The sequence below is a fragment of the Oncorhynchus mykiss genome, chromosome 28 (assembly GCF_057628025.1).
Source record: "Oncorhynchus mykiss isolate SJ-2025 chromosome 28, ASM5762802v1, whole genome shotgun sequence".
Lineage (NCBI taxonomy): Eukaryota > Metazoa > Chordata > Actinopteri > Salmoniformes > Salmonidae > Oncorhynchus > Oncorhynchus mykiss.
In genome coordinates this window covers 28,968,279-29,227,500 of record NC_143049.1, presented here as the reverse complement: position 1 = coordinate 29,227,500, position 259,222 = coordinate 28,968,279, and the positions used below count along the sequence as shown (strand labels likewise).

Genomic DNA, 259,222 nt, shown 5'->3' with positions numbered 1-259,222 from the left:
CAGATCGTTCTTCAAACATTCATAGATGATCAGCAGGATCAAATATTAATCACAATGGTTCTAGAGGGTGCAACAGGTCAGCACCTCAGGAGTAAATGTCAGTTGGCTTTTCAATACCGAGCAGAGGGTAGAAAACGGGGGGTCCGGGACAAGGTAGCACGTCCGGTGAACAGGTCAGGGTTCCATAGCCGCAGGCAGAACAGTTGAAACTAGAGCAGCAGCACGGCAAGATAGCACATCTGGTGAACAGGTCACGGTTCCATAGCCGCAGGCAAATAGGGTCGGCGAATCCCAGTGGAGAGGGGAGAAGGCCAGGACAAGACAGCAAGGGTGGTTCATCACTCCAGTGTCCTGCTGTTCACCTTCGCACCCCCGGGCCAGACTACACTCAATCATAGGACCTATTGAAGATATGAATCTTCAGTAAAGACTTAAAGGTAGAGACCGAGTCTACGTCTCTCACATGGCTAGGCTGACCATTCCATAAAAATTGAGCTCAATAGGAGAAAGCCCTGCCTCGAGCTGTTTGCTTGGAAATTCCAGGGACAATAAGGAGGCTTGTGTCTAAACTGTAGCTTATGTGTAGGTATGTACGGCAGGACCAAATCAGAGAGATAGGTAGGAGCAAGTCCATGTAATTTTTACCTTTATTTATTTAACTAGGCAAGTCAGTTAAGAACAAATTCTTATTTTCAATGACAGATTTGTACCTTGTCAGCTCAGGGATTCAAACTTGCAACCTTTCAGGTTACTAGTCCAACGCTCTAACCACTAGGCTACCCAGCCGCCCCAGCAATAAATTGTAGGTTAGCAGCAAAACCTTGCACTGGAGTAATATGATCAAATGTTTTGGTTCTCGTCAAGATCCTAGCATCCGTATTTAGCACTAACTGTAGTTTCTTTAGTGGTTTATCCGGGTAGCCGAAGAGTAGAGCACTGCAGCAGTCTAATCTAGAAGTGACAAAAGCATAGATTAGCTTTACTGAGTCATTTTTGGACAAGAAGTTCATGATTTTTGCAATGTTACGAAGATGGAAAAAAGCTGCCCTTGAAATATTCTTGATACTGTATGTTTGTCAAAAGAGAGATCAGGGTCCAGAGTAACACCGAGGTCCTTCACAGCTTCATTTGAGACGACTGTACAACCATCAAGATTTATTGTCACATCCAACAGCAGATCTCTTTGTTTCTTGGAACCTAGAACTAGCATTTCTGTTTTGTCTGAGGTTAAAAGTAAAAAACGTCCTTATGTCTGAAACACAGGCTTCCAGGATATGCAATTCTGGGGCTTCACCATGTTTCATTGAAATGTACAGCTGTGTGTTGTCCACATAGCAGTTAAAGTAGACATTGTGTTTCAGAATGACATCCCCAAGAGGTAGAATATATAGTAAAAACAATAGTGGTCCTAAAACAGAAACTTGAGGAACACCGAAACTTACAATTGATTTGAGGACAAACCATCCATAGAGACAAACTGATATCTTTCCGAAAGATAAGATCTAAACCAGGCAACAACTTGTCCATGTAGACCAATTAGGGTTTCCAATCTCTCCAAAAGAATGTGGTGATCGATGGTGTCAAAAGCGGCAGCAAGGGCAAGAAGCACGAGGACAGATGCAGAGACTTGGTCTGACGTCATCAAAAGGTATTTTACCACCTTCACGAGTGCAGTCTAAGAACTATGATGGGGTCTAAAATCAGACTGGAGCATTTCGTATGAATAATTTGTCTTCAGGAAGGCAGTTAGTTGCCACGCAACAGCTTTTTTTATTGAGAGGAATGGGAGATTCGATATAGGCCGATAGTTTAAAAAAATTCTGGGTCAATGTTTGGATTTTTTTTCAGGAGAGGCTTTATTACTGCCACTTTTAGTGATTTTGGTACATATCCAGAGAATAGGGAGACGTTTATTATGTTCAGCATAGGAGGGCCAAGCACAGGAAGTAGCTCTTTCAGAAGTTTAGCTGGAATAGAGTTTAATAGGCAGCTGGACGCTTTAGGTGGCATTACTATTTTTGTGACTGTTTCAAGAAACACAGGATAAAAAAAACTTGAGATGCTCCATTGATCTTAGGTCCTGGCAGTTCTGTGCAGACTCATGGACAACTGAGTTTTGGAGAAATACGCAGATTCAATGAGGTGTCCGTAATTTGGTTTCTAATAATCATGATATTTTGTCGAAAAAAGTACATGAATTCCATTGAGATGGTTTGGGATGAGTTGGACTGCAGAGTGAAGGAAAAGCAGCCAGCATATGTGGGAACTCTTTTAAGACTGTTGGAAAAGCATTCCAGGTGACGCTGGTTGAGAGAATGCCAAGAGTGTGCAAAGCTGTCAACAAGGCAAAGGGTGGATACTTTAAAGAATCTCAAATAGAAATGATTTTGATTTGTTTAACACTTTTTTGGTTACTACATGATTCCATATATGCTATTTCATAGTTTTGACATCTTCACTATTATTCTTCAATGTGTAACATAGTCAAAATAAAGAAAAACTCTTGAATGAGTAGGTGTGTCCAAACTTTTGACTGGTACTGTATGTTGTAAACTTTCATTCATAGGCTACGGTAGGTTGTAGCAACCTCATGATGGGTACAGGAAAAATTTGAGTATCATGTAGTAGCCTAAACCTATCAATGTTTTAGCTGGGTGAATGGAATATGAATGTTACTCATCCAATATGCTGTAATAGAAATAAGGCCAGGCTTATCTGAAGTGAGAATTGAATAGTCGTACAGAGCACGAGAGAAGTTTTGGACCCGACCGAAGGGTTTATTTTTGTTTTACCTGACAGCTGAATTACCAAAAGTGAAACGTGCTGAGTAAAGACCTTCTGGACAATAGCCTACTAAAATGCTCCAAATTAACACCATCAACACCACGCACAGGCCAACTGAACCAACAAAAAACGAGAAGATCTGTATCATTTGACAAGAAAGCCTCATTTACCAATGACTGTAAATGAGTACAACTCCCCTTGCAATAGGAAATTATGTAACAGAGACCTACATGACCCCTAAAAAATATGAGTTTATACAATGGCGTTACAATTTGATCTAATGTTAATGAATACATCATTGTATTAAACCAACCCACTGCTTGCTGGTGGGTGTGGGCATGCATCATATAAATTGACAATACCTACACCTCTGCCCAGGTGACATGTCAACTTTTTTTATTGGAGACGTTGGAATGGAGAGTGTAGGCCGGGGTAAGTGACGATCCCATTAGCATTTCTATTAATGGTTGTTATGACGACAGTTATGTGACCTTGGCGGTGTCAGGTTGCGCTTAAGACATGGTCTAAATTACTCCTGTCTGCTAACGAAAATACCTCACTAAATGTCATAATAACGGCCATCCACGGGGCAATTAAACCGACCATTCATCTGGCGCTGTGCTGAAGATGTCTCATTTTAATATCCTGCCTTTGTGAGAGCGCTAAACGTGCGCCTTTGTGTGTGCTCACGGATTCATGAAAAAACGTCTAGGATGGCCATCAGTGTTCGTTAGAAATGAGATTAATGTGTCTGCTTACACAAAGGGCTATACACTTTATGGCTGGTCCTGAACCCTTCCAGGCCAGCCTCCAGAACAGGACTATCAAGTCAAGTGCCTTGAGAGGATATTGCCAGAATGTGCAACAAAAATTGCCATTTAAATGATGACAAGAAAACCTGTGTCTCGCAGACATCCGTGTCAGTGTCAACGTCTGGGATTTTAACGTGTGGCTCTCCTATCAAGGCTGTAAATCTAATGGAATGCTCTATATCAGGTGTATTGTGCTGTTGTTATTGTGTCTGCTCACGTGATTGTAGCAGTCTGAACATGTTTCGACACTGTATAGACCAAGTAAACCATTTCTGGTTAACTTTGCATTCCTAGACCATTAGTAGGAATGTTTTGAGGTGGTCAAAGTGGCTTTCTAAAAGTCTTTAGATTGACAGAGATTATAGAAATATGTAAAGTCCATTACTTAAAGGAAAATGCTGACAATCAAAACATTTTGGGGCTGTGTCAACAATGGACTAATGTAACAAAAACCAAAAGATAGCTTTTGGGTGGAGTTTTCCTTTAAAGTCCCAGTATAATCAAAAACTTGATTTTTCCCGTTAAAACACAGGATTTACACACTATAACTTTGGAACAATACTGTGAAATTGTAAAAAATTGTGATAATATCCTGTTTGAAAAGTCTGGCTAAAATTTCAGCCTGTTTTGGTGGGATGGAGTTTCTGCCTGCCAGTGACAAATTAGTTTATAGACCAATAAGAAAGAGAGCTTTAAACTTCTCTTCCAATAAAAGCTTGTGTTCAGCTTTCACCTCTCCACTCAGACAACTCACAGACAGTCCTAGCAAAATCCGTGCTTGAGAAATTGCTCTTGGCTTAGAAGCTATTTTTGTTTCTTTTTGACTATTTTAATTGAAATCAATCACAATAAAGTACTTCATTGTTACGCAGAAATGGTTTGATTTGGACATAAACAGCGACATTGGACATTTAATATTGTAGGAATGTTCACTGTTTTCCGGAAGTTCTACAGTGATCCTGTCAATTATTCTTGTCTTCTCCCTCTTAAATGTGATTCACTATGTTGATTATGGCCCGACATACACACACGCACCTGCTGTATTTCTTTCACTATATGTTATCTTGTCACTATATCTTGTCTATTGCAGAACTTTTAACACAACTTGGCCCGTTGGGATCGCTGGCCCTATATCATTAGTGAGCAGTGCCAAAGAACCAGTGACATGTAAATAGATGGCCCAGCAAATTTAGCTCCTGGGTAAATTCACTTTGACTGCTCTGTTAATTAATCAGCAAGTTGCAGATCATTCCAGGCCTTGCCAACATGAGACTGGACCTCTGGCCCACCACACCCTCTCCTCCTCCTCCTCAGCAGCCTGCCTCTCTCTCTCTCTCTCTCTCTCTCTCTCTCTCTCTCTCTCTCTCTCTCTCTCTCTCTCTCTCTCTCTCTCTCTCTCTCTCTCTCTCTCTCTCTCTCTCTCTCTCTCTCTCTCTCTCTCTCTCTCTCTCTCTCTCTCTCTCTCTCTCAGTAAGCTAAATCCCACATCGTCCATCTTCTGCAGCCCATTTTCCCTAAGTTTAATGATTCATGTGAACACAGGTGACAGCCCTCCTCCTCCTCCCAGTAAACTGTGTTTAAGTACCCTCTTGCCCAGCTTGTGAGACCAGGAACGTGTGGTGCTCTGAACCATCACCATCCCCTCAGTTCTCCTCCTCTTGCCAGATAAGGTCCCCTTGGTTGGTACAGTTATCCAATCACATTGAAAAAGCATGTTTGGATTTCTGTTTACGATGATAGAGGTACGGTATTTTACCGTATGAACCTGAATAGAACAAACTGAATATTGATTCATGCATGCTTTCTGTCTCCAGGCGTGGAATGCTATGTTGCTTTAGCCTGTAAACTGGTTTTTGGCTTTGGACCGTATCCTTTAGTTGTGCGAATTTGTTAAATTTCATTTAAGATTAATTTAATTTCCCCATGCTAGTTAAATACAGCAATATTCAGGGATTAACCCAAGTAGAACAGTCTGCAATCTCTGTAACCTGTATTACTGCATCTAATGATGTTTCTTCAAAAGTAAATTAATATTGCTGAATGCCCCTAGTGCAGTTCAGTAGGCTACTGTTGCTTTATCTCACCCACGGCGGATCAATATGTGGAAATTCCTCTATTGATTTCCAGGTGAAGACAAAGGGCAATAAGACAGTGAATTGCCAGCTCATGTTTAACTATGGAGCCCCTGAGGGGAATATGTTACTGTTATGAAAGACTAGAATCTCTAAGGGAGAGGCTGGAGTCTCTCCTACTGTACTCTGGGCTTCTTGAGACCTTAGTCAAGTTTGTGTGGAGGATGTTATTCAAAATGGCTTATGAAAAGTAAAAACACATCCTGGGAAATAAGAGTTCTCTTTGTTGGATGATGTTACTGTGACCAGAATCATCATGCCAATTGAAACTATGGGAGGTCATGTCCCTTCATTTTCATTCTGTATATAAAAATACATTTTATTTAACCTTTATTTAACTAGGCAGCTCAGTTAAGAACAATTTCTTATTTTACAATGACGGCCAAACACTCCCCTAACCTGGACGACGCTGGGACAACTGTGCGCCACCCTATGGGACTCCCGATCCTAGGTTTTGTATTGAAGTTAGTGTACTCAGAGGAGGACGGAAGCTAGCTGTCCTCCGGCTACACCATGCAGGACCATGGTGTTGAGGCTACTATAGACCTTCATTGCAAAATAGTGTGTTTTAATACATTATTTGGTGACGTGACTATATTTAGTACAGTTTTATCTGAAAAGGATAACTTTTTTAATGTTTCACTATTTTTATGAAATTCGATGAGAAGGATGGTCCTCCCCTTTCTCCTCTGTGGCGCCTCCAATGTTGGGATCATTTCCATGCAGTGTGAAATGTATATATACGAATGGTTGCTTGAGAGTGTCCATAAATGTACTTACAGCCATGACCATACGTATGCACAGTACCAAGTGGTGGAATAAGGGAACTGCTTGTCGAGCCTAGAATGGGGAAAACATAGTAAATGTTAAAAATGTGTGAAATTGTGAGAGTAATGATTAAATATTTTTTTAGATTTCGTTGTATTTCCATTGTGAAGTCATTTAACAAATCTTGACAGGCTATATTATATAATTTAACCACATCAGTGCATTTTTTATAATAATAATCCATTTAAGTACAGTCATGTGTTAAATTAGAGGCATATCATCAACAAAAATAACAGTATCATATACAATTTCCATACCTCGTTACACAATAGGATGAAGTCAAGTTGCGTAGCAACTCACTGCCTTCCTGAAGACAAATAATGCATCCGAAAACGCTTCAGTCTGGTTTTAGACCCCATCATAGTACTTAGACAACACGTGTGAAGGTGGTAAATGACCTTTTAATGGCGTCAGACCAAGGCTCTGCATCTGTCTTTGTGCTTCTCGACCTTAGTGCCGCTTTTGACACCAAATTATTTTGGAGAGACTGGACACCCTAATTGGTCTACATGGACAAGTTCTTGCCTGGTTTAAATCTTATCTGTCGAAAAGATATCAATTCGTCTCCGTGGATTGTTTGTCCTCTGGCAAATCAATTGTACCTTTTTTTACGACCACTAATGTTTCCACCATATATTCTACCTCTTGGTGATGTCATTCTGAAACACAATGTCAACTTTCACTGCTATGCGGACGCCACATAACTGTACATCTCGATAAAACATGGTGAAGCCCCAAAATTGGACTGTGGAAAATATTTTACTTTTAAACTCAGACAAAACAGAGATGCTAGTTCTAGATCCCAAGAAACAAAGAGATCTGCTGTTGGATCGGACAATTGATATTGATGGTTGTACAGTCGTCTCAAATAAAGCTGTGAAGGACCGTGGCGTTCCTCTGGACCCTGATCTCTCTTTTGACGAACAAGAAGAATAGCTAATCCATGCATTTGTCACTTCTAGATTAGACTACTGCAATACCCTACTCCCCGGCTACCAGGATAAACCACTAAATAAACTTCAGTTAGTACTAAACATGGCTGCTAGGATCTTGACTAGAACCAAAACATGTAATAATATTACTCCAGTGCTAGCCTCTCTACACTGACTTCCTGAACCAGTTATGCATTAGGGGGCGCTATTAAAAATGTTGGATGAAAAACGTTCCCGTTTTAAACAAGATATTTTGTCACGAAAAGATGCTCGACTATGCATATAATTGACAGCTTTGGAAAGAAAACACTCTGACGTTTCCAAAACTGCAAAGATATTGTCTGTGAGTGCCACAGAACTGATGTTACAGGCGAAACCCAGATAAAAATCCAACCAGGAAGTGCCGCATTTTTTGAAACCGCCTCATGCCAATGGCTCCTTATATGGCTGTGAATGAGCTAGGAATTAGCTTACGTTTTCCACGTATTCCCCAAGGTGTCTACAGCATTGTGACGTCTTTTTAGGCATTTCCATTGAATAATGGCTGTAAGGGACCATATATAGCATGTGGTCACATGGTGTCTTCCGCAGAAAATCTCGCGTAAAATACTGAGGCTGCCATTTTTCCAATCGCTTCTTATGAGAAATAATTTGCCTCGACGGATATATTATCGAATATGTATGTTAAAAACACTGAGGATGGATCCTCAACAACGTTTGCCGTGTTTCTGTCGACATTATGGAGCAAATTTTTTTAAAAGTTTGGCGTTATAGTTGCAGCATTTTCCGGTCGATTTCTCAGCCAAGCATTATGAAGAAACGGGAGCTATTTCGCCTACAAAAATAATATTTTGGGAAAAAATGAACATTTGCTATCTAACTGGGAGTCTCCTGAGTGAAAGCATCTGAAGTTCTTCAAAGGTAACTGATTTAATTTGGTTGCTTTTCTTATTTTCGTGAAAATGTTGCCTGCTGCCAGCAGAGCTAGCATAGCATTATGCCATTATAAACTTACACAAATGCTTGTCTAGCGTTGGCTGTAACGCATATTTTGAAAATCTGAGATGACAGTGTTGTTAACAAAAGGCTAAGCTTGTGTTTGAATATATTTATTTAATTTCATTTGCGATTTTCATGAATAGGAAAAGTTTCTAGGGGTATTTATGTCCGCTGTGTTATGCTAATGCGTTTGAGGCTATGATTACGCTCCCGGATACGGGTTTGCTCGTCACAAGAGGTTTTAAGGCATGGTCTGATTTCAAGGTTTTACTGTTAACATACAAAGCATTTCATGGACTTGCTCCTACCCATCTCTCCGATTTGGTCCTGCCGTACATACCTACATGTACGCTGCGGTTACAAGACGCAGGCCTCCATATTATTGTCCAGAGAATTTCTAAGCAAACAGCTGGAGGCAGGGCTTTTTCCCATAGAGCTACATTTTTATAAAATGGTCTGTCTATCCAGGTGAGAGACGCAAACTCGATCTCGACCTTTAAATCTTTACTCATCTCCTCAGTAGGTCCTATGATTGAGTCTAGTGTGGCCCAGGGGTGCGAAGGTGAACGGCAAGGCATTGGAGCGACGAACTGCCCTTGCTGTCTCTGCCTGGCCGGCTCCCCTCTCTCCACTGGGATTCTCTCCCTCTGACCCTATTACAGGGGCTGAGTCACTGGCTTACATGTGCTCTTCCATGCTGTCCCTAGGAGGGGTGAGTCACTTGCGTGGACTGAGTCACTGACATGATCTTCCTGTCCGGTTTTGCGCCCCCTCTGGCTTATGCGGTGAAGGAGACCTTCGTGGGCTATACTAAGCCTTGTCTCAGGGTAATACATTGGCGGTCTGTTAATGTCCCTCTAGTGGCAAAGTGGGAGGGGTTATAATAAGCCTTGTTGGCCCTGTCCGGGGTTATTGTCAGATGGGGTCACAGTGTCTCATGACCCCTCCCTGTTTCAGCCTCCAGTATCTATGCTGCAATAGTCTATGTGCCGTGGGGCTACGGTCAGTCTGGTGTAATTTTCCTGTCTTCTCTGGTGTCCTGTGTGGATTTAAGTATGCTCCCACTAATTATCTATCTCGCCCTCTCTTCCTCGCTTCCCAGAGACCTGAGCCCTAGGACCATGCCTCAGGACGACATCGCCTGATGACTCCTGGCTGTCTACAGTCCACCTGGTCGGGCAGCTGCTCCAATTTGAACTGTTCTGCCTGCGGCTATGGAACCCTGACCTGTTCACCAGACCTGCTGTTTTCGACTCACCCTCTTTCCCTCTCTCTCTCTCCCTCTCTCAACCTCTGAATGCTTGGCTATGAAAAGCCAACTGACATTTACTCCTGAGGTACTGACCTGTTGTACCCCCTACACCCACTGTGATTATTATTTCACCCTGAAAGTCATCTATGAACATCTTGAAGAACAATCTGGCCTTAATGGCCATGTACTCTTATAATCTCTACCCGGTACAGCCAGAAGAGGACTGGCCACCCCTCAGAGCCTGGTTCCTCTCTAGGTTTCGTCCTAGGCTCCTGCCTTTCTCTCTTTCTTTCTTTTTCCTAGCCTCTGTGATACTACGCCTGCATTGCTTGCTTTTAGTTTTTTTTGGCTGGGTTTCTGTATAAGCACTTTGTGAAATCTGCTGATGTGAAAAGGGCTTTATGAATACATTTGATTTGATGAGGGGTTTCTTTGCGAACGGAACGGCACCCACATCGCCATAAAAGCACCATCCCAAAACAATGTGAACAAAAAAGGCTTCCCCTCTTCATGTGCAGGTGATGCACAAAAGAAGCTGCTGAATATGGTGGCAAGGTGGCCATTTGGAACGCATGACTCGTTCATTCTGCAGAACAACATTGTTGCCCTATCCGCCTACAGGCGGGAGCTGTTGAGGATAGATAGATTATTGTTGAGTGTTGCCTACTCATTTGAAGTATATTTGCCATTGCTAAAGAAACTTGAATTGTCCTAATGGTCGTGGACTTCAGGATACAGCAGAGGGAGCACCCCCCTATCCACATCGACGGGACAGTAGTGGAGAAGGTGGAACTGAAATGGTCCACCCACACAGACAGCGTAGTGAAGAAGGCGCAACAGCGCCTTTTCAACCTCAGGAGACTGAAGAAATGTTGCTTGTCACCAAAAACGACCTGCTCTCCAGGACACCTACACCACCCGATGTCACAGGTAGGCCAAAAAGATCATCAAGGACAGCATTCACCCGAGCCACTGCCTGTTCACCCCGCTATCCTCCAGAAGGCGAGGTCAGTACAGGTGCATCAAAGCTGGGACTGAGAAACTGAAAAACAGCTTCTATCTCAAGGCCATCAGACTGTTAAACAGCCATCACTAACATTGAATGGCTGCTGCCAACATTCTGACTCAATCTCTAGCCACTTTAATAATTATAAATTGGATGTAATCAATGTATCACTAGTCACTTTAAGCTATGCCACTTTATATAATGTTTACATACCCTACACTACTCATCTCATATGTATATACTGTACTCTATACCAACTTTGCATCTTGCCTATGCCGTTCGGCCATCGCTCATCCATATATATTTTTATGTACAAATTCTTATTCATTCCTTTACACTTGTGTGTATAAGGTAGTTGTTGTGAAGTTGTTAGATTACTTGTTAGATATTACTGCACTGTCGAAACTAGAAGCACAACCATTTCGCTACACTCGCATTAACATCTGCTAACCATGTGTATGTGACCATTAACATCTGCTAACCATGTGTATGTGACCATTAACATCTGCTAACCATGTGTATGTGACCATTAACATCTGCTAACCATGTGTATGTGACCATTAACATCTGCTAACCATGTGTATGTGACCATTAACATCTGCTAACCATGTGTATGTGACCATTAACATCTGCTAACCATGTGTATGTGACCATTAACATCTGCTAACCATGTGTATGTGACCATTAACATCTGCTAACCATGTGTATGTGACCATTAACATCTGCTAACCATGTGTATGTGACCATTAACATCTGCTAACCATGTGTATGTGACCAATAACATTTGATTTGATTAGATTTTTTGTAGCTATGATTTTAATTTTACTGGTCCAGCCACAACTGAGCTAAATAAAACGTTTTGGTTGTACTCTCTGACACCAGCACCTCTATTTCAGTCGCAGAAAAAGGCCATTGTATTTCATCATACGACGTTGTATATTCCTCACAGTCTTTACAGGGGTGATTTTGACCATGTATGGTTAACTAGGGGTGTATCGAAATGCAAACAGCCAAAGTCGAGCATGAGGGTATTTATCAATGGTTATCGCCTACCGGTGTAAGTATGATGCTAGTAGGATTGCTTGATATATCACAGTCTTTCTATGTGTACGACTATTCTAAATTCTGTTCTAAGTAGTATTTTAGAATAGTTTCCATGCATTATTGACAATTGAGGACCCTGGTGTTTTTAGGTTGTGGTCTAAGTATAGACGTGAATAGTAATTGAATCTTAGGCAAAGTCTGATGAAGAATAACACAAATATCCTCCTCATCTCAAAATAATACCACCGTTCCCACACAACAAGCACTGTCCCCTAGGCTCAATACAGAGCGTACTCTCTCCACTTCCCTTACATACAGTATCTTGATAGTGGTTTTAATAATAGATTGACCTTGCATGATAGAAAAATCTGTTTCCCATTGAAGTATAAATTGTTACTTCAGGTTTGGCTGACCTGTTCATTCTCCCTCTGAAATCTTGAATAGAAGAACACAATTAGTTATTACTAAATCACTTACTATTAGCATACCACAATTTATACTCTTAAAAACGTGCTAAGAACTATAGCGCTTTCAACCATGTTCATTGGAATGCAGGTCTCTCTCCATATATAATATGGGACCGACTGGCTCGATTCGGTCTTATGTAACAACATTTAAAATTGTGTATTTTACATTGGATAAAAGTAGAGACTCAGAGCTAGAAAATGGTATATCATACACTACAGTTAAAAATTGTATATCATACACTACAGTTGAGGAACAATGGGAATGTAATTTTGCTTTGAAAGATGAGAAACTTGTAACTTTTAAGAAAATGGCCCATACATGTTTTGGTACCTACTGGAGAGCTCTTCTTTGTCTACACCCATTCAGAACCCTCCAAAGCTTTAGCCCCGCCCATCTCTTTAAGGCTTCACATGTGAGGCCATGTACTAAACAGCCAAAGATTTCAAGACTAAATCCTAGTTTATACTACGGGTGTGTTCGTAAATTTAATCTGCAGTGCCAGAGTAGGCTCAGAGTGCCCTCTGAGAGTTGTCAGATTGTCCGTTTGTAAATTCAGAGCGTTTTGCTCACAGAGCACTCAGAGCGCACACTAGACGCTCTGGCGAGGTGTAGGGTTGATCCGGGCGTTCTGACCTAACATTAGCAGTCAAGTACCCAAGCTAACCACTGTTGGCTAGCTTGCTAGCTACTGCCAGACACAAATAAGAGCACTGCTGTTTTATGTTATCCAGAGCGTAACTGTGCTGCTGGTGACAATTTTATTACACTTTCTTTGCCAACGTTTACTGACACAGGCCAAATTCAACAGGTAATGTGCATTCATAAATTCATCAGTTGTTCTGCTCTCTAGCAAATTCAGACGAGAGTGCTCTGAAATCGGAGTAGATGGCCAGAGCGAATTTACCAGCTACGTCTATTGACAGTTGTCGCAGTGACATCATGAACATTCTATTGAAATGGTTACTTGCATAGTGGAGTCTTTTGTTTAGATATGTAGCTATCTACGTAGTTAAACAATTAACCATAATCCCTACTCATGATGCTCCTAGCCTGCATTAATCTGCAGGCAGCTAATCAACCAGGTTCAATGTTAGCTAGCTAACATTAGGCTATAACTAGCAATGCAAATGGCTCTGAGATACGAATAATATAACTACACAGATCACACACGTAACGTTAGCTAGCTAGCCAGCCAGCTAATGTTAGCTAGCTAACAGTACACTTTAACTTGAAATGAAAACAACTTTGACAAATTTAGAAACGTAATATCTGAAAATGTAGCTAGCTAGACTATCTTACCCATATACATGGATGGACGCTTCTCCCTCTCTGTCACGGATGCCATGGTTGCCCTTCGTTTGAAGATGTAATCCGGAGACAGGTGTTTTATACAACAGCTTACTGTTTGTTCTCTTTACGACTCCGTCTGCATATTTGCAATCAAACGCCAGAATTTTCTTCATCTCCTTAGCTACCATACTCCAATCTTGGTCCTTCAGAAAATGGAGAGCAACACTTATGCACTTCTACTATGTGATATCTTTAAAAAAAGCTGCGTTAGAAACTATTACCTACACATACTGACCAGCTCATGTTATAGATACAAGCGTGCTACATGGCAGACCAATCCGAACTCATATCTCGGCATATCCAGCCCATCCATTATCTCAGCCAATCATGGCTAGCGGGACGGTTGCTGTCTTTTTCTGTGGCTAAATCAACTAGGCTCGTAATTTAACATGGCATACAAGTTTGTAATTAAGGCACATGAAAGTTCACATGTTCCAGAAGGCATTTCTGTTCAAATGGCTCTTCTGGGAGGTAGTCACGCGCGACATACGCCTAGTTTCCTGAAACGAGTCACATATAACATACACTGAGTGTACCAAAACATTAGGAACACCTTCCTAATATTGAATTGCATACCCCCTTTTGCCCTTAGAACAGCCTCAATTCATCGGGGCATGGACTCTACAAGGTGTCGAAAGCGTTCCACAGAGATGTTGGCCCATGTTGACTCCGGTGCTTCCCACAGTTGTGTCAAGTTAACTGGATGTCCTTTGGGTAGTGGACCATTCTTGATTCACACTGGAAACGGTTGAGTGTGAAAAACCCACTAGCGTTGCAGTTCTTGACAAAAACGTGTGTGCCTTGCACCTACTAATATGATCCGTTCAAAGGCACTTAAATATTTTGTCTTGCGCATTCACCCTCTGAATGGCACAAATACACAATCCATGTCTCAATCGTCACAATCCGTCTTTAACTCGTCACTGACTGAAGTGGATTTAACGTGTGCCTTCAATAATACTATATACATCATCTAATACAATTTTTATTTATTTATTATAAATACCTCCACTTTGCCAGTTGAATGACAGCAGCCTGCACTCACATCTTGGATCTGGTTTGTGTGTTATCATGCGTTTCAATTACTATTATCTGTCTGGCACCAACCTCACACGCTGCCTTCAAGTCCCAGTTTGGGACCAGGACCAAAGGGAGGCTCATTTCAATTTGTGCTTGTCCTTCTGTTCTGCCCTTTGTCTGATCGTGCTCTCCGTGTGCACTGAAATGAATACAGACATGGTTTCCCTTTACACTACGAAGAGCATTAAATTAGTATTAGTGTGCCGGTAATGGCTGTTTCCTTTTCTCTTCAGGTCCACCCTCCCTTCCCTCCTTTCCCTCATTTAGCACTGGTTGGTAATTGTGTTTGCCTTCAGAACAGAGGACCCTACTTTACATTTGTGCCAGTCTTGAAAGACTTGAACGTACCATGATAATTTGACTGGCAACTTGAATCAATGGGCGCTGTGTGTCAGAGCTGGAGGCAATGCAGTATCAGAATCTATTCAGCCTCAATGTGTCTCTGTTTTCACAGTGCATTTGCCTCCTTATCTGAACTAGGCCTAGGTGGTACTTTATTTATTGACGTTAGTCATAAAAAAGGAATTACATGAATGTGTTGTTTGATAACATAGGTTGTTGCCACAATTGGACATTTTCTCTCATTAGAGTTACACATTTCATTTCACTGTGAACATTTATAAAATGATTGACTTTATGGTTATGTACAGAGTGTAGAAATATATTTTTCTCTCCATATTTATTTTTTTTATTTTTTTTATTTTACCTTTATTTAACCAGGCAAGTCAGTTAAGAACAAATTCTTATTTTCAATGACGGCCTGGGAACAGTGGGTTAACTGCCTGTTCAGGGGCAGAACGACAGATTTGTACCTTGTCAGCTCGGGGGTTTGAACTCGCAACCTTCCGGTTACTAGTCCAACGCTCTAACCACTAGGCTACCCTGTCGCCCCATAAACATGTAGCCTAAAGAAAAACATATGCTATATTAAAACACATCAGAATTCCGTCCTACCACTGATGATTCTTCATAAAACAATTCTTACTGTGTGTGGCTCAATGCCCTCTCTTATTTGCTTCTCTGTACTACTCTCAAACCCACTCAATACTGAGACCTCTGTGGTGTTGCATCGACATTGTCTAGTTCACAATAAGCTGTGATAGTGTATTAGTTCAATAAGACCGCACTACGGTAATGAGCTATGTTCAATGTGCCTGTAAGAGCCGATGCCGGACAGGAGAAGCAGGTACAGGGAGTCAGACATTTATTGGGGAACAGACATAGAACAAGACAGGAACAGCGTCAGAGCACGGGTAACATGGACATATGACAAACAATGCAGCAGCAAGGGACAGAGCTGGGGAACTGACACATATAGGGGAGGTAATAAACAGGTGATTGAGTGAGTCCAGGTGAGTCCAATATCGTTAAAGCGCGTGACAAGGGAAGGCAGGTGTGCATAAATGATGGTGGCAGGAGTGCGTAATGCAGGGCAGTCTGGCGCCTGAAGAGTGGGAGCAGACGTGACAGTGCCATATAGTATCCTGTCCCTGGACCCGAGGGGGCAGACCCACGCTGCCATCTACTCAACGGCCGCGAAGAAGAACGAGAGGAAACGCTGGAATAGAAACGCAGAGCAGAGCTGTGATAGAAGTCCGTCATGTGTACCCTCTTCCCCATTTTTCATTATACTCATCATTATGTTCATCTCTATGGCCAGAATTTTTTCCTGACCCAATGACAACACCAGGAAAAATCTAGACCCAGGCAAAAATAACTAGGGCCCTGCGTTTTCCCTGGAGAGGTCACTTAGTGAGAAAAAAAACCTGATCCGATGCTGTAGTTACGTTTATATCACAATCATTCAAAATGTCACAATTCCCTTTTCCTTCCTCATTGAAACCTTTTGGAGTGCCGATCAACAGTGTCAGCTTCAATGGGACATGAATCAGAAAGACCAGGCCCAGCAGATGCTTCCCTAAATGTGTTTAATATTGCACATTTCCTCTGGTTATCGACTCATAGATCCAGCTTCAGAGGCTTCTAACCATATTCAAATGCACATTTTTAATGCCCCTCGTCCCACCGCACCATGTGGCTAGTGTTCTACTATACAAAAAAATCTTGTTACCAGAGACTGCATATTAATAAGCTGCTTAAATATGTCGGCAATTCCCAACACTAAGCATTTTGTCTAATTAATAATAATAGAGTCCCTAGATGTTGGATTAGACAAATCCTTTGCAGAATATAAATGCAACTGGTAATTTCGAGTGAAAATGTCAATGGTTATCCCTGTGGCGACCGTGGCGGGCGGTTGTAATTGGAATTGTAATTATGTTGCATTGTATAGCGCAAATGAGCTTGGCTAACATGTCAGAAGACTTTGCAGATGCAGGTCTTAAATCATAAAGGACTTTTCAACTGTCCACCTTGCTTCCCTCTCAACACCCTAAATTGGCATTGGCAAGGTTTCTTAATGAAAGCTTGTGCCTCTTCGTAACCCCGGCTGAAATGTCACTGAGGTGTTGGTTTTGTAAGGGCTTCATCTAATAAGGCTGACTCGCAGTGTACTCATTGTGCTGTCTAAGAGGTCAGAGGGAAAGGTTGATGGGGGGAGGAAGTGTAATGCACATGGGAAGAGGAAGAAGATCTCCACATGCTGTAGGATAGCTTAGCAATAGCAGGACCCCCCAGGATAAGTAATATCACCCCCCCCCCCCCATTGTACCTAGGGAGATGGAGGCTGGATGATAGACATCCTTTCCCCTCAACAATTCATGTTAGAAGGAGACAAATACAGCTGATTACAATATGTAGACTAATCTGAGTACCCTGAGGGAAGGGAATGAGGAAGCGAGAGCAGCGATCTGCCAGAACGGGAACACATGGAGGGTTTTTGTGTTGATTTTTCCATACACATTATTATTAGTTCATCCTAAAGCACAAACATGCCCACTTTTAATATAATCAGCACAATTTAAGTGCTGTTAATGCAGCCTTTAATGGTAACCCTCGCAAGGCTGCCAGCCCAGACAACATCCCAAGCTGAGTACCCAGAGCATGCGCAGACCAGCTGGCTGGAGTGTTTACGGACAGATTCAATCTCTCACTGTCCCAGTTTGTTGTCCCCACTTGCTTCAAGATGTCCACCATCATTCTTGTACCCAAGAAAGCAAAGGTAACTGAACTAAATGACTATCACTTCTGTCATCATGAAGTGCTTTGAGAGGCTAGTTAAGGACCATATCACCTCCATCTTACCTGACACCCTAGACCCACTACAGATTGCATTCATCCCCAACAGATCCACGGACAATGCAATCGCCATTGCACTGCACACTGCCCTATCCCACCTGGACAAGAGGAGTACCTACCTGTAGGAATGCTGTTCATCGACGACAGCTCAGCCTTCAACACCATACCCTCCAAGCTCATCACTAAGCTCAAGGCCCTGGGTCTGAACCCCTCTCTGTGCAGCTGGGTCCTGGACTTCCTAACGGGCCAAACCCAAGTGGTGAAGGTAGGCAGCAACATCTCCGCCACGCTGATCCTCAACACGGGAACACCACAGGGGTGCATGCTCAGCCCCTTTTGTACTCCCTGTTCACCGATGACTGCGTGGCCACACATGTCTCCAACACAATCATTAAGCTTCCAGACGACACAACAGGGGTAGGCCTGATAACCACCAATGACGAGACAGCCTACAGGGAGGAGGTGAGTGCCTTGGTGGAGTGGTTCCAGGAAAATAACCTTTCCCTTAACGTCAACAAAACAAAGGAGCTGATCGTGGACTACAGGAGACAGCAGTGAGAGCACGCCCCCACCCACATTGACGGGGCAGCAGTGGAGAAGGTCAAAAGCTTAAAGTTCCTCCCTGTGCATATCACTGATGATGATATCACTGCCAAATTTATTTTGCAATATTATTTTAGTGCCTTGTTGTAAACAGGATGCATGTTTTAGAATATTTTTTTCTGTACAGGCTTCCTTCTTTTCACTCTCAATTAGGTTAGTATTGTGGAGTAACTACAATGTTGTGTATCCATCCTCAGTTTTCTCCTATCACAGCCATTAAACGTTGTAACTGTTTTTAAGTCAGCATTGGCCTCATGGTGAAATCCCTGAGTGGTTTCCTTTCTCTCCGGCAACTGAGTTAGGAAGGACACCTGTATCTTTGTAGTGACTGGGTGTATTGATACACCATCCAAATTGTAATTGATACCTTCACCATGCTCAAAAGGATATTCCGTGTCTTTTTTTTATTACCCATCTTCCAATAGGTGCCCTTCTTTGCGAGGCATTGAAAAATGTCCCAGGTCTTTGTGGTTGAATCTGTGTTTGAAATTCACTGATCGACTGAGGGACCTTACAGATAATTGTATGTGTGGAGTGCAAAGATGAGGTAGTTATTCAAAAATCATGTCCAACACTATTATTGCACACAGATTGAGCACATGCAACTTATTGTGAGACTTGATAAAATACTTTTTACTCCTGAATGTATTTAAGCTTGCCATATCAAAGGGGGTGAATACTTATGAACTCAAGACATTTCAGCTTTTCATTTTGTATTAATTTGGCCGCTTAATTAAAAATACTTTAAAGTACTACTTAAGTAGTTTTTTGGGGTATCTATACTTTACTTTACTACTTATATTGTTGACAACTTTTACTTTTACTTCACTACATTCCTAATGAAAATAATGTACCTTTTACTCCTTACATTTTCCTTGACACCCAAAAGTACTAGTTACATTTTGAATGCTTAGCAGGACATGAAAATTGTCTAATTCACACACTTATCAAGAGAACATTCCTGGTCATCCCTAATGCCTCTGATTTGGCAGACTCACTAAACATAAATGCTTAGTTTGTAAATGATGTCTGAGTGTTGAAGTGTGCTGGGTGACTTTCACTTTTACTTGAGTCATTTTCAATCTTTTACTCAAGTATGACAATTGGGTACTTTTTCCATGATCACTCTGACAGACCTCCAGTGTTCTTCTTCTTCCTTCTTCCAGAAGGACAACCATCTCTGCAGTACTCCACCAATCAGGCCTTTATGGTAGAGTGGCCAGACGGAAGAAACCCCTATGTAAAAGGCACATGATAGCCCGCTTGGAGTTTGCCAGAAGGCATCTAAAGTACAAGATTCTCTGGTCTGATGAAACCGAGATTGAACTCTTTGGCCTGAATGCCAGGTGTCCTGTCTGGAGGAAACCTGGCACCATCCCTACGGTGAAGCATGGTGGTGGCAGCATCATGCTGTGGGGATGTTTTTCAGCGGCAGGGACTGGGAGACTAGTCAGGATCGAGGGAAAAATGAACGGAGCAAAGTACAGAGAGATCTTTGATGAAAACCTGCTCCAGAGTGCTCAGGACCTGAGACTGGGGCGAAGGTTCACCTTCCAATAAGACAAGACCCTAAGCACACAGCCAAGACATTGCAGGAGTGGCTTTGGAACAAGTCTCTCTGAATGTCCTTGAGTGGCCCAGCCAGAGCCGAGACTTGAACCCGATCAAACATTTCTGGAGAGACCTGAAAATAACTGTGCAGCGACGCTCCCCATCCAACCTGACAGAGCTTGAGAGGATCTACAGAGAAAAATTGGAGAAACTCCCCAAATACAGGTGTGCCCTCACTTGTAGCCTCATATGCAAAAAGACTTGAGGTGCTTCAACACCTTTAGCAGCACACGTATTCAGAGTAAATGGTCTGAATACTTACAGTGAGGGAAAAAAGTATTTGATCCCCTGCTGATTTTGTACGTTTGCCCACTGACAAAGCAATGATCAGTCTATAATTTTAATGGTAGGTTTATTTGAACAGTGAGAGACAGAATAACAACAAATGATCATGAGAACGGTGAGGAATCAGCCCAGAACTACACAGGAGGATCTTGCCAATGATCTCAAAGCAGCTGGGACCATAGTCACCAAAAAAACAATTGGTAACACACTACGCCGTGAAGGTTTGAATTCCTGCACATATACTGTACATGCCGTCTGAAGTTTGCCAATGAACATTTGAACGATTCAGAGGACAACTGGGTGAAAGTGTTGTGGTCAGATGAGACCAAAATGGAGCTCTTTGGCATCAACTCAACTCGCCGTGTTTGGAGGAGGAGGAATGCTGCCTATGACCCCAAGAACACCATCCCCAACGTCAAACATGGAGGTGGAAACATTATGCTTCGGGGGTGTGTTTCTGCTAAGGGGACAGGACAACTTCACCGCATCAAAGGGACGGGGCCATGTACCGTCAAATCTTGGGTGAGAACCTCCTTCCCTCAGCCAGGGCATTGAAAATAGGTCGTGGATGGTTATTCCAGCATGATAATGACCCAAAACACAATGCCAAGGCAACAAAGGAATGGCTGAAGAAGAAGCACATGAAGGTCCTGGAGTGGCCTAGCCAGTCTCCAGACCTTAATCCCATAGAAAATCTGTGGAGGGAGCTGAAAGTTCGAGTTGCCAAACGTCAGCCTCGAAACATTAATGACTTGGAGAAGATCTGCAAAGAGGAGTGGGACAAAATCCCTCCTGAGATGTGTGCAAACCTGGTGACCAACTACAAAAACGTCTGACCTCTGTTATTGCCAACCAAGGGTTTTGCCACCAAGTACTAAATCATGTTTTGCAGAGGGGTCAAATACTTATTTCCCTCATTAAAATGCAAATCAATTCATTACATTTTTGACATGCGTTTTTTTTGTTTGTTATTCTGTCTCTCACTGTTCAAATAAACCTACCATTAAAATTATAGACTGATCATTTCTTTGTCAGTAGGCAAACGTACAAAATCAGCAGGGGATCAAATACTTTTTTCCCTCACTGTATGTAAATGTGTAATTTTTTTTGTCGTTTTAGTGGTTTTCTTCCTCTTCTGATGAGGAGTATGAAGGATCGGACCAATGTGCAGCGTGGTAAGTGTTCATGTTATTTATTGGAACAGAAATACTAAACAAAATAACAAAGAGAGTGAAACGAAAACGAAACAGTTCTGTCTGGTGCAGACACACAAAGACAGAAAACAACTACACACACCCATATTTGGGAAACAGACATTTTAGAACAAGACTGTAACGTAATAAAATGTGGAAAAAGTACTTTCCGAATGCACATTATCAAGCATATCACACATTATCCAGATACTAATTGTTAGCACTTGGTGGTCTATAGCAGCTTCCCACAAGAATGGGCTTTAAGTGAGGCAGGTTTAGATTTGAAGCTCAATTTATTACATACCAAATGTGAGGTAGGGATTTTTTTTATATCGGCATTTAAAAGTACATATCAATTATCAGCGTGCCCCAAGGTGTGTTTGATGGTGGAGGCAAGTGAAATAAAATGATATATGCATTAGCTTTATAAAGTCTCCCACCACACTCCCTATCCAACTCCCCTCCACTCTCCACTCCCTTCCCAAATACTTCCCTTCTCTTTAATCTAAAATGGGCCTACTGTGCTGGCTGTATTTACTCTCCCATTGCGCATCATTAAGAGGATTAAGTCAGTGAACAGTGTATAGGCCTGAACTGTGTTAGGTTATTAAATAAAGGAAACAGCTTATGGTGAACTTTGTCGACGTTATAAAACGGATCCCTATAGATTCCCTTCAGATAATGTAAACCGTGTCGCGTTACTGTGTTAAATAGCTCAAATTAATCATCCTTATTTGAAACAGGAATTTCTAAGAGGCCTGTATCTTTGGCTATAGTGCATTACTCAGTGGTGTACTCATCCTAAAAGGTCATATATAAAACCGCATTCCATTGCTACGGTACATTATAATGAATAAGTACGCAATGCGTTCAGATTTTATAGTATTTCTTCTGCTTCTGTTTCTTGGGATGGACTCGTCATCTACAGTATCTGATATATCTCTCTATCTCGCTCTCTTTTCCTCTCTCTCTCTTTCTCTCTCTCTCCCTCTTTCTCTCTCTCTTGCTCTCTCTCTCTCTCGCACTCACCCCTCTCTTTCTCCAGAAGTGTGTGAAGTTGGAGAACAACTTTGACGATATCAAGCACATGACTCTAAGGCGAACACGGGGCACTCTGTGAGGCGTTCAGGTGAAAGGAGGAGGTGGAAATGAGAAGAGGGGAATGGGTCGCCATGGAAACGTCACCATCGCAATAACAGGAGTGGTGATGGAGGGGTTTGGGGGAGGTGTTCTTAGTCATTCCTAATTATTGGGGGAACAAATTAGTTTTATAGTCACCATTCAGCCTCTCCCTCTCGGAGGGATTCATTTGTCTGTAGGGGAACGGCAAGATTGGCTACATGCTGGAAAAAATGTAAATGTTTAATTTGTTGAAAATAATGCTTATGTGGAGTCCCCAGGCAGTATCGGAGTACTTTAAGCAGTGAATCATAAGGGTGTTTGCAATTAGAGCTTGAGATTTATTTAGCAGTCATTGGAAATCACAGGAGGGAGACCTTTGACACTGTGACAAGATTGCCAATCTGTTCTCTCGTGTGAAGACGGTTGCTTTTTTAACACATGGCTAGGTACATCGCGGACTGATTTCATTCCACGGGGACAAATGACATGAACACGTCTCAAAGTCTGTCGTAAGTAGAAGTACATTTAATTACATTACCAATACATATAAATAGACTGTTCGTACCAACTCATTACAAGCAATTTTCAGTAGCATACAGTACTGCATATGGTGAGGTTTTTATACTTGTGAATACAGTTGGAGCAGCCAATAATACTTTCCAAGGTTCATAGTTTTGAAACAAGATAGCAGTAGCACTTTTCTATGGAACATAATTTGGGTCTTTGAGTGTCAAAAAAGATACATGTCAAATAACACTATTTGACTCGTCAAATAAGCTTGTTGACCAATCAGGACCTGAATATGATTGCACATAATAATTTAACATGTTCAACAATTTTGTATGTAGTCATTACACATTGATTACACTATCAATCCTATTTCATACGTCACAACGATTCATCGATACCTATGCTATGATGCTGTTAATGTTTTGTCTTGCGCACCTGCCGCTGCAATCTCTGGGACAGTGCTGGTCAGAAACACACTTCCCCAAGCTCTGGGACAGTGCTGGTCAGAAACACATTTCCCCAATCTCTGGGACAGTGCTGGTCAGACACACACTTCCGCAAGCTCTGGGACAGTGCTGGTCAGACACACACTTCCCCAAGCTCTGGGACAGTGCTGGTCATAAACACCCTTCCCCAAGCTCTGGGACAGTGCTGGTCAGAAACACACTTCCCCAAGCTCTGGGAGAGTGCTGGTCAGAAACACACTTCCCCAAGCTCTGGGACAGTGCTGGTCAGAAACACACTTCCCCAAGCTCTGGGACAGTGCTGGTCAGAAACACACTTCCCCAATCTCTGGGACAGTGCTGGTCAGAAACACACTTCCCCAAGCTCTGGGACAGTGCTGGTCAGAAACACACTTCCCCAATCTCTGGGACAGTGCTGGTCAGACACACACTTCCCCAAGCTCTGGGACAGTGCTGGTCAGAAACACACGTCCCCAAGCTCTGGGACAGCGCTGGTCAGAAACACACTTCCCCAAGCTCTGGGACAGTGTTGGTCAGACACACACTTCCCCAAGCTCTGGGACAGTGCTGGTCAGAAACAAAGCTAGCTAGCTGATGGATGCAAACAATGTTCTCCCCCCAAACGATGGCAAAATGATATAATCTGTTTCAGTAGCTATAGTTAGCTAGCTAATTATGTAACGAGGTGTCATCATCTAAAATACCCCTAATTTATAAAACAGTTTTTGTATTTGGTTGATGATAGTCGGACCCGGTCCAGTCAAGCCACACTAGCCAGATGAAGCTAGCTAGTTGTTCACAGTGTTTTCGTTTAGCGTCAGTTGTTGGCTAATCAGCCGGTTACACACTCATTTTCAGGCAGCTACATTTTCCACTTCATATTAACTAGGCTACTTTTATTTTTAAAGTTCCAATTGGCTAGTTCGTTGAGCCCTCTCCCGCTAGATTGAACGATATGCATCTTCTAGTGATCTTTTACAAAGCGAGCGATGACAGGGAAACGCAGCAGAGGAGGAGGCAAAGTGAGAGGTTTCACTCTCGCCAAAATCTTTCCAAAATAAGCCTAATGCGTTTCTATGGGCTTATGTTGTACCTAAACTGCCTTCCCACCTTTGGGACAATGACTCCCATTGTTTGGGCGGAGACAGAAACATATTGTCATTATATACAGATCTCTGGTTGCAGTCTAATTTCTTGCACGGCGGAGGGAGAAAGAGCATGATGCTCGTGAATTTGCACGTCCTACGTAATGTAAGTAGTAACGATGAGTCTAAATCCAATAGCCTAGTTATTGTTTTCTGACACAATCGTTTATCAAGTGTTGACTAGTTTATAAAAGGTGTCGAACTGACTGAATATCCCTTTGTCATTCATAAATCATGAAACAGGGTTATACACTGAGTATACAAAACATTAAGAACACCTGCTCATTCCATGACAGACTGACCAGGTGAATCCAGGTGAAAGCTATGATCCCTTATTGATGTAACTTGTTAAATCCATTTCAATCGTTGTAGATGAAGGGGAGGAGACAAGTTAATGAAGGATCTTTGGCTACTTTGAAGAATCTCAAATTTAACATATATTTTGATTTGTTTAACACATTTTTGGTTACTACATGATTCCATATGTGTTATTTTACAGTTTTGATGTCTTCACTTTTATTCTACAATGTAGAAAATAGTAACAATAAAGAAAAATCCTTGAATGAGTAGGTGTATCTAAACGTTTGACTGGTACTACATGGTACTACATATTTACATATTCATTGTTGGACATAAAACACTGCAAAACCACCAGGAAGTGATTTTATTTTTGGAAATATTTTGCCAAATATTCCCACCATAATAGAGAGGAAAATGTAAGCACCCCAGGCTGTGTTACAACCGGATGTGACCGGGAGACCCATGAGGCGGCGTACAATTGGCCCAGGGTCATCCGGGTTAGGAGAGGGTTTAGCCGGCCGGGATTTCCTTGTCCCATCGCACTCAAGCAAATCCTTGTGGCAGGCCAGGTGCCTGCAAGCTGACTTCTCCGCCAGATTGGTGCAGCTGGCTTCCGGGTTAAGCGAGCAGTGTGTCAATTTGCAGTCTCCAAATTATTTGTCATTATGTTCCGGACCCACGACCATGCACAAAAATAGAGTTATAGAGTTACAGTACATATAAGGAAATCAGTCAATTGAAATGAATTCATTAGGACCTAATCTATGGATTTCACATGACTGGGAATACAGATATGCATCTGTTGGTCACAGATACTGTAACAAAAAAAAGGTAGGGGCATGGATAAGAAAACTAGTCAGTATCTGGTGTGACCACCATTTGCCTCATGCAGCGCAACACATCTCCTTCGAATAGAGTTGATCAGGCTGTTGATTGCGGCCTGTGGAACGTTGTCCCACTCCTCTTCAATGGCTGTGCGAAGTTGCTGGATATTGGCGGGAACTGGAACACGCTGTCATCCTGGGCTTTTGTGGTTACATCTGGTCTGCGGTTATGAGGCCGGTTGGACGCACTGACAAATGATCTAAAACAACATTGGACGTGACTTATGGTAGAGAAATGAACATTCAATTCTCTGGCAACAGCTATGGTGGATATTCCTGCAGTCAGCATGCCAATTGCACGCTCCCTCAAAACTTGAGACAGCTGTGGCATTGTGTTGAGTGGGGCAAAACTGCACATTTTAGAGTGGCCTTTTATTGTCCCCAGCACAATGATCATGCCGTTGAGTCAGCTTCTTGATATGCAACACCTGTCAAGTGGATGGATTATCTTGGCAAAGGAGAAATTGTCACTCACAGGGATGTAAACAAATTGGTGCACACAATTTGAGAGAAATAATATTTGTGTGCATAAGGAACATTTCTGGGAAATGTTATTTCAGCTCATGAAACATGGGACCGACACTTGTTGTGTTTATATTGTTGTTCGGTGTAGTTGATGAGCCATGTATTAGAATGTACTAGAGGCCACTAAAATATCGTTATTTTGGGATGCCTGGCTGGTTACTTTTTTGTATTTGACTGGCTAATCTATCTACTTGTGGAAAACACTGTTGTCATAACGTTAGCTTGGGCTAACAGGGCTAGGTAGATGGCTAGCTTGTTTAGTTTGTTATCTATGTGTTGGACAACTGAGTATTTCAACAACAAAAAAATGGCTCGTTTGACCCTGATCTCATGTCAAATGCTCACGCATTCGGTCGAACAAATACTAGCTTATTTTCTGTTAAGGGCTTTCTCTGCCCTTAACCGTGTTCTGAACACCTCCAAAACAAAGGTCATGTAGTTTGGGAAGAAGAATGCCCCTCTCCCCACCAGTGTGATTACTACCTCTGAGAGTTTAGAGCTTGAGGTAGTCACCTCATACAAGTACTTGGGAGTATGGCTAGATGGTACACTGTCCTTCTCTCAGCACATATCAAAGCTGCAGGCTAAGGTGAAATCTAGACTTGGTTTCATCAATCGTAATTGTTCTTTTACCCCAGCTGCCAAACTAACCCTGATTCAGATAAACATCTTACCCGTGCTAGATTACGGAGACGTAATTTGTAGATCTGCAGGTAAGGGTGCTCTCGAGTGCCTAGATGTTCTTTACCATTCGTCCATCAGATTTGCCACCAATGCTCCTTATAGGACACGTCACTAGTACTCTTTACTCCTCTGTAAACTGGTCATCTCTGTATACACGTCGCAAGACCCACTGGTTGATGCTTATTTATAAAACCCTCTTAGGTCTCACTCCCCACTATCTGAGATACCTACTGCAGCCCTCATCCTCCTGTCAGTCACGTTCTGTTAAAGGTCCCCAAAGCACACACTTCCCTGGGTCGCTCCTTATTTCAGTACGCAGCAAAAAACACTCAAACTGGACCGTTTTATCTCCATCTCTTCATTCAAGGACTCAATCAATGACACTCTTACTGAGAGTTGTGGCTGCTTCGCGTGATGTATTATTGTCTCCACCTTCTTGCCCTTTGTGCTGTTGTCTGTGCCCAATAATGTTTGTAGCATGTTTTGTGCTGCTACCATGTTGTGCTGCTGCCATGTTGTGTTGCTACCATGTTGTTGTCATGTGGTGTTGCTACCATGCTGTTTTCATGTGTTGCTGCCATATAATGTTGTTGTCTTAGGTCTCTTTTTGTAATGTTATTGTGTCTTTCTTGTCGTGATGTGTGTTTTGTCCAATATTTTTATTTTATTTGACATTTTTAATCCCCCCCGTAGGAGGCCTTTTGCCTTTTGGTAGGCCATAATTGTAAATAAGAACTTGTTCTTAACTGACTTGCCTAGGTAAATAAAGGTTAAATAAATAACATATATATATATATATATATATATATATATATATTACCATTGCAGTATCGTAAACACAGAGTAAACACATTGCGGCCATAGTGCATGCTCGTTTGCAGACTGACTGTAGTGGTGGCACCGGCTTGTGCATGCAAATTCAGCACACACAACATTCTATAATAGCATTTTGTTATTTGACGCGTCATATTAAACACGTATTCGACGCATCACATAGGGATATTTATGTGTATATTCTTTTATACAGTGCCTTGCGAAAGTATTCGGCCCCCTTGAACTTTGCGACCTTTTGCCACATTTCAGGCTTCAAACATAAAGATATAAAACTGTATTTTTTTGTGAAGAATCAACAACAAGTGGGACACAATCATGAAGTTGAACAACATTTATTGGATATTTCAAACTTTTTTAACAAATCAAAAACTGAAAAATTGGATGGAGGTTGGATGGAGAGCATTTGTGAACAGCAGTTTTCAGTTCTTTCCACAGATTCTCGATTGGATTCAGGTCTGGACTTTGACTTGGCCATTCTAACACCTGGATATGTTTATTTTTGAACCATTCCATTGTAGATTTTGCTTTATGTTTTGGATCATTGTCTTGTTGGAAGACAAATCTCCGTCCCAGTCTCAGGTCTTTTGCAGACTCCATCAGGTTTTCTTCCAGAATGGTCCTGTATTTGGCTCCATCCATCTTCCCATCAATTTTAACCATCTTCCCTGTCCCTGCTGAAGAAAAGCAGGCCCAAACCATGATGCTGCCACCACCATGTTTGACAGTGGGGATGGTGTGTTCAGAGTGATGAGATGTGTTGCTTTTACGCCAAACATAACGTTTTGCATTGTTGCCAAAAAGTTCAATTTTGGTTTCATCTGACCAGAGCACCTTCTTCCACATGTTCTCCAAGATCGCATAGCAGTTCAGACGTCTTTTGTCCTCGTCTTGTCGTGTCCTGTATATTTATATATTTACAACTTTTTTCACATACATTTTATTTTTATTTTCCATCAACTCATCTTCTAAACACTCTCCTGCAACCAGCCTCACCAATTTATATTTATAAAAAAGTATTATTTACCTCAGATCTGTAATCCTCCAAGAAGCTAGCCAGAAACTCCAAGAAGCTAGCCAGAAACTAGCCAGAAGCTAGCCAGGAGCTAGCCCAGAAGCTAATCCAGAAGTTAATCAGAAGCTAGTTAGCTTCTTTACTGGCAAATCGTTAGTATTCAGCTAACCACGGTTTGTGGTCATCAGCTATCCTTTAGCTCGAAAATCTATCGCCAGTTTTGTACGGCGCAGCGCGGCTCGGAACGGAACATACCGGACCAATTTTTCTCTCCGTGTCCCTGGATTTCAACTGCTCTCTGGACATTCATACCCGGATCTCACAGCTAGCTAGCTGCTATCCGTGTGACAGTCGGCTTTCGTCGATTCCGGAGCAAACATCGATTGTTCCGGTGCTAGCCAGCTCCGTCAATCACTCCTGAGTTCCATCATTCACTCCTGGGCTGCAGTCACCTATCCGGACCCGTTTCACTGCCTACGCGGAGCCCCACCGGGCCTTCACAACTGGACTGCCGACGTTATCTACCTGAATGAGATCCGGCTGGCTCCTCTGTCGCGACGTTACCTGAACGCCCATCTGCGGCCCGCTAACCGTTAGCTGTCTTACCGGCTGCTATCTGAATAGACAATCGGACAATTTATTTATTTTTATTATTATGTTTTCTTCTCGGGCCTCTATAACTATATCTATTGTTCTTATTTTTGTTGTTGTTGTGTGATTTGGATTAATCCCCTCTACCACACGGAACCCCACTAATCTACTGACCGAACGCAAGAGGTGGCTAACAACAGACTCCATCCTATGCTAGCTTGCTACCGATGGCCCGGCTAGCTGTCTAAATCGCCGTGACCCTCAACCAACCTCTCCACTCACTGGACCCTTTTGATCACTCGACTAAGCATGCCTCTCCTTAATGTCAATATGGCTTGTCCATTGCTGTTCTGGTTAGTGTTTATTGGCTTATTTCACTGTAGAGCCTCTAGTCCTGCTCACTATACCTTATCCAACCTATTAGTTCCACCACCCACACATGCAATGACATCTCCTGGTTTCAATGATGTTTCTAGAGACAATATCTCTCTCTTCATCACTCAATACCTAGGTTTACCTCCACTGTATTCACATCCTACCTTACCTTTGTCTGTACATTATACCTTGACGCTATTTTATCGCCCCCAGAAACCTCCTTTTACTCTCTGTTCCAGACGTTCTAAACGACCAATTCTTATTGCTTTTAGTCGCACCCTTATTCTACTCCTCCTATGTTCCTCTGGCGATGTAGAGGTGAATCCAGGCCCTGCAGTGCCTAGCTCCACTCCTATTCCCCAGGCGCTCTCTTTTGACGACTTCTGTAACCGTAATAGCCTTGGTTTCATGCATGTTAACATTAGAAGCCTCCTCCCTAAGTTTGTTCTATTCACTGCTTTAGCACACTCTGCCAACCCGGATGTTCTAGCTGTGTCTGAATCCTGGCTTAGGAAAACCACCAAAAATTCAGACATTTTAATTCCAAACTACAACATTTTCAGACAAGATAGAACTGCCAAAGGGGGCGGTGTTGCAATCTACTGCAAAGATAGCCTGCAGAGTTCTGTCCTACTATCCAGGTCTGTACCCAAACAATTTGAACTTCTACTTTTAAAAATCCACCTCTCTAAAAACAAGTCTCTCACCGTTGCCGCCTGCTATAGACCACCCTCTGCCCCCAGCTGTGCTCTGGACACCATATGTGAACTGATTGCCCCCCATCTATCTTCAGAGCTCGTGCTGCTAGGCGACCTAAACTGGAACATGCTTAACACCCCAGCCATCCTACAATCTAAACTTGATGCCCTCAATCTCACACAAATTATCAATGAACCTACCAGGTACCTCCCCAAAGCCTTAAACACGGGCACCCTCATAGATATCATCCTAACCAACTTCCCCTCTAAATACACCTCTGCTGTCTTCAACCAAGATCTCAGTGATCAATGCCTCATTGCCTGCATCCGTAATGGGTCAGCGGTCAAACGACCTCCTCTCATCACTGTAAAACGCTCCCTGAAACACTTCAGCGAGCAGGCCTTTCTAATCGACCTGGCCGGGGTATCCTGGAAGGATATTGACCTCATCCCGTCAGTAGAGGATGCCTGGATATTTTTTAAAAATGCCTTCCTAACCATCTTAAATAAACATGCCCCATTCAAGAAATTTAGAACCAGGAACAGATATAGCCCTTGGTTCTCCCCAGACCTGACTGCCCTTAACCAACACAAAAACATCCTATGGCGTTCTGCATTAGCATCGAACAGCCCCCGTGATATGCAGCTGTTCAGGGAAGCTAGAAACCATTATACACAGGCAGTTAGAAAAGCCAAGGCTAGCTTTTTCAAGCAGAAATTTGCTTCTTGCAACACTAACTCAAAAAAGTTCTGGGACACTGTAAAGTCCATGGAGAATAAGAACACCTCCTCCCAGCTGCCCACTGCACTGAAGATAGGAAACACTGTCACCACTGATAAATCCACCATAATTGAAAATTTCAATAAGCATTTTTCTACTGCTGGCCATGCTTTCCACCTGGCTACTCCTACCCCTGTCAACAGCACTGCACCCCCAACAGCAACTCGCCCAAGCCTTCCCCATTTCTCCTTCTCCCAAATCCATTCAGCTGATGTTCTGAAAGAGCTGCAAAATCTGGACCCCTACAAATCAGCCGGGCTAGACAATCTGGACCCTTTCTTTCTAAAATTATCTGCCGAAATTGTTGCCACCCCTATTACTAGCCTGTTCAACCTCTCTTTCGTGTCGTCTGAGATTCCCAAAGATTGGAAAGCAGCTGCGGTCATCCCCCTCTTCAAAGGGGGGGACACTCTTGACCCAAACTGCTACAGACCTATATCTATCCTACCATGCCTTTCTAAGGTCTTCGAAAGCCAAGTCAACAAACAGATTACCGACCATTTTGAATCTCACCATACCTTCTCTGCTATGCAATCTGGTTTCAGAGCTGGTCATGGGTGCACCTCAGCCACGCTCAAGGTCCTAAACGATATCTTAACCGCCATCGATAAGAAACATTACTGTGCAGCCGTATTCATTGATCTGGCCAAGGCTTTCGACTCTGTCAATCACCACATCCTCATCGGCAGACTCAACAGCCTTGGTTTCTCAAATGATTGCCTCGCCTGGTTCACCAACTACTTCTCTGATAGAGTTCAGTGTGTCAAATCGGAGGGTCTGTTGTCCGGACCTCTGGCAGTCTCTATGGGGGTGCCACAGGGTTCAATTCTTGGACCGACTCTCTTCTCTGTATACATCAATGAGGTCGCTCTTGCTGCTGGTGAGTCTCTGATCCACCTCTACGCAGACGACACCATTCTGTATACTTCCGGCCCTTCTTTGGACACTGTGTTAACAACCCTCCAGGCAAGCTTCAATGCCATACAACTCTCCTTCCGTGGCCTCCAATTGCTCTTAAATACAAGTAAAACTAAATGCATGCTCTTCAACCGATCGCTACCTGCACCTACCCGCCTGTCCAACATCACTACTCTGGACGGCTCTGACTTAGAATACGTGGACAACTACAAATACTTAGGTGTCTGGTTAGACTGTAAACTCTCCTTCCAGACCCATATCAAACATCTCCAATCTAAAGTTAAATCTAGAATTGGCTTCCTATTTCGCAACAAAGCATCCTTCACTCATGCTGCCAAACATACCCTTGTAAAACTGACCATCCTACCAATCCTCGACTTTGGCGATGTAATTTACAAATTAGCCTCCAATACCCTACTCAACAAATTGGATGCAGTCTATCACAGTGCAATCCGTTTTGTCACCAAAGCCCCATATACTACCCACCATTGCGACCTGTACGCTCTCGTTGGCTGGCCCTCGCTTCATACTCGTCGCCAAACCCACTGGCTCCATGTCATCTACAAGACCCTGCTAGGTAAAGTCCCCCCTTATCTCAGCTCGCTGGTCACCATAGCATCTCCCACCTGTAGCACACGCTCCAGCAGGTATATCGCTCTAGTCACCCCCAAAACCAATTCTTTCTTTGGCCGCCTCTCTTTCCAGTTCTCTGCTGCCAATGACTGGAACGAACTACAAAAATCTCTGAAACTGGAAACACTTATCTCCATCACTAGCTTTAAGCACCAACTGTCAGAGCAGCTCACAGATTACTGCACCTGTACATAGCCCACCTATAATTTAGCCCTATCAACTACCTCTTTCCCAACTGTATTTAATTTATTTATTTATTTTGCTCCTCTGCACCCCATTATTTTTATTTCTACTTTGCACATTCTTCCATTGCAAAACTACCATTCCAGTGTTTTACTTGCTATATTGTATTTACCTTGCCACCAAGGCCTTTTTTGCCTTTACCTCCCTTCTCACCTCATTTGCTCACATTGTATATAGACTTGTTTATACTTTATTATTGACTGTATGTTTGTTTTACTCCATGTGTAACTCTGTGTCGTTGTATCTGTCGAACTGCTTTGCTTTATCTTGGCCAGGTCGCAATTGTAAATGAGAACTTGTTCTCAACTTGCCTACCTGGTTAAATAAAGGTAAAATAAATAAATAAAAATAAAATAAAATGTTTGGTGTGTCTCCCAGGTGGCTTGTGGCAAACTTTAAACAACACTTTTTATGGATATCTTTAAGAAATGGCTTTCTTCTTGCCACTCTTCCATAAAGGCCAGATTTGTGCAATATACGACAGATTGTTGTCCTATGGACAGAGTCTCCCACCTCAGCTGTAGATCTCTGCAGTTCATCCAGAGTGATCATGGGCCTCTTGGCTGCATCTCTGATCAGTCTTCTCCTTGTATGAGCTGAAAGTTTAGAGGGACGGCCAGGTCTTGGTAGATTTGCAGTGGTCTGATACTCCTTCCATTTCAATATTATTGCTTGCCTAGTGCTCCTTGGGATGTTTAAAGCTTGGGAAATCTTTTTGTATCCAAATCCGGCATTAAACTTCTTCACAACAGTATCTCGGACCTGCCTGGTGTGTTCCTTGTTCTTCATGATGCTCTCTGCGCTTTTAACGGACCTCTGAGACTATCACAGTGCAGGTGCATTTATACGGAGACTTGATTACACACAGGTGGATTGTATTTATCATCATTAGTCATTTAGGTCAACATTGGCTCATTCAGAGATCCTCACTGAACTTCTGGAGAGAGTTTGCTGCACTGAAAGTAAAGGGGCTGAATAACTTTGCACGCCCAATTTTTCAGTTTTTGATTTGTTAAAAAAGTTTGAAATATCCAATAAATGTCGTTCCACTTCATGATTGTGTCCCACTTGTTGTTGATTCTTCACAAAAAAATACAGTTTTATATCTTTATGTTTGAAGCCTGAAATGTGGCAAAAGGTCGCAAAGTTCAAGGGGGCCGAATACTTTCGCAAGGCACTGTACATAAAGGCCCAAACATCTTTCCATTCTTTTCACACAGTGCTTTTAATCAATACCCATCGGAACTGTTTTGAAACAGAAAGGGAACTTTATTCTTTTGGACGATGCTTCTCTCTGTTTGCTGAGTCAACACAACCAGAGTAGTGGTAAGGTCAGTTGGGTTGTAAGGTAAAGCGTAAGGTATGGCGTTGTGACATCTAACTTGTGTGTGGTGTTAATATTACTAACATTTGTTTTCCTTTCACAGTAGGGGATGAGGGGGGAGGGATAGAGAGAGACAAGAGAGACAGACACACTGGTGGCAGTACACTCCATGGTCTGTACCGAGGACTATACTGTGTTAACCTAGCTAAATGTCATAGTATCTGTGTGAGCGGGCTAGGATCTTCCACACTGTGAGGGACCTGCAATGCTTATGAAAAATGCAGGTTCCCTGACAGCTAATAATGTCTGACATCAAAGTCCAGCTGGCGTGCCTTCACCTCTCCGTGGCTAAGGAAGGGATGGAGAGTCATAGGGAGGTGGGAGGAGGTGATCTTCCTAGGGTAGGGACTAGGGAGATTGAGTGGTGTGTGTGTGGGTGCGTGTGTGTTCCTCCTAGGGTAGGGAGATTGAGGAGTTGAGGGTGAGGGACGGGGGGTTGTGGGGCTGGTGGGGAGTGTTGTCAGGGGCCACGGACTCCTGCGGCTTGCTGACACCATGTTCTCATTATTTATGTTGAGTCATCCAGGATCCAGGAAGTGGATCCCTTGTTAAGGCCTGGGCACCATTAGTTCTCAGCAACAGGTTAGTGCAATTATCGACACAGCATACAGACACGGCTTAGGGTGAGGAGGGTTGGGCATGATTTGTTTAATGAAGAACTCTATGTAAACTTGTTAGAAACAGGATAAAAGAGTGTACATGCAGAGTTTATTTCCAAAACGCTACACTCTTAGAAAAAAGGTGCTATCTCGAATCAAAAAGGGTTCTTCAGCTGTTCCCATATGATAACTGAAGAAACAATTTTGGTTCCAGGTAGAACTTATTTGGTTCCAGGTAGAACCCTTTCCACAGAGAGTTCTACATGGAAGCCAAAACAGGTTCTAACTGGAACCAAAAAGGGGTCTAACTTGAACCAAAAGGTGTTCTCCTATGGGGACAGCTGAAGAACCCTACTGGAAACTTTTTTGTAAGAGTGTATATCCACCAATTTTCACATTTGTGTTTTTCATGAGAAATTAGTGCTTTATGTATGTGTAAAATATTACTGTCCTCAGGTTTTTTATTCATAGATGTCAGATGGGTGTTACTAACAATCCAATGTTTGGATGGAATGGAATGTTCACATTCCGTATATTTAACATATAAATTCAACAGATCACAAATCTAGCCTTATGCTAGTGTTTTGGTTAGGATCTTTTCCCAAATGGCACCCTATTCCCTATACACTGCACACCTTTTGACTAGAGCACAAATCTCATATTACACTACTGATACATTTTTATATATATATATTATGCTAGTGTTTTTATATATATATATATTATTTACAATTGGCTCATTCAACCCCCTCCTCTCCCCTGTAACTATTCCCCAGGTCGTGGCTGCAAATGAGAACGTGTTCTCAGTCAACTTACCTGGTAAAATAATGGATAAATAAAAAATGTTTAAAAATATATATATATATTTAATATTGATGTCACAAATGTATAGTTTCTACAGTTCTTTTCGTCACATTTGACTGTGTAAAAACCTTGCAGTGCTAGCTACTTTTTTCTCTGAGAGTGAGGCAGATTTATCTTATTTTGTAACAAAATGTTATTGTTTCATTTCAGAGAGACAAACAATCTAGTGATAGGTTTCAAACAAATACATGTCTGTCATTTAACAACCCTGTGCCACGATTAGATGTCAAAATAATGTCTGAAAATTGATATATAGCATTTTGGAATTAAACTCTTCACATGTATTGTATATATACAGTACAAGATAATGTTATGTGGTGTGTAGTGTATTGTCTGTAGAGGGCTCGCCATTTGGCTCATTTTTCTGTCATCTCTTTTTTCCCCTTTATAAAAATCAACGTTGAGTATTTGAAGCCGCTAAGGACCCTGTGACCAGACAAAAAGGCTTTCAACACAGAGACACTGAAACCCTGGCAATTGAAGTAAAAATGCGATCATTAGTCCCCGAGACATTACGTTGTTGCTAATTAGGAAGAGCAACACATCGTCTTCCTCAAAGACTCCATTAGGCTACCGACTGAAGTCCCGTACCTCTCTTCTCCCCTCCTCTCCCCTCCACTCCTTCCTCTCTTTGGCATCACACCAGGACAAAGAAACATGGATTCATTATGAGAAGAAGATAAGAAAGTGTCCCTTTCCACTGCATAACTTACCAGCACAAGTAGCTAGAGACAGCAGGACGTAGAGAGGAGAGAGGAGAGAGAGAGGAGGGGTACTTTAATACTGAAGCCAATCTTAATTGGTCACGTCCTAAGGCAGCTTGTATAATTAAGATGACAGTGCCTGGATGTGGAGTGGACGGTCTCGAAGGTCTCGTCTCGTCCCTCCAGACATTTGTGACACGCTCCCCAGAGCTCTCATTACAACGATGCCCGACGATGGCTTTTATAACAGGGCCCCTGTCCCATTTGAAGGAGTGAGCGGATCCCCAGAGGCTTTAGTCTGTTGAAGCAATTTAAATACATTCATGTCCAAGTACTAGTCTGTAATGTTGTGTGCTATTTGTTTATTGTCGAATGATAGTTTTGTGGAAAGATCGTATGCCTTACTCAAGAATACTGTTGTCAGAGAGAGAGAGAGCTGTAAGTCAATGTCAATGGCTTTCAAGGAACATAAATGTAGTGATACATACATACTGTTTTTCAATCAGTATTCTTATATTGTCTCAATATGTGGCGTAAAAACTGGCAGTATGGTTTGTGATGACCCTAATACAACCTACAGTATATCTCTAGCTGAACAGTAAAGGATAACAGCCTTTAAAACAGCCTTAAGGCACAGCTGTAGGCTAACACACACACACACACACACACACACACACACACACACACACACACACACACACACACACACACACACACACACACACACACACACCAGATTCCCCCACCTGCTACCCCAGATCTCCCTTGTGGGTTGCAGGTGTGGGGTTGGTCCTAGTATTAGAATAGACGGTGTGTGTGTGTGTCTCCTATGACAGGGCCAGACTCAGTGGGCGTTGTGTGCAGCTGGTAGACATTCTCCAGTGTTCCTCTAAGGACTTCCAGTCTACTGCACTGACAGCTCTGACAGCTACAACGACATCCCTTAAGCATGCCATAATCTCTCTCCATCCCTTGATAATATGGGGTGTTTGTACGTCTGTGTGTGTGTGTGTGTGTGTGTGTGTGTGTGTGTGTGTGTGTGTGTGTGTGTGTGTGTGTGTGTGTGTGTGTGTGTGTGTGTGTGTGTGTGTGTGTAGCTGTTTATGTGTGTGGGAGTATATATATCATTTGGACACATACCTGTACATTTTTGTCTAGGCTTACTTAAGCATTGAAGCTATGCCAAAAGGATTCACACAGCTGAACCTGAACCTAATTATTGAACAAGGCCCACATTACCCCCTTTGCCATCTCATGTTGCCTTTATATTTTTGTTCAGTATATATACACTACATGAACAAGAGTCAAATATTTATTTTTATCCGTTTTTTAAAATCAGATTTTATCAATTGCAGAGTTACTTCATGTGGAATAGAGTTCCATACAGTTATTGCTTTATGTAGTACTGTGCGCCTCCCATAGTCCCATAGTGTTCTGGACTTGGGGACTGTGAAGAGACCTCTGATGGCATGTCTTGTGAGGTATGCATGGATGTCTGACCTGTGTGCTAATAGTTGAAACAGACAGCTAGGTGCATTCAACATGTCAGTACTTCTCACAAATACAAGTAGTGATGAAGTGAATCGCTACTCTACTTTGAGCCAAGAGAGCTTGACATGCATATGATTAATGTTAGTAGGGGATAAAAGCCATCACACACAGGTTTTTTCCAGCAGCAGATTATGACGATAATGTCAAAAGCTGCACTGAAGTCTAACAAAACAGCTCCCACAAACGTTTCATTATCTTTTCTTAGCCAGTCATTTGTGCCTTAAACACTGTATGTTGAATTCCCTTCTCTATAAGCATGCTTAAAATCTGCTGTTCATTTGTTTACTGTGAAATAGCCTTCTATTTAGTCAACACATTTTTTCTCAAAGGTTTACTAAGGTTTAGTAACAGGCTGATTGGTCGGCTGTTGGAATCAGTAAAGGCTAGTCCAAAGCGTTTAACTATCATTCTTCATATCATTTCATATTAGTACAGTTTCTTCTTCTTTTTGTTCAATTTAGTTACATGATTTCTCAATTTACAGTATGTTTGCCAATCGGCCAAGTAGCCAGACTTATTTGCAATTCAATTTGTCTCATCCCTCTCAACCATAACATTTTTTAATTCCTCATCAATCCATGGGGATTTAACAGTTTTTATATTCATTGTCTTATTGCTTGCAGTGTCTGGTTGCTCCGCATTAAACACCACAGACCAGAAAATATTATTTACATCTTAAACAAAGGAATCACTATGAAACTTAATGTATGACGTCTTATACACTATATTAGGCCCAGTCTTTGGAACTTTGGTTTTCCTAGATATGGCTATTACATTATGATCACTACATCCAATGGATTTGGATACTGTTTTAGAGCAGATATCTGTAGCATTAGTAAAGATGTAATCAATACATGTGGATGATTACATTTCTGTGCTGCTTGTAAATACCTTGGTAAGCTGACTTGACAGTTTGAAGATTTGTCTTGAGTGGGCATTTTGATGAAAGCATTTTATATTTGAGATTCTTCAAAGTAGCCAACCTTTGCCTTGATGACAACTTTACACACTCTTGGTATTCTCTGAACCAGCTCCATGAGGTAGTCACCTGGGATGCTTTTCCAACAGTCTTGAAGGAGTTCCCATATATGCTGAGCACTTGTTGTTTGTTCTTCCTTCACTATGCAGTCCGATTCATCCCAAAACATCTCAATAGGGTTGAGGTCGGGTGATTGTGTAGGCCAGGTCATCTGATACAGCACTACATCACTCTCCTTCTTGGTTAAATAGCCCTTACACAGCCTGGAGGTGTGTTTTGGGTCATTGTCCTGTTGAAAACAAATGATAGACCCACTAAGCTCAAACCAGATGGGATGGTGTATCGCTGCAGAATACTATGGTAGCCATGCTGGTTAAGTGTGCGTGAATTCTAAATAAATCACTGACAGTGTCACCAGCAAAGTACCCCCAACACCATCGCAGCTCCTCCTCCATGCTTCACAGTGGGAACCACACATGCAGAGATAATTCATTTTCCTTCACTGCGTCTCACAAAGACACAGCGGTTGGAACCAAAAATGTCACATTTTGACTCATCAGAACAAAGGACAGATTTCCACCGGTCTAGTATCCATTGCTCGTGTTTCTTGGCCCAAGCAAGTCTCTTCTTAGTTTTGGTGTCCTTTAGTAGTGGTGTCGTTGCAGGGATTCGACCATGAAGGCCTGATTCACGGAGTCTCCTCTGAACAGTTGATGTTGAGATGTGTCTGTTACTTGAACTCTGTGAATCATTTATTTGGTCTGCAATCTGAAGTGCAGTTAACTGCCAATTTCTGAGGTTGGTAACTCTAATGAACTTCTCCTCGGCAGCAGAGGTAACTCGGGGTCTTCCTTTCCTGTGGCCATCCTCATGAGAGCCAGTTTCATCATAGAGGTAGATGGTTTTTGCATCAGCACTTGAAGAAACTTTACAAGTTCTTGACTAACCTGCATGTCTCTAAGTAATGATGGACTGTCATTTTTCTTTGCTTATTTGAGCTGTTCTTGCCATAATATGGACTTGGTCTTTACTCAATAGGACTAGCTAACCTCTGTGTGCCAATCCTACCTTGTCACAACACAACTGATTGGCTCAAACGCATTAAGAAGGAAAGAAATTCCACAAATTACCTTAACAAATCACACCTGTTAATTGAAATGCCTTACAAAGCTGTTGTCAAGGCAAAGGGTGGCTACTTTGAAGAATCCCAAATATTATTTATTTTTTTATATTTTTTATCCAGGTAGGCTAGTTGAGAACAAATTCTCATTTACAACTGCGACCTGGCCAAGATAAACCAAAGCAGTGCAACACAAACAACAACACAGAGTTGAATATGGAATAAACAAACATACAGTCAATAATACAATAGAAAAAGTCTATATACAGTGCGTGCAAATGAGGTAGGATAACAGAGGTAAGGCAATAAATCGGCCATAGTGGCAAAATAATTACAATATAGCAATTAAACACTGGAGTGATAGATGTGCAGAAGATGAGTGTACAAATAGAGATACTGGGGTGCAAGGGAGCAAAATAAATAAAATAGATAACAGTATGGGGATGAGGTAGTTGGATGGGCTAATTACTGGTGGGCTATGTACAGGTGCAGTGATCTATGAGCTGCTCTGACAGCTGGTGCTTAAAGCTAGTGAGGGAGATATGGATCTCCAGCTTCAGTGGTTTTTGCAGTTCGTTCCAGTCATTGGCAGCAGAGAACTGGAAGGAAAGGCGGCCGAAGGAGGAATTGGCTTTGGGGGGTGACCAGTGAAATATACCTGCTGGAGCGCGTGCTACGGGTGGGTGCTGCTATGGTGACCAGTGAGCTGAGATAAGGCGGGGCTTTACCTAGCAAAGACTTATAGATGACCTGGGGCCAGTGGGTTTGTCGACAAATATGAAGCGAGGGCCATCCAACGAGAGCATACAGGTCGCAATGGTGGGTAGTATATGGGGCTTTGGTGACAAAACGGATGGCACTGTGATGGACTGCATCCAATTTTCTGAGTAGAGTGTAAATGACATCGCCGAAGTCAAGGATCGGTGGGATAGTCTGTTTTACGAGGGTATGTTTGGCAACATGAGTGAAGGATGCTTTGTTGCGAAATAGGAAGCTGATTCTAGATTTAATTTTGGATTGGAGATGCTTAATGTGAGTCTGGAAGGAGAGTTTACAGTCTAACCAGACACTTAGGTATTTGTAGTTGTCCACATATTCTAAGTCAAAACCGTCCAGAGTAGTGATGCTGGGCGGGCGGGCAGGTGTGGGCAGCGATCGCTTGAAGAGCATGCATTTAGTTTTACTGTGTTTAAGAGCAGTTGGAGATTTGTTTAACACTTTATTGTTTACTACATGATTACATATGTGTTATTTCATAGTTTGATGTCTTCACTATTATTCTACAATGTAGAAAATAGTACAAATAAAGAAAAACCCTTCAATTAGTAGGTGTGTCCACATTTTTGAGTAGTACTGTACATACAGTGCATTCGGAAAGTACTCAGATCCCTTCACTTTTTCCACATTTTGTTACCTTAGTCTTATTCTGAAATTGATTTTCAAAAATCCCCCTCATCAATCTACACTCAATACCCCATAATTACAAAGCAAAAACAAGTTTTGAGAAATTTTTCAAATGTATAATTTTTTGTTGTTGTTGAAATATTCATTTACATAAGTATTCAAACCCTTTACTCAGTACTTTGTTGAAGCATCTTTAACAGCGATTACAGCCTAGAGTCTTCTTGGGTATGATGCTACATGCTTGGCACACCTGTTTTTGGGGAGTTTCTCCCATTAATCTCTGCAGATCCTCTCGAGCTCTGTCAGATTGGATGGAGAGTGTCACTGCACAGCTATTTTCAGGTCTATCCAGAGATGTTCGATATGGTTCAAGTCCGGGCTCTGGCTGGGCCACTCAAGGACATTTTGAGACTTGTCCCAAAGCAACTCCCGTGTTGTCTTGGCTGTGTGCTTAGGGTCGTTGTCCTGTTGGAAGGTGAACCTTCGCCCAAGTCGGTGGTCCTGAGCGCTCTAGAGCAGATTTTTGTCAAGGATCTCTCTGTACTTTGCTCCGTTCATCTTTCCCTCGATCCTGACTACTCTCCCAGTCCCTGCTGCTGAAAAACATCCCCACAGCATGATACTGCCACCACCATGCTTCACCGTAGGGATGGTGCCAGGTTTTCTCCAGACGTGATTCTTGGAATTCAGGCCAGAGTTCAATCTTGGTTTCATCAAACCAGAGAATCTTGTTTCTCATGGTCTGAGAGTCTTTAGGTGTTTGTTTTTTCGCAAACTCCAAGCGACCTGTCATGTGACTTTTACTGAGGAGTGGCTTCCGTCTGGCCACTCTACCATAAACGCCTGATTGGTGGAGTGATGCAGAGAAGGTTGTCCTTCTCGAAGGTTCTCCCAACTCCACAGAGGAACTCTGAAGCTCTATCAGGGTGACCATCGAGTTCTTGGTCACCTCCCTGACCAAGGCCCTTCACCCCTGATTTCTCAGTTTGGCCGGGAGGCCAGCTCTAGGAAGAGTCTTGGTGGTTTCAAACTATGGAGGCTGTGTTCTTGGGGGCCTTCAATGCTGCAGAAATTTGTTGGTACCCTTTTCCAGATCTGTGCCTCCACACATTCCTGTCTCGGTGATCTACAGACAATTCCTTCGACCTCATGGCTTGGTTTTTGCTCTGACATGACTGTCAACTGTGGGACCTTATATAGAGAGTTGTGTGCCTTTCCAAATCATGTCCAATCATTTGAATTTACCACAGGCGGACTCCAATCCAGTTGTAGAAACATCTGAAGGATGATCAATGGAAACAAGATGCACCTGATCTCATTTTCGAGTCTCATAGCATAGGTCTGAATACTTACATAAATAATCTATTTCTGTGTAGTTTTTTAAATAACTTTGCACAAATGTATAAAAAACTGTTTTTGCTTCGTGATAATGGGTTATTGTGTGTTGACTGATGAAGTACAATTTGTATTGAATCCATTTTAGAATAGGGCTGTAATATAATACAATTTGGAAAAAGTCAAGGGGTCTGAATACTTTCTTGAATGTACTGTATATATATATATATATATATTTTTTTTTTACACATGTTTAAGCCCTTATTTTTGTTGGCACAAAACTATCTCCGTACTTCCATTTATTTGTTTGGGTTACCCTTAGATGAGTCCAGATGAGAGCAAGAAGGAGAACACCATCGTGTTTTTATTGCATTTATTATGGATCCCCCATTAGCTGCTTCCAAGGCAACAGGTACTCTTCCTCGGGTCCAGCAAAATTAAGGCAGTTCTACATTTCTTTAAATATTACAATGTTTTGGTCACCTCCCTGACCAAGTTCCTTCTCCCCTGACTGGGCAGTTTGGCCGGGATGCCAGCTCTAGGAAGAGCAACAGATTTCACAACATATTAAGTGTGTACCCTCAGGCCCCTACTCTGCTACCACATATCCACGATACAATGTGTATGTGTGTGTATAGTGCTTATGTTATCGTGTGTTTGTATGCATGTGTCAGTGCCTATGTTTGTGTTGCTTCACAGTCCCCGCTGGTCTATAATGTGTATTTTTCTCTGTTTTTTTAATCAAATTGTACTGATTGCATTAGTTAATTTATGTGGAATAGAGTTCCATGTAGTCATGGCTCTATGTAGTACTGTGCACCTCCCATAGTCTGTTCTGGACTTGGGGACTCAGTGCATTCAACATGTCAATACCTCTCACAAATAGAAGTTGTGTTTGTGAGAGTCTCCCCTCTCTATAGAGCGGTCATATTAGTTTTTAGGCCAAACTGTCGATTTCCGGGATGTCCCCTGGTCTGACAAACAGCGCTGTGGCTCTGCAACTTTCCAACGCAGGTGCGGAAGAGCGACATACTGTAGCCGAATGCTGTGGATTGAGAACTGATCTCTCTAGCATAACTGACAGATGGAGATGGAGCCACAATGGGAAGCTAACAAGGTGTCTGAGTCTAATGCGGGAGCCTGAGATGAATGTGTAATGGTGTAATGGTGTGGCCAGGGGCCAGTTGACCTCCCTCTGTGGCTCATTTAGCACACATTTAAGACCTGAAAACAAAGTCACCATAAATAATAGAACAGGTTGCAGAATTAAAGAGAACAAGGAGAAGACACGTCTAGAATTGTTTGATTGTTGTGTTCACAGGAAAGAGGAAAGAGAAGCGTTTTTTTTTTTAGATGCATAGGGTAGGTAGAGGGTAATATGTGGTGATAGCGCTGGAAGTTGTAAAGTTAGTCTGTTAGTGAGCATTTCTCCTTTGCCAAGATAATCCATCCACGTGACAGGTGTGGCATATTAAGAAGCTGATTTAAAAGCATGATCATTACACAGGTGCACCTTGTGCTGGGGACAATAAAAGGCCACTCTAAAATGTGCAGCTTTGTCACGCAACACAATGCTACAGATGTCTCAAGTTTTGAGGGAGTATGCAATTGTCATGCTGACTGCAGGATGTCCATCATAGCTGTTGCCAGAGAACTGAATGTTAATTTCTCTACCATTAGCCAATGTCGTTTTAGAGAATTCAGCAGTACATCCAACCAGCCTCAGAACCGTAGACCATGTGTAACTATGCCAGCCCAGGACCTCTACATCCGGCTTCTTCACCTGCGGGATTGTATGAGACCAGCCACCCGGAGCTGATGAATCTGTGGATTTCCACAACCAAATAATTTCTGCACAAACTGTCAGAAACCGTCTCTGGTAAGCTCATCTGCGTGCTAGTCATCCTCACCAGGGTCTTTACCTGACTGCAGTTCAGCATCATAACCGACTTCAGTGGGCAAGTGCTCAACTTCGATTGCCACTGGCACGCTGGAGAAGTGTGCTCTTCACGGATGAATCCCGGTTTCAACTGTACCTGGCAGATGGCAGACACTGTGTATGGCGCTGTGTGGGCGAGCGGTTTGTCTATGTGAACGTTGTGAACAGAGTGACCCATAGTGGTGGTGGGGTTATGGTATGGGCAGTCATAAGCTACGGACATTGCACACAATTGCGTTTTATTGATTGGCAATTTGAATGCACAGAAATACCATGATGAGATCCTGAGGCCCATTGTCGTGCCATTCATCCACCAACATCACCTCATGTTTCAGCATGATAACACATGGCCCCATGTCGCAAGGATCTGTACACAATTCCTGGAAGCTGAAAATGTCCCAGTTCTTCCAAGGCCTGCATGGTCACCAGACATGTCACCCATCGAGCACATTTGGGATGCTCTGGATCGAGGTGTACGACAGCTTGTTCCAGTTCCCGCCAATATCCAGCAACTTCACACAGCCATTGAAGAGGAGAGGGACAACGTTCCACAGGCCACAATCAACAGCCTGATCAACTGTAAGCGAAGGAGATGTGCCCCCCTGCATGAGGCAAATGGTAGTCACCAGATACTGACTGATTTTCTGATCTACACATCTACCTTTTCTTTCTTTAGGTATCTGTGACCAACAGGTGCATATCTGTATTCCCAGTCATGTGAAATCCATAGATTAGGGCCTAATGCATTTATTTCAATTGACTGAATTCCTTATATGAACTATAACTCATCGTAATCTTTGAAATTGTTGCATGTTGCGGATATGTTTTTGTTCAGTGTGTAATTTAGGATTATTTTTAGACCAATGTCCTCTGGTAGTGTCCCTCAGTTATTGACAACTTCTAGAAGATTAGATCAATATCACAAGTGAATGTGCTGTAGGATATCAGGTGAATATGCTGTGTCACCCAGATCCAGGACAACGCTTATGACTCTGACTGGAGGCTGTTGTGTCTCTGATTGGTTAGATAAAGTCTGGTACCCTGGAGTGGTGATGTTTGAGGAGATTCCCTGGTTGTTTGGTTAATAATGCAGAAGACTGGAGGCGACGGTTAGAAGACATCAATCAGACGTCCTGAGACAGACACAGGGGGAAGCTAGGGGGTTTACCTGTAGTGTGTGTGTGTGTAGCTCGGGGGGCTTATCTATAGCTACCACTCTGTGATGGAGGCTGTAGTCGAGTGATATTACCGTGGTGTGCTGAGATGAGTGATATTAACGTGGTGTGCTGAGATGAGTGATATTAACGTGGTGTGCTGAGATGAGTGATATTAACGTGGTGTGCTGAGATGAGTGATATTAACATGGTGTGCTGAGATGAGTGATATTACCGTGGTGTGCTGAGATGAGTGATATTACCGTGGTGTGCTGAGATGAGTGATATTAACGTGGTGTGCTGAGATGAGTGACATTAACATGGTGTGCTGAGATGAGTGATATTAACGTGGTGTGCTGAGATGAGTGATATTAACGTGGTGTGCTGAGATGAGTGATATTACCGTGGTGTGCTGAGATGAGTGATATTACCGTGGTGTGCTGAGATGAGTGATATTACCGTGGTGTGCTGAAATGAGTGATATTACCGTGGTGTGCTGAGATGAGTGATATTAACGTGGTGTGCTGAGATGAGTGATTTTAACATGGTGTGCTGAGATGAGTGATATTAACGTGGTGTGCTGAGATGAGTGATATTAACGTGGTGTGCTGAGATGAGTGATATTACCGTGGTGTGCTGAGATGAGTGATATTAACGTGGTGTGCTGAGATGAGTGATATTAACGTGGTGTGCTGAGATGAGTGATATTAACGTGGTGTGCTGAGATGAGTGATATTAACGTGGTGTGCTGAGATGAGTGATATTAACATGGTGTGCTGAGATGAGTGATATTACCGTGGTGTGCTGAGATGAGTGATATTACCGTGGTGTGCTGAGATGAGTGATATTAACGTGGTGTGCTGAGATGAGTGATATTAACATGGTGTGCTGAGATGAGTGATATTAACGTGGTGTGCTGAGATGAGTGATATTAACGTGGTGTGCTGAGATGAGTGATATTAACGTGGTGTGCTGAGATGAGTGATATTAACGTGGTGTGCTGAGATGAGTGATATTAACATGGTGTGCTGAGATGAGTGATATTACCGTGGTGTGCTGAGATGAGTGATATTACCGTGGTGTGCTGAGATGAGTGATATTAACGTGGTGTGCTGAGATGAGTGATATTAACATGGTGTGCTGAGATGAGTGATATTAACGTGGTGTGCTGAGATGAGTGATATTAACGTGGTGTGCTGAGATGAGTGATATTACCGTGGTGTGCTGAGATGAGTGATATTACCGTGGTGTGCTGAGATGAGTGATATTAACGTGGTGTGCTGAGATGAGTGATATTAACGTGGTGTGCTGAGATGAGTGATATTACCGTGGTGTGCTGAGATGAGTGATATTAACGTGGTGTGCTGAGATGAGTGATATTAACGTGGTGTGCTGAGATTTAGTGATATTAACGTGGTGTGCTGAGATGAGTGATATTACCGTGGTGTGCTGAGATGAGTGATATTACCGTGGTGTGCTGAGAATTAGTGATATTACCGTGGTGTGCTGAGATGAGTGATATTAACGTGGTGTGCTGAGATGAGTGATATTACCGTGGTGTGCTGAGATGAGTGATATTAACGTGGTGTGCTGAGATGAGTGATATTAACGTGGTGTGCTGAGATTTAGTGATATTAACGTGGTGTGCTGAGATGAGTGATATTACCGTGGTGTGCTGAGATGAGTGATATTACCGTGGTGTGCTGAGAATTAGTGATATTACCGTGGTGTGCTGAGATGAGTGATATTAACGTGGTGTGCTGAGATGAGTGATATTAACGTGGTGTGCTGAGATGAGTGATATTACCGTGGTGTGCTGAGATGAGTGATATTAACGTGGTGTGCTGAGATGAGTGATATTACCGTGGTGTGCTGAGAATTAGTGATATTACCGTGGTGTGCTGAGATGAGTGATATTACCGTGGTGTGCTGAGATTTAGTGATATTACCGTGGTGTGCTGAGATGAGTGATATTAACGTGGTGTGCTGAGATGAGTGATATTACCGTGGTGTGCTGAGATGAGTGATATTAACGTGGTGTGCTGAGATGAGTGATATTAACGTGGTGTGCTGAGATGAGTGATATTAACGTGGTGTGCTGAGATGAGTGATATTACCGTGGTGTGCTGAGATGAGTGATATTAACGTGGTGTGCTGAGATTTAGTGATATTAACGTGGTGTGCTGAGATGAGTGATATTACCGTGGTGTGCTGAGATGAGTGATATTACCGTGGTGTGCTGAGAATTAGTGATATTACCGTGGTGTGCTGAGATGAGTGATATTAACGTGGTGTGCTGAGATGAGTGATATTAACGTGGTGTGCTGAGATGAGTGATATTACCGTGGTGTGCTGAGATGAGTGATATTAACGTGGTGTGCTGAGATGAGTGATATTACCGTGGTGTGCTGAGAATTAGTGATATTACCGTGGTGTGCTGAGATGAGTGATATTACCGTGGTGTGCTGAATTTAGTGATATTACCGTGGTGTGCTGAGATGAGTGATATTAACGTGGTGTGCTGAGATGAGTGATATTACCGTGGTGTGCTGAGATGAGTGATATTAACGTGGTGTGCTGAGATGAGTGATATTAACGTGGTGTGCTGAGATGAGTGATATTAACGTGGTGTGCTGAGATGAGTGATATTACCGTGGTGTGCTGAGAATTAGTGATATTACCGTGGTGTGCTGAGATGAGTGATATTACCGTGGTGTGCTGAGATGAGTGATATTAACGTGGTGTGCTGAGATGAGTGATATTACCGTGGTGTGCTGAGATGAGTGATATTAACGTGGTGTGCTGAGATGAGTGATATTACCGTGGTGTGCTGAGATTTAGTGATATTACCGTGGTGTGCTGAGATTTAGTGCCGCCTTAAGGGTGGACACTTTTCTGTCGTTTTTATGACGCTGTCTTAGTCTTGGTTTTCTCCCTGGCTAGTTTGGGATAGCATTTGTTTATGTTTCTGCTCAGGGCTGTTTGTGTTGGTGATAGTCGTGTGTTGTTCATATCCCAATGAGACTAACCAATTATAGTTCAGAAAGGGAACAACTTCGTGTTTGTCTGAGCTGGGATGATTTCATTTGACGTTCAACATAAGGAGTTTACGTTGAGGGAGTTGAAAAGTCTGTGTAAATGTACAGACATTGAACCAAGCTGTGATCACAAAGTCATCATTGTGAATTCCAGTCCCACGTCTACATGCTAATTGAGCACTCATAACAGGTACACTACAAAAGTCTAATTCTAGACAAGACATCAAACTACAGATTTTGTGGGTACACATTTTCCATCTCCTTTTTAATGTGATTAAGGATGCATTTGGAAGTCTGTGCTTGGGCCTTTAATCATGGCCGCCAGGCCTGAAAAAACATAGGTGAGCTCAGAGCTGTTCAGGAAGAGACCCTTTGTTAGTGGTACTCTAGATCCTGGCACACACTGCCGCGGGACATTTACCAATCATGATCAAATAGGATTGCCTGTGCGTTATTTTCACTTGACACTTGGAGAGCTTACAGGCTGCTGGTCAGAAAAGCGTAAGTGATAGAACGAGAGAGGGAGAGAGAGGGTGAAAGAGAGAGGGTGAACGAGAGAGGGAGAGAGAGGGTGAAAGAAAGAGGCTGAGAGAGGGTGAAAGAGAGGCTGAGAGAGGGTGAAAGAGAGAGGATGAGAGAGGGTTAAAGAGAGAGGCTGAGAGAGGGTGAAAGAGAGAGGGAGAGAGAGGGAGAGAGAGGGTGAAAGAGAGAGGGTGAACGAGAGAGGGAGAGAGAGGGTGAAAGAGAGAGGGTGAACGAGAGAGGGAGAGAGAGGGTGAAAGAGAGAGGCTGAGAGAGGGTGAAAGAGAGGCTGAGAGAGGGTGAAAGAGAGAGGATGAGAGAGGGTTAAAGAGAGAGGCTGAGAGAGGGTGAAAGAGAGAGGGAGAGAGAGGGAGAGAGAGGGTGAAAGAGAGAGGGAGAGAGAGGGTGAAAGAGAGAGGGAGAGAGAGGGTGAAAGAGAGAGGGAGAGAGAGAGGCTGAGAGAGGGAAAGGTAAAGAGAAATAAAGGGATTGAGAGGATCTCTCATCTGTCAGTTTTCTCGTGTTAACTTTGAAAGTGATGCATCTTCATTTGATGAGGAAAAAGAAAATATGAGGAAAAAGAGAAACGTCAATTAATTAAAGCAACAAAAAACACCTAATTTACCTCACCAACATCTGTCCATTTGTTAAGTCTGTTTACGTTGACTAGTTCAACAAGGAAAACAGAAAACAAGCTTCACAGAGGATGCTAAATCCCGCCCCCTGCTTTCTTTCTCTCTCTTTCAATCTCTCTGAGGTCTTGACATTTGTAGACAGGTCTCGCAGCACTGCATCCATTTTGTTACTTCATGAATATTTAATCAGGCCCTGCCAAATTAGCCCATGTATAATTTAGTGGCGGCATGTTGTTGTCTACCAATATGGCGTCTCTGCCGCCATTATGGAGTCATCAGTATTTATAACAAGTATTAGTCTTCCCTCTCTCTCGGTTGGTGCAGAGATACATGGTGGCGAGGACGTACCGATCATCAGTCAGCCGTTTGTTTTCCGACCCCGCTGTCTCCACGGAGACAAAGGGACAAATCATTAAGTTAGCATAGACAGTGACACGCCATGCCTCTTTCGTCCAATCAGGACTGCCGGATGGATTCGTAACTCTTTACAGCCTCAATGTAGTTAGGCCTTTCCATTGTAGTGATACAGGGAGGTGGGTGGTATCCTATGTGCCTTAACTTTTGATGTAAAAATGGATGCCTGTTCCTTATAATTGTGGCATATCATAACAGAGAAATGAATCAATATCAGGTGATTGGTATATTGGGAATGTAATCATGTATTCATCCCCACAGGTGTCTGAAATGTGCTGATGCACCATGCTAGAAGAGCTGCCTCACCAACTTGGACATCAAGGCCTTCATCCCCAGCATCTCAAACAAGGCAAGAAACCTATTTCTCACTGGGTCTTGGTGATAATGTACATACAGTAATAGGTATACATTGACATTGTATACCTGAGTGCAGAGCCGTTGTGTAGTGGTAACATTCCCCAGCATAGTCACATATGCGACTCCCAACCGTTCCCACTGTTTCTCTCCCACGTGACTGTCTCTGATTTACAGTCTGTGTCAAAACACCTACAAATATATATATATAGCCATTGTATACCGTCAAACTCAAAGACAATGCTGATTTGAACATTCATTCTGAACTACTTATTATACTACATAAATTGAACAATTGAACCTTGACCCTTTCTTCAGCTCACTATGTTGCTTCAATATCAATATGTGTCTGTGTTTGTATGTGTCAAACTACTATGGGGCGGCCAAGGCCATCCTATCGGACAACTTCGTGAGGCTGATGGGCTGTGTGGGATGGTGGGCCCCACGTAGGAGCTCTGTGTGGGGGGCTGCAACCTCTTTGCCTCCGAGGAAGGACCCATCAACATTGGGGGCCTGCAGCAGTTTGCTGTTGAGGTAATGTATTGCATTTTGGCAAGAGAGATGCATACTTTTGACCTCAGTATTGAACTGCAAAAAAAAAATAGAAAGAGAACACATTTGCACATTTTTGTTCTAGCCCAGAACTATGTAGGCTGAAATCCAGAGCTGTTTGGCATGAAAAGGAGTGGACTGTTGGCACAAACATACTGGTACCCAGGCTAAGAACTTTCAGCTACACTATTAGTACAATCTGTGAAGCATTGCCAGGTTGTTGCTGTAAATGACAATGTATTCTCAGTCAACTCACCTGGTAATATAAAGGAGTGAATCAAGTCAAACTGTACCGATGGTCCTGATATAACAACTACTGCTCCCTGTCCTGTATTGTTTTAGTTGGGAAAAAAACACTCAGTCACTCTCTCCCCCATCTGCTTCCTTTCTCTCTTCCCTGTCCTCCCTCTCTTCCCTGTCCCCCTTCCTCCTCTCCCCAGTCCCACTCCTTCCTTCTCTGGGTTGTAAAATGCGCGTGTCTCCATCAGAGTGACAGCTCCTCTCTTCCTAAATGCTAAAGGTCACAGATGTTTATCAAACTCATGATTAGATAACCCCTTCTGAGAGGGCTATCACAATCCTGCCTCCACAAACACACGCACATGCACCCATATAAACACACACACACGCGAGCACGTGCACGCACGTACACACAGACCTACACACAAACACACTCTCACTCTCTCTCTTTCTCTAACACACATAATCATAAATAGACACACATAATACAGGCACACACACATGAACACACACACATAAACACACACACTCGCTCCTCAGGTTAGTCCTCCAATACAGGAGAAAAGGGCATTGCCTCGATTGAAGTTAGTTGGAAACAAAGGGCTTCTGTGAGCACCAAATCCCATTAGGTGTCACAGGACATCCCAGCCTGCCCAGGTAAACAGTGTAAACAGTGAGGGAGAGAGTGGGATGCCTACAGTACACAGGGATCCCTATACAGTAGGTACAGGAGAAAGAGTCAATTTAATACCCAACATTCTGAAAATACACCATATATACAAAAGTATTTGGACACCCCTTCAAATTAGTGAATTCAGACATTTCATCCACATCCGTTGCTGACAGGTGTATAAAATCAAGCACAAAGCCATAGACAAACAATCTCCGTAAACAAACATTGGCGGTAGAATGGCCTTACTGAAGAGCTCAGTGACTTTCAACGTATAACTGTCATAGGATACCACCTTTCCAACAAGTTAGTTTGTCAAATTTCTGCCCTGCTAGAGCTACCCCGGTCAATTGTAAATGCTGTTATTGTGAAGTGGAAACGTCTAGGAGCAACAACAGAGCCCTGACCTCAACCACATCGAACACCTTTTGGGATGAATTAGAACGCCAACTGCAAGCCAGGACTATTTCGCCCAACATCAGTGCCCGACCTCACTAATGCTCGTGACTGAATGGAAGCAAGTCCCCTCAACAATGTTCCAACATCTAGTGGAAAGCCTTCACAGAAGAGTGGATGCTGTTATAGCAGCAAAGGGCGGACCAACTCCATATTTATATCCATGATTTTGGAATTAGCAGTTCGACGAGCAGGTGTCCACATACTTTTGGTCATGTAGTGTATTTAATTTAGACGACCTTACTTGTCCGATATCCAGGCTATTCAGCTCACATTCTGTAGCTGTGAATAATTAATTAAGGTTCCATTATCATAGCATCCACATAAAAACAATTACCATATTGTGTCAGAGGTTCCCTTGTAAATACAATTATGATACTGTAAACTATCATAACTGCAATAACTGCAGGTGTGGTAGCATGGCTCAACACAGACCCACCACCAAAAGCATCAGTCCTCCATCTCAATAAGTACCCGTGGGTTTAAAGATTGACTGTAATAATTTTGTTACATTTCAGCTGGTCAATTCCTCTCTTGTCAAATGTCACATAATAATGTGCTATTCCTCTTTTGGAATGCCCTCACATTAAAACCCCAGCCCACACAGGGCTTTGACCTTTGTCCAATGAGACAACCATAAATGTCAAGTCCATATTAACTTCTCCCTGCCCTGAAAAGGATACTGTACAATTTTTTTTATTTTTCTCCTTCACCATTTTTGCTTTAACATTTAGACATTCTGTTGTTTTTCATTCCAGGTTTACAGCAAGATGGTAATTCCTGAGGTTCGTAATCCTGACCTGCTGCCTCTAGATCAGATGTTGGACAGCTTTCATGTCAAGATCGCTATGATTGGCGGTGACCGTCAACTGTGCCTCCTACCTGGCCAGACTGGGGTATGACATCACTGTGTTCAATTAACAGGCATATATTGGAGGTTTGAGGTAGATGGGCTCAATTAGTATCGCTAATTTCCAGTGAGTAACGGTAATTTGGCTATATACACAGGGTACCAGTACCGAGTCGATGTGCAGGGGTAAGGACGTAATTGAAGTAGATACATTACATGACTAAAAGTATGTGGACACCTGCTCGTCGAACATCTCATTCCAAAATCATGGGCATTAATATGGAGTTGGTCCACCATTTGCTGCTTTAACCGCCTCCACACTTCTGGGGAAGGCTTTCCACTACATGTAGGAACATGCTTCCAATGCCACAAAAGCAGTAGAGATGTCAGGCACTGATGTTGGGCGTTTAGGCCTGGCTCGCAGTCAGCGTTCCAATTCATCCCAAAGGTGTTCGATTGGATTGAGGTCAGGGTTCTGTGCAGACAAGTCAAGTTCTTCCACACTGATCTTGACAAACCATTTCTGTATGGACCTCGCTTTGTGCACGAGGGCATTGTCATGCTGAAACAGGAAAGGGCCTTCTCCAAACTGTTGCCACAAAGTTGGAAGCACAGAATCCTCTTGAATGTCATTGTATGCTGTGAAATAAAATTAACAAGTCATTAAAGTGCAGCAGTAAAATAACAATAGTGAGACTATATACTAGGGGGTACCAGTACAGAGGTTGTTGTCCTGGCACCACATGGCCAGGTCTCTGACCTCCTCCCTATAAGCTGTCTCGTCGTGGGCGGTGATCAGGCCTACCACTATTGTGTCATCGACAAATGTAATGATGGTGTTGCCTGGCCGTGCAGTCATGAGTGAACAGGGAGTACAGGAGGGGACTGAGCACGCACACCTGAGGGGCCCCTGTGTTGAGGATCAGCATGGCAGATGTGTAGTTACCTTCCCTTACCACCTGGGGCCAGCCCGTCAGGAAGTCCAAGATCCAGGGAGGTGTTTAGTCCCAGGGTCCTTAGCTTATTGATGAGCATTGAGGGCACTATGGTGTTGAACGCTGAGTTGTAGTCAATGAACAGCATTCTCACATAGGTGTTCCTTTTGTCCAGGTGGAAAAGAACAGTGCAATAGAGATTGCATCATCTGTGGATCTTTTGGGCGGTATACAAATTTGAGTGGGTCTAGGGTTTCTGGGATAATGGTGTGAGCCATGACCAGCTGTTCGAAGCACTTCATGGCTACAGACATGGATTAACTTCTTATGTCTGCCATCCCGTTAACCTCTTTAAGCTAGGGGGCACTATTTTTATGTTTGTACACCTAGCATCAAGTAGCTTGGTCACAAAAATCAGAAAAGCAATTAAATTAATCCTTTACCTTTGATGATCTTCGGATGTTTTCACTCACGAGACTCCCAGTTACACAATAAATGTTCCTTTTGTTCCATAAAGATTATTTTTATATCCAAAATACCTCTGTTTGTTTGGCGCATTATGTTCAGAAATCCACAGGAAAGAGCGGTCACGACAACGCAGACAAATTCCAAATAGTATCCATAATGTCCACAGAAACATGTCAAACGTTTTTTATAATCAATCCTCAGGTTGTTTTTAAAATATATAATCAATAATATATCAACCGCAACTATCTTTTTCAGTAGGAGAGGGAAAGGCAATGGCTGCCCAAACTCTGTTACACATAAAAAACACTGCTGGCACCCGGCCATACAATGACGCGATGTTATCTTTCTCGCTAATTTTTCTAAATAAAAGCCTGAAACTATGTCTAAAGACTATTGACACCTTGAGGAAGCGATAGGAAAATGAATCTGGTTGATATCCCTTTAAATGGAGCAAAGGCAGGCTATGGAACATGGAGTTTTCAAAATAGAAGCCACTTCCTGGCTTGATTTTCCTCAGGGTTTCGCCTGCAATGTCAGTTCTGTTATACTCACAGACAATATTTTGACAGTTTTGGAAACTTGTGTTTTCTATCCAATACTATTAATAATATGCATATACTAGCAACTGAGACTGAGGAGCAGGCCGTTTAGTTTGGGCAACTTATTCATCCAAGCTACTCAATACTGCCCCCCAGCCATAAGAAGGGAAAAAAATAACAGTAATCAGATAAATGAAAGTAAAGTCACGACATATTGTCACGGGATATTGTTATCCACATCAGCACCAACAATGTTAGGATGAAACAGTCAGAGGTCACCAAGAGCAACATAACTTCAGCGTGTAACTTAGCTAGAAGGATGTGTTGGCATCGCTGGTTGAAAATAGTTTTCTGCCCCTCCTAAAAGATAAAATGTGTGCATAACTGGTCCTCTTTCTGGGACTCCCCTAAAAACAGGATCAAGCCTGGCCTGCTGATGAGTGTCGGACTCCATCCAAGCTTGAGGGGTGCTGTCATCTCATCTATCAACATAGACAGGGCTCATTTACACAAAAAAAAGTGTTTTCGTCTTTTGAGCTTCATGTCATGAAATCTACGCAGCCTTCTAAATCACTTTTTATAGATACTGTTTCAGGCCTCCTGGGCTGTATACAGTGTTCCTCACTGAGTTCCCGGAATTCCTATCCAACCTCATAGTCATGGCAGATAATATTCACATTTTTGTTGAAAGGCTTTCGGAGCCATCATCGGCTCAGTGGAGTTTGTCCAACGTGTTTTCAGACCTACACATACCCTGGGTCTAGTTTTGTCCCGTGGAATAAATAATTCTGGATCTAAATGTTTTTCCTCATATTCCTGGACTATCTGACCGCCATCTTGTTACCATCTTGTTACATTTGCAATCACAACAAATAATCTGTAAGCTTGGAAGCAAGCTTCCAGAAAATTAGAACAGAAATGGCACTACACCAAACTGGAAGTCTTCTGACTAGCTTGGAAAGACAGTACCGTGTAATATCAAAGAGCCCTCACAGCTGCTTGATTACCCTACTTTTCCAACCTAATTGAGGAGAATAAAAACAATAACAAATATTTTTTTGATACTGTCGCAAAGCTAACTAAAAGGCAGCATTTCCCAAGTGAGCATGGCCTTCACTTCAGCGTGATTAATTAATTAACTTATTTGAAGAAAAGATCATGATCATTAGAATACAAATGGCGGACTCCTATTTGAATCTGGGTATTTCTCCAAGACTCAATTGTCCTGAGTCTGGCCAGAACTGCCAGGACCTAGGATCAATTGAGACAATCAAGTTTTTTAATCCTGTATCTCTCGACACATTCACAAAAATAGTCATGGCCTCTAAACCTTCCAGTCGGACTTGACCTACTTGACTTCAACTCAGCTACTGAAACAATCGTAAGTTTCGGTGTTCTTCAAGGTTCTGTTTTAGGACCACTTACTTTTATTATATATTCTACCTCTGGTGATGTCATTTGGAAGCACAATGTCAACTTCCACTTGCGGACGACACATAGCTGTACATTTTGATGAAACATGATGATGAAGTACCAACATTGCTTACCCTGGAAGCTAGTGTTTCAGACATAATGAAGTGGATGGCGGGAAACGTTTTACTTTTGAACTAGTTTTAAACAGAGATGCAAGTTCTAGGTCCTAAGAATCAAAGAGCTCTGCTATTTGAGCTGACAATTCATTTTGATGGTTGTACAGTAGTCTCAAATAAAACGTTGAAAGACTTCGTCTTTACACTGGACCCAAATCACTCTTAATGAACATATCAATAATATTTCAAGGGCAGCTTTGTTCCATCTTCATAACATTTTTGTCCACAAATGCAGAAAAACTAATCCATGCTTTTGTCACTTCTAGATTAGACTACTGCAATGCCCTACTCTCCGGCTACCCAGATAAAGCATTAAATTAACTTCAGTTAGTGCTAAATACGGCTGCTAGAATCTTGACTAGAACCCCAAAATTCGATCATTTTACTCCAGTGCTAGCCTCTCTACACTGGCTTCCTGTTAATGCTCGGTGATTTCATGGTTTTACTGCTAACCTACAAAGCACTACATGGACTTGCTCCTACCTTTCTCTCCGATTTGGTCCTGCCGTACATACCTTCACGTACACTACGGTCACAAGACCCAGGCCTCCTTATTGTCCTGAGACTTTTTAAACAAACAGCTGTAGGCAGGGCTTTCTCCTATAGAGCTCAGTTTTTGTGGAATGGTCTGCCTATCCATTTGAGAGACGCAGATTCGGTCTCAATCTATAAATCTTTACTGAAGATTAATCTCTTCAGTAGTTTCTATGATTGAGTGTAGTCTGGTCCAGGTAGTGGTGAACCGCCCTTGTTGTCTTTGCATGGCCAGCTCCCCTCTCTCCACTGGGATTCTGTGCCTCTGACCGTACTACGGGGGCTGAGTCACTGGCTTAGTAGTGTTCTTCCATGCCGTCGCTAGGAGTGGTGCGTCACTTCGTTCCAGGATTATATTGCTATACTCCACTTGAGTGGGTTGAGTCACTGATGTGATCTTCCTGTCACACTCGTGCGGTGGAGAAGATCTTTCATGGGCTATACTCAGCCTTGACTCAGAGTAGTAAATTGGTGGTCTGTTGATATCCCTCTAGTGGTGTGGGGGCTGTGCTTTAGCAAAGTGGGTGAGGTTATATCCTGCCTGGTTGGTCCTGTCTCGGAGTATCGTCGGACAGGGACATAGTTCCCCCCCAACTCAGCCTCCAGTATCTATGCTGCAATAGTCTATGTGCCGGGGGGCTAGGATCACGTAAAATTCTCCTGTGTTATCCGGTGTCCTGTGTGTAAGTATGCTCTATCTAATTCTCCCATATCTCTCTCTCTCTCTCTCTCTCTCTCTCTCTCTCTCTCTCTCTCTCCACTCCCAGAGGACCTGAGCCCTAGGACCATGCCTCAGATCTACCTGGCCTGAGGACTCCTGGTTGCCCCCATCCCCAGTCCACCTGGTCGTATCTTTCTCTCTCTCTCTCTCTCTCTCTCTCTCCACTCCCAGAGGACCTGAGCCATAGGACCATGCCTCAGATCTACCTGGCCTGAGGACTCCTGGTTGCCCCCATCCCCAGTCCACCTGGTCGTGCTGCTGATCAAGTTTTTGCTGTTTTGTCTGTGGCTATGGAACTCTGACCTGTTCACTGGACACGCTACCTTGTCCCAGACCTGTTGTTCTCGACCCTCTCTCTCTCTCGCTCCCTCTCTCCCGCACCTGCTGTCTCGACCTCTGAGTGCTTGGCTATGAAAAGCCAACTGACATTTACTCCTGAGGTGCTGACCTGTGGCACCCTCTATAACCACAGTTATTATTATTTGACCTTGCTGGTCATCTATCAATGTTTGAACATCTTGAAGAACGATCTGGCCTTAATGTCCATGTACTCTTATATTCTCCACCCGGCACAGCCAGAATTGGACTGGCCACCCCTCAGAGCCTGGTCCTCTTTAGGTTCACCACTCACCACTTACACACACACACACACACACACACACACACACACACACACACACACACACACACACACCAAACCATAGACACACTATGCTCACACACAACACTCTCACTGTCAAGAGCTATGCACCCATCACCAGGAAAATGTCAGTGACATTAATAATGACAAAAGCAACCTAAAGCCCTAAACAAACAGGTACAGGGCAGAGAAAACAATTAGAAGCTACCGTGGGGAAAGCTAAGTGACAGACACTTCCTCCGGCGTGGGGCATCCATCTGGTCATTGTCTGAATGCCATAGCCAGGAAAAAGGCCAATCAATACTAGTCATCCAGCTCACCTAACCGTGATTAATTTGATTTATTCCTAATTATTTATTTATTTGATGGAGAGAGAGAGAAAAGAAGGGAAGAGAGAGAGAGATAAAAAGTAAGAGAGAGAAATAGATGGAGGTGGAGAGGGAGAGGGGTGAGAAAGAAAGATGGAGAGAGAGAAGAAAGGGAAGCATGGGGAGAAGAAAGAGATAAAAGAGAGAGAGAGACAACATTCCTTGAGGTTGGCTAGACAGGAGTGAGGGGATGAAGGGAGGGGAGGTAGCTATTGCTTCTTGCCGTCTGACCTTTTCTTCAAGGCTTTATTAATCTCCAGAAATGAATTCCGTTAAGATGGCCTCTCAATTAATTTAATTAAGAGAAAGAGTGTGAGGGAAATGAGAAGGAAGACGTTGTCCCAACTTCACTCTATTACACCAGTGACAAACACAAACAAATAGGCCGCTGTCATAGCCGTGTCATTTGTCTTTTCCATGTAGTTATCGAACCCCAGAGGAATGTTACCCGACCATGGTCCTATTGTCTCTGTCTCTGAACCTCACTGTGTGTATTTTATGTGATGAATGTCACTGATTATTCACTTACATCAGACGCACATTTAACTCAACCCTAAATATCCCTAACTTGCCCACTTTCAGGTTGTCAGAGAGAAGGGACTAGGTAATGAACTCTCTGAAAGACAAGGAATTCCAGGCTGTCTTCATTGGAATTGGTCAGTCACTTGCATCTTTCATGTCTTATCTTAAATAAAATATAAGCTATAGCCTCCCGGGTGGCGCAGTGGTTAAGGGTGCTGTACTGCAGTGCCAGCTGTGCCACCAGAGACTCTGGGTTCGCACCCAGGCTCTGTTGTAACCGACCGGGAGGTCCGTGGGGCGATACGCAATTGGCCTAGTGTTGTCTGGGTTAGGGAGGGGTTGGCCGGTAGGGATATCAAATCAAATGTTATTTGTCACATACACATGGTTAGCAGATGTTAATGCGAGTGTAGCGAAATGCTTGTGCTTCTAGTTCCGACAATGCAGTAATAACCAACAAGTAATCTAACTAACAATTCCAAAACTACTGTCTTATACACAGTGTAAGGGGATAAAGAATATGTACATAAGGATATGTGAATGAGTGATGGTACAGAGCAGCATAGGCAGGATACAGTCGAGTACAGTATATACATGAGGTGAGTATGTAAACAAAGTGGCATAGTTAAAGTGGCTAGTGATACATGTATTATATAAGGATGCAGTCGATGATATAGAGTACAGTATATACGTATGCGTATGAGATGAATAATGTAGGGTAAGTAACATTATATAAGGTAGCATTGTTTAAAGTGGCTAGTGATATATTTACATCATTTCCCATCAATTCCCATTATTAAAGTGGCTGGAGTTGAGTCAGTGTCAGTGTCAGTGTGTTGGCAGCAGCCACTCAATGTTAGTGGTGGCTGTTTAACAGTCTGATGGCCTTGAGATAGAAGCTGTTTTTCAGTCTCTCGGTCCCAGCTTTGATGCGCCTGTACTGACCTCGCCTTCTGGATAATAGCGGGGTGAACAGGCAGTGGCTCGGGTGGTTGATGTCCTTGATGATCTTTATGGCCTTCCTGTAACATCGGGTGGTGTAGGTGTCCTGGAGGGCAGGTAGTTTGCCCCCGGTGATGCGTTATGCAGACCTCACTACCCTCTGGAGAGCCTTACGGTTGTGGGCGGAGCAGTTGCCGTACCAGGCGGTGATACAGCCCGCCAGGATGCTCTCGATTGTGCATCTGTAGAAGTTTGTGAGTGCTTTTGGTGACAAACCAAATTTCTTCAGCCTCCTGAGGTTGAAAAGGCGCTGCTGCGCCTTCTTCACGATGCTGTCTGTGTGAGTGGACCAATTCAGTTTGTCTGTGATGTGTATGCCGAGGAACATAAAACTTGCTACCCTCTCCACTACTGTTCCATCGATGTGGATAGGGGGGTGCTCCCTCTGCTGTTTCCTGAAGTCCACAATCATCTCCTTAGTTTTTTTGACGTTGAGTGTGAGGTTATTTTCCTGACACCACACTCCGAGGGCCCTCACCTCCTCCCTGTAGGCCGTCTCGTCGTTGTTGGTAATCAAGCCTAACACTGTTGTGTCTTCCGCAAACTTGATGATTGAGTTGGAGGCGTGCGTGGCCACGCAGTCGTGGGTGAACAGGGAGTACAGGACATTAGTACACCAGGTCATCAGGTCATCTTAGGTTTCATTACATACAGTCGAGAAGAACTACTGAATGTAAGATCAGCGTCAACTCACCATCAGTACGACCAAGAATATGTTTTTTGCGACGCGGATCCTGTGTTCTGCCTTTCACCCAGGACAACGGAATGGATCCCATGCAGCGACCCAAAAAAACGACTCAGAAAAAGAGGGAAACGAGGCGGTCTTCTGGTCAGACTCCGGAGACGGGCACATCGTGCACCACTCCTGACTCCTGTGGTGGGCCGGGTGCAGTGGGAGGTCCTAACCAGAGTGCAGTGGGAGGTCCTAACCTGGCAACCTTCCTAACCAAGGTTGCCAGGTGCACGGTGTTTCCTCTGACACATTGGTGCGGCTGGCTTCCGGGTTGGATGCACGCTGTGTTAAGAAGCAGTGCGGCTTGGTTGGGTTGTGTATTGGAGGATGCATGACTTTCAACCTTCGTCTCTCCTGAGCCCATACGGGAGTTGCAGCGATGAGACAAGATAGTAGCTACTAAACAATTGGATACCATGAAATTGGGGAGAAAACGGGGTAAATATAAATAAAATATTTAGTGTAGCTTGTTGTGCAAAACTCGATCCTTAACCAGATATGGGTTTTTTTATACTGTAAAACTATTTGGTGGAATGTGCTGTGTTGCTGCCCGGGCAAGTAAAATGTCCTGAAGACAACGTTAATTTGCTTTGACTCTAGTGTTCCGTTTGTACAAAAAAATAAACCAAGCTAAGCATCACACCATTCTTCTGCCTAAATTCCCTTTAGGACACAAGGCGAGACCCAAATGCAGACACAGGAGGCAGATGGTTGAACGCCGATATTTTTTACATCAAAAGGGTTAGGCAAAAGGCAGGTCGGGGACAGGTGAGAGTTCATAAACCAGGTCAGAGTCCAAACAGTACCAGGTGATAGGCAGGGTCGAGGTCAGGACAGGCAGGGGTTCAGAGAACAGGTCCAAGTCCAAACAGTACCAGGTGATAGGCAGGCTCGAGGTCAGGACAGGCAGTGGTTCAGAGAACAGGTCCAAGTCCAAACAGTACCAGGAGATAGGCAGGCTCGAGGTCAGGACAGGCAGGGGTTCAGATAACAGCTCCAAGTCCAAACAGTACCAGGTGATAGGCAGGCTCGAGGTCAGGACAGGCAGTGGTCATGCAGGCAGATATGGTGTCAGGACAGGCAAGGGTCAAAACCAGGAGGGCTAGGAAAAAACAGAGACTGGGAAAAAATAGGAGCTAGGAGAAATGCTGGTTGACTTGGCAAAACAAGACGAACTGGCACAGAGAATCAGGAAACACAGGGTTAAATATACCGGGGACTAATGGGGAAAACAGGAGACACCTGGAGGTGGTTGGAGACAATCACAAAGACAGGTGAAACAGATCAGGGTGTGACAAATTGCGTTCCGACCACTCCCTCCACACACCAAACGGCGTGCTGAGTGAGCACACGAGCTCCCGTTAGGCCTACAGAAATAAATGCCTACAAAAACTTATCTAACTGATGGGATACACAAGCTCCCGTTTATAATAATAATATGTGTTCCAACAACGAGCTGCAGTTCAGGAATAATAATGCTCGTCAAACATCTCATTACAAAATCATGGGCAATAATATGAAGTTGGTCTGCCCTTTGCTGCTATAACAACCATCACGCATCTGGGAAGGCTTTCCACTAGATGTTGGACTGCGGGGACTTGCTTCCATTCAGCCACAAGAGCATTAGTGAGGTCGAGTACTGATGTTGGCTGATTAGGCATGGCTCGCAGTCAGCGTTCCAATTCATCCCAAAGGTGTTCGATGGGGTTGAGGTCAGGGTTCTGTGCAGGCCAGTCAAGTTCTTCAACACAATTCTCGACAAACCATTTCTGTATGGACCTCGCTTTGTGCACAGGGGCATTGTCATGCTGAAACAGGAAAGGGCCTTCTCCAAACTGTTGCCACAAAGTTGGAAGCACAGAATCCTCTTGAATGTCATTGTATGCTGTGGCATTAAGATTTCCCTTTTTTAGAACTAAGTGGACTAGCACGAACCAGGAAAACAGCCCCAGACCATTATTCCTCATCCACCAAACTTTACAGTTGGCAATATGCATTGGAGCAGGTAGCGTTTTCCTTGCCTCTGTCAAACCCAGATTTGTCCGTCGGACTGCCAGATGGTGAAGCTGTCACTTCTGCTCCCGCTCTTCCCTTCCCCTGGCGCTTGAGGGCACCAGATTACCCTGCATCACACGCTCCTGTCATCCATCACTCACACCAGCCCTCGTCACTCGCATCAGCGTTATTGGACTCACCTGGACTCACTTATCACATGTTATTTTCCTCCCCTATATTTGTCAGTTCCCCAGCTCTGTTCCCCCCGTTTGTGCGCTCTACATGCTTCAGCACTCGGCAGTCCTGTTCTGTGAGCTTGTGTGGCCTACCACTTCACGGCTGAGTCGTTGTTGCTCCTAGACCTTTCCACTTCACAATAACAGCACTTACAGTTACCCGGGGCTGCTCTTGAAGGGCAGAAATCTGACTTGTTGGAAGGTGGCATCCTATGACGGTGCCACATTGAAAGTCATTGAGCTCTTCAGTAAGGCCATTCTACTGCCAATGTTTGTCTATGGAGATTGCATGGCTGTGTGCTTGATTTTATACACCTGTCAGCAACTGGTGTGGCTGAAATAGGCGAATCCACTAATTTGAAGGTGTTTCCACATACTTTTGGCTATGTAGTGTACTTGTGAACTGCTAGGGCCATTTAGAATTGGTTAGCCTAGGCTATAAAGGCCCTAAACATAGACAGGTTCCAAACTTAAAATATGCATAAACATTAGTTTGATAAAGACAAAGACCATATTTTCATCAGAATCGTTACGCATACGCTCACCAAATAGATGCCGTGGCTGTAATTTATCACCATGTGGAATTGTTCATCCATTAAAAAAATTCCAAATAACAAGCAGAATACACTAAATGAAAGATCTGAATATTGAAAAGAAGGCAGAATTTGGTTTGTAACCCAGACTCGCCAAATTGAGCCCCGTTTCAGATAATCCAGTAGTGGTGCGTGGGTAAAATCACTGGGGAAGCCAGTGTTGTGTTGTGTTAATTGCATTGTTTGGTCTATAACCCCTTAGTTATATAGGCCTAAGGTTGAGACAATAAGAAGACAGTGGCAGAATCAATTCAACCACACCTTTGTTTCATCACAAAACCAAAGAGCAACATCTGTCCGGTGAAGTTCACGTGTTCAAGTGTTTTTTCCAACATTTTCAGACTACTAAACAAGTATTGATTTAGAATTAGAGAGAATTACCGCAACTTGCTAAGAAAACAGGAGCTGGCTCCATTAATCAGGCACCATTTCAACCTCAACATTTCAACATTATTAGTCTAATACTGTGACAACTAAAATACACCAAAACTATTTAGTCCAATCAACGTAAGCTAAATATTATGTGGCTGTCCATGGCACTGATTTATGTGTGTGTGTGTGTGTGTGTGTGTGTGTGTGTGTGTGTGTGTGTGTGTGTGTGTGTGTGTGTGTGTGTGTGTGTGTGTGTGGGCTTGCAAGTAGAAGAAAAAAAACATGTTTTCTCACACTACTTGTAGGGAAAAGCCAATGCCATCATCTTCTTTATATTGCCTAAATGGTCTATGGCTCTGTCATACAGTACACACTTTTAGTTTTAGTTGTCCTAGGCTACCTGGATAAAATGCTTGCTCGTTAACCGAACTTTCTTTCATGGGCAATGATTTGCCAGGCCAGCTAGTTAACATTAGCCTACTACATCTAGCTACATATTGAACTTCCGTCCTCTCAGGCCAGGGTCACAATTTATGGTTGGATCAGAATCACTGTTATAATCGTTGGCCAGTATGGAGAATTAAGTAAAACCACAAGTCCAAATCCCTATCCACATCCATGGCTAATTTAGGAAAGGGGCGATTTTAGCTTGTCACCGGAGGACAAGAACACAATGAGATGCAACAGTTCAAGTTGTTTCTGTCAATGACGTTTGGTTTCTGATGTGATGTGATCAGTGTGTGAAGCCAAATCAAAACTGGCTTCCCTAAACACTTTTTTTGTGTACCAGGACCATTTACAGCTGAGCTCACTCAGTTTAGCTTAATGCTGATTGGCTATTATTACATATTTTTTTCTAATCAAGGGAGGCCAAATGCTCGCTGGCTTCCCTTGTATTCAATTCTATGGGCAGCAACAATGTCAGACTCTTTTTGATCAGACAGCATCAGATAGATGGGCTACATTTTTGTTCACATTTTAGTCATTTAGCAGACACTTATCGAGAGCGACTTACAGTTAGTACATTCATCTTAAGATAGCTGGGTGGGACAACCACATCACAAGCATAGAATGTAACTTGTTCGTCAATAACATAGCTATCAGTAGAGTCAGAATGCAAGTGCTGGTTAAGTGTTATTTTTATTTTGGTCGAGTTAAGGAGGGGGATTATTTAAGATACTTTTTGAAGAGGTAGGGTTTAATATGTTTTTCAAAAGATGGGCAGAGACTCTGCTGTCCTAGCTTCAGGGGGAAGGTGCTTCCACCATTGGGGTGCCAGGACAGAGAAGAGCTTGGACTGTTCTGAGCAGGAGCTGTTGGAGGGCCTAGAGACCTGAGGTGGCAGAATGGAGGGATCGGGTTGGGTTGTAGGATTTGAGCTTAACCTGAAGGTAGGGAAGGAAAGTTCCTCTTGCTGTTCCGTAGGTAAGCACCATGGTCTTTTAGTGAATGCAAGCTTCGGCTGGAAGCCGGTGGTGGGGGTGGCATGAAAGAACTTGGGAAGGTTGAGTACAAGGTGGGCTGCTGCATTCTGGATAACTTGCAGGGGTTTGTTGGAACAAACTGAGAGCCCACCCAACAGCACACACAACAGTTGCAGTAGTCCAGACGGGAGAGGACAAGTGCCTGGATTAGGACCCTCGCCGCTTCCTATGTGAGGTAAGGTCGTACTCTACGGATGTTGTAGAGCATGAACCTGCAGGAGCGGGTCACCGCTTTGATGTTTGCAGAGAACGACAGGGTGTTGTCCAGGGTCACGCCAAAGTTCTTTGCGCACTCTGAGGGTGAAACTGTGGAGGTGTCAACTGTGATGGAGGTGTCTTTGAGCGGGCAGACCTTCCCCAGGAGGAAGAGCTTTTCCGTCTTGTCGAGATTGAGTTTGAGGTGATGGGCCTACATCCAAGTTGAGATATCTGCCAGGCACACAGAGATGCGTGTCACCACCTGGGTGTCAGAAGGGGGGAAGAAGAAAAGTAGTTGAGTGTCATCTGCATAGCAATGATAGGAGAGACCATGTGAGGATATGACGGAGGTGAGTGCATAGTTTAGAAGAGGATAGGGCCTAGAACCGAGCCCAGGGGGACACCAGTAGTGAGAGTATGTGGTGCATACACAGATTCTCTCCACGTCACTTACAATCCAAAAGTGTGCATAGCCTGAGACGCCCAGCCTTGAGAGATTGGAGAGGAGGATTCACAGTGTTGAAGGCAGCGGATAGAGGATGAAAACAAAGAGAGAGTCGGGTTTGGAAGTGCGGAAAGCCTCCATGACACAGAGAAGAGCAGGCTCGGTTGAGTGACCAGTCTTGAAGCCTGACCGGTTAGGATCAAGATCGTTCTGAGAGAGATAACGAGAAATATGATCAGAGACAGCATGATTAAGTGTTCTGGAATTAAAATTAAAAAGGGATACAAGTCTATAGTTTTTGACGTCAAATGAGTCGAGTGTTGGCTTCTTGAGGGGGGGAGCAGAGGGACACTGTTTCGTTCGTTCAAATGCTTTCTCCGGTGAGATAAATTCATCCTCTTGCGAATTGAAGGAAATGTATGAAACACACAGTTTTTATATACGTATATATATATTTAATTTTTTGGGTTACATTTTCCCTTAGCACCCATGAGTACACGCCACTGAAATGATCACTCTTTGAGAATAGCTGTTCCAGGCATGAGATAGGGATCACTTCGCACTGGTAACTTTTTTCATTTGGGAAAATATTGTGTTATATTTTGTTTTGTTATACTACGTCATATTTTCAAACTATAAAATAGATGTGTCTTGATTCTGATAAGGGCTCTGGAAATAAGAGCATATTGTCTGCTAAATTTCCGTACGGACTCGGGAGAGGCAAAGGTCGAGAGCTGTGTCCAAGCCGCACTGCTTCTTGACACAATGCCCTCTTACCCAGGATGCCAGCCACACCAATGTGCCGGAGGAAACACCGTACACCTGGCAACCGAGTCAGTGGGCATACACCCGGCTCGCCACAGGAGTCGCTAAAGCGCAATGGAACAAAGATATCCCTGCCGGCCAAACCCTCCCTCTTGGAACCAAGATGGCGTAGCAGTGAAGACGTGTTTTGTTCGTTTCTCGTGTATTTCTGTATTTTTCATATTTTTTGTATATATATTTCAATTTTATTTTCAATCTCTTTTCGATTTTTAATTCGATTATACCTTCCGGTAACCTGCCTCACCCAATGTGATACGGTATCGCTATTATTTTAAATTTTAGAACACATTCAAGAACCTCCAGAAGCTAACCAGCTAATTAGCTATTCAGTCATTGTTAGCCACTGCTAGCGGCTTTTACCTTCTGCACAGATACCAGCCCTGTTCTTAGCCCGGATAATACTCGCCAGTCTACTAGTATCGGACTGTCTCTCCACATCAACGCCGGATTCCTGCCGTAATCCCTGGACCACTACTTCTGATCTTCACAGCTAGCTTGCAGCTAGCTAGCTCACAGCTTGCAGCTAGCTAGCTCACAGCTTGCAGCTAGCTAGCTCACCGTGGCACCCAGTACCGAAGCTATCCCTGAGGCCCACCTCCCGGCCTACTCAGCTGTTCACCCGAACCCCACTCATACACGGCTAGAGCCCGATACTCCACTGGATTCTTGCTGTAAACTCTGGACCTTGTCACCGGATCACCGCTGCTACCGATTGGCTATAGTGGCTAACGCCACTGCCACGAAGCTAGCACCAGTTAGCCGTGAGCCAGGTGCATCTCCCGGCCAGCAAACTAAATTCCACAATACCTCTTTCGCCATCTGGTTTGGATTCTCTGTCGACACGGCACCCCGCCGCACCACCACGACTGGTCTGCCGACGAATACTCCATCCGCTGTGCCTTCAAGCGGCCTCCGTTGGAGGGCTACTAACTTTAAACGCCTTGTCGCCTGCTAACGTTGTGGCGGGTTCCCTGTTCCATCTACTGCTGCCCCCTGGACACTATGATTACTTGGCTACATAGCTGATGCTTGCAGGACTGTCCATTAATTACGGTACTCCATTCTGTTTATTTATTTTTTTATCTGTCGGCCCCAGCCGCGAACTCAGGCTCTGTGTGTAGTTAATCCGACCCTCTCTGCCTAGTCATCGCCATTTTACCTGCTGTTGTTGTGTTAGCTGATTAGCTGTTGTTGTGACACCTGTTGTTTTAGCTAGCTCTCCTAATCGACACCTGCGATTACTTTATGCCTCGCTGTATGTCTCTCTCAAATGTCAATATGCCTTGTATACTGTTGTTCAGGTTAGTTTACATTGTTTTAGTTTACAATGGAGCCCCTAGTTCCACTCTTCATACCTCTGATGCCTCCTTTGTCCCACCTCCCACACATGCGGTGACCTCACCCATTACAACCAGCATATCCAGAGATTCAACCTCTCTTATCATCAAGCCCAGAAGTTTCTGGGCTTACCTCCGCTGTACCCGCACCCCACCATACCCCTGTCTGCGCATTATGCCCTGAATATATTCTACCATGCCCAGAATTCTGCTCCTTTTATTCTTTGTCCCCAACGCTCTAGGCGACCAGTTTTGATAGCCTTTAGCCGCACCCTCATACTACTCCTCCTCTGTTCCGCGGGTGATGTGGAGGTAAACCCAGGCCCTGCATGTCCCCAGGCACCCTCATTTGTTGACTTCTGTGATCAAAAAAGCCTTGGTTTCATGCATGTCAACATCAGAAGCTTCCTCCCTAAGTTTGTTTTACTCACTGCTTTAGCACACTCTGCCAACCCTGATGTCCTTGCCGTGTCTGAATCCTGGTTTAGGAAGGCCACCAAAAATTCTGAGATTTCCATACCCAACTATGACATTTTACGTCAAGATAGAACTGCCAAAGGGGGAGGAGTTGCAGTCTACTGCAGAGATAGCCTGCAAAGTAATGTCATACTTTCCAGGTCCATACCCAAACAGTTCGAACTACTAATTAAAAAAAATCACTCTCTCCAGAAATAAGTCTCTCACTGTTGCCGCCTACTACCGACCCCCCTCAGCTCCCAGCTGTGCCCTGGACACCATTTGTGAATTGATCGTCCCCCATCTAGCTTCAGAGTTTGTTCTGTTAGGTGACCTAAACTGGGATATGCTTAACACCCCGGCAGTCCTACAATCTAAGCTAGATTCCCTCAATCTCACACAAATCATCAAGGAACCCACCAGGTACAACCCTAAATCTGTAAACAAGGGCACCCTCATAGACGTTGTCCTAACCAACTGACCCTCCAAATACACCTCCGCTGTCTTCAACCAGGATCTCAGTGATCACTGCCTCATTGCCTGTATCCGCTACGGTTCCGCAGTCAAACGACCACCCCTCATCCCTGTCAAACGCTCCCTAAAACACTTCTGTGAGCAGGCCTTTCTAATCGACCTGGCCCGGGTATCCTGGAAGGATATTGACCTCATCCCGTCAGTTGAGGATGCCTGGTCCTTCTTTAAAAGTAACTTCCTCACCATCTTAGATAAGCATGCTCTGTTCAACAAATGCAGAACTAAGAACAGATATAGCCCTTGGTTCACTCCAGACCTGACTGCCCTCGACCAGCACAAAAACATCCTGTGGCGGACTGCAATAGCATCGAATAGCCTCCGCGATATGCAACTGTTCAGGGAAGTCAGGAACCAATACACACAGTCAGTCAGGAAAGCAAAGGCCAGCTTTTTCAAGCAGACATTTGATTCCTGTAGCTCTAACTCCAAAAAGTTCTGGGACACTGTAAAGTCCATGGAGAACAAGAGCACCTCCTCCCAGCTGCCCACTGCACTGAGGCTAGGTAACACGGTCACCACCGATAAATCCATGATAATCGAAAGCTTCAACAAGCATTTCTCAACGGCTGGCCATGCCTTCCTCCTGGCTACTCCAACCTCGGCCAACAGCTCGCCCCCCCTGCAGCTACTCGCCCAAGCCTCCCCAGCTTCTCCTTTACCCAAATCCAGATAGCAGATGTTCTGAAAGAGCTGCAAAACCTGGACCCGTACAAATCAGCTGGGCTTGACAATCTGGACCCTCTATTTCTGAAACTATCCGCCGCCATTGTCGCAACCCCTATTTCCAGCCTGTTCAACCTCTCTTTCATATCGTCTGAGATCCCCAAGGATTGGAAAGCTGCCGCAGTCATACCCCTCTTCAAAGGGGGAAACACCCTGGACCCAAACTGTTACAGACCTATATCCATCCTGCCCTGGCTATCTAAGGTCTTCGAAAGCCAAGTCAACAAACAGATCACTGACCATCTCGAATCCCACAGTACCTTCTCCGCTGTGCAATCTGGTTTCCGAGCCGGTCACGGGTGCACCTCAGCCACGCTCAAGGTACTAAACAATATCATAACCGCCATCGATAAAAGACAGTACTGTGCAGCCGTCTTCATCGACCTGGCCAAGGCTTTGGACTCTGTCAATCAGCATATTCTTATCGGCAGACTCAGAAGCCTCGGTTTTTCTAATGACTGCCTTGCCTGGTTCACCAACTACTTTGCAGACAGAGTTCAGTGTGTCAAATCGGAGGGCATGTTGTCCGGTCCTCTGGCAGTCTCTATGGGGGTGCCACAGGGTTCAATTCTCGGGTCGACTCTTTTCTCTGTATATATCAATGATGTTGCTCTTGCTGCGGGCGATTCCCTGATCCACCTCTACGTAGACGACACCATTCTGTATACTTCTGGCCCTTCCTTGGACACTGTGCTATCTAACCTCCAAACGAGCTTCAATGCCATACAACACTCCTTCCGTGGCCTCCAACTGCTCTTAAACGCTAGTAATAACGAAATGCATGCTTTTCAACCATTCGCTGCCTGCACCCGCACGCCCGACTAGCATCACCACCCTGGATGGTTCTGACCTAGAATATGTGGACATTTATAAGTACCTAGGTGTCTGGCTAGACTGTAAACTCTCCTTCCAGACTCATATCAAACATCTCCAATCTAAAATCAAATCTAGAGTCGGCTTTCTATTCCGCAACAAAGCCTCCTTCACTCACACCGCCAAACTTACCCTAGTAAAACTGACTATCCTACCAATCCTCGACTTCGGCGATGTCAAATACAAAATAGCTTCCAATACTCTACTCAGCAACTGGATGCAGTTTATCACAGTGCCATCGGTTTTGTTACTAAAGCACCTTATACCACCCACCACTGCGACCTGTGTGCTCTAGTCGGCTGTCCCTCGCTACATATTCGTTGCCAGACCCACTGGCTCCAGGTTATCTACAAGTCCATGCTAGGTAAAGCTTCACTGGTCACGATGGCAACACCCACCCATAGCACGCGCTCCAGCAGGTGTATCTCACTGATCATCCCTAAAGCCAACACCTCATTTGGCCGCCTTTCCTTCCAGTTCTCCGCTGCCTGTGACTGGAACAAATTCCAAAAATCGCTGAAGTTGGAGACTTTTATCTCCCTCACCAACTTTAAACATCTGCTATCTGAGCAGCTAACCGATCGCTGCAGCTGTACATAGTCCATCGGTAAATAGCCCACCCAATTTACCTACCTCATCCCCATACTGTTTTTATTTATTTACTTTTCTGCTCTTTTGCACACCAGTATCTCTACCTGCACATGACCATCTGATCATTTATCACAAATTATCAATTATTCGCCTACCTCCTCATGCCTTTTGCACACAATGTATATAGACTCTTTTTTTTCCTTCTGTGTTATTGACTTGTTTATTGTTTACTCCATGTGTAACTCTGTGTTGTTGTCTGTTCACACTGCTATACTTTATCTTGGCCAGGTCGCAGTTGTAAATGGGAACTTTTTCTCAACTAGCCTACCTGGTTAAATAAAGGTGAAATAAAAAAATAAACATTTTAAACCCGGGGTCTCCTGGTCTTGGCCGACTGCGACAGAGCCTGGACTTGAACCAGGATCTCTAGTGGCACAGCCTTAGACCACTGCGCCACTCGGGTGGCCCTGCCCTGGATGTTCTGAATGTTTAGTGACGTCCCTGCTGGTCAGTCTATGTCATGGAAAGAGGTGGCGTTCCTAATGTTTTGTACACTCAGTTTATATGGGGCAATTTAGCAACTATGATTTGTTATCTATAATGGTTATGATAAATTAGGCATTGTCGCAATCTGTTGGCATATAGATAAATGAGCACATATGTTCTAAAAGTAGAAGGAAAAAAATCCATTACAGTACTCGAGTATTCAAATAAAAATCATGTGAGTTCTCAAAGAGTCAAAAAATGTCAAATGCCCATCCCTCGGATGTATGTATTATTGGTCTTATTGGTCCACCCGAACCCAATAACAGGTGCCAGACAGGTATGAAATTCTGTAGTTGACCCTCGGATCCGGATCGGATCTGATTTTGATTGTCATGGGTCTCGGGTATGTGTAATTATAACTGATTTGCCGGTAACGACCCGTACAGACACGAACGCGACTTCTGCAATAGAGAGAGAGAAACTTTTCTCTTTTATACTGCTGCTGTCACACCCTGACCATAGTTTGCTTTGTATGTTTCTATGTTTTGTTTGGTCAGGGTGTGATCTGAGTGGGCATTCTATGTTATATGTCTAGTTTGTCTATTTCTATGTTTGGCCTGATATGGTTCTCAATCAGAGGCAGGTGTTAGTCATTGTCTCTGATTGGGAACCATATTTAGGTAGCCTGGTTTGTGTTGGGTTTCGTGGGTGGTTGTCTCCTGTGTCAGTGTTTGTACTACATGGGACTGTTTCGGGTTTTCACGGTTCTTGTTTTTGTAGTTTATTCATGAGTGGTTTCCTTATTAAAGAACCATGAATTATAACCACGCTGCATTTTGGTCCGCCTCTCCTTCAACAGAAGAAAACCGTTACAGCTGCACAGGATTTTCATGAGAGTGGCGTGTGTAGCTTGTTGTTGTCGGCCAATCACAAGTCATCAAAGCGGCACTAGCCTCTGGCTCTGTGTGTGCCACAGCAAGCAAGTTAGGAGATCAATGGAAGATGGCATTAAAATGATGCAATTAAAAGTTAAATGAGAAGGAGAGGTTACAGTGACCAATAGTCAAAAGGTAGGCTGCTACTTAATACTCTGAATGGACCGGCTCTATACGGGGACGGGTCTAGTTGTCCTCAGGTCCATTTGTACAGGTGTCCATATAAAAAAATATATATTAGGGTCTTGGGAGAAAAGCCTCGTATCGATTTCGGAACAAGACCTCTTGTATGTACAATAGGATGCATGACTATAAGACTACAGTCTTTACACTGAGGGCACCAGTGCCACAGTCACCCACTGCAATCATGATGAGGTGGTCTGTCTGGGAGAAAGGGAGGTGTCCTCCAACCACTACCTTTCTCATTTCAGACTTCTGCCTGCTCCATTTGGTTTTCATGGGACCAAAGTGAGACCGAGCTACCTACCGCACAGTGCTTACTGTAGTAACGAATGCTGTAGTGAAACCCACTGTTGTACTATCAGTCTTTCTTCCTTTGTCTACTTCATATATTTATCTGCCTCACCAGTCCTCTGCTCTTCTTTCTTTTTCCTTTGTCTCATTTTCTCTCTCTCATTCTCATTACGGTAGAGTATAACAAGGGGTTTATTTTTCACGTCTATATATACTATGGTCTCCTATCGCAGCTGTCACTTTCCTTCTCTGCCTATGGTGACCATAGTTAACAGTATCGCTCGTTAGCTCATGTAATACCTTGTTCTTACTCACACAAGTAAAGGGAGATGGTGCACTGAAGCAATTTGGTTTCAAATGAAAGTCTATATTTAGATATGTAAGTGAATAAACCCTGCCATGCCTATACTGATTTGATTTAAGGAAATTCAAATACCCCTGGTGGGAGGCCTAGCTGCGTGGTGTATATGTGACTTTCCTTTATTGTAATGAAAAGAAGCTGGGTAGCATTTATTATGTTTGGAACCTGTTGGTGCCTGGTTTGGTAATTAGAGCATGGAGCTCCTTTCAAACTATTCAGGGATTTATTTTCATTTTTTTTCTGTCTCACAGCAGAACACAAAGGAATTGGATTTCAGAAAGAAAATTAAAAGAGTCTCGTTTTTTTTAACCAGTTCTTTATTTTTTTTTCTAAATGTCAAACCATCTGCTGAGATTGACATGCATACGTTTCCCACTGTTCAGAGCAGATTGAAGAGCATTGATAAGAAGGGTTATTTATCTGGCAGTTAAGTGCACTAGCTAACACATGCAGGGTTTGTACCTATCGCTGTCGTTGTGTTGCTGACTGTCCTTACTGATTGTGGTTATAGCAGTGGGATCTTTGTGTCACTCTCTTGTTCCAATTGTTCAAAGCCCAAGCTTATTTTTCTGATGGTGCCTTTTCAAGAATGGCTTCTTTCCATCAAAGGCATGAAGTCGGGCAGATTGTACAGACTACAAATTCTGCAATTCACACAATATTACTTTGTGGGAACGAGCGTCATATTTAACAAGCTTTTGATGGCAGCTCTTCCCAACAGTGAGGTTGAAAGGAAGTACACTGATGTGCTGTGGCTGGAATTGTATGAAAGAGGTGGATTTAGGACATCAAATGAAGAAAAAGAGCCTTTGGTGTAAAAAAAAGTTCCACTGAACGGGTTTCAATCAGGTTTGGAAAGGGCTGCATTTTTTTTTACAAATATTGTGTTTGATGTAAAACTATGCTGTAAAACATAGTAGAAAATCAAATCAAAGGTTATTTGTTGCGTACATAGATAAGCAGGTGCAGTGAAATACACAAATAAAACCCAGGAGAAAAAAAAAAGAAGAAATTAACCTTTTGTAACTAGGGGGCAGTATTTTCATTTTTGGATAAAAAACGTTCCCGTTTTAAACGGGATATTTTGTCACGACAAGATGCTCGACTATGCATATAATTGACAGCTTTGGATAGAAAACACTTGTTTTCAAAACTGCAAAGATATTGTCTGTGAGTGCAACAGAACTGATGTTACAGGCAAAACCCAGATAAAAATCCAACCAGGAAGTGCCCCATTGCATGCCAATGACTCCTTATATGGTTGTGAATGGGCTACGAATGAGCTTACACTTTCTACGTATTCCCCAAGGTGTCTACAGCATTGTGACGTATTTTTACACATTTATGTTGAAGAATAGCCGTAAGGGACCACATTGAGCAAGTGGTCACATGATGGCTACCGCAGAAAATCTTGCGTAAAGTACACAAGTAGCCATTTTTCCAATCGCTTTTTATGAGAAACCAATTGTCCCGGTGGATATTTTATCGAATAGATATGTGAAAAACACCTTGAGGATTGATTCTAAACAACGTTTGCCATGTTTCTGTCGATATTATGGAGCTAATTTGGAAAAAAGTTCAGCGTTGTAGCGACTGCATTTTCTGGTCGATTTCTCAGCCAAACGTGAAGAACAAACGGAGCTATTTCGCCTACAAAAATAATATTTTTGGAAAAAAGGAACATTTGCTATCTAACTGGGAGTCTCCTGAGTGAAAACATCAGAAGTCCTTCAAAGGTAAATTATTTAATTTGATTGCTTTCCTTATTTTCGTGAAAATGTAGCCTGCTGGTAGCAGAGCCTAGCATAGCATTATGCCATGATAAGCTTACACAAATGCTTGTCTAGCGTTGGCTGTAAAGTATATTTTGAAAATCTGAGATGGCAGTGTGATTAACAAAAGGCTAAGCTGTGTCTCAATATATTTCATTTGTGATTTTCATGAATAGGAACATTTTCTAGGAAGATTTATGTCCGCTGCGTTATGCTAATTAGTTTGAGGCTATGATTATGCTCCCGCATGCGGGATGGGTAGTATCAAGAAGTTTTAAGAAATATAAGTACGAGAGATGTCAAAGTCTAGAATATAAATATGTGATGTGTATAGACTGAGTGGACAATATTTTAAGTAGGAAAAATGTATGTACAGTTGTAGTTATATAGGATAAGCTATGTCAAGAACACAGTATGTACTGTACATATAAAGTGGGTAATCAGATATCAAATATAATTTCTACGGAATTGTGTTGCAGGAATGCCACTCTTATCTGTATCTAACTACAGAAACGATTTCAGAACAATAAACATGATTAAAGTGACCAGTATTCAATGACTCTGCAGCGAACTGAAAAGAGGAGCGACCCAGGGATGTGTGTGCTTTGGGGACCTTTAACAGAATATGACTGGCAGAATGGGTGTTGTATGTGGAGGATGAGGGCTGCAGTAGGTATCTCAGATAGAGGGAAGTGAGGCCTAAATGGGTTTTTATAAATAAGCATCAACCAGTGGGTCTTGCCACGGGTATACAGAGATGACCACTTTACAGAGGAGTAAAGAGTGGAGTGATGTGTCCTATACGGAACGTTGGTGGGAAATCTGATGGACGAATGCTAAAGAACATCTAGCCACTCGAGAGCACCCTTACCTGCCGATCTATAAATTACGCCTCCATAATCTAGCATGGGTAGGATGGTCATCTGAATCAGGGATAGTTTAGCAGCTGGCGTAAAAGAGGAGTGATTACAATAGAGGAAACCAAGTCTAGATGTAACCATAGCCTGCAGCTTGGAAGTGTGCTGAGAGAAAGACAGTGTACCTTCTAGACAGTGTACATGACCTTTGTTTTGGAGGTGTTCAAAACAAGGTTAAGGGCAGAGAAAGCTTGTTGGACACTAAGAAAGCTTTGTTGTAGAGCGTTTAACACAAAATCCGGGGAGAGGCCACCTGAGTATAAGACTGCATCATCTGCATATAAATGGATGAGAGAGCTTCCTACTTCCTGAGCTATGTTGTTGATGTAAATTGAGAAGACCGTGGGGCCTAGGATCGAGCCTTGCGGTACACCCTTGGTGACAGGCAGCGGCTGAGATAGCAGATGTTCTGACTTCATACACTACACTCTTTGAGAGAGGTAGTTAGCAAACCAGGCCAAAGACCCCTCAGAGACACCAATACTCCTTAGCCAGCACACAATAATGGAATGGTCTACCGTTTCAAAAGCTTTGGCCAAGTAAATAAAATAAGCAGCACAACAGTGCTTAGAATCAAGGTTAATGGTGACATCATTGAGAACCTTTTAAGGAACCTTCAAGAAAGCTAGACAGTTGACTATTGACAAGTTTTCCCAACTCTTTTGATAAACAGGGCAAAATAGAAATTGACCTATAGCAGTTTGGATCATCTTGAACTCCCCCTTTTAAATAAAAGATACATCGTGGCTGCCATCCAAGCAATGAGAACCTCACCAGAGAGGTCAGAGATAGGCTTGGCGATGGTAGGGGCAGCAACCTTAAAGAATAAAGGGTCTAAACCATCTGACCCAGATGTTTTTTGGGGGTCAAGTTTAAGGAGCTCCTTTAGCACCTCAGACTCAGTGACCGCCTGCAGGGAGAAATTTTGTACGGGGGAAAAAAAGAAGGAGGAGCATCGGGGCTAGTCGCATTAGAAGAGGTGGTATATGAGTGTTGAAGTGTTGGATGGGCAAGGAGGCATGGCTGAGTCAAATTGGAATCCTGACTTAATGAAGTGGTGATTAAAGAGCTCAACCATATGCTCCTTGTCAGTAACAACCACATCATCAACATTAAGGGACATGGGCAGCTTTGAGGAGGAGGGTTTATTCTCCAGGTCTTTAATGGTTTTCCAGAACTTCTTGGGGTTAGACCCACAGAGAGAGAACTGCTCCTTAAAGGAACTAACTTTGGCCTTCCGGATAGACTGACTGCACTTATTTGTCATTGAACGAAAGCAAGTCAGCACAAGTCAGCACACGGTATGCGTGTGCCGAGCCTTTCGCCAAATGGAATTCTTGAGGTGGAGTAAGTGGATCAGTGGGACGCAACTTCCGGTGAAATTGCAGAGCGCCAAATTCAAATTAAATTACTATAAATATTAAACTTTCATGAAATCACAAGTGCAATACATCAAAATAAAGCTTAACTTGTTGTTAATCCAGCCGCCGTGTCATATTTCAAAAAGGCTTTACGGCAAAAGCAAACCATGCGATTGTCTAAGGACAGCTCCCAGCACACAAATGCATAACAAATCATTTTCAACCAGGGAGTTGCGACACGAAAGTCAGAAATAGCGATATAAAATATGCCTTACCTTTGAACATCTTCTTCTGTTGGCACTCCAAAAGGTCCCAGTTACATTACAAATGGTTATTTTGTTCGATAAACTCCTTCTTTATATCCATAAAAACTCAGTTTAGCTGGTGCGCTTTAGTCAATAATCCACAAATTTTCCCTCCTTCAAAATGCATACAAAATGAATCCCAAACATTACCAATAAACTTATCCAAACAACTCAATCAATGTTTATAATCAAACCTTAGGTGCCCTAATACGCAAATAAACAATAAAATTTAAGACAGAGAATCATTATTGTCTTTACCAGAGAAAAATACCAAAGAATGCGCTCTCATTCACGCCCTTGGAAACACTACAGCCAAAATGTGAGCCACCTAGAAAAACTACAATTTCTGGCTAATTTTTACAAAAAACAGCCTGAAACTTTCTAAAGACTGTTTACATCTAGTGGAAGCCCTAGGAACTGCAATTGGGCATGATTTTGCCCTATTATAAAAGTGCCAGCCATTGAAATCAGTGGTAGGATGAAATTATTTATTTTTTGTGATGGTTTGTCCTCGGGGTTTCGCCTGCCATTTCAGTTCTATACTCATATACATTATTTTAACAGTTTTAGAAACTTTAGTGTTTTCTATCCATATCCTAGCTTTTGGGCCTCAGTAGCAGGCAGTTTACTTTGGGCACACTTTTTATTCATACGTCAAAATACTGCCCCTTATCCCAAAGAAGTTAACCACGTCTCAGTACTGACCAACACATCTGGATTGGAGCTGTGGACCCACACTTTCAATTGATCCATTTTAGGTAATAATAACATTTTAGGTAATAATAGCATTTTAGGTAATAATAACATTTTAGGTAATAAGCTTCAGCTCACAAAAGTTTTTCGTGAGCAGAAATCAGTGAAGTAGATAGCAGAGCACAAGTCAGAATTGGGGCTAGCAACAGTAGATGGGCCAGGGTGTACATGCACATTTCCAGATATTGTCAGCATTAATACAATCAGGGCATGGCAGAGAACAGGGAGAGCTCTGCGGTGTTGATGTATGACATTTGAATGTGCATTAGATGGCAACAAGATCATATTGTACAACAATTTCATCAGGGAACATGAATACAATGCCGGCGAGAGGTGGTTAGAATGGGATGGGAGGCCAAGAGTCTGTGTAACCATTAGATCGTCAACAGCAGGACAGAATGCTTAAAATGGTTCAAATGTATACGTTCGTGAGGGTCTTAGGGGCCAAGACACATTTCTTCAGCCTCCTGAGTTTTCTTGAGTTATGAACAAACATTATGCTGGCTGTATCTCCTTACTAAATTTAGCCCATAGCATAACATGGGTCGTTTTTCATGTAACAAAACATACAGTACTTAGCAGCTGTAAGACTTTCTATTTGACTCACAGTTACACATAAGTTTAAGGCCAGTGACTTGTCCAATACCCATGGGTACTTGAAATGACATAACTCTTACAGAGAAATCACAGCAACTTTACACTCAGGTCTTGACTTAGACTGAAATAGGTGTCGGTACTCATTCTGGGTGCAGGATCTCCACAATCTTTTTTGCTACTATTCTATGAGGTGCAGGAGCTCAAGCAGTAGACCATTTGAGGTGCCGGTACTCAGCTTCGGTGCTCCTGCCCAAGTCAAGCACTGGTTACAGTAGCACTACTCACAGTCAGCCGACGCCACTGTGGTCGATGGTGCGTGATACACAAGGACTGGCCAGGCCGAGCCGGCCTAGCATGGAGAGAGAGTCAGAGTGGGAGTGAAGCCACCTGCGATGATGAATTATACTATATTCACTTCAGCGTCTCTCCGCACGGTTCTGGAGCCAAATCACATTTCCCCGGTCAAGTAGGGGAAGTGCACACAACTGAAAAAGGAGAGTGCATTAATATGGAGTAGATGTCACCGTCCGGGATGTTATTGTTAAAGTACACTTTGTCATTCGCTTCATAGCATTTATTTCCCCTTCACCTTGTTTTCCTTATTCATATTTTACATCTTTGCACGGAACACAAATGGCCACACTGGTGTATAAAACCAACAGAGTGAGCTCGGAGCATCTGTCAGTGTCGACACAGAGGAAGGTAAGCATGCTGTTACTCTTCTGGAGGATCTTGCTCAGTGTTAAGCACAGTTAGCTGTGGCACACTGTGTTATGTTCTCTAGTACAGTAGGTAGGTAGTATACATGGTAGGTGCAGTTCTGTATTTGGATTATTGGGATTTTACTGGAAAGTAAATTGAGATGTAATACTTCCCGTATACTGAGTATATTGAGATGTAATACATCCCGTATACTGAGTATATTGAGATGTAATACTTCCCGTATACTGAGTATATTAATATGTAATACTTCCCGTATATTGATTATATTGAGATATTATACTTCCTGTACATTGAGTATATAACTGCAGATGAATTGTATACAATATGATTATAGCATTTCATTTGAAAGATTACTGCATGGAATTTCATTGCATCTTGGTTTAACATTTAGCTTTTTTTATTAAAGAGAGGTTGGTCAGCTAATGAATAATCCATGAAGGAAAGAAAACATTTGCAGCAATGATAGATAACATAAAAGAGTTGTCAGAGGAATACACCATTACAATCTAAAAATGACCTGCCAAGGTTATCCAATCTGCCCATTTTATTTGAAGAAATGAATGAGACAAGAAGATGTACATAAAGAGATCTGATTGGTTCCTCGCAGCCTTTAACCTTATAAATGACAGCAAACACATGCAGTCAGTAGTGCCAAATGAAGGTGGAGGTAGAATAGCTCTGGGGTCTGAGGTAATCATTCAGATTGACCTTCAAGCTATTCTGTATCACTCACGGCCCATCAGTCACTGTTCATCACTATTCATCAACCAATAATTGACACAGTCAATAGGGTTAACACAACACCTCTTTAATTATAAGCTATTGATAGTGTATTGGCCAAACCTTACGTTTTTTTATGAAAGGGCAAATTGGACCAAATTTGATTGCACCTATCCTTGATTATTAACTTCTTAGAGGTAACGTATTCTAGCAGTAAAGTAAAATACCATTCACGATTGTGCAATAAAATATTTTTTTAAATTCTTACTGTATGTATATCATCGTGATATGACTTTGGTATTATACATCTTGGTAGCCCTAGGGCTGGAGTTTTAAGCATAGATCATAGTCCACAGACGCAGAGATAAGCCAGCGTCCCATTGGGACATAGCTACGTGGCTCTGAGACCACCATCGCACAACGCCCCAGAATTCCCAAACAACACTGCTCCCGGGACGCATCCTCTTTTCATTTGAATGTGACAAAGGTTGGAGAAATTGCTTGAGCTGCGCTGAGAATTCGAAAAGTATGAAAACGTACAGTCTAATATTCTAAAACACTGCTGTGTGTACCGCGCTTTGGACAATGATAGACGCTTTACAATGTACACTGACGGTTGTACATAGAAAACATCCAGAATGCACTCTGTCTAAAATGTGATGACAGAGTAGTAATGAGATTGCTCCAAAGTATGTGTGGCGCACACGTCACATAGAGTATAAAGTATATTAAAAACTGTGTGGTTCGAGCCCTGAATGCGGATTGGCTGACTGCCATGGTTTAAATCAGACCGTTTTTTTACCACGGGTATGACAAAACCTTTATTTTCACTGCTCTAATTACATTGGTAACCAGTTTATAATAGCAATAAGGCACCTCAGGAATTTGTGGCTGTATCCAGGCATGCCGCTTTGGGTCGTGCTTAAGAACATCTCTTAGTTGTGGTATATTGGCCATATACCACACCCCCTCATGCCTTGTTGCTTAATTACAAGCATTAACCGAGAGATTATGAGTCTATAATACTGATTTACTTGTCCACCTCTTTCACTGGATTTATTTACTGATTCAAATGGTGGGTTTTATTTACTTACAAGAGTTTGACGATTATCTTTCTCCTCTCTTATCAAGGGCATACCGTATACTGTACATAGATTCAATAAAACAGAAAATGAAGTTGACATAGCTACATTGTCAAGCTCTGTAAAAATACCAATAAATCACCATTTGTATTGCAGTAGTATTCATGGTGTGAAAAGTATTTCTTCAACGATGCACAAACTTTGTAAATGGTTGGGATCAGGGATGGTGGATATGTCTTTTATGGCTAGCCTTCCCGTTAGCGGGACAACTTCCGGTGAAACTGGAGGGCGCGCAATTCAAATAAATAATCATAAAAATTATGGATATTAAACATTTAGGTACATATAAGTGTCTAATATCGATTGAAAGATTAAATTGTTGTTAATCTAACTGAATTGTCCGATTTACAGCAGCTATTACAGCGAAAACTTGCCATGCGATTGTTTGAGGATAGCGCCCCACATCAAACTATTTTTTCACCGGCACAGGCTTCCTAAATTCACAAATAGCGATTAAATATTCACTTACTTTTTGAAAATCTTCCACTGATTTGTCATCCAAAGGGTCCCAGCTATACCATGTAGTATTGTTTTGTTAGATTAAATCCTTCTTTATATCCCAAAAAGTTAGTTTAGTTGGCGCCATCAATTTGAGTAATCCGTCCGCTCGTTCAACATGGAGAGAAAGGAATCCGAAAATCTACCCCTAAACTTTGTTTCAACAAGGCAAAATACATTTCTATTTACTCCTCAGATACCCTAAAATGTAATCAAATTATAATATTTATTACGGAAAGAAGTGTTCAATAGGAAATAGGATTTTAGCAGGTGAGTCTTGTCTTTATGGCACACGCAATCAATGAATTTGTACTAAAACTGATATTTATTATTCATTTTTGAAGTTACAAGCCTGAAACCTTGAACATAGACTGCTGACACCCGGTGGAAGCCATAGGAATTGCATACAGGGAGCTAATTTTCAAGATGACCTTATACTTGCCATTCTAAGAGGATGGTCTCTCAAAAAAAATTCTGATCCGATTTTCTTTGGATTTCTCCTACCATATCTATTGTGTTATATTCTCCTACATTATTTTAACATTTCTTCAAACTTCGAAGTGTTTTCTTTCCAATTGTACCAATTATATGCATATCCTGGCTTCAGGGCCTGAGCAACAGGCAGTTTACTTTGGGCATGTCATTGAGGCATAAATTGAGAAAAAAGGGGCCTAGCCCTACTGGCTAATTCTTGACGATGGTTTCTGTTTGGAACAGGTCTCCTTTAGGCTAACAAGGCTGAGATCTTCCAGGGGCTGACTGAGGACCAGGGATTATACACATCCAAGGACTTCTTGACACTTGTGGCCAAGGCGAGTAAAGCCAGTACGTTCTAAAGGAAATTATATTTATTATATCAGAATGAAATACACTTGTCCTTCGTACCATAGGGTTGTATCAAATAAGTAAAATAAAAGGCTTGACTGACAATGTCATAGTGGTATCGACTGCAAAGAGGCAAAATCTCTAACTTCGAAAATGTCACAGTCATTTGAGGAATAATACATCCTACTCAAGCTCAAACTCAAGCACCACCCTGAAGTACAGTATTGCTGATTATAATATATATTTTTGACAGCCTTATTCTAAAATGGATAATAACAAAGTGAAAACAGGTTTTTATAAATGCTTGCACATTTATTAAAAATAAAAACAGAAATACCTTATTTACGGCCTCCCGGGTGCCGCAGTGGTCTAGGGCACAGCATCGCAGTGCTAGCTGTGCCACCAGAGACTCTGGGTTTGCGCCCAGGCTCTGTAGCAGCGGGCTGTGTCCGTGGGGCGACGTACAATTGGCCTAGCGTTGTCCGGGTTAGGGAGGGTTTGGCCAGTAGGGATATCCTTGTCTCATCGGGCACTAGCGACTCCGATTTATTTACATAAATATTCAGACCCTTTGCTATGAGACTCAAAATTGAGCTCAGGTGCATTCTGTTTCCATTGTTTCTACCACTTGATAGGAGTCCACTTGATAGGAGTCCACCTGTATTAAATTGATTGGACATGATTTGGAAAGTCTACTTAAGGTCCCTCAGTTGTCAGTTCATGTCAGAGCAAAAACCAAGCAATGATTGTCCATAGAGCTCCGAGACAGGATTGTGTCAAGGAAGGGTCACAAAAAATGTCTGCAGCATTGAAGGTTCCATAGAACATAGTGGCATCTTAAATGGAAGAAGTTTGGAACCACCAAGACTCTTCCTAGAGCTGGCCGCCTGGCCAAACTGAGCAATCAAAGGGGAGAAGGACCTTGGTCAGGGAGGTGACCAAGATCCTGTTTGTCAATCTGACAGAGCTCCAGAGTTACTCTGTGGAAATGGGAGAACCTTCGAGAAGGACAACCATTTCTGCAGCACTCTACCAATCAGGCCTTTATGGTAGAGTGGCCAGACAGAAGCCACTCCTCTGTAAAAGGCACATGACAGCCAGCTTGGAGTTTGCCAAAAGGCACCTAAAGGATTCTCAGATCATGAGAAGAAAGATTCCCTGGTCTGATGAAACCAATATTGAACACTTTGGCCTGAAGGCCTGACGTAATGGCTGGAGGAAACCTGGCACCATCCCTACTGTGAAGCACGGTGGTGGCAGTATCATGCTGTGGGGATGTTTTTCAGCGGCAGTGACTGGGAAACTAGTCAGGATAAAGGGAAATATTAATGGAGAAAAGTTCAGAGAGATCCTTGATGAAAACCTGCTCCAGGCTAAGGACCTCAGACTGGGGCGAAGGTTCACCTTCCAACAGGACAACGACCCTATGCAAGACAACGCAGGAGGGGCTTCGGGACAAGTCTCTGAATGTCCTTGAGTGGCCCAGCCAGAGCCCGAACTTGAACCCGATCGAACATCTCTGGAGAGACTTGAAAATAGCTGTGCAGCAGCAGTCCCCATCCAACCTGACAGAGCATGAGAAGATCTGCAAAGAAGAATGGAGAATCATCCCAAATACAGGTGTGCTAAGCTTTTAGCGTCATACCCATGAAGACTTATGATAACAAGATGGCGCCGAACAACATGGCTGACGTTTTACATTCTCCCAACCAATTGTGCAATTTTGTTATTTTTTTTCATTTTGTTTAATTCATTTTTTAACTTATTGTGTACATAATCTTGCTGCTACCATCTCTTATGACCGAAAATAACTTCTGGACATCAGAAAAGCGATTACTGGAAGAAACGTTTTCCTTTAACGAGTCCGACGAGAAGGATATCCTGCTTTCACTGGAACAGGCCCAGATCCACGCCTTTTGCGTGAAGAAAAGACGCCGGAAAAGGGGGACGCAGATCGTGGATCCTTCTGGACACCTACACCACCCAATGTCACAGGAAGGCTAAAAATATCATCAAGGACAACAACCACCCGAGCCACTGCCTGTTCACCCCGCTATCATCCAGAAGGCGAGGTCAGTGCAGGTGCATCAAAGCAGGGACCGAGAGACTGAAAAACAGCTTCTATCTCAAGGCCATCAGACTGTTAAACAGCCATCACTAACATTGAGTGGCTGCTGCCAATATACTGACTCAAATTTCTAGCCACTTTAATAATCAGAATTGGATGTAATAACTGTATCACTACTCACTTTAAACAATGCCACTTAATATAATGTTTACATACCCTACATTACTCATCTCATATGTATATACTTTACTCTACATCATCTACTGCATCTTGCCTATGCCGCACGGCCATCGCTCATCCATATATTTATATGTACATATTCTTATGAATTCCTTTACACTTGTGTGTATAAATAAGGTAGTTGTGAAATTGTTAGATTACTTGTTAGATATTACTGCATGGTCGGAACTAGAAGCACAAGCATTTCGCTACACTCGCATTACATCTGCTAACCATGTGTATGTGACCAATAAAATTTGATTTGATTTGACGAGGGGTGGGGGTGTGTGTTTTTTTGTCAATAACAGCTGGTGAGCGATGTCTAATATTAAAGAAGTCTCTTGGTATTGCTCGCCTGAGGTAGAGTACCTCGATCACACTATCTAACAAGAGAGTTCAGATCTGTATTATTCGTAGCCATCTATTTACCACCACAAAGCGAAGACCGCTCTCAACCAACTCTATAAGGCCATAAGCAAAGAAGAAAATGCTCAACCAGATGCACCGTTCCTAGTGGCCGGGGACTTTAATGCAGGCAAACTTAAATCAGATTTACCAAATTTTTACCAGCATGTCACATGTGCAACCAGGGGAAAAAATATCTTAGACCACTTTTACTCCATACCGAGATGCATTCAAAGCTCTCCTCCACCCTCCATTTGGCAAATCTAACTACAATTCCATCCTCTTGATTCCTGCTTACAAGAAAAAACTAAAGCAAGAAGTACCAGTGACTCGCTCAATACAGAAGTGGTCAGATGACGCGGATGATACACTACAGGACTGTTTTGCTAGCACAGACTAGAATATGTGTGACGGATCTCGTTGGTGGTAGAAAAAGTAGACCAAGGCGCAGCGTGAAAGTGTTCATGTTTTTAATTTAAAAAACACTCAAACAAAATAACAAAATCGAAAACAAAAATGCACAGTTCTGTCAGGCAACAGTATCTAAACAGAAAACAAGATCCCACAAACTCAGGTGGAAAACAGGCTGCCTAAGTATGATTCCCAATCAGAGACATCGATAGGCAGCTGCCTCTGATTGGGAACTACACTCGGCCAAAAACAAAGAAACAGAAAACATAGAATTTCCCACCCGAGTCACACCCTGACCTAACCAAACATAGAGAATAATAAGGATCTCTAAGGTCAGGGCGTGACAATATGTTCCGGGATTCATCCAATAACATTGAGGAATACACCACCTCAGGTATCGGCTTCATCAATAAGTGCATCGATGATGTCGTCCCCACAGTGACTGTACGTACATATTCCAACCAGAAGCCATGGATTACAGGCAACATCCGCATCAAGCTAAAGGCTAGAGCTGCCGCTTTCAAGGAGAGGGAGACTAATTCGGACGCTTATAAGAAATCAGACGAACCAACAAACAAGCAAAGTGGCAATACAGGATTAAGATTGAATCCTACTACACCAGCTCTGATGCTTGTCGTATGTGGCAGGGCTTGAAAATGATTGCGGACTACAAAGGGAACCCCAGATGTGAGCTGCCCGGTGACGCGAGCCTACCAGACGAGCTAAAGGCCTTTTATGCTTGCTTCGAGGCAAGCAACACTGAACCATGCATGAGAGCCCCAGCTGTTCTGGATGACTGTGTGATAACGCTCTTGGTAGCCGATGTGAACAAAACCTTTAACCAGGTCAACATTCACAAAGCCTCACAAGGCCAGATGAATTACGAGGGCGTGTACTCAAAGCATGCACAGACCAACTGTCGAGTGTCTTCACTGACATTTTCAACCTCTCCCTGACCGAGTCTGTAATACCTACATGTTTCAAGCAGACCACCATAGTCCCTGTGCCCAAGGAAGTGAAGGTAACCTGCCAAAATGATTACCGCCCCGTGGCACTCACGTCGGTAGCCATGAAGTGCTTTGAAAGGCTGGTCATGGCTCATATCAACAGCATCCTCCCAGGCACCCTAGACCCACTCCAATTCTCATACCGCCCCAACAGATCCACAGATGACACAATCTCATTCGCACTCCACACCGACCTTTGTCACCTGGACAAAAGGAACACCTATGTGAGAATGCTGTTCATCAACTACAGCTACAACTACAACTACAACACCATAGTGCTCACGAAGCTCATCACTAAGCTAAGGACTCTGGGACTAAACACCTCCCTCTGCAACTGGATCCTGGACTTTGTGACGGGCCGCGCCCAGGTGGTAAGTGTAGGCAACAACATGCCCGCAACGCTGATCCTTAACACTGGGACCCCTCAGGGGTGTGTACTTAGTCCCCTCCTGTATTCCCTGTTCACCCATGACTGTGTGGCCAAACACGACTCCAACACCATCAATAAGTTTGCTGATGATACAACGGTGGTAGGCCTGATCACGACCACGATGAGAGGGCCTATAGGGTGGAGGTCAGAGAACTGGCAGTGTGGTGCCAGGACAACAACCTCTCCCTCAATGTGGGCAAGACAAAGGAGCTGATCGTGGATTACAGGAAAAGGTGGGCCGAACAGGCCCCCATTAACATCGACGGGAATGTAGTGGAGCAGGTTGAGAGTTTCAAGTTCCTTGGTGTCCACATCACCGACGAACTATCATGGTTCAAACATACCAAGACAGTCATGAAGAGGGCACAACAAAACATTTTCCCCCTCAGGAGACTGAAAAGATTTGGCATGGGCCCCCAGATCCTCAAAAGGTTCTACAGCTGCACCATCGAGAGCATCCTCCGGTTGCATCACCGCCTGGTATGGCAACTGCTCGGCATCTGACCGTAAGGCACTACAGAGGGTAGTGCGAACAGCCCAGCACATCACTCGGGCCAAACTTCCTGCCATCCAGGAACTATATAATAGGCAGCGTCAGAGGAAAGCCCATGATATTGTCAGAGACTCCAGTCAGCCAAGTTATAGACTGTTTTCTCTGCTACCGCATGGCAACGGTACTGGAGCGCCAAGTCTAGGAACAAAAGGCTCCTCAATAGCTTCTACCACCAAGCCATTAGACTGCTGAACAATTCATTAAAATCACCACCGGGAAATTTACATTGACAACCCCCCTTTTGTACACTGCTGTTACTCGCTGTTTGTTTGTTACCTATGCATAGTCACTTCGCCCCCACCTACATGTACAGATTACTTCAACAAGCCTGTACCCCTGCACACTGACTCGTTACCGATGCCTCCTGTATATAGCCTAGTTATTGTTATTCTTATTGTGTTACTTTTTATTATTACTTTTTATTTTAGGCTACTTGGTAAAAATGTTCTCCTTCTTGAACTGCACTGCTGGTTAAGGGCTTGCAAGTAAGCATTTCACGGTAAAGGCTACACTTGTTATATTCGGCGATTGTGGCAAATAAACTTCTGAGCAAAGGGGTCGAAAATACTTATGTAAATGTGATATTTCCGTTTTTTAAACTCTTTAATACCTTTGCAAACATTTCTTAAAACCTGTTTTTGCTTTGTCATTATAGGGTATTGTGTGTAGATTAAGGCTGCAATGTAACAAAGTGTGGAAAAAGTCAAGGGGTCTAAATCATTTCCGAATGCACTGTAAGAGCAGGGCAAATCCTCACATTGTCTCTCTCTCTCCATCCCTTCCTCCCCCACTCTTGCTTCCTCAGGCATGTGTAGCTATAAGTCTCAGCTGCCTGAGCTCCACGGTGTGGTCATCATGCTGGGTGCCGGTGACACAGCGTTAGACTGTGCCATAAAGCTAGAGCCTCTCAGAGCATGGCTCTTCACAGTGCCTTTAAAGTTCCTTCAGAAGATGCTCTTTTGACCACAGTATTGATTATGTCCTCCTACTCTGAGATACTTTTTGAATACGGGCCTTGGGCAGAATTATAGCTGAACTTGTATTTTTGCAAAAATGTGATCTTTGAAATCAATTCATGAGTTATACATACGGATCTTATGTTTGAATAGAACCTGACCATGCTCAATTACTCACAAAACTGTTTCTGACCATGACCCAGTAGCTATGAACATACTGATCTTTACAGCCGCTATTCCAATAGCCCTGTAGCCTCTATATGCAGCTAGCTGACTGCTTTTGACACACTTCATTTCTGGTGGCTCTTCTTACATTTGTTATTCATATAGATTTGCTAGGTAGCTGAAGGTGGCTTTCGTCTTGGCTATAAGCTCATGGCCATTCACATTGTCCTTTTGTCTTTTCTGTGAAATAGTAAGAAAGAAGTTATTGCACTGTAAAAATGTCTTCCGTTTTTTTTTTAAGAAAAAAAAAGGAAAAAACTCTTGAGGGGATTATGAAACAAGGTTTATTCTCTGAATATTTTTTTTTTCTCCACAAAACATTCAAAGAAAACAATTGGTGGCATGGAAACAGAAATATTATTATTTAACCCTTGTTTAACATTCTGTATACTCGTCTTGTCCTAAGGGTGAAAAATGACCCGCCTTCACTAAACCCATAAAATAAAGAAGCGTAATTGAATTTTAAACCCCAAATATATTTTGCATGAGAAACAACCTGTCATTCATCACAAACTTTGTGAATATCTGTGTTTTCCCTCTTCACAATGCAGAAAGACTGCATTTAATCTGTGGAAACCAACCATGTTATTTTGCTGTTCTTTCCCAAAAATGTATTTCTTTCAGCTTGGGGGATTTCTTCTTCATCTGAAGATTATGCATCGTGCTCTGGGTTGTATTCTTCCCCATCTTCTTCTTCAGATACCTCCTCCTCTTCTAAATCATTGTTCTCTTGTTCCTCCTGGACATCTGAAAAAATCAGTTATACGACCTGTTGCACACTGAAACGTGCACTCTTGGCTTCAGCAAAGAGAGAACTGGGGGGACTGTCATCTGCAGCACCTTTATAGCCTCTGCCTGCATTCTCCATTAGGTAACAATGCTTTCAAGAAATGTTTATTTAGTCTGAAATGTTGTTAATTTTGTGTGTGTGTGTGTGTGTGTGTGTATGTGTATGTGTGTGTGTGTGTGTGTGTGCGCGTGCGCGTGCGCGTGCGTGCGTTTTTGTGGTGTGTAAATTATTTTATTACTGCCTGGTCAAAAATGACCCCAAGACTATCTTTGTACAGCTTTCATGGAAATATTTCCTTTATCTAGTGTTGGGGTCATTCTAGGAAAAGTCATCAGATCTCAAGTTGGAAAAATATAATTGAGTTTTTTTTTGTATGCTGTTAAACATAGTGGCGGGTCTTTCTTGACCCTTACGACAATACAAGGGTTTTAAAAAAGATAGTAAGAAAGTGAGATACTTTAACCTTTGAGTTTCAAAAACATATCTATACAGGCCTCAAACACACATTACAGAAATAACATAAATACACATTGCCTCTTTTCTGTCGGTTTTTATGTCATATTTTTAATGGTCATGGTTTTTAAATCATGCATGTCAGTAAGGTGAATATACTGCATAAGACCAGGGCTTTGCACTAATGTGAATTCAGACAATATGCTTAACAGAGGCAGGGGGACCACGGCCATTATAACAGCCTGTCTGTCCCCCTACTGAGCACTGCCGTGGACAGCCACGGTAATTAGTCCTCTGTCGTTGAATGGTTTTAGGCTTCTGGAAATCATAAAGTTTGATCATCAATTCAAAGAAAACCATAGCAGGGGAAATGGGAAAAAGATGTGAAAATGGACTCCATATCATAGTAGTACAGTGCCTTCAGAAAGTATTCACACCCTAGACTTATTCCTTATTTTGTTGTGTAACAGCCTGCATTCAAATTGGATTGCAATATTTTTTCTCACACATTCACACACAATACACCAAAACGACAAAGTGAAATGTTTGCTAATTTAATGAAAATGAAATACAGAAATATCAAATTTACATAAGTATTCACACCCCTGATGCATGTTAGAATCCCCTTTGGCAGCAATTACAGCTGTGCGTCTTTCTTGGTAAGTCTCTAAGAGCTTTGTACACCTGGATTGTACAATATTTGCACATTATTCTTTTTCAAGCTCTGTCAAGTTGTTTGTTGATCATTGCTAGGCAGTCATTTTCAAGTCTTTCCATTGATGTTCATGCCAGTTAAAGTCAAAACTGTCTCTAGGCCAGTCAGAAACATTCACTGTCATCTTGGTAAGCAACTCCAGAGTATATTTGGACTGTTCAGGTTATTGTCCTGCTGAAAGGTGAATTTGTCTCGCAGGGTCTGTTGGTATGCAGACTGAACCAGGTTTTCTTCTAGGATTTTGCCTAAACAACTCCTAAGACCTTGGCGACGACAAGCATACCCATAACATGATGCAGCTACCACCATGCTTGAAAATATGTTTTGTGTTGGATTTGCCCCAAACATAACGCTTTGTATTCAGGACATAAAGTTCATATCTTTGCCACGTTATTTGCAGTTTTATTTTAGTGGATGCATGTTTTGAAATATTTTTATTCTGTACAAGCTTTCTTCATTTCACTCTGTAATTTTGATTATTATTGTGGAGTAACTACAATGTTGTTGATCTATCCTCAGTTTTCTCCTATCACAGCTCGACAGATAATTCTATGTGTGGGACTCCTGAACTTATTTAGACTTGCCGTAACAAAGGGGTTGAATACTTATTGACTCAAGACATTTCAACTTTTCAAAAATGTCTAAAAACATAATTTCACTTTGAAATTATGGGGTATTGTGTGTAGGCCAGTGACACACAATCTCAATTTAATACATTTTAAATTCAGGCTGTAACGCAACATTTTGGGGAAAAAGTCAAGGGATGTGAATACTTTCTGAAGGCACTGTAAAAAGCCCAATGATACTACTTCTCCAGTCAAATGAACTCGTGGATACCATTTTTTTGTCTCTGTGTCTAGTATGGAGGAAGTTAGAGAGAGTTTTGGGAGCCAATGCTAACTAGCGTTAGCGCAATGACTGGAAGTCTATCTCTATCTACTAGCATGCCAGTGAACATCCATAGACTTCCAGTCATTGAGCTAACGCTAGTTAGCATTGGCTCGCAACCTAACTAAAAGTAACATTGTATAATCATCCGCACAACTGGAAAGTTTTAGTGTGTTCTGGAAACATATATTTTCTGATGACCCCACAATGTTCCTACCAGACTGTTCCCACAACCCAATGAAACATTCTGGTAACTTTTAAAAAACAGACCAAATGAGTTCTGGGTATGCTCTTGAAACATCAGGCAAATGTTTTATACAAACATTGTTTAACCATCAGCATGACTGGACAGTTATTGTGTTATGAGAACATTTGCCGCAACCTAACGAATGTTCTGGGTACTTTCACAGAATCAATTTTAGTTTGCTAGGAAATATTACTGGTACATTGTGTTATTACATTACCTGGAAACCTTATGAGAACTTTTGGGGAATGATCTGTGGGAGTTGTTACAGATGTTGTGCACAACATTTTAATGAATGTTAGAAGAACATTCCAAGGATATTTCAACTGAAAGAAATCTTTACAAAAATTATTATTATTATTTTTTTTTAAATTTAGCCCTTTTTCTCCCCAATTTCGTGGTATCCAATTGTTGTAGTAGCTACTATCTTGTCTCATCGCTACAACTCCTGTACGGGCTCGGGAGAGACGAAGGTTGAAAGTCATGCGTCCTCCGATACACAACCCAACCAAGCCGCACTGCTTCTTAACACAGCACACATCCAACCCGGAAGCCAGCCGCACCAATGCGCCGGAGGAAACACCGTGCACCTGGCCACCTTGGTTAGCGTACACTGCGCCCAGCCCGCCACAGGAGTCGCTGGTGCGCGATGAGACAAGGACACCCCTACCGACCAAGCCCTCCCTAACCCGGGCGATGCTAGGCCAATTGTGCATCGCCCCATGGACCTCCCGGTCGCGGTCGGTTACGACAGAGCCTGGGCGCGAACCCAGGGACTCTGATGGCACAGCTGGCGCTGCAGTACAGCGCCCTTAACCACTGCGCCACCCGGGAGGCCCTAAATTTTTTTTTTTTTAATAAAAAATATTGTGTTTTTATTTTGGGGGGGATTATTGTCCTAATGTGAGAGAAAACCCTGACTAGAACGTAATGGCAATCTTACCGGTTTGCTGGGTTTAGTCCTGAGATAAATGAAAGACATTTCCTCAACATGACGTCAAAACATGTCTTTTGTATAGAAATGTTTTCAAGTTTCAAACAATTATGTTTCATTCTTGAAAGAAACATTCTCTCATAACTTGTCGTGTATTTAACCCTCTGTTTTTAACCCCCAAGTTTGTGTGTGAAATTGTTTGTTGTAAAGTGCTTGTGCACTCTGACTGGTTCGCAATGGGTTATTTGTACCCATATTTTGTTGTTCTGGTTGCCGTTGGTTTGGCATATTAAACTGCTCCTGTTGTTACCCAGTTCTGCTCTCCTGCGACTGACTTCTCTGCAGCCAGTCACACACCTCTTACAGTAGAATAGGGGGAAGGGGAGCTGAGAGCAATATAAAAAGACAACATAAAAACAACATATGCTATCCTTTTCCTCAGATAGAGCTGGTCAAAGAGGAGAAGTGTGAGTTCCTGCCCTTCCTGTGCCCTCGTGAGGTCATCATGATGAACGGCTGCGTGGCCGGCCTGTGGTTTTGCCGCACCGAGTAGACGGAGTGCGGGATTGGCTGGAGGACAAGGACTAAATCGTCCTGCTCAAAGTCGATTATATCATCAGCACCATCGGCTCCACGCTGACTGACCCTCAAAGTAAGGTCATAGAAGGAGAAATCAGGTCTGATAGAAGGAGACTGATCAAAGATGTCCCCTTCATTGTAGTACCCTTAGAAGTGACTGTTGAAGTGCACTTGTTGTCCAAACTTCTCAGGATCTTAATGTATCATGATCGACCTGTTAAAACATAGAATAACTATAACGGCAGATTTCCTCCTCTTCGTCTGAAGAGGAGTAAGGATCGGACCAAGATGCGGTGTGGTAAGTGTTCATGACGATTTTAATAAGAAAAGCACTGAACACTATGAAATACAAAACAATAACGTGAAATAAACCAAACCGAAACAGTACCGTATGGCGACAAACACTCACACGGAAACAAACACCCACAAACCAACATTGAAACCCAGGCTACCTAAATATGGTTCTCAATCAGGGACAACGATAAACAGCTGCCTCTGATTGAGAACCATATCAGGCCAAACACAGAAATAGAAAAAACTGCCCACCACGACTGCCCACCACAACTCACGCCCTGACCATACTAAATAAAGACAAAACAAAGGAAATAAAGTTCAGAACGTGACAATAACTACGTAAATGGCAGAGAATTGGCAGAATGTTGATTATCAGATTCTACATTATGTTAAGTTACGTTATGTTACAATACTGCTCCACTTTATGTGTGGTCTAATCAAGATTTTTCAGTCACCCTTGTCATGTTCCGGACACCCCTGCGCTTAACGGATCATACAGTAACATGCCAGGCATTTTATTCAAATCCACAATGAGACCCTGCATTCAGCTGATATCTGTCCCCTGAAGCAGCCATGGTCTTGTAATTGTTAGCTACAGTGTTAATGCCCCAGTAAAGAGCCTGCCAGGACAGGGAACATATTGATCTCCCTACAATCCATTCTCCATACTTTCCTTTCCCTGCCTGACACATACCTGGAAACACTGTATGAGATTCCCTTCACAAGAATCCATAGAGAAATAGAGCATTCAGAAGCAGCAATTTCTCCATTTCTATAGGGCCAGTGAACGTACATGCCTTGCCATTGCAGACAGCTTGTGGCTTATATCAATGTAATTGTCTGCATTATTTCCAAATCCCCCATATATGTTTGGGTAAATATGTTTAATACATTTTCCTTCTATATTATTTCCTCCTAACGCTATCATCCCTCCCATAATGGACAACAATACTATACTGAACAAGTGTTGGTCCCATGTTTTATGAGCTGAAATAAAAGTTTCTTGAAATTTTCCATGCGCACAAAAAGCATATTTATCTCACATTTTTAGCACAAATTTGTTTACATTCCTGGTGGTGAGCATTTCTCCTTTGCTAAGAAATCCATCTACCTGACAGGTGAGGCATATAAAGAAGCTGATTGAACCGTATAATATTTATACAAGTTGCACCTTGTTCTGGGGACAATAAAAGGCCACTCTAAAATGCCACAGACGTCTCAAGTTTTGAGGGAGTGTGCAATTGGCATGCTGACTGCAGGAAAGTCCACAAGAGTTGTTGCCAGAGAATGTAATGTTAATTTCTCTACAATAAGCCGCCTCCAACATCAGAGAATTTGGCAGTACGTCCAACAGGCCTGACAACTGCAGACCACGTGTAAAAACGCCAGTCCAGGACCTCCACATCGGGATCATCTGAGACTAGCAACCCAGACAGCTGATGAAACTGAGGAGTATTTCTGCCTGTAATAAAGCCCTTTTGGCTGGGCCTGGCTCCCAAGTGGTTGGGCCTATGCCCTCCCAGGCCCGCCCATGGATGCTCCCCTGCGCAGTTATGTGAAATCCATAGATTAGGGCCTAGGGAATTTATTTAACTTGCCTGATTTCTTTATATGAACTGTAACTCAGTAAAATCATTGAAATTGTTTTTTGAATATATTTTTGTATATATACATTTTGCGGACACAATATATTTTTAATTCGTTTATTTATATTTTGTTTGTCCCACCCTTGAGCTCCGCTCAACACTTCCCATCTCTGAACACCATCCAGTTTGGATTTCTATTAGCCATATATTTTTTAACTATGCTTTGATGTTTCACAAAAGTCCTGAATCTTTCTAGTCTCGTAGTTTCTATAGATTGTAAATTAACAATAAAATGTTTTGCAATTCACCAGCAGTGCTATTTGCAGAGTTAGCTCCAGATAAATGTTGGAATTCTTTAGCTATTCCTGAACCTGCGACTAAAGCCAAGACACATACAGAAGTACCAAAACAAGTGATATAACGATCCTGTCTCTTCACATCAAAATCTGCAGAGCTGGGATGGTTGTATCCCCAATATATACATAACACTCTATTGGTTCGCAAGAATATTATATAATAATTTAAATTGAAAAACTCAACGTTTTGAATCCGGCATCGTTTTGTGTATCAGTTTCTAAACCATGTGTAGTGTAATTTGTACATCAAAAATCTCTTCCCAACTATTTTGCAAACTGTAAGGCTGTAATTCTTTTGTTCTTAAATTAAACTGGTATACTTTTAAATTTATCACAATTTTCTTTAACCACTTTTGGTCTTTAATGCAGGGCCGACAGGCAAGTTCATTACCTTCTCCCACTTCCACTTGCCTCTTCCATTGTTGCGGTAATATTGCAATTAGTTGGTTATAATATTGAATAGAGCAGACATGTCCATATATTTCTGTCAGATGCATGTGTGACATAACTCCACCAGTCCTACGTGTGATGTCATTTACAAATATTTTACCGTTTTTAAAACGTTTTTTAAAATTAATTTGTATATTTGAGTTTAACCATAATATTTGTTGTAATATTTGTTCTGTCTTTTCTGGTGGATTAAACTGGAGAGCAACCAACTTTCTAAGGCTTGTTTAAAAAAAAATGATATTTGGATAATGTAATCTGAATAAAGGGAAAGAGGCCATTCTTGAACATGGGTGAGTCGTTCTTACTAATCTACTAGAGAACCAGTTCGCATTTAAGTATAGCTTTTGTATGACTGAAGCCTTTAGCGAGAGGTCTAATGCTTTAATATGACTGAAGCCTTTTGTGAGAGGTCTAATGCTTTAATATGACTGATGCCTTTAGTGAGAGGTCTAATGCTTTAATATGACTGAAGCCTTTAGTGAGAGGTCTAATGCTTTAATATGACTGATGCCTTTAGTGAGAGGTCTAATGCTTTAATATGACTGAAGCCTTTAGTGAGAGGTCTAATGCTTTAATATGACTGAAGCCTTTAGTGAGAGGTCTAATGCTTTAATATGACTGAAGCCTTTAGTGAGAGGTCTAATGCTTTAATATGACTGAAGCCTTTAGTGAGAGGTCTCATGCTTTAATATGACTGAAGCCTTTAGTGAGAGGTCTAATGCTTTAATATGACTGAAGCCTTTAGTGAGAGGTCTAATGCTTTAATATGACTGAAGCCTTTAGTGAGAGGTCTAATGCTTTAATATGACTGAAGCCTTTAGTGAGAGGTCTAATGCTTTAATATGACTGAAGCCTTTAGTGAGAGGTCTAATGCTTTAATATGACTGAAGCCTTTAGTGAGAGGTCTAATGCTTTAATATTTAATAACTGTCTCCACTCTCCACTTCTGTGAGTTTCAACACAAAATCAGGGTCAAAGAAGAGGAATAATAAAAGAGAAAGGGGATACGATAGTGGCAGATAGTAGATAAATACCCCTCTATTCTTACCTACAGTTGAAGTCGGAAGTTTACATACACTTAGGTTGGAGTCATTAAAACTAGTTTTTCAACCACTCCACACATTTCTTGTTAATTAACAAACTATAGTTTTGGCAAGTCAGTTAGGACATCTACTTTGTGCATGACACAAGTAATTTTTCCAACATCTGTTTACAGACAGATTATTTCACTTATCACTGTATCACAATTCCAGTGGGTCAGAAGTTTACATACACTAAGTTGACTGTCATTTAAACAGCTTGGAAAATTCCAGAAAATGCTATCATGGCTTTAGATGCGTCTGATAGATCAATTGACATTATTTTAGTCAATTGGAGGTGTACCTGTGGATGTATTTCAAGGCCAACCTTCAAACTCAGTGCCTCTTTGCTTGACATCATGGGAAAATCAAAAGAAATCAGCCAAGACCTCAGAAAAAAAATTGTAGACCTCCACAAGTCTGGTTCATCCTTGGGAGAAATTTCCAAACTTCTGAAGGTATCACGTTCATCTGTACAAACAATAGTACGCAGGTATAAATAAACACCATGGGACCACGCAGCTGTCATACCGCTCAGGAAGGAGACGCGTTCTGTCTCCTAGAGATGAACGTACTTTAGTGCGAAAAGTGCAAATCAATCCCAGAACAACAGCAAAGGACCTTGTGAAGATGCTGGAGGAAACAGGTACAAAAGTATATATATCCACAGTAAAATGAGTCCTATATCGACATAACCTGAAAGGCTGCTCAGCAAGGAAGAAGCCACTGCTCCAAAATCGCCGTAAAAAAGCCAGACTACAATTTGCAACTGCACATGGGGACAAAGATCGTACTTTTTGTAGAAATGTCCTCTGGTCTGATGAAACAAAAATAGAACTGTTTGGCAATAATGACCATCGTTATGTTTGGAGCAAAAATGGGGAGGCTTGCAAGCCGAGAACACCATCCCAACCGTGAAGCACGGGGGTAGCAGCATCAGGTTGTGGGGGTGCTTTGCTGCAGGAGGGACTGGTGCACTACACAAAATAGATGGCTTCATGATGAAGTAAAATTATGTGGATATATTGAAGCAACATCTCAAGACATCAGTTAAAGCTTGGTCGCAAATGGGTCTTCCAAATGGACAATGGCCCCAAGCATACTTCCAAAGTTGTGGCAAAATGGCTTAAGGACAACAAAGTCAAGGTATTGGAGTGGCCATCACAAACCCTGACCTCAATCCCATAGAAAATGTGTGGGCAGCACTGAAAAAGCGTGTGGGATCAAGGAGGCCTACAAACCTGACTCAGTTACACCAGCTCTGTCAAGAGGAATGGGCCAAAATTCACCCAACATATTGTGGGAAGCTTGTGGAAGGCTGCCCAAAACGTTTTACTCAAGTTAAACAATTTAAAGGCAATGCTACCAAATACTAATTGAGTGTATGTCAATTTCTGACCCACTGGGAATGTGATGAAAGAAAGAAAAGCTGAATGAAATCGTTCTCTCTAATATTATTCCGACATTTCACATTCTTAAAATAAAGTTGTGATCCTAACTGACCTAAGACAGGGAATTCTTACTAGGATTAAATATCAGGAATTGTGGAAAAACTGAGTTTAAATGTATTTGGTTAAGGTGTATGTAAACTTCCGACTTCAACTGTAGCTAGTAGCTGTACAGCATGAATCACCCATTGACTTCAGCAGCTTACAGAGGAGACAGCCAGGGACAGTAGTTGGGTAGAAAAAGGCTGAGATCGCCAGAAAATAGGCCCTGCAATCTGCAGGGGGTGTGGCACTGTGTTTCAAGAACATTATTAGATGATGATGCAACAGGCAGACGACCGGTCCTTTTTACTGCTGAGGCGGCCATCGTCGTGACAATGAAGCATTTTCTCTCTGTGTTCGCTGTCGCTCATAAAGATAAATGGACATTCCAGGAAAGTGTGTGTTTCATGAGAGTGCATTCGTCTTAAATAGACTGGTCAAATATCGTGTTTGTGTGTGAGTGTGCATGCCTCCATCCATGTCTGTATGTCTACGTGTGTGTGTGTAGTCTTGGTGCATGCGTGACTGAGGCCCATATGACAGCATGGATTCCTCTCACTAATGGAGCTCAGCAATCAGCATCTGCCAGTGGAGTTTTCTCCAGAGAGATAGAGATAGAGTGGGGGTCTGTGGAAGAAGTGATGTTATTTAAGGAGATCTCAGGAATCTCTAAGACATGTCACACTTCACAGCCTTCCCCACAGTAAGGTTGTGTGTGTGTGTGTGTGTGTGTGTGTGTGTGTGTGTGTGTGTGTGTGTGTGTGTGTGTGTGTGTGTGTGTGTGTGTGTGTGTCAGGCAGTGGGAGAAGCTGTGTGCTCCTGCGGTTATAGGAGGAAAATTCTGAGAGAAAAGACAAACGCAGCAGGGCTTAGTGGTATCACTAAGGCTAAGGTCTGGGGTTCTTTGAGAGGATATGGCAGAGACCACAGTAACAGGGTTTTTCCATCTTTGATTAATATCAAGTTCAAGTATATCTAGTATACCCCCTGTAATGTCTTATACGGTACAACAATGCATTGTTCTGCTCCTGTATTACAATAACACAACCTCAGTCTGCTGACCTCTCTGTCTATTGTAATAATGTGCGGCAGGGTAGCCTAGTGGTTAGAGTGTTGGACTAGTAACCGGAATGTTGTTCTGCCCCTGAACAGTTAACCCACTGTTCCTAGGCTGTCATTGAAAATAAGAATTTGTTCTTAACTGACTTGCCTAGTAAAATAAAATGTCATATTAGCCATGTTTATTATGTCTTGTTGTGAACAATCCAGAAGGCCATGGCTCCCATCAAGCTGAACCACTGGGGCACCCTGAGACCATGCAGAGCAGTGAGCCCTGGGTTTTCGCCGGCTAAGACATCGCAGACTTGGCAAACAACAACGGCAAGCAGGCCTCCTGGCACATCCACCAGTACCTCCATGTAACCTCTGAATCAGAGAGGTGCAGGGGGCTGCCTTTATCAACATCCATGACCACGTGCATGCATGCGTACAGCGGTGTGTGCGAGCATGTGTGTAAATGTTTCAGGGTGTTACAGCAACGTTGAGTATCTCCCTTCTGAACAGACTGTTCCGTGTCTCTGTGTCCTGTCTTTGAGCCTCTCTAACCTTGGCCAAGTCTTTGATAAGTCATAACGCGGGACATTAAAGCAGCCCCCGTCCACAGACAACTGGCATTAATAAAGCCCTGATAACTCATAAAGGAAAGCAATAAAGCACTCCCCACATGCACATACACTCCCCGGTAATTAGCTTCATTCAGGTGGCAGAGACTCCAGCTAAACCAACACACTCCCACTAGAACAAGATGCATATGCCTTGTTAGCAATGTAACATTTGCTCTTGACAGGAGGATGGAAAAGGAGAGAGAGCAGAGAGAGAGCGAAAGCTATGAGTTGTTTATTGAGCTTCAACAGAAAATCTTTGTTTTAATTTACTTTCTAATTCTGGTGATGGGGAAATGAATCAGTAACATCTGTTTGCTCTGTTCATTCTCGCTGGCAGTCCTTGATTAGAGGATAACAGGAAGGAGCTGTGTAAGGCATCACTATAAGAACAAGTAGGGTAGTGCATCCGGTTTGACGCGATGAAGTTTAGCCAACATCAAGTTAAAGTTTTCTTTGTTCAACTGCGGTGTAGAAATGATTCTCCCGTATAAATTGGATGGAAATATGTAACTAGACGGTTGAGAATTTGTTAGAATATTTGGCAAGGCCAAAATGTGCCCCTTTTTTTTCCCATTTTCTGAACAGACCGGTTTAAAAAAATCTATTATGTCTAATTGGTGGAAGTCGCGCCAAGCTTTCAAATTAAATTAAGAAATTGGTTTCTGCCTGAAAAGTAATAAATAAGCACATTAATCTATTAATCTCAGAGTGACAGTTTATCGAGAAACCCACTCCAGGAAGATGGTCCAACAACTAAGAGGAATTCATTAGGACTTTGGATTTATAAGTGTTCAATATACAGCATATACAGTACCAGTCAAAAGTTTGGACACACCTACTCATTCAAGGGTTTTTCTTAATTTTTAATATGTTTTACATTGCAGAATAATAATGAAGACATCAAAACTATGAAATAACATATGGAATCATGAAGTAAACAAAAAACGTGTTAATAAAATATAGATATATTCTAGATTTCAGATTCTTCAAAGTAGCCACCCTTTGCCTTGATGACAGCTTTGCACATTCTCGGCATTCTCTCAACCAGCTTCATGAGGTAGTCACCTGGAATGCATTTCAATTAACAGGTGTGCCTTGTTACAAGTTAATTAGTGGAATTTCTTTCCTTCTTAATGCGTTTGAGCCAATCAGTTGTGTTGTGACAAGGTAGGGGTGGTATACAGAAGATAGCCCTTTTTGGTAAAAGACCAAGTCCATATTATGGAAAAACAGCTCAGTTAAAGTAAAGAGAAACGACAGTCCGTCATTACTTTAAGACATGAAGGTCAGTCAATATGGAACATTTCAAGAACTTTGAAAGTTTCTTCAAGTGCAGTTGCAAAAACCATCAAGCGCTATGATGAAACTGGCTCTCATGAGGACCCCCAAAGGAAAGGAAGACCCAGAGTTACTTCTGCTGCAGAGCATAAGTTCATTAGAGTTACCAGCCTCAGAAATTGTAGCCCAATGCATCACAGAATTCAAGTAACAGACACATCTCAAAATCAACTATTCAGAGGAGACTGCGTGAATCAGGCCTTCATGTTTGAATTGGTGCAAAGAAACCACTACTAAAGGACACCAATAAGAAGAGGAGACTTGCTTGGGCCAAGACACACAAGCAGTGGACATTAGACCAGTGGAAATCTGTCCTTTGGTCTGATGAGTCCAAATTTGAGATTTTTGTTTCAACTGCCTTGTCTTTGCGAGACACAGAGTAGGTGAACGGATTATCTCCACATGTGTGATTCTCACGTGAAGCATGGAGGAGGAGGTGTGATGTTGTGGGGGCCCTTTGCTGGTGACACTGTCAGTGATTTATTTTGAATTCAAGGCACACTTAACCAGCATGTCTACCACAGCATTCTGCAGCAATAAGACCAATTGAGATGATTTGGGATGAGATGGACAGCAGAGGGAAGAAAAAAAATATTATTAAAACAACAAAAAAAGCAGCAAACAAGTGCTCAGCATATGTGGAAACTCCTTCAAGGCTATTGGAAAAGCATTCCATGTGAAGCTGGTTGAGAGAATACCAAGAGTGTGCAAAGCAGTCATCAAGGCAAAGGGTGGCTACTTTGAAGAGTATAAAATATAAAATATATCTTGATTTGTTTAACACTTTTTTGGTTCTACATGATTTCGTATGTGTTATTTCATAGTTTTGATGTCTTCACTCTTATTCTACAATGTAGAAAATAGTACAAATAAAGAAAAACCCTTGAATGAGTAGGTGTGTCCAAACCTTTGACTGGTACTGTATATTTAATACATACAGTGCCTTGCGAAAGTATTCGGCCCCCTTGAACTTTGCGACCTTTTGCCACATTTCAGGCTTCAAACATAAAGATATAAAACTGTTACGGTGCGTGAATGAGGACCCAAAAGCGAATTAACTTAAACAGAGCTTCTTTAATTACCAAACATAAGTAGGCTCAGGCGGACTGGCAGATTCCGACAGGACAAGACAAGGTTACAGCAAACATGACGACAGTCTGGTTCAGGCATGAAACACAACAAACAAGAATCCGACAAGGACAGGAGCAGAAACAGAGAGAGATATAGGGACCTAATCAGAGGGAAAAAGGGAACAGGTGGGAAAAGGGGTGACGAGGTGGTTAGGAGGAGACAAGGCACAGCTGGGGGAAAGAGGGGGAGAAAAGGTAACCTAACAACGACCAGCAGAGGGAGACAGGGTGAAGGGAAAGGACAGAGACAAGACACAACATGACAGTACATGACATAAAACTGTATTTTTTTGTGAAGAATCAACAACAAGTGGGACACAATCATGAAGTGGAACGACATTTATTGGATATTTCAAACTTTTTTAACAAATCAAAAACTGAAAAATTGGGCGTGCAAAATTATTCAGCCCCTTTACTTTCAGTGCAGCAAACTCTCTCCAGAAGTTCAGTGAGGATCTCTGAATGATCCAATGTTGACCTAAATGACTAATGATGATAAATACAATCCACCTGTGTGTAATCAAGTCTCCGTATAAATGCACCTGCACTGTGATAGTCTCAGAGGTCCGTTAAAAGCGCAGAGAGCATCATGAAGAACAAGGAACACACTAGGCAGGTCCGAGATACTGTTGTGAAGAAGTTTAAAGCCGGATTTGGATACAAAAAGATTTCCCAAGCTTTAAACATCCCAAGGAGCACTGTGCAAGCGATAATATTGAAATGGAAGGAGTATCAGACCACTGCAAATCTACCAAGACCTGGCCGTCCCTCTAAACTTTCAGCTCATACAAGGAGAAGACTGATCAGAGATGCAGCCAAGAGGCCCATTATCACTCTGGATGAACTGCAGAGATCTACAGCTGAGGTGGGAGACTCTGTCCATAGGACAACAATCAGTCGTATATTGCACAAATCTGGCCTTTATGGAAGAGTGGCAAGAAGAAAGCCATTTCTTAAAGATATCCATAAAAAATGTTGTTTAAAGTTTGCCACAAGCCACCTGGGAGACACACCAAACATGTGGAAGAAGGTGCTCTGGTCAGATTAAACCAAAATTGAACTTTTTGGCAACAATGCAAAACGTTATGTTTGGCGTAAAAGCAACACAGCTGAACACACCATCCCCATTGTCAAACATGGTGGTGGCAGCATCATGGTTTGGGCCTGCTTTTCTTCAGCAGGGACAGGGAAGATGGTTAAAATTGATGGGAAGATGGATGGAGCCAAATACAGGACCATTCTGGAAGAACCTGATGGTCTGCAAAAGACCTGAGACTGGGACGGAGATTTGTCTTCCAACAAGACAATGATCCAAAACATAAAGCAAAATCTACAATGGAATGGTTCAAAAATAAACATATCCAGGTGTTAGAATGGCCAAGTCAAAGTCCAGACCTGAATCCAATCGAGAATCTGTGGAAAGAACTGAAAACTGCTGTTCACAAATGCTCTCCATCCAACCTCACTGAGCTGGAGCTGTTTTGCAAGGAGGAATGGGAAAAAATTTCAGTCTCTCGATGTGCAAAACTGATAGAGACATACCCCAAGCGACTTACAGCTGTAATCGCAGCAAAAGGTGGCGCTACAAAGTATTAACTTAAGGGGGCTGAATAATTTTGCACGCCCAATTTTTCAGTTTTTGATTTGTTAAAAAAGTTTGAAATATCCAATAAATGTCGTTCCACTTCTTGATTGTGTCCCACTTGTTGTTGATTCTTCACAAAAAAATACAGTTTTATATCTTTATGTTTGAAGCCTGAAATGTGGCAAAAGGTCGCAAAGTTCAAGGGGGCCGAATACTTTTGCAAGGCACTGTATATTTGATATCCGGAGTGCTTATTACAGTTACAACTGGCCTGCCTCCATCCCTTTAAACACTTTTTAAAACTCCAGTCTGGGGATAGTTCACCCTCAAATCAAATCAATGTTTTTCGGGCAGTTTTTTATCACAAAGGTGGTCTTAAAAGTCAAGATGAGTCGACATTCCAAGGCATTTGCTGTGTAGATCCTGCTGTGCCTTAGTACCTAACTAACCTGTAAATGTCCTTTAGCATTGGAAACACCCTAATCACATTAAACTTACAGATGTATTGTCAACAAATACAAATACATTAAAACACGGACTTGGTTTTCAAGTCTCTTTATGTCGTTTTGGCAAGAGTCAACCACTCAGTGACTCTTGCCACATGTACAGTAGCATTGTGTCAGTTATTCTCACTCCCTACCACTCTGGTCGATGCTAGTGTCACGTGCCTTGTTATTCCCTAGTATCTCCTGCTTACCAGCAGCGTGCCTTGTTATTCCCCAGTATCTCCTGCTTACCAGCAACGTGCCTTGTTATTCCGCAGTATCTCCTGCTTACCAGCAACGTGCCTTGTTATTCCCCAGTATCTCCTGCTTACCAGCAACGTGCCTTGTTATTCCCCAGTATCTCCTGCTTACCAGCAACTTGCCTTGTTATTCCCCAGTATCTCCTGCTTACCAGCAACGTGCCTTGTTATTCCCCAGTATCTCCTGCTTACCAGCAGCGTGCCTTGTTATTCCCCAGTATCTCCTGCTTACCAGCAACGTGCCTTGTTATTCCCCAGTATCTCCTGCTTACCAGCAACTTGCCTTGTTATTCCCCAGTATCTCCTGCTTACCAGCAACGTGCCTTGTTATTCCCCAGTATCTCTTACTTACCAACAACGTGCCTTGTTATTCCCCAGTATCTCCTGCTTACCAGCAACGTGCCTTGTTATTCCCCAGTATCTCCTGCTTACCAGCAATGTGCCGTGTTATTCCCCAGTATCTCTTGCTTACCAACAACGTGCCTTGTTATTCCCCAGTATCTCCTGCTTACCAGCAACGTGCCTTGTTATTCCCCAGTATCTCCTGCTTACCAGCAACATGCCTTGCTATTCCCCAGTATCTCCTGCTTACCAGCAACATGCCTTGCTATTCCCCAGTATCTCCTGCTTACCAGCAACATGCCTTGTTATTCCCCAGTATCTCCTACTTACCAGCAACGTACCTTGCTATTCCCCAGTATCTCCTGCTTACCAGCAACATGCCTTGCTATTCCCCAGTATCTCCTGCTTACCAGCAACATGCCTTGCTATTTCCCAGTATCTCCTGCTTACCAGCAACATGCCTTGCTATTCCCCAGTATCTCTTACTTACCAACAACGTGCCTTGTTATTCCGCAGTATCTCCTGCTTACCAGCAACGTGCCTTGTTATTCCCCAGTATCTCCTGCTTACCAGCAACATGCCTTGCTATTCCCCAGTATCTCCTGCTTACCAGCAACATGCCTTGCTATTCCCCAGTAGCTCCTGCTTACCAGCAACATGCCTTGCTATTCCCCAGTATCTCCTGCTTACCAGCAACGTACCTTGCTATTCCCCAGTATCTCCTGCTTACCAGCAACATGCCTTGCTATTCCCCAGTATCTCCTGCTTACCAGCAACATGCCTTGCTATTCCCCAGTATCTCCTGCTTACCAGCAACATGCCTTGCTATTCCCCAGTATCTCCTGCTTACCAGCAACGTACCTTGATATTCCCCAGTATCTCCTGCTTACCAGCAGTGCAGCAGCTCATTCCCAGCTCATATCGCAGTAAACAGAAGTCATATTGCTCTCTATTGTGTGCTTTGTGTGTCAAATTATTGCACTGAGCCTCTCCTGTCTCTCTCCCCAAGAAGGATAAAGAAGAACCTCAGTGTCAACAGTGCTCCTCTCTGCCGTCATTATACCCTGAACATGAGGGACTTTTTAATATCCTGTTCTCCCCTCGCCGCCAAGCTCTACCCCCGATCAGAACGACCCAGCCGCTTCTCGTCGATAGCATTCAGGGCACACAGCGCGATTGTCACAGTGGATATGGAAATATCCCAATGCAGAGCGTGCCCGGAATAGCTAATTGCCGTATGGCACGATACAGTGGAGGCCTTTACGCTTAAACTTGCAGGCGGCACTTCCATTAATTATAATTAATGAACTACATTGCATATGTAAATGCTTTTTTCCCTCTGATGAGGGTTGCTTATACCAGGGGATGTTAATGAAGGACATTGGGATGAGATCAGAGCCCCTGGTACACCTGGTGGTAAACCCTGTGTCTCAACCTTGTCTCCTTCAGCGACTGACATGACAGTCAGCAGTGACATGACGGTCCCAGGTAGATTAGTTCCAGCCGGTGATTCATGTGACGAGGTGTGATGAGATGGTCCAAGGTAGATTAGTTACAGCGGTGATTAATGTGACGAGATGTGATGAGGGTCCCAGGTAGATGAGTTCCAGCTGGTGATTAATGTGATAAGATGTGATGAGACGGTCCCAGGTAGATTAGTTCCATCTGGTAATTAATGTGATGAGATCTGATGAGACGGTCCCAGGTAGATTAGTTCCAGCTGGTGATTAATGTGATGAGATGTGATGAGACGGTCCCAGGTAGATTAGTTCCAGCTGTTGATTAATGTGAGGAGATAGTCCCAGGTAGATTAGTTCCAGCTGGTGATTAATCTGATGAGATCTGAGATCTGATTAGACGGTCCCAGGTAGATTAGTTCCAGCTGGGGATTAATGTGATAAGATGTGATGAGACGGTCCCAGGTAGATTAGCTGGGTCTGTACAGATCTGTATATGCATGGCTGGTGGAGCTGCTAAAACACACTGAGATCTGCAGAGGAGATCCATGATGGATCGGACCCTCAGGGCCCAATTAGCTGTGTGTGTGTGTGTGTGTGTGTGTGTGTGTGTGTGTGTGTGTGTGTGTGTGTGTGTGTGTGTGTGTGTGTGTGTGTGTGTGTGTGTGTGTGTGTGTGAGAGAGATACTTACTGTTTACTGGACCATCACGCCACCCAAGGAGGGGTGCCTTGGCTTTCATCCAGAAGGTCTCACTAATCAAACTGAACTGGAGTCATGAGTGGCTTTCATCAACAGCATAAACAAGGACAGATAATGAATCATATTTTCTTTTGTTTCATGTGCGGGTGACTGGAGTACATGCAACATCCTTCTCACCAAGCAAATCACACACAAAAACACACACACACTCACTCTGTGCACTACACAACTCTCCCCTGAAATAAAGGACTGCAGCAGTAAAGTCGGATGTGTTTGTTTAGAACATGGGCTTACTGAAGACTGCATTCATAAATAAATAGTATACTCCCTCACACATGTGCAACAGGATAATGCAACAGGATAATGCACACTCACACACATAAAGAATCAACCTAAATGATCACAAGTAAGGATTAAGACGTTTACTCCAAACATTAACATTCCTAAAAGGCCATTTTGTAAATCCTAGTGCTTTGTGCTACATTGCCTCGTCCACCATTCTCCCCTCCATGCCTATGGGCTGTCATTACAGCGCAATTACGCTAGACGATCATTGGCATTTCATATTGGTGCCGTCAGACTGTCAACAGTGGTCAAAACCGGTGAAATGGGATGGGAAGGATGTTCCAGGCCATGAAACAGATGTGTATCCCCTGCAGTTACATTATATTTAATCAGGCAAATCAACAAGGTGCCATTTCTGCCACACTGAACTATAAGTGAAAATGGCCATAGGCTGGCAAGGACCCAGAGTATATATCACAGAGCCTGAGCTGTCAAAGCAGTCAGTACTGCAAAGATCAGAGAGATGTCAGCTAATTGCCTACTAATTACACAGTAAATTGTCTAATTAAGCTAGATGGTTAATTAAGGGTAGGCCTAGAATAGCAGGCAGTGGTTGGTGGATGGGTTCATTCTCCTTGTTGGGTCTCTTTGGGTGGCTGCTAGATGGAATAGCTGGGAAACTGACACTGATAGGCATAAAAGACGGGAGTAAGTGTGAGATGCAATGCAGAGATATGGAGAGGCAGAGGATGACAGGACTGAGGTAGATGAATAGATAATAATTGTTGTTTGCATTCAAGTTTTTTTCTGCAGAAAAAAAAGTGTTTTTTTTGGGCCGCCTATATCTAAGCAGTAATAATAATATTTTTTGAGATGGAAAAAACCTTTCAGTGTTTTCTCAAATGACTAAACCAGATATAAAGTATGTAGAAATGATAATGGACTTATAAATCTTTGAGAACTAACATTCACCATGTCACAATCGTTTGTAGAAACGGACCAAGGTGTAGCGAATGTTGAGCTCCACATAACATTTATTTATAGTGAAACTTAGCAAAAACAATAAACTAACAACGAACCGTGACTACAGAGGTGCTACATACACCTACTCAAAATACAATACCACACAAACACAGGTGGGAACAAACTCTACTTAAATATGATCCCCAATTAGAGACAACGATTACCAGCTGCCTCTAATTGGGAATCATAGAAACAGGAAAACTAGAACACCCACACAGAAAAAACAAACTAGAGTAAACCCCCCAGTCACAGCCTGACCTACTCCACCATAGAAAATAAGGACCCTCTATGGTCAGGATGTGACACACCAATATAAAAGCTAGACAGTCAGGGATAATCTAAAATTCCCAAAATGATGCATTCAGGAGAATTTCTGTCATGGCATGGGGCTCACACTGATTTTGTTATAATGTTTGAGTCACTGAGCTAGCATAAACCATGGTAAATTGTGTAGAATAGCAGAAAACAGCAAAACAAAAAGATTATGGCCAACAGGAGGGCCTCTAAAAATGTCCATGGTTATGCCCCCGCCACGCCCACCACTTCAACCCCATCTTGATTCAGAAAAAACACTGGCATTAACCAATGATATGAGATACTGGATGTAGATCTCATATGAGTTGCTATGAATATGTATTGGTCGTACACCGTTTCCAGCAGGTATAAAAAGTGCAGTGAAGTGCTGATGTGCTAGCTCCCTCAACAATGCATTACATCAGTCGATAACAATAATAACAATAAAAAGAGTAAAGTCAAAAATAACAAGTGGTAGAAGTAATGAAAGGGAAAGGGTGATACCTAGTCAGTTGTCCAACTGAATGTATTCAACTGTGGTTCAGCCCCTGAACAAGGCAGTTAACCCACTGTTCCTAGGCCGTCATTGTAAATAAGAATTTGTTCTTAACTGGTTAAATAAAGGTTAAATAAATAAAACAATTATTTTTTTAAATGTGTCTTCTGCATTTAACCCTACCCCTCTGAATCAGAGAGCTGTGGGGGGGGGCTGCCTTAATCTACATCCTTGTCTTCGGTGCCCGCGGAACAGTGGTCTGTATTACACTGGATTTACAAATATAAAGTGAGTAGTGACTTGGTCACGCAGTGGAATAAATAGTATACAGTAGAACAACAGCGTTGTGTGTGTGTGTGTGTGTGTGTGTGTGTGTGTGTGTGTGTGTGTGTGTGTGTGTGTGTGTGTGTGTGTGTGTGTGTGTGTGTGTGTGTGTGTGTGTGTGTGTGTGTGTGTGTGTGTGTGTGTGTGTGTGTGGTACCCCGCTCCACAAGTGGGCTAAAGGAGGCTTAGCCCCTCAGTTGAAACTTGTGCCCCGTCAGATTTAGTTTTATGTCCCTATATAAAAAATTTAAATGATTGAGTGACAGGTTGACGCCTTCCAAAAAATATGTGTCTCCGCTGTGCTGTGTCAGCACGATGGACAAAGCGTGCAGCGGTGTGTGTAGGGGGGCTATGGAAAGCCACTGGGGCGGTTAGGTATGACTCCTTTGGGTTTCAATAAAAAGCAGCAAAAAAACGCTTCTAATCTCTGTGCTAGGCTAACACTAACAGCATGATGCTGCCACCACAATCCTTTCCCCGTTGGGATGGTGTCTGGTTTCCTCCAGACGTGACGCTTGACATTCAGGCCAAAGAGTTCAATCTTGATTTCATCATACCAAAGAATCTTGTTTCTCATGGTCTGAGAGTCTTTAGGTGCCTTTTGGAAAGTTCCAAGTGGGCTGTCATGCCTTTTACTGAGGGGTGGCTTCCGCCTGGCCACTCTACCATAAAGGCCTGATTGGTGGAGTGCTGCAGGGATGGTTGTCCTTCTGGAAGGTTCTCCCATCTCCACTGAGGAACTCTAGTGCTCTGTCAGAGTGACCATCGGGTTCTTGGTCACCTCCCTGACCAAGGCCCTTCTCCCCTGATTGCTCAGTTTGGCCAGGCAGCCAGCTCTAGAAAGAGTCTTGGTGGTTCCAAACTTCTTCTTCTTTGATGGAGACCACTGTGTTTCTTGGGGCCTTCAATGTTGCAGATTTTTTTTGGTACCCTTACCAGATCTTTGCCTTGACCCAATCCTGTCTCGGAGCTCTACGGACAATATCTTCAACCTCATGGCTTGGTTTTTGATCTGACATGCTCTGTCAACTGTGGGACATTATATAGACAGGTGTGGGCCTTTCCAAATCATGTCCAATCAATTTAATTTACCACAGGTAGACCCCAATCAAGTTGTAGAAACATCTGAAGGATGATCAATGGAAAGAGGATGCACCTGAGCTCAATTTCAAGTCTCATAGCAAAGGGTCTGAATACTTACATAAAAAGGTATTTCTGTTTTCACCTTGTCATGATGGGGTATTGTGTGTACATTGATGAGGAAAACAATTAATTTAATCATTTTTAGAATAAGGACATAAAGTAACAAAATGTAGAAAAGTCAAGGGGTCTGAATACTTTCCGAATGCACTGTACATAGGACAGCAGTCTCTAAGGTGCATGGTAGAGTATCAGGTGGTAGCTGGCTAGTAACATCGACTAAAGTTCAGGTCAGGGTACTGGGCGGAGGCCAGCTAGTGGTGACTACTCAACAGTCTGATGGCCTGGAGATAGAAGCTGTTTCTCAGTCTCTCGGTCCCAGCTTTGATGCACCTCTCTGCCTCTAACCCTATTACAGGGGCTGAGTCACTGGCGTGGTCTTCCTGTCTGGGTTGGCACCCCTCCTAGGGTTGTGCAGTGGCAGAGATCTTTATGGGCTATACTCGGCCTTGTCTCAGGATGGTAAGTTGGTGGTTGAAGATATCCCTCTAGTGGTGTGGGGGCTGTGCTTTGGCAAAGTGGGTGGGGTTATATCCTGCCTATTTGGCCCTGTCCGGGGGTATCATCGGATGGGGCCACAGTGTCTCCTGACCCCTCCTGTCTCATTCTCCAGTATTTATGCTGCAGTAGTTTATGTGTCGGGGGGCTAGGGTCAGTTTGTTATATCTGGAGTATTTCTCCTGTCTTATCCGGTGTCCTGTGTGAATTTAAGTATGCTCTCTCTAATTCTTTCTTTCTTTCTTTCTTTCTTTTTCTCTCTCTCTCTCTCTCGGAGGACCTGAGCCCTAGGACCATGCCTCAGGACTACCTGGCATGATGACTCCTTGCTGTCCCCAGTCCACCTGGCCGTGCTGCTGCTCCAGTTTCAACTGTTCTGCCTGCGGCTATGGAAACCTGACCTGTTCACCGGATGTGCTACCTGTCCCAGACCTGCTGTTTTCAACTCTCTAGAGACAGCAGGAGCGGTAGAGATACTCTCAATGATCGGTTATGAAAAGCCAACTGACATTTACTCCTGAGGTGCTGACTTGTTGCACCCTCGACAACTATTGTGATTATTATTATTTGACCATGCTGGTCATTTATGAACATTTGAACATCTTGGCCATGTTCTGTTATAATCTCCACCTGGCACAGCCAGAAGAGGACTGGCCACCCCTCATAGCCTGGTTCCCCTCTAGGTTTATTCCTAGGTTTTGGCCTTTCTAGTGAGTTTTTCCTAGCCACCGTGCTTCTACACCTGCATTGCTTGCTGTTTGCACCTTGAGATATCAGCTGATGTAAGAAGGGCTATGTAAATATAAATTTGATTTGATTTGATGCACCTGTACTCTATTCCCCTGTACTGTCTTCACTTTCAGGTTGTCAGTGATGTGCACGCTGAGGAACTTTAAGCTTTTCCCCCTCTCCACTGCAGCCCTGTTGATGTGAATGGGGCATGGTCTCTCTGCTGTCTCATGAAGTCCACTATCAGCTCCTTCATATTGTTGACAATGAGGGAGAGGTTATTTTGAAGGCGGTCTCATCATTGTTGGTAGTCAGGCCTACCACTGTTGTGTCATATGCAAACTTGATTAAGTTGGAGTCGTGCTTGGCCATGCAGTCATGTGTGAACAGGGAGTACTGGAGGGGACTGAGCACGCACCCTTGTGGGGCCCCCATTTTGAGGATCAGCGTAGCAGAGGTGTTGTTGCCTTCCTTCACCACCTGGGGTCGGCCCGTCAGGAAGTCCAGGACCCAGTTGCACTGGGCGGGGTCCAGTCCCAGGGCCCCCGAGGTTATTGATGATCTTGGAGAGCACTATGGTGTTGAAAGCTCAGCTTTAGTCAATGAACAGCATTCTTAAATAGGTATTTATCTTGTCCAGATGGGATAGGGCAGTGTGCTGTGCAATGGTGAATTATATTTTATTTTATTTTATATTAAATAACCTTTATTTGCTATTCCAACGCTCTAACAACTAGGCTACCTGCCGCTCCATATGATCGTATCCGTATTCCGATTAAATTCAGCTTGATCCCTTAATATTAAAGATTTCAGTCTGGGGGTGTGTTCTCTAGTCAACATCCAGCTTCTAGATGTCATCCATGTTTATATTATACCCCAGTCTCTCCCATCTGTACTGTCCATCTGCTGCCTGCTCACCATCAGGAGTGAGCAGTGAGCATCTTCCCACTCTGTCTCTCATGGCCGCGTCTGTTCAGAAGGCAGGAGGAGGCGGGAAATCAATACAGGGCCAGAGACTAGGCTGCCATCTTCTGGAAATTAGTGCCAATTTATTATGTGTGCAGATCTCCCCTTGGGGACACAGCGTGGGTGGCTCCTCCTCCTCCCAGAGGTCTCCGCTGCTGCTGGCTATTCGGCTACACTGGGGGTAACTTCATAGTATTACGTAAATAGGCACATGGATAGTCACAAAAACCCACACACGTGCACGCATTTGATTTTCTAAATGTATTCTCCTACAAATGCTATGGTCTTATTGAAACTAAACTAGTGCTTTTCTTGCCTTGTCAAAATAATCATCTTTATGTAAGTGTCACTTTTTCAATATCCCTGAAAACTGAATCTGTTTGCTAAATTAAACTCTGCCTAGCACCTAAACCCTGTCACACTGACTCCTAATCATAATAAGAAAAGCAGGTCTAAATGTACAGGTGAGAGATTTACATAATTGGTAATTCTATGGTTTTGAAAGTCTGCCTACTTACCAGTGAGTGGGAAGAACTTTATAGATGCCAGAACTTTATAGATTTATAGTAATAAAACGTTTTTATTGCGTGTATATTACCAGTGGTCGTTTTTTATTTGAGTGCAACATTCTTAGATTTTTTGGTGTATGAGTTACCTTTTAAAAGCTTTGAGTCATTTAGGCCTGATAGTTTGGTGTATGAGTTACCTTTTAAAAGCTTTGAGTCATTTAGGCCTGATAGTTTGGTGTATGAGTTACCTTTTAAAAGCTTTGAGTCATTTAGGCCTGATAGTTTGGTGTATGAGTTACCTTTTAAAAGCTTTGAGTCATTTAGGCCTGATAGTTTGGTGTATGAGTTACCTTTTAAAAGCTTTGAGTCATTTAGGCCTGATAGTTTGGTGTATGAGTTACCTTTTAAAAGCTTTGAGTCATTTAGGCCTGATAGTTTGCTAATTGTGTTAAGTACATTATTTGCGTCAGCTTAAAAAAAACAAGAAGCATGTAAATCTTGGTTTATTTTTTGACTTTGTTGACTTTGTTTTTTAATTGTTCGGAGGTTTAGCTTCAGATGGGGTTAAATGCATTTTCAAAGCCTCTATTTGTACATTTTAGGTCATTGAGTGCATCCTATGACCAGGCTTTTAGAAAATCACTGAAGTCAGCATGCGTTCGTTCTCCTGTAAGGGCACTTGATGATTAATATGTCAATTATGGCCACTTAGTCCCTTTGGCAAGGGCACTTATATTTCTCCTGCAGTCATTTCCAAATGAATTAGTACTTCTATACTTAGTGGTATAAATTGTCCATAATATGTCCCTGTTTATGATACCGTCAGCGAGGTAGGTCACAACATGGCATTTTCACTCGAAGTATGCTCACGCTGTTGTTGTATCTACCTTGTGTGTGGCAAGAAAAGGTTTCAAATGATATGCGAATCTCAATTGTACACTTTCAGTACCTTGCCGTTAAATGTCATTCAAAGCTTTCTTTTTATTCTATAGTTTCCGAATATTTGAATATCTCAGAATATTTCCAGATGGTGACAAAAAATGTGAAACATGGGGAGCATGAATAAAGGGACTGATTTTAAAAGATGACAACTTCAGGTCATACCCAAGACATGTCTTTTCAGGTGCTGAATGCTGCAATGCTCCAGCGGCTCTGATTAAAAGAGAAAAACTAGATATTGAAAGCAATTTTCCACAGCCCTTAGAAACTCTGTCCACTGCCAAGACCGTGAGTATGCATGCCTCTCCCTCTAAATGGAACTTACAGGGTCATGAAACCACATAAGATGAAAAAGAGGAGGATGATTAGATTCAGATTTTTTATGAAGAACTCATAGATCAAGGTGGCGTATGGAGAAAAAAAACTGTAATAAGTAAATTAACACGCATGTCACTTGCCCTGTCTGGACCTAAGAAATCAGAGCAAAATAGACAAAATCGCCTCCCAATGTATTATATACCACCCTCTAACCTCCCTTTAATGCCAGATACAGTGCCTTCAGAAAGTATTCATACTCCTTGACTTATTCCACATTTTGTTGCGTTACAGCCTAAATTAAAAATGAATTAAATGTCCTTTCTCACCCATCTACACAAAATACAATTACAATTTATTTTTTATGAAATACAGAAATATTTCATTTACATAAGTATTCACACCCCCTACATAAGTATTCACACAGCTGTAAGTCTCTGGGTAAGTCTCTAAAAGCTTTCCACACCTGGATTGTGCAACATTTGCCAATTATTATTTTCTAAATTCTTCAAGCTCTGTCAAATTGGTTGTTGATCATTGCTAGAAAACCATTTTCAGCTATTGCCATAGAATATTAATTAGATTTAAGTCAAAACTGTTACTTGGCCACTCAGGCATAGTCACTGCCTTATTGGTGAGCAACTCCAGTGTATATTTGGCCTTGTGTTTTAGGTTATTGTCCTGCTGAAAGGATCATTTCCCAGTGTCTGGTGGAAAGCAGACTTAAACAGGTTTTCCTCTAGGATTATGCCTGTGCTTAGCTCTATTCAGTTTATTATTTATCCAGAAAAACTCTCCAGTCTTTAATGATTACAAGTATACTCATAACATGATGCAGCAAACACTATGCTTGAAAATATGAAGAGTGGTAGTCCGTAATGTGTCCCATTGGATTTGCCCCAAACATATCACTTTGTATTCAAGACAGAAAGTGAATTGCTAGATTTTTTCACATCTGTGAAAATGGAACGTTTCTATGTTTTGTGGAAGAAAAGATAGAGGAAGCTATGTGTTTTCCATTCACCAACACCCTTACATGATGCTACTGGAAGCTATGTGTTTCCAATAGCATCATGTAAGGGTGTTGGTGAATGGAAAATGCTGTCAGTTGCAGGACACAGATATGAGTAATAGTCCGAAATTTATTCAAAATATAAGTAATGTTCCAACAAGGAAAAACACAATAATCCAGAGCACAAAAAACACAAACCCACATGACAAACAAAATCCCTAGACAATACAAAAACTAGCGTATCCACCCTAGTCACACCCTGACCTAACCAAAATATAAAGAAAACAGAGAAATCTCAGGTCAGGGCGGGACACATCATCAGTGTGCATCATGTGTTTTTTAACCTATTAGGAGTAGGCATTGCCTACTAATTACCTACTAATTGGTTTCTTTTTACCCTTCTACCAATAGGTGCCCTTCTTTGCAAGGCATTGAAAAACCTCCTTGGTCTTTGTGGTTGGATCTGTGTTTGAAATTCACTGCTCGACTGAGGGACCTCTTACAGATATTTGTATGTGTGGGATACAGAGATGAGGTAGTTATTTAAAAATGATGTTAAGGGATAGGCCGGGATGCAAATGTCTCAACTGGCCAATTACCAGGGAAAATGCAGAGCGCCAGATTCAAATATAATGCTATAAAATTCAAACTTTCATTAATTCACACATGTAAGATACTCAATTAAAGCTACACTCGTTGTGAATCCAGCCAACATGTCAGATTTTAAAAATGCTTTTCGGCAAAAGCATAAGAAGCTATTATCTGATAGCCTGCACCATCTGCACCAGCAGTGAACAAAGGAGCTAGCATATTTCAACCCTGCAGGCGCTACACAAAACGCTGAAATAAAATATAAAACATGCTTTACCTTTGACTAGCTTCTTTTGTTGGCACTCCAATATGTCCCATAAACATTACAATTGGTCCTTTTGTTCGATTAATTCCGTCCATATATATCCAAAATGTCCATTTATAATGCGCGTTTGATCCAGGAAAAAACAGCTTACAAAAAACGCAACGTCACTCCAAAATATTTCAAAAGTTGCCTATAAACGTTGCCAAAATATTTCAAACTACTTTTGTAATACAACTTTAGGTATTTTTAAACGTTAATCATCGATCAAATTGTAGACGGGGCAATCTGTGTTCAATACAGGAAAGAAAACAAACCAGCGCTGCTTGTCAAGTCTTGCGCAAATCACAAAAGCGTCCCCAGTTCCGAGTTGGCCTACTTCATTGCACAAAGGAATAACCTCAACCAAATTCCAAAGACTGGTGACATCCAGTGGAAGCGGTAGGAACTGAAAACAGGTTCAAGACAATTCAGGGAAGAGGGGGGGGGGGGGGGAATTCGGAACAGTTAGTCCTCGGCATTTTGCCTGCTACATAAGTTCTGTTATACTCACAGACATGATTCAAACCGTTTTAGAAACTTCTGAGTGTTTTCTATCCAAATCTATGAATAGTATGCATATCTTATATTCTTGGCATGAGTAGCAGGAAGTTGAAATTGGGCACACTATTTATCCAAAAGTGAAAATTCTGCCCCCTAGCCACAAGAGGTTTTAAATAATAGTGAAGACATCAAATCTATGATATAACACATAAGGAATCATGTAGTAACCAAAAAAGTGTTACAAAAATCTAAAGATATTTTAGATTTGAGATTCTTCAAAGTAGCCACCCTTTGCCTTGATGACAGCTTTGCACACGCTTGGCATTCTCTCAAACAGCTTCATGAGGTAGTCACCTAGATTGCATTAAAAGTACATTTGTAGAATTTATTTCCTTCTTAGTGCGTTTGAGCCAATCAGTTGTGTTGTGACAAGGTAGGGGTGGTATACATAATATAGCCCTATTTGGTGAAAGGCCACATCTATATTATGGAAAGAACAGCTCAAATAACTAACGAGAAATGACAGTCCATCATTACTTTAAGACATGAAGGTCAGTTGATTTGGAAAATTTCAAGTGCAGTTGCAAAAACCATCAAGCGCTACGATGAAACTGGCTCTCCTGAGTACCTCCACAGGAAAAGAAGACCCAGAGTTACCTCTGCTGCAGAGGATAACTTCATTAGAGTTAAATGCACCAAATAAATGCTTCACAGAGTTCAAGTAACAGACACATCTCAACATCAACTGTTCAGAGGAGACTGCGTGTATCAGGCCTTCATGGTCGATTTGCTGCAAAGAAACCACTACTAAAGGACACCAATAAGAAGAAGAGACTTACTTGTGCCAAGAAACACAAGCAATGGACATTAGACTGGTGGAAATATGTCCTTTTTTTGGTGAGACGCAGAGTAGGTGAACAGATGATCTCCGCATGTGTGAGGTTTGATGGTGTGGGGGTGCTCTGCATTCTGCAGTGATACGCCATCCCATCTGGTTTGTGCTTAGTGGGATATAATTTGTTTTTCAACAGGACAATGACCCAAAACACACCTCCAGGCTGTATAAGGGCTATTTGACTAAGAAGGAGAGTAACGGAGTGCTGCATCAGATGACCTGGTCTCCACAATTGCCCAACCTCAACCCAAATGAGGTTTGGGAAGAGGAGGACCACAGACTGAAAGAAAAGCAGCCAACAACTGCTCAGCGTATATGGGAACTCCTTCAAGACTGTTGGAAAAGCATTCCTCATGGAGCTGGTTGAGAGAATGCCAAGGGTGTGCAAAGCTGTCATTAAGGCAAAGGGTGGCTACTTTGAAGAATCTAAATCTAAAATATATCTTGATTTGCTTAACACTTTTTTGGTTACTATATGATTCCATATGTGTTATTTCGTAGTTTCGATGTCTTCACTATTATTCTGAAATGTAGAAAATTGTAAAAATAAAGAAAAACCCTTGAATGAGTAGGTGTGTTCAAACGTTTGACTAGTACTAGTACTATATATTTCCACACTATGTGGTTGTAATAATACTGTTAAATTGTGAAAATTGTGATAAGAGCTGCTTGAAAACACCACTTGAAATGTCAGCCTGGTTTGGTGGCATGGAGTTTTGGCCTACCTAGTGACATCATCAGGCATTAAATTAGTTGATAGACCAATCAACTAATGTAATGATTAACCTACAGTGAGGGAAAAAAGTATTTGATCCCCTGCTGATTTTGCACGTTTGCCCACTGACAAAGAAATGACCAGTCTATAATTTTAATGGTAGGTTTATTTGAACAGTGAGAGACAGAATAACAACAAAAAATCCAGAAAAACGCATGTCAAAAATGTTATAAATTGATTTTAATGAGAGAAATAAGTATTTGACCCCCTCTCAATCAGAAAGATTTCTGGCTCCCAGGTGTCTTTAATCAGGTAACGAGCTGAGATTAGGAGCACACTCTTAAAGGGAGTGCTCCTAATCTCAGTTTGTTACCTGTATAAAAGACACCTGTCCACAGAAGCAATCAATCAATCAGATTCCAAACTCCACTATGGCCAAGACCAAAGAGCTCTCCGAGGATGTCAGGGACAAGATTGTAGACCTACACAAGGCTAGAATGGGCTACAAGACCATCGCCAAGCAGCTTGTTGAGAAGATGAGAAGATGACAACAGGTGGTACGATTATTCGCAAATGGAAGAAACACATTTGAACTGTCAATCTCCCTCGGCCTGGGGCTCCATGCAAGATCTCACCTTGTGGAGTTGCAATGATCATGAGAACGGTGAGGAATCAACCCAGAACTACACGGGAGGATCTTCAAATCAAAATCAAATCAAATGTATTTGTCACATACACGTGGTTAGCAGATGTTAATGCGAGTGTAGCGAAATGCTTGTGCTTCTAGTTCTGACAATGCAGTAATAACCAACGAGTAATCTAACCTAACAATTCCAAAACTACTACCTTATACATGATCTTGTCAATCATCTCAAGGCAGCTGGGACCATAGTCACCAAGAAAACAATTGGTAACACACTACGCCGTGAAGGACTGAAATCCTGCAGTGCCCGCAAGGTCCCCCTGCTCAAGAAAGCACATATACATGCCGTTGGAAGTTTGCCAATGAACATCTGAATGATTCAGAGGACAACTGAGTAAAAGTGTTGTGGTCAGATGAGACCACAACTCGCCGTGTTTGGAGGAGGAGGAATGCTGCCTATGACCTCAAGAACACCACCCCCAACGTCAAACATGGAGGTGGAAACATTATGCTTTGGGTTGTGTTTTTCTGCTAAGGGGACAGGACAACTTCACCGCATCAAAGGGACGATGGACGGGGCCATGTACCGTCAAATCTTGGATGAGAACCTCCTTCCCTCAACCAGGGCATTGAAAATTGGTCGTGGATGGGAATTCAAGCATGACAATGACCCAAAACACACGGCCAAGGCAACAAAGGAGTGGCTCAAGAAGAAGAAGAAGAAGCACATTAAGGTCCTGGAGTGGCCTAGCCAGTCTCCAGACCTTAATCCCATAGAAAATCTGTGGAGGGAGCTGAAGGTTCGAGTTGCCCCACATCAGCCTCGAAACCTTAATGACTTGGAGAAGATCTGCAAAGAGGAGTGGGACAATATCCCTCGTGAGATGCGTGCAAACCTGGTGGCCAACTACAAGAAACATCTGACCTCTGTTATTGCCAACAAGGGTTTTGCCACCAAGTACTAAGTCATGTTTTGCAGAGGGGTCAAATACTTATTTCCCTCATTAAAATGCAAATCAATTTATAACATTTTTGACATGCGTTTTTTTTTTTTTGTTATTCTGTCTCTCACTGTTCAAATAAACCTACCATTAAAATTATAGACTGATCATTTCTTTGTCAGTGTGCAAACATACAAAATCAGCAGGGGATCAAATACTTTTTTCCCTCACATTTTCCCTAACATGGTAGCACCAGATCTATAGGTTAAGGTATTGATTGAACTGTTGTCTCCATTCTTTGACTATGTGATGTTTCGTTCTTCTTGACCTCGCTGACAAGTCAGCCACCAGCACGGGACAGAACAGGGAAACAAGTGGACCCCTAAAAATAAAAAGAGAGTGATTTAAACTTGCCATACAGAGTAGGAGACAGAGAGAGAGAGAGGAAGAAGCATTTTTCCCTTACTAGCCTCCACCACCTCCCCCGGCCACGTACATCACTTTCTCCTGCGATAATGATGGCTGTAGTCATAGAGATAATTGTGGTCGAATGATTTTCTGTGTCAGCTAGGGCCAAGTGGTGTGCAATTGAAAAACTGAAACAAATATTTGAGGGAGGATGTTTTTCCTCTCTCTCGCTATCTCTTTCCTTCTCTCTCTCGTTTCTTCTCCCTGCAGATAGACTGGAAAGGGTCTTGAGGGACGAGACCGTGTAAGTAACCACTGTTTGGTAATTACCTCGAATGTGCCTCCTCATGGCCGGCATCCAATCGTTGGTCGCCTCTGTGTTGGAGGAGCTATCGTCTTGGCAATGATATTTGATCTCTCTTTATCGTGTTGGTTCTCTTTTCATGAAGGGTTGTGGGGATGGATTACTGCCCAATGGTTAACAGAAAACACCAAGGACCCAGTAACCTATAGTATGTGAATCCTTGTTGAGGGCCCTAGTACATATGGATGGGTTGTTGTTACAGAGGTTAGCCTGTGGTAGTGGACAGCGAGGACAGTGTTACTGGCAACATTTTCTTCACAGGTGCATGTATTACATTGAGGTGTGTGTGTGTGTGTGTGTGTGTGTGTGTGTGTGTGTGTGTGTGTGTGTTCTTGTCTGTGTGTGTGTGTGTGTTCTTGTCTGTGTGTTTTTGTGTGTACTAAAAAAAATAGACAAAAACAGCTCAAGAACAGGACTACATGCAATGAACCATTCACTCATCATCCTGTTTGTTCATCGAAACGTGGCTCTCACGTCTGTCCAGATCTTTATCTCATTCTGATTCCTTTATACTCACCGACTTCAAACAATTTGTCCTTACTTGTCTTGCACTTCATCAGGGTTAGGTTGCAGAGAGCTGCCTTCATATGTAGTTGACTAGCTAAATCCATGAAACATTGCCCCGTGGATACATCCCAACTATTAGCAGTGAACACAGCAGATATTACAGGAAACAGATACATGCTCACAGGGGAAACAACTGTTGTCTGTGATGCTTCTTTTATTTCTCCACAATAGCATTTGTTTAGGATTATAAAAAAACTTTTGCAGATTATGTCTGTGTTACAATCATTAATGTCATTTTTTTCTATCTATGGTTTATAGATACTACATCAACCAAATATCGTTACATCTATTAGTGTGTTATACTGTAATTGCTTGATATGGACTTGTTTTTGAATTAGATTATGCAAATTGGTCGCTACTAATTGGTAATAGTAACCAGAGCAGAAAGAAACGTCAGTCTTCAAATATCATTGCCTCTGTAGTAATTGTCTATAAGTAACTGTATATCATGAATATGAATTGTGGTTCTCCAGTCATTAAGTAAAAGCGGCTAAATTGAAATATTGAATTGCAGGAGTACGTCATACTAGTTCTGCATTATTGAATGGCCTGTGGGTTCATTAGTTATACTCTTTGGCTTTGAATCAAATATTATATTCAGATTCACAACTGAAGCCAGTATCTTTGAAGTGACATCATAGGGACATTATAGTGACCATGCACCTGCCTCTTATTTGCATTGTCATTTAATGCTGTTCATGTTAGCAAGTTATTTTTGTGACCAATTGACCCGAACATGAAAAACTGAGCCCTAATTATACTGTGCAGTTGCAGGGATTTTTCTGCCATTAAATACTTATTTGATCAGTGTAAAAAAAAAAAAAATGTAGCTTTTAAACTGCAAAGATTTCTCTTGGCTCCATGAATAAATTTGTAGAATTGCACGTCCCACAGGCCCTAGTGACTAACGCGTCTCCCTGTATTGTGCGTGGCACCACGTCAGGTCATGTGTTCTGCCCCGGACAGGGCTCCTTCCTTAACATCATGCTATAGCGCTGAACAATACTGTGCTGACAGAGAAACTCTCCTTTCCAGCGCACTTCCAGTAACAACTGTGGTGGATGTGTAACCAGGCCAGCACAGTACAGCTCAGTTTGGCCTGGCTTGGTTCAGTTCAGTAATGTAAAAGGGTAGTAGTGTGGGGACGATTTGATATCTTATTTACTAATTGAAGACTCTAACTTTCTTTCTCAGCATAGAGGAATTAACCAATGTCCCTCAAACTATTTTTGGATCCAACTGCAGTTCCATCAGTTTTGAGGATATTTAGTACAGAATGAATTACAGTAAAAAATTCAGTCTGTCCCATTGAACATAATACCCAGCTTTCCTGTATGGAGAGTTACTGTATATCTGCGTCAGTCTGTCCCATTTAGTCTACAATGATTACACTGTATTACACTGCTATGCTTCCACACCAAGCTCAGGTCCAGGTATCCTCTTCACAACTGACCACTTCCAACCTTCATCCTCCTGTTATTTCCTTACCTGGATGCCTGGGCTCCCTACCAGCCTTGTCCCATCCTCCCCAAACTAGTTACCATTACAGCAAAACATAAATATTTATATCTCATTGAGAGGCAGCCATTAATAATTTTCCTTCCCATATTATTCCCATTCATTATTTCTGTTTTCCTCCCCAACTTTCCAAAACGTTCCTCTACTCTAGTTGTCAGCATGAAGTGACCTTGGAGGTCACCGTCCTCGGTCCGCCAAGCGCAATCCGGGTTGCTTTGAAATGCGTCCTCGGCAGAGGCAGAACCAAACTCATCACAGCGCGTGCCGCTCCGAGGTTAAAGGTCACTTGCGTATGCCGCTCTGCAAAATGAATACTCAGAGAAGGGGAATGAATAATAACAAAGCCCTCTCCAAATGATGTGAAATTGTTGGGATTGGGGAGATTGAGACACCTCTTTCTCACAGGGACTGATTGAGACTGTGGAGTGGAGTGGTCTGTCTGTATCGGGTTTTACAAGCAGCAGGCACACCTGTACTATTGCTACACTGATAGAGAGAGAGCGAGAGAGAGACAGAGGGGGGGGCAATGTCAGAAAGAGAGGGATAAAGAGAGGCAGATAGAAAAAAAACACACAGAGAGAGAGAGAGAGAGAGAGAGAGAGAGAGAGAGAGAGAGAGAGAGAGAGAGAGAGAGAGCAAAATGGAGATAGAAAGTGAGAGAGAGGAACGTGGAAAGACTGTGAAAAGGTGCAGCCCCACCCCCCCACCCCTTTTTTTAATATCTCCATATCAGCAGTGATTGACAGTTGCCGTGGTGCCGGGGGTCCCTGGAGAGGCAGTGTAGAGGGTGTTGGTGGATGAGATCACTTACTCACTCTGCTCCATTATTAAAGAGATAACAGGAGGATCCCCTTGCTCGACTCTGCTAGACTGTGCTCTGCTCCTAACAGAGACGGGCAGACAGAGGGGCGTGCGGGCGGGCTGGAGGACAGGAAGGCAGACAGACAGACAAACAGGCAGGCAGACAAACAACCACACGGCTCACTCTACAGGATGGAGTTTAGCCAGGACTATTACTCTGCATTGTCTGTAGGTCTGTCACTTCTTAGTCTGTCTTTAGGTCTGTAACTTTTTAGTCTGTCTGTCTTTACAACTGTACGTCTCTACGTCTGTCTGTATGTGTACCACATTGCATCTAGTCTGTCTGTCTGTCTGTCTTTATGACTGTACATCTCTACGTGTCTCTACGTCTGTCTCTGCGTCTGTCTTTACGTCTATCTCTAGGACTGGCTGTATGTCTGTCTCCACGTCTGTCTCAACGTCTGTCTCTATGTCTGTCTCAACGTCTGTCTCTACGTCGGTCTCTACGTCTGGCTGTACGATTGTCTCTACATCTGTCTCTACGTCTGTCTCTACGTCTATCTCTACATCTATGTCTATGTCTGTCTCTACGTCTGTCTCTACATCTGTCTTTTTGTCTATCTCTAAGTCTGGCTGTATGTCTGGCTGTACATCTGAATCTACGTCTATCTCCACGTCTGTCTCTACGACTTTTTACACATCTGGCTGTATGTCTGTCTCCATGTCTGTCTCTACCTCTATCTCCACGTCTGTCTCAACGTCTGTCTCTACGTCTGGCTGTACGTCTGTCTTTACATCTATCTCTACGACTGGCAGTATGTCTGTCTCTACATCTGTCTCTCCGTCTATCTCTACGTCTGTCTCTACATCTGGCTGTACGATTGTCTCTACATCTGTCTCTATGTCTATCTCTACATCTATGTCTACGTCTATCTCTACATCTATGTCTATGTCTATGTCTGTCTCTACGTCTGTCTCTACGTCTGTCTCTATATCTGGCTGTACGGTTGTCTCTACATCTGGCTGTACGTCTGTCTTTACATCTATCTCTACGACTGGCTGTATATCTGTCTCCACGTCTGTCTCAACGTCTGTCTCTACGTCTATGTCTACGTCTATCTCTACATCTATGTCTATGTCTGTCTCTACGTCTGTCTCTACATCTGTCTATCTCTACGTCTGGCTGTATGTCTGGCTGTACATCTGAATCTACGTCTATCTCCACGTCTGTCACTTTTTATACATCTGGCTGTATGTCTGTCTCTATGTCTGTCTCTACCTCTATCTCCACGTCTGTCTCTACGTCTGTCTCTATGTCTGTCTCTACCTCTATCTCCACGTCTGTCTCTACGTCTGTCTCCACGTCTGTCTCTACGTCTGTCTCTACAACTGTCTCTACGTCTGTCTCTACATCTGTCTCTATGTCTGTCTCTATGTCTGTCTCTATGTCTGTCTCTACGTCTGTCTCTACGTCTGTCTCTACATCTGTCTCTACGTCTGGCTATACGATTGTCTCTACATCTGTCTCTACGTCTGTCTCTACATCTGTCTCTACGTCTGTCTCTATGTCTGTCTCTATGTCTGTCTCTATGTCTGTCTCTACGTCTGTCTCTACGTCCGTCTCTACATCTGTTTCTACGTCTGTCTCTACGTCTGGCTATACGATTGTCTCTACATCTGTCTCTACGTCTGTCTCTACATCTGTCTCTACGTCTGTCTCTATGTCTGTCTCTATGTCTGTCTCTATGTCTGTCTCTACGTCTGTCTCTACGTCCGTCTCTACATCTGTTTCTACATCTGTCTCTACGTCTGGCTGTACGATTGTCTCTACATCTGTCTCTACGTCTATCTCTATGTCTGTCAGCTTTCATGTGTTTTCATGTTCTGAGCAAGGAACTGAAACGTTAGCTTTCTTACATAGCACATATTGCACTTTTACGTTCTTCTCCAACACTTTGTTTTTGCATTATTTAAACCAAATTGAACATGTTTCATTATTTATTTGAGGCTAAATTGATTTTATTGATGTATTATATTAAGTTCAAATAAGTGTTAATTCAGTATTGTTGTAATTGTCATTACTTTTATTTTGTTTTTTTATTTTTATAAATCGGCCGATTAATCGGTATCAGCTTTTTTGGTCCTCCAATAATCGGTATCGGTATCGGCGTTGAAAATCATAATCGGTCGACCTCTAGTCTCTACTTCTGTCTCTACCTCTATCTCTGCCTCTGTCTCTACGTCTTTCTCTACGTTTGTCTCTGTCTGTCTCTCCGTCTATCGCTACATCTGGCTGTACGTCTGTCTCCACGTCTATCTCTACGCCTGTCTCTACGTCTGTCTCTACGTCTATCTCTACGTCTGTCTCTACGTCTGTCTCTACGTCTGTCTCTACGCCTGTCTCTACGTCTGTCTCTACGTCTGTCGCTACGTCTGTCTCTACGCCTGTCTCTACGTCTGTCTCTACGTCTGTCTTTATGTCTGTCTCTACGTTTGGCTGAACATCTGTCTCTACGTCAATCTCGATGTCTATCTCTACCTCTGTCTCTACGTCTATCTCTACATCTTGCTGTATGTCTGGCAGTACGTCTATCTCTATGTCTGTCTCTATGTCTGTCTCTACGTCTGTCTCTACATCTGTCTCTAGGTCTGGCTATTTGTCTGGCTGTACGTCTATCTCTACCTCTATCTCTACGTCTATCTCTATGTCTGGCTCTACGTCTATTTCTCCGTCTGTCTCTATGTCTGTCTCTATGTCTGTCTCTACGTCTGTCTCTACGTCTGTCTCTACGTCTGGCTGTACGTCTGTCTCTACGTCTGGCTGTACGTCTGTCTCTACGTCTGTCTCTACGTCTGGCTGTACGTCTGTCTCTACGTCTGTCTCTACGTCTGTCACTACGTCTGGCTGTACATCTGTCTCTACGTCTGTCTCTACGTCTGTCTCTACGTCTGGCTGTACGTCTGGCTGTACATCTGTCTCTACGCCTGGCTGTACGTCTGGCTGTACGTCTGGCTGTACGTCTGTCTGTACTGTCTCTGTTGGTTCAAACCTACAGTAGTAATCCCCAGTGATCCAGAGACTCATTCTCAGAAGTAACCTCACACAACTCAACATCCCCTTCTTTCCCTCTCCCTCTCCTTCCCCTCTCTACATCAATGTGTGTAGATACTAAATATATTTTCCCAACTACAGTCTGGCCACTGTAAGTAGCATGTGCCACATGAGAGTGGTTCAGTAGGAGGAAACTTTGCAGTAAACTATGCATTAATTTCCCCTTCAACTGGCCCGGAATCAATATTTGCAGTTGAATAGCCAAGTCCCAAGGTAGAAAGGATGAAGGGCTATCACAAGTCTCTAACAAAGATTGAGGATCTATAAAATCAAACACACACTTAGTTGCAGTATATCACAGGCAGGCATGTCCCTCTGTGCATTATGAACACATCTGCCCATTTGTTTCCTTACAAACCCAAAGAAGTGAGAGGGAGAGTGTTGTATCTCCCCTGCTTTATAGGTAGATTATAGTTACCATGGCAGTGGAAAACAGTTGTGCGGAGGACTGATGGGCGATGGAGTTTTCAAAAGACACATTATACTGTTCCTCTGTTATTCTCTCAGATGGTTGCGCATTCTTTGAAACCACTATATGCTTGGCAAGATAAGGCACATAAATAAGGTGAAATCACAGTTCTTCATTGTTCTTTACGCTCTCCCCCTTCCGCCCTCTCTCTCTTTCTTTCTTTCACTCTCTCTATTTCTATCCTTTTCAGATTGTCATCTCTAGCATCATGTATAGTTACAATAAAGTTGACTGGATTGAGCTTGCTTAAATGGCATAGGTGAGTCCGTTTAGTCTTGTCTATTGGTTTAGACTAGAGTATAACAAGGCTCTACAATGCTGGGCATATCCATCCATCTGTTTTCTTTTGTGCTGACCGTTTTGTACCGAACAAATTGATTTACATGAGTTCCTTTGTCTTCTCTAAAAGACATAAACAGAGAGATTTAGTTTTTTGTGTGTCAATATGTTAAAAATAAGTTTTCACAACAGATACCTCAAAGAGTATCATTCTAAAATAGACCGGCATCCATATTCATGGCTTAAAGCCTCATTGGTTTCTTTGCGAAAAAGCGTTTTCTTACATTAAATTTGCATTAGATAACATCGGATTTCCGTCTGAGGCACCAGAATCCCACTGTGCTCACAAACTGTGGAATAAATCATCAAATGTTTTTTGTTCGTATTTTTCTCTTTAGATGTGGACGTCTGCCTCTGAAATCTATCGTTCCTTCTATCGTTCCTTCTCAGCTTCGCTTTGTCACTTCACATTGCCCTATTGAACTTTAGTTTTTCTACTTGAAACCAACACTGTTGTGTTTGCATCAGGCATGTCAAAACCACTGTGTTGATTGATATAGTAGTAGTAGTATAGCATTTCAATGTGGTCCATTGTAGCTCAGTTACACCTGTATGTAAAATGTATGTGTGTATGTGTGTATGTATGTATGTATGTATGTATGTATGTATGTGACTGTAACTTGCTTTGGATGCTAGTGTCTGCTAAATGTCATAAATTATTGCTACTACAACAACACAACATGGCAGCAACACAACATGAAAACACAACATGGTAGCAACACAACATGACAACAACATGTTACAACACAACATGGTGGCTGCACAAACATGGCACAAAAGGTAGAGACAACAATACATCACAAGAAGCAGCCACAACTGTCAGTAAGAGTGTCCATGATTGAGTCTTTGAATGAAGAGATAAAACTGTCCAGCTTGAGTGTTTTTTGCAGCTCGTTCCAGTCGCTAGCTGCAGCGAACTGAAAAGAGGAGCGACCCAGGGAAGTGTGCGCTTAGGGGACCTTAAAGAGAATGTGACTGGCAGAACGGGTGTTGCATGTGGAGGATGAGGGTTGCAGTTGGTATCTCAGATAGGTGGGAGTGAGACCTAAGAGGGTTGTATAAATAAGCATCAACCAGTGGCTCTTGCTCCGGGTATGCATAGATGGACAGTGTACAGAGGAGTAAAAAGTGCAGTGATGTGTCCTATAAGGAGCATTGATGGCAAATCTGATGGCTGAATGGTAAAGAACATCTAGTCACTCGAGAGCACCTTTACCTGACGATCTATAAATTACGTCACCGTAATCTAGCATGGGTAAGATGTTCATCTGAATCAGGGTTAGTTTGGCAGCTGGGGTGAAAGAGGAGCGATTACAATAGAGGAAACCAAGTCTAGATTTAACTTTAGCCTGCAGCTTGGATATGTGATGAGAGAAGGACAATGTACCGTCTAGCCATAGTCCCAAGTTTATTTATTTATTTAACCTTTATTTAACTAGGCAAGTCAGTTAAAGAACAAAATCTTATTTACAATGACGGCCTACCAAAAGGCAAAAGGCCTCCTGCGGGAACGGAGGCTGGGATTAAAAATAAGAGAAATTAAATAAAAATATAGGACAAACCACACATCACGACAAGAGAGACAACACAACACTACACAATCAGAGACCTAAGACAACAGCATAGCATTGCAGCAACACATAACAACACAGCATAGTAGCAACACAACATAACAACAACATGGTAGCAAGACAACATGGCAGCAGCACAAAACAGGGTACAAAAATGATTGGGCACAGACAACAGCACAAAGGGCAAGAAGGTAGAGACAACCATACATCACGCGAAGCAGCCACAACTGTCAGTAAGAGTGTCCATGATTGAGTGTTTGAATGAAGAGATTGAGATAAAACTGTCCAGTTTGAGTGTTTGTTGCAGCTCGTTCCAGTCGCTAGCGAAAGTGAACTGAAAAGGCGAGCAACCCAGGGATGTGTGCGCTTTGGGGAACTTTAACAGAATGTGACTGGCAGAATGGGTGTTGTATGTGGAGGACGAGGGCTGCAGTAGATATCTCAGATGGGGGGAGTGAGGCCTAAGAAGGTTTTATAAATAAGCATCAACCAGTGGGTCTTGCGACGGGTACACAGAGGTGACCAGTTTACAGAAGTGTAAAGAGGGCTATGATGTGTCCTATAAGGAGCATTGGTGGCAAATCTGATGGCCGAATGGTATAGAACATCTAGCCACTCGAGAGCACCCTTACTTGCCAATATATAAATTACATCTCTGTAATCTAGCATGGGTAGGATGGTCATCTGAATTAGGGTTAGTTTGGCAGCTGGGGTTAAAAAGGAGTGATTACAATAGAGGAAACCAAGTCTAGATTTAAATAGCCTGCAGCTTTGATATGTGCTGAGAGAAGGATGTGTACCGTCTAGATATACTCCCAAGTACTTGTATGAGGTGACTACCTCAAGCTCTAAACCCTCAGAGGTAGTAATCACACATGTGGGAGGAGGGACATTCTTCTTACCAAACCACATGACCTATGATTTGGAGGTGTTCAGAACAAGGGCAGAGAAAGCTTGTGGATACTAAGAAAGCTTTGTTGTAGAGCGTTTAACACAAAATCCGGGGAGGGGCCAGCTGGGAATAAGACTATCATCTGCATATAAATGGATGAGAGAGCTTCCTACTGCCTGAGATATGTTGTTGATGTAAATTGAGAAGAGCATGGGGCCTAGGATTGAGCCTTGGGGTACACCCTTGGTGACAGGCAGTGGCTGAGACAGCAGATGTTCTGACTTTACTCTTTGAGAGAGGTAGTTAGCAAACCAGGTGAAAGACCCCTCAGAGACACCAATACTCCTTAGCCGGCCCACAAGAATGGAATGGTCTACCTTTTGAAAAGTTTTGGCCAAGTCAATAAAAATAGCAGCACAACATTGCTTAGAATCAAGGGCAATGGTGACGTCATTGAGGACCTTTAAGGTTGCAGTGACACATCCACAACCTGAGTGGAAACCAGATTGCATGCCAGAGAGAACACTATAGACATAAAGAAAGTTGATTATTGACAATTTTTTTCCAACACTTTTGATAAAAACAGGGCAAGATAGAAAATGGCCTAGAGGAGGAAAAAGAGGGAGGAGCATCATGGCTAGTTGCATTTGAAGGGCTAGGAAATTAGAACGTGTTGGACAGGCAAGGAGGCATGTCAAATAGGAATCCTGACTTAATGAAGTGGTGATTAAAGAGCTCAGCCATATGCTCCTTGTCAGTAACAACCACATCATCAACATTAAGGGACATGGGCAGCTGTGAGGAGGAGGGTTTATTCTCCAAGTCTTTCAGCATTTTCCAGAACTTCTTGGGGTTTGACCCACAGAGAGAGAACTGCTCCTTAAAATAACTAACTTTGGCCTTCCGGCTAGCCTAAGTGCACTTATTTCTCAGTTGCTTGAACGACAGCCAGACAGCCTGAGTATGCCTGTGCCGAGCCTTTTCGCCAAATAGTGTGGTGGAGTAACTCTGCCAGATCACGGTCGGACCAGGGGCTGAACCTGTTTTTCGTTTTAATTTTCTTCATGGGAGCGTGCTTGTTAACAATACCACTGAAATATTTAAAAAAGAAGGTCCAAGCGTCTTCGACAGAGGGGAATAAGCTGATTCTATACCAATTTACATGAAGGAAGGCTTACTCATTAAGCTTTTCAGCAAGCATCTATGACAAGTCAGGACAGGTCGTTTAACTGAGCAGCCATTATGAACACAGGCCGTAAAACAGTGATCAATAAGGTCATTACAGAAAACACCAGACTGATACCAATAAGGATTATTTGTGAGGATAAAATCAAAGACAGTAAGCTTCTCTTGGTGTTTGAAGTCATACCTTTTGGGATTGGTAATAATCTGAGAGATTTAGGAAGTCCCATTGCTTTAGGACTTGGTCAGGTGCTTTAAGCATGTCCCAGTTTAGATCACCTAGCAGGTCAAATTCAGACTTAGCGTAAGGGGCCAGGAGAGAGTTTAGGGCAAGTAAATACAGGCTGGTGCTGATAGGGGATGATAACACCCAGCAACAGTTAACAAAGAGCTGTTTGAAAGCGTAATGCTTCAAACCAGCAAATCAAATTGTTTGGAGACAGACTTGGTGGAGATCTGTCTATCCGGAAAAAAGTTATAACCAGAAAGGTTAACATCAGTGTTCAGAACACTTTCTTAACCATTTCTCAGTAACCAACACATCTGGATAGGAGCTCTGAAACCAGACTTTCAATTGATACATTTTAGGTAATAAGCTTCTAGTGTTAACTTGAAAACCTTTTACGAGAGCAGAAATCAAGTCAGAATTGGGGCTAGCAACAGTAGACGGGCCAGGATGTACACACACATTTCCAGATATCATCAGCAGTAATACAATCAGGGCACGGCAGAGGACAGGGAGAGATTTGCAGTGTTGATTTTTTTATGACATTTGAATGTGCATCAGATGGCAACAAGATCATATTGTTCAGCAATTTCATCAGGTAATATGAATACAAAGCTGTCGAGAGGTGATTAGAATAGGATGGGAGGCCAAGAGTCTGTGTAACCAATCAGAGTCAGAGTCGTGAGTGTGGGAACAAACATTGTTTGTCCCACAGTTGGGTAAACGAGCAAGTTCATAGTCAACAAAGCGTACAGGAGTCATGGAGCAATTAGCACAAAGCACAAGAAAAAAGTTAAACGGTTTCGGGCTAACCATTGTAAGTTCAAAAAGTCATTCAGCCCAACAAAATAACATGAGAGAGTAACTCTCTATGAGTCCAGTAGGCTAAGAAATAAATAGTAGGCCTATACTAGTTAATAAAAAGGCAAGCAAAATCTCAGGAGAGAGGGCGTAGTGTCGCAGGGGTACCTGTACTAGACAATGGGAGACAGAGCAGGGAGAAAGGGGCGAGTGTGGCGGGGGTACCTGTACTAGACAAGGGGAGACAGAGCAGGGAGAAAGGGAGCAGATCGCTGGGTGGGATCCAAGCAGCAGTGTAGCAGGCAACGGGAGTATGTGTCACATCTGCTTGGGAGAAGCTTTTGTCGGGAGGCTGAGTAGGAGAGGCTTTCAGCCTTACCAGACAGGTGCGTGGTGGAGCAGATAAAAAATCAGTAGCGAAAAGCTGAACTAAATTTTTTGGGGAAAAGACAAAACCAATATGCCGGTAAAAACGTTACATTCCAAAGCCAGATCAAACAGCAATTAAGGCAACGAGCAAAAAAGTAAACGCTGCATATGTCCCAGCAGCGTCCTTAGCCAGAAGCCATTTTCCTGCAAACAGGAAGAGGAGTAACAGATTGAGATGAAGAGGTGAGATGTAGAGATATTTCCACTGCTAAACTAAGAGACTTTAAGACAGTGACTCCAATCCTTATCAAGGCTCTTACACCTATGTGAGGCTGTTTTATTAAAATACATCAATCCAAGGCAACCACTAGAGTTTGCCTTCAAGACTGGTAAGGGGCCTTACTGTTGCCAGCCTGACAGTTTGGGAAACTGATTAGCTACCTAACTGTCTATCAGTCTGTCCAGATCCCAAACAGATATCCTCCAACGAGAGTGAGAGGCCGTTCTTAATGTCAGCCCTGAATTCATTCATAAATACTTTTTAATTTCCCAGATGAATTGTCTATCAAAGCAGCCTTGGTGTGACAACATGTTGGCTGGGGAGGGCTAGTTTAGCTTTGATCAAGCCAGGGTACTTAAACTCTGTCGAAGTTAACGTCAGCCCTAATAAATTAACGCGTGTGTGTGTGCGTGTGTGTGCGTTTGCGTGTGTGTGTGTGTGGAGGCCTCGGGCTCTCAAGTGGAGCATATCTGCAGATTTCTGAGATATTCACAGGCAAAATGACATACTCCCGCTCTTACACACAAACATAACATGAAAACACTCACATACAAATACACAGAGTACGAAATTCTGGACCATTTTCCCCAGGCAGAGGAACAGAGAGTAACTTCATGTATAACAATAAAGAGCCGTGGAAAAGAGACCTGCGGACATCTCAACGAAGACATAATGAAGGATACCAAACAGTAGGGGTTGGGCTCACTTGTGCCTTCAAGTCAATGGTGCAACAGCTGTTCATTGGTGGTAAGATTGTGTGTTGCAACTTAGTTATTAGAAAGTCTAATGTTTATTACTATTCAAGACTGTCTACTCAGGTTCAAGACCAGCCATTCACGTTGACTGGGGCAATTAGGTGCGCTCACTGCCACATAGTATACTGACTGAGTTGTATGAATTATATTGTATTTTGAAATATAAGGGATGGAAGGCAATGCAATTATGCAGATATGCTGTGTTTCACTCTCTTTTCACATGAGAAAGTCCATAAAACACACGGAAGTATAAAATCACTCTCTATTTATGTTTGCCTGAACAATAGCCCACAGGTCTACTGCCCTCCCTTTTAGAAAGAACCCACAGAGAAAGATGAAAGAAAGCTTTTAGGAATACCAGCAGCCCTCCTCCCCTGTCCTCTCTCTTCCGTATTTTGGCTCCACACGTTCCCCTCTCCCATCCATTTACCTTAATTTACCATAGCTTAGTTTGAGGTCCACATGATCAACTTGCACCCCACCTCTGCTAAAAGCTGACTATGATAAATGGCTATATCCAGCAATCCAACCCTTCTCCTTTTGTACGGCTAAAACACATATTATTCATTCTTGCTCTCTAATGGCTGTCAGTTGTGAAGAAGGCCATAGATTGTGGTGGCCAAACATTCTGCAGGCAAGCAGGATGGGACTGAGGAATAAAGGATCTCTTGTAATCATCCAGATGTTTCCGCCATTTTGATTCATTGTCGAAACTCTTCTCCACAACGGAATTGCCTCTTGAATGCCTTATTTCTTGCTCACCTTCCTCACTGCCGCTACCCCATTCTCCTCTCCCATCCCATCCACTAGCACCATTATTTTATAGCTTCTTTGACATGTCAACGATAAACTTCTACAGCTATTTAAAGAGCTGTTTTGGGGTTTTTGGCAGTCGTTTTTTCTTTGCATCACACAGTTCGCATCTCAGTTGAGTCTGTCTTTGAAATGTGTTTTTGTGGTTCTCCATGCCTGTGCATGCTGTTTTTATTTCTGTCGCCATTGATGCTAATGTTTGATGTATGGTCTCTTTTTGGAATGGCATGTCAGGGTACATGAGAACTGTTATGTTTGGTCGTCGTCACTTATGCTATGCGAACAGTAAAATGTACTCAAAATAACTATTGGAAACATGGAATGTTCCCTTGTATCCTTTCCTTATATCACAAAGGAATCACGATGGGGCAAATCCAAACTTCCACTCTTAAAGTTCTCTTTGTTTTCTTTTTTACAGCCAAATCTCTATTTTTTATGTAAATGGCATGTTATAGAAGAGTCCAGACACCTTTTTGTGATTTCACATGTTTTTGAGAAACTTACCACAAACAGCAAATCACTTCCTCATCCTTGTTGTGTAGTATGGGTGCCCCGAAAAAACATGAACACTGGCTCCAAAAACACCCAAATACATCCTTTTAGAACTGGTCTGTAGATGTTGAACACATGAAATTGGGTTCATCTGAATTTTATCCGCAATGTTATATCCAATTTTGTAGCAACTCAAACTATACCTCTCTGTCCATTCTACAGATAACTGCCAAAATAAATTACTTGAGTAAATGATGTATACAAAGTATATTGAAAGCAGGGGGTGCTTCCACACAGGAAGTTCCAGACACTTGTAGAATCTATGCCAAGACGCATTGACGCTTTTCTGGTGGCTCGTGGTGGCCCAATGCGCTATTAAGACATGTTTCCTTTATTTTGGCAGTTATATGTAACAGCAGGCCACATAGAGAATGGAACAGCTGGATAGGGGAAACGACTAGAGTCATGCAAAGGGAAATATAACATTGCAGATAAAGTTCGGATGACGTATAAAATGACGTATTTGGGTGTTTTTGGAGCCTTTGTTCGTGTTTTTTGGGCCTCGATACTACACAACAAGGATGAGGAAGTGATTTGCTATTTGGGGTAAGTTTCTCAAAAACATTTGAATTCACCAAAAAAGGTGTCTGGACCCTTTTACAACATGCCATTTACATTACAAATTTAGATTTGATCATCTTTAAGTCGAATTTTCACTGAATGTCCAATTGACATCAATGCATTACTTAAGTGTAAGGATTCACCCTAGTGTGATGTGTCATTGTGAGAAGCAGCTGTTTGTTAATTTTTTTATATTTTCAATTGCTTTATTGTCACATACACTGGATAGGTGCCGTGAAATGTGTTGTTTTACAGGGTTAACCATAGTAGTATGGCGCCCCTGGTGCTAATTAGGGTTAAGTGCCTTGGTCAAGGGCACATAAACAGATTTTTCACCTTGTCAGCTCAAGTATTTGAACCAGCAACCTTTCGGTTACTGGCCCAATGATCTAACCGGTAGGATAATATGAATAACCATAAGATTTCACCTTCCTTATAACTGTAAAATAAATGTGATCATATTTAAAGACAGTTAAAATGTGCACCGTTTCATAGAACTGAAAAAATGTATGTCCTGCCCCGCTGGCTCTGAGCAACGCAGTCGCCATTCAACTGTCTGCCGACTCATTACAACTTCAGCTTTAAACACGAAGTGATTTACTTTGTTTGTGACCAAGATAAATTGGTCTTGTTTTGTATTTTTTAATGTTGGGAGACCCTATTGATTTTGCTAGTCACTCTCACTCAGATATCATATAAAAATTGCACCCAAAAAATCACTTATGTCCCCGAAAAGGCATTTGGGTATTTTATTAGCATCCCCATTAGCTGCTGCAAAAGCAGCAGCAGCTCCTCTTCCTGGGGTCCACACAAAACATGAAACATAATACAGAATGACATAATACAGAACATCAATATACAAGAACAGCTCAAAGACAGAACTACATATATTTTTTAAAAGACACGTAGCCTACCAATGCATACACAAAAACTATCTAGGTCAAATAGGGGAGAGGCGTTGTGCCACGAGGTGTTGCTTTGTCTGTTTTTTGAAACCAGGTGTGCTGTTCATTTGAGCAATATGAGGTGGAAGGAAGTTCCATGCAAATGATAATACTGTATGCTTTCTTGAATTTGTTCTGGATATGGGGGCTGTGAAAAGACCCCTGGTGGCATGTCTGGTGCGATAAGTGTGTGTTTCAGAGCTGTGTGTAAGTTTACTATGCAAACAATTTGTGATTTTCAACACATTTATGTTTCTTATAAAAATAAAAAGTGATGCAGTCAGTCTCTCCTCAACTCTTGGCCAAGAGAGACTGGCAGCATAGTATTTATATCAGCCCTCTGATTACAATGAAGAGCTAAACGTGCCGCTCTGTTCTGGGCCAGCTGCAGCTTAACTAGGTCTTTCCTTGCAGCACTGGACCACACGACTGGACAATAATCAAGATTAGACAAAACTAGATCCTGCAGAACATGCTTTTTGGAGTGTGGTGTCAAAAAAAAAAAACTCTGACTGCATGTGTGGGTATGGTTGTGGGCACACAGTCCCGCAAGCCACTGCTATCTCTCATGAAGAGTTTAGATTTTTTGTGGCCACCACCCCCCATCAAAGTTGCCCATCCCTACTCTAGACCCTACACAAAGACACCTACAGCCTAACAACACATTCTGAACTGGTTCAATTCCCACAATTCCCATAATGTGCCATTATTTTACCATCATATAGACACACTACATATCATAAACACAATATAGACACCAAGTATACAATTTCATGGATAACACCATTTCTTTGAATTGCTTGAAAACACAATTTCTACGCTAAAAACAGCTATAAGAACAAATATTTCTCCCAGAATTACACTTTAGATTCAGAGAGACACTCCAATGAATAGAGACACATCTATTCCAATACATCTAGTCTGGGTGCCAGTCTCTGTAACATTCCACTACTTTGAACAGAGACTGGCAACCAACAAAATACAATCCACTAGTACAAACAATCGCAGCACTTTGGTGGCTTTCTTACCAGTGATGCTGCGTTTTGACATGATTTTCTCCATCTACCATCTCCCTACCCTGGCTGTTTACGATCACCAGGGGACCTGGGCCGGTTTCCCTCTAAACAGGAGACAGAGCCATTGTGCCCCTGCATTGCTCATAAATTACCCCCCCCCCCCCCCCCCCTTTCTCTGCTGTGTGTGGATCCCCCTCTGTAAGGACATGAGGCTAATCACAGGCCTGTGCCTCCTGGCAGGTAACCTCTGAGTGAACTAAATCAGGCAATAGCATTTAATCACACCAGCGGTGGCCACACACATATAGGTGGAGAGAGAGAAAGACACACAGAAACACATACACACACAGAAGGAGTCCTTTCTGTTGTTTGCTCTCTATATTTCTCTTTCTACATGGCTTTTTTATATCGCAATTTCTCTGTCTACAAACACACACACACACACACACACACACACACACACAAAGGGTAAAAAAAAATGGATTGTAAAGAAATACAAGGTTGAATTTTTTTATGACCCGTAAACATGGGATTATGGCTGCGATTTTATGGAGCGATTTTAGTGTCAAGTGAAATTGTATTTGAATTCCATCATTTTTAATATATATTAGGATATTGAATTTAATAGTTTTTAATTTTGTAATTGAAATGTTGAATTCATAACATTAACTTGTATTTTATGATTTGGAACAGATATCAATGAATATTACATTGTTTTAAAATGTAAATGTAATTGAATATTCAAGTTCAATATTTATACAGTATATTCAGTTTCAATATGGTAGATATTGCATCCATTGTCAGTGTATCAAGTTCACATGGTCACGTTAGTTTTTGGTTCACAATTGTATTTTTTATCATCATGGTTTATTCAAACAGTAATGTGCAATTGATCAAAAATAAACCAACGTTATGAAGAGGCAACAACAGCAAGGAAATTCCCCTGTCTGCCATCCCCATCAATGGCCTGCTTAGGGTCAGTGAAAATAATATTGAAATAATGGTATTTTTAATCTAGGCTACATTGCCGATTTTAAAAAACCAAGATGGTTTCCCGAAGCTGTTCGTTCTACATGTTGATTATTTATCACATGCGCTGCACACATGTAGCTTAGCCTATATATAATCTATCGGGCAGAGAGAGCACCTAGCTCTCAAACAGCTGGTTGTTGTGTAGAGCAAAGACCGACAGCGGTAGGAAAGATGTTCAGTAATTCAGTCATCATGGAATAACCTACCTTGAAAATCAAACATTTCATCTAGGCTCTTTTGTCCTTGACAAGTTATTGTAACGCTTGTCTTCGTCCTCCTCTGACTAGGAGTAAGAAATGTCAGACCAATGCGCAGCGTGGTAAGTGTCCATATTGTATTTAATACGAAAACTGAACACTTGAACAAAAACAAGAAAAGGACAAAAACGAACAGTCCTGAACGGTGAAGCAAAACACAGAACAAAAAATAATCACCCACAACTCAAGGGTGAAAACAGGCTACCTAAGTACGGTTCTCAATCAGGGACAACGATTGACAGCTGCCTCAGATTGAGAACCATACCAGGCCAAACACACACACAGCTCAGGACAGTCGGGAGACTCTGTTAGCTCAGGACAGACAGGAGACTCCGGCAGCTCAGGACAGACGGGAGACTCTGGCAGCTCAGGACAGACGGGAGACTCTGGCAGCTCAGGACAGACAAAAGACTCTGGCAGCTCAGGACAGGAGGGAGACTCTGGCAGCTCAGGACAGGAGGGAGACTCTGGCAGCGCTGGACAGGAGGGAGACTCTGGCAGCGCTGGACAGGAGGGAGACTCTGGCAGCACTGAACAGGCGAGAGCACCTGTAGGGAGGAGACAGCCTGGTGCAGGGGGCTGCCACCGGAGGCCTGTTGCGTGGAGGAGGCACCGGATAGACCGGACCGTGGAGGCGCACTGGAGGTCTCGAGCACCGAGCCTGTACAACCCTACCTGGCTGGATGCTCCCCATAGCCAGGCCAGTGCGGTGAGGTGGAATAGACCGCACTGGGCTGTGCTGGCGAACCGGGGACACCATGCGCAGGGCTGATGCCATGTACCCCGGCCCGAGGAGACGCACTGGAGACCAGATGCGCTGAGCCGGCTTCATGGCACCTGGCTCGATGCCCACTCTAGCCCAGCCGATAGGAGGCGCTGCGGGCTATGCCTGCGCACCAGGGACACCGTGCGCCTCACAGTATAACACGGTGCCTGCCCTGTCCACCTCTCTCCACGATAAGCACGGGGAGTTGGCTCAGGTCTCCTAACTGACTTAGCCACACTCTCCGTGTGCCCCCCCCCCGAAATGAATTTTTGGGGCTGCCTCTCGTCCCAGCCGCGCTGCCGTGCTGCCTCCTCATACCACCATCTCTCAGATTTCACCGCCTCCAGCTCTGCCTTGGGGCGGTGATATTCCCCAGCCTGTGCCCAGGGTCCTTTGCCGTCTAAGATCTCCTCCCATGTCCAGGAGTCCGGAGATCGCTGCTGCCCGATACCACGCTGCTTGGTCCTTTGGTGGTGGGTGATTCTGTAACGCTTGTCTTCGTCCTCCTCTGACGAGGAGTAAGAAATGTCAGACCAATGCGCAGCGTGGTAAGTGTCCATATTGTATTTAATATGAATACTGAACACTTGAACAAAAACAATAAAACGGCAAAAATGAACAGTCCTGAACGGTGAAGCAAAACACAGAACAGAAAATAATCACCCACAACTCAAGGGTGAAAACAAAATTAATGTCAATGTCAATGCTTAATGCCATTGGGTAGACCTATTAAAGAATGGGTTATTATTAAAGTAGTAATGCGTACATTTTGGGGGGATTTTTTTATTTTTATTCTTTAGGAAATTACAACACTGACTGTACATATAAAATGTTGGTCCTAACACCAGGGCCACCAGTAGAAATAGTTAGTGTAGAACCCTGTACAGCCCCCAAGTCATTGTTATTTATAGGAAACAAATAAGTGTTCCTCCGTGGGAGATGAGCTGGCTGGGGCAAGCCTCTCCATCAGCTGGTCTAAAAAACAGACATAGGATAGTTTTCTATACTCTCTCTCTCTATCTCTCTGTGCTGTACACTGCTACTACCTCCCCCACACACCCACAAAGAATAGACACACATACAGTATATAGCATACCTAGTGTATACACAAACAGGGTATACATACACACACAAACACACACAAAACACACACACACATAATAAAAGGTCTCGCAGCCAGGTCTGCAAAAATAAAGGAAACACCAACATGGGGTCTTAATCGGGCATTGGGCCACCACGAGCCACCAGAACGGCTTCAATGCTCCTTGGCATAGATTCTACAAGTGTCTGGAACTCTGAGGGATGCGACACAATTCTTCCACTAGAAATTCCATAATTTGGTGTTTTGTTGACGGTGGTGGAAAACGCTAGCAATGGTGGCCAAAATAATTGCCAAAATAAGGCCTGCCCAACATTTTTATACATGACCCTAAGCATGATGGGATGTTAATTGCTTAAATAACTCAGGAACCATGCTTGTGTGGAAGCACCTGCTTTCAATATACTTTGCATCCCTCAAGTGTTTCCATTATTTTAGCAGTTACCTGTAGTTACATACATAACCCTGCCCTCATACAGCCTTTTCCCAAGACCTAGGAGCCATCAATGGTCCTGCTTCTCATTCTCCTGTGATTCCCTCTCACTCTCTGCTGAAGGCCTAGGACCTGTCCATGGTCCTGCTTCTCATTCTCCTGTGATTCCCTCTCACTCTCTGATGAAGGCCTAGGACCTGTCCATGGTCCTGCTTCTCATTCTCCTGTGATTCTCTCTCCCTCCACTCTAAAGGCATAGCCCACAAAGCCTCCAAAACTCTATCCACCCTCCTCTTTGGTATCTATGCTTTGTGCTGTGAAGATGGATCACTCTCCAGCTCCATCCAAAGGAACTATATTTTACTTATGCCCGAGTCACTTTGATCGGCCTTTCCCTCAATACAGGAATCACATTGAAGTATTGTGTAACCGAATCAAAAGCCCCCGAGATCTAAAGTAGCAAATGTGCCAATTGATCAGAGCTGCACAGGCTCTTTTTTTTATGGAGCCGCTGATATACAGTGGCACTTAATGTCCCTTAAAGGAGTAATCTGCAGTTGCCAATCTGCAGTTAATTATATATACACATTGATTCTTGAATAATATAACTTATAATTGCCTCATGAGCTTAGTTCAACTGTCCAACCCCATCAGAACCCAAAACACTATAGAAATGTTTTAAACTATCATTATGATCTCAGGGAGGGTCTAGCTCTTTCTATGAATTGATAGTGGTTACATTTCTCCAGGCCCATAGCTTTTTCCCGAAACAGGGGTGGGGAATACACTTTGTTATTGTTTTAACTGCTGATTGCTGCTTCAACACCCGGAGATGGTCTTCCTGGGCCTCCCGCACCACCCACCACCCTGTAAAAGAGACAAAGGGAAGAATATGTAATATTGACCCATACTGGATCCCCCCACTAAATTTACAGCTCTCCAAAGGATGACACCTCTCTCTGGGCTTGGGTTTGTGTGGCATGTGGGAAGGGGTATGAGGAGTCTGGGGAGGCCTAAGGGGAGGTTGATGTAGGAGGCTGTTCTTTTACATCCACACTGCTGAGAGAGGTCCTTGCAGACCAGTGACTTTGGCAGCTTCACACACACTTGTCAGCCCCAGGGCTTTAATAAGCTGTCACATAAGCTGTGTGTGTGTGTGTGTGTGTGTGTGTGTGTGTGTGTGTGTGTGTGTGTGTGTGTGTGTGTGTGTGTGTGTGTGTGTGTGTGTACGTGCGTGCGTGCGTGCGTGTAAGGTTCTATATATGTGTGTGCATGCTTCACTCACAGACCAGTACCACCCCCATCTGTGAGGACATTAGGTTCTTACCAGAAGCATCAGTTACAGAGGCTAACACACATACCCTTAGCCCTCCAGAAACACTAGTAAGCCTGTATTGTACACTCACACACCTGCATGCATGCGTATACACACATACAGTGCAATCGGAAAGTATTCAAACTCCTTGACTTTTTCACATTTTGTTACATTACAGCCTTATTCTAAAATTGTTTAAATTGTTTTTTTCCCCTCATCAAACTACACACAATACCCCATAATGACAAAGCAACAACTGTTTTTTAGAAATATTTGCAAGAAAGACTCAAAAAAACTGAAATATCACATTTACTTAAGTATTCAGACCCTTTACTCAGTACTTTGTTGAAGCACATTTGGCAGCGATTACAACCTCGAGTCTTCTTGGGTATGACGCTACAAGCTTGTCAAACCTGTATTTTGGGAGTTTCTCCCATTCTTCTCTGCATATCCTCTCAAGCTCTGTCAGGTTGGATGGAGTGCCAGGTTTACTCCAGGTGTGACGCTTGCCATTCAGCCCAAAAAGTGCAATCTTGGTTTCATCAGACCAGAGAATCTTGTTTCTCATGGTATGAGAGTCTTTACGTGCCTTTTGGAAAATTCCCATGTGTCTTTTACTGAGGAGTGGCTTCCGTCCGGCCACTCTACCGTAAAAGCCTGATTGGTAGAATGCTGCAGAGATGCTTGTCCTTCTGGAAGGTTCTCCCATCTCCACAGAGGAACTCTAGAGCTCTGTCAGAGGCCCTTCTCCCCCGATTGCTCATTTTGGCTGGGCGGCCAGCTCTAGGAAGAGTCTTGGTGGTTCCAAACTTCTTCCATTTAAGAATGAGTGAGGAAGAGCCAATTCTATGGAGTGAGTTGAGACAGAGAGGAAGAGGGGCTGGGGAAGAGACTGAATACTGATGTAAATAAGATATTTGTGTTTTTTATTTTTAATACATTTGAAAAACATTCTAAAAACCTGTTTTACGCTTTGTCATAATGGGGTATTGTGTGTAGATTGATGAGGATTTATTTTATTTTATCCATTTTAGAATAAGTCCGTAACGTAACAAAATGTGGAACAAGTCAAGGTGTATGAATACTTTCCGAAGGCACTGTACACACCTATTCCTTTCTTCCTGCAAACTGCAGATAAGCTCCATCCCACAACAGCCCTACCCATAATGGACATGACAGGCATTGTTTCCTCCCCTGATCTGTCATTTCTCCATCATTACTCTTGCTGTTGACATAGCTATTAACACTGCTCCCCCGCTCTCTCCCTTCCTCTTCGTCTTTGTTTCTCATATTTCCTTCCCTTCCTCTGTCTATTCCTCTCTCCTGTCTCATTTTCTTTTTCTTTTAATCTATTTGTTGACTTTTATTCACTCTTGCCTTTCGAAATTAAAATAAGCTTTATTTGCATGATCCAAAGTTGCAAAATACATTACAATCGACAACGAAATCATACATTTTCCCGCTTTCATCCGTGTTCTCTCATTCATATAGACGGGTTAGCAGACTATGTCACGAAAACGATGTGAGCGCTTCAATTGGGCAGAAAGCAGTGTGTTGTTTAGACTCTGGATGGCCAGATAGCTAGCAACAATGACAAGAAGCTGCCATGTGGTGAATTGTAAGTGGCTCATTTCAGCTAGTTTCATCTTGTTCTTGACAACATGTCTTATTTTGAGGTGTTTTGACTGATTTCATGTCAATGCTAATATGGCAAAAAATGCGCTAGCTAGCTAACTAACAAATGTAGCGATGAATTTGGGAGACAACAAGTGCTCATTGTGAAAATGTATGTATGTTTTCAATAAACATTGGAGACTAAATATAGTTTACATGTTGTCAACAGGCTAAGCCAACCCAGTCTGTTCTGCCCCATAGTTGCACAGGCGTCAGATTTGTTGCTAAACAACCAACCTGTCTTTATATTCCAGTTTCTATCCCCGGTCAGACTTTCTCATTGGTATTTCTCTACCAGCCTTGATAAAAACACATGCCACCTACATTCCCTCCAACGACCCATGCTGGTAGGCACACACACATATAAGTGTATTCGTACACGTTTACAATACTGAAAATACACACACAAACACAGAGCGGAACAGAGTTCACACTTAGAGAGCCACAGAGAAAGGCTCTCGTTGAGCAAGAAGACCTGCACTGTTAAATAGCAATTTAGTATGCTGTGCTTAAACCAGCTTTTAATGGTGTCAACTGACAAATGTTACCACAGGCTAATCACATTGCCATATACAAATATCACAAACACACCATAAGATACAGATTGACTCACTTTAATAACAGCTGCATTATTCATAAGGTTGGATGCACCATGGAAACGGTTGACTTTACAACTTGCTCGTTAGTCAGTACTATCTATACAGTATCTTCAGAAAAAAAGTGTTCAGTGGTGTGGGCAGACAGACAGACAGCCTTTACCACAGCACCTAGGCTCAGCCATCGTCAATCTCACATCAGTTAAAACAGGAGCGCAAAATACCACTGCCAATGTGTGTACAGAATGTGCCAACAAGTATTGGACATTTGAATGAAAAATAATTGAACTCTGTGCCCTGTGAAATGGTGGAGAGAGAGAGAGAGAGAGAGAGAGAGAGAGAGAGAGAGAGAGAGAGAGAGGATGAAGCATAGAGAAGGAAAGGGAGGGAGAGAGAGAAAGAGAAGCAGAGAGAGGGAGCGGGAGAGAGAGAGAGAAAGAGGAGGAGAAGGAAGAGAGAGGAAAGCGCAGAGAAAGAGCGGACCGAGCTGTTGCAGGAGTGAAAAAGCAACAGGGAGGCTGCAGGGTGTTTGAATGGACATGTTCGTACACAACAGCTTTTGCTTTCCTGTCACATCTTAAAGGGCACCCAGAGGAACTTGCGTGCGTGTGTATGACTATGCCTACATTACGAGAACATTTTTATATTTGCAAAAACCTCCCACATGTCAACCGATGCTACAACAGATGGAGGTTGGTTTATTGGCCTAATTCCTCACACATTTCACAATTTACTACACTTCACAAGTTAACACCCATGAGAAATGGGTGAAATCATTGTTCTTTTTTTACATTGAGTCAGCAACAGCCGTCTTCAGAGGACAACTTTAGTATTATATCATAGTGGTCCGTTGTAGCTCAGTCGGTAGAGCATGGTACTTGTAATGCCAGGGTAGTGGGTTTGATTCCCAGGATCACCCATATGAATTGTGTGTTGATATAAATTACATTCAAACAGCTATTCTGGTGAGTGGTCTAAACAAGTTGCTTTGGATAAAAGCATCTGCTAGATGTCATTATATGATAAGTTAAATGTTGATTTCCTCAAACTGAATCTGTAGGTCCCAGTGTTGGTGATGAACATCTGTTGCTGGGTAAGCCAGACTGCCAAGATCCCCTTCTTCTCGCCTAGCTCACTCCCAATGTCATGAACATTGCCAAGGATGCACACGAAGGTAACAACACCTGAGTCCATCTTGACTTTAACTTATTTTCCCTTTGGGAGCATAGAACATCACCATGGCAACTGAGTCCATCAGTGGTTTCAATATGAATCTCTGTTCATGTTGTCTGTCTAAAATGAAATAAGATCCGGCTTAGTTTCCCCGTTCTTTTCTCTCTTTCTTCCTCCTCCTCTTCCCTCTCGCATCTCTAATCTCTTCTCACACGTTCCTCTTTACTTCCTCCTCTGGGCACTCTGGGCATCCATGTTGGGAGAAGTGGTGAAGGATTTGTAGATTGGGGGATGGAGGGGAAGGTGCAGCAGCCAACCATTTTGTAATGACTGGAATTTCAGCAATATCAAGCTCAATGGTGGCTGTGGTCATGTTCTCATAGGAGGGGCAGATGGAGTCACTGCCACCAACACAGTGTCTGGAATGATGGGCCTGACAGCACTCCCTGGCCTGGCATCGGCAAGGGCAAGCGCACCACCTATGGAGGAATGTCTGGTAGGTAACACAAACACACATGAACACTTTGTCATGTGCTGTTACCTTACAGATACAGACAGCTAACGTGTGTGTGTGTGTGTGTGTGTGTGTGTGTGTGTGTGTGTGTGTGTGTGTGTGTGTGTGTGTGTGTGTGTGTGTGTGTGTGTGTGTGTGTGTGTGTGTGTGTGTGTGTGTGAGTGAGAGAGATCACACATTTTTGCTTTTGGCCAGGATTTGATGTCCAACTGACGTAAAACATAGGCAGCCCCTCTTGGTTCTAAAAGGAAAAGAGAAGTATATTCTTGAGGGGTGTTGTATTTTTCTGGCCTGTGTCTTTTTTCAGTACCTAAGTAGGCCTGCTAGGAGAGGAATGAATCAATGGTATGAATGTTAAAAAAAAATGCATAGTTATAATAATAATAATAATAATAATAATAATGCATTTTTGTTGTAGGACATCGATAATGTTTCCACATGACATTATGCGCTTAATCATATCAGTTAATTTCCCTTGGATTTCAAACACTAACATAAAACATTTTGGGGTCACTTAGAAATGTTCTTGTTTTTGAAAGAAAAGCAATTTTTTTGTCAATTAAAATAACATCAAATTGATCAGGAATACAGCGTAGACTTTGTTAATGTTGTAATTGACTATTGTAGCTGGAAACGACTGATCTTTAATTTTTGACATTTTGAGCCTATAATCGAACCCACAAATGCTGATGCTCCAGATACTCAACTAGTCTAAAAAAGGCCAGTTTTATTGCTTCTTTAATCACTACAACAGTTTTCAGCTGTGCTAACATAATTGCAAAAGGGTTTTCTAATGATCAATTAGCCTTCCAAAATGATAAACTTGGATTAGCTAACACAACTTGTCATTAGAACACAGGAGTGATGGTTGCTGATAATGGGCCTCTGTACGGCTATGTAGATTCCATTAAAAATCAGCTGTTTCCAGCTACAATGGTCATTTACATGAACAATATCTACACTGTATTTCTGATCAATTTGATGTTATTTTAATGGACCAAAAAATGTGCTTTTCTTTCAAAAACAAGGATATTTCTAAGTGACCCCAAACATTTGAACAGTAGTGTATATTGCAAGCACACTCAGTACAAGCATTCCATGTAGAGTGTATAGTGTACTTTGACGACATAAAAGCGCAAATCTTTTTCAATTCGGCGGTCACAGCGTACCTCTGTACCTCTGCATTTTTATTTCAACTTCCATCCAGACTTTTCTACAGAACACAAATTAATAATTCCAACATAATGTAGGATACTTTACATGTTCTGTAGGAGACTTTAGGAGACTTTACCTGTTCTGTCGGAGACTTTATGTGTTCTGTAGGAGACTTTAGGAGACTTTACATGTTCTGTCGGAGACTTTAGGAGACTTTACGTGTTCTGTCGGAGACTTTAGGAGACTTTACGTGTTCTGTCGGAGACTTTAGGAGACTTTACGTGTTCTGTCGGAGACTTTAGGAGACTTTACGTGTTCTGTCCGAGACTTTAGGAGACTTTGTGTTCTGTAGGAGACTTTAGGAGACTTTGTGTTCTGTAGGAGACTTTAGGAGACTTTAGCCAGAAAGAGGTGGAGGGGAGGAAATGTAGGAGGAGAAGAAAAATAGAAGCGCCTGAGAAACAGGGTGGAGAGAAAGAGCCATGAATATGCATACGATTAACCATCCATGGAAGATATGCAAAAATATATGCTTTGATTCAATTCATCATCCCAATTTCAGAGGCTGGCATTAGTTAATGAAGATCATTTAGCATGGGTGGAGACAGAAGGTGCTGTCTTTATCTGTCAACCTATTGTGTGTGTGTGTGTGTGTGTGTGTGTGTGTGTGTGTGTGTGTGTGTGTGTGTGTGTGTGTGTGTGTGTGTGTGTGTGTGTGTGTGTGTGTGTGTGTGTGTGTCTATACTTATTTGTGTGCTCTTTCACGCGTATGTGTGTGTGAGCCCCTCTGGCCAGATGAATGTGGACAAGGCTGTACAGTGATCAATGAGTGAGAGCTTAGTGGGGGAACCAGGTTAAATGTAATGTGAAAAATGCCTCCATCTGTCTGCCTGATCACAGAGCACAGCCAACCCCATCCTGCAGGGACTCCTGACAGCCAGTTAGAGACGAGAGATAGAGGGAGCTGGATTGGACCACATTGGGGAGTGTGGTAAGGGGGGAACGGTGTGTGTGTGCGTGTGTATGTGTGAGTGTGCATGTATGACCACATGGGTGGGCAAGAGATAGCGATTGGATGATTGTCAGTATGTTTTCTTCATATATAACACTGTATTTATTTCTGTTCTGGAGAGATTGAGGAAAAGAAAAACTCTGACATATACACAACTACGAATCTGAATTTATCTCATCTTCTGTAAGAAATCAGGTCTGAGAATGCTGAGATCCCTCTCCACAGGTAATGCGATGTGTGTGGTGTCCGCCATTGGCAGGGCCCTGTCTGGGTTCCTAATCCCAGTGACTGGGAGGATTGACTCAGCCGATACAGGCCTACAGTTCCTCCATGCTGGAGCTTCTGTTATACAGGTAAACAGAGACATAAACAAAAAAATGCACAACCTGTTTGTGCTGTTGTTAACTTGTGCTATACTGTAGTTAACTTGTGCTATACTGTAGTTAACTTGTGCTATACTGTAGTTAACTTGTGCTATACTGTAGTTAACTTGTGCTATACTGTAGTTAACTTGTGCTATACTGTAGTTAACTTGTGTTATACTGTAGTTAACTTGTGCTATACTGCAGTTAACTTGTGTTATACTGTAGTTAACTTGTGCTATACTGTAGTTAACTTGTGCTATACTGTAGTTAACTTGTGTTATCCTGTAGTTAACTTGTGCTATACTGCGGTTAACTTGTGCTATACTGCAGTTAACTTGTGTTATACTGTAGTTAGGTTGTGTGATATGACGGTGTGAGATGACAAATTATGACAATTGATAAAATGCACAAACTGCTGACTAAATGTCTAGGTGTGTGTCAGTACATGTATTTTCAGTATAGTCACACTGAGAACCTAAGTGTATGTCTATTTCATGCGATTTGATATTTAACCACACACAGGGACAGGGAACTGAGGGCTAAGGATCTATTGGAAACAGCTTAGAGTGGAACATTCATCTCTGTCTTTTGTCTGATATTCAACACTGATCCATTTTTAATAAGAGCTTGCATTCTATATGATTATTAATGTATTTGCCATCATCAGTAACATCAGGAATTTTCTCCAGGATTTTCCTTCTTCTCTCTCTCTCTCTCTCTCTCTCTCTCTCTACATGTTATTTTCTATGGTGGAGGGTTAATGCAATATTTGTTTTAGCGGTATCCACAGTTTTTTTCAAAGTTAGGGTGGAAGAGGACAGAGTAACTTTCCTGGGGTTTGGAAGGTGTGGTGTGCGCGATGGCTTCTCAGCCTAGCGCGGAGGAGACGCTGTCGATACGGCATGGATTCAGGTGTGTTCCTAAGAATGGAGTTAAGGTGGAGGAGGTTCTGCTCGCGGTCGGTGAACAGGCCCGGAGCTGACAGCCAGTCAAGCAAAGGGGTCTAAGTACACGTTGAGAGAATTGACAAGGTTCCTGAATGAGACTAAGGGGAAAAAAGTTAATCTTGAGGCTTTTTTTCTGATCCGAGACAGTTTGTAAGATCAGTACAACATGCTATGAAAAATGAGGGGCATGGTGTCCTCTCACCCAGGAAACGGTTTAGGTTGAGGAAGTGGGTCACAACAGTGCGTAAAGGTTTACCTTCAGACACGGTTTAGATGTATATTTTCTTTATGGCACTGGGGATTTTTGAGCTTTGCTATTGGTCTCTTTCTTTGCTGGCTTCTCTCCCACTTCTTATGGAGACTCATCGGGTAGGCTCGCTTAATATAAATGGCGCCAGAGATGCAGAAAAGAGGAGTGTGTTGGGTGAATATGTAAAACAAAAAAAAGTACAGGTGTTGTTTCTGCAGGAGGCGCATAGTGATGTGGTGAAAGAAGTCGATTGGGAACTCTGGTGGAAAGGGGCAAGTGTGTTGAGCCATGGGACAAATGTTAGTGCAGGGGTGGCAGTCCTTTTTGCACCGGGGCTGTCTGTAAAACTTTGCTCCTCAAAGGAGGTGTGTAAAGGTAGGCTGCTTGTTGTTAAAGCAGAAATTAACAACATGGGTTTTGTCTTTATAAATGTGTTTACGCCTAACACAGGGAGAGAAAGATGGGTTCTATTTGGGAGTCTTAGACAGGAACTCTCACAGGTAGCGCCTGAGGAGATGCTGGTGGTCGGAGGGGACTGGAACTGTACAATGGATTTTACAAAAGACAGAAATGGGGAAGAGCCTCATTCAGTGTCAGTGGGAGTGTTAAGGGACATCATTAATCAGTTCGACCTAGTGGATGTTTGGAGAACTAAACATCCAAACACAAGACAGTATACATGGGTGAAGGTTTTTGGGGCTAGGGTGAGTGCAGCCCGACTTGATCGGTTTTACATGTCTAGCAATCAGCGCAATAGGCTGCTGGGCTCTACCATTCTCCCGGTGGGGTTTTCGGATCATCACATAACCATGGCTCGGCTGTCTATTACACATATTACAAGATGCCACTTTTTGCTCAGGTTTCCAGACCTTGTTGGAAAGGTGGGGGCAGCGAAGAGAGGATTATGAGTCTCTGAGTCAATGGTGGGATGTGGGGAAAGTCCAAATTCGACTTTTCTGTCAACAGTATACAGCTCTCTCATCCTCAGAGGCTAGGAGAGTATTGGGGGAACTAGAGCGTTGTATTAGTGAGATAGAGGCAGAGATGGTGGGGCAAGGCAATGTAGGCCTCCAGGCTAATTTAGCCGAATTGCGTAGGGACCTGGGCAGTTTTTTCCAGGTTAAAGCAAAGGGAGCACTTGTAAGAGCTAGGTTCTCCATGCTCACGGAGATGGATGCTCCCAGCTCCTTCGTCTTTGGTTTGGAAAGACAGAGTGGTGAAGCCAAGGGTATGCATCGTCTACGGCTGTCTGATGGGCGGGTGACCTCTGTGGTGGGGGAGATGCGGGAGCGGACTGTGGAGTTTTATACTGAATTGTATAGGGCAGAAGTGTGTGATCCTATGTGTGCTCAAGTCTTGTTCGCAGGGCTCCCTAAGCTCTCTCTGGCACAGGAACTGGCAGAGGCCGTAACCCAGATGTCCCCCGGTCGTGCACCGGGGGTCGATGGACTCCCGATGGACTCCCAGTGGAGTTTTATAAAAAATTCTGGAGAATAATTGGACAGGATTTCTTTTGCATGTTGCGTGAATGTGTCGAGGTAGGAGAGTTGCCGATGAGCTGCCGTCGGGCGGTTCTGACTCTCCTGCCCAAAAAAGGAGACTTGTGTGAACTTAAGAATTGGAGGCCTGTGGCATTACTCTGTGCGGACTACAAGATATTTGCCATAATGTCTCTTAGGCTGCTGGAGAGATTCCTGGAGGAGGTCCAGGAGGCACTGTCTGAGCCGGTAAGAAGGATGTTTGAGCGGCCACAGGGAGAGGGGCCACCAATGTTTCCACCACTGCAGGTGACGGCAGAGACTGGAGACTGGCAAGGTGGTCTGGAGGACTTGTTTGATTTTAACACTCCGAGCCTGGGGGAGTATGAGGATGTGGGAGGTAAAGCCCTCTACAAGCTCTGTGTTAAGGTTAGGAACATTAGGAGCCTAACAGGAGTGAAGGCACATCAGTGGCAGGGGGTATGTGGGGTGGAGAGTATGGTGGGTTTTAGGTGGAAGGGGCTCTACAAACCCCCAGTACCAAATAGGTCAGGGGACCTCCAGGGGAGGGTTCTTCATGGAGCCCTGGCCACTAACAGCTGGTTGGCACAGGTTGAACCGGGAATCGGGCAGGGGTGTCTTTTCTGTAAAGAAAAATAAATGAAAGAAACTGTGATTCATGTGTTTTCTGTGTGCACCAGGTTAATGCCTTTAATGTCTCTGTTGGAATGTCTGTGTCAGAGGTTGGGGGTGGTTTTTACTGTTGAGGTGTTCATAATGGGATACAGGTATTCGAGCAAGGAGAAAGGCAAATGTGTTTTGTTGAACTTTCTGTTTGCTCAGGCAAAGTTAGCCATTTGGCTAACAAGGAGGAACAGGGTCAAAGGTGGGGGGGATAACAGACTCTTTACTATTGTTTAATGGGATGGTCTCTGCGCGTCTTAGGGTTGAGTTTGAGTTCTATAAAATATAAAATGTGTAGAGATGTTTGAGGAGATGTGTTGGGGGGGCTGTCTGTATAGCTGGGAATATGTTTTGGATACACAGTTGTAGGAGTGGGAATTGTGATGTTGGTTGGTATCATGTGGTAGATAGAAAGGTGAGTAAGGTAAATGTATGCAGTACAGGATATATTTTTGTTTTTGTATTTTTAAGGGGGGGGGGGGTTGAGTTTTAAATGAAATGAGTTTGTTTATGTAAAGAAAGACCAAAAGTTGTTTTCTAAAGCTCTCTCCTCTTCTCTCTCTCCCTTCCACCTTTCCCAACACCAAAACATTCTCTTCTTTCACTCAAAGCTTTGTCACCTAATAAGGAATTTACCCAACGCTTTGGGTGTGTATACCCCCGGCTGCTATGGCAACAGATTGACAGTAACAAGCTTCATGTAAATCCTAATATAATACACTGAACAAATTGCTAGAGCAAATAAACCTATTATCTCAGCAGGGGATCCCAGCCTCAGAAATCTGTTTATAAATAAATAAATGCAACATTGTCGTTATGCCACTAAATAATGTAGCATAAATAGCTGAGAGCCTCGGTGACAGAAAATAAAATGCTTAGCCTATTAGGTGAAAGATGCCAGAAAATAAAATGCTTAGCCTATTAGGGAAAGATGGCAGGTGTGGAAGGTACATGTTGGGTCGATGTTTGAGTCACCAATGAGGATATCAAGGGCCTTTTCTCAATTGGATTTGCTCAACTGTGTCCTCTCACCTCCATCCTCTCTCGCCTCCTTTTGAAAAAGGTCAAAGGTAAGCTATTTATTTTATTCTACCTTTGTTTAACCAGGTAGGCCAGTTGAGAACAAGTTCTCATTTACAACTGCGACCTGGCCAAGGTAAAGCAAAGCAGTGTGACAAAAACAACACAGTTACACATAAACAAGCGTAGAGTCAATAACACAATAGAACAATCTATGTACAGTGTGCAAATGTAGAAGAGTAGGGAGGTAAGGATATAAATAGGCCATAGAGGTGAAATATTTACAACTTAGCATTAACACTGGAGTGATAGATGTACAGATAATGATGTGCAAGTGGAGATACTGATGTGCAAAAGAGCAAGAGGGTAAGTAATATTATCGGGATAAGGTAGTTGGGTGTGCTATTTACAGATTGGCTGTGTACAGGTACAGTGATCGGTAAGCTGCTCTGACAGCTGATGTTTAAAGTTAAAGAGGGAGATATAAGTCTCCAGCTTCAGTGATTTTTGCAATTCGTTCCAGTCTTTGGCAGCAAAGAACTGGAAGGAAAGGCAGCCAAAGGAAGTGTTGGCTTTGGAGATGACCAGTGAAATATACCTGCTGGAGTGCGTGCTACGGGCGGGTGTTGCTATGGTGACCAGTGAGCTGAGATAACATGGGGCTTTACCTAGCAAAGACTTATAGATGACCTGGAGCCAGTGGGTTTGGCAATGAATATGTAGTGAGGGCCAGCTAACGAGAGCATACAGGTCGCAGTGGTGGATAGTATATGGGGCGTTGGTGACAAAACGGATGGCACTCTGATAGACTACATCCAATTTGCTGAGTAGGGTATTGGAGGCTATTTTGTAAATGATGTCGTCGAAGTAAATGATCGGTAGGATGGTCAGTTTTACGAGGGTATGTTTGGCAGCATGAATGAAGGAGGCTTTTTTTGCGAAATAGGAAGCTGATTTAATTTTAGATTTGAGATGCGGAAGGAGTGTGGAAGGAGAGTTTACAGTCTAACCAGACACCTAGGTGTTTGTAGTTGTCCACATATTCTAAGTCAGAACAGTCCAGAGTAGTGATGCAAGTTGGGCGGGAGGGTGCAGGCAGCAATCGGTTGAAATGCATACACTTAGTTTTACTTGCATTTAAAAGAAGTTGGAGGCCATGGAAGGAGTGTTGTATGGCGTTGAAGCTCGTTTGGAGGTTCGTTAGCACAGTGTCCAAAGAAGGGCCAGATGTATACAGACTGGTGTCGTCTGCATAGAGGTGGATCAGAGAATCGCCAAGAGCAAGAGCGACATCAATGATAAATACAGAGAAAAGAGTATTGAGAATTGAATCCAGTGGCACCCCATAGAGACTGCCAGAGGTCCGGACAACAGGCCCTCCGATTTGACACACTTACCTCTATCTGAGAAGTAGTTGATGAGTCTGCCGATAACAATGCAGTGATTGACAGAGTCAAAAGCCTTGGCCAGGTCGATGAAGACATCTGCACAGTACTGTTTTTTATCGATGGCGGTTATGATATCCTTTAGGACCTTGAGCGTGGCTGAGGTGCACCAATGACCAGCTCGGAAACCAGATTGCATAGTGGAGAAGATACGGTGGGATTCGAAATGGTCGGTGATCTGTTTAACTTGGCTTTCGAAGATTTTAGAAAGGCAGGGCAGGATGGAAATAGGTCTGTCACAGTTTGGGTCTAGAGTGTCTCCCCCTTTGAAGAGGGGGATGACCATGGCAGCTTTCTAATCTTTGGGGATCTCAGACGATATGGAAGAGAGGTAGAGCAGGCTAGTAATAGGGGTTGCAACAATTTCGGCTGATAATTTTAGAAAGAGAGGGTCCAGATTGTCTAGCCCAGCTGATTTGTAGGGATCCAGATTTTGCAGCTCTTTCAGAACATCAGCTGTCTAGATTTGCGTGAAGGAGAAGCAGGGGGGCTTGGGAAAGTTGCTGCAGGGGGTGCAGAGATGTTTGCCGGGGTAGGGGTAGCCAGGTGGAAAGCATGGCCAGCCGTAGAAAAATGCTTATTGAAACTATAGATTATCGTATATTTATTGATGGTGACAGTGTTTCCTATCCTCAGTGCTGTGGGCAGCTGGGAGGAGGTGCTCTTATTTTCCATGGACTTTACAGTGTCCCAAAACTTTTGGGAATTAGTGCAACAGGATGCAAATTTATGTTAGAAAAAGCCAGCCTTAGCTTTCCTAACTGACTGAGTATATTGGTTCCTGACTTCCCTGAAAAGTTGCATTTCGCGGGGGCTATTCGATGCTAATGCAGTACGCCACAGGATGTTTTTGTGCTGGTCAAGGGCAATCAAGTCTGGCGTGAACTAAGGGCAATATCTGTTCTTAATTCTACATTGTTTGAATTGGGCATGCTTATTTAAGCTGGTGAAGAAATCACTTTTGAAGAGCAACCAGGCATCCTCTACTGACGGTATGAGGTCAATATCCTTCCAGGATACCCGGGCCAGGTTGATTAGAAAGGTCTGCTCACTGAAGTGTTTTAGGGAGTGTTTGACAGTGATGAGGAGTGGTCGTTTGACCGTTGACCCATTACGCACGGAGGCAATGAGGCAGTGATCACTGAGATCCTGGTGGAAGACAGCAGATGTGTATTTAGAGAGCAAGTTGGTCAGGATGATATCTAAAAGGGTGCCCAAGGTTACAGATTTAGGGTTGTACCTGGTAGGTTCCTTGATAATTTGTGTGAAATTGAGGGCAACTAGCTTAGATTGTAGGACGGCCGGGGTGTTAAGCATATCCCAGTTTAGGTCACCTAACAGTACGAACTCTGAAGATAGATGAGGGGCAATCAATTCATATATGGTGTTCAATGCACAGCTGGGGGCTGAAGGCGGTCTATAACAAGCGGCAACGGTGAGAGACTTGTTTCTGGAAAGGTGCATTTTTAAAGGTAGAAGCTCGAATTCTTTGGGCACAGACCTGGATAGTAATGACAGAACTCTGCAGGGTATCTCTGCAGTAGATTGCAACTCCGCCCCCTTTGGCAGTTCTATCTTGTCGGAAAATGTTATAGTTAGGGATGGAAATTCAACCATTTTTGGTGGTCTTCCTAAGCCAGGATTCAGATACAGCTATGACATCCTGGTTGGCGGAGTGTGCTAAAGCAGTGAATAAAACAGACTTAGGGAGGAGGCTTCTAATGTTAACATGCATAAACCAAGGCTTTTACAGTTACAGAAGTCAACAAATGAGAGTGCATGGGGAATGGGAGTGATGCTGGGGACTGCAGGGCCTGCGTTAACCTCTACATCACCAGAGGAACAGAGGAGGATAAGGGTACGGCTAGCTTCTATGAAATTAGAATCTATTTTTCATTCACGCATCATCAGGCAAATTATGTTTACATGGGTGGATCCCAAAATAAATGTGCACAAGTAATAAAAACAAGGTAAGTTAGCTGTGCAGTGCATCTTAAAAGCTGATTCAAAGGGGGTGTGGCAGATTTCAAAGCTCTTCCGCAAAGGACTCAGGTAGGACACACATGACTATCGTCAATGAAAGGTGGCTATTGAGGAGGGGACACTCCTCCGTTCGACCTACTAACGAATTGGCATCTCCTCGACCACATCAGTTTTCGGGTCACGGAGGAGAGAGGGTGGAGGGCAGCCTTTTCCCAAATGAGAAAAGGCCCATTTGTCACGTCTACTCCCGCTCCTCCTCTCTGGTGCACGTTGTCACCAGTTTACTCATTATTACGCACACCTGTCAGCATCGTACCGCGCACCTGCGCCTCATGAGACTCACCTGGACTCCATCACCTTCCTGATGACCTCCCCCATATCTGTCACTCCCTTTGGTTCTTTCCTCAGTCGTTTTGGTTTCTGTTTATATGATTCATGTCTGTACACTACTCGTGTTTCTTGTTTTGTTCCATGTTTGTTTATTTATTAAATTCACTCCCTGTACCTGTTTCCTGGTTATTAGCGCACACATTACACCATGTGTGTCACCTATGAGAGGGTTGGTTATGAGAGCAAGCAACAGTGTTTTTTTCCCCTTCTCTCTGTGTGTTTGATGGTATAAGCATCTACCACTGCTGTATGTCATCACTAAATGGTTACTTACCATACAGAATACATTTCAATAAACCCCCTTCTGTAACTTCCCAGATGTATCTGAATATGTGGTTAACTACCTGTAGTAGGGTCAATTATTTTTTCCCATACTTTGACTTTTTAGTGTCTTAATTTCCACAAGGCCAGAGGTGCTCCCCTCATGCATTAAAGTGTAAAAGGAAACAGTGTAGGGAGGGATGTGGTTTTGACACATTAGGCCACTGCAGCACTGTGTGTCTTCTGCTACATCTTAAAAATATACAGTAGCCTGCTAGTGACAGACACATTGCTTAGGACCCTATTCAGATAAGTTGACCATAAGTCCATGTTGTCTACTTATCTGAAGTCTGAATGTGTGTGTGGTTGGCATTGGCCATGTGTGGGCATAACGGCACTATAGTGTCTTCTAGCTGTACGTCCATGTGTGTATGAATACAACAAAAGCAGCTCACAGATCTGCAGTGCTGTGCAAAACCAGGACTTCACCCTGATAGAGGACTACTGCCTAGGTCTGAATGCTCTGCTCTACCTGAAGAGCATCGAGAAGCTGACTGCTTCATATACAGTGCCTTGCGAAAGTATTCGGCCCCTTGAACTTTGCGACCTTTTGCCAAATTTCAGGCTTCAAACATAAAGATCCAAAACTGTATTTTTTTGTGAAGAATCAACAACAAGTGGGACACAATCATGAAGTGGAACGACATTTATTGGATATTTGAAACTTTTTTAACAAATCAAAAACTGAAAAATTGGGCGTGCAAAATTATTCAGCCCCCTTAAGTTAATACTTTGTAGCGCCACCTTTTGCTGCGATTACAGCTGTAAGTCGCTTGGGGTATGTCTCTATCAGTTTTGCACATCGAGAGACTGACATTTTTTCCCATTCCTCCTTGCAAAACAGCTCGAGCTCAGTGAGGTTGGATGGAGAGCATTTGTGAACAGCAGTTTTCAGTTCTTTCCACAGATTCTCGATTGGATTCAGGTCTGGACTTTGACTTGGCCATTCTAACACCTGGATATGTTTATTTTTGAACCATTCCATTGTAGATTTTGCTTTATGTTTTGGATCATCGTCTTGTTGAAAGACAAATCTCCGTCCCAGTCTCAGGTCTTTTGCAGATTCCATCAGGTTTTCTTCCAGAATGGTCCTGTATTTGGCTCCATCCATCTTCCCATCAATTTTAACCATCTTCCCTGTCCCTGCTGAAGAAAAGCAGGCCCAAACCATGATGCTGCCACCACCATGTTTGACAGTGGGGATGGTGTGTTCAGGGTGATGAGCTGTGTTGCTTTTACGCCAAACATAACGTTTTGCATTGTTGCCAAAAAGTTCAATTTTGGTTTCATCTGACCAGAGCACCTTCTTCCACATGTTTGGTGTGTCTCCCAGGTGGCTTGTGGCAAACTTTAAACAACACTTTTTATGGATATCTTTAAGAAATGGCTTTCTTCTTGCCACTCTTCCATAAAGGCCAGATTTGTGCAATATACGACTGATTGTTGTCCTATGGACATAGTCTCCCACCTCAGCTGTAGATCTATGCAGTTCATCCAGAGTGATCATGGGCCTCTTGGCTGCATCTCTGATCAGTCTTCTCCTTGCATGAGCTGAAAGTTTAGAGGGACGGCCAGGTCTTGGTAGATTTGCAGTGGTCTGATATTCCTTCCATTTCAATATTATCGCTTGCACAGTGCTCCTTGGGATGTTTAAAGCTTGGGAAATCTTTTTGTATCCAAATCCGGCTTTAAACTTCTTCACAACAGTATCTCGGACCTGCCTGGTGTGTTCCTTGTTCTTCATGATGCTCTCTGCGCTTTGACGGACCTCTGAGACTATCACAGTGCAGGTGCATTTATACGAAGACTTGATTACACACAGGTGGATTGTATTTATCATCATTAGTAATTTAGGTCAACATTGGATCATTCAGAGATCCTCACTGAACTTCTGGAGAGAGTTTGCTGCACTGAAAGTAAAGGGGCTGAATAATTTTGCACGCCCAATTTTTCAGTTTTTGATTTGTTAAAAAAGTTTCAAATATCCAATAAATGTCGTTCCACTTCATGATTGTGTCCCACTTGTTGTTGATTCTTCACAAAAAAATACAGTTCTATATCTTTATGTTTGAAGCCTGAAATGTGGCAAAAGGTCGCAAAGTTCAAGGGGGCCGAATACTTTCGCAAGGCACTGTACATGCACGCAAGCGCACACACACACACACATTGCATTTGGAAAGTTTTCAGGCCCCTTGTCGTTTCCCAGATTTTGTTACGTTACAGCCTTGTTCTAAAATATATTAAATAAACTGTTTTCCTCATCAATCGACACAATAACCCATAATGCCCTTATCTCAGCTCGCTGGTCACCATAGCAGCACCCACCTGTAGCACGCGCTCCAGCAGGTATATCTCTCTGGTCACCCCCAAAACCAATTCTTCCTTTGGCCGCCTCTCCTTCCAGTTCTCTACTGCCAATGACTGGAACGAACTACACAAATCTCAAACTGGAAATACTTATCTCCCTCACTAGCTTTAAGCACCAGCTGTCAGAGCAGCTCACAGATTACTGCACCTGTACATAGCCCATCTATAATTTAGCCCAAACAACTACCTCTTCCCCTACTGTATTTATTTATTCAGCTCCTTTGCACCCCGTTATTTATATCTCTACCTTGTACATTCTTCCACTGCAAATCTACCATTCCAGTGTTTTACTTGCTATATTGTATTTATTTCGCCACCATTACCTTTTTTTTGCCTTTACCTCCCTTATCTCACCTCATTTGCTCACATCGTATATAGACTTGTTTCTACTGTATTATTGACTGTATGTTTGTTTTACTCCATGTGTAACTCTGTGTTGTTGTGTGTGTCAAACTGCTTTGCTTTATCTTGGCCAGGTGGCAATTGTAAATGAGAACTTGTTCTCAACTTGCCTACCTAGTTAAATAAAAGGTGAAATAAAATAAATAAATAAAAATGACAAAGCGAAAACAGTTTTAGAGATTTTTGTACATTTATTACAAATCAAAAACAAACACCTTATTTACATAAGTATTCAGACCCTATGCTATGAGACTCAAAATTGAGCTCCGGTGCATCCTGTTTCCATTGATCATCCTTCAGATGATTTTACAACTTGGAGTGTACCTGTGGTAAATTCAATTGATTGGACATGATTTGGAAAGGCACACAACTCTCTATATAAAGGTCCCACAGTTGAGAGTGCAGGTCAGAGCAAAAACCAAGCCATCAGGTCGAAGGAATTGTCTGTAGAGCTCCGAGACAGGATTGTGTCGAGGCACAGGAAGGGTACCAAAAAATGTCTGTAGATTTGAAGGTCCCCAAGAACACAGTGGCCTCCATCATTCTTAAATGGAAGAATGTGCAGAATGGGATTGAGATCCGGGCCCTTCGCTGGCCATGGCAGAACACTGACATTCCTGTCTTGCAGGAAATCATGCACAGAATGAGCAGTATAGCTGGCGGCATTGTCATGCTGCAGGAAGGGTACTACATGAGAGAGGAGGATGTCTTCCCTGATTGCCTGCAATGACAACAAGCTCAGTCCGATGATGCTGTGACACACCGCCCCAGACCATGACGGACATTCCAAATCGATCCCGCTCCAGAGTACAGGCCTCGGTGTAACGCTCATTCCTTCGACGATAAACGCAAATCCGACCATCACCCCTGGTGAGACAAAACCGTGACTCGTCAGTGAAGAGCACTTTTTGCCAGTCCTGTCTGGTCCAGCGATGGTGGGTTTGTGCCCATAGGCTACTTTGTTGCCGGTGATGTCTGGTAAGAACCTGCCTTACAACAGGCCTACAAGCCCTCAGTCCAGCCTCTCTCAGCCTGTTGCGGACAGTGTGAGCACTGATGGAGGGATTGTGCGTTCCTGGTGTAACCCTGGCAGTTGCTGTTGCCATCCTGTACCTGTCCCGCAGGTGTGATGTTCGGATGTACCGATCCTGTGCAGGTGTTGTTACACGTGGTCTGCCACTGCGAGGACAATCAGCTGTCCATCCTGTCTCCCTGTAGCGCTGTCTTAGGCGTCTCACAGTACGGACATTGCAATTTATTGCCCTGGACACATTGGCAGTCCTCATGCCTCCTTGTATCATGCCTAAGGCACATTCATGCAGATGAACAGGGACCCTGGGCATCTTTCTTTTGGCGTTTTTCAGAGTCAGTAGGAAGGCCTCTTTAGTGTCCTAAGTTTTCATAACTGTGACCTTAATTGCCTGCCGTCTGTAAGTTGTTAGTTACTTAACGACTGTTCCACAGGTGCATGTTCATTCATTTTTTATTGTTCCTTTGTTCCCAAGCATGGGAAACAGTGTTTTAAACCTTTACAATGAAGAGCTGTGAAGTTATTTGGATTTTTACAAATTATATTTGAAAGACATGGTCCTGAAAAAAGGGACGTTTCTTTTTTTGCTGAGTTTATTTGAAACTTCACAGTAAAATTTGTTTATGACTTATAGGAGTGGGGAAAAAATGTGCTTGTGCATTGATAAGCACACCAAGCACACCAAAGACAGCATTAACAATAAGTAATAAAATAAAGACGACACTTCAACAAGCCTATTTTACACCATAGCCTGCTGAATTTGCAAGATAACAGCAAAAACTATTGGGTTTTGGCACAAATGAAAATGTGGCATTGACTCATGGATTGATGTTTCAGTATTGTCTCTAAGAAGAGTGCGGTGTTCGACTAGCCACATGCAACATGTACGCGCAGTAAAACTCCTGCTGGAGTTAGCGACAGGCTGAAAAGCAATATCCGAGTCCTTCGACCAATTTGGTGCCTTTTGAGAAGTGTAACTTTGTCAAAAAAAACATTTGATTTCACCTAATTTTAACATTGTCATAACGGGCACATGTTCAACTTCATAAAAATACATGTTTTCCCATCTCAAGAGTTTAAATAAAATAAAATAAAAAAACACCACAAAATTGTCAAAAAGAGTAGAACCAGCTCACCTGCTTTTATGATTTGACTATTACGTGTTCAATGTTCAATTTGAAAAAAAATAGTTCACGTAACAGGGTTGAACTTACATTGAGGGACAAACGTAAATGAATCACTAATCACATTAAAGATATGATCATCTTCAGAAATGATTTTGTCAGAGCAACACAATAACTAGGGCTTTACAGTGATGGTGGAATGTTGGGGTTAAGTGGGATAAAACTTTGTAGAAGTAACACAGGGTTGACGGAAGGAGATTTTAGCAAGTCTTTATTCATATTTCTTAGTGTGGTCTATATTAAAGGGCACTATATTTAAAGCTGCAGTATGTAACTTTTTGGGCGACCTGACAAATTTCACATAAAGATATGAGTTATAGATCTGTCATTCTCATTGAAAGCAAGTCTAAGAAGCGGTAGATCTGTTCTATATGCACTATTTCTAAGCTTATCATTCCTATGTTTAATTTTTGCTTCTTTTCCTTTTGTACACCAGCTTCAAACAGCTGAAAATACTATGTTATGTACAATGGTCTCTAAACCATACTTGCTTGTTTTGTCACATAAACTGAAATTCGGCGAACTATAAGAATTTTAGCAACCAGGAAATGGTGGAGTGATTTCTGCATAGTGCACCTTCAATAGAACAGGCTTTTAAAATTCAATATTGGTGCACAATTTCTAATTAACATATTATTTTCGTGGAATTACCCATCCACCGTCGTAGTACGGATATTTAAAAAAATGTTGGTGTGTCAATTTCGACCAGCCCACCCTGCTCATTTCCATACAGTATGTTCATGCATACTGTATATTCCATATTCTGTTGTTTGATGGCGTACTTACCCTTCATAATGAAATGGAATGCCGTCGGCATCAAAACAATACTCTCCAACAACTCATATTACAGCTCAAGGATAAATCAAGCAATTACTGTTCTCCTTGAAAAACAGAGAGCACAATAACCAGACAAAGGTGTGATTCCTCGCTCTCCTATCCATCCCTCTATGCTTCCATACCATCATTAATTCTTACGCAACAAAAGAAGAAAATACAGAAAACATGCAAAGAAAATATGCAAATGATGGACGTGCTGTAAACAGCCTTCAAAGTGGAAGGAATTTTTGAAATTGGAAAAGCCTTTATCTGATGTGGGGCTATTTTTCTGAATCGGCAGACGAGGGAGTCTTACGTGTGCTTTCAAACACATCGTCGCTGGAGAGTACTTTATTCTAGCGTTGAAAGGGTGTCTTTGTGTGGCCGGCCTAAACAAGCTTCAATGGCAATGCCACACCAGGGACAAAGAATGGAGGAAGGGAGGATAGAGGGAGAATAGAGGATAAGGATAAGATGTGTCTGTTAGTGTATGTGTTACTCATGGATGAGGACTGGAGAGAGGCTGGAGAGAGGTCGAGGGGAAATGTGTGAGTCTGTATAGTGTGATCTGGAGTGGAGCGAGAGAGACCGAGGTGAGAAAAATAGTCTTTCTCACTGCTCGTAAAGAATCAGCCACTGGCACTGTTTTATATGGGGGAGAATGGACAGATTGCTTTAGCTAACATATTTTGTATTGTATTGTTGGAGTTATATGAATGGAAAACTCAGTCACAGTTGTTGAGAGCAAATGAAGTATTGAGAACTGTGAGAACAAGCACTAAATAACCAAAAGTATGTGGACACCTACTTGTCGAACATCTCATTCCAAAATCATGGGCATTAGTATGGAGTTGGTCCCCCCTTTTCTGCTACAACAGACTCAAGTCTTCTGGGAAGGCTTTTCACTAGATGGTGGAACATTGCTGCGGGGACTTGCTTCGATTTAGCCACAAGAGCATAAGTGAGGTCGGACACTGATGTTGGGCGATTAGGCCTGGCTCGCAGTAGGCGTCCCAATTCATCCAAAAGGTGTTCGATGGTCTTGAGGTCAGGGCTCTGTGTAGGCCAGTCAAGTTATTCCACACCAATCTCAACAAACCATTTCTGTATGGACCTCGCTTTGTGCAAGGGGGCATTGTCATGCTGAAACAGGAATGGGCCTTCCCCAAACTGTTGCTACAAAGTTGGAAGCACAGAATCGTCTAGAATGTCATTGTATACTGTAGCGTTAAGATTTCCCTTCACTGGAACTAAGGGGACTAGCTCGAACCATGAAAAACAGCCCCAGACCATTATTCCTCCACCAAACTTTACAATTGGCACTGTGCATTTGGGTAGGTAGCATTCTCCTGGCTTCCACCAAATCCAGATTTGTCCATTGAACTGCAAGATGGTAAAGTGTGATTCATCACTCCAGATAATGCATTTCAACTGCTCCAGAGTCCAATATGCAGCGAGTTTTACACCACTCCAGCTGACGCATGGCATTGCATATATAGTGTAGTTCCATTTTAACCATTACACACACATAGCAGTCTGGACTGAAAACTAAGGATATTACATCTATTAAATACATTATAATAAAGATTACATTAAACACACCACTAGAAGGGTGTCATACATACAGAACACAACATGACATTGTCAGGTGTCAGTGTGCAGCGGTGAGGACGGAGTCAGGCGCAGGACACAGAACTGAGTAAAATAGCGTACTTTACTTGAAAAGAAACAACCATAAATTCCACGCCGGGAAAACACACCACAACACAGCAGTCTAACACTCAACAAGGAACAAACACGCACAAAACATATTGGGAACCAGAGGGTTAAATAGGGAAAAAAATATTAACATAATGGGAACCAGGTGTGTACAATCAAGACAAAACACAAGAAACGTAGATCGGTGGCAGCTAGAAAGCCGGTGACGACGACCGCCGCCCGAACACGGAGAGGCACGAACTTCAGCGGAAGTCGTGACAGACATACAGAACACAACATGACATACAACATACATAACCACAGCATTGCTGATGGGAGCCTCGTACACCATCCCCCTCTCTCTCTCTCTCTCTCTCGCTCTGCACTGGCATTTCCCTGGTCTAATAATTGAGAGAGGTGAGGAAAGGCTGTTCACACAGTGTCTCGATAGCTGGGCCTCGCTTACCTTGACACAACGCCTGTCTACAGAGAAAATGACACACAGCTGACCCGCTCAACTCCCAGCCTTCAGTGAATACACACACGCACACTCACACACACACTGAGAGGCGGATACACACACAGGCACTTACACACGCAAGGCCTTTTGCGCACCGTCGCACATACACTGAGTGTACAGAACACCTTTTGAGCATGAAAAACCCAGCCGCGTTGTACCTGGCTACTAACATACCCTGTTCAAAGACACTTAAATAATTTGTCTTGCCCATGCACTCTCTGAATGCAAACATACACAAACCATGTGTCAATTGTCTCGAGGCTTAAAAAGTCCTTCTATAATCTCTCCTCCCTTTCATCTACCCTGACTGAAGTGGATTTAACAAGTGACATCAATAAAGATCATAGCTTTCACCTGGTCAGTCTATGTCATGGAAAGAGCAGGTGTTCTTAATATTTTGTACACTCAGTGTATATTGACACCCACACAGGCACTTACACATGCACAAACACAGATGAAAACCCACTTTGCGACAAGCAGAGGGACATTTTGAACGGGCTATGATGTGACAAGATGAGGGACAGAAGACAGAAGGTTTGCATTACCCTGGCCCGGGTATCCTGGAAGGATGTTGACCTCATTCCGTCAGTAGAGGATGCCTGGTTATTCTTTAAAAGTGCTTTCCTCTCCATCTTAAATAAGCATGCCCCATTCAAAAAATCTAGAACTAAGAACATGGTTCTCTCCAGACTTGACTGACCTTGACCAGCACAAAAACATCCTGTGGCGTAATGCAACTTTTCGGGGAGGTTAGGAACCAATATACACAGGCAGTTAGGAAAGCAAAGGCTAGCTTTTTCAAACAAAAATGTGCATCCTGTAGCACAAACTCCAAAAAGTTCTGGGACACTGTAAAGTCCATGGAGAATAAGTGCACCTCCTCCCAGCTGCCCACTGCACTGAGGCTAGGAAACACTGTCACCATAAATCCACGATAATTGAGAATTTCAATAAGCATTTTTTTCAACGTCTGGCCATGCTTTCCACCTGGCTACCCCTACCCCGGTCAACAGCCCTGCATCCCCCACAGCAACTTGCCCAAGCCTCCCCATTTCTCCTTCACCCAAATCCAGATAGCTGATGTTCAGAAAGAGCTGCAAAATCTGGACCCCTACAAATCACTAGACAATCTGGACCCTCTCTTTCTAAAATTATCCGCTGAAATTGTTGCAACCTCTATTACTAAGCTGTTCAACCTCTCTTTCTTATCGTCTGAGATCCCCATAGATTGGAAAGCTGCCATGGTCATCCCCCTCTTCAAAGGGGGAGACACTCTAGACCCAAACTGCTACACACCTATAGACATCCTACCCTGCCTTTCTAAGGTCTTCGAAAGCCAAGTTAACAAACAGATCACCGACCATTTCGAATCCCACCGTACCTTGTCCTCTGTGCTAATCTGATTTCTGAGCTGGTCATGGGTGCACCTCAGCCCCGTTCAAGGTCCTAAACGATATCATAACTGCCATTGATAAGAGACAATACTGTGCAGCCGTATTCATCGACCTGGCCAAGGCTTTCGACTGTCAATCACCACATTCTTATCGGCAGACTCAACAGTCTTGGTTTCTCAAATGACTGCCTCGCCTGGTTCACCAACTACTTCTCAGACAGAGGTCAGTGTGTCAAATCGGAGGGCCTGTTGTCCAGATCTCTGGAAGTCTTTATGGGGGTGCCACAGGGTTCAATTCTCGGGCTGACTCTTTTCTCTGTATACATCAATGATGTCGCTCTTGCTGCTGGTGATTCTCTGATCCACCTCTACGCAGACACCATTCTGTGTACATCTGGCCCTTCTTTGGACACTGTTAACAAACCTCCAGACAAGCTTCAATGCCATACAACTCTCCTTCCGTGGCCTCCAACTGCTCTTAAATTCAAGTAAAACTAAATGCATGCTCTTCAACCAATCTCTGCCCACACCTGCCCGTCCTTCCAGCATCACTACTCTGGACGGTTCTGACTTAGAATATGTGGACAACTACAAATACCTAGGTGTCTGGTTAGACTGTAAACTCTCCTTCCACACTCACATTAAGCATCTCCAATCCAAAATGAAATCTAGAATTGTCTTCCTATTTCGCAAAAAAGCATCCTTCACTCATGCTGCCAAACATACCCCCGTAAAACTGACTATCCTACCGATCCTTGACTTCGGCAATGTCATTTACAAAATAGACTCCAACACTCTACTAAGCAAATTGGATGCAGTCTATCACAGTGCCATCCATTTTGTCACCAAAGCCCCATATACTATCCACCACTGCAACCTGTATGCTCTCGTTGGCTGGCCCTCGCTTCATATTCGTCGCCAAACCCACTGGCTCCAGGTCATCTACAAGTCTTTGCTAGGTAAAGCCCAGCCTTATCTCAGCTCACTGGTCATCATAGCAGCACCCACCCTTAGCACGCGCTCCAGCAGGTATATTTCATTTCTGGTCATCACCAAAGCCAACTCCGCCTTTCCTTCCAGTTCTCTGCTGCCAATGACTGGAACAAATTGCAAAAATCACTGAAACTGGAGACTTATATCTCCCTCACTAATTGTAAGCATCAGCCGTCAGAGCAGTTTACTTATCATTGCACCTGTACACAGCCCATCTGTAAATAGCCCACCCAACTACCTCATCCCCATATATATATATTTTTTCTGCTTTGCACCCCAGTATCTCTACTTGCACATCATCTTCTGCACATCTATCACCGCAGTATTAATGCTAAATTATTATTATTTTGCCACTATGGCCTATTTATTGCCTTACCTCCCTAATCTTTCTACATTTGCACACACTGTAAATACATTTTTCTATTGTGTTATTGACTGTACGTTTGTTTATCCCATGTGTAACTCTGTGTTGTATGTGTCGCACTGCTTTGCTTTATCTTGGCCAGGTTGCAGTTGTAAATGAGAACTTGTTCTCAACTGGCCTACCTGGTTAAATAAAGATGAAATAAAAAATAAAATGACCCTCATGCAAGGGGGGGGGGGTGGGGGGTGGATTGAAGAGAGAGAAAGAGAGAGGAAGAAATGGTGTTTGAAAGACAGATGGAGAACACCATGGCAGAGGGAAAGAAATACTCCCAGAATGGCAATCATTTGTTTTTATCACTTCAATGACACACTCATCTGTTTCTTATTACGGATATTGATTCATCAATATAATCTAAATGTATTTCTTCATTTTAGCCTCAATACATTCTGTTTTTAAGTAGAGAGCAACACTGTATTCTGCTAAGTTTGTATGTGTGTAGCAAACCCCACACTGTGAAACCCCCACACCGTCCCGTCCATGAATCACAGGGCTTCTGTTATTTTCAGCAGAAACATCATTAGCCTCCTTCCCTCCCTTGTAGACATGAAAACCACTGTGCGCGCACACACACACACACACACACACACACACACACACCTCCTCGCCCCTGGACCTGGTCTCCCGGCAGTTGGGGAAACATGCTTCTGGGAATGTAAAGCTCTTAAATATGTGTTCGGCTGTGTGAGCTGTGTGTGTGCCTGGCTAGTTGTGGCGATCTGGCAGCCTAGCAGAGGTAATGAAGCTGTGTCTATCCTCTGTCTGCCCCGCCTCAGCAGCCTGCCCCTCTCTCTCTCTCTCTCTCTCTCTCTCTCTCTCTCTCTCTCTCTCTCTCTCTCTCTCTCTCTCTGACAGGTTAAAGAAGTATTTTTAAACTTTGATACAATTGAGACATGGACTGTGTATGTGTCATTCGGAGAGTGAATGGGCAATTCAAAAAATGTCTGTGCCTGTGTTTGTGTCAAGAACTGCAATGCTGCTGGGTTTTTCATGCTCAACAGTTTTCCAAATTGACACAACTGTGGGAAGCATTGGAGTTAACATGGCCCGGCATCCTTGTGGAACGCTTTCGACACCTTGTAGAGTGGGGGGAGGGGAGTGTTTGGTATACTCAGTGTATATCTCTCCCTCTGTCTCGCTCTCTCTCTTTTTATACATCTCTCTCTTTCTCTCTATCACTCTCTGGGCCCCTGCTCTCTCTGTTGGTGAGCATGCTTCTTCTGTGCACTGACCACGGCTGAAGAATTGAGGAGAGGGGGAGGAGATCAAGCTGGGAGGGAGGGAGCTGGGAAGGATGGAAATGGCATAGAAATGTTGTTTGTGAGATGTGCTTCGATATTTATGCATTTGTTCAAGTATTTGGTCTTGTGTGTGTTTGTGTGCATGCATCTGTCTGTCTATCCGTGTGTGTGAGGAGCAGGTTGACGTTTATTGGGATGAATCTTGTCCTGGAGGCAGAGCTGAGCGTTTTCCGCTGGATGGGCCAGCCGCAAAGTCAAAATTGTCTGTATTGTAAAAAATTCATGAAAACAAATATTTGCTTTTTGGTCTTAATTTTGGTTAGGGTTAGGTTTAAAAACCCGATTTTGTGTTTCGGACAGTTAGTAGCCACTTCGCAGAACTGCCTCCAGGACAAGATTCTTCCCAATAAATGCCAACCTGTGTGTGAGTGCGTGTCTCTTTATGGCATTCACATTTGAGATGATAAAGAACTAGGATATAGCAGAAATTTGGAACTGAAACATACATTGAAAGGTTTAAAAAGGTTTACAAGAGGCACTTAACTGACCTTCATATCAGCCCACAGTCAATTACGAAAGGCCACTCTGAAACGGCTCATAATAGACACAGGCACGCAGACCTTAAATGTATTTTCTCTGAACAACAACCAATTGACGTGAGCTAAAAGCCTATGTGCGGAGAAGGACGATTTGATCAATGTCCACACAAACAAACCCAGACCAAACGCCCACCTGTTGTTAACTGCTTGCCTATAAAGAAGTCTGCATCGCTTCCTCAACATTTTTAAAGAGCTAAACACAGAATATTTGTATTAGGCTCATTATTCATAAATGTGAAGACAGCTACCCTCATTCAAACTACCTGCAAAATGCATCTTAAAAAGCTTAGAAGAGCATGGCAGCTTTATAATGCACTATAATGCCTCATACAGCATTATACGTGCCCTTATAAGGCATTATATGTGTGTGCCTCATACAAAGTGTTACCTAACTGTCTATCTTTTTAGTCTACATTTATAAAGTACACACATTAACACAGAATCATTTCCCTCTTGAACAGTGTCTGTTTGATTTACAATCCAGATACAGTAGGTTATCAGAAAATTGACCTGCCCTTGTGTTTTGGAGAGCCCTGTTTGTAGTTAGATGTGGTGCATCTCAGTGGGACGGGGGCTTTGGCTGGGCCTGCCCAGTACACCGTCTACCTGCAGTATCCCTCCCTGGATAAATGACTAGATACAGACTTACCACTCACCAAGATATTCCAATAAAAATCAGAAATGTATAGATTAGTTTTTGTCTGCTATATTCGTAAAAGAAGCTCTGCGGTCTCAATAACCTTTTATTATGGGTGAAGGAAAGATTGGTGATTTTCCCAGAAACAGCATGATAGAAAATGTATTATTGTGTGCAATTGTATGATTGTTATGTCATTATTCTGTGATCCATTGGGCCTTTTGAATGGCTGTAGAATAATAGAGCAGTACTAAAGTAAATACACACACTCTCTCCTCTCCGACTGTGGTTGCTCCCGGTTACACTTCAACATGTTTTTCCTCCTCTAAATGGCCGTGGCTCTCCCTAAGTGTTCCACTGAACGATGCTCCCTAGGTGTTTACACGCAATTTCATTCACTGAAAGCACTCTGTCACATCTCTGTTCACCACACACACACACACACACACACACGCACACACACACACACACACACACACACACACACACACACACACACACACACACACACACACACACACACACAGCAGAAGCAGCACTTCACAGAGAAACTAAGGAGTGGTCTCCCTGGCTCACTCATTTGGCCAACAAACCACAAAGAGATCTTTCAGATGTTTTATTTTCTCTTTTTTTCTAAATTCCATATCAACTCACATTGATCAATCGGAGTTATTTTCATCTGTGGTGTAAAGTATTTAAGTAAAAATACTTTAAAGTACTGCTTACAGTTTTTTACAATCACTTTGGCACTAATTTCAGAATCTTGATGTCATTTTTCAAAACTCTAGACACAAAACTCACAACCAATGATCAAAATGCACATTTTTCAAAACTCTTAACACTTTTTCCAATTGCTTGGATACAATACACATAAAGCTAAGATCATTTGTTCATTGAACTAAAATCACCTATTCAAAATGACACAACATAACATCAAAGTATTACCATTTCAAAATGCAATTCACACATTACATCTGAGATGACTGTCTATTAATTTCATTACAATGATCTAACTATCAATTGATACAACTGCTAAATATGATAGGTAACTGTTGCATTACTCTTAATGCATAGTTTTATGGAAACTGACAAACAATATTCCATGTTTAGATCATGAAAGTTTCAGGATAACGAGATCCATTGACACCAATTACCGTGGAACATGAACCAATTGGGCTACATTATCTATGGATGTAATATTTCATCATCATTCTTTATCACACACTGTTTCTATGGTCCCATGTACCACTTTTCCAGACCAAGTTTTCATTTGACATTACTGTACATTCCCCAGCCACTTTATTAGGTACAGTGCCTTGCGAAAGTATTTAGCCCCCTTGAACTTTGCGACCTTTTGCCACATTTCAGGCTTCAAACATAAAGATATAAAACTGTATTTTTTTGTGAAGAATCAACAACAAGTGGGACACAATCATGAAGTGGAACGACATTTATTGGATATTTCAAACTTTTTTAACAAATCAAAAACTGAAAAATTGGGCGTGCAAAATTATTCAGCCCCTTTACTTTCAGTGCAGCAAACTCTCTCCAGAAGTTCAGTGAGGATCTCTGAATGATCCAATGTTGACCTAAATGACTAATGATGATAAATACAATCCACCTGTGTGTAATCAAGTCTCCGTAAAATGCACCTGCACTGTGATAGTCTCAGAGGTCCGTTAAAAGCGCAGAGAGCATCATGAAGAACAAGGAACACACCAGGCAGGTCCGAGATACTGTTGTGAAGAAGTTTAAAGCCGGATTTGGATACAAAAAGATTTCCCAAGCTTTAAACATCCCAAGGAGCACTGTGCAAGCGATAATATTGAAATGGAAGGAGTATCAGACCACTGCAAATCTACCAAGACCTGGCCGTCCCTCTAAACTTTCAGCTCATACAAGGAGAAGACTGATCAGAGATGCAGCCAAGAGGCCCATGATCACTCTGGATGAACTGCAGAGATCTACAGCTGAGGTGGGAGACTCTGTCCATAGGACAACAATCAGTCGTATACAAATCTGGCCTTTATGGAAGAGTGGCAAGAAGAAAGCCATTTCTTAAAGATATCCATAAAAAGTGTGGTTTAAAGTTTGCCACAAGCCACCTGGGAGACACACCAAACATTTGGAAGAAGGTGCTCTGGTCAGATGAAACCAAAATTGAACTTTTTGGCAACAATGCAAAACGTTATGTTTGGCGTAAAAGCAACACAGCTGAACACACCATCCCCACTGTCAAACATGGTGGTGGCAGCATCATGGTTTGGGCCTGCTTTTCTTCAGCAGGGACAGGGAAGATGGTTAAAATTGATGGGAAGATGGATGGAGCCAAATACAGGACCATTCTGGAAGAATGAAAACATAAAGCAAGATCTACAATGGAATGGTTCAAAAATAAACATATCCAGTTGTTAGAATGGCCAAGTCAAAGTCCAGACCTGAATCCAATCGAGAATCTGTGGAAAGAACTGAAAACTGCTGTTCACAAATGCTCTCCATCCAACCTCACTGAGCTCGAGCTGTTTTGCAAGGAGGAATGGGAAAAAATGTCAGTCTCTCGATGTGCAAAACTGATAGAGACATACCCCAAGCGACTTACAGCTGTAATCGCAGCAAAAGGTGGCGCTACAAAGTATTAACTTAAGGGGGCTGAATAATTTTGCACGCCCAATTTTTCAGTTTTTGATTTGTTAAAAAAGTTAGAAATATCCAATAAATGTCGTTCCACTTCATGATTGTGTCCCACTTGTTGTTGATTCTTCACAAAAAAATACAGTTTTATATCTTTATGTTTGAAGCCTGAAATGTGGCAAAAGGTCGCAAAGTTCAAGGGGGGCGAATACTTTCGCAAGGCACTGTGCATCTATCTAGTACTAGGTGGAGCCCCTTTTGCCTCCACAACAGCCTGAATTATTCACGGTGTTGTACGTTAAAAGATGCCCTAATGCACACCACTGTTTTAAACAGCTGTTATTTGAGCATTTGTGGCCTTTCTGTTAGCTTGAATAAGTCTGGACATTCTCCTCTGACCTCTCTCATTACCAAGGTGTTTTGCCCACAGAACTGCCGCTCACTGAATGTGTTTTGTTTATCGCACCATTCTCTGTAAACTCTAGAGACTGTAGTGCATAAAAATCCCAGGAAGGCAGCTGTTTCTGAGATGCTGGAATCACCATGTGTGGCATCAACAATCATACCACGGTCAAAGTTGCTTAGATTACTCATCTTGCCTGTTCTAATGTTTGGTCGAACAACATCTTAAACTCTCTACTCTATATACTCTGTATATTGAGTTGCAGGCAGCCACATGATTCACTGTTCGAATGTAACCTTCCTTGATGAGCTAAATTAGGTCTGTAGAGCAGATGACATGACCTATGTCATTGTGTGGGATAATGTCAGGTTCCACCATGCTCAAATGATGTAAGCATGGTGTCAGGCCCATCCACAATTTACCACCCTGTACTTACCCCCATACTCTCCTTTCCTTAACCCGATTGAGGAATTTTTCTCCACATGGGGGTGGAAGGTATATTGTAGGCCGCCCTTCTCCAGGCCATGGATGATGCATGCAATGACATCATGGCAGACCAGTGTCAGGCCTGGATTCGCCCAAAGATTCTTCCCAAGATGTTTGGCTAATGAAAACATCCATTGTGATGAGAACCTATGGCCAAATCCACAAGACAGGTTTGATGGAAATATAGAAGTACAGTAATCAATCCTTTGTTTTGCTTTTTACAGTAAGCCAGGTGAGGAACACTACAGTGATGTTTTACAGTAAGCCAGGTGAGGAACACTGCAGTGATGTTTTACAGTAAGCCAGGTGAGGAACACTGCAGTGATGTTTTACAGTAAGCCAGGTGAGGAACACTGCAGTGATGTTTTACAGTAAGTCAGGTGAGGAACACTGCAGTGATGTTTTACAGTAAGCCAGGTGAGGAACACTGCAGTGATGTTTTACAGTAAGCCAGGTGAGGAACACTGCAGTGATGTTTTACAGTAAGCCAGGTGAGGAACACTGCAGTGATGTTTTACAGTAAGTCAGGTGAGGAACACTGCAGTGATGTTTTACAGTAAGCCAGGTGAGGAACACTGCAGTGATGTTTTACAGTAAGCCAGGTGAGGAACACTGCAGTGATGTTTTACAGTAAGCCAGGTGAGGAACACTGCAGTGATGTTTTACAGTAAGCCAGGTGAGGAACACTGCAGTGATGTTTTACAGTAAGCCAGGTGAGGAACACTGCAGTGATGTTTTACAGTAAGCCAGGTGAGGAACACTGCAGTTGACCTTTAACTGTAGTTTTTTTCTTTTTTTGTAGCTAATTATTTTTGCTTTGATTCAAAGAAACCTATGTTGTGATTTTATTGCATTTCATCAATAAATTTCATATTTTGTTCAATGATTCCACTGTGTCTGTAGTATTCGCTCTACCATTCCTTTTACATTGATGTATTTACGTATAGTAGCATAATGAAACATGTATCACATATTTTGTACTACAATATTTAATGTGAAACTATCGGTATCTTGTGTGTGGGTGATCTAAATTAATGTTCCTATGGTATTTCATGATAAATTACTTATTTGAACCAATGCTTCTGCAAGTGCAAGGTTTCGTTAAAGATATGAATGCGTAATGCAATGTTTTGAACATTGGACAGCCTGTGTTACAAGTGATGACCGTTTTGAGTTTTGTGTCTAGAGTTTTGAAAAATGACTACAAGGTTCTGAAATTAGTGCCAAAGTGATTGTAAGTTGATTGAGTGATTGTACTTAAGTATATTTTAAACCAAATACTTTTGGACTTTTACTCAAGTAGTATTTTACTGGGTGACTTTCACTTTTCATTTTCTGTTAAGGTACTTTTACCACCACTGTTTTGCAAAGCTTTTTCTGTAAATTAATTTCAATCTCTGCATTTACAGATAGATATCCAACTCATTTAAAATCACTCAATTAGCTTTGTACCGGGCTCTCAGTGTGTGTGTGTGTGTGTGTGTGTGTGTGTGTGTGTGTGTGTGTGTGTGTGTGTGTGTGTGTGTGTGTGTGTGTGTGTGTGTGTGTGTGTGTGCGTGCGTGCGTGCGTGTGTGTGTGTGTGTGCGTGCGTGAGTGTGCATGCCTGTGTGCGTGTGAGCAAGCATGTGTGTATTTGTGCGTGTGTGTTTTCAGTAGCTGTTCTTTGTCATGATAAAGCCCTCTGGTCTCCCATAGCCAAGCCACTTTGGTTTGAGGCTTTAACAGCTGATTCATTAGCACACACACAAACTCTACAGGGATATAAATACATCAGGCTGCTACTGCGTCTCGTTGTCCCCCAGACCCATCCATTTGCTGGAGAATAGACACTGCTGACACAGATTCCAGCGGTTGTCACTCCGACGCCTTTGATGGGTCCCGGCCCCCAGCCCTGAATGGCTCTGGCTTTTGGCTTTCCTCACCCTGTTGTTGTATCAGTGAAAAGAGAAAGAGAGAAAGGGAAGAGGGGAGTTTTTACTGGAGCTGGCTGATAAAGAAATGTGTTTTGTTAGGTCCTTTTAGTGGCAGACTAGTGAGTGACAGCTGACTGTTTGAAAAGTGAGGGTCATGTTCTATTGCGATATCTCCTTGAGTGAATATGGAGACACAAAAAAGTCCAGTTCCGACAGACAGCCTTTGTTAGAACTGAGGTCCTGTTTTTAAGAGGACTTTATGTTTTGGTTAGACAAAGAGGCAGCCATTTTGGTGTCAGTCAGACTTCGTTGGTGTCCAACTGACAGAAAACCATCCCTCTGCAATGAATCATCCTTCCAGGAAATCACCATTTCACTGTCACACCACCTAGCGCCACAAATTACTATTATATGGCTTCCCATTCAATTTCCTGGATTTTTCGTAGTAATGGTGGTGGTGATGATAACGATGCACTCACATTGAATGTCAATGTGGATAGCCTCCCATAAAACGACCCATACCAAACCAGCCCATCCAGGCTTCTTCCCAAATGGCACCCTATTTCATATGTAGTGCACTACTTTTGACAAGAGACCTATGGCCCCTGGTTAAATGTAGTGTACGACATAGGGAAACGTAGTGCACTACGTAGGGAATAGGGTGCCATTTGGGGTGCAGACCATCCAGAGTGGTGTGTGGTGTGTTCCTGGGACACGTTTCACCAACCCTCAGTGGAGTCTGAGTGGAGTGGCTGGAGCCTAGTTTTATGTCCTCCCCCTCCTCCCATAACCATCCATAGCCATGGAGTGTGACTGTGAATAGGAATGGCTCCTTAGAGAGGAGGGTTCACTAGACGAGGTGAATATATTTCAGGATTTAGGATGTGTCTGTGCGTGAGGGCAAGGGAGTTTTCTTAGTCTACACTTTCACTTAAAAGGAAATGGTAAAACAGAGAGAGAGAGAATTGAGTTCTCTGTCCACACATTAACTTTGAATTAAACATTGAAATCAGTTTACCATTTGGCTCCTGAACCGTGATTGTATCTTTCTCAGGCTCCGCATCCATGAGTCTGCAAATTCTCGCAGTATCTTGCGGGAACTTGGGACTCATTTATTTTCATAAACATGACAGCATTAACTGCATAGTTAAATACCAAGAAGAATAAATTAGCAATGTCACTAAGCAAAACCAAACAACAATAGTCAGTACAAATGTCATAAACATAATTTACTTGCGTGGTTTTGCAGTTTGCACTACACCACGACAAGCAACAGATGTTATCTAGCTAGCTAGCGAGCTCATTAGCGATGCCAGCTAGCAAATTAGCGAGCTAACATTAGCTAGCTAGCTAGCAGGCCTCGGTAGACCACTAAATCTCGCAAGCCAACAAGTTAGCATCATTAGTCAGGCATTGGACTAAAGAGTTTGCTAGAGGCTACTTAGCTAGCTTGTTCTATTTGGAGCCTAAGCTAATTTGCTAGCTAGTATCACTAACAACGTAGCGAGCTTTCTGGTCCTCTGTTGCTCAGTTGGTAGAGAATGGTGCTTGCAACACCAAGATAGTGGGTTTGATTCCCGAGACCACCCATACATAAAATGTATGCACGCATGACTGTATGGTTCGGATAAAAGCATCTGCTAAATTTCATATATATTCTACATATATATTACACTACTGTTCAAATGTTTGGGGTCACTTAGAAATGTCCATGTTTTTGAAAGAAAGGCACATTTTTTGTCCATTAAAAGAACATCAAATTCATCAGAAATACAGTGTAGACATTGTTAATGTTGTAAATGACTATTGTAGCTGGAAACGGCTGATTTTTAATCGAATATCTACATAGGCGTACAGAGGCCCATTATCAGCAACCATCACTCCTGTATTCCAATGGCACGTTGTGTTAGCTAATCCAAGTTCATCATTTTAAAAGGCTAATTGATCATTAGAAAACCCTTTTGCAATTATGTTAGCACAGCTGAAAACTGTTGTCCTGATTAAAGAAGCAATAAAACTGGCCTTCTTTAGACTAGTTGAGTATCTGGAGCGTCAGCATTTGTGGATTCGATTACAGGCTCAAAATGGCCTGAAACAAAAAACTTTCTTCTGAAACTCATCAGTCTATTCTTGTTCTGAGAAATGAAGGCTATTCAATGCGAGAAATTGCCAAGAAACTGAAGATCTCTTACAACGCTGTGTACTACTCCCTTCACAGAACAGCTCAAACTGGCTCTAACCAGAATAGAAAGAGGAGTGGGAGGCCCCGGTGCACAACTGAGCAAGAGGACAAGTACATTAGTGTCTAACTTTAGAAACAGACGCCTCACAAGTACTCAACTGGCAGTTTCATTAAATAGTACCCGCAAAACACCAGTCTCAACGTCAACAGTGAAGAGGCGACTGTGTGAATCAGGCCTTCATGGTCAAATTGCTGCAAAGAAACCACTACTAAAGGACACCAATTAGAAGAGACTTGCTTGGGCCAAGAAGCATGAGCAATGGATATTAGACCGATGGAAATTTGTCCTTCGGTCTGGAGTCCAAATTTGAGATTTTTGGTTCCAACCACTGTGTCTTTGTGCTACGCGGTGTGGGTGAACAGATGATCTCTGCATGTGTATTTCCCACCGTAAAGCATGGAGGAGGAAGTGTTATGGTGGTGGGGGGGGGGGGGGGGTGCTTTGCTGGTGACACTGTGATTTATTTTGAATTGACTTAACACACTTAACCAGCATGGCTTCCACAGCATTCTGCAGCGATACGCTCTCTCATCTGGTTTGGTCTTAGTGGGACTATCATTTGTTTTTCAACAGGACAACGACCCAACACACCTCCAGGCTGTGTAAGGGCTATTTGACCAAGAAGGAAAGTCATGGAGCGCTGCATCAGATGACCTGGCCTCCACAATCCCCCGACCTCAACCAAATTGAGATGTTTGAGATGAGTTGTACCGCAGAGTGAAGGAAAAGCGGCCAACACTGCTCAGCATATGAGGGAACTCCTTCAAGACTGCATTATAGGTGAAGCCGGTTGACAGAATGCCAAGAGTGTGCAACTGTCATCAAGGAAAAGGGTGGCTATTTGAAGAATCTCGAATCTCGAATATATTTTGATTTATTTAACACTTTTGGTTACTACATGATTCCATTTGTGTTATTTCATAGTTTTGATGTCTTTACTATTATTCCCAATGCAGAAAATAGTCAAATAAAGAATAAAAAAAACTTTTGACCGGTAGTGTAAATAAATATGCGGTGTGTATAAACAGTGTTAGTAAAATGCAATGTACAGTAGTAAAAATATTAGAATGAGCTATGTCGACAATACAGTATTTAAAATACAGTGAAAGACGGGAAGTGTCCAGTGGTTTAATGTCTATATAACATGGGACGGCAGCATTAGCTGTGTGTGTGTGTGTGTGTGTGTGTGTGTGTGTGTGTGTGTGTGTGTGTGTGTGTGTGTGTGTGTGTGTGTGTGTGTGTGTGTGTGTGTGTGTGTGTGTGTGTGTGTGTGTGTGTGTGTGTGTGTTATACATCACCTGGTAGACGGCTAGTGATGGCAGTTCAACAGTCTGATGGCCTGGAAATAGAAGCTGTTTTTAGTTAGTTTCTTTGTCTTGGCCCTGATGCACCTGTACTGACTCAGAGTGAACAGTCCGTAGCCGAGTGAATAGTCCGAGGCTCGGGTGACTGAGGTCCTTAATGATCTTATTGGCCTTCCTTTGACACAGAGTGCTGTAAATGTAGTGGAGTGCAGGCAGCATGCCCCGGTGATGCTTTGGGCTGACCGCACCACCCTTTGGAAAGACAAGGCGGTGCAGTTGACAGAATGTTTTCAATGGTGCATCTATGTACAGTACCAGTCAAAGGTTTGGACACATCTACTCATTCAAGGGTTTTCTTTACTTAATTCTACATTGTAGAGTAATAGTGAAGACATCAAAACTATGAAATAACGCATATGTAATCATGTAGTAAGCAACAAAGTGTTAAACAAATCTAAATCTATTTAATATTTGAGATTCTGCAAAGTAGCCACACTTTGCCTTGATGACAGCTTTGCACACTCTGGGCATTCTCTCAACTAGCTTCATGAGGTAGTCACCTGGAATGCATTTCAATTAACAGGTGTGCCTTATTAAAAGTTTATTTGTGGAATTTCTTTCCTTCTTAATACGTTTGAGACAATCAGTTGTGTTGTGACAAGGTAGGGGTGGTATACAGAAGATAGCCCTATTCGGTAAAACACCAAGTCCATATTATGGGAAGAACAGCTCAAATAAGCAAAGAGAAATGACAGTCCATCATTGCTTTAAGATAGTCAATCCGGAAAGGTCAGTCAATCTGGAAAATTTAAAGAACTTTGAAAGTTCCTTCAAGTGCAGTTGCAAAAACCATCAAGCGCTATAATGAAACTGGCTCTCATGAGGACCGCCACAGGAAAGGAAGACCCAGAGTTCCCTCTGCTGCAGAGGATAAGTTCATTAGAGTAACAGCATCTCAGAAATTGCAGCCCAAATAAATGCTTCACGGAGTTCAAGTAACAGCATTCTGCAGCGATACGCCACCCCATCTGTTTTGCACCTAATGGGACTATCATTTGTTTTTCAACAGGACAATGACCCAACACACCTCCAGGCTGTGTAAGGGATATTTAAACAATAAAGAGAGTGATGGAGTGCAGCATCAGATGACCTGGCCTCCACAATCACCGACCTCAACCCAATTGAGATGGTTTGGGATGAGTTGGACCGCAGAGTGAAGGAAAAGCAGCCAACAAGGGCTCAGCATATGTGGAAACTCCTTCAAGACTGTTGGTAAAGCAATCCAAGTGAAGCTGGTTGAGAGAATGCCAAGAGTGTGCAAAGCTGTCAAGGCAAAGGGTGGCTACTTTGAAGAATCTAAAATTTGATTTATTTAACACTTTTTTGGTTACTACATGATTCCATATGTGTTATTTGATGTCTTCACTATTATTTTACAATGTATAAAATAGTCAAAATAAAGAAAAACCCTTGAATGAGTAGATGTGTCCAAACTTTTGCTGGTACTGTATATCAGCTAGCTAGTATCATTAACATCGTAGCTAACTAGCTAGCGTCGCTAACAACGTAGCTAGCTAATTACAAAGAGAGATGTTGCTAGGTGTGGGGTAGTGCAAACTGCACAGCCATGTAAGTTAACACAGTTTTTGACAGTTGTAGTGGCTAGTGTTGTTTGGTTTGTTTTGTTTTGCTTAGTGATTATGCTAATTAATCATTTTGGGCATCAATGCAGGTAACCTAGGCCAGGTTATGAAAATAAACATAAATTCCGACGCGATGCTGTGAGATGTATGACAATGCTGATTTGAGTGCTGTAGCCCTTGTTGATTTTTTTCCCCTCTATTTGTTTGAAGTTGCACCACCATATAAAAATATTTTGGTACGTAAGTTCTTCATTCCATTGCTTACTTGGACACAATGACCCTCTCTTTTTTCTAATAAGTATCTTTACCATTCCACCATTGTCCCTCTCTATCTCCCAGAGCCTGCTCAGCTTCGGCCCCTACCTCCTGGAGAAGACAGAGGTCCTGGCTGAGTACAAGAAGAAACGGAAGGACGCCAACAGCAACTCTGTGGGCGACACTAGTCCCTGCTGTGGAGGTGAGAGAAGGGCTGCCTGGATTACAAATAACACTCTGTTATGTCTTTATTTTGTTTTCTAAGACAACGGCAGACTGCAATAAATCGTCTCAAGCTCCAAATCCGGCTCGCGTGCTGACAGTTTCAGACTTCTGCTTTAGTGTTTATGATAGTACATATGTTTCTAATGAAGGGATGTTGTGACCATTCTTTATTTTTATTTTTATTTTTGTGAATTTTACCCCTTTTTCTCCCCAATTTCGTAGTATCCAATTGTTAGTAGCTACTATCTTGTCTCATCGCTACAACTCCCGTACGGGCTCGGGAGAGACGAAGGTTGAAAGTCATGCGTCCTCCGATACACAACCCAACCAAGCCGCACTGCTTCTTAACACAGCGTGCATCCAACCCAGAAGCCAGCCGCACCAATGTGTCGGAGGAAACACCACGCACCTGGCAACCTTGGTTAGCGCGCACTGCGCCCGGCCCGCCACAGGAGTCACTGGTGCGCAATAACTCAGGATACCAGGTACTAACATACTGTACACATATACACACACTCACACACACAGCCTAGCCTACTGTGAATGTGGTTTTTCTCAAAAGTCAATTGGCATCCTATTGCTTATTTGGTGCTCTGTTTGGGAAATAGACTGTGTTGTTTGTCCCCTCAGCTTGAATGTAGCACTCTTGTATTGTTTATTTAACTATCCTCTAACTTGAGTGAGATACACTCATACGGTGCAGTAAAACACTGTTCCTTCCTGTAGTCTCTAGTTGAGTGATTTTGTTCACCTGTTCTCATGGCAGGATGCTGCTAAACCACTGTGGTCATGTTGCAGACTAATCTTTTTCTGTTCTCTTTTTTCTCTCTCCATCCACCCAGTAGATAGAGAGGATGAGTCCTCTCTCCTATGGAGAGTCGATAATTGCTCTAATGTAATAGCTTTTTTTCTCTCTGCTTCCTCTTCTTTTGCAGGCTATTACGTTTGACCCTGAGACCCATTTCCCAGTAATCACTGGCAGCTGTACCGGCTGCACTCTCTGCCTCAGCATCTGCCCCATCATCGACTGCATCAAAATGGTTACCAGGCCAACACTGTACGTGCTTAAGAGGGGGCTGCCTCAAGCTGTTAATCCAGTTTGCTAAAGGCTAGAACAGGGCCATGTTCATTAGGCGCAAAACGGAAGAAAATGTATTGAAACAGGAAGATACTACTTGGGCTAGTCCAATGAGAAATTGTCATTTTCATTTCCTGTTGCAAAATGTTTTAATACGTTTTCTACTGTGTGCTCTAATGAATATGACCCATGCTTTACCTGACCACCGTAGAGCGGAGGGGGGAGAAGAGAAGGAGAGGACCAATGTCTACTTCACACCATTGATTGGCCACGTAATTGCAGAGTGAAAGATTACCTTTATTATGAACATTTATAATTATCTAGAAGCAGTAATTACCTTATATTCCCAAGCCAATTATTCTGAAATAATTGTGCCGGGCACCAAATAGTTACAGTGCTATTTCTAAAACAGTGGCTTGCAATGTGGGGTTTAGTTTTTTGACTGCCCTGCTGGAATTGATAGAGATTGTGTGTTGAAGTTTCCATGGTTCAGTTCAAGGTGCATACTGATAATCATTCATTGATTATCATCTTTTGGACCAGTGGAAATTGCAATGCACTGTTCAAAGACAGATGAATGCAATCATGGTGTACAGGTTATAGTTCTGTTATATTAAGTATGTTAACAATGAACTGGGGGATAATAGGAAAGGTTTTGGTGGAAATTAGGACTCTATTCAATCTGTATCGCTAAAGTATTACAGATTATGCGATAAAAATGTAAAGGTCATTTCTGATTAAGCCGACATGCAGCGCTTACCATGAATGCAGTCTCCGATAACGCGGGAACATTGGTTCAAATGTACTGTCACGCTGAACTTCCACGATACGGATTGAGTAGAGCCCTAATATATTTTGGGGTGACTTGATTTTGAAATAGATTTTCCTGTGATTTTGTGTATATTCTTTAAGGCGATCATATGCCTTTTAGCTTGATGTATTGATGAGTAGAAAAATAACACATGAATAATGTTTTGTGCATTATAGGTTTAGACAGGTTTTATATACATTTTAGGGAAATTGTATTAAATTGTCATTTGTTTTATTTAATAATCATATTTATGACAATCATTTAACCTACAATCTAGGTATATATGTGAGTGACTTCAAGATACTCAACTATATCTGAACACTTTTAGAGAAAATCCATAAGTCTCATGCCCTGTTCATAATTAATGAACAGACTGGTTTGAAAAACAAAGCATTTTTTGTTGTGTTAATGCAATCTCTCCACAATTCCCTTTTCCCCCAAAAAAAAGTTTTTCCCAAAAAATTCACAAACAAACACCCACTTCTGTGAATGGGGTAAGCTGTTGAGTTAATTAAAATGCCATCGCTGCCATCTCTGGATAAGGGTAGTCGCTCCATGAAAGGGTATTATTTGAAAATTATTTTACATACTTGTTTGAAATAGTAGACAGTAACCAATAACAAATTGGTTATTTAATATGTTCTTATGTCTTATGTTAACTATTTAAAAGAGAGCAGCATCTCCATAATTAATTTTTAAGCCGATTTAAAACATTTCACCAAGGGGCCGATTCCGAACCGAGTTAAACACACGTAAATGCAAAGGAATTCCCTTTTTATGCACTTTTCTCTCTACGTGTATTCTGACCTTGAACCTAAGCATGGGAATAGCTGTTCCATTACGCAGAATTTAAATTGTATGGCCTTTCAACTTACAGCAATGGGCACTCTCGAATGTCTTAATTATATGCTACCACAGCTTTCTCTGTTTCCTATCTCTATCGTGTTAAATATTAGTCACTATCAGTATCGACTGTCAGTAGCCTAATAACCACACATATTCAACTGTCAATTTACTGTTACTTCCATTCAGTTGGTATAGCCTACATTATCATTCCATTTAATTACATTGCTTTGTTTACTTTCATTGGCTTCCTCTGTAAACAACGTCACAGCCATGTGGTTGTTGCTGAGGATCATTAGTAACAGTTGATTAAAAAAAATGTGTAAAAAGACGTGTAGGCTTATTAAATCGTTATGAAGCGGAGGGCAGAGCAAGCCATAGCAGTTTGAACCAGACGCACACAGTTCCATGGTTAGTGTAGGGAATAGACAAGGCTACTATTGTAAACTAACTATTGTAAACTATTATAATTCTATATATACACACTAATCTTCCAACAGTAACATGGATTAAATAGCTGAATGTGGCAATTTTCAGAATGAATCAAGCCACTGTTTTCTTTCTTTTGTGCTTAAAGGCTCTCCAAAACAGTTTTTTATGATTCATAAACACTTTCCTAACCCTAAATAATCCACAAGATAAAAGTATTTTTTTATCTACCAATTGGAGCTGAAATGGAGATGAATATGCATATATTTAGAAGGCTTTCTTTCATTGATCCCTAATATTCTGAACCTGTTCTCTCTATATATTCTAGTGAGTCTGTTGACAAAATTCGAACTAAAAAGTACAACGTATTTTAAAGGGATGGTTTAAGATAAATGTACTATAAACCCTATTGAATGAAAATCCAGGAGAAAATCTGTTGGCCAGCAAGTGGGAGGGTTTTCAGTAGGTGAATAACATTTATTCAGCGCGTGCAAGGTAACCACACCTGCAAAGCCTGGTACGAACCTGCATAAGGTAAGTCTGAAAACCAACTACTAAAAACTGTGTAGGAAAGGTGTGCTTAAGAAAGGTGTAATTTCATAAGTAGGAATAGGGCCCTAAATGACCACCTTTAATATGACAATATTTAGTCAATGGCTCTGAAAACATATCACACTTGCACTAAAGGGCAATAAAGTTATGCACATATTCATATTCAGGGGCTATGTTGGGATTTTGAAGGTGGTGGAACAGACTTCAGAATTGGTTCCTGTATCAGCACATCCATTTAGTTCTCAGTGTATGCTGTCTCCACCAGTGAATGGCCTCTACCATTCCACCTCTTCAAATACATACACTCTTAGAAAAAAGGGTTCCAAAAGGGTTCTTCAGCTGTCCCCATAGAAGAACCCATTTTGGTTCCAGGTAAAACTATTTTGCATCCATGTAGAACCCTCTGTGGAAAGGGATGGAACCCAAAACGGTTCTACTTGGATCCAAAAGGGTTCCAGCTGGAACCAACAAAGGTTCTTCAAAGGGTTCTCCTATGGGGACACCCGGAGAACCCCTTTTAGGTTCTAGATAGCACCTTTCGTTCTAAGAGTGTATACATTCCACCTCCTATCCACTAATGCTCCGGGAAAACTACTGTGTCCAGAAAAACTTTATAAATCTCCGTTACTTTTTCCAAGTATTTCTTTAATGAACTGGTATTTGAGAAATCAGCCTCTTGTGACTAGGGGGCAGTATTTTTAATTTTGGAAAAATAACGTTCCCAAAGTAAACGGTATATTTTGTCAGGACAAGATGCTAGAATATGACTATAATTGACAGCTTAGGATAGAAAACACTCTAAAGTTTCAAACTGTAGGTGTCTACAACATTGTGACGTAGTTTTACGCCTTTATGTTGAAGAATACCCGTAAGCGGCTACATTGTGTAAGTGGTCACCTGATGGCTCTCAGAGTGATTCTCGCGTAAAACACAGAGGTAGCCATTTTTTTTACTGAAAAACCAATTGTCCCGGTGGATGTATTATCGAATAGATATTTGAAAAACACTTTGAGGATTGATTATAAACAACGTTTGCCATGTTTCTGTCGATATTATGGAGCTAATTTGGAGTATTTTTCGGCATTGTCGTGACCGCAATTTCTGGTCGATTTCTCAGGCAAATGTGAAGAACAAACGGAGCTATTTCACCTACAAAAATAATATTTTTGGAAAAAAGAAACATTGGCTATCTAACTGGGAGTCTCGTGAGTGAAAACATCCGAAGCTCATCAAAGGTAAACGATTTAATTTGATTGCTTTTCTGATTTTCGTGACCAAGTTACCTGCTGCTAGCTGGACATAATGCTATGTTAGGCTATCGATAAACTTACACAAATGCTTGTCTTGCTTTGGCTGTAAAGCATATTTTGAAAATCTGAGATGACAGGGTGATTAACAAAAGGCTAAGCTGTGTCTCAATATATTTCACTATCCATTTTCATGAATAGGAATATTTTCTAGTAATATTTATGTCCGTTGCGTTATGCTAATTCGTGTCAGTCGATGATTACGCTCCCGGATCCGGGATGGGGTGTCACTAGAGGTTAAGTTCAAACCCAGACCCAAAGCCCTGTTCTCTGTTCCTGCAGTGAGGCTCAATCCTGTCTCCATCTGGTAGGATCCAACGGCCATTCACATTCCCAACCCAGACATACATCCTCTCTCCCTCCCTCTTTCATGCAGCATTCCAGACAACTTCCCCTTTCCTGATTGTAATTAGGAAATTATATGTGAAACTGCCACGTCCGTTTGTGATATTACAACAACAAAGACTTTACTTCAAACAACAAAAACAGTTTTTATCCCCTCTGACATCATTGCACGTGCAGTAGAACAGCAGAGTATGTACTTTCACTTTATTTCACCACGTTGCTGGATGCTCATTTCCTAATATTGACCAATCCACTGGGATGGTGACCTATGTTTGACACCAGCAAGTCGGTGCTGTTTAAGCTCCTAAGGAGACAGAAGTCAGGTGATCATACCACATACCACAATGCAATTCAAGACAACCCTAGTATGAAGTCAAAGAAACAGTGTAGTTTTCACATGCTACCTGTAGGTCAATACCATAACTGACCAGTCACCCTTCACGTCAACATCAATAAAGTTCAGATTGTTTCAATCTATCTCTGCTGCGATCAGTGTCCTCTCTTTGCCCAGCAATGTTGAGAAGGATTTAATCTCAGTGAAAAATAATTAACTCCCCTTAGAGAGAATGTGTCGCTAGGTTATTAGGTCCACAAATGAGCTGCTAAATGTGAAAAGAAAAGTTTGCAGAGAGAATAGAGGTATGAAATAAAGACCCCCTGGGTAGTGTGTGTAGGAGGTTGTAACTTCTAAGCCAAAACTAATGATGCAGGACTGCGTGGGTGCCATGGAGATTGAGGTTCAAGCACTCTTAATTCAATGTTAGTTAACTTATAATCATTTTTCACTTGTATGTGTTGTGGAAAACTTTACAACACCCATTAACACCTATTGGTGTGTCACAAATGTGAGAATGAGAATAAATATTTTGTCCTTGCCAGATAGATTTTATCCATACAGGTTCTAGCAGAAATCCACCTTTAATCACGTATGTATTCAAAACATTGTATTGAACATATTGGGCTCTTAGGACCTAGTTTGAAGCAAAACTCCTTGACATTTTATTGCTCAGTGAAATAGCATGTGGTTTCAGAGGAAATTGCTCACCATCAAATTGGTACAGTTGGGTCCCTCAGTAAAATTCCACTTGCACACTGAAATGTGACCATGAAAATGTGCCTCTTTACGTTAACATTGAGTAATTCTGCAGACACTGATTCAAAAGATAACTGAGGTAAGCTCAGAAATAGCATACACAAGCAAACATTCAAATATGCATGTCACAACATTTCACAGATTACTGGGACCAGAAGTATCTTCTGCAGGTCTGGGGTGGCCGACGGCTCCTGGAGAGCTCCACTGTGTGTGTAGGCTCAGGTCTGTACTTAGTGGTGGGCTGGAACAACAGCCTCCACACACCCTTCAGGACCAGAGTCTTCAGGATGCATCCGCCATGTTGCTTTCAACAATGAGCTCTGACAGTACTTCCTCCCTCATAGAGACACAGCCTTTTCTTGCCATTAATTAGTCCGATGTCCTAATTGTCCCAATCACAAGTCATTAACGACATGAAGCTAAGTGTCGCTATAATAGCAGCCGTAGCTCTATGGTAGCAGTGGGTGAGGATGTGGTTTTGACAAGGGCTGACTTTAAAATAGTAATTAAAGCTGTCCCTATTTTACCTTTAGCTTCAGTTCTGTTCTTTCTCGTAATATAAAATGGGTACAGTAATTGTGTAATACATAATGTATTTGATGTACTTGTATTGAGGTTTGACAGTGTGACATGCGTACTTCCTTATCAAAACGTTCCCTAATTCCTAGTAATCACCAGTTGGAAATTGGACGCTGCTTGTGTAAACTCCTGTTAGAAACCATATTGTGTGGATAATAATCCCCAACACCATGTCCTCTTTCCTCCCTTGTCAGTCTCCTCATTTGGGAGTTGCAGTCTGACAATCACCATGACAGTGAATTAGCATACTGGCGCAGTGTCAAATTGGAGCCGCCAGTGAGCCATGTATGGGATCTTGACCTTCGACCTCAGGTAATTGGTACTGCCAGGAAGCTCAGAGAGAGGCGTTCATGCTCCTCCACGGCGGCATGTAGAGAATTTGAAGTACAACAGGAGAGAGCCATCGTGACTGATCATTTAGTGTAAATGCTTGATGGCTTCGACCCAACTGAACAATCATAAGCATGTCAGCTGGAGCGGTGACTGAATGGGTAATGGCGCTAACATTGACTGTTTGTCATGCCCTGATCTGTTTCACCTGTCTTTGTGATTGTCTCCACCCCCCTCCAGGTGTTGCCCATCTTCCCATTATCCCCTGTGTATTTATACCTGTGCTTTCTGTCTGTCTGTTGCCAATTCGTCTTGTTTGTTCAAGCTTACCAGCGTTTTGTGTCTCAACGCCTGCTTTTTCCAGTTGATCTTTTTCTCGTCCTCCTCGCTTTTGACACTTGCCTGTCCTGTACTTGCCCGCCTGACCAATCTGCCTGACCCTGAGCCTGCCTGCCATCCTGTACCTTGACCTCTACTCTGGATTATTGACCCCTGCCTGCCTTGGCCTGTCGTTTGCCTGCGCCTGTTACAATAAACATTGTTTCTTCACACAGTCTGCACTTGGGTCTTACCTGAAACTGGCCATGACTGACCCAGCAAATTTGGACCAGCTCCGCAACGCCATCTTCTCCCAAGAAGCCACCATTGGTTAGCACGAGGAGTTGCTTCGTGGTCAGATGGAAGGGTTCCAGGTCGTGGCCAAACGTCACGACCTAGCCTTAAACGCATTGCGGGAGCATCGTCGGGTATCGTTGGACGGGGCCACAGTGTCTCCCGACCCCTCCTGTCTCAGCCTCCAGTATTTATTTTGCAGTAGTTTGTGTCGGGGGGCTAGGGTCAGTCTGTTATATCTGGAGTATTTCTCCTGTCTTATTCGGTGTCCTGTGTGAATTTAAGTATGCTCGCTCTAATTCTTTCTCTCTCTCGGAGGACCTGAGCCCTAGGACTACCTGGCCTGATGACTCCTTGCTGTCCCCAGTCCACCTGGCCGTGCTGCTGCTCCAGTTTCAACTGTTCTGCCTACGGCTATGGAACCCTGACCTGTTCACCGGACGTGCTACCTGTCCCAGACCTGCTGTTTTCAACTCTCTAGAGACCGCAGGAGTGGTAGAGATACTCTCAATGATCGGCTATGAAAAGCCAACTGACATTTACTCCTGAGGTGCTGACCTGCTGCACCCTCGACAACCACTGTGATTATTATTATTTGACCCTGCTGGTCATCTTTGAACATCTTGGCCATGTTCTGTTATAATCTCCACCTGGCACAGCCAGAAGAGGACTGGCCACCCCTCATAGCCTGGTTTCTTCCTGGGTTCTGGCCTTTCTAGGGAGATTTTCCTAGCCACCGTGCTTCTACACCGGCATTGCTTGCTGTTTGGGGTTTAGGCTGGGTTTCTGTACAGCACTTTGAGATATCAGCTGATGTAAGAAGGGCTTTATAAATACATTTGATTTGAATTCCATGGGTTGCCTACTATGCAGCCTACCACGACTGTAACCTCCCAGCCCCTCTATAGTAACCCGGCTGGTAGCAGCGCCATCACCCCAGTTTCCAGGGAACCCCGCTTACCTCCCCCGGAGCGCTACAATGGAGATTCCAGAACCTGCCGTGCCTTTCTCTCCCAGTGCTCCCTCGTTTTCGAGCTGCAGCCTTCTTCACTCCCCTCGGACCGCTCAAAGATACCGTACATTATTAGGCTGATGTCCGGGAGGGCACTCACCTGGGCCATGGCGGTGAGGGAGCAACACTCCACCGTCTGCCTCAGTCTGGAGGTATTCTTGGCGGAGGTGAGAGAGATTTTTGAGGCTCCGGTGTCCGAAAGAGGCTGTCCGGAAATTGCTTCGGCAGGACACCCTCAGTGTGGCAGATTATGCGGTGGCGTTCCGCACGCTAGCAGTGGAGGGTACATGGAACCCGGAAGCACTGTTCGACACGTTCCTGCACGGATTATCGAAGGAGCTGGAGCCCGAGAACTACAGACTGATCTCGACTCACTCATCACTTTAACCATCCGGATCGATGGTCAGCTACGGGAACGTAGGAGGGAAAAGAGGTCCGATTGCAGTCCCAATCGCTCATTCAGGGATCCCACCTGGCATCTGATGAACTCCGGAAGTCCCCGGCGTCTACGCCCCCGAGAGGATCCGAGCTTACCCGAGTCCCTCCAAGAGCCTCCGGAGACTGCCTATTCACCTCTTCCTGATCCGATGCAGCTCGGCAGGGCTAGGCTGTCTCCAGCCGAACGAGTACGCAGAGACAGTATTGCGGTATTGCCGGTCATTTTGTGTCTACCTGTCCCTTCAAGAGACCTAGCTCCTTCGTTGGAGTGAGTACACTGGTGGGTCTTAAAGTTAATTTTTCTTCTCCCCTTACTCGCCATCCTGCTGTGAGGTGACCAAGTCTCTCCAGGTACTCATCTACTCGGGGGCCGATGTGAGTCTCATGGACGTGACCCTGGCATCCGAGCTGGGCTTCCCCACTCAACCCCTTTCCATTCCCATGGGTGTTAGAGCGCTGGGCGGGAGCTCTATAGGCCGGGTCACCCACCAGACCACCCCCATCAACCTACAAGTGCCGGAACCACAGTGAGACGATCCAATTCCTGTTGGTTGAGTCTCCACAGGTTCCCGTGTTATTGGGATTCTCTTGGCTCCAGCGATACAATCCCTCCATTGACTGGGCTACTGGTGCCACACTCATTGCATGAAGTCAGCTCTGCCTGCCCCAATACGTCTTCCTGGGGGCTTGGAAATTGCCCCGGACCGCTCCGCAGAGTATCAGGACCTCCAGGAGGGGTTCAGCAAGGCCTGGGCAGCTTCACTTCCGCAGCACCGACTGGTATCTAAGGTCAAACCTGAGGCGCTGGCATGCTGCTCCACCCCCAGAAGCCAAGGCTTTCCCTCCCGCTCCAAGATCATTAGCCCCTCTGCTGTTCATTCTCTGTTGCCCCGTACCCTCTATATTTTTCCTATATTTTCTGTGTCTAGAGTCAAAGCCATGTCTGTCTGCCCCTTGTCTTCTGTTTCTAGGCCCATCCCTCCCCCCATGTCATCAATGGCCAGCCAGCATACAAGGTGAGACGCCTCCTGAGGGTTCGACCACGGGGCAGGGGTTTCCAGTACCTGGTTGATTGGGAGGGTTATGGCCCAGAGGATAGGTGCTGGGTTCTCACTAAAGACATCCTTGACTCGACCCTCATCACTGACTTTCACCGCAGGCACCCCAGTCAACCAGGTATCCGCCCAGGCGTCCCTAGGGGAAGGGGGTGTACTGTCACGCCCTGATATTTCAACTGTCTTTGTGAGTCTCCATCGCCCTCCAGGTGTCGCCCATTATCTCCTGTGTATTTATACCTGTGTTTTCTGTCTGTTGCCAGTTTGTCTTGTTTGTTCAAGACTACCAGCCTTTTGTCTCAGCTCCTGCTTTTTCCAGTGTCTCTTTTTCTTGTCCTCCTAGTTTTTGTCCCTTGCCTGTCCATGTACCCGCCTGCCTGACCACTCTGCATGCCTGCCGCCCTGTACCTTTGCTCCACCTCTGGATTACCGACCTCTGCCTGACCTGAGCCTGCCTGCCGTCCTGTACCTTGGCCTCTACTCTGGATTATCAAGCCCTGCCTGCCTTGACCTGTCGTTTGCCTGCCCCTGTTACAATAAACATTGTTATTTCACAATGTGCACTTGGGTCTTACCTGAAACGTGATACTGTTAGGCATAGCATACCTTTAATAACAGTGACCATTTGTATTGTTTTCCCACAGTACACCTGAATATTCATTGGTGTGTGAGTTAAAAGTATCCTATAATATCGTCTGATCCACCTCTTACTCATGCTTTGTGCTTCCTATCAAGGGAAGTTAGGACTCAATTCAATCCGTATTACTGTAGCGTTACAGATTGCGCACTAGAAATGTAAGGGTAATTACTGATTGAGCCAACATATGCAGTGTTTACAGTGAATGCTGTCTCTACACATGGAAAATGGTGCCGACAGAGTGGGCTGCCATGCTTCTAGCTCTTAGGAAACTGATAAGAGAATTATGTTCTCCAGGTACATCACCCAATTTAATTATATTTACTCTCAGTCTGCAAACCAGAATTTGTAAGATCCTGGTCGAATGAAACAGATGGAGGCCCAGCTAAATAGTCAAAAAGGTTTATTCACGGGAACGTTCTAAAGTCAAGAATACAAAACAATTCATTTTATACTGACTTCTCACGCCCACACATTCTCACAAACAGACGCACATACACACATACCCACACAAACAGACGCACACACATGTCCTGCTACGCACACACTGTCTGTCTCACTACCCAGCCGACAGAGATAGTGACCTTGTCCTTGAGACGTACTCCAAGTTCTCTCCCAAATCTCTAGTCAGGTCAGCACCAAGCTCAGACAGTCTGTTTAAAATACCATAAAGACATATTGTTTTACCCTAATTCAGACTAGGACTACACATTTATTAATTATGATTTTATACATTCTAATCAATTCCATACAATATGTTTCAGGGCGGAATATTCTAATTATTCAATTAACAGACAATTCTCATCTATCAATCCACCCAATACTTTGCTTATCATATCCTGCCATTTGTTACACCATCTATTGCAAGCCCAACGGTTTCTCCCCTCTCTGGGTGGGGAGACCTCCTTCCCTTCCTTCTGGAAGGTGGGGCTGTTGAGATGGTTGTCCTCTCTGGGTGGGGAGACCTCCTTCCCTGCTATTAGATTCACAGTGGTCAGAAGTTCTCTGCCACAGTTCCTTGTCTGCAATGATCCAAACACATGTCCATATGTTTTACAGTGACAGGGTGGAATCCTTTTAATTATTGCCTAAACATTAAGGGATTTTTTATCAATAATGACTAATTATGTATACATTTCAATCAGGACTGAATAATCAGAATACTATTATGTTACCATATAGATGTATGAATTTTCTTTTAATCCTAGTACTGAATATAATGTGTGTAAATATAATCAAGAATTAGAACAATGACTGTCTGTTCCTTGGTAGAAATTAATGAACTTATCGTCAGACTGGCTAGAATGCTTATCTACACAGGGAGACCTTGGCTCGGTCATAAATTATATTAAATTGGTGGGAACGAATGTGGGAAGGCTTGAGATACTGCCTTTGTACCAGGGTGGAGAAGAGACAGGACATTTCGAAAACTAATGAAGTCATTTTCAGTTTATAACCTGTGGTAAACTGTATCGTGTTCAGTACTCTCGAGAATAAACGCTACTGATTGATTTTGAGACTGGTCTCTGTCCATTTTATGCAAATAAGGGTCTTACAAAATTCTCAAGAGTGGACAGTGTTTAATTGAATTGGTTTAATAAAACAAAAAGGAATTTAATTCCTGTAACAATTCTTCGCCCGCTTTAAGGAAAACACAGTGCCACCAAAGCGGCACGCTACCAAGGACTGCGGGCTCTCCTTCTCCGTGGATGTTGTAAGACATTTTTTTTTTTTATTTTTTTTTTTATTTTACCTTTATTTAACCAGGCAAGTCAGTTAAGAACAAATTCTTATTTTCAATGACGGCCTGGGAACAGTGGGTTAACTGCCTGTTCAGGGGCAGAACGACAGATTTGTACCTTGTCAGCTCGGGGGTTTGAACTCGCAACCTTCCGGTTACTAGTCCAACGCTCTAACCACTAGGCTACCCTGCCGCCCCGATTTAAGCGTGTTAACCATCGCAAGGCTGCCGGCCCAGGTGGCATCCCTAGCCGCGTCCTCAAAGCATGTGCAAACCAGCTAGCTAGAGTGTTTACGGACATATTCAATCTATCCCTATCCCAGTCTACTGTCCCCACATGCTTCAAGATGTCCACCATTGTTCCTGTACCCAAGAAAGCAAAGGTAACTGAACTAAATAACTTATGCCCCATAGCACTCACTTCTGTCATCACGAAGTGCTTTGAGAGACTAGTCAAGGATCATATCACCTCTACCTTACCTGACACCCTAGACCCCATTTCAATCATCTTACCGCCCCAATAGATCCACAGATGATGCAATCGACACCACACTGCACACTACCCTATCCAATACCGACAAGAGGAAAACCTACAATTGAAGTCTGATGTTTACATACACTTAGATTGGAGTCATAAAAACTCGTTTTTCAATCACTCCACAAATTTCTTTAAAAAAAAATATAGTTTTGGAAAGTCGGTTAGGACATCTACTTTGTGCATGACACAAGTCATTTTTCCAACAATTGTTTGAAGACAGATTATTTCAATTAAAATTCACTGTATCACAATTCCAGTGGGCAGAAGTTTACATACACTAAGTTGACTTAGTTTAAAGTTGACTAGAGTTTAAACAGCTTAGAAAATTCCAGAAAATTATGTCATCATTTAGAATCTTCTGATAGGCTAATTGACATAATTTGAGTCAATTGGAGATGTACAGTGGGGCAAAAAAGTATTTAGTCAGCCACCAATTGTGCAAGTTATCCCACTTAAAAAGATGAGAGAGGCCTGTAATTTTCATCATAGGTACACTTCAACTATGACAGACGAAATGCGAAAAAAAAATCCAGAAAATCACATTGTAGGATTTTAAATGAATTTATTTGCAAATTAATACAGGTAACGAGTGGAGGACAGAGGAGCCTCTTAAAGAATAAGTTACAGGTCTGTGAGAGCCAGAAATCTTGCTTGTTTGTAGGTGACCAAATACTTATTTTCCACCATAATTTGCAAATAAATTCATTAAAAATCCAATACTTTAGTATTGCCAGTGTAACATTATAGCTTCCGTCCCTTTCCTCGCTCCTCCCTGGGCTCGAACCAGGAACACAACAACAACAGCCACCCTCGAAGCAGCGTTACCCATGCAGAGCAAGAGGAACAACTACTCCAAGTCTCAGAGTGAGTGACGTTTGAAACGCTATTAGCGCGCACCCCGCTAACTAGCTAGCCATTTCACATCGGTTACACGAGCCTAATCTCGGGAGCTGATAGGCTTGAAGTCATAAACAGCGCAATGCTTGACGCACAATGAAGAGCTGCTGGCAAAACGCACGAAAGTGCTGTTTGAATGAATGCTTACGAGCCTGCTGCTACCTACCATCGCTCAGTCAGACTGCTCTATCACATAATAACACACAGAAATACGAGCCTTAGGTCATTAATATGGTCGAATCCGGAAACTATCAGCTCGAAAACAAGACGTTTAGTCTTTCAGTGAAATACGGAACCATTCCGTATTTTATCTAAGGGGTGGCATTCATTAGTCTAAATATTCCTGTTACATTGCACAACCTTCAATGTTATGTCATAATTACGTAAAATTCTGGCAAATTAGGCAGCCCAAACTGTTGCATATACACTGACTCTGATGTGCAATGAACACAAGAGAAGTGACACAATTTCACCTGGTTAATATTGCCTGCTAACCTGGATTTCTTTTAGCTAAATATGCAGGTTTAAAAATATATACTTCTGTGTATTGATTTTAAGAAAGGCATTGATGTTCATGGTTAGGTACACATTGGAGCAACGATCCGCACCGCATCAATTATATGCAACGCAGAACACGCTAGATAAACTAGTAATATCATCAACCGTGTGTAGTTAACCAGTGATTATGATTGATTGATTGATTTTTATAAGATAAGTTTAATGCTAGCTAGCAACTTACCTTGGCTTACTGCATTCGCGTAACAGGCAGTCTCCTCGTGGAGTGCAATGAGAGGCAGGTGGTTAGAGCGTTGGACTAGTTAACTGTAAGGTTGCAAGATTGAATCCCCCGAGCTGACAAGATGAAAATCTGTCGTTCTGCCCCTGAACGAGGCAGTTAACCCACCGTTCCTAGGCCGTCATTGAATGTGTTCTTAACTGACTTGCCTAGTTAAATACAGATTACATTTTTAAAAATTAACATTGGCAAAATCGGTGTCCAAAAACACAGATTTACGATTGTTATGAAAACTTGAAATCGGCCCTAATTAATCGGCCATTCCGATTAATCGGTCGACCTCTACATCAGACTGTTAAATACTGTTAAATAGCCATCACTAGCACATTAGAGGCTGCTGCCCTATATACTGTACATAGACTTGGAATCACTGGCCACTTTTATAATGGAACACTAGTCACTTTAATAATGTTTACATATTTGGCATTACTCATCTCATATGTACAGTGCCTTGCGAAAGTATCCGGCCCCCTTGAACTTTGCGACCTTTTGCCACATTTCAGGCTTCAAACATGAAGATATAAAACTGTATTTTTTTGTGAAGAATCAACAACAAGTGGGACACAATCATGAAGTGGAACGACATTTATTGGATATTTCAAACTTTTTTAACAAATCAAAAACTTAAACATTGGGCGTGCAAAATTATTCAGCCCCCTTAAGTTAATACTTTGTAGCGCCACCTTTTGCTGTGATTACAGCTGTAAGTCACTTGGGGTATGTCTCTATCAGTTTTGCACATCGAGACATTTTTTCCCATTCCTCCTTGCAAAACAGCTCGAGCTCAGTGAGGTTGGATGGAGAGCATTTGTGAACAGCAGTTTTCAGTTCTTTCCACAGATTCTCGATTGGATTCAGGTCTGGACTTTGACTTGGCCATTCTAACACCTGGATATGTTTATTTTTGAACCATTCCATTGTAGATTTTGCTTTATGTTTTGGATCATTGTCTTGTTGGAAGACAAATCTCCGTCCCAGTCTCAGGTCTTTTGCAGACTGTATTTGGCTCCATCCATCTTCCCATCAATTTTAACCATCTTCCCTGTCCCTGCTGAAGAAAAGCAGGCCCAAACCATGATGCTGCCACCACCATGTTTGACAGTGGGGATGGTGTGTTCAGGGTGATGAGCTGTGTTGCTTTTACACCAAACATAACATTTTGCATTGTTGCCAAAAAGTTCAATTTTGGTTTCATCTGACCAGAGCACCTTCTTCCACATGTTTGGTGTGTCTCCCAGGTGACTTGTGGCAAACTTTAAACAACACTTTTTATGGATATCTTTAAGAAATGGCTTTCTTCTTGCCACTCTTCCATAAAGGCCAGATTTGTGCAATATACGACTGATTGTTGTCCTATGGACAGAGTCTCCCACCTCAGCTGTAGATCTCTGCAGTTCATCCAGAGTAATCATGGGCCTCTTGGCTGCATCTCTGATCAGTCTTCTCCTTGTATGAGCTGAAAGTTTAGAGGGACAGCCAGGTCTTGGTAGATTTGCAGTGGTCTGATACTCCTTCCATTTCAATATTATCGCTTGCACAGTGCTCCTTGGGATGTTTAAAGCTTGGGAAATCTTTTTGTATCCAAATCCGGCTATAAACTTGTTCACAACAGTATCTCGGACCTGCCTGGTGTGTTCCTTGTTCTTCATGATGCTCTCTGCGCTTTTAACGGACCTCTAAACTATCACAGTGCAGGTGCATTTATACGGAGACTTGATTACACACAGGTGGATTGTATTTATCATCATTAGTCATTTAGGTCAACATTGGATCATTCAGAGATCCTCACTGAACTTCTGGAGAGAGTTTGCTGCACTGAAAGTAAAGGGGCTGAATAATTTTGCACGCCCAATTTTTCAGTTTTTGATTTGTTAAAAAAGTTTGAAATATCCAATAAATGTCGTTCCACTTCATGATTGTGTCCCACTTGTTGTTGATTCTTCACAAAAAAATACAGTTTTATATCTTTATGTTTGAAGCCTGAAATGTGGCAAAAGGTCGCAAAGTTCAAGGGGGCCGAATACTTTCGCAAGGCACTGTATGTACTGTATTCTATCCTATTCTACTGTATCTTAGTCTATGCCGCTCTGACATTGCTCACCCAAATATTTATATATTCTTAATTCCATTCCTTTAGATTTGTCTGTATTGTTGTGAAATTGTTAGATATTCCTGTTAGATATTACTGCACTGTTAGAGCTAGAAGCACAAGCATTTCGCTACACCCGCAATAACATCTGCTAAACACGTGTATGTAACAAATCAAATTTGATTTGCTACTGCTTTTAAATTTCAATCACTATGTAACACTGAACTTCAACGATACGGATTGAATAAAGCCCTTAGACTTTAAATCACGCACCTCTCTGTTTAGTTTTAACTGTATTATAAAAGTTCTTTCCTACCATTAAGCCCAGCAACACTTGATCCCATCCCATCCATCCCAAGCAGAACGTGGATGCTTGTTCACTTAATTAAATTGGTCTGTTGGAGCAAGCTACGGCGTCCATAGCAGGGCATCCAATACATCTATAGTAGGGGCATCCAACAACAACTCCTCAATGCCACCTTGTCCGTTTGATTTGATCCTGGCTCTGGGTCTGAAGCCATGCCAGCGCTTATGCCCACCGGAGAGCTCTGCGGAGCGGGCACGGCAGGCAGCGAAGTGTGCCAGGGGATTGGCAAGACCAAACAGGAGGGTATCAGTAGGTCAGCCAAACATGGTGGAGAGGGTTTGGCATGGGTACCCAGCATGAAGCAAACGTCCTTTCCTTACACTAATTAATGACCAATTAAGGATATTGGCAAAACAAGCGCTTTCATCAATGTGGTAATTATTCTGTATTGTCCTGACACATTTCCAGGGGTGAACACAATACTCAACAAGTCCTGTGGCAGTACAGGAAAAATTATTTTCTAAGCATCGACTCCAAAACATGGTAAACACAACCAGTCTCAGGCATTTAAGGTTTGCTCTGCTATTTCAAGTAGCAAGACTCTGCTGTGTGGTACACAGGATATGTTTTTCCCTTTTAAAAGGCCTGCCTGAAACAGCTGTTAAATAAATGGTGATCCCCTGATAGATATTAATGGAGGTAATTACTTTAACAGAGGAAAAAAGCTCTCAGCTGCACACTGTCAGCAGCACAGGGAGAGAAGAGAGGGAGGGAGGGAGAGAAACCTGGTTGAGAGATGGAGAGACCCCAATCTTTAAGAACAGAGATACATTTGACCCTAACAATTCCTGAGGCGTTTGTGCAAATAGTAACCTGGGGAAGGTTTTCTGTAGTAATAAAAATGTAAGACTTCTAAACTTCCTTAATAAGCACAATGGGTAAAAGCCTAATTTGATTTACAGTACCAGTCAAAAGTTTGGACACACCTACTCATTCAAGGGTTTCTTTGTTTTTACATTGTAGAATAATAGTGAAGACATCAAAACTATCTGGTTTGCGCTTAGTGGGACTATCATTTGTTTTTCAACAGGACAACGACCCAACAAACCTTTAGGCTATGTAAGGGCTATTTGACCAAAAAGGAGAGTGATGGAGTGCTGAATCAGATGACCTGGCCTCCACAATTGAGATGGTTTGGGATGAGTTGGACCACAGAGTGAAGGAAAAGCAGCCACAAGTGCTCAGGATAGTGGGAACTCCTTCAGACTGTAGGAAAAGCACTCCAGGTGAAGCTGATTGAGAGAATGCCAAGGGTGTGCAAAGCTGTCATCAAGGCATTGGGTAGCTACTTTGAAGAATCTAAAATCTAAAATATATTTTGATTTGTTTAACACTTTAATGGTTACTACCATATGTGTTATTTCATAGTTTTGGTGTCTTCACTATTATTTTACAAAGTAGAAAATAGTAAAAAATAAAGAAAAACCCTTGAATGTGTAGGTGTGTGCACACTTTTGACTGGTTCTGTATACCAAAATATCGCACAACTGTTACACCCTATACACGCTGATAGATAAACATGTCCACCAAAACAGGACCAAAATGTATGCTTGCTTTATTGACTTTCAAAAAGCCTTTGATTCTATCGAATGTTGTGTAGGGGGTAAAACATATTACATAGTTAAATAAATTTTTAATGGTAATACTTGCAGCATAAAAATTGGTAATAAAATTACAGAATTATTCAACCAGGAGTGGGGCCCAGGGGCAGGGCCTTCACCAGGGTTGCAATCTCAGCCTTGTGCTCTTCAATATTTATATAAAAGAATTGGCCACTATTCTAGAGAAATCCTCAGCCCCTGGTGTTAGTCTCCACAAATTCAGAAGTTGAATGCTTGTTCTTCGCAAATGACCTGTGCCTGCTGTCACCCACAGCACACTGTCAGACCTGGGCCCTAGCTGGCAGGAAACCCCCAAAATAATGATTTTCCAGAGATCCAAATATCAGGGAATCAGACCAAAGTTCTCAATTGGTACAAAATATACTGCACAAACAATTATTTAGGTTTAAAAATAAGCTCAACTGGACACCTAAATGAGGCAGTATATGAACTGAGAGAGAAAGTTTTGGAAATATCCCAGGCAGTGATTGGAGACAGTGCCCTGTGTAGGGGTCTGTCTTTCAAATTGGCTGTTAAACAGATGTCTTGAATCTCTGTGGTAATTTATGATCCCATGATACCTAAGAATAGGGGTGTTCACCCGGTGTCCTGGCTAAATTGTCAATCTGGCCCTCATACCATCATGGCCACCTAATCATCCCCAGCTTCCAATTGGCTCATTCATCCCCCCCTCCTCTCCCCTATAACTATTCCCCAGGTCATTGCTGTAAATGAGAATGTGTTCTCAGTCAACTTACCTGGTAAAATAATGGCAAAAAAAATGGCAGGAGCTGAGCAAAGAAACAAATCCCCTCATCCAGCTGGTCCTGGGAGTTCAAAAACCTGTTTTACCAACACACTGAAGCCTCATCACCAGAACATCCAAATAAATAAACCAAATAACACAGTCAAAAAAACTACATCACCTATTGGGAAACAAACACAAAACAGTGCTATCTGGCCCGACAGAACACCACGGCAAACTATGTGACCATGGTTACTGATCAAACCCTTAGAAATGGTTTGCCATAGAAAATGGCAGCCACAGAAAAAGCTTTGGTAAATTCAATTGATTGGACATGATTTGGAAAGGCACACACCTGTCTATATAAGGTCCCACAATTGACAGTTCATGTCAGAGCATTGTCCATAGAGCTCCAAGACAGGATTGTGTCGAGGCACATATCTGGGGAAGGGTACCAAAACATTTCTGCAGCATTGAAGGTCACCAAGAACACAGGGGCCTCCATTATTCTTAAATGGAAGAAGTTTGGAACAACCACAAGCTGGCCGCCCAGCCAAACTGAGCAATCGGGGGAGAAGGGCCTTGGTCAGGGAGGTGAGCAAGACGCCAATGGTCACTCTGACAGAGCTCCAGAGATCCTCTGTTGAGATGGGAGAACCTTCCACAAGGACAATAATCTCTGCAACACTCAACCAATCAGTCCTTTATGTTAGAGTGGACAGACGGAAGCCACTCCTCAGTAAAAGGCACATGACAGCCCGCTTGGAGTTTGTCAAAAGGCACCTAAAGAACTTTCAGACCATGAGAAACAAGATTTTATGGTCTGATTAAACCAAGATGGAACTATTTGGCCTGAATGCCAAGCGTCACATCTGGTGGAAACCTGGCACCATCCCAAAAGTGAAGCATGGTGGTGGCAGCATCATGCTGTGGGGATGTTTTTTAGCGGTAGAGACTGGGAAACTAATCAGGATCAAGGGAAAGATAAATGGAGAAAAGTAGAGAGAGATCCTTGATGAAAACCTGCTCCAGAGAGCTCAGGACCTCAGACTAGGGCAAAGGTTCACCTTCCAACAGGACAATGACCCTAAGCACACAATGCAGGAGCGGCTTCGGGACAACTCTCTGAATGTCCTTGAGTGGCCCAGCCAGAGCCTGGACTTGAACCTGATCAAACATCTCTGGAGAGTCCTGAAAATAGCTGTGCAGCAATGCTCCCCATCCAACCTGACAGAGCTTAAGAGGATCTGCAGAGAAGAATGGGAGAAACTCCCCAAATACACGTGTGCCAAGTGAGGCTGTAATCGCTGCCAAAGGTGCATCAACAAAGAACAAAGTAAAGGGACTGAATACTTATGTGAATGTGATATTTCTGTTTTTTATATATTAAATTAGCCCAACATTTTTTTTAAACTGCTTTCATTATGGGGTATTGTGTAGATTGATGAGGGGGGGGGGGGGGGGGGGACGACTATGTAATCAATTTTAGAATAAGGCTGTAATGTAACAAAATGTGGAAAAAGTCCAGGGGTCTGAATACTTTCCAAATGCACTGTACATACAGTATAACAGGAGCACACTTTATAACAGCTTGCCAAAGGTTTGGGACAGTTAGTGACAATAAATGTCAGAATTAGTTTTATTCTTTACTTATACATATTAGCAAGGAGTCCATCATTATATTCACCCCCCCACCCACCCCCCTCTTTCTATAGATATTATAATTTTATCTTCTCCATTATGGCTTTTCATTGATTCATTAAGACAGTTGAAAGCACTCGCTTTAATTAGATGCGCCGAGTTCACTATGGCAAATTCATGTTCTTAGATCCTTTCCCAAAGGCATCGTACATATACTGTACATGTTCTGTTCTCCTGTTAGGAAATCCTGAAGGAAAGGTGTCTATGAAAATATTATATCGATACAGTGTTAATGGGGCATCCCAAAGACCAAAAGGCAGTACTACAGAGCGATACAGTCCTCTTTTCATAGATCAGCTATACAGAAGGACACCAGCAACATGGGAACCGAGCTCATGTCTCCAACCGGATAATTGTTTCCGATTGGAGCAGAGAGGCAGTTTAGGCAGGATATCTAGTGGGACAAAAGACATCCTGGCCCCAGTGTCAACCGTCATCCACATTAATTATTGAAACTACGTATGAGAGGCGAGTCATTTGCATATAGATAACAGTCAATTTGATTTAGAAAATGGGGGCAGTCACCGAGTTTCAGCTTTAATCTGTGAATAAATGCATGCAGTGTTTTAAATAAAATATGAGGGTTGATCAGATGGTAGCTTGTCCACCTTACATTTATGGATTCTGTGAAACCACAAGGTAAGTACATTTATGGATTCTGTGAAACCACAAGGTAAGGACATTTATGGATTCTGTGAAACCACAAGGTAAGGACATTTATGGATTCTGTGAAACCACAAGGTAAGGACATTTAGTTTTTTTTTGTCTTTTTACACGCCAGCTCAGAATGTAGCCACTGATGAAAGGTATTATCAGAGTCTACTGGGCTAAACATCAGGGTAGGGGTTCAATTCCAGTCTATGAATTTTAATTCAAGCAATTAAACTGACATTCAGTTAAAGACCTTTAAAGACCCCCATAAGTTATTAGGATATTTTGATGTATGAATTGAATTTCAGTTTCCTGGATTAACTACTGTGGAAATGAAATTGACCATATAACCTTTAACACTCCTCTCAAGCTTCACCAATGCACCTGAACACACACACTATTAATTGAAAATGAGAAGTTGACCTGTGTCCAATGTCGTGACACCTGTCCATAGACCGTATAAAAACAGGGGGACCTGTCTCACCCCTGTGGACATTATGTGAGAGACAGAGGTCAGCACTAATTAAATAAACTCTTGTCAAAGGGATGTTGAATTATTCAGTCTTTGACAACTATTGAAACTGCCAGCAATTTCCCCAAGTCAAGATGGTGCCATGAACATCTTTGTCTTAGATAAATGTTTTATAATCTTTGGGAAATTACCTTGATATTGTGAAATTGGTAAGGTACACATTGGCCCAACTGCACCCCGCTTACATTTATTAGATTTGCGACTGGACTGAACATAACAATTGGCTCTTTGGGATTTTGTTATTTTGCAATAGAGACCACACCAGGGGACAGTTCCAAATGTATTGTGGGGGGCATTTTTTATTATTATTGTTGATTGGGCACAGGGGAGGGTAGTGTGTTTTCTCCCTGGTTTACATTCGCTCTTTGGCCCCTTTTACTATATAATTTCTTCCATCCTAGCCACATTTACTCATCTGCAACTTTTACTTCACCACAGGTCAACATAGTTTACAAGTCTGTCTATCCTGTCCTCTATCCACAATTCAGTGACAATAGTGGTAGGTGGATCATTTGTCCAGATCTGCAATAGGCTAACTAGCAATCATACCACACATAAAAGCATCATATATTTTCAATATGAAGGCAACAGATAGGAATAGCTGATTGGCACGCCAGGTGCATCATTGCATATGAAAGAAAAGTGAAGACATGAAACACTCAGCTCAAAAAGCTCCCCTATTGATCTTGTTTAGGGACAATACAATTATCCTTCCTAGACTATAGTAGCTTACAACACCACAACGCAATGAATAATTGCATTATTGCTTTCAAGTGAGTACAAAATTATACTCTAGGCTGCAGTGAGAATGTAATTTGAATAATGTCACAAAAGCACTGTAATTTGAACATTCCATTCCATTCGGATCAGTTGTGGGTCTACTCTCAAGTTTATAAGGTATAGGAAGGTACAGTATCAGGTCACTGGCTGTATTTTTTCTTCTAAAAACTGAGATCATCAAGTTATCCTATAATAATGTGCCCACATATGCTCCTGGGAGGCCCAGTTATTCAGGAAAGCTTAGTGTGCTGTGCCTCTATTTCTCACGCACCTAGAATCTAACGCTTCAATATAGACTAAATATGTGTTATACAATTTGTGGCATAAACAACGTTTTAATCTGATTAGGCTACTTCAAATCTCCTATAGGGATATACACGTTTGTTCAAAATATGATTCCAGCATCCTCAAAATAGCTTCTTTTTTTTTAAATGGTAGGTTGGAAACCTGGTTTATGCGAGGACAGTACCTCAAACAAAAGAAATCTCATGACATCATGGGAAAGTATGTAATTTATTAGGCTAGATTGTTTTTTAATTTAGGGCATTTAAAAATCAGCCCACAGCAGAATCCGGATTGACATTTTAGGCATGGTTGAGTATGGTCCAGAACGATACAGCTGCTCGAATCTGAAACAGTAGTTCTATAACATTTACATTTTAACAGATATTGCGTTACCGTACTCACCTGTGAGATTTAGACAAGAGAGCAAGGAGTTCATAGCTGTAAAATTAAAGGGTTAGAAAACATACAGCAACAGTTGAGTCAGAATCTTAGTAAAGCAAGTGGTTAGCAGGGTGGGAAATTCTAATTTAATTAATATTTCCAATTGTCATCTTCTGGTATTGCCACCCTGTTCCAAAAATAAAATGTATTATCCCCCCTAGGCAGAGAAAATCAGAACAGTAAGAGAGGTGTAGAGGAGAAAGGAAGTGAGAGCATAGGAGACAGAAGAGGGTGAATAGAGCTACAGGAGAGTTTATTGAGCATGCTACAGAGTTAAAGCAGAGTAGGTACACACAGCAGGAACCATCAAACGGACTCACTCGGTAGAAAATTAGCTTTTAATCGTGCCTTTTCCAAACTATATGTAAAAACTCAATCCATGTAGAAAATATACAACCTTTTTCCACACATTCCTAACCTTTTTGATTTACTGTATTTTGTGTTCAGTTTTTACTGGAGATGTGGTGTAAAGGTAAAATCCTTTACCAAAAACCACACCGAATATCATTGAAATCAAGGAGAAACATTCTGGGACTGTTTGACTTCGATTAGTGTTCCCCCCGAATCAAAACACAAGCCACATTTGTTTCTGTAAATGAAAAAAATAAATCAAAGTAGGTCTAAAAGGCACATTTACTTTGGTCCCCAACAGTCAGTCCATCCTCATGTACAATCATACTTTGTTATGACCACATTGCCTAACTGGATGTTGGACGCCTGCAACAGCAACATGTCTTCACTACTACCATGACCTATCAGTACACAAGCAAAACAAAAGGAACAATTATGTATATGCAAATAAGGTTTGAAAAACAGACAGCAAGGGAACATGTAAGCGGATGTCCTCAGCAGGTGAAATGTACAACGGTGTCAGCCTTTACAGTAATCCTCAACATGGGGGAGGGAAAAAAAAGGAAAAAAAATTTGCTCTGCCCAGGAGTTTAAAAATAAGCCAACTAACTGAATATGGGCTTCTTCATCTAAGTCCGTTAATCAGGTCCCTCGCCTACATTATGAAAAATGTTTTAAAATCGAAGCTATAAAATCTGGCGAACATCCAGTAATGTACACAGGGAGAGAAAACAAAAAGAAAACACACTACCCTCCCCAAACAGAATGTGCCTAGACCATCACTTGTAGAACCGTAAGGAGGCAAAACGATGATAATATTTTGCTGAGTAAGGCACATTTTTGCTGATTCATTCTAATAAAAGAGGGAATACAATTCCTCTTCATGATGAACATGGGAAGGGAGCTTGCCAACCACACAAACTAAGGTCGAGGGGGATAAGGGGATCTAGCTAGATGGGGCTTGTTTTACAACAACGACATTGAACAAACTACCATCACAACTAGTAGTGGGGGGGCTTTTGATAATTAATATTGTCTGACTGAAAAGTTTCCCCCTAGAAGGTGAGGGTCACGTTGATTGACTAATTGAGGTTAGTCAAGGAGAGGGGTGGGTTGTGATGGCGTGGTTCATCTAGATGGTTGACTTGGAGAAGGAGACCTTCAGGTTGTGGTTGCTGCCCATGTCGTAGTTGTGGAGGTCCATTAAGGCCTGGATGGCCTCCTCCACCGTGGACATCTGGAGTAGCGCCATTTTGTGGCCTCTATTTGGGGTGGGGGAGGAAATGTGATCATATAGTCACACACAAGTGGTAAAATTATGAAGATCGCTGCACATTACAACTGTGGTGTTCAAAGGCTCAGTCTTGGGACTAAATGTGATATTAAGTTACGGGCAGTAAAATACAGCCTTACTGGAAAAACTTGAAGGCCTTCACAATTCCACCAGCATTAGAGAACAGCAGTCGAAGATCCTCCTCTGTCACATCCTCCCTGTCAAGTCCCAAACTGACCGTGAGCACAATGCAAGCACATTCAGCCATGTCAATACACTAGCACACTTCAATCTTCTCGTACTGCAACATCTTACCAGTGCTACACCCAACCCCCTAAATTCAGCAGCAAACTACTCAATAATAGTCTGGTGCAAAAATAAACAATGCTAATGTGCCAAACATTATAAGAGGCAGCATATATATAATGAGAACAGTAGAGGTCTGAGACCAGAGCCTTCGGGAACTCTGAAACTTACATTGGATTCATCTGAGGAATTTCTATTAATTTAACCTTCTAACGCCCTAGCTAGCACAACATATATTTATGAAATGGTACAGCCAGAATCCAGTCAAACTCTAGACAAACTCACGGGACGTTGGAGAGGTGGAGCGTGGCGGAAGGAGGGAAGATGTTCTGAAAGTTCTTGGAGCCGGGCTTCTTGAAGCGGTGCAGGGGGGAGTTGGTGAAGTCCTTGGTTAGGCCCTGGTCATCCAGCCCTTCTCTGGGCAGCTGCACTGCCTGGTGCTTGGAAAGCGTCACACGGATGATCTTCCCGTACATCTTCTGGCCATTCAGGTGGCTCATCGCTGAGAGGACAGGCACATAGGAAACACGGTTACAGTGACATGTTTCTCATGCACTTAATGTGGAGGTGTTTCTCTACCATTCATTTGAAATTCTCTTTTAGTTCGAATTCAAAAAACAATGCCACAATGGTTTCAAAAACGGGATAATGGAAAGGATAGGGACCCGCACACTGTCAAAACCATGGGATAAATCCAAAACAGAGGCTCAGATGCAAAAATATCATTTTCATCTACCTTTAATTAGAAATGTTAAGACTCCCTTTAGGATCGTCCTAGGACATTTTCAATTCAAATTAGTTTCAACTATGATTTTGGGATTGTGGAAAACAATGAACTCAAAAGACACAGCAAGAACTGTAGATTTACCAGAAACATTTTATATTATGTTGAAAGGAACAGCAGGGCAGCCAGGGGCCTGGCAGGATAACACAGGGATTGAGCGGAACCGATCCAAACAGGAGCTAGTTAAGGGGGGGGGGGGGGGGGGGGTTGAAAGAACACTCCAAAACTCAGACAAGAGGTACAGAAGCGGGGCGTGACTGAACCCACTCACCGAGCTGGGCCTGGTTCCCGTCTGACATCTGGATAAGAGCACTGTCCTTCTTATTGTAGAGGATCTTCACGCGCTGAGCATCACCGTACACCCCTTCATTATAATGATAGGCAGACGGCAGGAGGGAGCGAGAGAGGAGAGTGCAAAGGCAGAGCAGAAGGGAGAGGATTGAACCATTAAGGACAACGTTAGTCCTTCAGAGACAGAGTTTAAAAATTAGTCGTAAAAAGGGGATGGAGAAATCATCCATATCATTTAAACCAATCAAGGAGTCTTAGAACAAGAGACGTACAAGATAGACAGAAGAGAGAATATGCAGATAAAATCCCTCCCCCAAAAAATAACTAGCTTTGTGAGATGGAAAAAAAACTAACAGAAAAACCTACATCCCAAATAATCAACCATGCATTAACGTAATTGCCCCAGAGTGAGAATAAGAGACTGGAGGCCTTGATGGCCAAAATAATATGTACTCAACTAAAATCAATATGAACGATTAAACAAAAATGTGATGAAACAGTTCCTCAACTATGGAAACACTAATCAGAAATCAAATGAGAGCTAGGTTGTTTTTTTTGTGTTTTTTTTACATGGAGATGGAGTAAAGAAAAAAAATATATATATGAAAAAGGTAGTGCTAACAATAACATACCGAAGAGGGTAAACAGACTTTGGGGCGTAACCATCTTTAGAAGGAGAGAAGAGCAAGCAGCGTAAGACAGGTAGAGAGGTAGAAGAGTCGGAGGTAGAGAGCCAAGATGGACAGATCATCCATAACGGAGGGTGGTTTCCCGTAGAATGATGAGGTGGTCATGGTGCATGGGTTCAAGGCAGTTAATTGGGGCAAGTCGGTCCAAGGAGGAACATTTTTGTTCACAAAGCATGCATGCACAAAGCATGAACATGTAGAGGATGGGTAAGGAGGGGGAGGAGTAACAGGGTGCATACAGGACACAAAGGGGGAACGAGGGACGGGCAAGAATTAATAAAGGGGGGTAGCAATGTGGCGTAAATAAAATAAAAAAAACAGGTCAGTACATTGGAAAATGCAGGAGTTTGGTCAGAAATGGCTGGATTTGGTTTGCTGTAGTGGTGGTGTAATCCTAAACATACAAGAAAATAATAGTGCCAAATGTTTACACTGGAGACCAAAGAGGGAGCCGAGTACATAGACACCAAAGCCTAGTTTGTAGCCAATAGTAATTAATGATAGGGATGTGGGTAGGGCATGCAGAAAAGTATCACAAGTTCAGGTTTTAGTAGCTTTACTAGCGTATGAAATGCAAGCATATTGGTTAAAGCAGGTGGGCTACACCATCAGTTTCAAAAGGAGGGGAGCTTGGGCCATGCAGGTAAAGACATGAAAACCACCTTACAGAGTTATGGCATAAACAGAACACATTTTCAAGTCCACAAACCCAGTGTTTGGGGAGAGAAATGATAGAATATTACTTCTGTTGAGAATGTATAGACAGATATAGCATAGATAGATATAGCATAGATAGTGACAGTGGGTGAGAGAAAAAGGTGAGAGTGGTTGGTGTAGCCCCCACAGTCCATACCAACTTGACAGCTTAGAGAAAGGCATTGGAATAGACAGGTGTGAACGAGAGAGCTTTGAAAGAAAAGAACGAGAGTTAGGAAGGACTATCACTTGACATGAATGAGAGAGGGAAAGAGTTTAGGAGACCGTAGTTAAAATTAGCACGGAATGCATAGGAGAGAGAAAGAGAGAGAGAGACCCTCTATTCACTAAGACAGAGCCTGAAAAGTAACTGCAGTTCAGTTGACTTAGGATATGGAGACAGAGAGAAAACATATGCAAGCACTGAGGCCAATATAAAATTCACATAAATAATGAGCACCCGATGTGAGAATGCGTCACCATTCCATCTCTTGACTGGACGTACATCCATTGGGGATGACCTTGTGGTGAATGACGCCTGACAGAGAAACAATCCACTCGTCTTGGTACTAACACCATCAGGCCAAGCTAGAGAAGTTGTGTGCAGCAGAGCTTTGAGGAACATTCAAAGAACGCAGAGCAACACTGAATATTGCTGTAGCCATCTTACAAAATGAAATGTCAGATTTCTGTGTACTGATCATGAGGTGTAATAGATCATCCCGTAAAGGTACTGACTATCTGTGCAACAAAATGCAAGGTTAGACTAAATAGCCAAGTTGTATAGATGGGGAGCTTTTTCTCTGAACCCTTCCAATCATGAAATTACACCAGTCATACCGCGAATCGCAAACATCTGCTCAAAGTCGATGTCGGAATCAAAGGACAATGATGTACAAGGCACCGTCAGAGGCAATAGATCTGAGTGAGATCTGCATATTGAAGGAGGAGAGGGAAGGGGAGAGAGAAAGGGCGCGTTACTCACCTCCTCGTTCAGGTTGCTGACCAGGAGCACGCCGCTGCAGCCGGAGTGTCCGGAGAGCACCATCCTCCCTGCAGCCGCCGCCGCTGCCGCCGCAGCACTCATTGGATTGATGGCTCCTGGAGGAACAGCCAGGCCAGGCACATTAATGGGTAGACAGAGACAGGGGCAAAACATACCACACAGCCATGTGTTACAGTGTGCATGCCATGTCCACACACCAGACGTGTGCACTCAGACATTGCACGTCCTTATGTGTCTCAATTCCATTATTTTACATTTTAGACTTGTATATTGTTTGATATTATTGCACTGTTGGAGCTAGGAACACAAGCATTTCACTACACCTGCAATAACATCTGCTAAATATGCGAATACAACCAACAAATTTGATTTACATGCATAACAAAGCATGCATAACACACAAAGGGACTTTTTCTGCATAGCGCAAGACCTCATTGTCAAAAGCTATTCAAGACACAGGGAAGGTCAGTCAACTCTAAAGCTAACCATCCATTATTCCAATGTCATGGCCTATCACATATTTTATTATGACATCCTTGGTTATTCTCAAACTGATATTTCAAACTCGTCAAACATGCTATTAGACCATTTTAAAAAGGGGGTTTTCCCCTTGGTCCAACAGGAGTGGTTGCTGTGCTACTCCAACTACTCTTGCCTCTTTCTCCTGGATGACATGGACACACAGCAGGTAAGACTTGGAGTGAAAGAAAGAAAAGATCATGGAAAGCATAGGTACCTCCGCCCTGCGAGAGGGAGAGAGAAGACTGAAACCCTCCACCATTAGAGTAGTGCGCTCCCATTCCAGAGGGGGTACCTATGGAGAGGAGGTACAGGGAAAATCTTAACTATACAGGGGGCAGGTGGGAGTAGTAATAATGTAGAAGAACTCAAAAAAGCTTTATCAAATTGACAAGGCTCTTATATGGCTTGGAACATGGCAGACTGTCGATAACACACAGTGACCCATTTTCTATTATGTTCTTGTTCCTTCTTTTGTTCGTCACTTAACAGTGTGTTACTGGACTGGTAGGGATTTCTGTTGTCCTCCGATCTCTACAAAGCATTAGATAAGTCCATACTCAGCCTGCCATTGAGAGAGAACACTTAGTGGTATTGACTTCTATACAGAGGAGAGAGAGCTGACTGGACTGGCCTGGAAAGACAGAGAAGACAGAAAAGGGGAGAGAATGGATGGAGAGAGGTCTTACCGAGCAGGGAGGAGTCCTTGTTATAGGCGGCGGCCATGGCAGGGTCTAGTGCAGGCTGGCCGTCACCGGCTGGGAGCTCGGGCCGGGTGTAGTCCCGGCTCTTGTCATTATTGTACTTGACATTCAGGTTGACCAGCTTGGAGAAGTCGATCCGCAGCGTGCAGCAGGAATTGTAGATGTTCTGGCCGTCCAGGGACTGAACAAAGTGATAAGAGAAATGACTATTAGTAAGCTTTTTGTTTTATTTAATTTTGTTTAAATAATTGTAATAATCTGGAGAAACGCAATTGTTATCAACCTTCACGGTAAATTGACAGAACTGAAAAATGGAATATACTAATTAAACAGACTTTTATCCAAAGCGACTTACAGTCATGCGTGCATACATTTTTTATGCATAGGTGGCCCCATGGGAATCGAATCCACTATCCTGGCGTTGCAAAAGCTTTGCTCTACCAACTTAACTACAGAGGACCACATGTATAATACACCAGTGGTTTGTCTGTCTGCTCACCAGTCTGGCTTGCTGGGCGTTGACTGGTTCGCTGAACTGGAGCAGGGCCTGGAACTGGTTGTTCTTGGTGAACGTGATGATCTTCATGACTGTTCCAAACTTGGAGAAGATCTGCTGTAGAACGTCCAGAGTGACGGGGTAGAACATATTGTCGATGATTATCCTGAGCACAGGGCTGGGGGCATGGGCTAGAACACTGTCCAGCGTACTGTTGTCAGAGTTGGGAGAGCCACCATCCTGCACTGCCGACACGGCCTGGAGGACAGCCTGTGCACGCTTGATAAGTACGTATGAAATAGAGGGAGGGAAAAAAGGGGGAAAATTACAACAGTCTGCAAATCAACAAAAAGTACAGTCACAATAGCCAAGGCTCACTCATACACCATTGTTTCTCAGTGTCTACACTAGAACCTCACTACTAGTCATGCACAAGTGTATTTTCTGGGGAAGGGTAGAATCTCACCTGGTTGAGAGTGCTGTCTGTCTTCAGCTCCTTGTGGTTAGAGAACTGGATGAACACGGGTACGTTGCGGACCTGAGGCATCACCGCCGTGTAGTAGTTCACCATGGTAACAGCCGCCTCCTCCGTACCCAACTCCAGGAACGCCTGGTACATCGAAAGAGGACAATTTAAAGACAGACAACATGGACAAATTCCTTCTATACCCAATACTACTATGTAGTATTAAATAGTTTGATTCTAGATATATAAAAAAAACATGCTTAGGGTAGGAGTTGTTCGTAGGAGTTGTTCCTGGCCATTTGACCAGGAAAAACTGACAAGGCCAAATGGTCAGGCCATATTCTGTCCTTAATTAACTTATTGTAGTGTAATGATTAAGAAAAATAACTCAAACAATTCTTCCCACATTAACTCACCTGATTTTTTCCTTTCAGCATGAGGATGTTGGTGACCTTGCCGAACGGTAGGCCCAGAGCAATGACCTCTGTCTCTGACACCTCGCTGGGCAACTTCCTGATGTGGAGCACACGGGAAGGGGGACTCTCCATCCTGTCCTCCACTCTCAGTTTTTTACTGCTGTCATTGCCGTTAGCTGTGAAATCAAGCGTCATGCATGAATATATCGCATCAGCTGTCCTCTCAGCTGTTAAAATGTGTCAAGGACCATTGACTGTGGATATGTTAGAATGTGAATTGCTTTACTTTTCTGTATGACTGAATGGGAGGAAAATGAGCTCACCAGTCACAGAGTTAGGGCTGGTGCTGTAGAGACTCAAATCATCTGAGCCTCTCTGTAAAATATGAATGTATACATAAATGAATTTGGTACATCGTTTCCCAATTAATGAAATGATTCTGAAAAGTTAGTTGCCGAAAGTGCAAACTTACCTTCATGCCAACTGCAACATCACTGACAATGCTGAAAAAGGCAGGGGAAATATGAATGTCAGTTGTGCACACAAATCAGTGCAAGCAAGTATAATTAATTAATGGAAGCAAAAATGTATGGTGTCAATTAACAATCAAGTTAGCTAACGTTAGTGTGCTAGCTACGCCTATCTTAACGTTACCAGTTTGCTAACGTTACCCACAAGGTTAAGAACTACCAGTGTGAGTGTAGTTGTCTTGCAATTTAATTTCGTTAAAATGTGTAGCTAACAATTCGTCATCTTTACATTTTGTTTGACGTGAAAGCTCATTGCAAATTGTAGCGACGTTAGTACATTCGGGTATCAGACCTTGTCAGCCAACTCGTTAGCAGTAACGTTAGCTACTAACGGTCGCTGGTTACCGTAACGTTAGTTACTAATGGTCGCTAGTTACTAATGGTCGCTAGTTACTAATGGTCGCTAGTTACTAATGGTCGCCAGTTACCGTAACGCTAGTTACTAATGGTCGCTAGTTACCAATGGTCGCTAGTTACCGTAACGGTCGCTAGTTACCGTAACGGTCGCTAGTTACCAACGGTCGCTAGTTACCAACGGTCGCTAGTTACCAACGGTCGCTAGTTACCAACGGTCGCTAGTTACCGTAACACTAGTTACTAATGGTCGCTAGTTACCGTAACGCTAGTTACTAATGGTCGCTAGTTACTAATGGTCGCTAGTTACCAATGGTCGCTAGTTACCGTAACGCTAGTTACTAATGGTCGCTAGTTACCGTAACGCTAGTTACTAATGGTCGCTAGTTACTAATGGTCGCTAGTTACCAATGGTCGCTAGTTACCGTAACGGTCGCTAGTTACCGTAACGGTCGCTAGTTACCGTAACGCTAGTTACTAATGGTCGCTAGTTACCGTAACGCTAGTTACTAATGGTCGCTAGTTACTAATGGTCGCTAGTTACCGTAACGTTATCTGATGGCTACACTAATGTCTACCAAACTCATCCGAAAGAAACGTGTCCGACCAACGCGTAGGGGTACGTGCGCGCTCAACTAACCAAAACACGACATTGAATGCTTAACAGTAGTCAACGAGTTTAACGAAATTGTAGAAATATTGGCACCGCATAATCTCGGTTTAACACAACTCTTAAATAGATACACCAATCAATACATTCAACTCTGGCTATCTTAATAAACTAGATCTACGTTAGCTAGCTAGTTTCGTAGCAAGGTGCACGCTGTGAAATTATACGGTAGTACTTGCTAGCTAATGCAATGCTAAGAAGATGGGTGGCAAGCGGGCCACCATCTCAGAACGAATTCAAACGTGGCCGGCCCAATAAGCTAACGTTAGCTTTTAACGTTATTAAATAGATACGTCGATAGTAACATTAAAACCTTTCGCGAATATAATTAACCACACAATCAACGTGCAAGCTTCAGCAAACGTGAACACATACCTTTCCATTCCCGGAGGGTGTCTAATTTCGCGTTTTTATTTATTCGTTAAATCTCAGCTCCACTCCGACACACACACCACACGACTGCAAAATGGTTGCAATTTCCCAAATGCTCTCATGAAGTGCGCCGAGTAACGGAAAATGACGAACAAAGACGATTATCTACAGACAGTTCATTGATTATCATTTATAAAGACATACTTAATCGAAATATGAGTTTAGCCACGTGTTATTGTTTGCTACTGTAATCATTAGCTTTAAAATATTGTTATTAAACTAAGCTTTCCTGCAGTTACATTTATTGTCATTATAAGGTCAATCATAGCTTCTGCAAACAACTCAATGACAAGCCCCTGGACCTCACTACCTATGCTTGACTAATCCAACTTCATATATTTCATCAATTTATAGCAAAAATAACAACAAATATTTGGTTTACATTGTCTTGCCATGGGGTCTCTCACCACCCCAGGCCTAGACCACAATGGTTATGGCACATCCTGTGTGTCATTATATCGTTATTGAGTTCCAACTTTCATTGCAATGGGGCCCAGTCACAAAGGGAACAGAGAGCATGCAACCCCTTTTGTTTCTGAATCTGCTATTGAAAGGACTTTAGGGCATTATATTTCACACCAACAAACACACATACTACTACGCCCCCATGCAATCTGTCACTTGTGAGGTTTTAAGGCTGAGAGTTGTATGATGACATAGGCCTGGATTGAAGAAGTTTCCACTCAACAATGAATTTGGCTGGATTCATAGGAATTCATTGATTATCAGTATTTTTAGTAATCAATGTCTTTCTGTTGTATTGCCAAGATACTGAAATTACACCTTGAGATTGATCATACTCAAGGAAATTATATTGATATTGGGATCTAAAAACATTTAAAAAATATATTACATAAAATAACCAAATAAAATGCTTATGAAACTCGTAATTTCCAAACCAGGTTTATTTTCATTTCATTACCTGGACCATTTTAATATTTTATCCAAAATTCAATTTCCTCAGTTTTCACACTTTCTTTTACAGCTTTCCCTCATTTATTGTCTCTCATAACCACAATGTCTTTATGTTTTATTGGCTCCCCAGCTCACCTCAGAGGGCACTGCTGAAGATGAATCCTTTATCGAGGGAAGATGAACTGGACTGGAGAATGTCAAGTGGATTTATGTAATAAACCTTGACTGCAGAGAATTCCCAGACCTATTAATGCTTTACGTCACTGTATGTTTAAGTGACACACTTAGTGCAATGTATGACACCGTTTTTTATTTTACCGGAAAACGGCCAATTCAATCCCCACAAAGGAAAGAATATAGAGTGATATGTTATGGCTTTGTATGTTGAAGTTGGGACTGTTGTGTTTCATCTAGCCTATAATCTTTGAGATATTACATTTTCAGTGAGAACTGTTGAACTGGGGAAACTGCACTGGTTTGTCTTTTAGTGATGTGAGTATATGATTAGATAGCTTTTACATTAATCAATGTGGAGCTGTTCATCCAGGCAGTTCCTCTATCCGATTAAAGAAACCCCCTGTCCACAGAAGCTGTTTTAAAATTAACCCTTTACCCATTAAGTCATAATTTACAAACCCCTGGAGTTGATTACCAAATTAAAGCATTGATTTAGGCTCTCAGTTTGGTCATTATTAATTTCCGATCTGGGTAAGTTTGATTCTGTCTCCTGCCTAAATAATAACACTGATTTATTCCAATCTGTCTTACTTTTTACTGAACTTAAGTTGTTTTTCATTAAAACAATTTAAAATCCATTTCCACTTCTTATTGTGCTGTGCAGTGAATTTGGTTATAAGAGTGATGAACCAATCAGGTACTAAAGGAATAAAATGATGACATTGGGGCTGCATAATACCCTGGGCATATCCTTGGGATAAAATCGATAAGAAAGAAGATACCAGTATCAAAGAATAGAACAAAGCCAGTTGTTGGTTTAATTAAATACAGACTTCCCAAATAAAATAGTGGCTTCTCTAGAAACACTGGAATTTCAGTCAACTTACCATTTTCAAAAAACAAAACGTATCATGTCAAATTCACTTTAAATTAACAATGGCTTATGGCAGTTTTGCCCACACCTCAAATTCATGCCAGTTTTCATACTGGACAGACAGGTATGGTATAAGGACAGATCAATGCAGTTTGTATCACACCTTCTGCTTTGTTGAGCCAACTGGCCTTTGAAATGGACTCTTCATGGTCAGTAAAGTGTCTGTTTAAAATGTCAGGGCACCACTCTTATTTCCTCCCTGTTTCCTTTAGTGGACAGAGTGTGTGAAAAGGACAGTAGGTTACTGACCTTCTTGTTTTATGTGCCCACAGAGCTTTGGCCTTTTTATTCCACTTTGTCCACAGTTCTGTTCTTATGGCCACTCACTTTCCCCCAGGTCTGACGGCTCTAAGTGTTTGATGGATGGCAGCTGTGCTCAAGGGCTGCAAATGGATCTTGGAGCTGGTCAAAGCTTCTCTCGACTTGTACTGTATCTGTTGTCTAATCCAGAGCTATTGAATCGGGGATTTTACAAACAAGGTCCTCTTTTCACTCCCAGATCTTTCTTTATTCGGTGGCATTGTGAGCCAACACAGATGAGACTGATGATAGCAGTCAATGGGCAAAATCATGATGTGGTTTTGTCATTGTGAGGCCGTATCAGCAATGAAAGCCTTCTTCCTTCAATTCATAGAAAGGTTGGAAAGTCGCTGAAAAGTCTGCCTCCAATGTCAGACATCATTCAGTGTGTCCATTAACCGAACTCTCTGCCAGCCTAAACAAATCAACATTGTAGTAGCATTGTAGCTATTGCAGCCAATACCAGATTTAGGCTGGGTTTCTGTACAGCACTTTGAGATATCAGCTGCTGTAAGAAGGGCTTTATAAATACATTTCATTTAAATATGTATTATGCAATCTGCACAGCCAAATAATGTGATTTTTAAACAGATTTGGTCAAAAGGTACCAAGGACAAATAGTTGAATAGACAAATACTGTAACCTTTTTAGTTAATTATATATTTTATATCATTGTCACTCACACGTCTAGGTTCAGCAAGCAATGTTCAGTATGAGTGGTGTGATCCTCTCTGCCACAGACTGTTTTTTTTTTCTAGATGGGACACAAATTTTGTTGAAATTTGTTGAAGGAGATTTTACACAGCAGGTTAGGAGAATAGACGTAGCAGATTAGGTTAAGGTTGGGGAAAGGGCTAGGGTTAACTCAAATAAAAAATAAAAATTTGACGTCAATTTGACAAAAGCTGTATCCCTTCTAGATATGGCCCCACAGCCTGGAGCCATGGCCAGGTAATGAAGGATATTTTTAGAAGAACCTTAACAGGACTTATTTAGGACTTACTTTATGAAGAGATATTGTGTGCTTGAAAGCACATGTGATAAGCTATTTAACTTATATACATGTAATGGTGTTAATACTGTACGTTTATCGGCAAACTATCAACTATGAATCAACTTTGACACTAATAGGCTGTAACTTTGTTTTGTGTACTGCGAAGACAAGAAGTCAGAGAGAGAAGACGGTGAGATCCTCACACATATCAAGCACAGCAAGTTAGAAATCTTCTTTTTCATTTGGACATTTGTTTTTGTCACGGCTTTCTTCTGTTAAAGGAGAGGCGGACCAAAACGCAGCGTGGTTATTTAGATACATCTTTAATAAGGATGAAAATAGAACAATATAGAAAAACAAGCAACGTGAAAAACCAAAAACAGCCCTATCTGGTGTAACAAAGACAGGAACAATCACCCACAAAACCCAACACAAAGCAGGCTACCTAAATATGGCTCCCAATCAGAGACAATGTCTAACACCTGCCTCTGATTGAGAACCATATCAGGCCCAAACACAGAAACAGACAAACAAGACGTCCAACATAGAATGCCCACTCAGATCACACCCTGACCAAACAAAACATAGAACATACAAAGCAAACTATGGTCAGGGTGTGACAGTTTTCAAAGACGAGTCATGCCTTATCTGCGACTTATACATGTAAACAAATTATTTTATCTACACAGGGGTACACAAAACCGAAGCAGTTTCCAAATCAATGCTCAGCACGAACCTGATATACAAGTCATCCTCATTAACCTCTGACCCCTGGTGAATTTCTTCTCCAAAGAAACAAGGTTCTGAATCCTGTCTCTGGGGAGAATTAAGTTTGTAGCACGGCAGCATGATAAAAAAGTATATAAATACAAGTCCAGGATTTGGCATGAGGATGACACACCGTAAGGTCATAGCTCCCACATTTCTTTCAATAAATAGGAGCTAAAGATACTGTCTTAATGACTCACACTTCTGTCCTTGTTAAAGTGAGCTTTACAGTATACGCACAGCATTTTTAGTTAGTAGTTAATTAATGACAGTGTTGGAAACTTTGAATAAGAACAGAAATGTAGGTGATACCACAATATTGCAGGATAATTAGTTTGAGGACACCTATTAATTAAAGAACTAAAATCTAAATACGTACTGCACAACATTGTGGAATCTGATAACTGTCATGGTTACATGCTATGTTATAGAATATATTATAGAAATGCACCATTCAGTGCTGAGAAGGATAGGAGGGAGAACCCTTCAAGGCCACATTGGTTTTGTATAGCTGTGCTGTGACACACAATGATCCTGCTACACAAGGCAGCTTGTTAAGGAGGGTCACGAAGGACACAAAGACAGCCGGCCAAACAAAGAGTTAGAAATAACGGATCATTGTGAACAGGAGCTGTTAAGATTTATATGTGACGCTACTGAGTCCTCACAGACACTGGGGTGCGTGCATGTGTGTGTGTGTGTGTGTGTGTGTGTGTGTGTGTGTGTGTGTGTGTGTGTGTGTGCGTGTGAGGTAGAGCGATAGAGAGTAGTGCTGTTGTATCAGTTATGATGAGGTGTAAACACTAACCCAATATACGCAAGCTTTCCTGTGATTCTGTGATGCACTTGCACAGGGGGTAATGGGGGTTGCACAGTCAAGAAGACATGACACACGCACACACAGACACACACACTACGTCCCTAACGACAGGTCAGTGGTCCTCCCAGAGAGCTGCCTTGCCTGCCTGTTATCCTGTTGTGACCATCCCATAATCCCCCAAGAGCTGTGCCCACGGCCCTTGACACTGTGACCAATCATGTTTGCTCGAGGAAACCCATTAAAGCCTGGGCGAACTCTCCGCTGCCGTGGCGACACACACACACTCCTCAGGGAGTCCCAGAATACATCCAAGCCCGTAAAACAGCAAGGCAGAGAGCCAGGCCTCCTTTGTCATAATTCTGCTACTGATAGTCAGGGACTGCCCATCCTCCCCTTGAGAAGGTATACATTTAGTCGCTAAATGAAGGACTCGAATGGCTGCACAAAGCATGGATGGTTTCTGGTTTATCCTTGTGAGGTGCTGTATGGGTGAAAGCACTAAGGGCTCTATTCAATCTTTATCGCTGTAGTGTTACAGATTCCGCGACAGAAATGTTAAGGTCATTTTTGAATGAGCGGACATATGCCAACATATTTCCCGTGAATGCAGTCTCCGCTAAGGCAGGCATATTTCCTTTAAATTTCAATCACGCTGTAAAGCCGAACATCCGCGATGCGGATTGAATAGAGTTCTAGTACTATATAGAGATAGGTAGGGAGGAGATGGAATATATGGAATATAAAGATCCAGGAAGTGGAGTTAATGGGAGGAGCATGCATTTAGGGAATTTCAGATCGCTGCAGACACACTGAAGTGCTTGACACCAAGGCTGGAGGGACACCACCATGGCCACAGCTTATTGCAAAGCAGAGCCACAGAGTACTTTGCTATGCAACTTCAAAAATCTAGCAGGAAGAGTTAATGATAAGCTTAATATGATACCCATGGGGGATCCCTAAACCTCTAGTATTTTACAGGGCAATATAGCATACATTTTCTCCCATTGCCCTATAGAAATAAGCATTCTCCCTTTTGGTGATAGAAAAGGCTGGCTAAAGTACGCACGTGTACACAAAAGTGATCATTTTCAAATGAGACTCGGAGTGCTCCGTTTGTTGGTAGGAGTGGACACACAAGGGATGGATAGCTGTAGATGATAACCTACCACCAGTGAGAGAAAACTCCAGGAGCAGACAGACTGAACAAACAACAGTAACACCTCTCTGGTCCTCCAGGGAAGTGGACCGGCATCGGGGAGGTAACCCACAGATTAGGCAAATGTTAATTAAGGCTTATGGAGTAAAATCCATAACATATGGTTGATTAGTGGGCCCGCAATTTAAATGAGCCTGTTCCACTGTTGCCGAGTAGTTATTACTTTCGCAACCTCCCCCATGTTTCACAATTTCAACTACCCCTGGCAAAACCTGCCAAACATACTGTACATGTTTCACATTGTTGTTTTTAAGCTAATAAATTCACTCAATGCCTTGAGCTAGCTATTTTGTGACTATACACAACTTACCATTAGTGGTTTGAAATAGCAAACATTGATTTATATTGAATGATTATAATGTCAATGATGCCTGACAGTTGTAATGCAGGATTATTTTTGTACCAAACATTATCTCTGTCTTCATTAATCAATAGCTCTGCCTTTAACTTCTTAATAATCTTGAGGAGTGTTGTAAACAAAAAAACACCATCCCTCTCTTCTTTAATTTCCTGTCTGTCTTGTCTCCATCCATCTGAAGTGGTCCTAATACATTCTGCTCTTGTTTTTATAGGGGGCTCAATCAGCTTTGAGTTTTTTTCTCCTCAGCCCAGAAGGAGGATTTGTTTTGACTGGGTCTTTGGTGATCGGTGATGGGTTCCCCCCCCCCCCCCCACAACACATGGTGTTGTGCTACAGTTAATTGGGAGGCAGTGTTGATGAGTCTGTCTGCTCGCTGAGTCCTTATCTTGCCACCAGGCCCTTCTGGTGGTGGTTGGAACATTGGAGCTGGGCAGGAGCAGAAGCAGACATAGTCTCTGGTGGCTGGCTGGCTGGCTGGCTGGCTGGCTGGCTGGCTGGCTGGCTGGAGTGGCAGGGTGATTGACTGAAGTGACTTACAAGCTCAGTGTAACCATAAGGCCTCCCCGTTCTGCTTAAGAGACCAATCTGCTACAGCAAAGCCAGATCCATACATAGAGTAGATGGATGTAGAGATGGATGTAGTGATGGTTAAAGAGATTAATGTAGAGATGGATGTAGTAATGGATGTAGAGATGGATGTAGAGATGGTTAAAGAGATGGATGTAGTGATGGTTAAAGAGATGGATGTAGTGATGGTTAAAGAGATGGATGTAGTGATGGATGTAGAGATGGTTAAAGAGATGGATGTAGTGATGGTTAAAGAGATGGATGTAGTGATGGATGTAGAGGTGGATGTAGGGATGGATGTAGTGATGGTTAAAGAGATGGGTGTAGTGATGGATGTAGAGATGGATGTAGAGATGGATATAGAGATGGATGTAGAGATGGATATAGAGATGGATGTAGACATGGATGTAGAGATGGTTAAAGAGATGGATGTAGAGATGGATATAGAGATGGATGTGGAGATGGATGTAAAGATTCATGTAGTGATGGATGTTCAGATGGATGTAGTGATGGATATAATTGGATCAACAGTGTGGGGCAAGTGTTTGCATACATTTTTATTTTCTTTACTTTATTGTACTATAGCTTCGTACTACTACCATAAAACACCCTTTTGCAATAGTAAGAATCAATTGATGAAAATTATTTTAAAAGTCTTAGTAGCTCTGTAAATAAGCTGGGAACTTCCTTTTCATAGTTCAGCTTTGTCTAGATTTCAGCACCACACAGCAGTGGCCAGCTCCCAGAAGTGTGTGTGTATTTGACTGAAATTGAAGTGATAAGAGAATACCATAACAACATTAAACAAACCATCTCTGCTAAATACAGATCTAGGAACGCTAAGAAGGAATCAAATTAATTATATGCCACGAAATCTGCCATTTTGCAATACGTTTCACCCAACATGACCCTGGAAGAGCTGCTACTCTGCTTTGAGTGTTTTTCTGCCTGGTTAAAGGGTATCTTTCTCCACTAGATCCTGGTAAGCTACCAGAAAAAATACCAAATCACTAATGAGGAATATAAAATGTCTATTGCTGGTGGGATACCATTAACATTTTAGATATACTATTGCCTTTTATGACCATGATCATATGAAAACCCATCACTAACAACTTCATACGACTACAGTTTATACCAGTACTTCTGTGGAAGTAAGTAAGTCACATACTGTAAAGTTATTGCTCTTTATAATATCATCATTTTATTGCTGAAAATACATTTAAAATGTGTTTTACAGAACATCACACAAGCTGCATAGTAATAAACATGATTTGTATTTGTGCAGTGTTGCCCTTAGCTACAAGAGGCCCATTATTTCAACACAGACGCGCACGCACACACACACACACACACACACACACACACACACAATGACACTCCATGCGAATAATACACCACACCCCAGCTCATATAGACAACTCCCCTGCTCTGCTCCCTCTCATTATGGAGAGAGAGGCAGAGAGAGAGACACAGAGAGAGAGAGTACAGCTTTTGTATCCTGTACATTTTTTATTGTTTATTTTCCTTTTGTTTCCTTTCTATTTCACTTGCTTTGGCAATGTAAACATGTGTTTCCCATGCCAATAAAGCCTTTAATTTAATTGAGAGAGAGAAAGATGCAGAATTCTGCAAAAATATCCTCTGCATACAACGTAAAACACCAAATAATTAATGCAGAGCAGAACTGGCCGATACCCGCTAATTATCAAAATGCAGAAAAGAGCCGTTAAATTCTATAACCACCTAAAAGGAAGCCATTCCCAAACCTTCCTTAACAAAGCCATCTCCTACATAGAGATGAACCTGGAGAATAGTCCCCTAAGCAATCTGTTCCTGGGGCTCTGTTCACAAACACAAAGACAGCAAGACAATTAGACCCAACCAAATCATGAGAAAACAAAAAGATAATTGCTTGACACAATGGAAAGAATGAACAAAAAAATAGAAAACTAGAATGCTATTTGGCCCTGAACAGAGACTACACAGTGGCAGAATACCTGACCACTTTGACTGACCCAAACTTAAGGAAAGCTTTGACTATGTACAGACTCAGTGAACATAGCCTTGCGATTGAGAAAGTAGGCAGTTCTGGCTCTCAAGAGAAGACAGGATATGTGCCCACTGCCCACAAATTGAGGTGGAAACTGAGCTGCACTTCCTAACCTGCTGCCAAATGTATGACCATATTAGAGACACATACAGTATTTACCTCAGATTACACAGATACACAAAGTATTTGAAAACAAACCCGATTCTGATAAACTCCCATATCTACTGGGTGAAATACCACAGTGTGCCATCACAGCAGCAAGATTTGTGACCTGTTGCCACAAGAAAAGGGCAACCAGTGAAGAACAAACACCAATGTAAATACAACCCATATGTGTTTATACTTCTGGCCCTTCTTTGGACACTGTGTTAACAACCCTCCAGGCAAGCTTCAATGCCATACAACTCTACTTCCGTGGCCTCCAATTGCTCTTAAATACAAGTAAAACTAAATGCATGCTCTTCAACCGATCTCTACCTGCACCTACCTGCCTGTCCAACATCACTACTCTGGACGGCTCTGACTTAGAATACGTGGACAACTACAAATACTTAGGTGTCTGGTTAGACTGTAAACTCTCCTTCCAGACCCATATCAAACATCTCCAATCCAAAGTTAAATCTAGAATTGGCTTCCTATTTCGCAACAAAGCATCCTTCACTCATGCTGCCAAACATACCCTTGTAAAACTGACCATCCTACCAATCCTCGACTTTGGCGATGTCATTTACAAAATAGCCTCCAATACCCTACTCAACAAATTGGATGCAGTCTATCACAGTGCAATTCGTTTTGTCACCAAAGCCCCATATACTACCCACCATTGCGACCTGTACGCTCTCGTTGGCTGGCCCTCGCTTCATACTCGTCGCCAAACCCACTGGCTCCATGTCATCTACAAGACCCTGCTAGGTAAAGTCCCCCCTTATCTCAGCTCGCTGGTCACCATAGCATCTCCCACCTGTAGCACACGCTCCAGCAGGTATATCTCTCTAGTCACCCCCAAAACCAATTCTTTCTTTGGCGCCTCTCCTTCCAGTTCTCTGCTGCCAATGACTGGAACGAACTACAAAAATCTCTGAAACTGGAAACACTTATCTCCTCACTAGCTTTAAGCACCAGCTGTCAGAGCAGCTCACAGATTACTGCACCTGTACATAGCCCACCTATAATTTAGCCCAAACAACTACCTCTTTCCCTACTGTTTTTAATTTATTTATTTATTTTGCTCCTTTGCACCCCATTATTTTTATTTCTACTTTGCACATTCTTCCACTGCAAATCTACAATTCCAGTGTTTTATTTGCTATATTGTATTTACCTTGCAACCATGGCCTTTTTTTGCCTTTACCTCCCTTCTCACCTCATTTGCTCACATCGTATATAGACTTGTTTATACTGTATTATTGATTGTATGTTTGTTTTACTCCATGTGTAACTCTGTGTCGTTGTATGTGTCGAACTGCTTTGCTTTATCTTGGCCAGGTCGCAATTGTAAATGAGAACTTGTTCTCAACTTGCCTACCTGGTTAAATAAAGGTGAAATAAAAAATAAATAAATAAAATGTATTTTCCATTTTGTACTTTAACCATTTGCACATCGTTACAACACTGTATATATACATAATATGACATTTGTAATGTTTAATCTTTTGGAACTTCTATAAGTGTAATGTTTACTGTTCATTTTTATTGTTTATTTCACTTTTATATATTATCTACTTCGCTTGCTTTGGCAATGTTAACATGTTTCCCATGCCAATAAAGCCCCTTGAATTGAAATTGAATTGATAGAGAGAGAGAGAGAGAGAGAGAGAGAGAGAGAGAGAGAGAGAAAGAGAGAGAGAAAGAGAGAGAGACAGACAGACAGACAGACAGACAGACACTTTTGACTTTTTGTCTTTCTTTAATGAAACATTCTAATTTCATTAAAACCTCACCACCCCCCTCCCCCTTTAAAATAAAACACCAAAATATATCCTGTACTGCATACATGTACCATACTCACCCTTCCCTCTACCCCACAATACAAAACAACTCATCACAATAACCAAAACCTCACCCCTTCTACAACCGTATATCCAAAACATCTTCCCCAGCTATACAGACAGCCCCCCCGACACACCATATCTCCTGAAACATCTCCACATTTTTAAAATCATTTTATAGAACTCCAATTCCACACTAAGGCGCACAGACACCATCCCATTAAATAATAGTAAAGGGTCTGTTATCCCCCCACATTTGACCCTGTTTCTCCTTGTTAGCCAAATAGCCAACTTTGCCTGAGCAAACAGAAAATTCAACAAACACATTTGTCCTTCTCGTTATTTAAATACCTGTCCCCATTATAAACATCCCAACAGTAAAAACCACCCCCAACCTCTGACACAGACATTCCAACAGAGACATTAATGGCATTAACCTGGTGCACACAGAAAACACATGAATCACAGTTTCTCTCATAACACAGAAAGGACACCCCTGCCCGACTCCCGGGTTCAACACGTGCCAACCAGCTGTTAGTGGCCAGGGCTCCATGTAGAACCCTACACTGGAGGTCCCCTAACCTCTTTGGTACTGGGGGTTTGTAGAGCCTCCTCTATCTAAAACCCACCATACTCTCCGCCCCTGATGTGCCTTCTCTCCTGTTTAGGCTCCTAATGTTCCTAACCTTAATGCAGAGGTTGTAGAGGGCTTTACCTCCCACCCCCTCAAACTCCCCCAGGCTCGGAGTGTTAAAATCTAACAAGTCCTCCCCCTTGCCAGTCCTCAGTCTCTGCCATCACTTGCAGCGGTGGAAACATTGGTGGCCCCTTTCCCTGTGGCCGCTCAAACACCCCCCTTATAGGCTCAGACAGTGCCTCCCGGACCTCCCCCAGGAATCTCTCCAGCAGCCTAAGAGACGTTATTCCTGTTTGTTGTGCCAGGACTTTCTGGGTTTTCCACCCCTCCTCTCCCAGCAGTCACAGGTCACCCAGCCTTAGTAAACCCGCTGCCATCAGTTACCTCTGCAGGGTGGCCGACTGAACCGATCTTAAAGGGATGGCTGGGTTGTGGAAGACAGGCTCCTCCCACACCCACAGTCCAGGCTCCACACCCCCCTCTTGTGTGGGCCTTAGCAGCTGCCAGGCCCTCAGCACTGCAAAGTAAAAGTCTGAGAGACTTGATGTACTCAGCCTCTCCAGCTTCATGAGGAACCTCTGCCGGTCCAACCCTAATCCGCCAGCTCTCCTCAGCAGCGCGCATGCTGGTTCCCTCCAACCGACATCAGTATGTTACAGCAGTCTCTGCACCGCCTTTAGACGGAAAGCAGCCACCCTCCTCTCCATTCCCACCAGCCCTGTCCTCCTTCGTGGACGGTCATGTACAACACTGCCGCCCTCAGCCAGTGATGGCCCGACCAGAAAAAGTCCACCAGCGTGCGTTGCAGGTCTGCGAGCAGACCGGGAGAGGGATTGAGGACAGCCAGTTTATGCCAAAGGGAAGATTTCACCAGTTGTTAATTATCAGCACCCTCCCTCTATATGACACTTGGGACAGGAGCCGCCTCCACCTGGCCAGTCTTGACACCACTGCCTGTGACAGCCCCTTTCAGTTCTTCCTGACCCACCTCTCCGAGCCCAGGTACATCCCTAACATTTTAAGCCCTTCACAACTCCACTACAAACCCCCTGGAAGCTGAGGAGGGGCCCTATCCCTCCATGTCCCACATAACAGAGCTTTGCTCTTGCCCCAGTTTACCTTAGCTGACGAAGCTCCCTCTTACACCTTCAGACTATTCTCTAGTGCCTGCATATCCTGACAATCCCTGTCCATCACAGAAACGTCATCTAAATACACTGACACTGCTATGCCTGTCAACAAACCCATGCCTGTCCAGCATACTCCCTGCAGTCTCCTGCGTAGCAGGCCCAAAAAAAGTCTCAATGGTTAGTGTATATAACTGCCCCAATAGAGGGCATCCTTGTCTAATGAGCCCCCCTCCCACCTTGACCATACATGACGCCCCAGCATACACACAGGTCAAAAACCTTTCCCCAAACCCAAAAACAGACATCACATTAAACAGATACTCATGGTCCACTCTATCAAAAGCCTTCTCTTGATCTAAAGAGACCAGTCCAAAGTTCACATTAGAACCTCTTGACAAGTCCAACATGTCCCTGATAAAGAACAAGTTGTCCGTGATTGAGCGTCCCGGTACACAATATGTTTGGTCCTTATGTACTATAGAGTCCAGATGGGTCTTCAGTCTATTAGAGAGGACCTTGGCAAATATCTGTAGCCTGCAAAGAGTAATGTCACAGGCCTCCAGTTCTTAAGTTCACACAAGTCCCATTTTTAGGCAGGAGAGTCAGACCCGCAGACGGCAGCTCATCGGCAACTCGCCTACCACGACGCATTCACGCAACACGCAAAAGAAGTCCAGTCCAATTATTCCCCAGAATTTTTTATAAAACTCCACTGGGAGTCTATCGACCCCCAATGCACGACCGGGGGACATCTGGGTTACGGCCTCTGCCAGTTCATGGGACAACAAAGGAATGTTCATTTCATCCCTCTGTGCCAGAGAGAGCTTAGGGAGTTCTGCAAACAAGACCTGAGCACACATAGGATCACACAGTTCTGCCCTATACAACTCAGTATAAAACTCCACAGTCCGCTGCCACATCTCCCCCACCACAGAGGTCACCCGCCCATCAGACAGCCGTAGACAATGCATACCCTTGGCTTCACCGCTCTGTCTTTCCAAACCAAAGAAGAAGGAGCTGGGAGCATCCATCTCCTTGAGCATGGAGAACCTAGCTCTTACAAGTGCTCCCTTTGCTTTAACCTGGAATAAACTGCCCAGGTCCCTACGTAATTCAGCTAAATTAGCCTAGAGGCCTACATTACCTTGCCCCACCATCTCAACTTCCATCTCACTAATACTACGCTCGAGTTCCCCCAATACTCTCCTAGCCTCTGAGGATGAGAGAGCTGTATACTGTTGACAGAAAAGCCAAATTTGGACTTTCCCCACATCCCACCATTGACTCAGAGACTCATACTCCTCTCTTTGCTGCCTCCACCTTTCCCAAAAAGTGCGGAAAAATTGAGCAAAAAGTAGCATCTTCTGCTTCTGGTGAAATAGACAGCTGAGCCACGGTTATGTGTTGATCCGAGAATGGTAGAGCCCAACAGCCTATTGCTCTGATTCCTGGACATGTAAAAACGATCAAGTCGGGCTGCACTCACCCTAGCCCCAAAAACCTTCACCCATGTATACTGTCTGGTGTTGGGCTGCACTCACCCTAGCCCCAAAAACCTTCACCCATGTATACTGTCTGGTGTTGGGCTGCACTCACCCTGGCCCTAAAAACCTTCACCCATGTATACTGTCTGGTGTTGGGCTGCACTCACCCTAGCCCCAAAAACCTTCACCCATGTATACTGTCTGGTGTTGGGCTGCACTCACCCTAGCCCCAAAAACCTTCACCCATGTATACTGTCTGGTGTTGGGCTGCACTCACCCTAGCCCCAAAAACCTTCACCCATGTATACTGTCTGGTGTTGGGCTGCACTCACCCTAGCCCCAAAAACCTTCACCCATGTATACTGTCTGGTGTTGGGCTGCACTCACCCTAGCCCCAAAAACCTTCACCCATGTATACTGTCTTGTGTTGGGATGTTTAGTTCTCCAAACATCCACTAGGTCGAACTGATTAATGATGTCCCTTAACACTCCCACTGACACTGAATGAGGCTCTTCCCCATTTCTGTCTTTTGTAAAATCCATTGTACAGTTCCAGTCCCTGCCGACTACCAGCATCTCGTCAGGCACTACCTGTGAGAGTTCCTGTCTAAGACACCCAAATAGAAGCCCCCTCTCTCTCCCTGTGTTAGGCGTCAACACATTTATAAAAGACAAAACCCTTGTTGTTAATTTCTGCTTTTACAACAAGCAGCCTACCCCTCCACACCTCCTTTGAGGAGCACATTTTTACAGACAGACCCAGTACAATAGGACTGCCACCCCTGCACTAAAATGTGTTCCATGGCTCAACACATTTGCCCCTTTCCACCAGAGTTCCCAATCGACTTCTTTCACTATCACTACGCGTCTCCTGCAGAAACAACACCTGTACTTTTTTGTGTTTTACATATTCACCCAACACACTCCTCTTTCCCACATCTCTGGCGCCATTTATATTAAGTGAGCCTACCCGAAGAGTCTCCATAAGAAGTGGGAGAAAAGCCAGCAAAGAAAGAGACCAATAGCAAAGCTAAAAAATCCCCAGTGTCAGAAATAAACTATTCATCTAAACAGCGTCTGAAGGTTGATCTTTACTCAATGGTGTGACCCACTTTCTCAACCTAAACCGTTTCCTGGGTGAGAGGACACCATGCCCCTCATTTTTCATAGCATGTTGTACTGATCTTACAAACTTTCTCAGATCAGAAAAAAAGCCTCAAGATTAATTTTTTTCCCTTTGGTCTCATTCAGGAACCTTGTCAGTTCCCTCACTTTGACCCCTCTTCTTGACTGGCTGTCAGCTTCAGACCCACTGAGGAGGAGTCTGAAAAAAAGGCCTCCTCTACACCACTATCACTGGAATGACTAGGCCCAGCCTCTGCTGCCTGCGTCTCATTGCCCCCTGCACTTTCACCTCGATTTCCCCCACTGGCGCTTGTACCCTCACCTTGTCTACGGCCTTTATGTGGACACGCAACGCCCTTATGCCCCAAATCCCCACACTCAAAACACCGTAGACTATCTGTGCTGGCAAACCCTGCGTAGAGCCCCTCCCCATGACTTACTTTAAAATGCACATTTAGCTGTTGCTCATTATTTTTCAGAAACATGAACACTTGCCTCCGGAACGAAACAACATGCTTAACGGTATCTGCACGAAAACCGACCAACAGTACACGAAAACCGCTAGCAAACTTACCAAAACGACTCAGCTCTTTCCTGATTTGGTCATCTGTAACAAACAAACAAACAAACAAACAGACGGACGGACGGACGGACGGACAGACAGACAGACAGACAGGACATAGAGACAGAGAGGACATAGAGACAGAGAGGACATAGAGACAGAGAGGACATAGAGATCAGACTGAGGAATGGTGTCACAGTCCTCCTTGACTAAGTGGAGACTGTGGAGGAAAGGCATCCCCCCACACACATCATCTCACAAGGCCTGGACTCTAACGAGTGTTTTCATTGGCTGAGTCCTGTCACCCAGGCTGACTGCTGTGGTCCTCTCACCCAGACCTCACACCTCCAACAACCCCTAAAGCCAGTTCATGTCACATCAGCTCCAGTCTCAGTCACACACATGCCGCTCATTGATACACACGCACAGGAGAGGAAAATACACACGTATTCACAAGAGCTCACTTACACAGGATGTACTGTATAAACTCTCTCTCACACACACACACATGCACACACGCACATACGCACGCACGTATGCACACACACTTAGCGGGTGCATTAGCTGTGTGACTCATCCAGACAGAGGAAGCTATCACTTCCAGTAAAATGAAAAGGTCACGATGATGAGGGGACTCCACCTGGCTGACGGACAGCAGCTAGACACAGAATACACAAGATCTCTCCTTACTCCACGTACTGTTCATATGTCCCATTCACACTGGGTTTATTAAAGGTTGGCACACACGGATGATTCATGTTTGATTCATGGGCATATGTCATTTTCTTTACATACTTTCTTAAAAAAGCTATTAAACAATACAGTTAAAATATGTGTGCCTAGCCAACATACTGTTACTGAAGGGATGCAAAGAAATACTGTTGAGAGATTGAGGGAACAGTAGAAGTTATTTCCTGGACGATCTGCCGCAAACAGAGATTTGTGGCCCAAAGACTGTTTAGAGTGTCAGTGGATGCCACTTGGAATCATTCTAAATTGGTAGTTTTGTCTGCCAAAAGTTGTTCAACAAATTGGGTATTTATCCATCACATTCAAAAACAATCAGCTCGAGCATCGAGGGAGGATTTTTTGTTGTTTGTGTGGGATTTACTTCTGCATGTCACTGGCACTACCAGATGTGAGTGGGTTGTTAGTACATTAATTGTAAGACTACTAGTTTTCATCAATGTTGATGTACAGATATAGCATCCCATATTGTAGGCACTCTTAGTTCACACTGATGCATGGAAGAAAAGCCAACCAAAAAGAAGATAACATCCCTGTCTCTTCATGTTATCCTGTTATTCATGTTACAGATTTTTGGGAGCTCGTCTAGGATAACTAGTCTGGCAAAATGTGGTCTGAAGAGGAGGCTTTCGTCAAGACGAGCACTAACCAAGAAGACAAGTAACCTCATAATATCTTTATTTTGGTGGATAAAGGTGAAGCAGGTTGCTGTTAACTCCTGCTAACAAATGACTTGCTTGATTAGAATCTGCTGTCAATGGGGAAAAAAGGCTAATCATCAACTACAGGGTTCAGGTAATTAGCCAGATGTAACTACGACCTGATGTTTCATGAATACTTAATGTGCTGAACAGAACTTTGCGCTGTCGAAGGCACGGAGAACAATTTAGCAAATTTGTGGCTTGTCAATCACAATAGTAAGATTTTAGTGGCTGCTATATTAGTATGTTTTCTCTGGAGAACCGTTCAGGTTTACAGTGGTGTCTCCATCACAGGCAATTATAAGGGAGTGATAGCAATTATGGTCTTTTTTATGTTCGTCTTTGCGTTTTTTTCTCCCTCATGTTCAATCTGTTCTAATTGAAACTGTGAGAGACGGTAAGGCGAGAAGGGAAGGAAATGGAAGGCAGAGGTTTATATGATTTTCAGATAGAGTTTTAATAACACTAGAACAATTACAGTCTAGAGTTAAAGGAAGGAAAGTCGATCCCTGGGCCCAGAACAATGACATTATTAAACAGTAGTTAGCCTATCATTTTACAAACATCCCAACACAGGAATTCTAATTGAACATTCTTCAACCTAATGGATTCTTCGAGTCTTAGTGCACTCAGCAGCCTCATGCACGGGCTACTAACGAATACAGATGGATTTTGACAGGCACTGAAGGACATAAAATGTAAACAATGTGTTTTAACATTCCCAAGGTATCCCTTCTGGCATAATATAAAACAGCAAACAAGGCTTAATTTATGTAACCAAGGCTAGCTCATAATGGTTACCACAGGTAGGAATATGCTAATATAGATTTAGCACAGGGAGGTCAAGGAGGTACGGAGACCTCCACCCACGCTCTTGCTAATGGCTAGCCTAGTGTGACTGGCTCGACGGGAGCGTGTAATTTGTAACACGGAGTGGGCGCCTCACTGGGCTGGGGCCCCCCCAGCTGCTGGACCAAGGAGAGATTAGTTCCACCCAGAAAGGAGGCTTCAGGGGATCCATAATGGCTCAACAGATTCCGCTGGGCTGACCTTTCAACCATTCTGTTTAATTTGGAGATTAGCAGCCGAGAGCTGTGGATTAACAAAATGAAAGAGAGCAACACAGGTAGAGGGGGAAGCGAGAGCGAGAGAGAGAAAGAGAGAGAAATAGAATGAGAGTTAAAAAGGGGTAGAGGATAGAAACAGAGCGAGAAAGACATATTATTCAAACAAAAAGGAGAAAATAGATTGAATTGTTAAATCCTGAGTGTGGCTCACAAAACAAATAGTATAAATAAAATAGTAGATTTATGTTTTCTCTATATTGTTACCTATTAATTACATATTAACTAAAACCCCAACACAAAAACATCTGCTTGTGTATTTGTACGAGGGGTAGACAGAATGTAATTTCGAGATTGTCTCATTTTCTCCACGGCACGACTGATGTCATCTGTATGGTTGCAGGGCACTGGAAGACAAATAATGTTGCTCTTTAGCTGCCAGAGATAATTGTCAAACTCACCCTGCTCACAGCTCCATTACAAAGATGTACCACCGGAGCAATTCAAACTAAAATGAATCTCCAGCACATTGTATTCCAAGGGAATCCTTCAAATACAGCTCGGCCTCAAATGAGGCCTCCCTCGGGTGGACATATTTGTCTTTGGAATGACTGCAAAAGCCTTTAAATATAGCAGTTACTTCAGCACAGCAGCTAGTGGGCATGAGATAACACCTGGAAGTGGTGGAAGAATGTTGGAGTAAATGTTAGTTTTCCTGGGCCTTCCTTGAGTAGGCTAGCTTTTATTGTCTGGAGTCTTTGTGTTTTTCACCTTTACCTGCAGTAAAGTGAATTTCAATTTCAAGGAAATGCAAGTTCTGGATGACCCTTTACATGAGACTTTAGATCCTACTTGAAGTACATGTGGGGTCCCACAGGGATCCAATCTTGGCCCCTTGCTTTTCTCTTTGTACTGCAGAAATACCTACAGTATAACTTCAATCTCTGTCGCAACCGAAACCCTTCCAACGATGCCAAGACGGATGCTAACTTTAAACATCCCTCTCAAGTCAAGGAGAACACAGTGACAAAAACACACTGAGAGAGTAGAGAGAGTACAGCCTGCTGTCTCTCCTCGTTAGCCTTACCTCTCGCCTTGTCCTCTCTTCCAGTCCACTCCACTTCCATAAGCTAATTGCAGTAATTAATTAGCATAGCCTGCAGACAATGGGAGCTCCAGCTGCTAGGCCCTGGCCAGGTTATCACTCAAGTGTGAAATCAATTTACAACTGTAGTATGGTGAGAGGGATAGAGCTGGAAATGAATCTCAAAGTAGGATGGATCAAGATTGTCGACCCTTTTTAACAGTGGATTCCGTGACTGAATCAAGACTTGTGGTACAAACCAACACTTGTAGAATAAGTTTTGGTTTATTGGCACGACAGATTGTTGGCAAGTGAAGTGGCTGTTAATTCAGCCAACTTGACACACTTACAGTAATAACGGCAACAGAAAATGTTACTTTGCATAGACGTGCAAAAAATCTGTTAATTCTGATGAAAACCTAATTACACTAAACATAGCCAAACACTGAATAAGATCACAATATCCACTTTACTGCTTCTCTCATGTCTACTGCTTTATTGCTTCTTCCCTGCCAAACCAAGCCAGTTACGTTTAGGTCTGTCACCACAACACAATGTAAACACACAGGAGTGACGTTGACTGCTTCCCTGTTCCCCCTCCTGGCAAAGCTCCAATTTAAAGGTTAGGGTTCTCTAGGCACTGAGAGACTGATGGGAGGTGAAGCTTCAGGAGCTATACTGCAGGTGCTTGTCACATCCACACAACAACTCCAACCTGATGCCCCTGTACTCAAGTCTACCTTTGTGTCGCATTGCACATCTTTATATTACAACAGCACTACATGGCCCTGTATGTGTTATTTTCAGAAGCTGAACATTGGGTATCGATGAACCACTTGAGTCAATGGGGAATGACTTGCAAAAAGGAGTGATGCTGTAGATTTTGTGAGAATAAACTAGTCAGGAACACGATCGCTGCTGTGTTAGATCCACTACAGAGATACGCTTTGTGCATCTTTTTCAGAACAACCCAGTCAAGTCGACCCATTGCACCTGGTTCTACACAGCCTCTCAATACTGAAACACTTCCTTGTTCACATCCCATAACTTCTATCTGTCCAATCAGACGAGACATTTCCTAGTGTACAAAAGCCTTTGTGAGATCAACCATCCACCATCGACCATCTTCCATCACAATGAAATCAGAGTTCCATCTCCTTTCGCAACCACATCTTTCACAAAAGGAAATCTGGCTGATTCACAGTCGACTCCAGACTCCAGCGGTGTTGTTCGGTTTGGTTCAGGTCATCTCCCCAACCAGCGTGAGAGAAGAGTGACAGGAACCAAGAATAGAAAGGCCACCCTGAGAAGCTGTTGAAAAAAGGACAGAAAATAGGAGATGACAGGCAGAGGCTGGCATGCATGCTGAAATAGATTGCCTTGCCTTAGTCCCCTTCTCCCCAATGGCTCTTAATTAAATGATTACCTCTCTGATGCTCTGTAGCAAAATGGCCCATTCAGGGTGGGAATGCCACACCATGTTACAGACTATAGGGCTTAGAATTCTCTAGTATCCTTCACCAGGATTGGTTTGACAAGTAGAAAACCAGGCGAAGTAGGCGTTTTTTTGGAGATACTGGACTGACTCGTTTTCTGTCTTTCTCACTTTTTTCCCCTATGAGCAAAGAAAATTTTGAATCGGTCAATTGTTGATTCAACCTTCTGTTAAAATAGGAGAAAGTGGATAGAAAATATTAAGACACACAAATCCACTGAAAGAGCATTGGACAAATGTAGCTTAACACCTGACCTAAACTACATCGGACCACACAAGACACCATACTCGGCATGCGGCAAATTGTGAATGTACACTGGAGTTTTTGGACTCCCAAGCCTTTTCCACAAAATATTTAAAATGGTGGACAGACACAGTGGTTGGTGTGGACAGACACAGTGGTTGGTGGCTGGTGTGGACAGACACAGTGGTTGGTGTAGACAGACACAGTGGTTGGTGTGGACAGACACAGTGGTTGGTGTGGACAGACACAGTGGTTGGTGGCTGGTGTGGACAGACACAGTGGTTGGTGTGGACAGACACAGTGGTTGGTGTGGATAGACACAGTGGTTGGTGGCTGGTGTGGACAGACACAGTGGTTGGTGTGAACAGACACAGTGGTTAGTGTGGACAGACACAGTGGTTGGTGTGGACAGACACAGTGGTTGGTGTGGACAGACACAGTGGTTGGTGTGAACAGACACAGTGGTTGGTGTGGACAGACACAGTGGTTGGTGTGGACAGACACAGTGGTTGGTGTGGACAGACACAGTGGTTGGTGTGGACAGACACAGTGGTTGGTGTGGACAGACACAGTGGTTGGTGTGGACAGACACAGTGGTTGGTGTGGACAGACACAGTGGTTGGTGTGGACAGACACAGTGGTTGGTGTGGACAGACACAGTGGTTGGTGTGGACAGACACAGTGGTTGGTGTGGACAGACACAGTGGTTGGTGTGGACAGACACAGTGCATTCGGAAAGTACTCAGACCTGTTCTTTTTATCCACATTTTGTTATGTTACAGCCTTATTCCCTCATAAATCTACGCTTGGTGTCATACCCAAGAAGACTCGAGGCTGTAATCGCTGCCAAAGGTGCTTCAACAAAATACTAAGTAAAAGGTCTGAATACTTATGTAAATGTGACATTTCCAAGTTTTGTTTTAGAAACTTGCAAAAAATTTGAAAAACCTGTTTTTTCTTTGTCATTATGGGATATTGCGTTTAGATTGATGAGGGGGTAAAAACAATTTAATCCACTTTGGAATAAGGCTGTAATGTTACAAAATGTGGAAAAAGTCAAGGGGTCTGAATACTTTCTGAATGCATTGTATCTAACCTGCATATCTAACCCGTTATATCCCCAAAATGTAAATTTATTTGGCTCGTTTGATTCAGAAAATCACCGGTAACAACTCGCCCAACATGACTACACATTATCTAATAAATTACCTGTAATCTTGGTCCAAACAGTTCAAACAACTTTCCTAATTCAACTTTAGGTATTTTAAAACATAAATAATCAATACAATTTAAGACAGATAAACCGTGTTCAATAGCGGATAAAATGAAAGTGGAGCGAGCGCTAGGTAGCGCTCCCCAAACACAACAGTACACTGGACGCGACACTCAGTCTGAACAGCCGTACTTCTTCATTAATCAAAAGAAAGACATCAACCAATTTCTAAAGACTGTTGACATCTAGTGGAAGCCCTAGGAACTGCAACCAAATGCCTCAGAAATCTAGATTCCCATAGAAAATCAATTGAAAACACAGTCACCTCAACAACAAAAACATTCCTGGATGGTTTGTCCTCGGGGTTTCGCCTGCCAAATAAGTTCTGTTATACTCACAGACATAATCATCTTCTGGGCCTGAGTAGCAGGCAGTTTACTTTGGGCATGCTTTTCATCCGGATGTGAAAATACCGCCCCCTATCTCAAACAGGTTTTAACTCAGTGGTTAATTCTGTGGTTAGCTCACTGTACCAACTGCTGGCTTAGGAACTGGCAGAGAAGCGCATGGATGAGCACAAAGCAGATGGGAGTAAAAATCTCCCTACTGAAATCTTCACTATACCATTGTTAATTGGAAATAAAAAGTTTTAATGTAAAGAAGTGATTTTTTTACTTAGTAGTTAGGACAAATGCAACTCAAAGAGCAAGAACTGACACAATTTATTGATTTGGGAGGTACTTGAGGGGAAACATGATTACCTGAATACATTTTGTCAATCTGACATAATAATTTCTTATTATTATTTCTCAATTCAATAGTGTTTCAACAACACAATTAAATTAAGTAGATCTGTATCATTGCTTTCATGTAAAAAAAAATGTACCAGTTTCCATTAGATGTAACTACTCTCCAAAATTGAATTAAGTAGATCCAAATAATTTATGAAAATGAAAAAATACCAAAATATCATTTTTGAGTGGAGTTCCCCTTTTATCAACAACACAGGCCAACCCCCCATGAATCTAGATAAAACTTACTGGTGTGACTATATATATGGGAAATGCAACATTATCAATATATCTGAGTGAGCATGTGTAGACCTACATTTGGCGTAGTCGGCAGGATTCAATATGTGTACTTAATAGTCCCGCACGTTACACATGCAAACATTAAAGATGTATTCAACTCTTATAGGTTTAAACAGCAGAAAAACATATTTATTCACTCATATGAAGAGAGATTATTTTCTAAAGGTGGATATAGCATGTTGAAGTGAATAGGCCTCATCTTGTCTTCAGGGAGAGAGGATATGTGACACTCAACTAAATCCATTGTGACAATCCATAAAAATGTGATTTAGAGGCCGAGTCAAATCACAAATTATTAGCTCATTCTGTCAAAAGGGTTGCAGAGTCGGCATATAAATAATATTAGATAATTGATTTTATTTTTTGCTGAAAAGAGGATTTGAACGAATACCACAGCATTATCCAATAAGAATGGAATAAACTGATATCTTCATAGTCCATTGGTGTTAAAGAACAGCTTTATGTTAGGCTGTAGTAAAGAAGAGTTATATAGCTTGTACGAGAGAGAGAGAGAGAGAGAGAGAGAGAGAGAGAGAGAGAGAGAGAGTGAGAGAGAGAGAGAGAGATGAAAGCGAAGGAAATGGATATGGTATATCTATGAGGCTCTGCTATGGTCCAATCCACCTGGTTTCTCTCATCATGCACCATGGATTTCTCCCGCAAGCTGCCACTTCCTGTTAAAGGTCTGTGATCGAGTGGGCAGGTCATACTGGTTTTGTGTCTGCTTGAGTGGAGTCGCTCTCTTTCTTTCTTTCTCCCCTCTCTCTAAAGGACAGTATTATCCAGTTATCTCTCTGAACCTTCCACTGATCGATGCATTTCCCTTGACTGACATGTAAAGCTAAACAAACTGTCTATCTCTGAAATGTAATCACGTACCAAGTCTCAGATTCAGGTTGTCTAGGGATCTGAAAATCATGTTAGTCCTCTGAGCTAAAGCCCAGGCATTCGCTCTGGGACCTCATCAAGACTGATACAGACAAATAAGGAGTACAGACCCACCCACTCTGTAATTATAAATTCTATAATTACCTCTAGCTACAATGCTCGTCAAAGGCTCCACTACCTGGGCTGTAGCTCCAGCTGTTTATCTGCTTGATTTTCCCTCTGTGTTTTGTATTTTTCTCCTTAATTTTCTCGCTCCCTCTGTTTTCTTTGTGGGCCTCCCACGGCTTGTTAAATCACAACATGTCACACGGCTTGATTGCAACAGTCAAACTTTACTGTATGCCACCTGTGGGTGTGCTTTAAAGCCTGTAAATTATATTAGCCCCATAAAACAGGATAAGCTGAAATAATAATGGTGAGGGTTTCATTTTTCCCATAAAGCTTCAATAAGCTATGTTTGAAGACAGGGAGACAGAGCGGGGGAGACAAAGCATGTAAAAGCAGCAGGGTTGTATTCTCTTGTGGAGACATGATGGGGTTTATTTTTTGGAGGGGAGGGGTGGTAAAGAAACTGATGTTGCGTTGTTGAACTTGGAACTTCTTTGCATGCCACTCGAATTGAGGTAAACCTGGGTAATAGATTTCTTACGTCTCAGTATTTATCAAGGAGAACAGTGCTACTGTAAGGTAGCTCCAAACAGAAATATTGGCATCAAGTATGTTTGCTTCATCATTCATCACCAGTATGCTTCATCATTGTATAATTAAGTGTAGTATTACCTTGCGCCTCATCTCCATGTGCTTGTGGAACAGACGTTGTTTCTCCTGCTCAGGCAGGGGTTGGTTTTGGTAGCGGAAGCTGGCCATGTTTAGGGACTTCCAGTGCCACGCACAATGCAAGATCTCAGAGAAAGCTGGGAGGACCTGACATAAAGTCACACATAAAACCATTTCTTGAAGTACCTAAATGCATTTTAAACAAGGAATGTTGAGAGATTCACAAAAATAAGTAATGAACCAAATGCTATTAAAAATACATAGATTGATTCTTACCACTAACCAGGTTTCCATCCAACCTTTTTATCAGAGTAAAATACATGTCTATATAAAAACGTCACGACAGGCCAAACAAAAACAGATAATTTGTCTGTAAACTTTCCAAATGTCGACATAAAACAAAAACAAAAAGTTATGATGGACTTCACAGGGTGGTGAACGTGCACAGTGATGAGCCTGATGCTCCTTTCTAATAAATATTGAGGGTCTTATTCTGGTGACATGATAGCACACGTGCCAAGACCAGAGTGGGAACATTCGCTATATAGAACCATTATTTTTGTGATAAAACTATCAGTATAGTTGAAAATCCATTTTACTTGTATTTTTCATTCGGTACATGGGGATTTAACCGCAAAAAGTAATGTTTATTTGCACTACGTCATCACGCACAGACTTTTATCCTCAACAAGTACATTTGATGGAAACACATCTCTGGTGGGAAAACGTGCAAATTGTTTTCATGGGGATTTTGCAATATTTGCATGAAAATCTGTTGCCAACTGGGTGTAAACCAAACTATTGATGATGCTGGAAGATACTGATGCTCCTGTGCCATCCATGGTACGGAGTGGTGGAATCGCTGGGTATTGAAGCTCATTGTTAAAACATGTATAATTTTGGATAGCAGAAACATCTAGGGTGTTTCTCAAAATGCATACTATCGTGTTCTGAGCAAATTGGAGTACGGGAGGGCCGGAGTATGAGTCCAAATCAAAGTATCAAAGTGTTCTGGAGCAGGTTTTCATCAAGGAACTCTCTGTACTTTGCTCCGTTCATCTTTCCCTCGATCCTGACTAGTCTCCCAGTCCCTGCCTCTGAAAAACATCCCCACAGCATGATGCGTCCACCACCATACTTCACCGTAGGGATGGTCTCAGGTTTCCTCCAGACGTGACGCTTGGCATTCTGGTCAAACAGTTCAATCTTGGTTTCATCAGACCAGAGAATCTTGTTTCTCATGGTCTGAGAGTCCTTTAGGTGCCTTATGGCAAACTCCAAGCGGGCTGTCATGTGCCGTTTACTGAGGAGTGGTTCTGTTTGGCCACTCTACCGTAAAGGCCTGATTGGTGGAGTGCTACAGAGATGGTTGTCCTTCTAGAAGGTTCTCCCATCTCCACATAGGAACTCTGGAGCTCTGTCAGAGTGACCATCGGGTTCTTGTTCACCTCCAAGACCAAAGCCCTTCTCCCCTGATTGCTCAGTTTGGCCGGGCGGCTATATCTAGGAAGAGTCTTGGTTGTTCCAAACTTCTTCCATTTAATAATGATGGAGGCCACTGTGTTCCTGGGGACCTTCAATGCTGCAGAAATGTTTTGGTACCATTCCCCAGATCGGTGCCTTGACACAATTCCTTCGACCTCATGGCTTGGTTTTTTCTTTGACATGCACTATCAACTGTGGGACGTTATATAGACAGGCGTGTGCCTTTCCAAATCATGTCCAATCAATTGAATTTACCACAGGTGGACTCCAATCAACTTATGGAAACATCTCAAGGACAATCAATGGAAACAGGATGCACCTGAGCTCAATTCTGTAAAGAATTTTGGACAAATTAGCAAAAATTTGCAAAAACCCTGTTTTCACTTTGTTATTATGGGGCATTGTATGTAGGTTGATGATATATTTTTTTTAACATATAATCAATTTTAGAATAAAGCTGTAACATACAAAATGTGGCAAAAGTCAATGGGTCTGAATACTTTCCGAATGCACTGCATATCTTGCTTCGTCTCTATTATTGCCATTGTCCTGGCTGGAAGAAAGTTCAGTGAATGGGGAGGTGCAGTGTGAGGTAATACAGTAGGGGAGTGCGAGTGCTTCTATAGTGTAATGTTTTATGTGTTCTCCACACTCTCGTCCTCACAAGAACGTACTCAAGAGAATGTCCTCGGAGAATGCACTTGCGGCATGAGAATGTGGAGCACGGTAGCATGCATATTGAGAGACACCCCTAGTCTTGGGGTTGCTGCCACCAAAACAGAGTTCCAAATCAACCTTGGTGCCATATCAACCAAACATTCTAACATTCTAAATTCTACTAAAGTTGCTCTTTTCAATTGTGATATAATCATATTCAAATGCTATTTTATTCTTATGAATACAATCACCATGGTAATTTTTGTTACTTGAGTTCAAATCAGCACTGTTGTTGTTGTCAACCAAAAAGTCTAAATTCAAACATTCTCCCAACTTTGCTTTGGTTCATTTAGTATTTTTATGATCCAGAATTCTCATGATAATGAAAAAGAGTGAAATTAATGAATGCCAAACTATACCAGTAAACAACACACACACACACACACACACACACACACACACACACACACACACACACACACACACACACACACACACACACACACACACACACACACACACACACACACACACACACACACATTCACTATAAGGCAGCTTCTAAAGACACAGGTCACCTGACCATTTCCCAGACCACATCCTGTTTGATTGTTGCTCCACAGAACACTTCAGGGCACCATGGGAACAGTGGTAGGCAGCATTTAATGAACAATGGACCGGTCGGGGGCCTCAGTGACGGAGGGTAAGGTGAGGAGAAGGGAGTTCTCCAAGGAGACTACCACTGTAACTTCCAGACCTGAGTTTGTTTGTCGCCCCAGGCGAGTGTATCCTACAACAGCCCCCCCACTACTTGTGTGGCCATATAAATGATTGAGGAAGCTGCCAAGTGGTACACTGTGCGTCTCAGATTTCATAGTACTTCACCTCAAGACTCAGAGTCAAGACTTTTCATGATAGGGTATCATTTAGGAGGTGTTTGAGGTTGAGCTACTATTGTTACCCTGTACACTCCATGTCCACTCTGTTACCACTAAAGGTGGTCACATCACTGATATGCCATGGAGATTTATGAGGTGAACTGAGAGTAACATGCGATAGAGTCCTGCATCGGGTCGAACACCCACGTTTCCCCACAGGTGACCCGCAAAATAAATCAGCTGTCGAGTGGAATTAAAACGTTCTTTCAACCTGTGGGTTGGCTTGCGTTTCAGAACAATTATATTGCGGATTAGAAACGTTTTAAATCAAGATCATCTTTTTTTATTACAAACCCAGCTGCTTGTGTTGCATTTTGTTGCGAATTCCATTCTGTGAGGGGTGAGGCAGACATAGGGAGTGTGGGGCAGGGAACTGTCCATTATTTGTGTGGTGCTGAAACTGAGTCTAATTTGTCTTACGTGCAGAGCTTATGTTCCCTACATGAGAATACATTGCCAAGTTTACTTTCCCTGGCTAGTCTAACTCTAGCAAAAATGGCTAAATTAACCGGATAAATACAAATAAAGTTATGGGGTAATACACCATTGTGGAAAAAGGTGCTGCAAGAGTGAAATCCCCAGTTTGGACAGATGTTGGAGGACAACAACCAGGTAGATGGCTACACAGCCTGCAAAAAGTGCAAGCAGCTATTTGTTTATGATAATTCAGTGATTTATCATTTCATTATTATGGCCAGCTGCCAGCAAAGCTTTGGAATTGACACAGGCAAACAGAGCCCCAAAAAGTTACTTTTTCAAATCCTCTTACACAGTCACATGCATGTAAGACGTTTTCAGTGGTGTAGTGGAGAGTATTCGCAGGTATACGCCATATACCCATGTACATTTCAGTGTTCATTGCGTACACTCATTTCTTAATTCCCACAACGCGTATCAAAATACCTTTGTGTAGTGGAGGTAGACGCTGTATCAATTAATAAGGCTGGTGGAATAGATCAGAATGTCTAGCTTAAAATGTTGATAAACTACTATTTCTTCACAATTTAGCAATGTGAACACAGCGGTAGGCCTACGTGTGAATGTTCCAAAATGCAATTTGCGGGAAAACACCACTCTTAATTTGATTTGATATGATTTTAGAATGTGCACCACACATGCGAGCAGTTTCATGGAGGTGGAAATATCCATGAAAAAATATCCATTCAAAATGTTGAATGACGGGAGATCTAAAGATGCAACGGCTATCATGGGTTGCTAATAGGACTAGGATAATGCCTTTGGCTGCAAGACAATGAAAGAAAATGGAAAGAAAACCAATAGAAGAGGAGAACGCAAATGAGGAAGTCTTTATAAAATAAATGCCTTCACATTTCATGGTGGGATTTTGGCTATAGACTACTTTTAAGCAAGGTAAGACATGTCTTCAGTGGTGTAGTGGTGTCTGAAGAAGAAGTGGGTATACTCAAATTGTGTGTGTAGTTAACCTTTAATTCACTAGCACTGTTTTTTGGTTAGTGATCTTTCTGTAGCACATGAGATGGAGTTTGAAAAACCCAATGCCAATGGATTGATGCAAATAATCATGATATCCTTCTGCCAGGTAAGCATAGGCTACTTTGTAGCTAGTTAAGCCTATCATTAGCATTATTATATTTTTCTTGTTCCTTAATTGTTTGATAACTGGATTTTTTTACTTTAGATTATGAGGCATGCAGTGGTGAAATGGAGGGTATACTTTTAGAAAGAAGGGTTCCTAATGGGTTTTTTTGGCTGTCCCCTTAGGAGAACCCTTTTTGGTTGCAGGTAGAACTAAATCTATTTGGAAAGGTTCGACATGGAACCCAAAAGGGTTCTAACTGGGGAAAAAAGGGTTCTTCAAAGGGTTCTCCTATGGGGACAGGTTCTAGATAGCACTTTTTTTCTAAGAGTGTATACCCCTTGACTTTTTCACATTTTGTTGTGTTACAGCCTGAATTTAAAATGGATTAAATGTAGGTTTTGTGTCACTGATATACACACAATACACCATAATGTCAAAGCAGAATTGTGTTTTTAGAAAGGTTTACAAATTAATAAAAAATGAAAAGCTGAAAAGCCCCAGTATATAAGTATTCAACACCTTTGTTATGGCATGCCTAAATAAGTTCAGGAGAAAAAAGGTGCTTAACAAGTCACATAATAAGTTGCATGGACTCACTATGTGTACAATAATGGTGTTTAACATGATTTTAAATAATTATCTCATCTCTGTACCCCACTCAATTATCTGTAAGGTCCCTCAGTCGAGCACTGCATTTCAAGCAGAGATTCAACCACAGAGACCAGGGAGGTTTTCCAATGGTTAGCAAAGAAGAGCACCTATTGGTAGAATATCCCTTTGAGCATGGTGCAGTTATTAATTGCACTTTGGATGGTCTATCAGTACACTCAGTCACTACAAAGATACAGGCGTCCTTCCTAACTCAGTTTCTGGAGACAAAGGAAACCGCTCTGCGATTTCACCATGGTGCCAATGGTGATTTTAAAACAGTTACAGATAGGAGATAACTGAGGATCGATCAACAACCTTGTAGTTACTCCACAATACTAACCTAATTGACAGAGTGAAAAGAAGGAAGCCTGTACAGAATAAAAAATATTCCATAACATGCATCCTATTTGCTATAAGGCACTAAAGTAGTACTGCAAAACATTTGGCAAAAATATTCATTTTTTGTCCTGAATACAAAGCATTAATATTTAAGGCAAATCCAACACAACAAACACATCACTGAGTACATATTTTCAAGCATAGTGGTGGCTGCATAATGTCATGGGTTTGCTTATCATCGGCAAGGACTAGAGAGTTTTTTAGGATGAAAAGAAACGGAATAGAGCTAAGCACAGGCAAAATCCAATTAGCTTTCCAACAGACACGGGTAGATGAATTCAGCTATCAACAGGAAATTACCAAAAACACATGGCCAAATATACACTGGAGTTGCTTACCAAGACGACATTGAATGTTCCTGAGTGACCTAGTTACAGTTTTGAATTAAATCGTCTTGAAAATCTATGGCAAGACTTGAAAATGGCTGTCTAACAATGATCACAACCAACTTGACAGAGCTTGAAGAATGTTTTAAAGAATTATGGGCAAATATTGTACAATCCAGGTGTGCAAAACTCTTAGAGACTCAAAGCTGTAATTGCTGCCAAAGGTGATTCTAACATGTATTGACTCAGGGGGTTGAATACTGAATAATAATTTTTCCTCTAATTAAAATCAAAATGTGGGAATTTTTCTTTCCTCTTTGACATTATAGAGTATTTTGTGTGGATCGTTGTCACAAAAAAAAAATCAAGGGTTATGAACACTTTCTGAAGGCACTGCAGTATCAAAAGGGGACCATGGCGCTCTCCCCGAAGCTGGTCTGGTGTGTAAGACCTGTGAATTCAGACAAAAAAAAAGGTGTGATGGGTCCTTACTAAAAAGTATGTTATTTAAAGCTTACCTTGTTTATTTTATTTGTTTTACTATTTTCAATATCTAAAAGAGCAGATTCTGGGTTTCCAAAACACCTACCTGTACCAAATAACTCTCAAAATTGAAGCGATGAGCCCTATTTAAAAATATATATTTTACCAAGAACACCTGCTGTTCCATTTGCTCCACACATGAGCCTGCAGCATCAGATAGCCCAGGCTACTAAGCAGGTCATTCCTACAGTGCGGTGCCTTTTCTGTCCACAGGAAATATCGCTTATTTTTTTGTTTAAAATATGGATTCCAAAAGACTTTAAATATAAGGCCAGATGTACTTTACCTTAAAAACACAAACATATGGATCTTTGAAGGGAATTTTGTGCAGTTTGAACACCTGTTTTTCCGTGGATGTAGGCATTTTTGCCATGTCGCAGAGTGTTATTCATCAACAGTACAATATTTAAAATACGATTAAAGTGTTCACCCTTATGCTAGCTCAATCTTGCTCACTCACAGAGCTATGGCTAATTTAGGCTACACATTTCTACACTGTTAAATTCCATCCTGTTAAAATGATGCACCTAAAAGGTTTGAAAACTTTCCTCTAAAGAAATTCAGTTCCTGAGCCAATATGTTTTTCTGAATGTCCTTTTTCTGATAGAATAATTTTTTTCAAAGATATACTTTTCCCCCCATAAGTTATGAGATCCAAAGGGCCCCACATAGCAGGAATAAAGACCAGTGCGGCTCCAAAAAACTGACTCGTGCAGGACTACTGAGAAGTCTACAAAGTTAAGCATTTCCTAATTTAGGACTTTATTGATTTCCAAGCACTTTCTTAAAGCTAAATTATAAATAACGATTTAACAACCCTATCACCTCATATAGCTTACTGTAGTCATTAGTTATGAGTAGAAAATCACCTATACTGTGTTACCCATGTTAAGAGTCCTGCACGGATCAGCTTATTGGAGCCACACCCTCCCAGTACTGGCCACATTCATTCAGATTTTTCTTCGCAACCCAATCCACCTGCATCGAATTGTTCCGAGAGCCGATCCGTTACCTGCCAAATAACATCCATTTATTTCATTGTTTTAATGACTCCAGAGTATAGGCTATTAATCCCCTTTACCTGCATGAATTCATTTGTCTGCATGTCTATTCAACATTTGGATAAAAGGAAACCAAGCCATGAATTAAGAACGATATATCTTTATTTCCACAATGCGATGCGTCACATTGACAACTCAAATTGCTTTGAGCCTTCTTGCCTAATGAAAGCCTTTGAAGCGACATAACAGAACAAGACCTTTACATTCAATATTGTTTCGATAATCAAATAGTTTAAATAAACATAAATAAACAATTCTCAGATTAAAATATATGCTGCAAAAACAAATGTATTTGGTTGGCCGAGGCTTTGCCAGCCAGTTGAAACTTTATATGGCCTGTGTATGGTCAGTTTACACTAGAAAACCCTTGCTTTTTAAAATGTATTATGTTACCAATCTTTCCTTAGTAGCCTGGGCTATATGCTTCCGCATGCTCACCTGTGGAGTGCGTGGAACAGTGGTTATTCTTGGAAAAAGTGATATTTTGAAATAGAGCTTATCTCTTCAATTTTGTTATTTGGCAAAGGTAAGTGTTTTGGAAATGCCTACTTTTGCGGGAAAACTGGCATATGCATGCTTTGAGGTATATATTGTACATACGCAACATTTATAAATGAATCCCCTGGACTAATAATTACTGTCTATCTGTCTGAACTCATTGCCTGACATGATTTTTTTTTCCACTGAGACACAGTGAGCATGGAGACCAGGCAGGCGAAGCTTGGCAGAGGAGAGAAAGGAGAATGAACATGAATTATGCAAAAGGAAGGCTTATGGCTCATAAGCAACCCATCATTGGCTGTTATCCCATTTTGATGATGTATGGCATAGAAATGACTATTGAGCCCATGGTGAGACGGAGCACACCAACTGACTGTACTAGAAAAAGAAAGGAGGGATAGTCTATTGTAATGTTATACATGGATATGTAGGCTATGCGTTCCAATGCACACACACACACACACAGAAACTGTGGACCAATTTCTTCTCTAGAATGATAATAGTTGTCCTCAACAATCAATGCAGATGGAAAGTATACAACGACATGGCTTCAGAAATCCAATTTGTGTGGCAGACGTAATTTGACCATGTTTGCCGAATACCCGAGTAAATCACTTGCCCTGTGTCTTACAGAGAATATTTATAATTAAGCGATGTAGTTGGTTGATGATAATTAAAATTTTGCTATGCATCGACGCTCCTGTCAAACATCAGCTGTCCCCGTCAAGCCTCACACACACGCTCCCTGCTCTCCCACAGTCGCACTCAGAGCTATCTTTTCACTCAGTGAACCACAGCTCCCCTTTCCAAACACACACACACACACACACACACACACACACACAGAACAGGAGCCGGTGTGTTCGTGTATAGCTATTGCATTTGTTACGGTTGATCTAACTTGAGCTAATCTCACATGTTCTGCATTGACTCAGCAGGTCACTGTACCTCCTCATCTCATCTCATCTCTCAGTCCTTATGAGTGTATCATGAATGACGTACAACCCTAATGTTGAACAACTGAAGAGTCCACTGATGAAAAACCTAATGAGCCAGCGGCACAACTGAATGTGATTGCTGAGATTATCATCAAAGTACTTTATGCAATGAGTTGACATTCCCACCCTTCATAAAAAGCGGAACAATTATCTCTCTGTAAATATTCTGTTTGGGCAATTTTGTGAGATGGGAGGCATCGCTGACTGCACTAGCCTGGTCCCAGAGCTGCATGTTTTAGCCAACTCCTCTGACTATGGTTGTCTTACCATCCAATATGTCCTCAATGTAGTCTAAATTCTCATCTGCAAGGCTTTTCCTGTACAGGATTCTTAAGGTAAACTGAAACATTACGCTCAAAGTGGAACTGACAGAGTTTTAACTACTTTGCAGATATGAAACAAACATACAATCGTAATATTAGTAAAAAAAATAAAAATCCCAGTTTATGCTACAAAACCGACTTCCTAAGAGGTTTTAAAAATAGGTTGTATTTGCTTCAACATTCCATGACGTACAGTAATACATTGTTGGCAGAATAGATGTACAGTATGCAGTTCAATAATGCATGATTGATATAATTCACCAATACATTTCTTGGTACTCCAAAAAATATTGCTATCAGGTTGTAAATCACAGATGGCCTGGTACATTGTTTGCTGCCTCTATTTCGGTATGCACTGTTTCAGTTTCAATAACTCAATATGTTGGACAAAAACGGATGAATGTAACAAAGTCTGGGAATGTCAATACAATCAAACTAGCAAGGGCAATGATCAGAAGTCAGTCATAACATAGCTAATAGGCTAGCATATCTATTCATGTAGAAAGCTAAAATCACAGAGCCTAACGTTAGCTAGATAGCTAGCTAGCTGCTAGGAGGATGTCATGTCATTGGAGGAGTGGGTGAGTGACTGACTTTTTCCCCTCATATCATTTTTCAGTGACTATACTGTACACAGCTAGAGCTGCAGGTGTAATTTGGTTAGCTAGCAAGAACTTGAACCTTCACAAATTCACTCTGGCTATCTACTCCGACTTCAGAGCACTCTCGTCTGAGTGTGCCAGAGCACAGAATAACTGATGAATTTACGACTGTGCAACACCCACTGAATATGACTGACCGGTGTCAGTATACGTAGGCAAAAAAAGTAATACTTAGTCACGAATGCTCTAGATAACATGTAAGCAGCCTAACCAGCTCTGCTACAGCGAATACAATGGTCAGAGTAAGTTGTTCCCTCATTTTTGTCTGGAAGTAGCTAGCAAGCAAGCTAGCTAACTTTAGCAGTTAGCTTTGGGTGCTTGGTTGGGACAAGCATGCACTGTTGGCAGGCAAGCTGCAGAAGGATGAGTAGGCTACAATTAAACAAAGGTCTACTGTAGCTCTGATTGGCTATGATGCACAGGTCTGCGTAGACTCTGGTCCTGGACGAGACAGATGTTTTTATTAGGATTTACTGCAGACAATTGTCAACATTTTCACAAATGCATTAGTATACGTAATTCCCAAACATTCTAACAATTTATGAAAACGTGAAAATGACCACATCTAAGTGCCCGCTTGTCAGAATTTCTTTCAAAAAGTGTCATTCTTCCTGGGGGTGTACATGAACATATTTTAATAAGATTTCATGTTGCTAAAATGCTGTCAGTTCCACTTTAAACTGCAGTACATGGTAGATAGAAGTACGATACAGAATTTAGAGCACTGTGCGCTGAGACTTGGTCTTGCCTTCTCCCCCACTAAACCAGAGGCAAATTACAACATCCCTCACACGCATTGGTCTGCGTGCCATACGGGTGAGCTCTCGCAGAGGTCAAGACAGGTCAGCTCAAACCTAGAATTATTAACTGATACAGGTCTCACTATCTGTGTGATCAGCATGCGAATAGCAGTCCCTACTGTGTTTAGCTATTCCTATACCACACTATTAGTAATAGAAAACCACCTCCTAACTACTCACCTATGACCTTGCTGGTAGAATTGCTGCTCATGGGAAGAAGTTGTGTATCTTAATTGCACTTTTCCTTAAAACAACCAACTCAAGGGGATTTTGTTATTCAGCTAATACATCTAATACAGTATATGCAATGTGTGTGAAACATTGGTTCATATCCGGCTCGAAGGACCATCGCTTTTTCAGCATGAAACTTTGAAATTCTCACAGTTAAATAATGTTGAATAAGTTGTGTATTTCTGAACAGGTAAATGGAGAGATATTTAAGGAAAATGTTCAGTACAAGAGTTATTGAAGCAAGCTCCAAATAACATGCTCGAAGACTAACTTTTAATGTCGAACGATCTTCTGCTCTCAGTGTGAATTTTATTCCACGAGTCATATTATTGATCATTCATGATGACATTTCCCTTTAATTATCTTAGATATTTTTTATTTTACCTTTATTTAACTAGGCAAATCAGTTAAGAACAAATTCTTATTTTCAATGACGGCCTAGGAACAGTGGGTTCCTAGACAGACAGTTCAGGGGCAGAACGACAGTTTCAGCTCGGGGATTTGAACTTGCAACCTTTCGGTTACTAGTCCAACACTCTAACCACTAGGCTACCCTGCCGCCCCAGATCCAGTGGAGTCAGTATGGAGATGTTATAATATCAAAGAGATTAAAGTCCCTTCCTTAGAAACCTGAAAATCTATTCCTTAACTACTTTTTTTTTTAAATGGCAAATATCAATTTCAATCATTTATTTGCATGTTGTCTTTTCCTCCCAACATTTTTCCTTTCCAAATTTAAAGCAAGATGTCTCACTGGTTCTGAATAAGTACAACCTTGGCATACTCGCAGTCCTCCCTTATCTTGCTTTAAAGAAGTGCAAATAAACTCTCAATTAGATTACATAAACTGTGAACAAGACTTAAAATGTCTTCCCTGCTGCTAGGAACAACAGTTAAAACGGTGAAAACACAAACTAATGTATGTTGGAAATAAAGCAGGAAGCACCCATTGTACCCAGCATGTTCTCTCGATAGATTCTGAACAATAGAGCATTTGTTAGGTGTTGTTTTTTTTTTACAGTAAGTACACTTGGGGAGTTCGAAGGGAAGGCAAGATAATTGGGATCGATTTTATATTGCCTCTGATTGTTGCAAATCTGCTGTCTGATCCATTGTGTCTGTACTGTGGTCAACATGATGGCCTGAAAAGTATGACAATCTATTTGTCTCCAAAACCCCTTTTCCTTTGTGGAAAAATGACCTGTTTTCGGGTCTCAACAATTGACGGTTCAATACATTCCCACCAACAGGTTAACCACCAGTGCAGTATGAAGAGGCTATTTGATATTTGCTGGTGCCATATTTAAAAAGGGCAGTGTCTGAGGGAGTCCCAGTGGGGAGTAGCAGGCTTGAGGGTTTGACACTAATCCACGGTGATGTATCTGTTTAGTTAGATTCTCAGATGAGGTAGAGCGAACACACCGCACTCACTATCACTTTGCAGCACCTGCCATTTTATAAGCTGACAAATTGCATTTATGAGGCACTCCAACAGCTCATTTAAGAAGTGTGTGTGTGTGTGTGTGTGTGTGTGTGTGTGTTTCCTATCCTTCTATTCTTGAGGAACACAATTCACACTAACGATAGGAGTCTTTTAATTTATTTCCATTCTTTCTTTTCCCAGGAAACCACAGTTGAGCTGACTATGGGTGGCAGTGGCACATCAAAGACATAGAGGCGCAATGATCTAGTCAGCATCTAATCTCCGGAAACTAAGGATTTAAGATGTCGTGACCAAGGAAGCGTTTACAAAACACTGAGACATTTCGCCATATTGCTGCAGTAGTAGGTATCATGTAGCAACCTTTATGCCAGAAGCTAGACTTGCACAACAGCAGTCCTAGTTTACCACCTGAGGCTTGAAATTGCCCACTGCAACCTTCATCCTGTCCATATAAGAGCCTGCCTTAATTGCTCAAAAACAAACACTGTGGGTCAAAAGCAATGCATTTACATTAGAACACATGTCTACGGTAAGATATACTGTACAGTTTAGCCATGAGATTGAGCTAATTTCCGACAAAGACCACAGTACAGCCCTCCTTCTCCTCCTCATCCCTCCATCCCATTTCCATGACAGATTTGTGTACATTTGTGCGTCTCTGCAAGGCAAGGTGAAACATGGAAAAATGTTTCATTTAGCCGGCAGGTGGCTCAATTATCCTCTTCCCAGCAATTAGGCACAACACATCGTCATCTTCAAGGGCACCATGGACAAATCTGTTATCCTGCTCGTTTTCCAGCAGCGCTGAGCCTGTCAGACCATGGTTTCTACCATGGTTGGATCCACTGTATGCATATAGTGTGATTGTGGGGGGAGGGGGACAAAATGCTAGTTCTGTTGTTTACAAGTAAGCCTGCTGTACTGATTAAAAGACCTTTCGGTCCCACTTTACAAAAGTGTTGCAATTACTGGGGTATTTATTTGGTAGTTACATAGAGGTACAGTGTAATTACAATATAAAACTGTGCCTTCTTTTGTAAATAACACTTATCTACATAGGCATTGTAACAACTTTTCTCCAATAGATGTTCAACTAATTTGCTCATTCACCACCAGAGTTAAGAAAGTATCACCTTCCCTTGCACCGCACACTTTTGTCCTGCACTGTATCCGTGGCAGACAACATTTGGAGAGGGCATGAAGGTACGCAAGCCGTGTTTCTCAGTATGTACAGTTAATGATGTGTTGTTTTCAGATTAGACTCGTCTAGTCAGAGAGGTGCCAGGGAAACAAGGTTGTTCTGTCTTTACAGGAACAAGCAGAGGCCTTTTCACAAACAGATGAATTCAAATATGCAGCAATAGCCAGGGAGAGCAGACAGATTTAGGAAGGGTCACTGTATCACCTAATGAGCCTCAAACAAACTCCACAATAAAACTGTTGCTTGGTCAACTTCTCAATATGTTTGTGGGTGCTAATTCAAGCCAAGTAGACCTACACAATAGCACTGAGTATGAAAAGCAAAAAAACACTTGCTACGACGTTGTTGTTTCGCAGTGTACCGAAAATCTCAGGTGATTGAGTTTTATCATACTCTATGTCTGCCAAAGGGCATGGAAATGGCCTCGTCCTGGCATGGAAGCTAGTGAAATGAGACTGACCTAATTGTATTGCCATTGATTGTTTCAACAGTCACTGTTCGTTTGACTGACAGTGACCTCATAGGTAATGATCATTTGTCCAAGGTAATGAAGAGATAGGATGCCTCGGAAATTACACCCTATTACCTATATAGTGAACTACTTGGTCAAAATAAGTGCACTACAGGCCAAGGAATAGGGAGACTGGTGAAAAGTAATTCACTATATGCTGTCATTTGAGATGCGGACTCAGGGATTTGTCTTTACCATCTGTAATCACCTGTTGCGTTTGAATGATGACAACTGTATAATCCTCCTATCGTTGTCATGTCATGCATGGCACATCCAGATCTGATCTGGCATCAGTCTAGTAATGACCTGTCTTCCTCACTGTAAACCCAGAGGCTACAAGCAAAAGCCTCAGAGAGCGGCAGGTGTGGCCGACTGTTGCTCTGAAGCATCAGGTTGAAACACTTACAGTGTCCCCACAGACCTATTCAAAGGTTGGTGGAATCCTTGATATAACTTTGATATAACTCATTAGATTAACTTTAATGTCTGCTATAATGTCTGCTTTAATGTCTGCTTTAATGTCTGCTATAATTAAACATCATGATCATAATTAA

At 42.5% G+C, this 259,222-nt stretch overlaps 1 protein-coding gene and 1 pseudogene across 7 annotated transcripts; one reads left to right on the top strand and one right to left on the bottom strand.

Annotated features, from left to right (window-relative positions):
• Window positions 1-15,853: 15,853 nt before the first annotated feature.
• LOC110508200 (dihydropyrimidine dehydrogenase [NADP(+)]-like) lies at window positions 15,854-186,138 on the top strand (annotated as a pseudogene).
• A 23,242-nt stretch (window positions 186,139-209,380) lies between these two features.
• Window positions 209,381-219,120, bottom strand: LOC110508848 (polypyrimidine tract-binding protein 2). Of its 7 annotated transcripts, none has more exons than XM_036966290.2 (14): window positions 218,985-219,120; window positions 217,528-217,558; window positions 217,379-217,430; window positions 217,056-217,231; window positions 216,640-216,783; window positions 216,177-216,452; window positions 215,663-215,858; window positions 215,191-215,268; window positions 214,434-214,549; window positions 212,696-212,729; window positions 212,044-212,136; window positions 211,274-211,490; window positions 210,823-210,900; window positions 209,381-210,671 (listed from the first exon to the last, which is right to left on the bottom strand). In XM_036966290.2, the coding sequence occupies exons 1-14, from the start codon at window positions 218,990-218,992 to the stop codon at window positions 210,542-210,544; spliced, it is 1,629 nt and encodes a 542-aa protein (XP_036822185.1). In that variant the 5' UTR covers window positions 218,993-219,120; the 3' UTR covers window positions 209,381-210,541. The 7 variants fall into 7 exon arrangements, 4 of the variants coding, with proteins under 4 accessions (XP_036822185.1, XP_036822184.1, XP_036822186.1 ...); XM_036966289.2 differs by having other exon boundaries at window positions 210,823-210,915; window positions 218,985-219,110; XR_016492734.1 differs by lacking the exon at window positions 212,696-212,729 and having other exon boundaries at window positions 210,823-210,915; window positions 218,985-219,110.
• Window positions 219,121-259,222: the final 40,102 nt, after the last annotated feature.

Excerpts from the sequence above, each read along its gene's own strand:
- LOC110508848 (XM_036966289.2), bottom strand. Across the intron at positions 217,431-217,527 it reads ATGTTGCAGTTGGCATGAAG|AGAGGCTCAGATGATTTGAG; the intron begins GTAAGTTTGCAC and ends CATATTTTACAG. Across the intron at positions 212,730-214,433 it reads TCAGCAACCTGAACGAGGAG|ATGGTTACGCCCCAAAGTCT; the intron begins GTGAGTAACGCG and ends CTCCTTCTAAAG.